This window comes from Sarcophilus harrisii, chromosome 2, assembly GCF_902635505.1.
Source record: "Sarcophilus harrisii chromosome 2, mSarHar1.11, whole genome shotgun sequence".
In the NCBI taxonomy this organism is placed as follows: domain Eukaryota; kingdom Metazoa; phylum Chordata; class Mammalia; order Dasyuromorphia; family Dasyuridae; genus Sarcophilus; species Sarcophilus harrisii.
In genome coordinates this window covers 417,010,641-417,251,690 of record NC_045427.1, presented here as the reverse complement: position 1 = coordinate 417,251,690, position 241,050 = coordinate 417,010,641, and the positions used below count along the sequence as shown (strand labels likewise).

Sequence of the window (241,050 nt, the reverse complement as noted above, 5' to 3'; positions counted from 1 at the left end):
AAAAATCCTAATTTGAGTCTATAAATGAAAAGAAAACAGAATGCTTTGAGGAAGAAACTGTACATCCTCCAAAAGATTATAAACTAGAACCATAGGCCATCTCCAGTCATCCTGATTTATATCTTGCCACTGGATCCAGATGGCTCTTAGAGAGAAAGTGAGATTGGGGGTTTTGCACACCTTGCCCTTACTTTAATCCAATTTACCTGCATTTCATGGCATCACATCATTGATGTTATAGTCTTCTTAGAGAACAAAAGACAACAACTAGAAGCATAGAAACTATTACCTAGTAAAGGAGAGAAGAAAAACAAAAGCATTAGTAAATATCTGCTCAGATATTCTGAGGCAGCTACTTCCCCCTGCCCCGCCCCAGCTATATTTTGGGGTTTTTTTTGGTTTTTTAATATCTTTTCATTTTCAAAATATATGCAAAGATACTTTTGAACACTCACCCTTGCAAAACCTTATGTTTCAAATTTTTCTCCCTCCATTGTCTCCCCGAGATAGCAAGTAATCCAATGTATGTTAAACATGTGCAATTCTTCTATACCTATTTCCACATTTATCATGCTGCACAAGAAAAATCAGATCAAAAAAGAAATTTAAAAAAAAAGAAAAAGCAAGAAGACAACAAAAAAGTAAAAATATTATTTTGTGATCTACATTCAGTCCCCATAGTCCTCGTTCTGGATGCAGATGGCTCTCTCCATCACAAGTGTATTGAAATTGGCCTGAATTACCTCATTGTTGAAATGAGCCATGTCCATAAGTGTTGATCATCACATAATCTTATTATTGTTGTGTACAATGTTCTCTTGGTTCTACTCACTTTATTTAGCATCAGTTTATGTAAGTCTCTCCAGGTCTTTCTGAAACCATCCTGCTGATTTTTTCTTATAGAACAATAATATTCCATAACATTCATATACCATAACTTATTCAACCATTCCTCAACTGATGAACATCCACTCAGTTTCCAGTTCCTTGCCAGTATGGAAAGGGCTGCTACAAACATTTTTGCACATATGGGTCTTTTTCCTTTTTTATGATCTCTTTGGGATACAGACCCAGTAGAGACACAATGCAGCTAGTTTTTGACAGGATAATATCAATACAAGAATCTGTTATCTACTTTGGAAAGTACATATTCAGGATATAACAGAGAAGCTCCCACGACTTATCAAAATGAAGGACAATTATCCACTCCTGGCAGTTCAAATAGGCCTAGATTATATTGCCAAGTGGAAACAAACAGAATTATGAAGAATAAATGACTTGAGAAATTGAAGACAACAGAGATTATACTTCCTGTTGTCTGGGAAGGGATTATTTCAGGTATCTGAAAATGGGATTTGCCAGATTCCTGGCCAGAAATGAAATATGCTTGACAAAAACTGCTAAGAACTTGGCCAGGTATCATAGAAATTAACCAAAAGGACATTAAATTTAAAAAAGATGTGGGAGGAGCAGCTAGGTGGCGCAGTAGATAAAGTATTAGCCTTGAAGTCAGGAGGACCTGAGTTCAAATTTGACCTCAGATACTTAACACTTCCTGGCTATGTGACCCTGGCAAGTCCTTTAACCCCAAATGCCTCAGAAAAAAAAAATTGAATAAAATCAATATGGGAGAGAAAAAATTGCCTATGTATATCTCCCAAGTTATATGCTATAGGGAAATCGCTACAAAGAAGAGAGCAGAATAACAGTAACAAATATTCACAGGAAATCTACTTAGAGGAAAGAATAATGGTAAAATATAAGGCCTCAAATGTCTACTCAAAACACTCAAAGTTTAGAATTAAAAAGAATTAAGAGATCCTAATGCAAAGAGGCATTCAATACTATCTGAACTCATAAATATCCCTAAGACTTAGTAGAATGAAACTCATGAGTAGGCTTTGGATAAAATATGCCAAGGGATAGAACTATGTTAAGGAAATATAATTGTTGAAGTGAATAGAATCAGAAGATCATTGTACACAGCAATAGCGAGATCACATGGATGGACATGATTCTCTTCAACAATGAGATGTTTCCAACCAGTTCCAATGGTCTTGTGATGAAGAGAGCCATCTGCACCCAGAGAAAGTACTGTGGGAACTGAGAGTGGATCACAACATAGTATTTTCACTCTTTTTGTTGTAGTTTGCTTGCATTTTGTTTTCTTTTTCATTTTTTCTCTTTTTGATCTGATTTTTCTTGTGCAGCATAATAATTGTGGGAATATGTATAGAAAAATTGCACATGTTTAACCTATATTGGATTACTTACCATCAAGGGGAAGGGGTAAGAAGAAGGGAAGGGAAAAAATTTGGAACACAAGGTTCAACGTTGAACACAGGGTGAATATTGAAAGTTATCTGTGCATATGTTTTGAAAATAAAAAGATTTAATAATAAAAAAGAAGAAAGTATATTTGTGAAGAAGTCTAGGAATTAGTTATGTGGGAGCATGTTGGATCATTATTTGGGTGAAGTTCAATATAAGGAGAAACAAGTGACTTTGTCACTGGAGTATGGTAAAGACCACCTCCAGAAAAAAGGAGTTTCATAGCTCTTTATATATAGATCCAAATTTCTCTCCAGAATGGTTGGATCAATTCATAGCTCCATCAACAATGTATTAATGTTTCAGTTTTCCCATGTCCCCTCCGACGTTTATCATTATTTTTTCCTGTCATTTTAGCAATCTGAGAGGTATGAGGTGGTACCTCAGAATTATCTAGAAAAATGCAAATTCTTTAATGCTCTCCCCACAGTCAGAACATACTGGTATGCTCCTTGGGAAGTGTCCCAGTCTAGATCATGTATCCCACTAAAATATATATACTTATATATGTGCATATTGTCAACCCTATTAAAATTAAATACCTACAGGGCAAAAACTTTCACTTTTGTTTTATCCCCAGTAGCTATCTTAGAAACTTGCATCTATCTAGTAAATGCTTGATTCAGTGATAAGAATTGTTTCCAGGGACCAGAGTCAGGGTTAGGAAAGTGACAGAGGGAGAAGTGAAATGCTGGATTGTAGGATTTTAAGGACTTTGAGGATAAAGAGGATCAAGGCTTTATTTTGGGAAGAGAAAAGGTCAGGTTTGAGGCTGAATCTGTCTGCAATCCTAATTTTGCATTAGAGAAACTAGGAATACTCCCTTCTCCATTCACAACATGGCCATTCATCCCTACACTGTATGTCTCTAAGTCGTCTCCACCTCATAATCATTTCAGCTCCAGTAGCATAGCAACAGATTTTTTTTTTTTTTTGGGGGGGGGTGCTAATCTTTGGTATCAAACTTTGTCAAAGGCTTTTTGAAAATCTAAACAAATTATGTGTTTAGCCAAATTGTAAAGCACTCCATAAACTCACTCCAACCTTTTTTTCCCCATCTATTTTTTTTCAGGCTTATTTCACTTCTCATCCCACACAAGCAACTGGGATTCCTAACTTTCCTATTATTGTTGAGGGTACCACTATCCTCCCAGTCACCCAGGCTCAAAACCTAGATTTATTCTTAACTCCTCACTCTTTCTCGCCACCTCTTCTCCTCCCCAGTCATATTCCATCAATAATAAATATCATTTCTGCCTTTATAGCATTACTCTCGCATGTTTCCTTCTCTTCCTGACACTGCCACTATCCTGAGGAAGCCTTCAACATCTCAAACTTAGATTATTGCAATGCCTGTTAGTTGGTCTCCCTGCCTAGTCTTTCCACATTCCAATTCATCTTCCACTTAGCTGTCAAAGTGATCTTCCTTAAGTGCAGGTCTGTCCATATGAATGTCTTTCCCTATTCAATAGGCTTCAATGACTCCCTACTGTTTCTAGGATCAAATGTCAAATGCTTTGGCTTTTAAAGCTTTTCATAATTTGGCTCATTCCTCCATTTCCAGTCCTCTTATACCCTTTCTGAACAAAGATACTAGAGGGGTCACTATTTTCTTCTCCATTGGATTAAGGCAGAGTTAAGTGATTTGTTCAGAATCACATTGCTAGTAAATGTTTGAAGCCATGTTTGACCCAGGTCTTCTTGACTCTAGGCCCAGGGCTCTCTCCACTGATTCATCTAGCTGCCTTCCCTCATATATCTCCTTGATGTTCCCCACATAAGGCACTTCCATCTCTCAACTCCAAATATGTTTAGTGGCTTTCCCCATGTCTGGAATATTCTCCATCATCTCAACCTTTTGTCTTTCTTTAAGTCTCAGGTAAAGTCCCATTTTTGGAAGAAGACTTTTCCATTCCTCCTTAATTTTAGTGTCTTTCTTCTAAGATTATATCCAAATGATCTTATACATATCTTGCTTGTACATATTTTTTCATGTTATTTCCACCATTAGACTATCAGTTTCTTCAGGGGAGAGATTGTCTTTTACCTCTCTTTATATTCCCAGTGCTTAGCACAGAAGCTGGCAGATAGTAAGAGCTTAATAAATTCTAGTTGACAGTTGTTTTTTGCTTCCATACATTCCCATGGATTATCTTTTATTCCTGGAACTGATCCCTCCATATTTTATCTTACTGAAATGCTTTGCCTTCCAAGCCCCATTTAGGTGCACCTAAATGTGTTTTTAATGCCTTCTCTGACACCTCCCATACCTCTGTTTCCCAATAGAGTCATTTCCCTTCCTCAGATTTTCAGATAGCATCTTTTTACCTAGATCTTTTCACCTGGGTCTCTTCCTGGCATCTTATTTATTAATGGATATGTCTTATTCTCTTATTGGATTGTAAGTTCATTAAGTATGTAAATTGTGCTTTTTTTTTTTATCTTCATATCACCAGCATTGAACTCAAGACCCTGAATATGGTTAGTAATCAATGTTTAATGGAATTGAATATATCCTTTGGTTCTTCCTTAACCACTTATTTATTTACATTACCCTCTACACCTGAAAAAAGAAAAGATACATTTCCATAGGATAGAAAGAGTTCTGGCTTAGAAATTCTGGCATGGGTTCTAGTTCTATCTCTGTCATTTCTGGGCTTCAGTGTCCCATGTATAAATTGGAAAAGTTGGAATATGTGATCTTTAAGATTACTTTCAGTTCTAACATTTTAGGATTCATCATCTTATCCCTAACTATGGATGACATAATTGATCCCAAGTGTTCACTCTATCCCAATGTTGGTTCCTACCTTTACTTTAAAACCACTTTCTCTATAACCAATTTCACTGATCACTTCCAGCCAAATGACTTCCAATCAATCACCAACAAGCATTTAAGTAACCATTATGTGTTTGGTATTGGTGATACATATTAAAAAAAATTGAAATGATCCCTACTCTCAAGGGACTTACATAGTAGCAAGCGATAAACACATTATAACTATACTATACACAATAAATATTAAAAAAATAAATACAAGGTTTGGAGGGAGGACAAATCTCTCACCTTCAGCTCTGATATCTATCAAATTATTAATTAGTCAACCAATCAATATGCACTTAAAAGTATTTAGTAGGATTTAAGAACCCAGTGTTAGCAATGGGTCTATTGCCAGGACTAGAAATCATCACATCATATCAAATTCAACATGTAAACCACCAGTAGAATACAAATATAGCTCACATTCTGAGCCTACCATTTGTACTGACAAGATGCATCCTGGATCACAGCTTCTACTTTTCTCCCCTCAGTATTTTAAGGGAATATTTTAGTATGTTCTACCTAATGTCAATCACCAGTTAAGGTTTCCCCAATATCATTTAGTCAATTAGCAAACATTATATTTTGCAAAAGGATATTTATTGGGAAGGTATAGCAAGAACCAAAGTTCGATTTCTCAATCTCCTTTATACACCTCTCTCTCTTTAATGGGACTGGTTTCAAATTAAAGTGATTCCTACACATTGCCTCCTGTGAGTCCTTTCTTCCTTTCATGAGTCCCCATCAAATTCATTTCTAGTTGTGGCATTGCTAATAGAAGAATCAGTTGAGTTGACTATACTGAGCCTTAGCTGCTGTGGGTATCAGTATACTCTGCTACTGGCTCCAGTTTCTGAACATTTGATCATTATTTCTTTAAAAATGATGTATTTACAAATGAAGGTGGCTTAGCTGTACCAGATCTAAAATTATATTATAGAGCAGCAGTTACCAAAACCATTTGGTATTGGCTAAGGAATAGATTAGTTGATCAGTGGAATAGGTTAGGTTCAAGGGATAAAACAGTCAACAACTATAGCAACCTAGTCTTTGACAAACCCAGAGACCCCAGCTTTGGGGATAAGAACTTACTATTTGATAAAAATTGCTGGGAAAATTGGAAACTAATATGGCAGAAACTAGGCATTGATCCACACTTAATACCGTACACCAAGATAAGGTCAAAATGGGTTCATGACCTAGGCATAAAGAATGAAATTATTAATAAATTAGAGGAACACAGGATAGTTTCCCTCTCAGACCTGTGGAAGGGGAAGGACTTTATGACCAAAGAAGAACTAGAGATCATTACTGATCACAAAATAGAAAATTTCGATTATACCAAACTGAAAAGTTTTTGTGCAAACAAAACTAATGCAGAAAAGATTAGAAGGGAAGCAATAAACTGGGAAAATATTTTTACAGTCTAAGATTCTGATAAAGGCCTCATTTCCAAAATATATAGAGAATTAACTCTAATTTATAAAAAATCAAGCCATTCTCAAATTGAAAAATGGTCAAAGGATATGAACGGACAATTCTCAGATGAAGAAATTGAAACTATTTCTAGTCATATGAAAAGATGCTCCAAGAACTTTCCACCAATGAAGAGGAAATTAGAGAAATAATAAGGAGTTATTTTGCTCAACTTTATGCCAATAAATTTGATAACCTAAGTGAAATGGATGACTACCTCCAAAAATACAGACTTCCCAGACTAACAGAGGAGGAAGTAAATTGCTTGAATAGTCCCATTTCAGAAAAAGAAATAGAACAGGCAATTAAACAACTCCCTAAGAAAAAATCCCCAGGACCAGATGGATTTACATGTGAATTTTACCAAACATTTAAAGAACAATTGGCCCCAATGCTATATAAATTATTTGATAAAATAGGGAATGAAGGAGTCCTACCAAATTCCTTCTATGAAACAGACATGGTACTGATACCTAAATCAGGTAGGCTGAAAACAGAGAAAGAAAATTATAGACCAATCTCCCTAATGAATATTGATGCTAAAATCTTAAATAAGATATTAGCAAAAAGACTACAGAAAATCATCTCCAAGATAATACACTATGATCAAGTAGGATTTATACCAGGAATGCAGGGCTGGTTCAATATTAGGAAAACTATCAATATAATTGGCCATGTTAATAACCAAATTAACAAAAACCATATGATCATCTCAATAGATGCAGAAAAAGCATTTGATAAAATCCAACATCCATTCCTATTAAAAACACTTGAGAGTACAGGAATAAATGGAGTTTTCCTTAAAATAATCAGCAGCATCTATTTAAAACCATCAGTAAGCATCATATGTAATGGAGACAAACTGCAACCATTCCCAATAAGATCTGGAGTGAAACAAGGTTGCCCACTATCACCGTTACTATTTAATATTGTATTAGAAACGCTAGCTATAGCAATAAGAGCTGAGAAAGAGATTAAAGGAAAAGATGCTCCAAGTCATTATTAATCAGAGAAATGCAAATTAAGACAACTCTAAGATACCACTACACACCTGTCAGATTGGCTAAGATGACAGGAAAAAATAGTGATGATTGTTGGAGGGGATGTGGGAAAACTGGGACATTGATGCATTGTTGGTGGAGTTGTGAATGAATCCAACCATTTTGGAGAGTAGTTTGGAACTATGCTCAAAAAGTTATCAAACTGTGCATACCCTTTGATCCAGCAGTGTTACTACTGGGATTATATCCCAAAGAGATCATAAAGAAGGGAAAGGGACCTGCATGAATGTTTGTGGCAGCCCTTTTTGTAGTGGCTAGAAACTGGAAAGTGAATGGATGCCCATCAGTTGGAGAATGACTGAATAAATTGTGGTATATGAATATTATGGAATATTATTGTTCTGTAAGAAATGACCAACAGGATGATTTCAGAAAGGCCTGGAGAGACTTACACGAACTGATGCTGAGTGAAATGAGCAGGACCAGGTGATCATTATATACTTCAACAACAATACTATATGATGACCAGTTCTGATGGACCTGGCCATCCTCAGCAATAAGATCAACCAAATCATTTCCAATGGAGCAGGAATGAACTGAACCAGCTATGCCCAGAGAAAGAACTCTGGGAGATGACTAAAAACCATTACATGGAATTCCCAATCCCTATATTTATGCCCACCTGCATTTTTGATTTACTTCACAAGCTAATTGTACAATATTTCAGAGTCTGATTCTTTTTGTACAGCAAAATAACGGTTTGGTCATGTATACTTATTGTATATCTAATTTATATTTTAATATATTTAACATCTACTGGTCATCCTGCCATCTGGGGGAAGTGGTGGGGGGTAAGAGGTGAAAAATTGGAACAAGAGGTTTGGCAATTGTTAATGCTGTAAAGTTACCCATGCATGTTACCTGTAAATAAAAGGCTATTAAATTTTTTAAAAAATGATGTATTTAGAGGTGATTCAAGACAATTCCAATAGATTTATGATGGAGAGGGACATCTGTATCCAGAGAGAGAGGAGTATGGGACCTGAATGTGGATTATAACATAATATTTTTGCCTTTTTGTTGTTGTTTGGTTGCTTGTTTTTTTTTCTCTCATTTTTTCCCTTTTTGATCTGATTTTTCTTATGCAGCATGATAAATGTAGAAATATATTTAGAAGAATTACACATCTTTAACCTATATTAGATTATTTGCTGTCTGGGGGAAAGGGGAGGTGGGGAGAGAGGAAGAAAAATATGAAACACAAGGTTTTGCAAAGGTGATTGTTGAAAACCATCTTTGCATGTATTTTGAAATAAAAAGTTATTATTTAAAATTAATGTTTTTATTTTTTATGCATTCAGTCAACAGTCAATAAACATTTATTAATCACCTACTGTGTGCCAGGTACTAAGCTAAGCACGGGGGATACAAAATGAGGCAAAAGATTTATAATAAGATTTATAATCTGTTCCTTCCTAACTTCCCTCATTGCACCAGAAAAGCAAAAACAAAACCCTCATCATAAACATAAATAGACCAATAAAACAAATTCTCACTCTAGCTAAACCATGAAATATGTGTATGTGTGTGTGTGTGTGTGTGTGTGTGTGGGCGGGGGTGGTGTGGTTGCATTTTAAATTCATCATCTTTCTGGCAAGAAATGAGTCACATGTCTCATTTTTAGTTTTCTGGACTCATGATTTTTCATTGCATAGATTAAAGTTTTAAAGTCAATTTTTTTACAATGTTGTTATCATAGAAAACATTCTCCTGGTTCTGCTCATTTTACTCTGTTCATAGAGATTTTCCCAGTTTTCTTTGAAATTGTCCATTTTCATTATTTCTGGTAGTACAATAATATCTCAATATGATAAGGCAACTAGTTAGAACAATGGATAGTGGAAAGGAAAAGGAGGTAGTTAGCATTTATGTAAATATTTTCTTTTTGATTCTTACATCAATCTTATTCTATCCATTGTGCTACTTCTCTACATGAATAGGTCCAAGGTCCTGAGATCTAGAAGACCTGAATTCAAATGTGACCTAACATACTTTCTAGCTGTATAAACCTGGGCAAGTCACTTAACATCTGTCTGTCTCTTTCCTTAACAGTAAAATGGGGTAATAACAGCACCTATCTTCCAAGTAGTTAAAAGGCTCAGATGAGATAATATTTATAAAAGCATTTAGCACAATGACTGGCATATACTAAGTGTTATATAAATGTTTAATTCCTGTTCTTTCCCTCTCCTTCAGTATATTTATAAATGATCATTTGTTTACCCATTTTCTCATGAGATTTTTTCATCTTCTACCATCTTCACTTAAAGTCAGAAAAGAATAAAACAAAAAAGATTTTTTTAAAATGGAGGGGGGCGTGGAAAGGAAGCTATGACACTCACAGATACACAGTGCCCTGAAAGGGAGAACACAAGTACGCAGTTTTGCTTACTACTGCTTTTATATCTTCTCCCCAGTGGGAAGCAATTCTTGCCTCACTGGGGTCCAACCTGGAAAATAAAAATTTGGCTCTTTACCCCTAATAATGTACATGCAGTTCCTGCCTTATAGACAGTTAAAATACTTTTTGACACCATTCAGCAAACCTGATAATAAATACACCAAGGAAATATATTTAATGGGATTATACATGTATAACCCATATCAGATTGCTTGCCATCTTAGGGAGGGTGGAGAGGAAGGAGGAAAGGAGAAAAAAAAAAATGGAAATCAAAATCTTATAAAAGCAAATGTTAGGGACAGCTAGGTGGTGCAGTGGATAGAGCACCAGCCCTGAACTCAGGAGGACCTGAGTTCAAATCTGATCTCAAACACTTAACACTTCCTAGTGGTGTGACCCTGGGCAAGTCATTTAACCTCAACTGCCTCAGTAAAAGATAAATAAATAAATATGTTAAAAATTGTATTCACATGTAATTGGAAAAAAAATATATTATTAAGTGGGGGAAAAAACACACCAGAAACAAACTCTGTGTTATAACAGGAAACGGTCCCTCTATCTTACATTTCCCAGAAGCAGGATCCCCAATATAAACATATCGAACAAACCACAGATAAAGAATAACATACATGCTCTAAAGACTAAATCTTTCATTGATAGACCCTACACCCATCTTTCATTACTTCTTGAAAGCAAGAATGGTTTCAGTTTTTGATTTGTACACCTGGCTAACACAGTGTTTTGCTTATGCTAATATTAATTAAATGTTAGTGAATTTGATTAACATCCTAAAAGTAGCCCAGTGAATGGAATCCTGTCTTTAAGATTAGAGGACTTAGGTTCAAATCACAGTTCCACTTACTACCAATATGACCCGAGGTAAGTGATATGATATCTCTTCTTTGCAACTCAGTTTCCTTGGCAGAAAGGTTTTGTTAAACTAAATGACTCTTAAGATCCCTTCCAGCTATAAATAAATCTATGATTCTATGCTCAGCCCTTTCCTCCCCAGACTAGCTCCATCCTTCTTGGGGATCTCTTTGTGTTTATATAATTTAGACAAAGCTCAAAAACATTCTCTTCTCTCTATCCCATTTCTTAAGATTTGCTGTGTTCTGTAGAGATTTTCTTTGTTCTTAAATTCTGCTTCTCTGGTCCATTCCTAGCACACTCACCCTAGCCACACTCACCTTCATTCTCCACGCCCAGATTATTTCAGTTGTCTCCTAACTGATGTTCTTTCTTCTGTTCTCTTTTTCACCTTTTCCATTCACAGTGTATTAGTGGTCAGATTACTCCTAATATACACCTCTGAGACCCTATCACTGTTCTGTTCAGAAATTTCCAGTGGTACTTGCTGTCACCTTCTTCCAGAGACATTACTTGTCCCAACAGTCAAGATCCTCCATCATCTGCCCCATTTTATCTTTCCAGTCTTATAACCCTTCTATTTGCCATAGTACATCATTACAGTGAAAATGGAAGTCTACCCTAGTCTCAGGGTAATATCCTGGTGCCACATGGACTCAACTAGGTCAGGGCCCCTGGATGCCTTTGTGCCCTTTGTAGTTAGTTTCTTCCTGATCTTGGACAAGTGGGAGAGTGTATCCAGGATTGGAAAGGATATTCTGAGTTTAAATTGTCCTTTAGCCCTAAGTGAAACTGCATGGTTGCAGGGGAAACTTCTGTATTATAAAGGATGAGCACCAGTAAGAATATTGGTCTAACACCAATGGATACACAAACCAGTAACTATGTACTATGATTTGTGCCTAGACAAGATGAAACATAAAATGCCCAATAAGTAATTCTGAAGTCATCCTTGTGTTCTGTGAGTTTTAAATATTAATCTATCAGCAGATTATAACAGTAATTTTAAGTTAAGATACTGGATCTGTCCTAATTGTTCTATTAATGAATGCTGCAATGTTTTTATGCTCAGCATTTTTTTTTAATGTGCAAGAATCAATTACCTGTGCCTGATTTAAGTTATGGATTGAGTATTTCTTTAAAGTATAAATTAAATACAAAATAAGTATACATGTCCAAACCATTATTTTGCTGTACAAAAAGGGTCGGACTCTGAAATAGTGTACAATTAGTCTGTGAAGGAAATCAAAAATGCAGGCGGACAAAACTATAGGGATTGGGAATTCAATGTAATGGTTCTTAGTCATCTCCCAGAGTTCTTTTGATGAGTGTAGCTGGTTCAGTTCATTACTGCTCTATTGGAACTGATTTGGTTCATCTCCTTGCTGAAGATGGCCAGGTCCATCAGAATTGATCATCATATAGTATTGTTGTTGAAGTATATAATGATCTCCTGGTCCTGCTCATTTCACTCAGCATGAGTTCGTGTAAGTCTCTCTAGGCCTTTCTGAAATCATGCTGTTGGTCATGTCTTACCGAACAATAATATTCCATAATATTCATATACCAGAATTTATTCAGCTATTCTCCAATTGATGGGCATCCACTCAGTTTCCAGTTTCTGGCCACTACAATGGCTTGATTTCTTATAAATTAGAATCAATTCTCTATATATTTTGGAAATGAGGTCTTTATCAGAACCTTTGACTGTAAAAATGTTTTCCCAGTTTATTGCTTCTCTTCTAATCTTGTCTGCATTAGTTTTGTTTGTATAAAAACTTTTCAATTTGATATAATCAAAATTTTCTATTTTGTGATCAGTAATGATCTCTAGTTCTTCTTTGGTCATAAATTCCAGGAAGGCATATACTCTTTTTACCTCTAAGAAAGATTCATACTAGTTGGCAGAAATAAGCAAATTACCAAAACCAGGAATATCCTCTTCTATAAGAAATTATTCTGTTGTCATTTCTGGTTCTTTTCCCTGCCATTCTTCATACCTTTATACTCTGGGAAGTAGAAACAGGGTTGAAAAGAAGTACCCAAACTTGAACATAACAGGAATGCCATGAATTATATTGAATGGACTCTTTAAAAATACAGAGTAGACTTAAGTCAGTCATGCCAAATTACTACATGCAAATAAAGGGATGGGGATGGGGAGAGAAAAAGACAGATGTGGGGGAGGGAGGGAGGAAGAGGAAGGGAATGAGAAAAGGAGGGAAGGAGATGAGAGAGACAGAGAAAGCGAATCAGTTCAGATGGACAGACACACAGAGAGAAACAGATACACACACACACACACACACACACACACACAGAATGAGTCCAGATGGACAGAGTGATACTGTCAAGTGATCAGGGGTCACCTTTGCTTGGCAAATGACTCCTTATCTCTTTCTTGAATATCTAAGGGCCAGAGACTGGATATTGGAGACATGAAAAAGACCTGTTGTAACCAAGCCAGAGGAGAAACTGAGATGACTTAGCCAGTTGCTGGGCAGAGATTCCAGGGAAAAGATTGAGATGGCTTGTGACCCTGGCTCCTCTGATGAACTACTTAGATGCTACATGGGTTCAGTCAGACAGTGTATTCAACAACTAACTCTATGATTATGATATTTGGACTCTATCCTCTGCCAACCAACTGGGTTTTGTTCCTTTGGGAAAAGTGAATGTGTGAATTCAGCTATTAACAAAGATTGCTGTTGAACATAGAAAAATCTGACCCTTTATTTTAAGGCATGACACATCATTACTTCTGGCTTTATTATTATTTCCTTTTAATTATATCTCTCATAAAAAAGGTTTCTTAAAAGAAAGTTTCCTTATGGATCTTGTGGAATAGGGAAGGAATTAAAAACCTTAATGGGAATTGAAACATAAGCTCTACCTAAGCTATATTTGCAGATTCTTCAAGAGTAAACTCTGGGTAGGAGTATGTAAATGAGCCAAACTTATAATTAGTTTATGGAATGTTTTATGTGAATGATCCTTTTACATTGTAAAATGTAAGACCAAGCCTAGGGGAACCTAGGCCAAGATAGAGAGATTTAAAAAACCTTCCTAAACTATTTATGGCCTAAAATGTCAGCCTTTACCCCACAGAACAGGTCACCCTTTAGGGAATCCCAGTATGTTACAAAGAGGATATGCTTTTTATTCTGGGCTGTCCAGTGGTTTGAGCTCCCAAATGGAATGAAATAAGACATTTATAGATCATATAACACATACCAAAAGAATTTTTATTGATATATCTCCAACAATAGAATGGAAAGGATATTTATGTGGTTCAGTTGGGCACAGTTCCCCTTGTCCTTTAATTTGACATGAAGGTCAGAAGAGAGTGTTGATTTATACTTCACAGAGAAGTCTATCAAATTTGAGAAATGTCAACCACTTGTGTACTAAGAGTAGGCAACTAGGAAGCAACAGCACTAGTCCAAGCCTTAATCCCCTAGACCAGTGTTGTCAAACTTAAATGGATGCCCTTAATCATATATAAGGATCCCTGCAGGCTGCAAATTACCTAATTTTAAAATTTAATATTATCTGTTTTATTATATATTTATTATATAATTATAATATATAATATATTATTATATTTGTTCTATTTTAATTTATTATATTAATGTATTATATATTAATAGATTATATACATTATAATAATTTCTTATATAAGAAGATATAATTTATTATATTTATAATATATGATATATATTATATACATTTATATATATAATATGTGTTTTATCAAATATATATCAATTATATTTTAATTTCGTTCTGCTAGGACTTGAGAGTGTTTGTAGCTTAACATGTTCTCTAAGTCATGCATTTGATACCTCTACCCTAGACCAATTATGTGTCTGGGCTGATTTTATTGCCATTTCAGGGGGAAAATAGCATATGGGTCAGTCTTCTTATCAATTGTTACTCCTACCTTACCAGCCTACTTTTTTATATAGTAAAATGTGATTCATTTTTTCAAAGAAGAAAGAAAAAGAGGGGGAGAAGGAAGAGAAGGAGAAAGAAAAGGGAACAGGGGGAGAAAGAAGTATTCCATGCACTTTCAAAGAATTGGTATGACATCAAGACACCAACTATGTTTAAAATACAAAATATTGACCAGACATACACATTGTCAAGCCAAGAGTACTAGAAAGAAAATTTATGACATTTTCCAAGACAGTGGAGATCATTAAGGGGTGAGGGCTATTAGCTATGTACTGACAATATATTTCAACCCTCTATCTATATCCGAGTTGTCAGACTCAAAGCCTAAACCAGATTAAAGTGTAATTGAGAAATGCTTAAGAAAATAAAGTCAATATACCATTGATAGGGATGTTTCTATTTGAGTTTGACACCAATGGCCTAGATTAAATTGAAACTCATCCAACAAAGGCTTAATCCAAGTATGGGGTTGATAGTAGAGGAGCAGTTTTGAGCACCTCCTGATGGCCAGTGAGGATACTTCCATCTCTTAGGTATTTTTCCTGGCTGTCTTCCATGCCATAAGTGTTCTCCCTTCTCTTTTCTATTTCCTATCTTCCCTGGCTTTCTTCAGGTCCCAATTAAAATCCCAGCTATGTCTGAGTCTTTGTGATTCCATTTGGGGTTTACTTGATTACATTTGGGGTTTTCTTGGCAAAGATATTGAAGTGTCTTGCCATTTCCTTCTCCTGCTCATTTTATATAGGAGGAAAGTTGTCCAATGTCAGCTAGTAAATGTTTGAGGCTAGATTTGAACTCAGGATCTCTTGACTCCAGGGCCAGGACTCTATCTACTGTGCCACATTGATGCCCAAGCCTTTCCCAATCCCCTTTCTTAATCTCCCTTTCACTGTTGATTATTTCCAATTTATTTTGTACATAGCTTGTTTGAACATTGTTTTGACTTTAAACTTCTAGCAGGTAGACAATTCTCAGATGAAGAAATTGAAACTATTTCTAGTCATATGAAAAGATGCTCCAAGTCATTATTAATCAGAGAAATGCAAATTAAGACAACTCTAAGATACCACTACACACCTGTCAGATTGGATAAGATGACAGGAAAAAATAATGATGATTGTTGGAGGGGATGCGGGAAAACTGGGACATTGATGCATTGTTGGTGGAGTTGTGAACGAATCCAACCATTTTGGAGAGTAGTTTGGAACTATGCTCAAAAAGTTATCAAACTGTGCATACCCTTTGATCCAGCAGTGTTACTACTGGGATTATATCCCAAAGAGATTATAAAGAAGGGAAAGGGACCTGTATGTGCACGAATGTTTGTGGCAGCCCTTTTTGTAGTGGCTAGAAACTGGAAACTGAATGGATGTCCATCAGTTGGAGAATGGCTGAATAAATTGTGGTATATGAAAATTATGGAATATTACTGTTCTGTAAGAAATGACCAACAGGATGATTTCAGAAAGGCCTGGAGAGACTTACACGAACTGATGCTGAGTGAAATGAGCAGGACCAGGAGATCATTATATACTTCAACAACAATACTAGATGATGACCAGTTCTGATGGATCAGGCCATCCTCAGCAACGAGATCAACCAAATCATTTCTAATGGAGCAGTAATGAACTGAACTAGCTATGCCCAGAAAAAGAACTCTGGGAGATGACTAAAAACCATTACATTGAATTCCCAATCCCTATATTTATGCCCACCTGCATTTTTGATTTCCTTCACAAGCTAATTGTACAATATTTCAGAGTCTGATTCTTTTTGTACAGCAAAATAACGTTTTGGTCATGTATACTTATTGTGTATCTAATTTATATTTTAATATATTTAACATCTACTGGTCATCCTGCCATCTAGGGGAGGGGGTGGGGGGGTAAGAGGTGAAAAATTGGAACAAGAGGTTTGGCAATTGTTAATGCTGTAAAGTTACCCATGTATATATCCTGTAAATAAAAGGCTATTAAATAAAAAATTAAAAAAAAAATAAATAAACTTCTAGCAGGTATTTTATGTTTTATGTTTACTTACTCACTGATAACATGTGATTACTATGTGATTACATAGTTATGTGCAAAGAAATAAGTGAAAAGGAACCTAGATTAATTGTTGCTCCTATATAGAAATACCTTGTCCTCTTCCTCCTCCTTTACCTCTTCTTCCATTTTCTTATTTTCACTGGCAACTAGAGTTAAGCAACTTGTCCAGGATCACACAACTAGTAAATACCTGAGATTGTATTTGAATTCAAGTCCTCCTGACTCCAAGCACTGTGCTACCTAGCAGCTAACCATTTTTTAGATCTCCTTCCCTTTCCTCTTCAGATCTATAGGTACAGATAAGATAAAATTCTAATTAGAGATATCAGTGACTTGTGGGAGTGAATAGATAAAAAAATCTTTGAACTAAAGGAGAAAACATAGCTCCTGCCTGCAGGCATATGGGAGTCATGCTGTTTACTGAACTCTATTGTTGAATTGTTTCTGGGGGAGCACTGATGATGGTTTCCATCTTTGCTTCTCCATTTGGCCTGACCTCCCTGCTTCTCACCACTTATGGGGCCATAGCGTAGGTGTTAGCCTCTGATTCCTTCTTCTCAGAAAAGGTGCACAAAAGAAGCATCAGAGAAAAGAAGACCAAAAGGGACACAGTGTACCCTCATATCACTCCTATTAACTTGTTGCCCAGCTACTTGCTCCAGAGTACTTCAAGGACAAGATAGCTTTCACTGTCCTGGAGAAAAGTAAAAGCATAAACAAAAGTAAAAGCATTTTCCATTTGGCAAGCACTATATGAAGCACTGAGAACATACCAAAAGGTTAAAAAACAAACCTTGATCTTAAGACCCTAGCAAGCTAATGAAGGAGACAATAAATAAATAACTACATAGGAAAAGGCTATATAAAAAACAAATTGAAGATGATCATTCAAGGGGAAAATAAGCATTAAGGAATATCAGGAAAGGCTTCTTAGAGTACATGGAATTTTAGGTGGGATTTAAGGGAGGCCAAGAGGTAGAGAGGAAGGAGAGCTTTAAGAGCATGGGAGAAAGCCAATGAAAATGTCTGGTGTCTAGAGATATTAAAAAAACTGCTAGGAGGGCAGTATTATGGATTGAAGAATATAAGGGTTGGGGGAGGGAGAGTAAAGTCTAAGAAGACCTGAAAGGGAGGAAGAGACCAGATTAGCCTTTGAATGCCAAACAGAGGATTTTATATTGGATCCTAGAAGTGAAAGGGAGCCATCGGAGGATATTGAAAGAAAGAAGGGGAGTTGATATGGTTAGATTTGTGTTTTAGAAAACTAACTTAATAGCTGATTGGAGGATGAGTTAGAGTAGAGGGAGAGTGGGTGCCAATGAGGGAGAGGGAGGAATAGGTGTTCTCACAAGAAAGAGATTCCTAGTAGTTTGGAACTATGCTCAAAAAATTATCAAACTGTGCATATCCTTTGATCCAGCAGTGTTACTACTGGGCTTATATCCCAAAGAGATCATAAAGAAGGGAAAGGGACCTGTATGTGCATGAATGTTTGTGGCAGCACTCTTTGTAGTGGCTAGAAACTGGAAACTGAGTGGATGCCCATCAGTTGGAGAATGGCTGAATAAATTGTGGTATATGAATATTATGGAATATTATTGTTCTGTAAGAAATGACCAACAGGATGATTTCAGAAAGGCCTGGAGAGACTTACACGAACTGATGCTGAGTGAAATGAGCAGGACCAGGAGATCATTATATACTTCAACAACAATACTATATGATGACCAGTTCTGATGGACCTGGCCATCCTCAGCAACGAGATCAACCAAATCATTTCCAATGGAGCAGGAATGAACTGAAGCTATGCCCAGAGAAAGAACTTTGGGAGATGACTAAAAACCATTACATGGAATTCCCAATCCCTATATTTATGCCCACCTGCATTTTTGATTTCCTTCACAAGCTAATTGTACAATATTTCAGAGTCTGATTCTTTTTGTACAGCAAAATAACGGTTTGGTCATGTATACTTATTGGGTATCTAATTTATATTTTAATATATTTAACATCTACTGGTCATCCTGCCATCTGGGGGAGGTGGTGGGGAGTAAGAGGTGAAAAATTGGAACAAGAGGTTTGGCAATTGTTAATGCTGTAAAGTTACCCATACATATAACCTATAAATAAAAGGCTATTAAATTTTTAAAAAAAAGAATATTTTAGTACAAGTTGGTCCTTACCCCTTTTTTATGATCCCTTTGGGATATAGATGTACTAGCTGCATCAAAGGATATGTACGGTTTTAATAGTTCCTTGGGCTCTCTAAAATGTTTGGATCAGATCAACAATGCATCAGTGTTTCAGTTTTCCTACAGCTCCAACATTTATCATTTTCCTTTTCTGACATCTTAGCCAATCTGATAGGTCTGAGTGGTACCTCAAAGTTGTTTTAATTTGCATTTCTTAAGCAAAAGTGATTTGGAGCATTTTTTTATATGACTATAAATAGCTTTAATTTCTTCAATTGAAAACTGTTCATATCTCTTGACCATTTATAACTTGGGGAATGATTTCTATTTTTAGAAATTTAACTCAGTTTTTTAACTTCTATCAGAAACAATGGATGTAAACATTGTTTCTCAGTGTTCTGCTTCCTTTCTAATCTTGGTTGCATTGTTTTTGTTTGTGCAAAACCTTTTTAATTTAATATAATCAAAATTGTCCATTTTGCATTTCATAGTTTTCTCCATCTCTTGTTTGGTCATAAAATCTTCCCTTTTCCATAGATCTGACAGGCAAACTATTCTTAATTTGCTTATGTTGTCACTTTTTATGTCTAAATCATATACCTATTTTGAACTTTTCTTGGTATATATTGTGAAATGTTGGTGGGTATTTAGTTTCTGTCATACTATTTTTCAGTTTTCCCAGAATTTTTGCAGTGAGTTTTCATCCCCAAAGTTGAATCTTTGGGTTTATGAAATAATAGATTACTATAGACATTTGTTACTATATCTTATATATCTAACCCATTTCATTGATTCATTATTCTTTTTCTTAGCCATTTCCAGGTTGTGATAATTGCTGCTTTATAATATAGTTTTAGATCTGGTATGAGTAAATCACTTTCCTTTGCATTTTTTCCCATTTTGTTCTTTCAGATGAATTTTGTTATAATTTTGCTAACTTTATTAGGTAGAATTGTTGATTTTATTATATTAGCTTGGTTTATCTATGAGCAATTGATATTTTTCCAGTTGTTTAGATATGACTTTGTGTGAAAAAATATTTTGTAATTGTGTTCATCTAGTTCCTGGATTTGTCTTATAAAGTAGATTCCCAAATATTTCATATTATCTACAGTTATTTTAAAGGGAATTATTTTTCTATTTCTTCCTGCTGGATTTTGTTGGTAATATATAGACATGTTGATGATTCATGTGGGTTTATTTTATATCCTGCAATTTTGTTAAAGCTGTTAATTATTTCAAGTAGTTTTTTAATTGATTCTCTAAGAATACCATCATATTATTTGCAAAGAATGACAGTTTTGTTTGCCTACTCTAATTCCTTAATTCTTTTTTCTTCTCTTATTGCTAAAGTTAACATTTCTAGTACAATATTGAGTAATAGGGACGATAACAGGCATTCCAGTTTTAGCTCTAGTCTTACTGGGAAAGCTTCTAGTTTATCCCATAAAATACAATGTTTGTTTATGATTTTAAATAGATAATACTTATCATTTTAAGGAAAACTATTCTTATGCCTCTAGTATTTTTAAGAATAGAAATGGGTGCTATATTTTGAAAAAGCTTTTTCTGCCTACTGAGATAATCATGATTTCTGATAGTCTTGTTGTTGATATGATCATTATACTTATAATTTTCCTAATACTGAATCAGATGTGCATTTCTGGTATAAATCCTATTTGGTCATAGTGTATTATCCTTGCGATAAATTATTGTAATCTCTGTCAATTTTTTATTTTAAATTTTTTCATCAATATTCATTAGGAAAATTGGTCTACAATTTTCTTTTTCTGTTTTGGCTCTTCCTGGTTTAGGTATCACATCATCTCAGTGTCATAGAAAAATTTTTAGTAGGACTTCTTCCCCTATTTTTCCAAATAGTTTATATAGTATTGGAATTAATTATTCTTTAAAGTTTGATAGAATTCACTTGTAAATTCATCTGGTCCTGGAGACTTTTTTTTTGGTGCATTCATTAATGACTTTTAAAATGTCTTTTTCTAAAATAGGGTTATTTAAGTATTTTCTTTCTCCTTATGATAATCTGGGAAATTTATATTTTTAAAAATATTCATCCATTTTATTTAGATTGTCAGATTTATTGGCATACGGTTGGACAAAAATAGCCCCTAATTATTGCTTTAATTTCCTTTTCATTGGTAGCAAATTCACCCTTTTTAATTTTGATACTGGTAACTTGTCTTCTTTTCTTTCTCCTTCTTCTTCCTAAGGAAATGGGGGTTAAATGGCTTGCCCAGGAAGTGTTAAATGTCTGAGGTCAAATTTGAACTCAGATCCTCCTGATGTTAGGGCTGCACCACCTAGCTGCCCCCTTTTTTTTTTTGAAATTAACCAAAGGTTTATCTACCTTATTATTCATACACACACACACACACACACACACACACACAAACCAGCTCTTACTTTTATTTACTAGTTCAATAGTTTTCTTATTTCAATTTTATCAATCTCTCCTTTGAGTTTCAGGATTTCTAATTTTGTATTTAATTGAGAATTTTTAGTTTGTTCTTTTTTCTAGATTTTTTAGTTGCAAGCCCAATTCATTGATCTGCTCTTTCTCTATTTTATTCATGTAAGCATTTAGAGAGATAAAATTACCCTAAGAACTGCTTTGGCTGTATCTCATAAATTTTGGTGCATTGTCTAATTATTATCATTCTTTGTGATGAAATTATTATTTCTATCATTTGTTGTTTAACCCATTCATTCTCTATGATTAGATTATTTAGTTTCTAATTAATATTTAATCTATCTTTCCATTGTCCTTTATTACAAGTAATTTTTATTGTATCATGATCCAAAAAGGGTGAATTTAATATTTCTGCATTTGATTATGAGGTTTTTGTGCCCTAATACATGGTCAGTTTTTGTGTTGGTGCTATGTACCACTGAAAAAAAGGTATATTCCTTTCTATTCCCATTTTCTCCAGAGAAGCATCCTATTTTTTTCTAAAATACTATTATCTCCTTAACTTCTTTCTTGTTTATTTTGTGGTTAAATTTATCTAGTTCTGAAAGGAGGAAACGCAGGTCTCCTATTACTATAGTTGTGTTATCACTCTCTGTAACTCACAACTTCTCCTCTAAGAATTTGGATGCTATAATATTTGGTCCATGTATGTTTAATGTGTGTGTATATATATATATTACTTTATTGTCCATGTACCTTTTAGAAAGCTGTAGTTTCCTTCCTTACCGTTTTTTCCTTATCTCTTTTAATTAGTCCTATTTTTGCTTTTGCTTTGTCTGAGAACAGCATTGCTACCTTTACCTTCTTCTTTTTACATTAGCTGAAGCATAATATATTCTGCTTTTTATCTTTTGTTTTAGTCTTTTAACCTTTAGTCTGAATATATTTCTTTGATTCAAATGTATTTCTGTAAATAATACATTATAGAATTCTGCTTTTTAATCCACTATGCACTCTATTATCCACTTCCATTTTATGGGAGAATTTATCCCTCTGACATTCACAATTATGATTATTAACCATGTATTTCCCTTCATCCTATTACCCCAACCATTTATACTTTTCCCTCTCTTTCACCCTATGTCTCCTCACCAATGTTTTGCTTCTGACATACCCTTCTCTCAATATGACCTCCCTCCCTATTTTTTCCTCTTTCCCTTCCTACTTCTGTCCTCCCTTCTCCCTTAACTTCTATCAGCTTTCCCCCTTCCTTTTTTTCCCCTTTCTCCTCCTATGTCCCAATAAAATTGTTGTTCTTTGTCCTTTATTCTCTAAGAGGACCATGACAACAGGGAGGTGATGCTATGACATGCAAGTAAATTGGATTAATGAGGGAAGGCTGTGTAAAATCACCTGCCTCACTTTTCCCTCCTGAGCCATCTGGGTATACCCAACTGACCGTTTATGTTATTCTCTAAGTCAAATCCAATGAGAATAAGGTTCAAACAATAATGATCCCGCTCATTTTCACGACTACATATGATAAAATTTTCTCTATTCTGCCTTCCCCCTTTCTCCTTTTATCAGTATAATCCTTTTTTCATTCTTTGATTTTTTTATATTATCACAAAGTCAACTGACACACCTTTTGTCTATGTATACTTCTAACTATTCTAATAGAGATACAATTCTAAAGAGTTAAAGTATCATCTTCGTGTGTATGGTGTGTTTTTTTTCTCCTGTTTACCTTTTTATTCTTCTTTCGAGTCTTGTATTTGAAAATCAAATGTTCTGTTCAGCTCTGTTTATTTCAACTGGAAAGTGTGAAAGTTTCCTATTTTGTGGAATGTCTATCTTTTCCCCTGAAAGATTATGCTGTTTTGTTGAGTAGTTGATTCCTGGTTCCAATCCAAGCTCCTTTGCCTTCTGAATATCATATTATTATATTCTAGAATATCCTTTAATGTAGAAACTGCTAAATTCTGTGTAATCCTGATTGTGGTTCCTTGATATTTGAATTGTTTCTTTCTGGTTGCTTGCATAATTTCTCTTTTACCTGATAGTTCTGGATTTGGCTACAATATTCTTTGGAGTTTTCATTTGACAGTCTTGTACCTTTTGGTTCTAGGGTACTAAGGCACTTTTCCTTGATAATTTCTTGAAAGATACTGTCAAGACTCTTTTTTCATGCAGCTTTCAAGTAGTTCAATAATTCTTAAATTATCTCTTTTGTTCATATTTTCCAGATCAGTTGTTTTTCCAATGAGCTATTTAACATTTTCTTCTGGTTTTTTTCATTCTTTTGATTTTGTTTGGTTGTCTCTTGATGTCTCTTAGAGTTATTAGCTTCCACTTGTCCAATTTCATCTTTTAAGGAATTATTTTCTTTTTTAAAAGTTTTTTATTTTCAAAACATATGCACAGATAATTTTTCAACATTGACACTTGCATAGCCTTGTGTTTCAGATTTTCCCCTTCTTCCCCTCACCCCATTGGTAAGCAATCCAATATATGTTATACATGTTAAAATATATATTATGTGTAAACACATTTATATAATTCTCTTGCTGCACAAGAAAAATCAGATCAAAAAAGAAAGTAAATGAGTAAGAAAACAAAATGCAAGAGAACAACAACAAAAAGAGTGAGAATGGTATGCTGTGATCCACATTCAGTTCCCACAGTCCTCTCTCTAGGTGCAAATGGCTCGCTTCATCACAAGATCATTGGAACTAGCCTCAATCATCTCATTGTTGGAAAGAGTTGTGTCCATCAGAATTGATCATTGTATAATATTGTGTATAATGATTTCCTGATTCTTCTTACTTCACTTAGCATCAGTTCATGTAAGTCTCTCCAGGACTCTCTAAAATCACCCTGCTGATCATTTCTTATAGAACAATAATATTTCACAACATTCATATACTAATAACTTATTCAGCTGTTCTCCATCTCATGGGCATCCACTCAGTTTCCAGTTTCTTGCCATTACAAAGAGGGCTGCCACAAACATTTTTGCACATGTGGGTCCCTTTCCCTCCTTTAAGATCCCTTTAGGATATAATCCCAGTAGAAATACTGCTGGATCAAAGGGTATGAACAATTGATAACTTTTTAATAAACAATTATTTTCTTCAGGGAGCTTTTGCATCTTTTTTTTTTTTTCTATTTGACCAATTCTACTCTTTAAGAAGTTGTTTTCTTCAGTGGATTCCTCCCCTTATTTGGCCAATTGTATTTTTTTTTTAAGGAATTGTTTTCTGAGAAATGTGAAATCTACTTAACCATAGATTAGATATAGCAGTGAGAAATAGTGAGATGTTGGGGATGATATTTAAATTTCAAGCCTGAGGGACAAAGAGAATGGTGGTACCTTTGATAATAATAGGGATGTTTGGAATAGGGGAGGGTTTGGAAAAAAAAGATAATGCATTTAATTTTTGATATGTTGAAAGTAGAATGTCTATGGGACACATCTAGTTCAAGATATAGACAGTGGGAAAAAAATGGAGGTCAGCATAGATTAGGACTGGCTAAGTAGATTTCAGAATTATTTTTTCTTTCTTTCTTTTTTAGTTTTCAACATTTACTTTTATAAGATTTAGAAATAGATGTATTGTTGCCCCAATTTGACAGTTAAGGAAACTGAGGAAAGTGGAGATTAAGTGACTTTCCCAGGCTCACACAGATTTGAATTCAAGTCTTCCTAACTCTGCTCTATCCATTGTACCAATACCCAGCTGAAATTATGTAATATAAATCTGGAGTAGACCCATTCAGAATGGTGGTGAACATTTGTCATTTATGTTAATTATATGTGTTATTTATTATTTTACTATGTGCCATCTCTCCTAAGATTGGGAAACACAAAAAAAAACATGATACTTGATCCCAAGGCTTACAATTTAATGGGGTTGACGACATGGAAAATAGGTATGGACAAATAAAATATCTATAACTATCTATGTGATTAATTGGAGATAAATCAATATGGGAAAAGCACCAGCATTAAGGGGTATTAGGAAAGATTTCTTAAGTGGAGGCTTAGAGGAAGCCAGGGAGACAGATGGATCTGAGGAGGAGAAAGTTCCAGGCATGAAGGACAGCCAATGCATCTTAGAGAGACAACTCCAACTTTCTTAGTATAATTGTCAGTTGGTATGGATATTCTGGAAAGCAATTTGGAATTCTGAAAATAAAGTGACTGCAATGTCCATATCCTTTGACCCAGATGGTCCAGTGCTAGGTACATACCTCCAAAAGGTTACTGACAAAAAAGACCCACATACAAGATATATATTATGATCAAAATAACATATATTATCAAGGATATAATAACCAAAATAGAAGATGTTCAAAAAACAGCAAGGAGACCTGTGTTCTTTGATCACAGAGTAAAAGAGGGGAAAAGCTAGAAAGGGACCAGGGCTTTGAAAGCCAAACAGAGGATTTGTATTTGCTATCACAAAAAATGTTGCTATAAATAATATGCTGTATAATTATTTATATCATATATACTATATTTAGGGTCTTTTTTGTTAGTAATCTCTTAGAGGTATAGATATATATATATCATCTATCTATGTTGAAATCGACATTGGATGTTCCTGATGTTTATCATCTCAGTTTTTTTGAGTGATGAAAGCTCAGAGTTGTTTTTGATTTGCATTTCACTTGTTAATTAGCAATCTGGAGCATTCATCCATGTTGTTAATAGTTAGCAGTCCTTTCAAAAGCAATAGGTATTTATTAAGTTACTACAGTTTACATGGCACTGGGGAAAATAGAAAGCTGAGATAAGAAGGAACATGGTATAATGGAAAGGAGCTGGCCTCAAAGACATGAGGTCACCTCTGATACAATCCTTGGAAAATCATTTAACCTCCTAGTCCCTCTAGGCACATGTCTAACACCATAAATTGTTTTGTTTTGCTTTTTAAAGCTTTTTATCTTGAAAGCATATGCATAGATCATTTTCAACATTCACCCTGGCAAAACCTTGTGTTCCAATTTTTTTTCTCCTTTCCTTCCCTCCCACCCATGGGAAGTAATCCAATATATGTTAAATATGTGCAGTTCTTCTATACATATTTCCACAGTTATCATGCTACATAAGAAAAATCAGATCAAAAAGGAAAAAGAATGAAAAAGAAAACAAAATTCAAGCAAAGAAGAAAAAAAAAGAGTGAAAATACTATGTTGTGGTCCACACTCAATTCCCACAGACCTCTCTCTGGGTGTACATGGCTCTCTTCATCACAAAATCATTGGGACTGGCATCAATCACCTCAGTGTTGAAAAGAGCCAAATCCATCACAGTTAATCATTACATTACATAATCTTGTTGTATAATGTCCTCCTGGTTCTACGAACTTCAATCTGCTTCAGTTCATGTAAGTCTCTTCAGGCCTTTCTGTATTCATCCTGCTGGTCATTTCTTTTTTTTTTTTATTTAATAGCCTTTTATTTACAGGATTTATACATGGGTAACTTTACAGCATTAACAATTGCCAAACCTCTTGTTCCAATTTTTGGTCATTTCTTACTGAACAATAATATTCCATAACATTCACATATCGTAACTTATTCAGCCATTCTCCAACTGATGGGTATCCACTCAGTTTCCATTTCTTGCCACTACAAAAATGGTTGCTATAAATATTTTTGCACATGTGGGGTTCTTTTACTTTTTTATGATCTCTTTGGGATACAGGCCTAGTAGAGATACTGCTGGATCAAAGGATATGCACAGTTGGATAATCCTTTGGGCATAATTCCATATTGCTCTCCAGAATGGTTGGATCAGTTCACAACTTCACCAACAATATATTAGACCATAAATTAAGAAGGTGACAATGTACATTGATAGAAAAAAATAGAAACTTTTCCAGTTTCCCTGTATTGAACAATAAGCCTGCTTTACTTTTTTATTTTAATTTTTTATTAAAAATTATTTTCTGTTTCTTACATCATCACAGTCTCCCTCCCTCTTCCCATCCTGAAAGCCATCCCATATAATAGATTTTTTTTTTGGTAGAGAGGGAAAACAACATTATAACTGATCTGTACACTGAGAAAAACATGAGCAATATGTGACACCCGTGGGCCTTCTACTTCCATGAAAAGGTAGGTTGGGGGCATCTTCTCTTTTGTCTTCATTTTAGTCTCAGTTGATCTTTATGTTTTCTTTTGTTTTTTGATGTGTGGTTGTCCTATTCATTTACACTACAACAGTGTAAAAATACACAGTTATTGTATATATTATTTTCTTGGTTCTGCTCCTATCGCTGAATTAGTTCCTGTAGATCTTTCCATGCTTTTCTGTATTCATCATACATATCATTTCTTATAGCATTGTAGTATTCATTAATATTTTTAGTAGCCATTAAGTGCTGGGGATACAAAGACAAGTGAAATGGCAATCCCTAATCCCAAGGAATTTACATCCTATGGAAAGACAAAATTGGAGCCTGGAAAAATGTGTGACAGGTTGTTTGGAGTGGAACACAGCGATCACAGCTAAGGCAGTCAGAAAAAGTCTCTGATAGGAGGTGGTGCCTGAGTTGGGTCTTGAAAGAAAGTTTTTACAGATAAAGTAACAGAACCAGAGAGGTTAAATGGCTTACCCATAATCACATAGTTAGTAAATAGTAGATGGTCTTGTGACTTCAGGACCAGTGCTCATTCCAGAATCCATTGTGCTTCCAAAAAGATAAAATATGGATCCAACTATAATAAAGGGCAGGGACTGATAAGGTGTAGTGCTTACATTTTAGGAAGGAGACATAACTCACCTTTTGAAGAATCAGAGAAGTCTTAAAAAAGGAGGAGGTAGCATATGAGCTGAGCCACTTTTCAGGTGCAGAGAAAGTCTGGAAACACTCGGATGCATTTCCCTAGAGAACCAGAGATCTATGTGGGAGAAACTAAGTTTTACACCTTTGTAGTGGCTCCTTAAATTAAATGCTTCCCCCTCCCCCAAATGTTAACTTAAAAGTTAAGGTCCAAAAGACCTTTTTGTCCCCATTCTCTTTGATCTTAGTGCCTTTCAGACTACTCTTGATTTAATAATATATACATATATTTACATTTATAAAAATATAATGCATTCATAATAATTAATTTAATAATAATAACTAGCATTTATTTAGCATTTTAAGGCTTGTGATACTCATAATTCCCTAAGAAGTAGGGGCTATTGTCCTCTTTTTACAGATAAAGAAACTGAGGTATTGAAAAGTTAAGTCATTTGTCCAGGACCACATAGCTGGAGAACGTCTAAGGTTGAATTTGAATTTAGATCTTCCTGACTTCCAAGTCCTGGCATTTATCTACAATACCACCTAGCAGTCTTTTATTTATTCTGTGTCAATCTTGTTTGTAAAATGTTATTTGTATGTTGTTTTCCCCATTAGACTGTGAGTTACTTTAAGGAGGGAGTTATTTTTTGTATTTATTTATATTCCCAGAGTTTAACACAGATTTATAGTAGGCCTTTTAAAAGATTAGCTGTTAGAGAATAATCCAGAGCAAAATAACAATTGTTGTTAGTCATAGCTGACTTTTTACGACCTCATTTGGGGTTTTCTTGGCAGAGATACTGAAGTGGGTGTGCCATTTCGTTCTCCAGTTCATTTTATAGATGAGTACACTGAGGCAAACAGGGTTAAGTGACTTGCCCAGGGATACACAGCTCGTAAATGTCTGAGGCCATATTTGAACAACTGATTTCAGGACCAACTCTCTGTGCATTATAGAGCCACCTAGCAGCCCTAACAGCAACTACCATTACTTTAATGCTCAGGACTTTTACAAAGTATTTTCCTTACTTCATCGGGGATCTAAGTAGTCAAGCATTATTATACCCATTTTACAGATGAGATCACCGAGCCCCAAGAAGCGTAGGGAGGCAGAGTTGAGCCCAAGCTGAGTCTGAGGTTCTAGTTCTGTCTCTTGTCATTAAAGAACTTCCTCTCCTCGGTTCCTCTCTAAGTAAACCGAGATGAGTAATATCATTATCTCGGTATTCAATTCGGCTCTAACTTTCTAGGATTCCGGAACCTGTCTAGCCCCTAGCTGGATGCGGCTGGGCATTTAGACTCCGGAGTGAACTGGGGTCCATCCCTCCTCTCATCCCTCCTCCCCCCATATTTTCAGGGCCAGCCCACGGCGGGCCAGGCGGGGCGGGGTGTGCGGCGCGACGGGGGTGGGGCAAGACTTGCTTCTGCTTAACCAAGGTGAGGAGGCCTAGGTGAGCTTGAGCAGCTGTCCCTTTTCTCGATCCTGCCATGCTGCCTGCCGCTCTGAGGAAGTGGTTGAATCGGCCTAAGGTAAATCCCCTAATCCTTATCATCTTCTTCCCGCAGTCTGGTGCCCTAGGTTCCCCTAGACCCCAACTGCAGCTTCTCCTCCCCTGCCCTTCCTAATGGGAGGTTTCCGAATCCCCGCCAGCAAACAAATTAAGTCCCTTCCTGTTTTTCCTACTTCCAGACCCTCTCCCCTACGCGGATTGTAAAGACACTTTCTAAAAAGGGAAGAAACTTCCTCCGCTACACCCTTCCCGCCTCACTCCTTGCGGGCGCCTAGGAGGCGGCTTTCCTCCTCGCGGGAGCTATTGGTGGGTGTGAGGAAGGGGTAAGCAGAGTAAGCCGTGCCAGGCCTTCCTTGGCATTTCTGGGGTGTAGGTGTCATACTGGAGCTCCGAGGGGAGATGGGGGTGCGTCTGGATTGTATCCCAAGGAACCCTGACAGGCTCCTCAGGATTTATCCAGAAGGTACCGCAGGTCAGGGGTGGTGGTGAGGAATTAAAGAAACGAGTTGAGGACCACCAAAGGGGTTGAGTGAGCCCTCTCCTTGGATGGGGCAACCAGCCCCTTTGCTGAGTAGAAAGCTGGATGGTAGTTGGAGGGAACTCTGGCCGGTACACATGCAAGGGTTCCGGGCCAGCCTTTTGCTTCTTTTCCTAAGTTAGGCCTCTTCCAGTCAATCCTGTTCCTTCTGAACTCAGTTTTTCCAAAGAGTATGAGGAGGTGGAGTAAGTGGAGGGGAGGAGGTGTTTGGGGGGGGGGGGGTGAGTCAGAACTTGTACCCCTCCCCCCCAGGACTTGAAGAAACCTTTCAGAGCTTTGGAGATTAGTCACGAACTGGTCAATATAAGAAATTCGCCTTTCCCTATTTCCCCTCATTCATTCATTCATTTACAATAGAGCAGTGCTAAGACTACCAGAATCAGGATGACTCTACCCATGAAATTATCCACTTCTCCCTCTGTGGCTCCAAGCTTTACAATTTAATTGGCCTTGGAGCCTGGCTGCTGCGGTACCACTTTTAAAAAATAATGGTCTCAGTCATCATAATGGCTAGGTTCAAATCCTAAGCTCTGAGATTTACTAGCTGTGTGGCTATGAGCAAATTAATTTTTCTGAGCCTCAGTTTCCATAGTTCAGATTCTTATCACTTCTCTCCTCTGCTACTGAAATAGTCTCCTAATTGGTCTTCCCCTCGCCCTTCTCTTTATTTCCTCTATTTTGTCCTCCACTGTGCTGCCAAACCAATGTCTCTTAATACACAGGCCTCTCCTGCCCAAGCAGCTTCTGTGGCTCTCTGTTGCCTATAGAATAAAATAACAAAACAATCCTGGCATTTAAAAACCCTTCACTTTTCTTTATTGTTATTCAGTCATGTCTGACTCTTGTTGACTCCATTTGGGTTTTCCTGGCAGAGATACTCAAATGATTTGCCATTTCCTTTTCCAGCTCATTTTCCAGATGAGGAAACTGAGGCAAATAGGGTTAAGATTATATAGCTAGTAAGTGCCTAAGGCTGGATTCGAATCCAGGCCCAGCATTGTTAGTCTTCACAATCTGTCCCCATTGCACTATGGTACCATCTAGCAGTCCAGCTTCTCTGTCTAGTTCAAACTAATCTTCATTCCTATCAAACTATCCTTATTTTTAGTTCCGCTTTCACAACATTCCATTCCCGCCTCAGTGTCTACGACCAACTGACACCAATTCAGGGAATGCTCTCCCTCATCGATTGCACTTCTTAGAATCTTTGGCTCCCTTCTAGGTACACCTTAAGTGCCAACCCCTACTAGAAGCCTTGGAGATCTCCAGGCCCACGATTCTCTACTTTTCAAATTGAGTATCCTCACTTTTCTCATCTCTAAAATGAACCAGAGAAGGAAATGGCAAACTACTTAAGTATCTTTGCCAAGAAAACCCAAATGGGGTCATGGGGAGAGGATATAACTGAGACCAGTGAACAACTTTCCAGATTTCTTTGTACTTCTCTCTATAGGCCATTGTTTTCTGGAGAATACTAACTCCCTAAGCTCAAGAGCTGGTTTTAATTTTTTCCTTTGTATCCCATTGTATCATCTGATCCATTATTAACACATTTCTCTTTCTCTTTGACCAATCTCCCCTCTGGTTCCCAGTGCTTTGTGTTGATTTTACATTTATTTAAATACATAAGTAACCTGGGACTTACAAGTTGTACCCATAGTATCAATCAAGCATTTATTTAGCACCTACAAAAGAAAGAGAAAAGTGAAACTGGCCTTGTGCTTAGAAGTTTACAAAATGTTCATATGTTGAAATATATACAAAATAAATACAAGTCTTTGGGGGACAAGGATACTAGCAGCACAAGGGACAACAAGGACTTTGGACAGATAGTAGCATTCCCATTAGCTCTTTGAAGGAAAACAAAGATTCACTGGGGGGGGGGGGGAGGGGGGAAGAGTGGGGAATGTGGTGGGGTAATGAGGCATTCCAGACATTGGGAACAGCTGTTGCAAAGGCATTAAGACTAGAGGTGGAATTTCAGCTATGAGGAACAACATGGAGGCTAGTTTGACTGGACATAAGTAAGGTGTAATAAGACTGGAAAAGTGCAATGGGGACAGATTGTGAAGATTAATAATAATAGCTAATATTTATATAGTATTTGCTATGCATCACATGCATTACAATTATTATCTCGTTTGATTCTCACAGTAACCCTAGGAGGCAGATGCTATTATTATCCCCATTTTACAGATGGGAAAACTTGCCTAGTTAAGTGACTTGCCTAGGGTCACACATTCATTATGATCAAGTGGGATTTATACTAGGAGTGCAAGGATAATTCAATATTAGAAAAACAGTCACTTAGTATTAAAAATCAAAACATTTAAAAACTACATGATTATCTCAATAGATACAAAAAAAGTCTTTGACAAAGCACAACACCATTATGCTTAAAAGACCTACAAAATATAAGCATAGAGGGACCTTTTTGAGTAACATAAAAAGTATCTATTTAAAAACAAGAGCAAGTATCATATGCCATGTGTATATACTAGAATCATTTCCAATAAATATGGGAGTGAAGCAAGGATGCCCACCTCCCCAATATTATTTGATATAGTCCTGGGAACCCTAGTAGTAGCAATAAGACAAGAGAAACAAATTAAAGGAATAAAGCTATATAAAGAAGATATAGAATTATGCCTGTTTGCTGATGATATGATGGTTTACTTGGAAAACCCTAGGGAATTAGCAAAGACATTCATTGAGACAATTAATAGTTTCAGCAAAATTATAAGCTATAAAATAAATTTTCAAAATCAATAGTATTTCTATATAATAATAACAAAACAGAAGAAGCAATAATGAAAAGGAAAATCCCATTCCAATAACTAAAAAATGCATAAAATATCTGGGTATCAACTTCCCAAAATGTACAAAAGACATATAGATTCAATTACAAAGTGTTATATAGAAATTAAAAAACAAACAAACAAACCTAAATAGCTGGAGCAATACTCAATGCTCTTGGCAAGGTCATGCCAAAATAATAAAAATTAGGATATTGCCAAAATTAATTCATACTTTTAATATTATACCAACCAAATTGCAAAGAGGAAACTATCGAATTTGACAAAATAATAACAAAATTCATTTAGAAAAACAGAAGATCTAGAATATCAAGGGAAATGATGAAAAGAAGCAAGAATGAAAGGGGATTAGTACTTCTATCTCAAACAATATTTAGCAGCAGTCATCAAAACCATCCATCTCTAGTTAAAGAATAGATTGATAAATGGACTAGAAAAGAGAGATTAAAAAACAATGGACCTCAATAATTTGATAAAGGGAAAAACTTAAATTACCTAGAAAAACTCCCTTGGTCAAAACTGCAAAGTACTCTAATAAAAGTTAGATTTACATTTATGTCACACTCCACAATAAGTGGATATATATGATCTAAATATTAAATATTGTAACCATAACAAAAAAATTAGAAGTGAAACAGATCATGTACCCCTTACAGGTCTAAGTAGGAGGTATATTTTTTTAACCAAACAAGAGATAGAGGCTATTAACGAAAAATAAAATAGATAACTTTGCTTACTTAAACTGAAAAGTTTCTGCATAGACAATATTAATGCATCTAAGATAAAAAGAGAAATGATTGAATGGGGGAAAATTTTCATATCAAATTTCTCTTATAAGAGTTTGTATTTGTCAATCTTTTTCAGAGTTTAATCTAAGAAAGACAGAATTAGGTTATATTTATGGGTTTATTCCTCTCAAGAAGGTAGACATCTATCTATACGTGTGTTCATGGGAGCACCAGATAGAACTGAGCTCAGGGTAGGTAGCTGGAGACAGGGGGAGTTATAAAGACAAAAATCACTAGGAGGCGGTATAATTGAATATTGGTCTGATCAGGAGTTTTAAAGACAAAAATGACAAGGAGTTGGTATAATTGAATATTGGTCTGATCAGGTTATCAAGTCAAAAATCACAGGTCAAGGGGTGAGAGTAATCGAATAGTGGTCTTATCAGGTTATCCCTGCACTGACCTGCTTTTCAGAAGGCATATAGTGGTTGTATCAGGTTTGGTCTCGAGGCAAGAGGTTGACATGAGCCAGTTTGAGTTGGTTCTCATAGCAGGGAGAATTCAGCAATCAAATATTGCAAAGAATTGCTGATGTGCCCACCTTAAAGAATGCTGTTTGTCTTCTACTTGCCTGTTCTGATCTTATGTCAGTCTGGCCTCTTCTAGGTAGCAGGAGAGCTTGAGCAAATCAAGGTGGTTAAAAAAATCATTAACTGCTTCATTTCCACAGTATCCAACATTATATACACACAGGTATGGCTATTAGCCATTCCCCAATAGAACAATAGTCAGAATGTATGAACAAATACTTCTCAGAATTAGAAGTGAGAGTTCACAGCTACACAAGAATATGTTCTAAATCACTAATAATAAGAGAAATGCACATCAAAATAGCCTTGATGACTCACCTTGAAACCTACAAATTGGCAAAAAGGACAAAAATTAGCAAGAGTGGTTAATATTGGAGTGGTTATGGAAAGACAGGCACACTAATATATTTTTGGTGGAACTGTGAAGTACAACCATTTTGGAAAGCAATTTGGAATTATGCAAATAAAGTGACTAAAATTTCCATATACTTTGAATTAGAGACTTCATGATTATGTTTATGACCCAAAGAAGCCATCAATGAGAAAAAAGACCTCATACACTTAAAATTATTTATAGCAGCACATTTTGTGATTGCTAAAAATTAGAAACAAAGTAGATGCTCACTGACTAAATAAATTATAGTATATTAATATAATGGAATATTAAAAGTATTGTAAGAAATGATGATTATAAAGAATTACAGAAAATATCTATATAAACTGACTGAAATAAGGAGAACCAAGAAAACAGTAGACAATAATTACAACAATATAAATGGACAGAAGAAATGGACACCTGAAACATCAAAGGTAAATATAACAAAATTATAAAGATTAAGTGGAACTTGGTGACCCCTAGGTGGGGCAGTGGATAGAGTACTTGAGTTGAAATCTAGCCTCAGACATTTAATAGCTGGGCAAGTCATTTAATTTCAATTGCTTCTCTCCCTTCACTCTCCCTCCCTTAAAGAAAGAAAGAAAGAAAAATAGAGCAATCAAGTATGAATGAAGAGATACAAGAAAACATCCTTTTCATTGAAGGAGGAGAAGCACAGTTTTACATTGCATATGTTCTCAGATAGTTTCAGTGTATTGATCAATTGTACTGACATTTTTTCCTTTTTAAAACATACTATTTATTTTATGGAATGGCTCTCAGAGGTGGTAAGAGAATTGGACACATGTAGGATGTTTGATGGTATAAAAATAGAAAATATCAATAAAAACTTGTTTAAATAAAAAAGTTAAACGAAGGAACAAAATTAGACGCAAGATCTCTCAGAAAAGTCCTTTGTTACTCAGAGAGTAGAGTGTGACTGTACTAGCCTGATGCATTTTCAGTCTCTCTCTCTTCACTAGCTCTTTCACACCTAATACAAACAAGTTCCAATCTGCCCGCTCTTAAGCCTTTCTATTCTCTCTCCTCCCTTCTATGGCAAACTTACCTAAAAAGCTATCTACACCCTAAATCTCTATTTCTTTACTCTCCTCAACTTCTTGTAATCTGGTTTCTGTCTTTACTTCTCTGTCAAAATTGTTCCTTCCAAAGGAATGGATGGAATGGATCAAAGGAGGGATATTTGGGATATCTATGATGAAAAAAGAAATAGGAGATACCAATAAAAACTTATTTTCAAAAATCAATACTGGTTGACTGATTGAGCTGTTTGCATGTAGTATGTTTTTAGCTTTTCTTTGCATATCTAATGCTTAGCACAATGTAGGGAATACAATGTAGGCACTTAATAAATGTTTGTTGATCAACTGAATAATAATGCTTGACTTTTATTTTGGGCTTTAAAGTGTTTTATAGACATTAGTTCCTTTGAAGTCCTGTGAAATAGAAATTATAGATATTAGTATTCCCATTTTTAGCTAAGTAAACTGAGACTTTTAACAGCTCAATGATTTGCCCATGGTCATCATGCATCTGGTTATCATCAAGGATCAGATTTTAAAGCAAGGAGTCAAACCTAAGGTTCTGACTACCATTCCAGTATTCTGTCCTCAGCACTACACTTACTGTATCAACAGTTAGAAGGCAGTTATATAGCAAGATTTTGTGAGAGATGATTTGTGAGAGATGATTTGAGATGAGTTTTAAAGGATGGGTATAAATTTGATAGATGAAAAGGGAAAGAGATATACATCCTGATTCTCTGCACCAACCTTAGTGGTCAGTCCCTTCACATATTATATTGAAATGTCTATATTTTCTTCAAATGAGTTTTATATATGTAATGAGTATATAGTTTTCCTTCAGTAGAATGTAAAGGCTTTGAAAGGAGGGTCTATTCCATTGTGCTTTTATATTTTCATTAAGCACATAGGAGGGACTGTATAAATGCTTCATGAATGAATTTCAAATGAATATATAGTTAGCATAGTGAGCAAAACCAAGAAAGCAAATAACATTTTTTTAAAGGTGAGAACTATCCAATTTGTTAAGACCATAGTGGATTTCAAGACGAGTACTATGAAATAAAGCTCGGCAGGTGGAAGGGTGTCAGTTTGTGAAAGACTATGAATGACAGGCCAAATGAGTTCAAAGTTTTCTTAGAAAATAGGAAACTATTATATATATTATAATAGCATAAGCTATTTGAGAGGGAAGGGATTGTCTCATTTTTTTCTTTGCAGTTTTTTCTTAAGCAATGTCTAAGATAGTGCATCCTATAGTTACCAACTAAAAGCATGTTGAGTTGAATTGAAAGGTTGAGTGGTGTAATTATGTGGGTATGTGGGAAAATATTTAACAATCAGCTCTCTAGAAAACATACACATGATATACATTTAAGTTGAATCTACATTTTTAATGTTTTCTCCATTACTTGGTAAGCCTAGACAATCAACAAAACAATAAATGAAACACTTTTCGCATTTCCTAGTCACAAATGCTCACATTGGAAATTTAATGTTTGGCTCTTTGCTTCAAATTGGCTCCTGTACATCCCTACAAAGATTATTCTTGCAATGATATGAAGAATGGATTTAAGTGAGGAGAAAAATGGAGCCAGAGGCTTAGGAGACTGTTGTAATAGACCAGGAATATAGTAGTGAGGGTGGTGATAGCAGAAATAGAGAGAAGAAAGATTTCAGAGAGGTTTTTGTGGTTCACTGACAGCACTTGGTCATTGAACAAATGTGAAAAGTGAGGTAGAATGCAAAGGTTTAAGATAAACACCAGAGTTTTTTAACATGGGAGATAGATTTTTCCTAAGTGTTTAATAAGCACCTACTATTGTGCTAAGCCTAGGCATTTGAATCTAAAAGTGAGAATCTCTGATCTCAAGGAGCTTAGATTCTAATGAGAAAGACTACACCCAAAGGAATTGTGGCCAGATAAGGGAGCTGAGTTGCAGTGGAAGGACAAATAGTGAACTTACTATGTAGTGGATGGGTGGATGAAATGTGCGAGGTTTTTGTTTGTTGTTTAGGTGTGTCTAACTCTTTACAACCCCACTTGGTATTGAGTGGTTTGCTATTTCCTTCTCTAGCTCATTTGACAGATGTGGAAACTGAGGCAAACAGGGTTAAGTTACCCAGGGAAACATAGCTAGTAAACTGTGTGTGAGGTCAAATCTGACCTGGGGCTACCTAGATATCTGGGAAGATGAGTCAATCAAATTAATCAAGAATCAGATGTTTAAAGCTATAAAGGCCCTGAGTAGTCTTCTAGTCAGTGGTTCTCAAACTTAAGTTCTCAGTATCTTTATATTATTAAAAATTATTGAGTATCTGTCCAAGGAGTTTTTGTTTATGTGGATTATATTGACATTTACTGTATTAGAAATAAAAACTATTTATGAATTTGGAGACCCTCTGAAAGGGTTTCAGAAATTCCCCAGGATTCTCTGGACCATACTTCTGAGAATCACTGATCTAGCCCAATGTTCTGATTCTATAGGGGAGGAAACTGAGATTTATAGGGATTAAGTGATTTGCCCAAAGTCACACTGGTTGGAAGTGACAGAACTGGTATTAGATACGTATCTTTTGACTTCAAACCTAGTCCCTAGAAACCTAGGGTGGGGCTCTCAGAGGAGCACTGACTCAGCCCTAACTCCCACCTTCCTTACCCAGAGGTCAGATCCGCGGCTGCTGGCTCAATTTTTCTTTGCTGATGAACGGGTGACACAAGTGGTAACCGAAATCATCTGCCTTGATGTACAGGAAGACCCTCAGCACTATCTGGTGCTGCTGAATCAACTTCATGCCAGCCAGGTATGTTTCCCTTCCAACATTAGATAGGCCCTTTGTATACCATTGGTGGTTCCCTCTCTCCTACTCTTGCCACCAGTAAGGTAAGCCTTTCCCCTTGGGGGCTGTGCCTAATGGACTGGGGAGGGGAAAGAATAGAGGAAGGAAAACCAGTTAGGAGGCTGTCAACAGGTAAGAGATGAGGAGGCCAAAGGATATAGTTAGCGTTAGTCACTTTTTGAAAAGCGTAATTACTAATTGGTCTAACCAATCTAAAAAGCAATTAGAAATTATGCTTAAAGAAAAGAAAAAGTGACACAGAAATCCCATTGCTAGGTATATGCCCCAGTGAGGTCAGAGACAGAGAGAGTCTCACATATGCCAAAATTTTCATAGGAAAAACATTCATGTTTTTTGGTGTTAGTAAAGCACAGATAAGTCCATTGATTAAGGACTGGCTAAATAGAGTGATAAATAAATGTAATGGATTATTAGTAGGGCACAAAAAATGATTATTTTTGAAGAATTCAGTCATAGACTCATTTATATGAATGAATATAGAATGGATCAAGGAGAACCAAGAAAAAAAAAAAGCAGACAGAATGAGTATGATTATATAAATTAAAAGGACCAAAACGCATCACTGAATGATGTGTAATTATAATAATCAAGTCTGGTCCTATAAAAGAGGTGAAGCAGGAAATGTACTTTCTTCCCTTATTTGTAGAGGTAGAAGTTCAGCAGATATATTGTCCAATGTGTGAAACTTCTACTGGCAACTCTATTCTTTGTTACAAAGCATGGCTTGTTGAGTAGAAGAAGAGGGTGAGGAACATATTTGTAAATGAAGTTGACATAAAAACAAAAACTATCAGTAAGTTTATTTTTAAATTGATGATGAGGATCTGGACTAAGGATTCTGGAGGCAGAAACAGGACTTGGTAGCTGGATGCAAAAGTGGAAGAAGAGAAAAGTGTCAAAGATGACAATAGGGTGACTGGCAGCACCATGGACAGAAACATGGACCTAAAGGGAAAAGCGGGTTGGGTTCATAGCAATTCATAGAATGTTAGTTCTGGAAGGGAACTTAAAGATCATGTAATCCATTTTATAGATAAGGAAACTGAGGTCCAGCAAGTAGAAAGGTCTGCCCAAGGACATAAATAGTAAACAGCAGAGGTAGGGCCCCCAGCCAGGATTTCTGGCTCCCAGTCTAGGAATCTATTATACCTACATTCTTCAGCCCACAGGTTTAGGTGCTGGTGAGGTACTGGCTTGGCTCGTGGGTGATATGTATCCAAGTTTCCCTTTCAAGCACAGAGCTAGGTACTTGAAGAAAAAGGAGTAGGGAAGGGCTGCCCTGAGGGTTTGGGAGCACAAAAGTGATTCTCTAGGGGCAGAAAAAGGGCAGAAGCTGGGGGGAATCCCAGAGTCTGAGAACTTGAAATGGGAAGGCCGGGTTGGAACGAGAGATTTTGATTGGATTTTATGCTTTGCCTGGTGCCCCAGGAGCAGCTACTGGCAGTGATGGAGCAGATAATAGAGGAGACTCTGTCTGGTGATCGAAGGCCCCGGGACTATGTGGCCAAGTTCCCAGAGGAGCTGCTGGGAGTGAACCTAGGGTCCCATGTGCTCTTTGCTGCTGAGGTTAGTGTTGGCCTGTGAACACTTTGTGTACAGAGCTGGGGTCCCTCGGTGTTGAGGGAAGATGCCCAAACTGCCAATCAGCCCCTTCCCTTTCAAGCCCAGCAGTGGTCCACAGAGGTCTAATATGGCCCATCATCCTTCTAAGAACTGGTATGGGGCTGATCTCAGTGGGTTAGCTGTCGCTCCTTTCCTCCTCCTGCGCCCGTTATTCCTTGATATTGCCCCAGCCCCTCCCCAGGGCCCTCTGATCCATCCTGTTCCAGCCAGCCCCCTGTGTTCCCTCAGTGCCTGGTGGCTGGCTCCTTTGTGGAAACGGATGAGCATGCCCAGCAGCTGCTCCAGCCTTTAGCCCGAGACCTGCTGCTGAGCCTGGAGCAGGCTCGGGCTCTCCTGCGGGAGCAGAGTCTCAGTCGCCCTGGGCCCTGTTCTCAGTCTCTGCGTTCTGCTCTGCGGCGTTTTGACGACCTCTTTGCCGACTTTGAGTTCAAGTAAGGCTAAGGCTATGGAAGAAATCTGGGGCTGGGAGACGTGGACAGGCAGTGACTACTTCTGGGTACTGTGCTCTCAGCCCCTTATGTGAGCTCTGAAGTTCCGCCATCTGCTTTTCACCTTGATGGGAGAGAGCCTGTGGGACCCGGGGGTGAGGGAGGATGGGCTCAGCCGCAGCCAGGTCTCTGCCATAGTCACTATTCTAGTAGCTAGAAGAGTTGAAGGGGATGGATCTGACTGTCATGCTTCTTTCTCAGCTATGTGGCAATGGTAGCACCTGTGAAATCCCCGGAGGAGCTTGAACAGCAGCAGGAAGTGGCTGTTCTTTTCTGTGAGACAGTAGCCAGGTAAATAGCTTTGTGGGAGGGGCACAAGGAGATGGCCCAGCATGACTGAGCTACAAAGCTGGAGATGGAAGAATTCCCTGGAGCTGGACCACCACAGGGCTATGCTGGGCACTCACACCAAATTCTACTTTTTTTCTGGATCAGGGCCCTGGAACTTGGCTACCTAACCCAGGAGATGATTGACAGCTATGACCCTAGTCTCATGTTGACCATACCTCGCCTGGCTATTATCAGGTGAGGGAATCAGATCTCTGGGTTTCTAGGGCCTCATCTTAAGTTCAAGGCTACTGCGAGTCTCTGGAGTAGGGGAAAGGGAAGAGGAACCCATGTTCTTAGAATCTCAAGCTGAAAGCTACCTCAGAAACCAATCAGTCCTATCCCTTCTCCAAGCAGGAATCCTGTCAATGATTTTGGACATTTCTTTCTTTCTCTAGTCCTTCGTTTTTTCAGTTGTAAAATGAGGGGTTTGGACTAAATGACCTTTAACTCCCTGCAAAGCAGTCACCCTTCAGCCTCAGGGAGGCTTTTAATATTAAGGAACTCTAAAATCACTTCTTGAGATAACCTTTTTTTACTTCTAGAGAGTAATAATTCTTAGAAAGCTTTTCCCTTTTTGAGGTTGGAATCTGTCTCTTTGCAGAGTCTGCCCTGAGTTCCTAGTTCTGCCAACTACAACAAAATATACAGTCAGGCTCAATGGGGCTAATAAAAATAAGCATGACCTTAAAGGAAGGAAATGGATTAGGTGATCTCTGAAGTTCCTTCCAGTTCTGACCATCTCTAATTTTTATCATTAGTTGAGTGCAGCATTAAATATACTTTGGGAACTCATTGAGTTCGTGGTCCACAAAGACCTCAGCATCTTTTAAAAATAAACTACTTGCAGCACCAGCCCTGAAGTCAGGAGGACCTGAGTTCAAATCTGGCCTCAGATACTTAATACTTCCTGCTGTGTGACCCTAGGCAAGTCACTTAACCCCAGGTGCCTCAGCAGCAAAAACAAAACAAAACAAAAAACCCTGGTTGCCCTTTTTGTAGTGGCAAGGAACTAGAAATTGAGTGGATGCCCATCAGTTGGGAAATGGCTGAATAAATCATAGTATATGAATATAATGGAATACTATTGTTCTATAAGAAATGATGAGAAGGCTGATTTCAGAAAAGCCTGGAAATACTTATATGAACTGATACTAAGTGAAGTAAACAGACCCAAGACAATATTGTATACAAGACCAACAAGATTATGTGAGGATCACCTGTGAAGGACTTGGCTCTTCTAATCAATGCAATGAGTCAAGGCAGTTCCAATAGGCTTGAGATGGACAATGCTATTGAGAACCAGAGAGAGAACTATAGACACTGACTATGGATTGAAAGATAGTATTTTCACCTTTTTTTGTTTTTTTCTCCTCAGGTTTTTTCCCCTTTTGGTCTGATTTCCATATTTGTCATATTATGCATCACCACATTGTTGTTACTGTATATAATGTTGTCTTAGTTCTACTCACTTCACTTAGCATCAGTTCATTTAAGTCTTTCCAAGTTTTTCTGAAATGCGCCTGCTCATTTCTCACAGAACAATAATATTCCATTACATTCACATACCATAACTTATTCATCCATTTGCCAACTGAAGGGTATTCACTCACTTTCCAATTCCTTGCCATTACAAAAAGAACTGCTACAAACAAAAGATAAACTGCTTTCTAGCCATAACATTCCTTTCTCCCTCCCCATCTCCCCATCCTTGCATAGTAAACATTTTTAACTTTAGTTTGAGACTTTATTCATATTAAATGTTTCTCAGAGCCTGGATATGAGATGAGCTCTGGTGACAGGGATTGGGAAAGGTCCTAACATATATCTTTTGCTCTACAGTGGCCTTCTCATTCACCCTGAGGGCCCTCTGAGCCTGAACCCACCTGATGCTACAGCTTATGTCTTCAGTCCCTTTCAAAGTCTTTTGCAGAAGATCCAGTAAGCAGGGAGGGAAATGAGATAGTTCCCATTGGTCTGGTTTGGGGAGGTCCTGTGGTCTTGTGTTGGATGGAATAGGGCCAGGTGGTCAACTAAGGATTCTAGAACACATTTTGGCCCTTCTCCTCCCACAGGGCCTTATTGGTAGTATTATCAGCTGATGAGCTCTTCACACTTGAACGGAGCCTGTGTATGGCAGATACCCCCTGGGAGGCAATGGACAATCCCAGACAAGAGAGCTCAGTAGCTAACACTTCTTGTCAGCCTCGGGTCAGGACCCTACAACCTGCCTCACATGTGCCCTTCAAGCAGAATCCAACCCCTGCTTGTCCAGATCAGGGGTTAAAAGCATCAAGTGAGAGTTTGGGAACCAAGCCAGGTACCTCCTTCCTGTGGACTGACTCTGGAGATGCTGCCTGCCCCTTGCTGTTACAAGTACCCACTAAAGCCGAATCCCCAGGCACCGTCCAACATTCAAGAGAGCCAGGGAGACGAGAGCCCAGAAGATATGGTGTCTGCCAAGATGTTGGGCAAGACCAGCTGGCGACTGCCAGGTAAGTCTTCGGTTAGGAGATGTGAGTCTGGCGGGAGAAACTAGAGGTCAAGAGCCCTTCCCCAACCCTATTTTAGAGTTTCAGGGTCTTGATTGCCCAGAAGCCAGTAAGGTCAGTCCCACCCAAGCTGATCCCAGCTCAGGCTTCTGGCTCAGAATGGTTCTTATCTCAGTCGTCTTAAGAATCTTAAGAGACTAAAAGGTAGAATACCTGGGTTCTGACCCTTCCCGCTTGTCTGGAAAGTGAAGAGTTGGATTTTTAGAGTCCTTTTTAATTTTGAAATCTCAGAATTCTTGGTCCCTCTGGAGTGTATGTACTGATCTTTTCCCTTCTTGCCCTATCCCATGCCATCCCAACCCATTCCAAAGTTCCATTTTGTCCCGGATTCAGGGGGAGACTTGGGGTAGCTCTCTTCTCCCAGCAGTCTTTCCGCTGCCTTTGGGACAGGTGACCCTTCTGAGCCTCTCTCTTCCTGGGACAGGTCCTTGCAGGCAGAGATGGGCTGGGCACTCCGGACCAGCTACTCGAGCCCTCAGAACATGCTCCACTCTCTCTTTGTCTGTATCTCAGGTGAGGGCCTGTTGGTGGAAGGGGAAAGGGGAGGAATAAGCTCAGGATTGGGGTCTTTTACATGAACATGGGCAAAGAAGTCTGTAGGGCCTTGGTGTCTGTATTGCGTTAAGTTGAGGGACATTCTTACTCCTTGCATCATCAACACATTTTAATGTGTTTTTTAATCCTTTAATGAAAAGGATCAAGGCTGGGAGGGAAAGGGGTAATTCTGGAGGAAGGCTGAAGAACTCCCTCCCAGGCCTTCCAGAGCCTGTCAAGATAAAAGGGTGGAGGGGTGGAGGGAAGAGCCATTGTTGCACCCTCTGCCCACTAGGTGTAGCTGACCAGTTGCAGACCAACTTTGCCAGCGAACTCCGAGCCATCCTGCATATGGTGTTCCAGGTGGTGGTATCTAAGCCTGGGCCAGGTGAGAGTCCCAGTGGCTCCCAAGGGCTGGCTCCCATTACAGGGGGCAGGGAGAAAGCGCTGAGCTTGGGGTCAGATTATTATCCAGGTCTTGCCATTTACCGTCTGTGGGATTTTAGGCATGTCCCTTAACTTTCTGGGTCTCAATTCCCTCATGTTTTAAATAAGGGATCTTAAGATCAGAGTTTGGAGAAGGAAGGAACTTTAGAGGCTCCTCTTACAGATGATAAGGATATTGAGGCCATGAGTGACTTGCCCAGGTTCACATAGCTAATAAATATAAATGATTGTATTCGAACTGATTATACATCTAATGTTTTACCGGAAACAGTATCCCAAGTGACCACCATTTACCGAAGATGAACTCTGAGGTCCTTACCTCCTCTAAATTTATGACCCTGTTGTGTTGCTATTGTCCTTACCCCAGAGAGCAGTATTTCCTGGGCCATGGAGGGAGTTCCTTAAGAGGACTGGGTTAAATCAGGGATATTGTCTGTAGTCAGAACTGAATCTGGGCTCCATCCTCCCAATCTTGTACTTATCTCTGCATCCCTTCTCTCCTTGTGACCCTAACAAAGAGGAAGAAACAGAGGAAGGAGGATGTGGGTTGGCTACCACTCTGGCAGATTGCACCCTGTGTGGTGAATATGGCCAAGAAGGTAAGTTGGGTCCGAGCATGCCCTTGCAGACTGGCTCAGCCCCAGTGGTTCCCAGGGAGTTTTAGTGGGCTCCCCTTGTGTATCTAACACACACTCACACAAAGAGAGACTTGGCTACTCTCACTCTGGAGGTGTAGTTGTACCCATTGGTGCCCCCCCACCCCCAGGTATGGTGTCCAAAGGAGACAGCTCACAGACCATCTCCTCATTTGCCTCTCAGAGCCTCCTGCCTGGGTCCCAGACCATGCCTGTTTTCATTGCACTGCATGCCAGACTCCCTTTAGCCTCACTCGCCGAAGGCACCACTGCCGGAACTGTGGGAAGGTAGGATGGTGGAGGAAGAAAGGACGAAAAAGGGTGCATGCTGGGGAGGAAAAGGGACAGATGAATTCTGGGCCCCTTTCTCAGGCCTTCAGCTGTCCCTTAACGTTGTCCTGGTCTAAGCCCTGCATTTTTCCCAGGGTGCCCAGAGAGAAGTCAGTTGTAGCCCAGTATCTCTCCTGGGATCCCAGGAAGCTGGGAACATGAGCCTGGGATGCTAGGGTGGTCCTTTTTAGCATTGGAGCTGGGGGCAGCGGGTAAAGGCCCTCCTGCAGCTCCTGGTGCCAGCCTTTCTGGAGACGTGGGCCAGGGAAAAGCTGGGGAGACAGTGAGCTCTTCCTCTGGTGCCCTCCAGATCTTCTGCTCACGATGTTCCTCCAAATCCGTGCCTCTGCCTTGGTTTGGCTACATGAAGCCCGTGCGGGTGTGTCTCCACTGCTACGCTGCCCACGTCATCCCAGGCTGCTCCTGACATCTCTGCTCCAGTCGCCGGCCTTTGGGGCCAGCGGACAGAACTGCTTCTGCCTGTTTCCAGGCTCTGTGCTGGGGATCAGGGAGGCCTAGAGGTTCCTGGGATGGTCATCTAGGGGGCTGGATCTGCCCCGGGAAGGAGAACCTTTGGGAGAGAACTCCCCTGCCCTCCCTAGGGTGAGGGGGGGGCTCTTGGGGCCTTGGATTATGGGTCTGGGGCACTCTTTTCTCCCCAGTTTTGAAAATTCTCAGGCATACTGCTCTCACTGCTCCTGTACAAGCTTTGTGTGCACACTATGAGTGATCAAGATCACTTCTCTCTCCTTTCGTTCCTTTCTATTGGGTCTTAGAATAGATTTGAACCTACCTTTTAGCCCTTCTCATCTCTGTCCCTGCCTTTTAGAGGCCTGGAGTCTGGGCCAGAGGGGGCACCCTGGTGAGTATGTTTAGGTGTTTATGTACCTATGTCTGTGTGAGTGGTAAGGAGGGGAGCAGAGAAGTTAGGGGCCTCTTCTCACTTTATGAAAACTTTCTTATTGTAGCCAGTCTGGGCTTGTAAATACCTGATTTATCCCATCTGTGCCTGCCTTCCTAGTGGGAGTAAGGGCCAAGGGAGTTATGGTTCCTATTGCTCACAGGTGTATTTTTGTTTAATTAAAGACAGAGATTCTTCAAAGTGGTCTTCGCATCTCTCTTGTGGCCAGGTAGGCAGTGGGGGATAGACAGATGAAAGGAAGCAAAAATGAAATTTGTTCACAGCCTTTTACTAAAAGGGAGTGTGTGTGTGTGTGTTGGGGGGGGATAGAATATTGAGGACCTGAGGAATAAAAACAGACAGGCATAATCCCTGATTTTTATTCTGTACCTGATAATGAGGGGACCAGGGGACCCAGGTGGGGAAGCAGATAGACAATTCTTGGAGTCAGAAAGACTCATCTTCCTGATTTCAAATCTGGCCTCAGATACTTACAAGCTGTGTAACCCTGGGCAAGCCAGTTTATCTGTTCTGGAGCTCAGTTTCTTTAGCTGTAAAATGAGAGGGTTGGATCTAATAGCCTCCAAGGTCGTCTAGCTTGAAATTTTTGATCCTTGATTCTTCTTTTAATTTAACATGACCTTAAAAAAAAACAACCCAAAACAACAAGCTTTCTTGGTGCCATATGTTCTTACAGCATAGTTATTTCCAGATACTCTGTTCCCTGCTCCTCCCCACCCCTACCCAGAGCTTCCTTTGTAACAAAGAAAAACACTTAAAAGCAACAGATCTTGCAACCCAGTCTTACATCTTGGGCAACACTCCAGAGCCCCAACTTCTTCACCTTTCCAATAAAAGGAAGGAGGAACATTTCCTCATCTTTTCTCTAGGGGTAAAATTAGTCATAATAATTACACAACATTGGACTCTCCTTGATTCTTTTATTATAGTCTCAATGTCTATTATTTTTCTAGTTCTGCTTGCTTCTCTGCTTTAGTTCATGCAAATTTCCCCCCAGGTTTCTCTGGTTTAGTCACATTTGTCATCTGTGGTGATGCAATAAGATTCCATTCACTTCACAAGCCACAATTTGCTCAGCTATTCCTCTGATTGGTGGACAACCATTTTCTGATCCTTGATTTTTTTTTTAAGTGTTTTAAGGTTCCTTTTGTTGTTTGAGTTAGTCATTTCTAGATCTCTCATTCCTCCACCCTCGAGGCCTTCTTTCACAACAAATAAAAACAGCTAAGCAAATCATGCCACAGGAACCAGGCCTATGCACTAGCGTCTCCTTCCTTCCTGTCATCCCGGTTTACAGCTTGAGTGTCATGCGTGACTTCTCACTCTCACACATCTATTCAGTTAACTTCCAAATGTCACGTTTTTTCCCCCCATACAGCATCTCTGAATCCCTTTCTCCTCCACTTAACACAGGTCCATCCTAGTTCATCACCTCCTTCCTGAACTTTGGATCCCTAACGTTTCCATGTCTCAAAGCCCATCTTCCATCCAATTTCTTCTCAGAATTGTGATTTCCCTAAAACATAAAAGTCTGTGTTATTCCCGAGTACAAGAAACTTCAGTGATCAAATACAAACTCTTAGGCTTGAGAGCCTTTCCCAGCCTTTATAAGAATAAAACACATTACTCCCCTTCATTGGCTCTGGGAAGGAGTCAAATGATTTTTCGACTGTTGCTTGCACAGCGTATTTCATTTTCCATCTTTGACTCAGAATCCCTTCTTTCTTTCTTTTTTTTTCTGAGACAATTAGGGTTAAGTGACTTGCCCAGGGTCACACAGCCAGGCAGCAGTCGGTGTCTGCGGTCGCGCTTGAACTCGGCTCCTCCCGACTTCGGGGCTGTCCCCGGTTAAGTTTTTAGAGCCCAGGGTCAGCTTTGGCCTTGGCACCCCGTACAGACGGTGGACACGAGCTTTCCTGGAGCATCGCGGGCGTAAGCTTGGCGGGATGCTCAGCTCCGCACGCAGATGCTGCCTGTGCAGGCGCAAGCTTGGGGAAGAGCGGGTGGAGGGGAGCATCCGACACCTGCGCAGTGCGGCCTCGGGGCGGAGCGTCCGGACTCCTGGCCCCGCCCCCTTTTCAAATTTGAAACCTGCTCTTTCCCGCCCGAATTTGTTTGTTAAGGAGGAGGGACGGAGAAGTTCCGAGTTAGCTAATGGGAGAAGGGCAGCTCAAGAGCCCCGCCCATAGGGTGACGACGGCATGACGCAAGTCCTTCTGCGCCAATGAGACGGCTGGAAAGTGCGGGCCAAGCTCCAGCGGTGCCCACGTGTAGAGTCCTGCTCGCCTGTATCCTGACAGCTGGAAGAGTAGGCTGTCAGCGGCCGGGCCGCCAGGGGCAGGTCCAGGCGGGATTCCCAGGCCGCATCTCTGTCCGCTGAGTTTCTCGGATGATACGTACTGCCTGAAAGGTTCCCGCCCGGAGCGTCCCACTTCCACGGGGTGGGCAAGTCCCTGGCAGGTGTAAAGCCCGAGGTATGAAGAGAAACTGTGGACCGTGGGGGCCGTGCCTCAGGGCCGGTCCACTCTCGGCAAGAAAGCGTGTAGTTCCCTTCGCGTGCCTGTTTTCTTAGCTGTAAGATTAGGATAGAGAACCTCTGGTCTATCCGGGATGGCTTGTGAGTCTCTGTGCAGTCTGTGTCTGAAGAAGACAGCGTACCCCTTCCCAGAAATCAAAATCAGAACTGAAGGGATTCCAACGTCTTAAACTGAAGTTTAAAGGGATTGTGAGTTACCCAAAGTTGCAGGGTTCGGACGGTAACTCAAATCCCGGCTCCCCATCCCACCATTCAGAGGTCCCCTCTACACCACTATTAGATTGGGTCTTCTTTTTCTTCTTCTTGGGATCTTCTATCTTTGCTCGAAGATATGCATCTCCTCCTTAGGAGCTCTTGGGATCGACTCGGGGTAATGAGAACAGGGGGCTGAGGTCATTTTCAGAGGAGCTCGGTATCAGGCTGGTGCCACCGCACTGGTTAAAACTTAGCCTCGTCTTACACTTAACTGCCTTCTGGTCTGGATACCATGAGTTCTCTTCCTTTTCCTGTGGGATCTTGGACTAATCACTTCCCTTTCCTTCTTCCTCCCTCCCTTCTCCCCGCTCCAGCCCTTCCCTGTCTTTCTCACACACACTGCTCTCCTTCGTATGTCCACTCCCTGCCTCAAACCTGAGATTTCTCATCTGTAAATTGCGAATAGGTAGTTTGTCTCTAAGGTCCCCCTTTCAGTGTTAAATCTTATAACTTCTCGAAGCAGTCATGAGCTAGGAACCACAACCAAGGCGGGGGTGACTAGACGCTTCACCTGGCGGGATCATGGGACCTTCACCCGAAAGCTTGGGCACGTCTGGACTTTGCCTGCGGGTCTCACAGCTGCGGTAGTGGAGGAGGTGGCGCACGGACCAGCCCCGGCTCCCGGGCGAGTTCCAAAGGAGGCGGGGCGAGGAGCGCTGGACGTTCGAAGGGGGCGGAGTCCTGCTGTCTGTGTTTGTTGCGCCGTGTCAGTTACTTTGTAACAAAAGTGCTGCCGCCACCCCAGCCGTAGATCCGCACCCCAGGCCCTAGGTTCGACTCCCCGCCTGCAGGCAGCTGTGGTAGCGATGGAGCAGGGTGCCAGTAGCATCCAGGTTTTACTGCAAGCCGCTGAGTACCTGGATCGGAGGGAACGCGGTAAGAAACTTGGTCCCTTGGTTACCCCCACTGCTGGGCCTCCCTGTGTATTCTGCTCCCCTCGAATCCGTCCCCGGGGGGGCTACGGACTGAAGAACCCCGGGGTGGGAGGCAGCTCCCCAGTAGGAAGCCTCCTTTGCAAGTTAAACTTATTCTCTTTTCATCTTTTAACTTCATCAAATGACCAGCCCGCCAGGATCCAGCGGGGTCAGAACTGGGGCAGGGACAGCATCTTTTTGCTCATTCCCCTTTCAATCCATCCCAGTGTGCTCCGCTAGTTTCTTCTCCGGCTCCTTGGCAGGGATCGATTTCCCTCGCGATCCCGCAGCTTGACCCCCCGCTCAGCTTGGGAAGGAGGGAAAGAGGACCTGGCGCCAAAAGCCTTCCCCTCCTTTTCTCCACAGTCCGCGGCGCGCCCCCCACTCAAGAGGCTGGGACTCACGGGCAATTCAGAGATATCCAATAATCTGTGATTTAGGGCAAATCCTTTAAACTCTTTGGTTTCTCCATTTGTAAAATAAGGTTATCTTGAGATGTCTTCTAGCTCTAACTGTCTCTGAATACAATTTCTCCCTCAGAGGCAGAGCACGGCTATGCTTCCTTGTGTCCTTCTCACAACTTGGGCCCAGTAAATCGCGGAAGGAGGAGACCCAAGGCCCCTAGGGACAGTTTAAGGTGAAGGTCGGGTTTTGGAGGGGAGGCAGGAGGTGGAATTGGCTCATACCGGCCTCAGTCTATTCAGCTGTGAAGTGGGTGACCTGTTCTGACTCTAGAGGGCGCCCACAGGTGACCTAGTTTCAGACTAGTCCCAACTGGGGGTGGGCTGTGCCTGGAGTACTGAAGCCTTTAGGGGCTGGGGAAAGAAAAAAATTCTGTGAATAACTAAAGACAAGTCATTTAACCTCCAAAGGCCTCGGTTTCCTCGTTTGTAAAATGAGGATTTGGAAAATCTCTAAAGATAATCTCTTTTTGATCTCTTGGATAATCCCTTTTCATGGGGGGGAGAGGGAGGGAAGAAGCAGGGTCCTAAGTAGCTGCTCACTTGCCTCACCTTCACCCCCCTCACTTGCCTTTCAGATCCGTGCACAGCGAACTGGAGAAGCACAGGTGATTCTGGAGGGCATGACTTTGTTTTGCCTCATTTGCTTCCCCCTCCCTCCCCAAGTGCTTTTTCCCCTTCTTTCCCAAAATTTCTCTGGGGTCTTAGAGGTCAGGAGATTTGGGCTGGGATCTGGGAGTGGGGAGGACCACCTGTGGGGTAAGAAGACATTTTAGGATTATAGATTTAGGGCTGGAAGTGAAACCTGAAAGGGGATCTGGGCCAGTCTCTTCTTTTTCCAAATGAAAGCTGGTACTCCCCCTTCCCATGATTAAGAGGCAGGGACCTTATATTAGCACCATTGAAATCTAGGATCTGATACTCCTACCTGCATGAACTTGGGCAACTGGCTCTCAATCTTGGATTCTTCATATTTTAACTAGGGACAACTGTTTACCTGAATCATCTAATTCACAAGATGATTTCGAAGAAAGTGCTTTGGAAAGGGCTGTATAAAAGGGATGTTATTCTCTATAAAATGATGGGGTTGGACTTACCTAACCTTTCTACTTGGGGTTGTAGCACAACAGGGAGTTAGGTGAGGCAACTTGGTCCTATTATATCCCTTTACCTTATCATAACCATCCTCATCCTCATCCTCATCCTCCTCCTCATCTAGGATGGTGGAAATCTTGAATCAGAGGAAGCAGTCCTCAGACTGGGAGGCTGCTAGATAGAAAGTGGTTCTGGCCTTCCTGCCGGACCCAGCCGGAGCCTGGCAATTTGCTGTTGTTTCCCATATCCTTCTATCATAGGGGAAGCTCCCACCCCACGAATCCCTTCCTTGAAGAGCCTGCTCACTTTCTTCCCTCCCACAGGAGGGCCCAATTGAGGCGATGTTTGGAGCAGTTGAAACAACAGATGCCCCTGAGCACAGACTGTGCCCGATATACCACCCTGAGCCTACTTCGCCGGGCTCGGCTGCATATTCAGGTGAGGTGGGAAGGCAGGGCCTGACAGAACTCTGTCCTGTTTTCAATGGGAGGACAATCAGGGACAGGGGGAACCCTCTTGCTACTGGGCTGGCCTGAATGGAATGTCTTGCAGAGACTGAGGGTCCTAACTATTGGAGAGTTGGAGTTCTTTTGCTTTTATATTTGCCATCATAATACAGTAGCATGTTTTAACAGGAAGAGGAACTATGATGCAGAGGAGGAGATGGAGGCCCAAATATAGGAGAACCTTGGTCAAGAAATGTCATTGCTGGGGTGAATTATTGTTACTCCTCTCCTGATTTCAGAACCTTTACTTCCTTTATCATATTCTTCCTTTCTGGTGTTCAAAGAATGAACTGAAGACTTCCTAGGGGTCCAACCCCTTGTCATATAGAAAGAACAGGAAGAAACCAGGGTAGTGCCCCAGAGCAGCTTCTATACAGAGAACCAATGTCTACATAGTGTCAATGAACTTGGGACAAATGAAGGCCATGGTATCAACCAGGGAGAATGAAGCAGAAAAGTTTCTAATATGATTTTTAGATTGGTTTTACTAATAGGATTTTAGTATGGATGAATGTAAAGTCCTTCACGGGCTCCAAAATTATTCTGAATGAGTAGATGGTAAGTAATATTTATCTAGACAGAAATAAAAAACAAACAAATTTGAGGTGTTAGTGGACTCAACATAATTAGGAATATCATGGGACAGTCAAAAACCACTGTCTTAAAGCTGTTTAGTCATTCAACATACCTCTTAATGAGGTAGAGGTTCCACTAGAACAATCCGACTACACTTGAAGTATTGTTCCCAATTGGGGGCATCACATTTAGGAGGAGTACTCAGAAGCAAAAATTTAATTAGAGGAAGATGGATGGGAAATTGAAGGGCAGTTAGGTGGTGAAGTGATGGTTAGCACCTTGAATTCTAGCCCCATTGGGCAGAAGTTGCAGAGAAGTAGTTTACAGGAGAAAAATGCCCTACAATTAGAGCTGTCCAACAGCTCCAACAAGGTTCTTTGACACTGGAAGTTTTCAAGGGGATTGTGTATAAATACTTGCATGGAGTAGTATAGAAGTGACTTAGAGGATACATTTAGGGGATGTAATAAGTAAACTGTGAGATTCTATGATAGGAAAGGCTTAAACTAGTAGAGAAGAAGGAAGGCTTTCTGGTTGGGGCAAGACAAAAAAGCTGAGTATTCCATAAAGCGGATAAAAGGAAGTATGTCACCAAGGTATGAGGTAGGGCAGGAAGGGGAGGATAGGGAGCATTCTGTTTCAGGAACTGGGGTAGGAATCTAGAGAATAGCAAATAAATTATTCTCATCCTACAAAGGAGATAAAAATTATCTGCCAGTGCTCAGTACAGTGCCTGGGGCAATGGATCTCAGAGTTAGAGGTGGAAGGAAACTCAGACTCCATTTTGCCTAGACTCTTATACAGAAAAAGGAAATGAGACTCAGAGAGATCAATACTCTTGATTATGGTCATAGAACTAATAAGTGTCACAAGCATGCTCCAAATGCAGCATGTTAGCTATACTTCCACTTCATGTAGTGCTTCATAAATACTTATTTAGTTAATTCCAGGGGAGCTGTATTAATTTCCCTTTATTTCTATCATCTTTTGCCTTTTCCAGGACCTTGATCGAGGAGTTTTGTGAAATAGGAGATAATTGTCTCTTCTCTCCTAGGTCCTTCCTATCATTCTAAAACATTCTTGAGTCTTCCCAATCCTAAAATTGCCTTCCCTCTCTCTTCTACCACCATCCTATCTCTCCATTCTCTTTACTGCCAAACCTTTTCAAAAACTTCATTTATGCCTGATTCACTGTTCCACCTGTTCAAATGTGGCTTTCATTCTTGCCAATCCCCATTGATCCTCTTCTCTTCAATCACCAATGTTCTTCTAACCAACCAGGTTAGTAGCATTTTGTCAGTCCTTATCCATTTTGCCCCTTCTGTAGAATTTGAGGTGATGACTACCCTGTTTTTATGGCTAATTTTTCCTACCTTGCCTTTAGGGATTGAATATTTTCCTTGTTCTCCCTGCCTCTATTTGTTTTTTGCTGTGAAAGAAATTGGATCTAGTGTAAGGAAAACCTCAGTCTTGCCACTATAATAATGATGGCTAATGACACTTGGCTTGCAACCATTTTTAAAAATTATTATTAAATCTTTTTCTTTTCTTTTTTTTTTTTTTTTTTTTTTTAGTTAAAGCTTTTTATTTTCAAAACATATGCATGGATAATTTTTCAACATTGATCCTTGCATAGCCTTGTATTCCATATTTTCCCCTCCTTCCCCCCACTCCCTCCCCAGATGGCAAACAATCCAATATATGTTATGCATGTTAAAATACATGTTAAATCCAATATGTGTAAACATATTTATACAATTATTTTGCTGCCCAATAAAGATCAGGTCAAAAAGGAAAGAAAATGAATAAGAAAACAAAATGAAAACGAACAACAACAAAAAAAAGTGAAAATGCTATGTTGTGATCCACATTCAGTTCCCACAGTCCTCTCTCTGGGTGTAGATGGCTCTCTTTATCACGAGATCATTGAAACTGGTCTCAGTCATCTCATTGTTGGAAAGAGTCATGTCCATCAGAAATGATTGTTATTTAATATTGATTTTTAAAAATTTTTTGTTAAAGCTTTTTATTTACAAAGCATATGCATGGGTAATTTTTTCAGTATTGACTCTTGCATAACCTTCTGTTCCAAATTATCCCCTCCTTCTCCCCACTCCTCCTCTAGCTGGCAGGTAGTTCAATACATGTTAAATATGTTGAAATACATGTTAGATCCAATACAATGTTGTTGCTGTGTACAATGATCTGGTTCTGCTCATTTCACTCAGCATCAGTTCATGTCTCTCCAGGCCTATAAAATCATCCTGCTGATCATTTCTTATAGAATAATAATATTCCACAACATTCATATACCACAACTTATTCAGCCATTCTCCAACTGATGGGCATCCACTCAGTTTCCAGTTTCTTGCCACTACGAAAAGGGTTGCCACAAATATTTTTGTGGTCCCTTTCTCTCCTTTAAGATCTCTTTGGGATATAAGCCCAGTAGAAACACTGCTGGGTCAAGGGGTATGCATAATTTGAAAACTTTTTGAGCATAGTTCTAAATTGCTTTCCAGAATGGTTGAATTTGTTCACAACTCCACCAACGATGTATCAGTATTCCAATTTTCCCACATCCTCTCCAGTATTTGTCACTATCTTTTCCTGTCATTTTAGCCAATCTGAGAGGTGTGTAGTGGTATCTCAGAGTTGTCTTAATTTTGTAAAGCATTTTTAATGGACATTATCTAATTGGAACTTTTTAACATTTTGAGACTATATTTTAAGGCATTGTTATCCCAATTTTAGAAATGAAAAAGAAGACTCATAAAGATGAATTGATAACTATTACCACACCCCTTCTAAGCATGGGGATAGGGATTCCAATCCTAGTTCCAATTTTTGGGATAAGGGGGGGAAAGGGTAAAGAGATTTCAATCTTAACTCCAATTTCCACTGTGCTGTTGCTCCTTCTCACCTATGTGACCTTGGTTACTTAAGAGATTACTTAAGCAACTTTTCTGGTACTGTTTCCTCATTTGTAACGAGAAAGGGTTGGTGATTATGAAAGTTTTATCCCATTTTAAATTTTATGACTCTCTTCCTGTCCCCTGAGGATGGGTATTCTCCAAAGTACTAGGCTTGATTTTTCTATACTCCCTTGGAAATCTTATCTTTCTGCAGATAGCTCCCAAATTTCTTATTTGTAAGTCCAATCTTTTTTTTTTTTTTCCCCTCAAGCTTCAGATTTTCTGGATATTTCATGTGTGTCTCAGGCTCAACATTACCTGAAACTGAACTGCTGACCTTCCTGAAAATAAACCCATCAACAAAAAACCTGTTTCTCCTTCTGACTTCACTGTTTCTGTTAGTGTACTATTTACCCTGGGTCCCATGTTAGAAATCTTGATGTCTTCCTTAATTCTTCCTCCTCTCCCACCTCAAAAATCTAATTAGTTTCTAAGTTCTGCTGAGTTCACCTCTGAAATGCTACTCACCCCTTCCTCAGTGTGTTCATTGCTACTCTTTAGTCTAGGTTCTCCTTACTCCCTGCTTGGATTACTGCAAAAACCTTCTAAATCCATTTAGATCTTTTTGGATTTATTCTGTCTTTCAAATCATTTCTCACATTACCGCTGAATTTATCAAATCCTGCAACAGGAATTTTGGATTCTTTTGTCTGCTGGCATTTAAAGACCTTGCTAACCAACTCTACTTCCATAATCTTCACTCTCTATCCTGACTGGATATTTTGAAATTCCCTACACAGAAGCCACACTTACAGACCTTCATGCCTTACTTATGTTGCTCCATATGCCAAGGAAATACTATTTTCTCAGCCTTTCTATTGAATTCCCACCTTTCTCTTTCAGGAAGTCTGAGGGCAGCATTGTGCAGTGGAAAGAATTCAATATTTAGGGTTGAAGAACCTGAATTTGCATCTGGCATCTGCCATTTCTCTTACCCATGTGGTTTTGCAGAATCTCTTAGCTTTTCTGGGCCTAGGTTTCCTTTTCTGAAAAAGAGTTTGGACTACATGACCTTTAAGCTCCCTTCTGCCCCTAAATCAATGATGCTACAATCCTGTGTGAGACACAATACTAGATTAGCTTGCCTTGAAGGGCTCATACCTTGAGAAGTAAAGAAGAAACAACTTGGTGAGATTGGGATGGGGATGGTAGGTTATTATGAGTACTAGACAGAGAAAGTGACCAACTTTCTATTTGTCCTTTCTTTCTCTTTCACCATTCCCAGTCTTAAATAGGAACCATTCCATCTTAACATCTGTCTTACTTCAGTCCTATGTTTTTTCTTACAATAACTTTCTCTTCATATATTTAAAAAATATTATTTATTTATTTTAAAGCATTTTTCCTTTTTTAATTTTGCCGTTTTTGCTAGGCACTTGGGGTTAAGTGACTTGTCCAGGGTCACACAGTTAGCACGTGTTAAGTGTGTGAGGTCACATTTGAACTTAGTTCTTCCTGACTTCAAGGTTGGTGCTGCAAGTGGATATCCACTGTGCCATCTAGGTTGCCCCTGTTTTTAAGACTTGAGCTCCACATTCTCTTCCCTCTCCCATGCATTCCCAAGCCACTAAGAAGACAAACAAATGATATCAATTATACATGTGAAATTGTGCAAAACATACTTTCATATTAACCATATTGCAAAACAAAGCAAAAACTAAATAAGAGAGAAAATTATATTTCAGTTTGAACTCAGAGTTCGTCTGTTTTCTCTCTGGAGATAGCTAGCATTTTTTTTTTTTTTTTCTATATATATTGATCATAGTAGCCAAGTCTTTCTTAGATAATTGCATTGCAGCATTGCTATTACTGTACACAATGCTCTTTCTATTTTTTTCATTTCACTTTACATCAGTTCACACAGGTCTTCCCATGTTTTTCTGAAACTACTTCATCATTTCTTCCAGCACAATAGTGCTTTAAGAATAATAACTATAACATGCATGCAATGCTATACAGTAACAATACTATAAGAACAACACAATCATATATAACAATTTTTCAATTTCCAATTCTTTGCCACCACAAAAAAGAGCTACTGTAAACATTTTTGTATCTATAGGGCCTTTTCCTTTTTCTTTGATCTCTTTGGGGTATATAGATCTAGTACTGGTATTAAAGGATAAAAGGATTTGCATATTTTTATAGCCCTTTGGGCACTTCCAATTTGTTCTCCAGAATGGTCTGACTAGTTCACTTCACCAACAGTTAATTAATGTACCGATTTTCCTCCATCTTCTTTAGCATTTGTCATTTCTAATAGATGTAAGGGGGTACTTCAGAGTTGTTTTAATCTACATTTCTATAATCAATAGCAATTTAAAGAATTTTTTTTTGGTATGACTGTAGATAGCTTTGATTTCTTTTTCTGAAAACTGGTCATATCCTCTGGTTATTTAATTAATTGGGAAAAAGCTTATTTTTATAAATTTGATTTTATTCCCCTACATATTTGAGAAATGAGGCCTTTATCAGAGAAATTTGTTGTAAAATTTTTTTGATATTATTTCATTGTTTATGGTACTTTTTTCTTTTTTTTTCTTTTTTTTGCTGAGATAATTAGTGTAACTTGCCCAGGGTCACACAATTAGCACATGTTAAGTGTGTGAGGTCACATGTGAACTCAGGTCCTTCTGACTTCAGGGCTGATGCTCCATCCAGCGTCACCTCGCTGTCCCTGTTTATGGCACTTTTTAGCAAAATGTAGTTTCCCTGATTCTCTCTTTTAATTAGGTCTATTTTTGCTTTGTCTTAGATCATGGTTGCTATTCCTGACTTTTTGATTTCAGCTGAAGCATAATGCATTCTATTCAAGACTTTTATTTTAACTGTGTATGTCTTTCTGTTTCAAGTGTGTCTCTTGTATGTAACATATTGTTGGATTTTAGTTTCTAAACCCTTCTGCTATCTACTTTTGTTTTTATGGATTAGCTCATCTCATTCACATATCCAGTGATGATTACTAATTATATTTCCTTCTATTCTATTTTCTTCTGTTTATAAGGATAAAGTGTCTTTTGTTTCTGACCAATGTTTCCAGTAATCTGTCCTCCCTTTTATTAGCCCCTGTCCACTTATCTCTTTATTTCCCTCTTGGGTAAGATAAGTTTCTATATCCAACTGAATGTTTGTATATTATATATACACACATATATCTATACCTTCTTCCCTTTTTGAACCAATTCTGATGAGAATTAGGTTCAAGAATTGCCTGTCCCCTTACCCTGTGCATTTTCACTTCCACTATAAAAGCTCTTCCTTGCACATCTTTTTAAGTAAGATAATTTTCTCCATTTTTAACTTTCCCTTACCAGTCTATCCATCTTTCTTTTTTTTTTTTTTGAGATCATCCTAACATAATCAATCAACTTTTTGTCTCTGTATTCTCCTGCCTTAATAATGATAAAGTTCTTAAGAGTTACATGTATCATCTTTCCATATAAAAATACAAACAGTTTAACTTTATTGAGTCCTTTATGATTACTCTTTCATGTTTACTCTTTTATTATTCTCTTGAGTCGTCTGTTGAAATGTTAAATTTTGTACTCAGGAATGCTTTTCTTCAGTAATGCTTGAAAGCCCTCTGTTTTGTTAAATTTACTTTTTTTTTTTTCCTGAAGAATTCAGTTTTTTGGGTAAGTTATTCTTCATGGTAATCTTAGCTTTTTTGCTTTCTGGAATATTATATTTTAATCCCTCTGCTCCTTTATCTTGGAAGCTGCTAAATTTTGTGTTATACGTGTTATGACTCTACAATATTTGAATTATTTCTTTCTGCTTGCTTACAATATTTTCACCTTGACGTAGGAGCTCTAAAATTTGGCTATCATGTTCCTGGGAGTTTTCATTTGGGGATTTTTCTCAGCAGGTGATCAGTGTGTGCTTTCAATTTCTATTTTACCATGTGGATCCAAGATGTTAGGACAGTTTTCCTTTGTAATTTTTTGAAATATTGTGTCTAGGATCTTTTTCTTATCATGGCTTTCAAGTAATCCAATAATTCTTAAATTACCTATCTTTGATGTATTTTCTAGGTCAGTTAAGTTTTTTTTCCCCTCAATAGTATTTTATTTTTCCAAATATACATAATTTTCAACATTCATTTTTGTGTTCCAAATTTTTCTCTTTCTCTTCCCCTCACTCCCCCAAACAGCAAGCAATCTGATATATAGTAAATATGTACATTCCTTTTAAACATATTTCCACATTTGTCATATTGTGCAAGAAACATCAGACTAAAAGGGAAAATCCCATATGAGAAATAAAAAAAAAAAAAAAAAAGGTGAAAATACTATGGTTCTATCCACATTCAGTCTCCATAGTTCTCTCTATATCTGTCTATATCCAGATGGCATTTTCCATCCCAAGCCTATGGGAACTGTCTTGAATCACCACATTGTTGAGAAGAGCCAAGTCCATCACAATTGATCATCACATAATCTTGTTGTTGGTGTGTACAATGTTTTCTTGGTTCGGCTCATTTCATTCAGCATCAGTTCATGTAAGTTTTTCCAGGCTTTTCTGATATCAGCCCACTCATCATTTCTTATAGAACAATAATATTCCATTACATTCATATACTTAACTTATTTAGTCATTCCCTAACTGATGGGCACCCACTCAATTTCCAGTTCCTTGCCACTATTTAAAAAGATACTTACAAACATTTTTGTGCATGTGGGTCCTTTTCCCTTTTTTGATTTCTTTGGGATACAGATCCAGCAGTCAGACTGCTTGATTAAAGGATATGCCCAGTTTTATAGCCCTTTGGGCATAGTTCCAAATTGCTCTCCAGAATGACTGGATCATTTCACAACTCCACCAATAAGGCATTAATATCTCAGTTTTCCCACATTCCCTCCAACATTTGTCATTATTTTTTCTGGTCATATTAGTCAATCTGAGAGCCAATCAAAGTTGTCTTAATTTGCAATTCTCTAATCAATAGTGATTTAGTGTATTTTTTCATATAATTAGAAATAGCTTTAATTTCTTCATTTGGAAATTGTTCGTATCATTTGCAATTCAGTTATTTTTCTGATAAAGTATTTCACATTTTCTTCTATTTTTTATTTCTTTTTTTGACTTTGTTTTACTTTTTCTTGAAATCTCATGGAGTCATTAGGTTCCATTTGCCCAATTCTAATTCTTCTTCTTCTTTTGTTTTTTTTTGGCTGAAGCAATTGGGGATAAGTAACTTGCCCAGGATCACACAGCCAGGAAGTGTTCCATGTCTGAGGCCAAATTTGAACTCAGGTCCTCCTGACTTTAGGGATGGTGCTCTAACCACTACACTAACTAGCTGTCTTTCCAATTCTAATTCCTAAAGAATTATTTACTTTAGTGAATTGTTGTGCCTCATACCATTAGGCTAAATCTGTTTGTAAGGTGCTATTCAGCATAATAAGCTATTATTTCTCTTTTAATAATTGTCTTGCATCTAATTTCTTTCCCCAATTTTTCCTCCATTATTATCTCTTTAAGTTTCCCAGAGGTTTTTTGCCGGCCTTGGGCCCAAATGGCATTTTTCTTTGAGCCTTTACTTGTAGCTTTTGTCACATTGTTGTCTTCTTCTGAGTTTATGTCTTGGTTTTCCTTGCCATTAAACAAGTTAGTTTTTAAGGTCAATGTTGTTGCTTTTTACTCATTTTTTTCCAGCCTATTTCTTTACTTTGGATTTATATTAGTGTTGGGTTCTGTTCACCAAGGACTGGGGAAGCAATTTCAGGCTTTTTCATGGTGCTGTTTTCAGAGCTATTTCTGGGGTCTGCTAGTTTTCAGTGTTTCCCTAGTTCATGTTAACCTGGAAGAGGTGTGGTCACTGCTCTCCTGATCTGCTCTCTGATCTTTACCCAGGAAGGGCCCCTACTTCCCTGCAGCTACAAGTACTAGAATTCCTCTTGGCCCTGGAACTGTAACCAGGTTTCTTGCTCCCTTGTGACTGATCACAAGTACTCCTCTCCACACTGGAACTTTGACCCAGGATTATGAATGAGTTCCCAATCTGTGCTAGTTGCACCCAGTGCCAGCAAAGAATCCCTTGTAATCTGTTTCTTACCAGTTTTTGTTTCTGGATTGAGAACTGCTGCTGCTCCAAGGCCTAGGGCCTGCACCCACCCTAGTATTACAAACCTTTTTTACCAACCTCCTGAGTTGGCTTAGACTGCACACATGTCTCCCTTTGACCTTTTGTTGGTTCTGCTGCTCCAAAATTTGATTTGAGGCATTATTTTAAAGTTATTTGGGGGGTAATATTGAGTGAACTCAGCTAGATCCTAGCTCTTACTCTGCCACCTTTGCTCCACTCATATCTAATTCTTTAAACATCTGCTCCACTTCAGTCCTCTGTTCTTTCTAGTACCCCACACTTTCTTATAATAACATCTGAAAAATACATAAACACCAAAGCAGAGTTACACTTACAAAGCCAGCAGTTTCTAATAGTACATTTGATAATGATGAGCCAGGAGACATGGTGTTTTCTTTGTGTGATCTTGAGTAAGGGACTTCCCTTATTTGCACCTCATTTTTCTTCAGAAATGATGTTTGGGCTAGATTATTCTTTCTAGGCAAGATTCCTTCATTGAAATCCAAGTCCTACCTTATTAGCTCATTTATTTAATTATTAGTTAACCATTTAAGAGGGATGGATATATATGAAGAGGGAAGGATACCTACTTAGCTGTCCAAAGAAAGCTCATGCCATGGGCAAACCAAGATCTGGAAGGGGTTAGGGCTAGAAGAACTAGCACTACTGGCCAGGCACTGGGAGCTGATTCATGGCTTCTTGTGATTGCAGAAGTTGGAAGAACAGGAGCAGCGGGCACGAAGGCTCAAGGATAGGCTCCGAAGTGAACAGCGGAGCTTGCGCCAGCGGCTAGAACAGCTCCGGGGATCGGCTGGGGAACGGGAGCGTCTTAGAGTAGATAGCTTGGACTCCTCTGGTCTCTCTTCAGAGCGCTCTGATACTGACCAAGGTTAGTGACATTCCCCATCATCTTGGTTGGAATTAGGGTGTCAGAATGTACCCTGATTTTCTTTCAGCTTTCTAAGTGGGGAACAGTGGACCCAGAAAGCCTGGGCCATAACTCCTGCTGGGGCAAATGGGTCTATCTGGTGCCCTTCCATCTCAGCCCATGACTAAATCATCCCACCCTCTATACCCTTAAAGACTTTCCTTTCTTGGTGACCTTGGACCTGATTTTTCTTTGTTCTCTCCACAGAGGAGCTGGAGGTGGATGTGGAAAGCTTGGTGTTTGGGGGTGGTGCTGAGCTGCTAAGAGGCTTCAGCACAGGCCAGGAGCACAGCTACTCTCATAGTGGTACTGCTTGGCTATGACCCCTGCTGCCCAGCCTGCCAGAGAAGCTGCCACAGACCTGGCCATGGTTGACTAAAGTGGGCTCCAGCTTGCATCCTCATACTGGGCATTCCTACAAAGCGGAAAATCGTTGGACTGCAGAGGCTGCTGCTGGCTCCCGGAGCCAATTTTTAACTAGTCTCAGTTCTACCCCTTCTCTTATGTGGGCACAGACTGAAGCTTACTCTGTTTTGTGGGGGGAAACAGGAGTGAGCCATAGCCCTCATATGGAATTAAGCAGGCAATGCCACTGTTCCCTGTCAGGGGTTATGGGAGGCAACTAGAGGCCTCTAACAAGGAGCTGACATGGAGGCAGTCCGTTGAACCCTGCCTAGACCCGTTTTCTTTTTGTACATATATATATTTTTACAGCATTAATTTTTGTTCCTTTCAGGGCTGGGATGCAAATACTGCGCTAAGCTGGTTTGGTGCCTGGCACCCAAGGAACCAGTAGCATTAAAGTGGGAAAGAGCTGTACTCACTCTGGCTCTGGCTCCACAGACACCATACAGTATTTTCAGTAAAAAACTTTTTTCTTAATTCTGCCTACAGACCATCTTATTTCCTCATGACTACAAAGAGGTAAACCCGTCACTAGCATAGTTCAAGGCTGATGGCTGGGAAACTTCATTATAAACCTGGCAGAATCAATACCCCTAAGACTCAGAAATCTTCAGAGGCCAAGGACAGGATTGAAAATTGATTTTTAATGATAAATTACAACTCGGACACAGGGCGGATAGTGGAACAAGAGCAGGATTGTCTATGGGCTTGTATTATACTGATGGTCTGCTCAGGGGCTGGAGCTCTGGGTCCAATGACCAATGCCAGGTCTTGCCAAGAGGCTCTCAGCTTTAGGGACTGGCGATCTGGGAAGGCAGCAGGGCCTTTTTGTTGCAGGGAAAGCGGTAGGGCGATTCCTTTAAACATAGTGTTGCTGCTGCTGCTGCTGCTTCTTGGTGGCTGCCTTGCTGGCCAGGTCCTTGGCCTTCTCAGTAGCTGCCAGAGCAGTTTCCTTTGCCTTTTCAGTTGCTTCCTTAGCTGTTTCAACAAGTGTCTTAGAAGGAGCTTCACCTACAAAAAGAGAATCTCAGAATATCAGATAGAAAGTACATTGAAGATCTGATCCAGAGGATTCACGACAGATAGAGGTTCAGAGAAAATCAGAGAAAATTTTGTTCAAGGTCACAGAGCCTAGTAAGAGCAAGATCAAGAATTTGAACCTATGACTTTGGACTCCAAGCCCAGTGCTCCTTCTATCACACTACAACTAAACTATATTTGGATCTTTCATCTGATTCAAGTTGTTCTGCAACTTACACACTAGAGGCTGGCTGGTGTCAGAAGGGGAGGGCATAATACAGATTGAGTGCTAAAATGAATCTCAAACGATCCTTTCCCAACTCTGTTATTTTACTGATGAGAAAAGTGAGGCTGAGGAACATTAAATCACTTAAATCAAGGTTATACAGATAGTAAACAGTAGAGTCAAGATTCAAATCATGGAACTCCAAATTCAGCTCTCTGGGAGGTGGGTGGGGCAGGTGAGAGGGGAGGAAGAAGAGGAATAGGGCGTGTTTCAAATGGAGTCCCAATACTCAGCGCCAGCACTTATAGGCTTTGTTCTTACCCAAACTCATATCATCCCTTGGTTCTTACCTTGCAGTTTGGCCAGGATGTACTCAAAGCCTTTGATGGTCTTGGTCACATTACTTTTGAATCTAGCTAAGCCAAATTCCTGAAAAGACAAGATGGGATAGAATATGAAGAGTTGGCTCTAAATCCTTCTAAGTCACTACCCATGCCCCAGACTACTTCAGGGTGCTCAGAACTGTGGAAGAATCAAAGATTCCCCCCACCACTATCCCCTTCAGCACTTCACCAAATTACCATGTTACCTGTACAGCTCTGGAGACCCCAAACAAACTGGAGGAGACCCAGGCCTCCCGTCGGATTTCAGTCCAGCCACTGTTTTCAGGGTTCACACAGTAAACACATCTTTCCTCCACCACCTAAAATAAAATAGGTCTAGACTTGTGACCTCAAGAAAGACAAGCAAGCTTCTACCAGACCTAGTTCCAGATATCTCCCCCCTCCCAAAAAATGAACCTTTATCATCACTCTATAACAGTTAATATTTATATGGCTCTAATAATGTGCCAGGCACTGTACTAAGTGCTTTACAATTACCATCTCCTCAGATCCTCCCAACTACTTTACAGATAAAGAAAGTGAGGCAACGAGAGGTTAAGTGATTTGCCTGTACTTAAGTCTATGGAGGCAGAAGGACTTTTAGAAGGTATCTAACACTCTCAGTTTACAGATGAGAAAACTATGGCCTAGAGAGAGAAAAGTGATTTACCAAATGTCACACAGCAAAGTAATGGCAGGTCAAGAATTACAAACTACTCTTCACTCTCCTTTCTGAACCATGCTGCTTCCCCTCTTTTCTGTGCCTCCTCTAAATTAGCAAGTGCCAAAGAAGCACGAACCATCAGCCGAGCATGGTTGATGTTCCAGGTGAAAGTGGTCATGGTCTGGTTCTGTGGGTCCACGATAGAGTCCTCGAGGATGTACACCGAGTGAGCTACATTGGCAGGAAAGAAGCGCTCCGCCCAGCGGGGCATCCTGTTGGTCTTTGTTAGAAGCCGCCTGGACAGCAGCTTCTGGTCAGGAGTCACCTCCCGGTGCACAATGTCCTCCGTCAGCACATGCTTGCTGTAAGGGAGACGGCACAGAAGTCAGCGGGGAAGCTACAGAGCAGCTCTCCGTAAGGGGTTCAGTTCCACGTCCAATTCCTTCCCTTGGGTGTACAACAGGAGCGAAATGAAAATATGGATCTTATTTGATATTCAGTTCTGAATATTAAAATAAAAAGGGAAGTTAATTATAAGTTCCTCAAGTTATCTCTTTGGGCATCCATCCAATCCCCTCCTTTGTTTCTGCAACACGGGTGAAGATACTGATCTCATTTGTTATTTTAGTTCAGGATATATTAAGAAAAAAAAAAAAAAAGGAAGTCAACCGTTTCTCAAGTGAATCCAGTCTGGGAGGAGAAAGGAGCAGAAAAAGGGGAAACTCTACAGCCCGAGGCCCTCCCCCTCACCTCCAAGGGGTTCCCAGACAGGGCTCCAGCCCCACTTCAGTCCCCAGACGAGTCAGGGTGGGGCTCAGCCCCGGGGCAAACTCCAAGCCCGCTGACCCTTGGGCCAGACCGTGTGGCAGCCCCGGGGGAGGAAGCGCCCCAGAGGAAGGTGCCCATCACCGGAGGGGTAAGCGGCCCCTCCCCCACCGGCTCTGGCTCCCGGGACTTGGTTCCAACGTGCCCGGGGGCTGAGAGGCTCTCTTCCCCGGAGTGCCAGTCCCCCCCCAGGGGTCGGGGCTATGGGGCATAAAGACCTAGGCCATCCTCTGCTCCGCTTCAGGCACTGGCTGCTCTGGCTGTCCTCGGAGGGGGCTTGGGAGAGGGGCCCTCAGCGCCTGCCCCCTCTCTTCTAAAAGGGCTGAGGGTGGGGAATGCCCGGGAAGTCTGCCGCCCTCCCGGGAGGAGGCCGAGAGGCCTCGGGGGCGGGTTCTTCGGCCCTCACCTGTAGGGGTTGGGATAACGCTGCCAGAAGGCAGCAAACACTTGGTCCCAGGAGCTCCGGAGCACGCTCTGCCCCAGGAAATACTTCACCATCGTCCCGGCGGGGGTCGGGGTCGGGGCAGCGTCAGGGGGGGCACAGCATCTGGGGGTAGGGGTAGGGAGAGAAGGGTCGCCGGGCTTGCGCTCTCCGTCACCGTCCCAAAGCCACTGTAGCCGCCGCCTCCACTGCCGCCGTCGCCGCCGCCGCCATGAGGGGGTGTCCGGCCGCTCGGCACTTCCGGCCGCGGCCCGACCCTCTCAGGCCCCGCCCCTTCCGCCCAGTGCATTTCCTGTGCCCCCGTCACGTGACGTTGTGATTTTACTTTACTCTCTCCCCCTATTTTTTCCCCCCTATCCCCCATCCCCCACCAGCACCCCCGGCTCCGTCCGGGGTCCTCTTCTCTCGTGCCGGGGCCTCCGGGCACCGGGACCGGAGGAGCCCCGGCAGGAGGAGCGAGAGCATGCGGCTCCGGTAAGAGGACGCAGACGATCCTCTCCCACTGTGGCGGGGGGAGCGGAAGGTGGAGCAGCCCGGACCGGCGTTCCGACTCGGAATCTCCCAGCGTGGGCGGGCGTGTGTGTGTTGGGGGTGGGGCGGGGAAGGGGTCGCGGTCGGGGTTCTTGATCCGGAATCCCCGGGCCCAGGATCTCTGAGTGCAGGGAGACCAGCCGAGCGGAGGTCCCCGGCGGGTGTCTCGCGGGACTGACGGGGCCGGGGCCGACGCGCTCAGGAGGGCCGTGTCCGGCGCAGGTGAAGCGTCCTGCACCCCCCCGGCCGGCCCCGCTCCGCCGCGGACTTGCCCCTCCTGGGCCCCGGAAGCATGAGCGGGCAGCGCGTGGATGTGAAGGTCGTGATGCTGGGCAAGGAGTACGTGGGCAAGACGAGCCTGGTGGAGAGATACGTGCACGACCGCTTTTTGGTGGGGCCCTATCAGAATGTGAGTAGGGGTGCGACGGGGGTTGGGGGGCCCAGACTCGAGGCCAGCCCCGGGTGCGGAGGAGGGGCAAGGGGCAGAGGCCACCGCCGAGGGCCATCCTGGGGACCCCAGTCTGTAAGGGCGCGGAGATGGCAAAGGATGGGTAGTGAACTTGGGGGAAGCACCCTTGTCAAGCAGGCAATACGAGTTTTGAGCCTTGCTTTGCCCCTGATCCCCTGTGGCAATTTGCTGTTCACTTCTTCTCTGCGGGCCTGAGTTTTTCTTATAAAGCAGGTAAAATGACGTTTGACCGGTATCTTTCCTTAGTGTTGTTTGGAGTCGAGGAAAGGGAAGTGGAAAAAGTCTTGTGTAGACTGTAATGGGTGCTGTCGACTTGAGTGGTTGTTGTGGAAGGGAGCAGTTGGGAAATGGGGCATGACCGTCTCCTTCCCCCCACATACAGACCATTGGGGCAGCATTTGTGGCCAAGGTGATGTCTGTGGGAGACAGGACAGTGACACTGGGGATTTGGGTGAGTGACAGGGACACATCGTCTACTTGTCCCATTGGATGAAGGGTCTTGCAGGGGATATTTCCTGAGATACTTTCAGAGGAGACTCCACCCAAAAGGCTCTTGAGTTGTAGAGGACCACCTGGGTGTGAGCCTGTTGGACTGTTTTGCAGAGTAAACATGCTGTACTGAAATTTAATATTCTGTTCTATCCTTGTTTAAACTGGGTAAACCTTAGTATCCCCATCATCACCTCCTATGCTAACATTTCTCCATTTGAGAAATATCAGGATTAGAGCACCTTTATAATAATGTTTTTGGGATTGGGCCCTCTAATCCCTGGGAATTATGGGTGGAAGGGTTATTGTCCAGGTTATTTCTAAACCTGGGACTAGGGTGGAGCATTTTCACCTCATTCTCTACAGGACACAGCTGGCTCGGAGCGATATGAGGCCATGAGTAGAATCTATTATCGTGGTGCCAAGGCAGCCATTGTCTGCTATGGTAAGGTTATCTTCACCCCCAGGTTAGGCCCAAGGGCTTCAGGCTTTCACAAGCATCAGTTTTTGGACAGCCATCTTTCTTCATCCCCTCTGCAATCATTTATTCCCAGATCTTACCGACAGCAGCAGTTTTGAACGAGCCAAATTCTGGGTAAAGGAGCTTCAGAGTTTAGAGGAGGTAAGTGTGCCTCTGATCCCTGAGGACTCTATGAAGTCACTAACAGGGAGAAGTCAGAACCTTGTCTGCCTTGAGAGGCAGTATGTAGTATTGGAGGGAAAAATAGTAGCTGGCAATATTAGAATGATTTAAGGGTTTACAAGGTGTTTTATCTTATTTATGTTTCACAACAGACCTGTAAGAGTTATTATTCCCATTCTATATAAGAGGAAACTGGTTGGTTTGCATGGGGTTATACAACTATAAAACATCCATGACAGGATTTGCCCAGCAGTCTAACCACTATATCATTGGAACATGAAAAACACAACTGGAGTTAGAAGACCTGACTTCCAAATGCTGATTCCCATATGAATTATTACCTGTGAGACTAAGGGCAAATCATTTTGTCTCTTGTGAGGCTGTGGATGAAAGTAGTAATACCTGCAAGCACAGGTGTTTGTGAGGAAAGCATTTTGTAGCCTGAAACTGCTGCAGTGATATTATGTCTGATAATTATTATTGTCATTCTCCTGAGCTGGGCAGTGATTGACTCCTGACTTCTCTGCCTACTGTAGAGCTGTCAGATCTACTTGTGTGGCACCAAGAGTGACCTTCTAGAGGAAGATAGAAGACTACGCCGGGTTGACTTCCATGATGTCCAAGATTATGCAGATGGTACCTATTGTTCTTTAAGTACTAGGAGAGAGGGAACCATAAAAGACGGGTCCCTAAAAGTGGCATTTTTGTTTCCTACTTTCTTTAGTGTCTGTGGGGATAGTTGTATCCCAGGGAAGACTCCCATGAGGTTGAAAGGGTGGGAAGCAAAACTTATGCCTAGGAGGAAGGGCTTGGGGATGGTGAACCACATGAAATTCCCTTTCCTTGGCTTTTCTGCAATCTTTCAGCCCTACTCCTGTTATCCTCTTTCTGGGTGATCATCCCAGAAAGGACAGGACATGGGCAAGCCAGCCTTTCTTGCTCACTCTGAGCTGTGTGTTTACAGACATAAAAGCTCAGCTCTTTGAAACATCCAGCAAGACAGGCCAGAGTGTGGGTAAGTATTGTCTAGGGGCCAGGTAATCTTTAAACCTGGTTTCAGTCAGTCTGGGAAAATCAAACTTATTTAAGAGAGGTAGAGGGGGAAATAGGAATGCAGACTCTGGCCCAGGAGTGGCATGAAAGGAAATGTAATGTTAGGAAATGCAAAGGTTGTTCTACTCCTCAGAGACCCACAGTATCTGAACGGTGGGTCAGATGGGGAAGACTAAATCTGGCTGTAAGAGGCAGTATTAGCTTGTGGAGTGGGAGTAACTAATTAGTCAGTGGCTAATTTTTCTTGTCTTCTACCTTCATCCCATCTCTGCTACCTAGATGAGCTGTTTCAGAAGGTGGCAGAAGATTATGTCAGTGTGGCTGCCTTCCAGTTGATGACAGGTGAGGTGTCCTAAACTCTGGCCCTCCCTTTGTGCTTAGTTCTTTGATTATGGTGATTGTGTTGAAACAGTTAGTGCTCAAAACAGTCTGGTTCAGTTCTCTCATTTTAGAGGCACCTGAGGTCCAGGGAGCTGAAATTATATGTTGCATGTAGTTAAGTGGCCAACCAGGATTTGACCTCAAGTACTGGGATCTGAATGGCGATCCTCTATCTCTCGATGAAAGGTTAATATATGCTTTCCTCTTTTTGCAGAGGACAAAGGCGTTGACTTGGGTCAGAAGAGCAACACCTTTTTCTACAGTTGCTGCCATCACTGAAAACCACCTTGTCACCTGGAAGAGGCCCTGGCTGGACCCTTACTGGCTCTCTGCTGTTGAAGGGTTGTCAGTTACCCACGGTGGCCATGCCCTCCTGCCTGTGTTGGCCCAGGATCACAGGCAGCAGCAGACTGAAAGGCTAGAGGAGGCCAGTTTTGACTCTGGGCTCTCTGCCATTTGCTGGGCAGTGCTTGTACCTCTGCACATAATTTAAGTGGCTTCTGCCTTGTAAATAAAATCCCACTCCCCCACTAATACTTGGCCTGCTTCTTTACTATTTCATGGAGAAGGGAGTAGTTTATGTGGGAAGGAAAAACTACTCAAGGTTGTTCCTTTCCTCACCTGAGGAGGGCCCAAGAGGATTGACTGGGCAGGGGAGTATCTAGTTTTCTGATGTAAGTGGCCTAATGAACCATTGTGAAAAGTTTCTCTTTAGTTTTCTCCTTAATGAAGCAACAGTTTCTTCTCATGGGAATCCTATCTATCTATGGTATGATAGCTGCTGATTTTAAAAGATGATGGCCTGGTTTGGCTTGAGGTGGTGGATATAGTTGTTCACCACGGAGTGACCCAGAACAGAATAGGGGGCCAGTATTTCGGGTTCAATCCAGTGGAATGCTAAAATCACCTAATACTTGGCCCTGTGATACATTCTATTTTTAAAGTTTAATTGTCTGGTGATTGTATATATTTGGGGAGGGGGGAGACTATATTCAACATCTTACAGTGAAAAGTTACTCTTTAGATTCTCAAAGATTACCAATTGTAATGTAAGCTCTTTCTACAGGATAGGTTTTTAATCTGGGTTTAATGATAGATTCTATGGTTTAGGATTGTCTAGAGGGAAAACTGAAATATTTTTGGTTTTTCTTTGAAGTTGTTGAAGAGAGCTGTCTAACATCTAATTCATTCAAGTCTTTTCTTCCTTAGGGAAGATAGTAGGTGCTTATTATTAGCAGCTTCATAAACCTCTCTTCCGGCCTCATGCCACCAAGATTAAACTTGGTTCAAGCTTAGTGATAAGGATCATGGGTACATTAATTACAGAATAAATGCCAGTCTTAAAGAGAGTTAGATCTTCCAGTTTTGGAGGACGTTCAGATGAAAGTGGGATGAAGCTCAGCCCCTTATGCTGAAAAGCCTCTTTATTTAAGGAGAAATGGATTGGGCCAGCAAAATATGTTATAAGCCCTTTCAATGTTGAGAAGCTACCACTGAGACCTGTATTTGAAATGCAAGCTTTGGTTACAAACTTTCAGGAAGTGAGTCCATAAATGAACTAACCACTTGGAAAGTACTATGGTCATAGCTTCCGTTTTGTAAACCAATTCCTCAAAGTTTTACTTCCTCTTCATTCTTCAAAGTCCAACTCTTGATGTCATCTTAGCTAAATCTAATATAATTGCTGCTTTCTCAATACCAAACCATGTTGTTTGCATTTCTTGCATGCACTTTTAAATCTAACCCCAACTTGGATTTACCAGTCTGTGTGCTACAAGAGGATAGGATCAGGTAGTACAAACTTTGTTCCCTAATGCCAAACATGGTGCTGGACACAAACCTTTAATAAATGCTTAGTGAATGACTTTTTGATTGCATAGGCACATAGTGTGACAAAGCTGAAAACATGGCCTCTAGTAGTAGTCTGCCAGTGCTGGCAGCACTGGTCTTGTTGAGCCCTGGGTACTCCCATCCCCTCTTTTTCTCAACCTTAGCTATATTATCACCCCATATGCAGTAAGACAAAACACAGGGCCAGGGCAGTAAGAGTAAAGTTAAACTTTACTTTACAGTAATTTTTTTCTTCTATATACAAAGAATTACAGTACATATCATGGGGGCTCTTAGAGCAGGGCTCCCCTTTTTTCATTTCACTTACAGACAGCCGACAGTCTAAGGGGAGCAAAAAGAAACTAAGCAATGGTCCAAGACTTTCTCTCCCCCCCTCTCCCTCTCCTAAAAATATATATATATAGATATAGATAGATAGATCTCTATTGTCAGCTTCTTTTAATGCATTCTTTGCCAAGACCCTAGTGAGAACTAGAGAACTGTGATGAGTAAGCTGGTCTTTGACAAACATCTGTGTGCCTCTTCACCCGCTGCAAATCACCTCCCCCCACCCCCCAACTCATACACACGTTTTCGCACACATACAGTAAGCACCAGAATACCAAGTGCAGACCAGTCTCATCCCATCCCCATCCCAACTCCACCCCCCAATCTGCATGAGAGAGCTGCCTTTGGCCTTATCATTTCCTCAAGCAAGCTGCAAAGTCTCACTTGGCTTTGGGTAGTTGGGGTAGGAGGTCGCTAACAGACTTTAAGGCCCAGAGGAATCAGTGCCCATCTCTAAGCCCCTACTTAAGTAGCAAAGTAGGGGACAGGAAAGCACTGTGAGAAGGTACCACATGAGAATAGGAAACAGTGTTTTTTTCTTATATTTTTAGCAAATATTTCTCCTCAGAATACTATTTTAAAGTAGCTTCATGTGCTCATGCTGTGTTCAATACCAGTCTATTTAATATTTTCCATCCTTGCCCTTCACCAAACAATCCCTCATTGCTACTTGGTGGGTCACATCTGATCTAGAAGATAAAAGACAAAATGACTTTGGGGTGCTCATTCAGGAGGGAGAAGAGAAATGGGCCCCACTTTCTAGCAAAGAAAGATGGCAGATGCATTTTCTGATCACATATCAATCTGTTCTCTAGAAGCACAGGTTTAGTCTCCACATCTTGAAAAATACATTGGCTGAAACAAGGGAGGTCCCATTCCAACTTTAACCTCTGTTCTAAGTTTTTTAATATGTTGATAACAGCCCTAGTAGTGTAGAGAGCAGACTTTTAGAGGCAATCTTGTTTTTCTTCTCACCTAGCCTACATGAACTCAATCTAAAAAAAAAAAAATGTTTTTTTGTATAAAGTTTCTTGCCCCTAACAGGAAGCACTGGGATTTTCTTTTTTTTAAACCACCAGTTCCTGCCCATCTTTTGCTCATCCCTTGGCAGTGCTTATATGAGGAAAATAGCACCATAGATGAATTTTTGTGTACAATGCGATTTAACTATTAACTATTCTTATGCAGACTTATCACACTAATACAACCTCTGGACTGGCTGACCCTAGGAAGCTTAGTCAAGAATAATTAGGCACATCCAATTAAAGCCACATATATATTCATCACTTAGTTCTACAACTCTGGAATGTCAGAAAACACTGAATGGCTGGCAGGGGCCTGGCACTGTATTACAAGTGATATGACAACCCTCCAACCCCATCACTCCACCACCCAATAGATATGCAGGAACCGCAGGCCCTTTCCCATTATTAGCCTCATAAGTCACTTTAGAGAGCACCCAAGCCAACAGGAATTAGAAATGCAGAGATCACAAAGTCAACTTCAGCCATTTGGCTGGTGGGTCTCGAGTCAGGATCATAATGTTCCAACGAAAGCCTCTGAGAGGGAAGCCATGGATTGGAACCTGTACAAAAAGTGCAGTAGATCAGAGCATACAGTTAACTCACCCAAGTCCTCTCCTTATCTCTGCCAAAAGTGATGCTAAGGTGAAGGGTTATCAAAATGGAAGGGTACTCTCTCCAGCTGCCCTCCAAAATGATTCTACTACTCACTGGGTCACAGCATTTGGGAAGTTCACCTACAATTATTTTTGTAAAGAATCCCTGATACATTTCGATGTACGAATTTCTAGTTGAAAATACAAAGATTTATTTTTCACATTCCCCCCCTCCCCCAATAGGGGCTTCCTCATTCTTTAGCTTTTCAGCAGTGAAGCAGCAAACAATGATTTAAGTTAATATATTTAAAGGAACTTTTGGATCACAAACCTCTGGGTGCTTTAGTGACCATAATTAGTATTAAAAGACAATCACAATGGGAAAGGGTTTAAGTGTCTGGAGAGAAAGATGGGGTTTTAAAGGAAAGGATAAACAGGCTCTGTAGTAACGGGAGCCTTCACCCTTTCCCAGGAGTCTGGTAGAAGGAAAGCTGGGGTTGGTAGGGAATATTTATAAGATTTTAAAGAATCTTCAAGGAATCAAAATCCACTCTCTTCTCCCCACCCCTCCTGAAATCAAAACCAGCTTAGAATCTTTACTACATTTAGAGTCCATTCATCTGCTGATTAAGGCCCCTAGTCCCTCCTCTTCAATAGTTGGCATTTATGAGCAAGTTGGCCAAATTAAAAATTCCAATTTACTTTTCCCCCAGTGTTGATCCTAAACTTAGTTTGAATTTTATAGACCATTTCTTGCTAATCATGAACCATCCCTAATGGTGATTTCTTATTAACTATGCCATGTTGTATCTGTATCAACAAGGAGTATGTTACCTGTCCTTTGCAAGAGAAGGTTAAGGTTCCCAGCCATAGGGACCACCCACTCAAAGAAGGAACTGCACAGATACTGGGCACAGCCCACAAAGGCTGTCTTACAAGTTTGAATCAGGGATGATTTCCTCAACAGGACATTTGAGAGGAAGATGGCGAGACCCTTGTCAAAAGGAGGTTTACCAACAAAACATTCAAGGATCTACCTAGGGCTCCACACTTTTAGGCCTGCATGCCTGCTCCCCTGAGCCTAGCCAAAGTTTCTGACATGTGACTGACTTACTCAGCAATACTACTTAATAGGACAAGCGTCTTTAAATTAAGACTCCTCCACTAAAAATTTTTAAATAGCCTGCACCAAAAATATTCACAGTTTATTTCATAAAACAAAGAACTAGGGTAGTTTTTGTTTTTTTTTCTTTTTCTTTTTTTAAACACACGACAAAGTGAAACATAGATTCTGACAGTGCAGTATGGATTCCTTTCTGGTAACAGCTACAAGTGCAAGGGAAACAGAGAGAGGATAGGAAGGGAATGGGGTGAGCACAGAATCAACACTACAGACAATCTAGGAGAATTCCGGGGGTCGAGCATAGAGAAGACCCTACAAATGTAAATTATATATATTTATTCTCACACATGATAAATACTTATACTGAGCCTCAGTGTTTCCGGGTAAATTTTTTTTAAAATATATTTTCATGGTTTAAAATTATTTTTAAAAAGGAAATAAAAAGGCTTTGATTTTTTTCCTCTTTCATGAGGACTTCTGTAGGGAGAAAAAGACAACATTCCTCCCCCATTTGCTGCTGGAAGGAAGCTTAGCAGCACATTCAAAGGGCCAACCAAGGGATTAAAGCCCAGTGGGTTTTCCAGAAACATGTGCAGTCTAGCCAGAGAGGCTTGTAGAGATAGGATTCCATAAGGAGCGAATTCAGCTTTGGGTGCCAAATGCTTCAGATTAGAGGAGAGACAATAATAACCTCAACCCTGTCTGGGGTTTAGAAATGAGGTTCAACCCTGTCTCTTCAAAGACCAGTTTTGAAAATATAAAGGCTTATTCTTTTAATTTTTATTCTTACTAGAAGGAGCAACTCCCTGCAAATGTGCACTTGTTTTTCCCTTCCCAGAATGAAGGAGGTAAACTCACACAGCAAAGGATTCCTAATTCCCAAGGGGATAAATATTTAGAGTGGGAATTAGGACAAAGTATAGAATGCTAATAGGGGTGTAAAAGCCATTACTGAGACAGAATGGCCAGGATAGTGCCTACTGGCTGAAGGCTTCTCCAGTTGGCAAAGCACAGAGGTAATATTTGTTATGGGGGTGGAGGTGTAGGGATGTAAAGGGGAGAGAGTACTGGCCAAACAGCACTTCTTGCTGGCAGTCAGTGAACTGGGCTAACCACAGGGAAGGGTAGCACCAACAGTTTTCCCAGTCCCTCTGTTCCCAGTTTAGGGCAGCAGTAAGATTATCAGCAGTTTCAAGAAATTGTTGCCTAGCTCGGACATTACTTTACTCCATGTATCCTCAATCAGTCTTGGTTCTTCTGTGAGCTTGTATGGCTCCAGATCATGAAACCAGGTACAATTTTGACTTCAGTCAGCAAAGCAAACAAAATTATTCTCAGGTGAGAGTTGGGTGGAGCCTACCATATAGTGTAGAAAGGAAGAAGGAACTGATGCCTCCTATTAAGTGAGCAGGCTCCTTTTCTCATGGTTAAAGGAAGGAATATTGTATTCAACACGCATAGGGGAACATGCAAAAGCAGTTAATTTTTCTGCATTGGTGTGGGATGCAGAGCTCAGTCATAGCCTAGCAAACCTCCTTCCAATGAGACTTAGCACAAGACACCCTTAGTTCTAAAGCACCTGAGTGTTTGCTGGAGGTGAGGGTGAAGGAAGGCCTGTTTCAGGGACAGTGCTCTAATGAGAGATGCCACTGTTGTCAAGTCCAGTTCCTCTGCCCAACCACTTGTGTAGAGGCACATCAGCCTGTTCTAATAAGTTCCCATAATTCCTTATTAGTAGGGCTTGGCCTAAACTGAATACAAACAGCAGCTGTCCAAGGGGCAACCCATTGTAACCTATCATTATACCCCTCTTAAAAATGGGCACTGAAGTGAGCTCTCTTATGTGGAAAGCAATGTAGACCTGGGCAAGTGAGGACCTACCCACCAGGAGTTATTAAGACAACACAACCACTTCTGGGGATAGGAGCATCAAAATGCAGGAAACAAATGGAGTTGGGAGTCCACCTTGATGTCACCACTTCCTCCCTGGTCAAAGGTTCTCGAAAGGTTAGGAGTTGAATGAAAGACCATCACTTTCTCTTAAAGGATGTTCCCAAACCCGACAAAAACAAGTCCCCTCCCCTCCAAGGACAAGGGAAGCCCCACTATCTTCAACCTGACCACTGAACTGAATTCCATGCTTGAATCCAGAGTGGAATTTTTATTTCAAGTTTACCATGTGTAAAAAGAAGGAAAAAGGACCATAATCTGTCTCCTTGATTGGGAGGCCCCACTTAGATTTTTGTACATGGATAACTTAAGCCACCCCAACTGGCTAATGTCACAAAGAGTTTGAGAGGTGGGGAATAGAGGAAGGATGACAATGGAAAAGGGTTGTTTTTTTTGTTTTTGTTTTTGTTTTTTTTTTTAAAAAAAAGAAAGAGAGAGAAAGAAAAGACTTCCCTCCCCAAACAATATCCCAGTGGGCAAACTTGTCTGGCCACATGACATTTACTATCATCACTTCTCTTTCGATTCTGCAGGCTCATGGCTGGAAGGGGTCTGGTTAAGAGCTGGTACTGCACTTTGCTCAGGCTTAGGGTCTGGCCCTTTGATTAGCCCTTTGTCAAGGGGCCGACAAGTCTGTGCCAATGTCTGTGGACTCCCAGGTGACCGACAAGTCTGTGCCAGTGGCTGGTCTGCCCCAGTAGGACCAGGACTCAGCTTGGCTGCAGTCAGCACTTTGCCTGCAGGCCAGGGAGTGGGGCCTGCTGGGGATTTCCCCAGGGCCCAGGGGGGGTGCTCTGTCACTGCTGACCGTTTCTCTGCTGGGGGAACAAGGTCTGGTGATTTGACAGGGGGCCTAGGGGACTGCACCATCAATGGTGTTGCTTTTGTGGCAAGCCCTGGGGGTTGAGGGGATCCAGCCATGGGTTCTCCTGAGGCTAAGGCTTTGCCGAAGGACCCAGAGCTCTGCTCCATTGACACAGGTGCACGTCCTGTGGCCCGAGGAGCCTGTTCAAACAAGTAACCCTTGGCAGGGGGCCGCGGGACGAGTCTGGCTTGTATGAGTGTTTTGCCAGCCTGCCAGGTGTGTTCCACAGGGGCTGAAGCTCTTCCAGATGCTTGGAGGACTGGTTCAGAAGGGTGAACTTTCTCAGCTGCCCGAGGCATTTGTCCCAGTGCTTTGTTAACAGGCCAGGGACTCTGCTCCAGCACTGGTAATTTTTCAGTGGGCTGGGGTGTAATTTCATGAGGTGAAGTTGCTCGTTCCTTTTGACGAGGACTCAGTTCAATAACCATAGTAGCTCGATCTTTTGGCCGAGTATTTTGGTCCACAGGCCTTAGTGCTTTTTCATTAGATACAAGGTTCTGGACCACAGCTGACAGCACTTTTTCTGAAGATGGGAGTCTCTGGCCCAAAGGGGCAAGGGGCCTGTCTGAGGTCTGGGGTTTAGGTCCAGTTGTCACTGGGGGCTTGTCTGAGATCTGGGGCTTTGGGCCATTTGTAACTGGGGACTTGTCTGATGCCTGGAGTCTTGGTCCAGCAGTAACTACAGGCCTATCTAATTGCTGAGACTTTGAGCTGAGAGAACCCAAGGACTTATCCAGAGATTGAGGCCTTGGGCTGGTTACTAGAGGTCTGTCCAAGAGTTGGGATCTGAGGCCAGCTGCTACTGAGGACCTAACTGATGGTGGAGATTTGGAACCTGACAATGGAGGTTTATCAGACAGTTGAGGTTTGGGGCTTGTCACTACAAGAGATGTGTCTGCTGGCCTCTGGCCTAATTCTAAGGGCTGAGGTCTTGACCCTGATACTCCAGGGATCTTATCTGGTGACTGGGGCGTGGAGTCAGGCATCACAAGTGGTTTATCAGACAACTGTGGCCTCTGACATGTTCCTACTAATGTTTTCTCTGACAGCTGGAGCCTTTGGCCCATTGCCCCAGGGGCTTTGTCCACCATCAGGGGTCTTTGAGCAGGAATCTCAGAAGGCTGCTCTGCTAGCTGAGTGTTTGCACCTGAAGTCAGCGGCACAGGGGGAGGCACGTACTCACGGATCTCCCCAGGCTCCAGAGGGTTGGGGCCACATGGATCATGCTCTGTACAAGACAGGCGACCATCCAGTTTAGAGATGAACAGCATTCCCTCTCGATGTTGCTTACAAAAGGAACTAGGACACATCTCACAAAAAGATGCAGCTTCTTTTCCACAAACATCACATTGGTGCCATGGACATTCCCATTTCCCTGAAAAAGAGAAAGTACAGCAGAGCAGTAAGTACTAGGTACACAGAAGATATCACATGGCTCAGCTGCTTCCCCAGATTGAAGGTATTTAATCGAAATCAACCCAGAAGAGGTGACACACTATAAATAACTTGCTCCTTTTCTTCTTTATCTAAACACAAGAAAAACCATTTCACACAGAGTTGGAAGGTCAAAATTTTGCCTTTGTACATCTTAATTGTTAAGAAGACCTAATCTTTCCATGCAGACCCAAAGTACTCTTAAACAATTTCTAACCCTCTTTTCTAGTTCTGCAATTTCAGGCTGAATCCATCTTGTCCTTTCTAAAGCTCTTCTAGCTAGACACTTCCGTTTTCTCTAACTGAATCTCATCTGGCAAAGTGTTCATTATCCTCCATCTTAGTGTCCCACAGACACATTCTAATAATCTTCATAAAATAGGACTAACTGAACCTAAAATTAACCAAGTATAGTTTGAATAAAGCAGAAATGATTTTGATTATAATCTCACACGTTCTCAAAACTATGCTTCTCTTAATGTGATTGAAGATTAGCTTTTTGGTTGCCACAGTGCATCAGTGATTTGCGCTGATGTACTAAACTAAACATAATTTGATATTTTCTCAAACTAACAACTTAGATAACTCTGAATTTTTTCAGTTAACTGTTTGACCCCAAATATAAGCCTACATTTATGCCAATTAAATTTAATATTGTTTTTAAATCCTGATTGTTACCCACTGTATTACTTATCATTTCCTTGCAGGAAAGCAACTGCCATGTATAGTAAATTTTGAGAGAGCGAAGCCAAAATTCTTACATTCTAATTCTACCATTAACTTTCTACCAACTAACTTTGGAGAAGTTGAAAATCTTAGAAAAATCTCATTTAATCTGTACAACAGTGCTAGTTTTCACAGGTATGGGTATTATTTTCCTCTACTTACAAGTGAAGAAACAGAAGCTGAAATTCAGTGACTTGTCCAGGGCTATATAGTAATTACACATTTGGAGTAAGATTTGAACTTGAGTCTTTCTGACACCAAGTCCAGTACTCTTATCTACAGTACTATCTAAATGATAATCAAAGTTCTTTCTGACTGATATTTTATCATTTATTGTCACTACTTCATCTCCATGTGGCTAGAATATGTTGTTTAAACTCAATATGTTATCTACTGGTCATCCTGCCATTTAGGGGAGGGGGTGGGGGGGGTAAGAGGTGAAAAATTGGAACAAGAGGTTTGGCAATTGTTAATGCTGTAAAGTTACCCATGTATATATCCTGTAAATAAAAGGCTATTAAATAAAAAAAAAAAAACAAAAAAAACACTCAATATGTTAAATTCTACATAATCACCTTGCTCTTGGATTCTCAATAATCTGTTACTCATCCACTGGCTTCCAAAGGACTAAACATTAAAGTCATCTAAAAGCCAAAAGGATTTTACTTTCAAAATAAGGATTATAATCTCATCCTTATTATCCATTATGCAACCAAGGTGTCTAGTAACACCATTAGTTGGCTTTTGATCTCCCTGAATGCTCCTTGAGAATTTTATCTCACAGAAGGAATTGGTTTCAAACCTAGATGTTCTTTATCATTTTCTTTTTATTTTTTTTAAAATAAGACAATTGGGGTTAAGTGACTTGCTCCGGGTCACAGAGTTTCTAAGTGTCTGAGGTTGGATTTGAACTCAAGTCTTCCTGAGTTCTCCAGGTGCTCATCCACTGTACTAACTCACTCTCAGTTTCCTTTTATTTTAACAAAGATTCCATATAATAGTGATGCATTTTCATGAATTAAGAGAGAATTTAAATTTCAACTAATTTAGTAACATTCTCGTGGACAGTTTCACAAGGGAAGTCTATTTTTTATATATTCTCTGAGATAAATATGAGGTCTTAGAAGTAGATTTTTGTTCTGGATAGCCATCAGGAGACTGATATACATTAAGTACTAGATCTCATGATATGGGCTTAGTACCAACCTGCAGGCCTTTTTGTCAAGTTGAGGCAGTCAGCATGATAGACTTTAGGACAACCTGGTTTCTTACAGGATACAAGCTGCCCTGCATCTCCACAGCTGAAACATTCATCTTCTCTTTCTTTTGTGATCTCACCCTGGGATCGACGCTTTACCTGTTGTTTTCTTTTTAGTTTTTTGGATTTCTCTTCTGTGGGATTGGGATGATTCTATGGGAAGGAAATTTATCAGTCAATAAACTATTTTTCGTTTGTTTTTTGTCTTGTTACTTCCTAACTTCTCAAGCTTACCTGAACAGCAAAAGAAAAAAAAAGAAAAAAAAAAGAAAAAAAAAAAAAAAAAGAATGCACATTTACCAGTTGATTAGACCGATAGTGATCAATCTGAACAAAACACTACTCTGACATTTTCAAATGGTTGATTTTTTAAAAAAACTATTTTCATTCATAATATCCTTCCTATGAACCTGACATTCCAAGGAAAATTCTTAACATATATGAAAAATATGATAAATATATGTAAAAATAGGGCTTAACATTAAACTTTTTCTATCTAAAAATATTTATGTACAACTGGCATAAGTAAAGGAAAAACTTGAAAGATTATGTGGTGGAGAGGAAAAAACCCAACTATTTAGAATCAAAAGATCATGATGTAAATACTTATTCTGCTTCTTTACTACTCATATGATGTTAGGCAAGTTATTTTTACTTGTTTGGCCTTCAATTTCCCTGTACTATTCCCTGTATTTTGCTTAATCATGTATATTTGGGCAAAAAGGTAAGGCAAATTACAAATGGAGATGCTTCTCCTGATCATTAAAATAAACAAAAACAAAAAATAAACAAAAAGGTAGCATAATTTGACTACAAGCCATTGAAACTCAAAATAAAGATATCTCACTTTCGTTCTAACTTCCATCACTCAATGTCTGCCTCAAGTTCAATCATCTCCATGAAGCCATCAAGGACTAATACAGATAATTTTTATTTTTTGAATGCCTCACTAATACTTCATTGAATACTATCTTACATTTAAAAAAAAAAAAACTTATATCATCTGAATTCTCTGCCAGCAGACTACACTTTAGGCTATTTAAAGGTAGGATCTTTTTCTGTACTTTAATCCCATTATATAAAAAATGAAAATAATATGACCTAACTAATACTTTCTCCAATGAGTTGTCTTGAGCAAAGTGCTCACAAGTCATATTAGTACTATTATTAAGCTTTTAGATATTTATTTTATGTGGGGGCTTTTAAATAGCAAATCTAATTTTCATTCTAAAAGAACCTTTATAAATTCAGTAATCAAGAAAACTTTTCCATTTCAAACCACTGAGGAGGTTTCCACCTTCCCTACTTTTTTTGACAAATATAATGAAGATAGTTGATACAAACTTTCAGACAAAAGTGGCAGGGTCTAAAGAGAGATCACTTCAACTTTTTTTAAGCTTGAAATGCCATCCCATTCTATCATCCATTACCCTCAGCTGTAAAATGAGGGAGCTGGACTATCTATAAAATGTAAAATTTAACAGGAAGAACTATCCAAATGCTAACTAGTACAGCAGTTTTTTGTTCGGTCAAGATGCTAAGAATCTGAATTAGCTTAACTGCAGTAGATGATACTTCTGAGAAGCAGTAACAAAAGGAGGTAATGACATTTTTTGTTTTCCAAGATACCAAGCTAAAAAGTCAGGAAAAAAAAAAATACCCAACTGCCAAATACAGCCTGTATCTCAGAGTTAATGAGAGAAAATTTAATCAATATCAAAATGTCATAAACATTTTATAACATTTGTAAAAAATTAATGTTGACAGCTCAAAGCAAATTTTTTTCCCTTATGAAATCCAATAGCACCAGCACTAACAAGATACTACAAGACAGTACCTTTGGCCGAACACCCAAGAAACCGCTACAATTTGGTGCTCCACATTTGCAAACAGTTTTTCCATTCCCAAGACACTCTAGATTGTAGTTAAAGGTGAGTTCAGTGCCTGAAATGGAAAAAAATATGAATAAAATGACATTTTAGTAGTATTTCCTATGAATATTTTCATTAAAAAAGGGAAAGTGGTTATAAAGTGGATAACTTTAATAAGGAATATGTAAACTGGGAACCTAACTTGGAAATGCAGATATTAATGACAAGAATCCTTTGTTCTCAACAACATAAAATATTACATGTGCTAGGAAATTGTGGGAACAATTTTAAGACTTATCAACTGAATGGATGTCAGGTAAGGGAGAAAAAAAAAAAAGAAAAAAAGATGATTTCAAGTACTCATATCTGGGTAACTGGGAAAAAGGTAATACCCTCAAAAGAAATAAGGAAATTAAAGGAAATAGGCAGATACTTTTTGGGGATGGACAGTTGAGGGAAATAATAAATTCAAATCACTGGAATGTCTAAAGTCAAAAAAGCAAAGTGGTCAGAGCAAGTCATGAATTGTATAAATAACCCTTTGCTTTCATTTCAATGTTTTCCATGAATACTATTATTTATGCTTGCTTACTTCACGGTAATTAAAAAAACAGAGGGCTCTGCACAAATGTTGACTCATTTACTGACTAAACTATTTCCTACAGGGAAGACACTGTGGGCCCAAGATAAAAGAAATGATGGCATATCCCGGGACCTTTGGAAATGTGAGAAGCATGCATGAATTTATGAGAAAATTAATATTCCATGTTATGGAGAAAACCAAGAGTCAAGTTCTTAATAAAAAGTCAGTAGACTAACAGTGATTAATGGGACTTTGTCTTTATTGCTTTGTTTTTTTTATTCTGATTACTATTTTTTGCAGTCAGTAATGACCAAAAAAAGGAGAAACCTAGCCTTTTTTCTCAGAATTCTCAATTCAATGACTGTACATATGCTGAGAAAAATATTTCTAAAGAGATCAATCTGAATTAGATATATGGATAGCCCATAATTTAAGATTTATCTCCCTCTCTACCCCCAGTATTAATATAAGTCATAACTGTACTAGAAAGATGTTGACTTATGGGCTTCTAGTCATCTTTGCTATCTATATATTAGATCAACTGCAAGAATTACTAATAATAAAAGAAGCTTAAATTACTTAAGGGTGAACACTCTTTATTAAAAAATATTTTTAAGTTTCTCTCTTAAATGCAAATTAAAACAACTCTGAGGTACCTGTTCATATCTCTCACATAAACACTGGTGAGGATAAGGGAAAACTAGGACATAATTACATTAATACATTGTTGGTAAAGTTTTGAAATGATCCGACCATTCTGGAGAGCAATTTGGAACTATGCTCAAAAGGCTATAAAACTGTGCATTCCCTTTGATCCAGCAGTGCCACTATAAGCTGTCTTAGATGTCTAAGAGATCATAAAAGAGGGAAAAGAATCCCTTTTTGTAGTGGCAAGAAACTAGAAACTGTGTAAATGCCCATGAATTTGAGAATGGCTGAATGAATAATGGTATATGAATGTTATTGAATATTTTTCAATAAGGAACAACTAGCAGGATGATTTCAGAAAGTCTTTGAGAGACTTACAGGCACTAATGTTGAATGAAGCAAGCAGAACCAGGAGAACATTGTACACAGCAACCACAAAATTATGTAATGATCAACTATTATGGACTTGACTCTTCTTAACAATGCAGTGATTTAAGGCAATTTCAATAGACTTATGATGAAAAAATGCTAATCACATCCAGAGAACTATAGACACTAAATATGAACTGATGCATAGTATTTTCATCTTTTGTTTTTTATTTCTTGTTTCTTTGTATTTTTATTTCTTGTTGTTTTTTCCCTTTTTATCTGAATTCTTTTGTACAACCTGATAAATATGGAAATATGTTTAAAAGAACTGAACATATTTAACCTATATTAGATTGCTTGCTATCTTGGGGAGGGGGTAGATATGGGAAGAAAGAAGAAATATTTGGAACACAAAGCATTACAAAAAAGAATGTTAAAAACTTTCTTTACATATATTTGAAAAAATGAAATACTACTGAAAATTAAAAAAAAAAGTTCCACTTCAACAACAATACTGTATGAGGATGTATTCTGATGGAAGTGGGTATCTTTGACAAAGAGAAGATCTAATTCAGTTCCAATTGATCAATGATGGACAGAATCAGCTACACCCAGAGAAGGAACACTGGGAAATGAATGTGGACTACTTGCATTTTTGTTTTTTCTTACTTTCTGAATCCAAGTCTTCTTGTGCAACAAGAGAACTGTACAGTTCTGAATACATATATTGTTATCTAGGATATACTATAACATATTTAACATGTATAAGACTGCTTGCCATCTGGGGGAGGGGGTGGAGGGAGGGAAGGGAAAAGTCGGAACAGAAGTAAGTGCAAGGGATAATGTTGTAAAAAATTACCCAGGCATATGTTCTGTCAATAAAAAGTTATATAAAAAAAAAGTTCCCCCTTTACCTGCTTTGATGTCACTTAGGGCAAAAAGCCCAACTCGGGTATCTCCATTCACAGACCACTTCTGAGTTTCACAGTTGGGTTGGCAACAGTGATTCATAAACCGGGCATAATTTCCTTTGGGACCAGCATCAATAATCCGGTCCTATAATTAGAGTTTTAAAAAACTATTTTGTTAATAGTTAAATTTTTAAGTATTTTAAGTATTTCAAGAAGAAAAACAGCACTGCCTCCTTATTAAACTAATGATAATAATAGGTCATATTCACACTGTATTTTTAAGTTTTCTGTGTTTTTCATACACATACATATGTATAGATACATATAAACATAAAAACATTACCCACCCTCCTCCTCTTGGCACTCAAAAAAATCTTCCCCAAAGGAAGTACCATTACTCTGATAAGCAGGAGAAAACGGATACTGAGGAACTGAAATGACTTGTTCTAGATTACACAAGCTAGGAAGTGTCTGAGAAAGGGTTTGAATCCGAACCAGTCTAGATTTTTAATCCTAGTGTTCTACTCAGTAAGACAGTCTGCTTAAGTAGATTTGCTTTCTCATCATAATGCTGCAAGAAAAATAATACCATAAGTCATCACATATTTTATATATGGGGAACGAAGGCTCAGAAAGAAATAACTGGCCTAGGGTTACAAAGCTATTAAGTGTTGAATCTGAATTCAAAATAAACTGGCTTGAATTTTTGGCTAGCATTGATTTCAATACATCAAATTTATTTAGAGATGGAAAATTCCTGATAGGACTTTTCCTAAAGGAAGCAGTGATTCATTAAATGAGCATAATTTCCTTTTGAAATAATCGCATTGATCCAGTCCAACAGTCACAAGGCAAAAAGCAAAAAATTAATAAATCTACATCAGTAACATTGCCAGGAAAAAATAGATTTTGTGAGTTTGGGTATACTTTCTGTATACCAATGATGTTAGCTCCTGGACAATAAAGAATGTGAAGCACTTTTATTTATATAGTAACTCATTAGGTTGATAGGAAAAGTAACCATTCCTTTCTGAAGACAGAATCTGATAGAACAAAAAGTTTATCTTCTACTAACACTGTATCACACTTATTTACCAAGGACCAAAGTTAAGCATATTCTTTATCAACGCTACAAATTTAGGCATATTTCTGGACATGGCCAATATGGGAATTGTTTTTTATAAGAAAAAATATATACCCCACTGGGTGAAAGGGTAAAAACAAAGTGTTTCACAATTGAAAAATAGATATAACTTAATAATTACTTATTTGTTATACTCTCTGCATATACAGCTTTATATTAGACATGGCGTGTATATCCTTAGTACAAGCATATAAACCGAAGTTAGTATAAACTTATTTCCAAATGGTTAGTCACAAAAAAATGAAGTTTTTTCATTATAACAGCTCATGACAACCAATTATTAAAATATTTAAGAGCTGTGATTTGCATCACTAAAGAGATCATAATATTACTAATTTTTTTTGAAGTTTAATCTAATCTTATAGATCTGAACATGATATCTGACTAAAGTAAATATATAAAATATTAGCTTAAAACATTTTTTCTTTAAAGATACTCATGGGAAATAAATTATATGGACTCTGCCTTTACAAGTGAATTTGTAACTACTACTGTCTATATGTGTGGGACTATAATATAAGCAAATGCATATATGGACACAGAATATGGACAGTGAGAGAGGTCTTCAAGAAATGTTTGATAATTCAATATGAATCATTATTTAAAATATGCATTACTATTACACAATCATATTTGAACTACATTTATTATTAAGGCAGGGAATCTGTTGGAGATTAGACATTAGGAGACCTACTGATTAACCAGTAATATTCAAACCCCTTAGTGTATCATTTAAGATAATTTACAAACAGATGTCCCCCTACCTTTCTCACTTCATGTTAATACCCCTCACAGCCAGGTACTTTCCTACCTCTTATTTGATTTACTAGAATATCTTCAAAATATAGATTATCTAATATAATCTGAATAATATTAATTATATTAATAATATTATCGAATATAATCTTAGTCCTTCTGAATTAAGCAGATTTCTAAATTAGTCATGTTGTGAAAGAAGAATGAGAACAAAAGGGGAAAAGCCACAAAAAAACTAACAAAAAGCAAAAATAGCATGCTTCAATCTTCATTCATACTCCATAGTTCTTTTTCAGGCTTAGGATGACATTCCCATGATAAATCTTTTGTAATTGTTTTAGATCACTGTATTGCTGAAAAGAACTAAGTCAATCATAGTTGATCATCACACAGTGTTGCTATTACTTCGTAAAATGTTCTCTTGGTTCTGCTCACTTCACTTAGCATCACTTCATAAGTTTTTCTCCAGGTTTTTATGAAATCTGCTTGCTCATTATTTCTTACAACAAAATAGTATTCCATTGCATTTATATACCACAACTTGTTCAGCCATTCCTTCGAACTGAGGGGCATCTCCTCAGTTTCTAATTTTCTTCCGCTACAAAAAGAGTTGCTGTAAATATTTTTGCCTTTTTTTATGATCTCTTTAGGATACAAACCAAGTAGCAGTATTGCTAGATCAAAGAGTATGTACCCTTCGATAGCCCTATGAGCAAAGTTCCTAATTGCTTTCCAGAATGGTTGGATTAATTCACAACTTCACCAATAATGATTCAGTGTTCCAATTTTCCCAAAATCCCTCCAACATTTCTCATTTTCCTTTTCTGTCACATTAGCCAATCTGATGGGTATAAGGTGGTACTTTTGAATAGTTTTAATTTTCATTTTTTTAATCAATAGTGATTTAGAGCCTCCCCCTCCCCTTTTAACCTGACTATAGATGGTATTAATTTCTTCATCTGACAACTGACTGTTCATACTCTAGGAAGATGAGAAAACTAAGGCAGATAAAAGTTAAATAATAAGCTCAAGGTCACACTGCTACTAAGTGCCCGAGGCTATATTTGGACTCTTAATATTCTACTATTCCTGACTAGGTCTGGCACTCTGTTCACTGTGCTACCTCTAACTGCCTCTCTTTTTATTTACTTTTCTGTGCTGATAATATTTATTTCTCTCTCTCTCTCACACACACACACACACACACTCACCCCCCCACACACACACACCCCACACCCATTTAGTCGAATGTAAGCCCCTTGAAGGTAGCAAATGTTTTATTTTTATACTTATATCAATGGAAGTTCAGCACAGTGCTTTGCACATAATAGGAGCTTAAGAAATGTGTGCTATACTGAATCACAGGAATAAGCTCCCTGTTCTTCGAACAAATCATTGAGTAATTCTCCATCACTGTACTTTATCCCCTCAAGTTTTTAGTTTCCCTATGTCATATAAAATGGTTAGACTGTATTACTTTCTTTTTAAAATAAATTTTTTCAATAAGCAAAAATTTGCCTTCTCCCCCTTAACTGCTTCCTACCACTAAAAAAGAAAGAAAAGAAAAGCCCTTGCAACAAATATGAATAGTCAAATAATCAAATAAAACTAATCCTGCATTGTCTATGATCTTTTAAAGAATACAATGATCTAAAACAATTCCAAAAGACTCATCATGATGGAAAATGATATACCCATCCAGAAAAAGAGCTGATAACGTCTGAATGTGGATGAAAGCATACTATTCTAATTAAAAAAAAAAAAAAAAAAAAAAAAAAAAAAAAAGGGGGGGGGGGGGGGGGGGGGGGGGGGGGGGAGACACAGCTAGGTTGTGCAATGGATAGAGTACTAGTCAGGAGGAGTCAGAAAGTCAGAAGAACCTGAGTTCAAATCTAATCTCAGACACTGTGTGACCCTGGGCAAGTTACTTAACCCTCATTGCCTCAGCAAAAAATAAAAATAATAATAAATTAAAATTTTGGGGTAGTTTTTTCCTTCTGTTCTGTTTCTTCCCATACAATATGGAAATGTTTTATATGATTATTACATATATAACCTATATCAAATTGCTTACCATCTTAGGGGAGAGGGAAAGGAAGGAGAAAATTTCAAATTCAAAATTTTATTTAAACAATGAAATGTTTAAAAATTGCCTTTACTTGTAATTGGGAAAAGTAAAATATTGTTATGTGAAGATAAAAACAGAGTGAGCCTCAAAAAGACATTTTTTAGTACTTACCTTATCCAAAGTGAGCATGTAGAAATTGGTGATGTCGTGTTCTTGGGCATAACGGATTCGAGCTCTACATTCCTCTTCATCTATCAGCTCTCCCACATACTCATTTACAAATTCACCCTATAACAAAATAATGGCAAAAAACTCCACAAATAATTCACCTGTGATTTCTTTTTCAAGATTTATCTTGCAGTAGGACACAGATAATTAGGTAATATATATGTATCAAAGGAGTTTATGCGAAATGGTTGATGAAAAAAGTCTAATGCCCCGAGTCATATTTTCTATCACTTTATTTACTGTGGATTTTGAGGGTTTAAATTTTATGGTGAAGGTTTTTTTTTTTTTTTAAATTGTGGTTTTTTTGGTTGTTATTGCAATTTGAGCCATTAGTTATATAATCAAGGATGTTGAGGCTTTAGATTTTAATGACAGGTAAAGGGCACAGTAAAACTTCACCTCCACATATTTCATTTCAACAATTTGTTCCATCCTCAACTTCTTGCATTCACTTACTATATATTCTAAAATGTCATATTTTAACCTTCCAACTTATTTCCCTTTACAATGATCCTAATTGTTGCTCATCAGTGTATACCCTAAGAAATAGGGTAAAAATAGTTTATGCACAGAATCTTAAAGAGCTTAACCTAAGGGGGGAAAAAACCCCCCAACAAGCCTTCTATTGAGAATACTAAGATTTAAAGTTGTCTTTTGTTGGTATTTTCTTCATTCTTTCATTGAAGTGTGGTTCTTCCCTTGGCTTCTTTCTAGGCTCTCAATACAGATAGAAAGCTGACAATTCATATTCAAATCATCCTTCCTCCTATTCTGATTTTTGTTGACAAAACCACCTAAGAATTTAGCATCACAGTACTAACTAGGTAACTGCCCCCTTTCTCCTTTTAGTGCATAGCTAGGATATTTTCCTTGAGCATACTTGTCTTTTCTGATCTCTTCCTCTTCAGTGAACCAGTCCAACTTGGACCCTATTCTTTACACCTGAACTCCCCGTTTTTGTCCTATCACCACTCATGCCTCACCACAACTTCAATCCTATAATTCATTCCATTCTACACATGTAAATTAACTAATATCAATAGAGTCCTTAACCACTGCAATACAATCCTTTTATTTCAAATTAATTTTCTCTCCTGCCTTCCACAAATGTCCGAAATGTTGTCTTTTCTCCTCAATTTTCCTACAGAATCTTTTCCTTCCAACTCTCTCAGCTGAGGACTATGCCTGTACTTGACACAGAAAAACTGAGGTAATTTACTATGAACCTTTTCTCTTCTTCACCCTCCTGCTCCTCCCATAACGCCTTGATACTACTGAGCCCATTTCCTTCAGTGACACAGCCCTTTTCAACAAACCTTTAACATTTACCCCTTGTTCCCATCCATTCTAAACTTCTCTACCAAATAGTTCCTCACTATCATACCCCTTCTCCTAATTGTCTCTCTCTCCTTATTTACTGATTCCTTACATAAGAGCTATGAACAGGCCCAAATTACCTTCCTGCTTCAATAGATCCCACCATGCATGTAGTCTTGAGCATTTATCTCTTTTTTCAGCTAAAGGCCTTGAAAAATCTGTCTAGAAACAATGATTCCAAATCTTTGCCTGTTATTCTTCTAAATACTTGGCTCCTAACCTTATTAACCAGAAGTTGATCTCTTCAAAGTGATTTAAATTGTGTCCCCTTTAATCTTTGGTGGGGGGGACCCTGAAATTGTGTCCCCTTTAATCTGTGGGGGAAGGGCGATTTGGGGTGTGTCAAGCTTTCCTCTGGGAAAAGCACACCCTTCCCAGACTACACCTTTCCAAATTTAGTGGTCTCCTTCAATTGAAGATCTTGGCCAGGGACATAATCACCACCCTCTGAATTGGAGATTAGTTCCTGGTAACAGTTACTCCCAGCCCGGGGCCTGGGAAAACCCCCCCAAAAGCCTCAGAAAGCTAAATACAAGGTGACTCTGAACCCCGAATCTTTGTAGATGTCCTAACAGTATCTTGCCCAATATTGAAGATATTTTCTTCTCAGTGTAACCCACATTTGCTATATTCCTTGTCCACTAAGAAATCTGTCTTCCTAGCAAGCTGGCTTCTTAGTATAATTAAATCCCATTCCCTGCCACAAATTCCCTGGCACATTCCCTTGTGCCAATTCTTTCACAAAGCCTGCCACTGGTCAAGGAGATCCCATTCCAGTTAGGGGATCTCTTTCTCTCTATTCTTGTACCTCATCAAAAGTTCACTACTACTACCCTTCTTTCCTGTATTTTCTCTTATCTGGGTTTTGATAGCAATACTTTGTCTTGGTTCTCCCTAATTTTATCTAATTACTCCTCAGTCTTTTTTGCTGAAGATATAAAGTCTTTTCTTCATAGCAAAGGGGTCCCCCTTCTCCCCCACAGTACCCTTTCTTTTCTCTAAATATTCTTTGACTTAATGACTTCTTTGGCATCCATACATTTAATTTTCATCTTTCTGTAGATGACTCAATTTATTTATCTAGCCCAAGGTGATCTTTTATGCTCAATTCTCAAAGAAATAACAGCTTACTTGATGGAATGAGTGTCTTATACACATCTTAAACTCAATGTGTCAAAAACAGAGTTAATTATCCTTCCCTACAAATCCATTTTTTGTTTCTTCTGTATGGTCCCATCATCCTTCCAAGTTACCTCTAATGACAACTTTGATGTAAATGAGATAAGTAAGAGCCTGAGATGGGAGTCAGAAAGATTCACGAATTTCAGTGATGCCTGATCACTTCATCCTGGGAAAGTTACTTAATCTCTCTTAGCCTAAATTTCTTCATATATAAAGTAAGTTATAATAAACGCATTTATGCCAAATGGTTGTTGTCAGGATCAAAAGAGATTTTATATATATATGTATATATATATATTTTTGCAAACTTAAGTGTTAATTATGCCAGTTGTTTTTCAGTCATTTTAAAGTCATGTTTGATTATGAATATTCTGATTATACTTATTATGTACATGTTATCCTTCCTATCAGAATGTGCATTCCCTGAGGGTAAAGCCTGATTCTTTACTCTTCTCTCAGGTGTTAACATATAAGAAGTGCTTACTAAATATTTGCTGATTGGTTTTATTTTTTAAATTATATAGATAAGCATCCAAATCTTTTCACTGTTTCTAAATTATAAAAACCTAGAGAGCAAAGAAAATATAATTTTTTATTCTTTTATTGCAGAACCAGAACCAACACTGTTCACTTAATATTGCTGTCAGCCAATAAATTTGTTGAACTGAATCACAATAAAAACTTTAGTCCTCTGTATCAAAGGCATAAATTGGGCCATGAGTTTCATGTAGTCCACAAAAAATTAAATTGAGAAATATTTGAAAAAATAAATAAAAGGAAAATATAGTTAATATTAATATGTGGTTTTCTAAATCAAAAGTCATAGCCTACAGGAATCCTTTGCTACATATGGTTTAATGACTACAGATCCTATTTGAGTTGGATACCACGCTCTACAGAATATAGAAAACAACAGGCTAGCAAGTATTATCTGCATGTCTGTGTATAGCAGTTACTGAATGGTGTTTCCAAGTGGAGAAAAGATGGAAACAGGTTAAGTCTAACAAGATATTTAAAAAGAGAGAGAGAGAGAGGAAAGTTATGTTTTTCCCCCTTTCTAGGAACATCCATGTAATGTTAAAGATATCCTTTACCTTTTTAATATCTGTTTTTGTCCGTAAGCCCCAGCCTCGCTGTAAGGTACGAAAGATTTCAACTTCAGGATACTGGCGTTTTGAGAAGCATTGGTTCTGGCAGCGTCCGCCCGCAGGACAGACAGTGGGATGGCACTCATACAGGAGCATTCGGTTAATGCATTCTGAATCGATGCCACAGGGGTTGTCATCTGAAGCTTTACAGTTACATCGGGGAATCTCTGACAGGTCTGCAGTAAAGATCTGAACCCTGCCTATTGGACGGTTCACCTAGAGAAATAGAAAAAAAACCAACTTACAAAACTGCTTTTCCTTCGTTCAACTGAAAACTAGACACAGTGAGTGAACTTGCATGCTTACTAAAGAGTTCATGATTTCCACTCATCTAACAATGCAGATTGAAAACCATTACTAATATGTCTATATAAATTGCTGAAAGACTTCAAAAAAATAATGTAACCCAAGCCCCAATTTAACAGATGAGAAGTTGCCCAGGTAGTTTCTGATTTGTTCATTTTAAAAAATGTATAACTAAGAATGGGCTACTTTGTACTCCAATCAATATCATGCTAACTCTCATTATAGCACTTTCCATTGTGTTCCACAAAATCAACTATTCTTCATTAATTGGACAGTTTATTTTCAGATTTTTGCTGCCCTCTCAGGAACAATATATTGGTGCTGTAGATGAAAAATTAATAATATTATGCTCAGGTAATTTCCTGAAAATAATGAGACTAATGGACAACAGGATCTCCTTATTTTTCTACCTTTTATAGCATACTATCTATCATTCAGTCTTCAAATCTGAAGTTCTATTAGAAATCTATGGGTGCCCCTTTGCTTTTCTATAATTTCTAGACATACTGGGTACTTTTTACTAATAGTAATTGGATTATATCCACGATAATATTTGAAGCAAAACTAGAATCTAACCTATAAATTTAATCGAAAAGAAACCAGAAACAGCAAATAAAAGCAGATGTTAATTTTAAATAATCTTCACAATTGTTTCACACCATCATTTTGTGGATTCTACTGCTCTAGAGTTTTTTTTAATTGAAGCTTTTTATTTTCAAAACATGTGCACAGATAATTTTCAACATTCACCCTTAAAGTACTATGTGTTCCAGATTTTTTCCCTCCTTTCCCCCATGCTCTTTCCTGGATGACAGGTAATCCAACATATGTTAAAACATGTGCAATTCTTCTACATATATTTCTCAATTGTGTTTCTTCACAGGAAAAATCATATCAAAAATAAAAAAATTGAGAAAGAAAACTTTTCTAAAGTTTTCTAAAGTCATTGTTTCAAAGGTATTTTGGAGGAGTTTGAAGGAGAGCTTGTGCAGTCTCTGACATTACTCCGTCATCTTGGCTCTACCCCCTAAATGTACTTTTAAAAAACATAGACTTTTTGTTAATTCTCCTTTACGCAGAACTATCTTTTTTGTTCTTTGTGTACTGGAACGTTCAAGTTTGTTGATGATTGTTATTTGTAATAAAAACAGTAATTAAAAAAAAATTTTAAATACTTTTCACTTTTTAAAATATAGGTAGATTCTAATGTTTGTTATGTTGTATAAGAAAAATCAGACCAAAAGGGGAAAAATTCACAAAAGAAAAAGCAAACAAACAAACAATCCCCTCTGACCCCTCCTCCCCAAAAGGTGAACATACTATGTTTCGATCCATAGTTCACTTTCTGCAGCGAATCGCATATGATTTTAAGAATGTGACTATTATCTTTTCCATCAAATTCAAGTTCTTGTTTCTCTCTATAAATCTAATTTAAATCACTCAGTTCAAGAAGGGAAAGGCACTAAGTCTATCATTTCAAAAGTACACAGAATGTCCAGAGTTTGTAGAAACTCTTTGTTGACATTGGTCAATATCCTCTCTGCAACCTATTGGCTTAGAGATCCCTATCCTGTATCCTGTAACATAGTGCCTTTCTTTTTTGGGTCACAAATTTGGATGTGCAATCATTTAAAAGGAAAAGGAGAGGACATTTACTTATCATTGTGTTTGACTGGCCATTATGCAACTTTTTAAATCAGAGAAATTAAGAACTGATGATTTTAGGTCTACAAAGCACTTTTTAAACAACTCAGTAAGTGAGATTAACATAGGGACTATTATCTACATTTTAGACATGAGGAAAATGTCTCTTAAGATAAGAAGTTCCACAAGATTATAAATAAATTAGAGGAACATATAGGATAGTTTATCTCTCAGACTTGTGGAGAAGGAAGAAATTTGTGACCAAAGATGAACTAGAGACCATTACTGATAACAAAATAGAAAATTTTGATTATATCAAATTAAAAAGCCTTTGTACAAACAAAACTAATGCAAACAAGATTAGAAGGAAAGCAACAAACTGGGAAAACATCTTCACAGTTAAAGATTCTGATAAAGGCCTCATTTCCAAAATAGAGAATTGACTCTAATTTATAAGAAATCAAGCCATTCTCCAATTGATAAATGGTCAAAGGATATGAACAGACAATTTGCAGATGATGAAATTGAAACTATTACCACTCATATGAAAGAGGGTTCCAAATCACTATTGATAGAGAAATGCAAATTAAGACAACTCTGAGATACCACTACACACCTGTCAGATTGGCTAAGATGACAGGAAAAAAATAATGATGAATGTTGGAGGGGATGCGGGAAAACTGGGACATTGATGCATTGTTGGTGGAGTTGTGAACAAATCCAACATTCTGGAGAGCAATCTGGAATTATGCCCAAAAAGTTATCAAACTGTGCATACCCTTTGACCCAGCAGTGCTACTACTGAGCTTATACCCCAAGGAGATACTAAAGGGAAAGGGACCTGTATGTGCCAAAATGTTTGTGGCAGCCCTGTTTGTAGTGGCTAGAAACTGGAAAATGAATGGATGCCCATCAACTGGAGAATGGTTGGGTAAATTGTGGTATATGAATGTTACGGAATATTATTGTTCTGTAAGAAATGACCAGCAGGATGAATACAGAGAGGCTTTGGGGACACTTATATGAACTGATGCTTAATGAAATGAACAAAACCAGGAGATCATTCTATACTTCAACAACGATACTGTATGAAGATGTATTCTGATGGAATTGGAGCTGATGGAATGGATTTCTTTGACAAAGAGACCTAACTCCATTTTAATTGATCAATGATGGACAGAAGCAGCTACACCCAAAGAAAGAATACTGGGAAATGAATGTAAACTGTTTGCATTTTTGTTTTTCTTCCTGGGTTATTTCTACCTTCTGAATCCAATTCTCCCTATGCAACAAGAGAACTGTTCGTCTGCAAAAATATATTGTATCTAGGATATACTGCGACATATTTAACATATATAGGACTGCTTGCCATCTAGGGGAGGGGGATGGAGGGAGAGAGGAGAAAAATTGGAACAGAAGTGAGTGCAAGGGATAATGTTGTAAAAAATTACCCTGGCATGGGTTCTGTCAATAAAAAGTTATTATAATTAAAAAATAAATAAATAAACTATTCAGATTAAACTTAAAAAAAAGATAAGAAGTTCCATTTATCAGCAATATTTAAATTCCTCTTCTCCTGATATAATCAATTATACAAACTGATGTCTGATTTATCAATATTGTCATTTTAATATCAAAGAAGATAAAAACCTTTATCCAAATAAGGTTCAGCTTTTTTAATGGTACTCTTTCTAAAACACTCAATGCAGTCTATAAGCTGAATCAAAACTAAACATTTTTTTGTGAACTTTTCCAAAAGCACAATATATTAAAGATTTTATCAATACTATCATCCTGCCTGGAACCATAAAGCTGTTGCACCTTACTTGTTCTTTTCTAAATACTATCTTGTATTATGTGATGATCAACTATAATAGACTTGGCTCTTCTCAGCAGTGCGGTGATCCAAGACAATTCTAATAGATTTGAGATGGAAAATGCCATCAATATCCAGAGAAAAAATATAAAGACTCAATGTGGATCAAAGCATAGTATTTTCACCTTTTTTTTCCTTGGTGTTTATTTGCTTTTTCTTTTTTGTGGATTTTTCCCTTTTGGTCTGATTTTTCTTATACAGCATGACAAATGTGGACATATAAGGGAAAAAAGGTCATCACGTGTCATGCAGATAAGAAAAATTATTGTGATTGCTAACAGAAAGCTTGGACAATCAACTGTCATACTGTATAGATATGTTCAGTGTTTATTTCAAAATATCAATTTTACATAAAGGTATTCTCACCTTGATATGTTTGTAAGGTGGTGGTTTCTTATCATTTTTTCTGTCTTCCTGAAGCTGTCTTAGTTCTTTCTGGGCTTTTAATTCCTCAAAACGGACAGCAGCTTCCTGAAGAGCTAAAAACAAAGAACCAACAAAACAACCAGTGCACAAGTCAATTTAAAACAAATTTATGATCTATTAGACACATACACAAACATCAAATTTCATTGAGCATACACTTATTATTAATCTTTCATTAGGCACTATGAGGAAACATGAGAGACTACATCCAGCATCCAGTAGAGTGGCTACCACATAGGAACTTATTAAATATTTGGTCCTTCTCTTTAATTAGCTTAAAATCTACTTGAGAAAAAATAGAGAATGATGCTAGATGTTTGATTGAAAGACTAAGGGAATAATGCATGTAATTATGGTATATACAAAAGAAGTTATCTCCAAAAATATTGATTTGCTACTATATAATCATTATCATATGACCATTTTCCTAATTTTGCAGTACAGCAGAGAAGTGGACAGATTTAATAAATAATGAATGAATGCAGAGAAAATTACAAGAAAAACAAAATGAAGAAACATTTAAAAAATTTAATTCCTGGAGAATTATTAAAAATATAAGCCACCACCAACACTTAACTCTAAAGCAAGAGGCTGTAATCACAATGAAAACTCCTTTTTACTAGGTGTATTTAATGATGGTGATCCCAATATGACAGACTCTGGTCTCAGACTTATCTGTACAAACACAAGTCTCAAAAACACAAATATTTTACCTTTTTTATATGTCCCATCAACACCTTTCCCCATTTTGTCCTTGCTACTGACATCTCCTTCCATATATGGAAAGACACGAGCCTGATGGGTCCATAAGTAATCATTAGAGCCAAAAAATAAAACTGGAAATTCACCAACATCATGTCTCATCTTATCAATATTGGAAGGAATAGCTCGAGGATGACAAATTTCAGCTGGCCACCACCTGTGAATGGTACAAAGGGAAAAAAAAGCACTCAGATACATAAACCTGGACTTTAGAAGAGAACTTAAAGAATAGGGGTAAGAACAAATTAAATTAATTACTTCAAATTAAAAGAAATACATTGATTAAAACATCATTACCAATTAATTTTTCTTACCTATATCGGCCAACTTTTACCCAGACAACTTCTCGATAGTGTGGCTTTTTGCCTGCCTTACAGTCATTGCAATACCAGTTGCCCTCTGGGATATCAATATTCAGACATTCTCGATGAAATGCAGCAGGGCAAGAGTCACAGCACAAAAGACTGCCCCCTGAGGGAATAGAGGGAGGAATTCATATATCAAAACTACAAAGCATCATGTCATGCAGTTTCCAGATCTTTTAATAAGTGCCTTCAGTTCTTAGAACATGTGTTTTAAGTTATGAGGTATTGATTAAAAAATACAAATAATTCCTGGCTTATACTATACCTCTCCATTTCTGGATACAGAATGATAGATTTATAATTAGAACAACCAATTGAATCAAATCCCCCTCATTTTAAAGATGAGGAAACTCAGGCACACAAAGCTTAAGTGATCTGCTCAGGGTCCCAAAGCTAATAAATGTCAGAGGCGGAGTTTGAACTCAGGTCTTCACAACTGTTTATAACAAACTCTGTCACTTACCAACTGTTAATAGCATCATCTACCAACTGTTAATACTCTACACAACTTCCAAACATAATTTTTTCCAGTTAAGTTTCAAGAAAAACAAATGCCCACCATCAAGCATATTTAAAAATGTACATCTCATTTTGCATCTATTAGAAAGTGGAAAGCATGACTCAACCATGGTATGCTGGGACAGTTAATAGACATTATACCACTTAGAGTTCTGAAGTCTTTCAAAGTTGTTTTTCCATATACTTTTCTTGTTACTGTATAAATCATTCTTTGAATTCTACTCATTTAATTCTGTATCACTTCAAAAAGGTTTTCATAGGATTCTCAAAAATTTTTTCTTTGGTTTCTGTTTTTCCTCCTCAAAGAGGACCAAAAGAATGTCATTATCTAAGAGTCAAGTTATGTACTGACTGTAGCAGATCAGACTAATACAAATTTAAAATGTTTTACCACAGGCCGGCACAGGTGAACAACTGGGATGTTGCCTATTTTTTTCTGACTGCAGGGTCAGACCCTAGAGGTCAAGAATGGGCAAGCAATTTTTTCTAGCTCCTTTCTCACTCTAGGAGGTAAATGGAGCAGTCCTTAACAGACACCCAAGGAGCTACCAAATCCCATTGCTGCTTCTAAGTGAGAAGATGACACTAAGGCCTGCACTACTTGTGTATAGGTTGTAACTACAGCTCTCGGTGTATTCATACATTCTGTTACCATTCATGCTAAGCAATTATATACCACTGCATTCATATGACTGATTATTCAGTCTTTATTCAAATTGACGGATACCTTTTTGGCTTCCATTTCCTCCCCACTCCAAAAAAACTGGCTATAATAATTTATATATATGGGTTTCTTTTCTACTGTTTGGAGTATACTATCCTAGTGGTATTATTCTTGGCACAAAACAGGAGTTTGCTTAAAGAAGATTTCTTCTGTCCTTCAAAGGTCAGATTATACTCAAAGTAGATTTTGGGGCATAGTTCCAAACTGCTTTCCAGCATGTCTAGACCAAATAATAGCTCTACCATCAATGAATTAATATGCTTTCCCCCCAACAGTCAATCAACAACATTTATCATTTTCCTTTTTTGCCAATTCTACCAACATGATAGCTATGAGATAGAAGTTGAGAGTTATGTTTAATTATTAGGGATAGGGAACATTTTTTCCATAAGAGTGTTGATAGTTATCAACAATCTTGGATCGTGTCCTTTTGAGAAATATCTATTCACCTATCAAGGGAAGAGTTTATAAGGTTCTTATAAACCTGTATCAGTTCCTACTATTGGAAATGAAACTACTTTATTTAGAAAAGCTTCTTAAACAAAGATTTAAATTCCATTTAAAATCTATCAAAGGACTGCTTGGCCCAGACTATTCTGGCCTTTTCCATCTTTAGATGACTGAGAAGTAATTTTTAAAAAAAAATTATTCATGTATACACAATTGTTTCCCCACCAATACAATCTTATCTTTTTGATGGAGCAGAACCTGTTTCATTTTTGTCTTTGTATTTCTTATACTTGCACAGTGTTTAAGACCAAGGTTCAGACTCCATGTTGGCCAATACCCATGTAACTTTGGGCAAATAACTTTTGTGAGAATTAGTTTCCTCATCTGTAGAAAGAAGGGAATAAGCTAGATGATCTCTCAAGTCTCTTGTTGCTATAACCTCTCATTGTTGGTATCACATAAATTGTTAAGTGAATTTATAGAAATGGTATTATTTCCTAAATATATGATTTTTTTTGCAAGAAAGACTTGTGGCCTTGCCATATCTTCCATTTAGGTGCTACCTTTTAAGTTCCTTGCTTTAGAATTTTAATCACAAGTGTTTAAGAAACTGTTGGATGGATGCATGCTAAACATAGTGAAACCCTTGAGGAATTTATTAAGACAGCAAGAAAGACCAGAGTAATTTTTAAGTCAGGCTCTGAGAATTTCTTAGGATGTTCATAGGTAGAAATGGGCCATCACTTTAAGAGGAGGAAGATATAGGACAAGATGGAATTTCAAGTCCAGTGTTCTTTCTACTAACCCATGCCGCCTCACATAAGTAGTAACACATAAGTGTTAGGCTTTTAAAATAATCCCCCAAACAATGCGTTTTCACAAAAAGTTTCAAAACAAAAGCACAGAATTATGACGTAACACTTGGAGAGAAGCAGAGAGAACTTCATCTAAAAAATAAGGCTGAAGAGATCAAGAAGGAAGAATTAATGGACACATGATTAAATGAATGTAGAGTGCTAGGGAAGAGACTAGAACAATCTATACTTTTGTTTTGGTTGTTGGAGAGGATGAGAAAGTAAGAAACTAAAGTGAAAAATTGTTGGGACAATTGGAAAATAGTATGGCAGAAACAAGGCATTAACTAACACCTAATACCTACTATGGTAAGGTTGAAATGGGTTCATGAAATGAATGGATGCCCATCAATTGGAGAATGGTTGAGTAAATTGTGGTATATGAATGTTATGGAATATTATTGTTCTGTAAGAAACAACCAGCAGGATGAATACAGAGAGGATTGGCGAGACTTACATGAACTGATGGTAAGTGAAATGAGCAGAACCAGGAGATCATTATATACCTCAACAATGATACTGTATGAGGATGTATTCTGATGGAAGTGGATTTCCTCAACAAAGAGAAGATCTAACTCAGTTTCAAGTGATCAAGGATGGACAGAAGCAGCTACACCCAAAGAAAGAACACTAGGAAATGAATGTAAACTGCTTGCATTTTTGTTCTTCTTCCCAGGTTATTTATACCTTCTGAATCCAATTCTCCCTGAGCAACAAGAGAACTGTTCGGTTCTGCACACATATATTGTATCTAAGATCTATTGTAACCTATTTAACATATATAGGACTGCTTGCCATCTGAGGGAGGGGAAAAATCGGAACAGAAGTGAGTGCAAGGGATAATGTAAAAAATTACCCTGGCATGGGTTCTGTCAATAAAAAGTTATTAAAAAAAAAAGAAAGAAAGAAAATTTGCAAATACTTTGCAAATATAAGGAAAACAATACTGAGCCTTCATTTAGCAAATTAAACTTTGCAAAAGGCAAAAAAAAGAAAAAGAAAAAGAAAAAAAAGAAATGGGTTCATGATTTAGACATAAAGAGTGACACTGTTAAGTAAATTTGAAGAACAAAGATCTTAGATCTGTGGAGAAGGAAGTCATTTGTGGAGTATATTATGAAATGCAAAATGGATGATTTTCATTATATTGTTAAAATGTTTTTGTACAAATAAAACCAATACTGAAAATAAAATGGTATAGCTCCACTGGGGGTAAGGTGAGGCAAGAGAGGGTCAGCAAAAGATAAGAGTCTTAAGAGCCCTGGGATATGATTTCTAAAGTCTGTTTCAGTTCTTGATGAAATAATTCTGTATATTCACCTCAGTATTTTATAATTTGTAGCCATATTATGTTATATTGTCATGTTCTTATCTCTTCCCTTTTGAGACTCAGAAGTGTTCAAAGAAGAAAACACAAAGATGAACAATGCTCCCTCCTCTGTTCATGAAGCCCTGAGTCAGGTCATAACTCATTATTATCATTATTTTCTATTTTATTGACATGTGTTACTTGATTACTTTTTTTAAAAAATGAGGAAACAAGCATGGAGAAAAACAGAATGGATGAGGAGAAAAACAGAATGAATGAGGAATGTATTTTAGATTCTTTATACTTGCCTAACATGCACAAGCAGAAACAATGTATCAAAATTGTAAAGGTAGTTTTAGACTCAATACAATAACATCTGTTGTTTAACAGGAGCTATCTAAAATGCACTCATCTTGAGGTGACAATTTTCTGGGCTGAAGTTTCAAGACGATGGGAGAGTTAGGACTGAATAACTTCTGAGGTATTTTTCAACCCTGAGATTCTATGAACCTTTGTAAGATACAAAGGCAAAAAAAACCATGTCCTTTCTCTTTTATATCACAGTAAGGCACAGAGTAAGGCTTGTAGTTACCTAATAGTATAAAATCATGCACTGGCAATGTTAGAGGAACATGGCATTCTATGAGGAAGAATTCTGAATAAATGATATTTACTCCATTTAAATTAATGATTTCCCAAAGTCACAATTATTTGCATAGTCTGACTAAAAATAAATTTTTTTCATTCCTAATCTAGTAAATTCTTATATATACTTATATATACTCTTAGGCACTCATATATAAGTCTATGGTGATTCAGTTTCAATTGTAAAGGCAGTTTTAGACTTAATACAATAAAATCTCATCTTGAGGTGACAATTTTCTGGGCTGAAGTTTCAAGAAGAAATTCAGTTTCAATGTTGTATTTGGGTAGAATTGTGTAAGGCTTTTAAAATAACCTCCAAGACAAAGTATTTCGACAAAAAGCTTCAATAACCACAGCACTTAGAAGCTTTGAAAATTGATCATTTTGATTTAAGCCAATAATCTGTCCATGTCAAGGAAAGTAAGTGGCTAACTTTTCACAAGATGGATATTGGAAAATGACAAGTAAGAAAAACCTTTTTATTATGGATGTACAAAAACAGAATAGGCTACCTGGGAAGGGAGTTCTTCCTCACAGGTGATGTTTCAATAAATAAAAAGTTTCTGGATTGCTAACAAAGACATTCTTGATGAAGTATAAACTGGATTATATCTTCTTTACAATTATGTAACAATCTTTAATAAAAAAAATCTTCAAAACCACTCCAAAGGCCATTTTAGAATAAAAAGGAAAAGAATATAGTAGCAACTTAGTTCATTCCTTTTATTTTATAGGTGAGGAAACAAAGATCCTGAGGTGCTATGACTGACCACACATAATTATGTTGTGCTGGAACTGGACTAGAATCAAAATGTTTTGAATTTCTTGTCCAGTGATTATTTCTAATCATTAAAGAGTCATCAAATTATAATAGTGGTAAAATTCTCTCATTAGAATTTTTAAATTAATTTCATTTTTATTATATATATATATATATAAAATATTTTATTAATCAGGAATCTCTCCACTGATGTATATACAACTACTATAAAGGTTGCTGGCCTTATTTGCTGTTCACCAATTCAATTCAGTTCAAAAAAAGTTAAGTTATTTACTATTAGGGACACTCTTAATATGAGAGAATATTTAAGAAGTAGAAAGTTGCCTGCTGAAAATATCCTGTCAATGCCACTTATTTTACAACAGAAAACATCCAATGGGAAATAGTTAACTAAGATTCAAACTCAGTTTTTTTTTTTTAATTCAAAATGTTTCACTGTTCCACCACATCATAGTCTGGGAACACAGAATTATAGGAATGGTTTTGGTCTTGACTTTAGTTATGTTCTAACTTTTAACTTGAAAACTATTATTCTCAAAAAAAAAAAAAAAAAAAAAAGATTTTAAAATAATGCTATACTTTTTGTTTGGTTTAGAATATTCAGGAGAAAAGTCAGGTCCATTGAAGAAATTATTGATTAAAACAGCATGGTATATTGTAAAGAGAATGAGATTTGGAGTTAGTGAACTTGGATTTGACTCTTGCTTCTGACTTAAAAATGTACAAATGGAACCAAAGTCATCATCTCTAGACTTCAATTTTGTGTTTTATAAAATGAAGAATAAAGGACAAAGGACTAGGTAAATTCCAAAATCCCTTTGAGATCTAATAATCTATATCATGACTTGTGGGAAAAGATAGTACCCTAGAATCAAATCATTGCTCTGACAATTCTTCTCCAGATGAGTTTGAATGAAAAGCCTAAAATTTATGCTGCATAAGAACAGGTTAGGTTAAAGAAATGGAGGATCTTCACTTAAGGGGGAAAAAAAAAAAAGACGACGACTTAGGAGGACATGGCAGCTGTCATGCTAGGGAAAGAACAATAGATTTGGAATCTTCAGGTGCTAAGTTTGAGAATTTTGATTCAGTCCCTTCTTTTTTTGGGCACTGATAATACATAAACTTTTACAAGGAGTTGTACCCCCGTCGGTTTAGCGGAGAGAAATGCTTGTTAATTATGTATGTATGTAATAATTAGATGATGATTTAATCTAATTTCTGCCAAATGTTTTCCAGTTTTTAAAGTAATTATAGAAAAAAAAGGATGATTACCTAGTAATTTGTTTTCCTGAGTTTAGAAAACAATGGGCTACAAAACTATTTACTACAGTATTTGGTTGAATTTGATGGAGCATCTGAATAAGCTGTAATACATTATAAAGTAATAAATGATTAATATGAGACATTTAGAGAAACAAGACACATGGTAATTTATATAAGAACAAATGTAAAATGAAAGAAACAGAATCAAAGGAATCTAGACAGACTACAAAAAAGCAAATTTAAAAATACTAAAAGAAAAGCAAAAAACTATAAAAGGTCCTACAAACATACCTTTCTCTCATTGGCAGAAAGGTAGGAAAAAACATCATAAATAATGTCACATATAGTCAAGACAATAAATATTTTAATAATTATAAAGTATCATTATAAAGTAACTTCCTCCCTTCTAACAAGTACCTTTTCTTATATCAAAGAAAAACATTGACCCAAAACCCCAGTCCAGTGACTGCATCTAGCCATAAATGTAATCCTGAGAAGAAAAGTAATAATTAATTAGATTATCTACAACCATTACCAAATTAATTGCCATCTGGGGGAATGGGACAGGAGGGAGAAAAAATGCAAACCAAAATGTTATGAAAGTAAATGTTGAAAAAAAATTTTAATTAGAAAAAATAAAAAAAGGAAAGTGATTTAAAATGAAAAAGGACTAAATGAAACTTTAAAAAAAATGCCACAAGAATTTATATTTCTTTTAGCCCTTGCACTTACTACAGTTTCAAATAAGAAGTCTATATGCTGTTACATTAATACAAAAATATAATCTTTCAGAAAGCCTCTAAAAGTTCCTTAAGTCCTTAAGGTCACCATTTGTGTTTTGAAAGGAATAGCTACACATGGGACTTCTACATATATACTTACTCTCCCCTCAAACACTTCCTCAGTTCCATGGTCTGGTCCTCTATCCCACCCTCAGCCTCAAACACAGTCAAACCTTTGATCTTGCCACCACCCACAAATATATTACATTTAAGTTCAAGAATTCTGCAATCCCCCTTTTCTGAACACAATCTATTGACTTTCCACTTCACCCTCTGCCTTCCATTATAAAATCCTACTCTTCATTCAAATTGTGATCTCCAACCTCTTAAACCCTCAAATTCTTTCTCAGGCCATTTTCCCTATCCCCATCCTCATTAGTTTATCAGTTCAATCCCACACTGTCCTCCTGAAACCCTAACCCCCTTACCATATTACCACCAATTGTATCCTGACAAGCCTCAGCCTTGAATCACTCACACTATCACCGCTGCCTCCAATCCTATACGTGCTATTAAACTAAAATGGAGAAAATGATACAACAGTTCCAACTGAGTCCATTGCAAAATAATACTATACAGCACAGACTCTACTGGGCTTTCTCACTGATATTACACAATCTTATTATTTCTCCCATAAAATCTTTTTATCCTGCTTTCCACAACTGCTCTTCCTAAAATTTCCTATCATTCCTGTCTTAGCTGAGAACCTTACTCACAAGATGACGGCCTTATTCCTTGCCCCGGCTCATACCTTTTAAAGTGATCCCATTCTCTCATGTTTCCCCCAAAAGATGTCATTATCATTCTCACTTATTTTCATTCCTTTTCTACTGACAAATTTCTTAGTGCCCTAAGTGTGTCCCTCATCCTCAAAAATCCTTCACTTGATTCTTTCATCCTTGCTATCTTCCCTTTTTTCTTTTACCTTTTGTAACTCAATTCCTTTTTTTTTTTTAATAGCCTTTTATTTACAGGTTATATGCATGGATAACTTTACAGCGTTAACAATTGCCAAACCTCTTGTTCCAATTTCACCTCTTACCCCCCACCCCCTCCCCTAGATGGCAGGATGACCAGTAGATGTTAAATACATTAAAATATAACTTAGATACACAATAAGTATACATGACCAAAACGTTATTTTGCTGTACAAAAAGAATCAGACTCTGAAATATTGTACAATTAGCTTGTGAAGGAAATCAAAAATGCAGGTGTGCATAAATATAGGGATTGGGAATTCAATGTAATGGTTTTTAGTCATCTCCCAGAGTTCTTTTTCTGGGTATAGCTAGTTCAGTTCATTACTGCTCCATTAGAAATGATTTGGTTGATCTCGTTGCTGAGGATGGCCTGGTCCATCAGAACTGGTCATCATATAGTATTGTTGTTGAAGTATATAATGATCTCCTGGTCCTGCTCATTTCACTCAGCATCAGTTCGTGTAAGTCTCTCCAGGCCTTTCTGAAATCATCCTGTTGGTCATTTCTTACAGAACAGTAATATTCCATAATTTTCATATACCACAATTTATTCAGCCATTCTCCAACTGATGGACATCCATTCAGTTTCCAGTTTCTAGCCACTACAAAAAGGGCTGCCACAAACATTCGTGCACATACAGGTCCCTTTCCCTTCTTTATAATCTCTTTGGGATATAAGCCCAGTAGTAACACTGCTGGATCAAAGGGTATGCACAGTTTGATAACTTTTTGAGCATAGTTTCCAAACTACTCTCCAAAATGGTTGGATTCGTTCACAACTCCACCAAACAATGCATCAATGTCCCAGTTTTCCCACATCCCCTCCAACAATCATCATTATTTTTTCCTGTCATCTTAGCCAATCTGACAGGTGTGTAGTGGTATCTTAGAGTGTAACTCAATTCCTTACCAAGATCTTGATAAGTGCCTTGACTTCATCTTTTCTTACTCTCTTCTATATCCTTTATAGTCTGGCTTCCATCTTATTATTCCATTAAAACTGCTCTCTCCAAAATTAGCAACAAGCTCTTAATTGCCAAATCCAATGGCCTTTTCTCCTTTCTGTAGCCTCTGATACTGTTAAACAGTCTTTCTTCCTTGATATTCTCTTCTCTTTAGGTTTTTGGAACGTGACTATCTTGACCTTAACTTATCACTAATAGGTGTCCCACAAGACTCTGTCCTTGACTCTATCCTATTCTTTCTCTACACTACTCACCTTGGTGATCTCATCAATTCCCTTGGCCCAACACACGTCCCCCCCCCCACAATGTGCCCCCATACACACGTCCCCTCCCCTCCTCCAAGACACAGCTGGCGTCCAGCCCCACTGGTCACCTGCACAGGGACTGCTCCATGGCCTCCTGCATGCTTGCCTCCCCCAGGCAGGAAGACACCTGCACCAGCACGTCCTTGAAGTTCCCCAGCAGCTCTGGGCACTCATGGCTGGGCACATCTATGCTGATGATTCCTAAAACATAGCTGTCCTTCCCTAAATATTTTGCTTACTTCCAATATTACATCTCCACACATCTCCAACTGCTTTTTAGAAATTTCAAACTGGATTACCAAGACACCTTCAACTCAACATTCAACATGTGCAAAGCCAAACTAATCTTTCCTCCATCTTCTTTATTTATTGGCGAGAGCAACACCATCTTCTCAGTCCCTCAGGCTTACAAACCAAATGTCACCCTCTACTCATTCTCTTTCCTTTTACCTCCTACTCTCTAGTTTGTTACTAAACACATCCCTTTCCTCTAATACTACTACCTCTCTAGTCAAATCCTCATCACATCAAGCCTGGATTAATGCAATAGCCTGGGGGCGAGTCTGCTTACCACAAGTCTTACTTTTGCTTTGAGGTTCATTCATCCTATAATAATCAGATTCTGGCAGCCATTCTCTACTATCCTCCAATAAAATCCCCTCACTTCCATATAGTCCACCACAGTAACACACTGAGATAGTCATACCTATGATTCTGTTACCCACAAATAGACTACTTCCATATTCATGAGACCTGACATTCCTTTATATGATCAAAATTTATTGTCATTCCACCTCTTCCTCTGAACTGCAACCTAAAAACCTGTCCTTGGTCTTCACCACAATGTACAACGTATCCACCCCTCAATTCCTTCCTAGGCTCTGGCTATACCACTCTCCTTCATTCTTCATCTTGACCCCTTGGTGAATAAGTTCAATTCTATATTGTCTTTTTTCGGGAGTCCTTTGTCCTCCCCTTGTCTCCCCCTTGAAGATCTTGCCCTGCAAAGCCCTCAATCTTAGATCACTCCCATCATCTGTTGCCTTTGCTCTTACTTATCGGTTGCAGAAAGAAGATAAAGATAAATAAACTGTGCTGACTAGATTTAAAGTATTTATTAAATTATCTTAATCAAGCCTTTGTTATGGCAAGATAATCAATTTACATCTCCCTAATTGACACTCACTAGATTAGCTTTCTGAAACCTTTTCATCACCTCCTCAAACTTTCCATGGCTTCCTTTCCTCCAATCCTCTCAGTCATGAAGCTTATTTCATATTTCACACATAAAAAAAATCTAAAGCCACTCTCTGAATGTTCCCTATTGTCATCTCTTATTATTTAGATGTCTTCCACTACTAACTCCTTCACACCTATTTCACATGAATAGGTGGCCCTTCTCTTAATAGCTCAAGATATCCCATTGCATCCCATCTCCACCAGTAGATTACCCCTTTTTATCATGCTTATTCTCTCACTTATCTTCAATTATCATTCTATTAGCTACTTCCCTAGTGCCTATAAGACACTAAAAAAAAAAAAAATCTTCCTTTGATTCTTTTATAGCCTTTATCATTCCATATCTTTCCTCCTATTATGACTAAACTTTGGGAAAGCCTTCAATTCTTTATCTTTCATTTCTGAACTTTGCAGAATGGTTTCTGATTTTATCATCAAAATGTAACAGATCACTCCCAAGTTACTTCTGTGCTCTGTACTGCCAAATTTAATGCCTTTTCTCAATCCTTATTCTTTTTGACCTCTCTGTAATATGATACTGTAAATTTATAACTCTACTTTGTCCTGGTTCTCCTTAGTTTTCTTTGCTGGATCTTCAAATATGTAAAGTATGATAACCAGAGGTGTCTTTAGGGGTTATCCCAGAACTTTTCTCTTTCTTCTCTCTGTTACTTCACTTGGTGATGCCACCACCTTTCATGGATTCAAACTGATGATTCTCAAATTTATCTACCCTCGATTTCTCTGCTGAACTCCAAGTCTCATATCTTCAACTATTTATTGGACATTTCATTTTAATCTCAATTCTTCTAAAATGGAACCTATTATCTTTCCCTCCAATCCCCCCATCACTTCCTAAATCTACTATCATGGTTAAGGATATAACCACCTTCCCAGTTAGCTATGTGTGCAATCTATGTTATCTTTTTCCTCACTCCCTATCTGCTGCCAACTTTTGTGGATTTTACCTTTATAATATGCTCCTTTTCTCTTCTGACACTGCCACTATTCAGGTGTGAGGATCAAATGAGGTTTATATAAAGTGCTTAGCACATATTAACTGAAATATAGGAGGCACTATATAATTGTTAAACATCTTCCTCTTCCTTATAACTCATGGCTCTGCCCATTACAGTTTATCTCATATTTAGCTATTGTTCTGACCTCTCTAAACACAAGTCTGAGCATATCACCTCATTTTTCTAAAGATGGCTCCTGTCACTTCTAGGATCAAATGCACAATAGTTTGACAACCCAAACTCTACATATTTAGGTCCCCTCCAACCTTTCCAGTCTTCTGATACTTTATATTTTCAAAACACTTTCCTCTCCCAAGTATGTTGAATATCCTTCCTCTTCCTTGAACATTTCTAAACTCTGGCTGACCCTGATGCCTGAAACTCTCCTTCTCTTCACTGTCTCCCGTCCTTCATAGATTCCTTCAAGGCCAAGATATGATCCCACCTTTCTTGAGAAGAGTGTTCCCTGATTTCCCCTTAATGCCAGTGTTTTTGCTTTCTCGATTAATTCTAATTTATCCTATTTATACAAAGTTGTTTGCATGTTGTTTCCCCTGATAGACTTTGACCTCCTTGAGACTGGCAAGGACTGTATCTTTTGCCTTCCTTTGTAATCTTAACACTTAGCATTATGGCTAGCACATATAAGTAGTGGTTATTAATAAGTTCTCATTGACTAATTTCTGCAACACTTTTCTTACACCCTTGGAATTTTAAGTGATATACAAAAACTAATGACTTCCAAAATTTAAAATTTAACCTATCAAACCAATAACACTTATCTATAATGAACAAAGAAATAATAAACACAAACTCCATTTATTATCTATTGACATATGCACAGCTGCATTTAAATGCTGCATCCCATAGACAAATAAGAGACACGTTCTGGGTCAAATCCCTGTAGATTACACCTTAAACTTTTCTAAACTCTAAATTTTTCTTAAAAAAACTTAAGGTTCTTAAAAATTAGGACATAAACTGATAATTTCATAAGGATGCTTTTTTTCTTAAAATAAACAGATCATATGTCCTCAATTCATTACCTCCTGTAATTATTTAACATTAAAACCTAGCTCAGCAATGAGAATTTGACTTCCTTTTGAGTATCTTGAATACAGAACTTTTATAATGATATTTTAAAAGATTGTGACATGTTCTGTTTTCACAACATTCCTCCTTTCCTTATCCATTAATATCACTCTTATTCAGAGATCAAAGAAGAAATCCAGAGAAGAGTTCTTCCATGACATTAGTAGTATTCAAAGGCAGCCTGGCTGTATGGTTATTAATCTGGGAAAGAGGATTTTACAAAAGGAAAACTCTGAAGAAAATAAAAAGCAAATAGGAAAAAGAGAAGGAAATGCTCCTGAAAATATTATTTCAAGTGAAGGCTGGACAAACTACAAAAGTACATTTTGTTCTACTGCCTTTGACTTGTCAAACTCACTGTGAAGCATTAAACCTTTTTATTCAGTGGCAGCAATTGCAGAAACTATCTTGAAGACTTCTTTGCACCCAGGGTATTAGCTTCGTTACAACTATTCAGGAGCTACTGAAGTGTCAGTTACAAGAAGAGATGAAGAAGGTGATTGTGAAGGGCTTTTCTAAACTTATATACAGTGTTGGAAAACAGCCTCATCAAAAGTACTCTTCTCCTAAAGGTTTCTAATGTCCCTAACTGACTAAACCAAAATTTCTGAACCAATGTTCTACAATTTAGCATGCTTCCCCTTCCCAATTGTTCTACATTTTTTTCCCCTTGAAAACTCAAAAATTCATTTAGATTTTGGGATTGGCACATATCAATCAGTTAGTCATACTTACATGTGGAACAAAAATATAATTTACAACATTATCAGGCCTTACCTTCTGAGCATACAAAACACCAGCTAACATTAACATGTTCATGATTTCTGCAACCCCTCCGAGGAGCAAAATGATTAGGGCAGATGATGCTATTTGATGCAAGGACCTTTGATCCTGCAGCCAGACAGAAGTCATTGGCATGGTAAGCCACAGGACACCGGACACAGCGCATTAGGCGACCTAGCAGTACAAGAACACAAGAATAAAACGTATACAGACACTTCTATCAAGTACACAAATCAATAGGTATCTTACCTAAAAGGTCAATCTGGTAACCTAAAAGAATTATAGCATCAAGAAACTATTATGAAAATGGTTCAGCAACATTTCTGAATACCAACTTTAGAAATCCTTCTTAATCTTTTTATTGTGGAAAATCATAGGATTATTTGATATTAAATGCTTTAAGTATGTCTTATCCTACCTTAGAAGAAAGAAAGTAATTTGGATCATTCATGTAACAGTCTAACCTAAGAGAGAGTTTTTTGTAACTAACTTTTTTGTTTTAGTAGTTGTTTAGTAGTTGAAATATATGGTTAGCTGAATCCTTCATCAGCCTCATTCAAGTTTGATGTGACTGGTAATAGGATATATCAAATACAGTTTATTATATTATGTCATCTGTTAAGAAAATGACTCAGGCAACAAGATGAGATAACTAAATAACAGCACAAAGATTAAAAATTATTCAAAAGGTATTTTCAACAATCTCATGGGGCTCTGGGAGAATAGCAGATTCACATGACATATTAAGACACAACTAACACAAAGTGTTAGAATCATTCTGTTTAGGCAACAATTTAGCATTCTTATTTTCCAACCTCTCACATTCCTGAAATCAGGTGGATAGTCATTTGAGTGACAGAAAAAAAATAAAAAATAAAATATCAAATATCAGTTTTCAGTCTGTTAAAAATAAAAATAAACCAACTACCACAGGTATGTTATTATTGGATATAATGATCTCATGTTAATAAATCAAAGAATTTTAATTCAAACATTCAATTTTTGTGTAAATTATAAACCTTTCTTCTCTCCCCCCCCCCAAAAAAAAATCTATACTGATTTTACTTATAAAACTATCTATGTGTAAACAATCCAAATACCTAAATGGGACTGTGAGTGACAATGAAAGAGATTCTAGATTAAGGAATATATTTGTGTCCGGTCAAAGAAAAAGAGAGCCTGAATTTCCCTTCACCTTTGTTCCAGTAAACAACAATGATATAGAGTCAGGTACCTTTAGATGCAGAAAGACTAGCTGGATTAGCAGCATGACAGGTTATACACATGTGAAGGGAGCACCGAAAACCCTTGTTCTGTAGGACAGTTGGCGGATATTTCTGTATACAGGCTTCATGGTAAAACTTTCCACAAAGAGGTAGCAAACACCTTTTGACATCTTCTCCACTGGTTTTACACACAAAGCAGGTATGAATTCCTAAGAAACAGATTAAAAGAAAAACAGGTGAATAGCAAAGCAGAGCAAGTAAGATCAGCAAAAGTCAGTAAGGAAATGTTAGAAGCTATCATAATTACTGGGGAATATCAAAATAAATTCTGGTACATCAGTAATATAATATCTTATAACATATGAAATGGCACATATCCATATAGGAACACATTCACATAGTGCATAAAGCTTTATTTAAAAAAATGTTTTTTCTTCACGAGGCTGCAAGATAGGTAAATATTTAAATGATTTTTGAAGCAAAATTTTTGAATACTATGAAAAATATGGAATACACACAAATCACAAAGATATGTATGATGTGGTATAGTTAAGAATACTGACCAATTTGCAATAGAACTAAATGAATCTAATGATAAAAAACAAAAAAAAAATCTACCTCCAATCTGATCCCCTCCCCCATACCATAAAGTAAGATTAAAAGAGAACAAAGAAATACAAATTTGTTATTGCTTTGCTACACTGATGTACAAACTTAGTACTTAATAAAACATCTATATCCACAAATACATAAATGTTTATATTATGTATATAAAGCAAACAAGAGCTGACAATGTTTTGGTACGTAAAATAACTCTGAATTAAGATATTATATTATTAGCCCCCACTTTACAGATGATGAAAGTGAGACTCAGAAATGATAGTCACACAGCTAATAGATCTTAGGGGAAGTTGAAAATCTGAATCTAGGGTTTTTTCTGGCCTTGGGGAAAAATTCTGTCTACTGTATCACACTGGCTTTCATCTAGAACCTATGGATTTATATTTGTTTATTTAAAATTTTGTATTTGTTAATGATATTAAGCTTAGAATGAAAATTAAATGAAAACAAATAAACCAAGTATTGGCTACTATAATATGAAGATCTTGGAACTAGTCTTTAATAATTAAGTTAGAATATGCCAGGCCCTTGGTTACTTATATTATTAAAGCACCTCACTTTTAATTTTATGAAATTATGAAAAAATTAAAATTTTCCAATTTTAACTACTCTTGTCATTTTTAAAAAAGCAAACAAAATAAAATACTATGTTGGCCTGTATAGGCTTGTCACACTATATGAGACAGTTTTAAGCAGCTTAAAACTACTTGTAAAATTTGAAGAAAAAAGGTCTGAAAAAGACGAATTTAGGATAGTCTTAGAAGGGACATCTTTCTGGTGAGAGCTTTGTACCACAAGCCTATCAAGACTGGAACATTGCAATATTCATCCTTAGAGAGCTTTGACTATGAAACAAATTGCTATCTGGCCAATAAGCTGAACCTCTATTACTTTGTAATTCCCATACTGTATTAATCTGGATAAAGGGTGACTTCCACTCTGACACTCCTAAATGAGCATTCTTTGAAACAATAAACCTTATATATTGGGGAAGAAAAAAACCAGAGCAGATAGCTCCACTTTCAGCATTTTCTAAGGCCAATTTTGGAAAAAAGTATATTTACAAATGACAATAATATAGAGAATTACATTTGTCTAATAAAAGACAGGCAGTGGGATAAATCTCTCAATGGTCCCTTACATTCCTGATAGTCTGATTTCCCTGTGGTTATCAACATCTCCTATGAAATCCCAAATCATATGACCCTACATTAAAATATTTGAAAAGAAATCACACAGAATAGGAATCCCAAAATTCACAACAGAGGCAAGCATTTTCTATGTACAATATACCTGTTCGACATTCCTTGCAGATAAATTTGCCTTTTGGCATCTCTGTCAGGCCAATACATTCCAGGTGGAAGGCACCACAACATTGAGCCTCACATAGCAACAACTCACCCACTTTCTCACAGTTCTGTTTAGAAAGGAAACACATTCATCTATAGAAAAACTTAAAATTGACAAACTAAACAGTATTTATAGTTATAGTATGACAAAAGACTAACAACGAGAGATTGTTAAAACAAAAATAATTTTACTGGTATGGGCTTTCCTATCAGTAATACTATTTCAGTTCCTCCCACAACTTAGTCAATTGTTTCATGGTTGTCCAAAAACTTATTACCAACTGGCTATCCTACTAGTGATAAGTTTCTCTATCCTCATACAAATCTTAGATAAAACATATAATCTGGGATTAGGCTTGCGGATAAATTCTGACAAGTATGAGGGGAACCTTTAAAGTCTGTATTCTACTAGATTTGGTTAAGAATCCAAGGTTACATCCATGCCACCATTAAGACATCAGAATAGATAGAGTCAAGATAAATGAGAAACAGGAACTCCTCTTAAGCTGATGAGATTGCAATCACTTCCAAGTCTTAATAGAGAATTCTGAGTTGATGTGATCAAAAAATTCACCACCTTGTAACTGTTAAGACAATAGTTGAACGGCAGATTAAAAACACTTAAAAGTATTTCAACTGGGAAGCCATATAAAAATCTGAACTTCCATGTAGACTTAAATAATCCTCCATAGCTTGCATATTATGATTGACCATTAGAGGCAAATTATTCCAGGGCTTCAAAAATCTAAGATTTTGTATATGAGATTATACTGTCTACTGATGCATATTACAAATCCTCTACACCTTAGAAAATAGTTACATGTTGTGTCCAAAAAATTTGTCTGGTGATCCATTTCCCACAGATGTCTTATCCCACTTGACTAGCCTAGATGTCATGCAAAAGATATAACGAAAAACAACCCCTAATAAAATCATTTGAATGTGGCCTAATTGCATCTTTTTGTAACTTAAATTTAGCAATGTTAAAGTGATCAATAAAACAAAAATAAGAGACAAAAGTACCCATTTAACTTCCAGGACAGAGACTGAACAGCTAAAGTAATTCTTATAAAGCAGTCGTGCCAGTGAATAGTTAGCAAATGTTAACTGACCACATTTTTTCCAGGGAAAGGGAATTTTTTCATTTTTAAGGATATATTTTCAATAAGAACACATTTAATGTACAAAAGACTTGTACCTGACAAACATTTTCCTTGAGAGCTGCTCCTCCACCACGTTCAGCCTGTATTTTTTTAGATACAGGCATCCCATGATCATGTTCCACACTCTCTTCTATGGCATCTTTGGGGCTTGAGGTAGTCCCAGAAGTAACTGGTTCTCCCTTGGAAGAGAAAAAAAAAGCCCAGGACACTTGGATCATTGGTATCTATTCCATGTGACCACCCCCGCCCCACTGGGCTGCTATTTGTCTAACCATAAGCACTTACAGATGTTCAGCCAATCACGCGGGCGGACTGCATGCAATGTTAGTTCTAACCCTGCTGTGATTGGGCAGGTAGTGAGCGCCTCATGCCCTGGCACTAACTGCTCTGAGGCTGTTCCACTGGAACTTTTTGAGCTGTTCCATTTTAAGGTTTCACTAAGGGAGAGAAAACATTCTTAAGTTCATTTGATTATTTATTTTTCCTTCCAAGTTGTGTTTTCTTTAAAAAAAAAAAAAAAAAATGCACCATTTGGGCATTTCATTCTTTTTATCCTGGAAAGAAATGGTCCTTCTATCAAAGTTGGTTAGTATGGACCTGAACAGTTCCAGGACTCTCTAAAATGATACCAAAAAGTCCTAAAAGCATCAAATTTACTTTGATGCAATTTAAATTAAAGGACTCTGGATTTTAAATTCAGGTTTAGTTTTTCTCCCAAACTAGTACTATTCTTTAAGCTTTTAAAAATATTGTTGGAAAATTAACATGAAGTGGTCTTTAAGTAGGCTGAATTGTTTTCAAAAAAAAAAAAGGAGAAAACAAATGAAATATGAATCCACTCAAAACTACATGTTAGCTTAATATGAAATGGTATGAAAAATTTTGCTGCCTAATGAGATTTTAAAAAATGATTAGGCCCACACATGCCATCTTGTGACATTATTTATGCAAATGTATTCTCTATTTATGAGGCTGCTTCTTTCTATTAATAATGTTAAAGGAAACTAGAGAAAAGAAAACTGGTAAGAATAGATTCCATTTGGACGGGACAGAGCCTAGAACCCAGCTGTACCTCAGAGTTTTGAGCCTCCCGTGAAGAGTCTTCATTTCTCACTTTCTTACAATGTGCTGGTACATGCCTCTGTCTCTTTCGCTTCCTTTGCTTTTCAAAAACTTTGTTTGCACCTATGACAAGAAAAGGAAAATGTTAACAGAAGAAAACTGTTAACCTATTATCTCCTTTCTCAAATAAGAAGTCAAATATACTATTCTTTGACATTTTCCCTAAATACAGTTAATAAGGATCACAAATGAAATAAACTAATATATTTATTTCTTGGTTTTTTTAGGTGACTGATGAGGAATATGAAATATTAACTAAATACTGAATCCTTGGTTATGTGCTACTATATATTAAGAAAGCTAATTTTCTACCCTTTAGTTAGTAAAACTCCTAGTGCCATCATCTTGCTGAGATCATAGAAGAAGACAATGTCCTCCAGAGAGGCTCATTCTTAATCTCTTATGTAATTGAAGAGGGAAAAGTTAAAAATATAATTCATAATTCAGTGTTGAGTAAAGAAAAGCTTTAAAATGGAGGATATATATATCATAGTTTGTCTTGAAGGCTGTAAAAGGAATTCCTATTCAGGCTGATTTTTAAAAATTGATGACTACAATTTTATATTTTTTGTGATTCTGTAGGTTCTTTTAAAGAACACCAGACAAAACAAATCTAATAGGACTAAAAAAAGAGTAATTAATTTCATTTAAAACAAAAAACCTGTATTGTGATCTTTTGAAAGATCACAAAAATGGTCTAAATCTAACAGACTAAGATTTAATGGCCACTTTTTCCTTTTTTTTTGGGGGGGGGGAGGAGAGGTGGTAGTTTCTTTTAGATTTTATAAGGGTTGAAATTTTAAAATGCTTAGAAATCATGGGAAAAAATATGTAAAAAGGTATAAATACAGGATCTTTCTTTCCTTTTTTTTGGGGGGGGGGAGAGGAGAGGTGGTAGTTTCTTTTAGATTTTATAAGGGTTGAAATTTTAAAATGCTTAGAAAAAAAGACTGTCTTGAAAAATTACAATTTCAACTTTACATATTGACAGGCGAACTATGAATACATTAATACTGGCACAATATCACAGATTTCAGAGAGTTATTTAAACAAAGTATCTCAAAATATGCTTTTAAATAACAGTACCACTGATTAAAAACAGATTTAAAGACTGATGATTAATCGATTGCTGTTAATGTGGAAGAAGTTCTCTAAGATAGAGAGACCAGCAGGACTCATCCTACATTCTACATTTTGGACGTATTATATAGTCAATATTTTTTCAATAAGTTGAGTCAACATATACATTGGTATAGCAATGAATACTGAAAATGGTAAGCATATTGGCTGATGTAATCAAGCTATAAAAATTTTTTTGAAATATCACAAAAATGGTCTAAATCTAACAGACTAAGATTTAATGGCCACTTTGATTTAAAAAAAAAAATTACACAAAAAGTACAGAACGAATGAATCCAAAGCTTGATAAGAGCAAACAGATCGCAATTCTGAGTATCATGTTTTACAGAGGAATTTGACAATTCTTAATTTCTTCTTTGCAAACAAGAGTGACCAGAGTGACCTTGCTACATGAAGAGGAGATAAAGTAGTTGATACTAAAAAAAAAAAGAGAGAAATTAAGAATTATTCTGCTTCACCCCATGGGTAGAAATAGCAGAAAGAGTAGATTTTTGCTCCACGTGGGGGGAAAACTTCCTACAAACAGCTCTTTAAAAGGCAAAATGGGCAACCTACACAGACAGTCAGTAACAGAACTCATCATTTCAACAGAGGCTGGACAAAGGATAGAGACAATAAATTGGACCACATGGTATACAAGCTTACCTCTAAAGTCCTTTCCAACTCTAACCATGAATGGCCCTATGTTACAATAGTATAACAATAAAAGCTATACCAGAAAAAGTTAATATTAGCTAAGTCAGTTAAAGAAACAATTAGGACCATATCTGACCACACATTAATGTAGTCAACTTTTTCCTCCTGTTGGTGATGTTTAAACTTATGATTTCACATGTGTGGGGTAAATTGCAAATTGTCTCTGCCAATTCAGATCAGCAATTGCACTGTAATTTAAGAATCCCAGACACTGGGCAGAACCCTGAAAAGTTAAGTGACTTGCTGTGGTTTTACAAACTTGGATCAGATATGCCTAGCATGTAGTATGTATTTTTAAATAATGCTTTCTAATCTATGTGGCAGAAGTTCACCTCCGTCCTTCCTGATTCCAAGACTCCTTTCTCAGTATTCTTAATCAATCAAAAAAAATTGGAATCACCAACATTCTTCTTTATGCAACTTGGTTTCTGGAACTTTTGCCAGCAACCAAAGCATAAGTAAAATGAACTAGTCTCTTCTTTTGAACAGAGTAGATAGATAACTATATGACTAAAGAAGGGAGTAAAGGGAGATGATGAGAAAGAAAGGTATGATCAGAGATGACGGGGCAGGAAAGCTGAGTCTATGTTCACTTGATCTCTCTTCAGGAAAGGCTTTATAGCTATTTATAGATGAGACTGAATAGAAGGAGCTGGTATATGGACTAGCTTTCACATGCAACACTACTATATGTATCTCCAATTATGCCAAATATATTTTGAGCATTTTAACTGAAATTTAAAATCCCTTTTCACTAAAAAGAAAAATCATGGGAAAAAATATGTAAAAAGGTATAAATACAGAAAGTTAATTTCTGGTTAGTTGTTTCTTTCTATATAAACTGGAGTAATTCTAGATACAACATATCCCCCAAAGGAAAACTATCATAAAGAAAAAAAGGTATCACAGGAAACATCAATATTGCAGCTACTTCTACCCTTCTGTATTTGCAAGCACTTACCTTCACCAAAATCCATAGATGTGAGCGTTGTACATGATCCAGAAATATCATTCTCCAAGGGACCAGTATTATAACACTGTTTAGGAGTAAGATAAATATCATTCTGAGTTTTGTAATATGCGAGAATTTGTTATAAGCAAAGGAATTTACTTTCGTAATGAAAGGTTGAACTAGCAGTTAATGAGCAAGTAGAGACAATGGCAGCATTACTGGGTTTAAAAGAATTGACTTCTGAGATAATAATCACTTAAGTTATCATGGGCAAGGCAATTAGTTTTTTTAGGTCTCAGTTTTCTCATCAGTAAAATGAAGGAACTCATTTAATCTGTAAAAGCTTAACAATAAATTTTGTGCTCTAAATAGAGAAGAGAAATAACTGAGTGGAAACAAGTTAAAAATCCAAATTCGGTAAATCTAATTATGTAATTAAAAACTCAAAGCAGGACCTTGTCTTACAAATCTATCAAGAAAGAAATAGCAATTAATAAGAGGCATGTAAAATTATGTCTCTTAGCACTCACATAAATGTCTGTGCATAGTACAGGCCAGTACTTCTATATATTTAAAGTAGAACATTCTTTTGGGCTTATAATTCATTGGGAGAAATAACCTATCATAATTCCAAATAAAATAAAACAAGTATTTAATGTTTCTTATATATTCTAAAGTGAGATATAATAGTTGTTATGTTTGCTAAAAGACTAATTTCAAATGATTGCCTGTGTCACAAATACCAAAGACTTTGACATTCAACAGGCTTTTCCCTCCACAATCATATACTACTAGCTTGTTACTTGAAGTATAAAAAAGCCAGCACAGACAGTAACAGATAAGCAGTAGTAGTAATAGACTACAATGAAACAAAAGGTCCTTGGGTTTCCAATTTCAGATATTAACCTATCCCCCCCATAAAATCCCCCAAACTAACAACTCATGAGAAAACATTTTTTATAATAAAGAAATCTAGATGAATATGGACTATTTCTGCTAGCACAGATTCCTAAATGATCTTAGACCAGCAGACTGCCAATAATAGTTGACATTCCTCATATAGACATTCTAATATTTTATATAGTTATAAATAAAGCAATTAGGTTGTCCACCTACTATCTCTAACTCTTGCTGGATAGTATGCCAATTTACTTTTCTGATGATCCAGGTCAAGAATGTTTTTCACAATTTCATCTCATTGATCGTATGATCCAACTTACATACATTACATATATTACATCAACTACCCTTCAGGTAAACTCACAATTTTTAGTCTTCTGAGGCAGTGGTGAAATAAGATTATGAATTAAAGATTAGAAAAGCAGCAATATTTGAAAGGTGGGCTTTGCTAGACAGTCACTTAAAAGCACTGCATAATTTCCCAAATGCAGGACAATTTTCTCATCCTTCCTATTCAATTCTGTACCCAACATTCCAAATTCTAGTCCACTATAATAAAAAATTTTACATTCTTTTAGGCAAAGGCATATGTAGGTAAGGGTGTATTCTATGTGGACAAAGAGAAGGGAAGAGGAAAAAAGAAAAAAAGGAAAGAAAAGAAAAGAAAAGAAGCTGTGTTGCCCAACTGCCCAATTTCTATTGGGCACTGGATGCAGTGTCCTTTTTAAACTAAGGTTTTTAACAAATCTCAGTGTAACTAATACAATACCCAGTCAATAATTAAGGATAGGAAAGAAATGAGATAGAGAATGGCTTCTTTTATCTAGTCAAATATAAATACAAATACACAAACACATCTGGGAGGGGTTTCTGGTCAAAACAGAGAAAACTGATATTTACATTGACTGTGAGCCAATTAAGGCCCCCAAAAATGATCAAGTGAGGTTTGACCTGGACCGACTGTTGGTACATCGATGAAACTCAGGGTGAATTTAGGTTTAAGGCATGATCCTTAAGAAAGAAATCGAATCTATAGAACCCCAACGGCAAGATATTTTGCAAGTTTTCAGGAACAAAATTTACATTCTGCTGGATATTGGACCCAAAAGACCTCAGAGGAGAAAGTGAGGCCTGAGGCTATGCATAGCCGGCTCTCACTTGAGTCCAGTTCACTTGCATGTCATGGCATCACGTTCCCTGATATCAAGGTCCTCTTCAAGAATGAAGGACAAACGACCATCATCAACACTACCATTATATACACACAAACTATGGGACTAATGGGAAGTCCATCCAATTGCATAGCATAATCTAGACACACTACTTGAGTTTGCTTATGTAACTGTTGTTTCACCGTTTTGAGAATTAATTAAGCTATTTGCTAAGGTTGAGGCACTTTTGCAACTTCATAATGAATCCAAACTCAGTCAAAGTGGATTATATTCTGAGCAAATTGCCATTGCATTGCAATGATTTTTCATCAATATTCCTCTATCTAATTCAGCTTTAGAATCTTGTTCTCTTGTTAGTATGGGTATCAAATCATATACTTTTGGTGAAAAGTGTTTCTACTGAATAAATTCTTTCACTAGTTAAGAATTAAATTTAAAAAATATTAGATCCTAAACTATATTATGAAGTTATCACCTTAAGTCATTGAGTACTAATTTTTTTTTAAAGAGAAAAGTGAATCAATGATAGGTTACACAAGAAACAAAAAATTAAAAATAATGCCCAAGAACATAAATTATTGAGGGAATATCTTCCTATTTAACAAGAGTAGCTAGAAAACTATGAAGGATTTTAGCAATTAGACCAATATTTTATGTAATATCTCAACAAATTCCAAATGAATATTCCTTAAGGATATAAAAGCTCATTCCACAAAATAAAAAAGAAATGGGGGAAGGGGTTGCTTTTACAATTATGGGAGGGTGGTTGGCAGGAGAGATTTATATCCAAATAGGAGGCAGAAGTAATCACAAATTCCAAGTTAGACAACTTACAATCATAGATTTAACAATGGGAATAGCCCTACCTAGGGTCAACTACATGACTCAGTAAAACAGGGTTATGTTCCAAATCACTGATAAGAAAACTGCAAATTGGAAAAATGAATGACAAAAGAGAAGTCAATATTAGAAGAGCTATAGAATCACACAAACATCCATGTAAAATTGTACTTTTTACAATATATTTTATAATAATTTTACAAGACAAAATTAAGGTTTTGCAAAAAGAAAAAAAAACAAGTAATTTATGAGCAGCCAAACAACACACACACACACACACACACACACACACACACACACACACACACTCTCTCTCTCTCTCTCTTAACTATCAGTGATATCTAAAATATAAGAGGAATACTCAAAAAGTCCAAAGTTATCAACAGATTTAAAATACTATAAAATTTAGATGACCATGCAAAAATAGAGACAGTGTAGTCTAGTGTTAATACAACATTTGGAGTCAGGAGATCATGGTTCAAAGTTTGCTCCTTTTATTGATTATTGTATGACCTTGGGTCAATCATTTAATATTGTACAACATCTGTACAACAGGACACTCTCTTAAACCCTTTGTAACTATATATAATAATACTATGAATATGTTCCATATCACCGATGAATTAGAAAATAGGATATTGGAAAAGTTGAACAACAAAATGGAGGTCAATGTTATAAGAGTCATGGGAAGACAGTAACATTCATATACTTTTATGAGACAAATGTTGAATTATTAAACCAGAATAACAGAATAATAATAGATTAATGAATAGTGTTTCGATTTTTTAATCTTGTCAAACTAATTACAATTATTTAATAGTGTTTCAATTTAAAAAAATTGTCAAAATAACTACAATTATTTATCCAAGAAATTATTCATTATGATCAAACTGGATTTATACATGTGATGCTAAGATGGTTCAACCACGGGAGAACAATCAGTGTAATAATATTAAAAACAAAACAACCAAATTCATGGTTGGGGGGAGGGGAGAGATACATATATGCTAAAAAGCTATAAAAAATGAGAATTGAGGGACTTTATTAATATCATAAAAATTATCTATTTAAAAATAAAAGCAGCATTATATACAATACAGATGCACTGGATGCTTTCATGATAAATACTGCAGTACATCATGGATACCAATTCCTTCCCTCTCCACCCTTTATTTTTTGATAGCATTCTAGAAGTACGAACAATAAAGACAAGTTAAAAAAATTAAAAGCATAAAGAGAAGAGTAGATAGAACCATTCTTTTTTGCTAATAACATGGCAATTTGCTTTAAAAAATCATAGTGAATCTTTAAAGATATTAATTGAGAAAACATAAGCCAAGTTATAGGGGACAAAATAAATCCTCAAAAATCAACATCTAAAAAATCCCAAGTTGCAATAATAGAAATTAAAATGTTATTCCCCAAAACTACAAAATACACTAAAGCACAGCAATTACATGTATAGATTCTATTAAAAGGTGCTCCAAGAAAACCACCCCTAAACACAATTTAAATAGCTGAGGTAATGATAATGGATGGGCTATGTAAAAATAATAAAAATGACAATGCTACCACAGTTGATTTACAGTTTTAATGTGATAGGAACCTATCAGATGGATGCTTTTATATAATTAATAAATTAATAAAATTTATTTAGAAAAATAAAAGATGTAGAATATGAAGAAAAATTATGAAATGATGAAGAAAAATACATCTAGATCTCAACTATATTATAAAACAGCAGTCATCAAGACCATCTGGTATTGGTTTAAAAAATAGAAGCAAATCAATTGAACAGAGTAGGCAAGGGAGAAACAGAAACAGCAAACTTAAATGACCTAGAAAATATAAAGTACTTGGGCAAGAATTCCCCATTTAATAATAACTCCTGGGAAAACTAGAAAGGAGTAGGAAAAAACTAGAAAGTCAGAAAAGAAATTACCTCATACCATATTCCACTATATATTCAAATGATAAAAATAGATTATATAACACTTAGAGTTATGGGTGGGAGACTTAAAAAAATGAGGGATACAGGCAACTACGTATATAAGATAAAATAAATAACTGCAAGCAATTAAAAAGATTCTACACAAAGTTAATGTACCTAGGCTAAGAAAGAAAGGTATAGGAGAGGAGGAAAACTCCTTTGTTTCAAATTTCTCTCCCACAAGTTTGGTAAGATACATAAACAATTAATTCATTGAACCCTCAAGTGGTTTAACGATACATACAATCAAAAGGCACCCAAAAGCCCGGCAAAGTATTCAAAACTGCATTAAAGAATGCTTCAAATATAGCAGAGAAGAATGTTGCATATAGTCACATGGGATCATTACATAGGTTTCTTTTGTTTAACTGTTTTTCTTTGTGAAAGGTGGGGTCCAATTCTTTGAGTTGGGCCTGTGACAATCCCAGAAAGTGATTAACAAGTGATAGTGAAATCAAAACAAATAACATCAATAAAAGGTTTTTCTTTTTGTTTCTTGATTATAACTGCTAGGAAAACATGATATCAGTACCAATTATAAACAATACTTACATTTTAAAATAGTCAGATAGAAGTAAATTAATTATGGCTTCTAACTATTTGAACCAATACTGAATCCAGACAAGCTTATACTAAGTTTAGAAAACTAGAAAATAAATGTTCAACTTTCTCTTTTCATCACATAATGAAAATGATAAATTATGTCAAAATAACTAAGAACACTAAGAATTTTGGAGTTTAAATTAGAAGAGCACTTCTCCAGTAGGTGCTTGCTACAAGAAAATATTCTCTAATGACTACCCAATTGCTGATAGTGGTCATATTAGTATTATTGTTAACAATTACTCACATTTTTTATATCAATTAAAGGTTTACAAAACACCTGCCTCATAAAGATCCTAGTATCTTGATAATATAAATATTGTAACTTCCTGTTTTCATATGTTAAACAAATGGAGACTTAAAATTTATGAAATGACTTGTATACCTTTACACTGACAGCTTCAGATCCTCCCTGTTTTTTAATACTTTGCCAGATGACCTATTTCCATGACCTAGTCATTTCTGTACTGTTTTGACAGATTTGGAAAATTCCATAAAAGGCCCCAATACTTTGAGAAAGTTGGTTATTTCATAAGTATCTAATCTGTCTCACAATTGATTATCAGTATAACCATTAACAAGGAGAGTTAGGAAGCAATACTAGCCAGACTACAGGATTAGATATGAAAACATATAAAAGGATTTTTTCCTCATGCTTTACACCAAGCATCTTTTAGCTCAGATTCTGCCCTCAAAATTAAACCTCTATTCTATTTCTTGTTCCTCTATAAAATCTCATATTCAGTCCTCTACCTTTAGACTAAAATAGTATATTTATGGAACCTAAAACTTATTCCTTATAATTTTAGTCATTCTTCAATACCAAAGACAACCAAAAAAAAGGAGCTGGGAAACAGTGTTGGTAAGATATTTCCAGGATGAAGACATGCTTTGAACAACAACATAAAGACTCATTAAGTCAGGACAAGAAAAAGCTAAAGAATAGTTAAGTTTTCTGGAGTATAAAAATTGTAAAAGGTCATTTTTAAAAGGAACCAAAGGTAGTTCTGAAAACTGAAATTATAAGTCCCCTTTTCTATTCAGCCCAATCTATGCTACTTAAAAACAATTCAATCAACCTGACCACTTTAAGCTCCAAACAACTTATCTATTACTTTACATAAGTTATATTTAATTTTTCTGCATTTTTCCTATTTCCTCCCCTCCCTTTTTACTCCTAATACTAATAGCTAGATCTTATTTTAAAAATCTATTTAAGAAAATGGGAACAATAAAAGATAATGAGAGGAAGAAGCAAAACAGTAACCTGGGTGAGAATGATTAATGATTAAGAAATACAGTGACAAACCAAGCGATATTCACTCCAGAATCTGCCAAAAAGACAGCCAGAAATTCACAAGCAATAGGAACTGTCTAGCAAAGCAAGCCCAGAACAAGAGACAGCACATAATTTGCAAGTTTAAATTTAAAGGAAGCAAGAGTCAACCCCTGATGACAAACAAAAAAACAAATGTGAGGCTATGTAACTCTAAATGATCAAGTATATGGCCCCAGAGTAAGAGCTGAGAACTCCATATCACCCCACCTCATTCCCTCTTCTTTGGAGGGGAGGGACGAAGAGAAGGGGAGAAGGAAGCAAAAGGAGGAAGGGGAAAAGAAAATTCCTAGATGTAGAACATTTCACATAAAGACCTGAAATTGTGTCTGTCTGTTTTGTTGATTTACTTTTTAACTTAAGGGGCTAGTTTTGGGTTTTTTTTTTCTTAAATGAAAATAACAGTAAGCTCTCAAAAAATTAAAAGCTTTCAATTTAATGTTTTTCAATTCCTGTAACTACTTACCATAGCAAAATAAACTATTTACAATCAAAAATTAGGATCTTGAAGGTACCTAAAAGGCCATTTATTTTATTTTTCCAAATACATGTAAAGATAATTTTCTTGTATTATAAATTTTCCTGTCTGTTTTCCTCCCTTATCTCTCGATTCTCTCTCCCCAAGATAGCAAGCAATCTTATATAGGTTAAATATGTGCAATCCTTTTAAACATATTTAGGGGGAAAAAACCTTAAGAAAACAAACAAAATGGTGAAAATATTATGCTTCAATTCGCATTTAGTCTCCATACTTCTTTCTCTGCATGTGACTTGCATTTTCCATCCCAAGTGTATTGGAACTGAAAGGCCCTTTATTTTAACTTTCTCATTTTACAGATAAAAAACCTCAAACCCAAGGTGATGAAGTACTTGGCCAAGATCATACAAGTAGCAAAATCATCAGAGGTGCATGTAGATGTCTGACCTCAGAGAAAGTACTCTTCCAACATTATTTCATCCTTGCCCCTTTTCACTACAGAAAGTCATAATGATCAAATAAGATCATGATCACACAAAAAAATATAACAATAACAAGTACATGCAAATCTTTCATGTCTCACAGAGAAATTCTGCATATTCCACAAGTATATTTTTGGGCGTGCACTCACAATTTAATAGGTAATAAGTTTCATCAAGAGTCACTCAGTTACCAGACGCTTTCCATAAAAAATACTGGAAACAACTTTCTATTGTTCTCAGTAGTTTTTCCAGTGTTTGACACTAGATGAGAAAACTAAAGAATGAAGCAGTATGGTAATATTATTCTGACAATAAAAAAGTTATACAATAAGAATAAACAATTTTTTAAAAATCCCTTATGATCCATTGATCTTGTACTCTAGTTACATTTCTAGGAGTGTTATAAATGGAGAGAAAGTATCCTGTATTTATTCCTAATAGCAAAAACCAGGAAACAAGTATTATAAAATGGGAAATGTTTGAACAATTAGTAGAATAAAAATATAATTCACAATTATAACTAGTAATCTAGTAAATAGACAGCTGGACTTGGATGCAGAAAAATCTGAGTTCTAACGCTACCTCATCCCTTAAAAGCTGTGTGACGCTGGCCATGTCACTCATTTTGCTCATCTTTAAAACTGGGCAACAATAGCAACCACTATACAAGATAATTGTGAAGATCAAATGAAAATGTGTAAAGTACTTTGCAACCCTTAAAGCACTACATGCCAGCTCCTATTATTGAGATTAATATGAGAGATAAAAAAGAAACATGAGAATCATAATTAAATGAAAAGGGATAAGAATAAAGAGACACTATATACATTCTAAAGAATTACTTTGTCACAACACATTTCCCAACAAATATCCCTTTCTCGTTACAAAGCATACACCCTAAAAAAGATTACAATATATCATCAAGAGATTTGTAAGTTTTAATTAATAGCAATTAATTAATAAACTACTATTTGGTTTACTCTGGATTTTCCCTGTTAAATTTATTTTGCTTTTATATTGTAACACACACACACATACACATCTTTTTTTTTTTTTAAATAATTTAAATAAAATGGAATCTCTGGATAGCAGCAGATGAACTTAACATGCCTAATGCCAAATTGGTTTTCTCCAGAACATCTGAATCAATTCAAAGTTTTTTTTTTTTTTAAATCAGTGCATCAGTCAAGCTTCTTTATCTGTATCCCCTCTATAAACAAGTCCTCTTACTTTTTCTTTTTTTCAAAGCACGTCTGCTACCTTGATGGACAATGGAAACAATTCTTTGGTATTGTTTCTTCTCTATGGGTTTTTTTTTTGATGCTGAATATTTATTGTATAATTTTGGATAGCTCTTCATTCTTGAAAACTGTTCACATTCTTTATCTCCTGGGGGAGGGTGCTTAACCTTATGGATTTTCAATGTTCTGGAGATTTTGGATGTCAAAATTTATATTACAGATATTTAATACAAAGATCCTCTGCATCCATTTTTGAAAATCCTTTGTGATTCATCTGCACTGATTTCACTCATTTGTTCACTTATTCTTTCTTTGAAGTTAAGCTGCCTGTTTTTTATTCTGTGATCTCTGGTATCATGCCATAGCAGAAAATTAATTCTTCATATTAACTGAGATTCACTCACACATTATGTGCTTATTCATTTACTGATAGTAGCAGTAGTAGTATTTAAAATGGCATCTAAAATTGCAACTTTAGAAACTGACATACAAAAAGATTTTGGAGGCATTTAGAGAGTGATTTGCAACTTTTAACTATTAATTCCTTTGACTTTTAGATGATCTTTACAATGAAAAATTTAAAAGAAAAAAATCAATTCAGCTAAATTAACTGATAGATTTAGTGAGTCTCAGTATATGTTATATTTCATATTTCTGCAAAGAAGTACATTTTCTCATTTCTTCTTGGAGACTAATTTTTAAATTCATTTGAATACCTTCCAATGCCAAGGATTAAAAAACAACAATAAAAAAGCACACAAAAAACATACCTTTCTAAGGAGTGTCAAATCCCCTTTCTTGGGCATAAATCCAGGATCTAAATCATTGGATTCAAGGAGCTTTTTTGTTGGCTTCCTCTGACGCTTACTTTCATAATTTCCTGAAACACAATTTTTCTTTTTTAGCTAATGTAAACAACAACAAAACTAGGTATAAGTAAGCTATTAGTTTTTCATGTAGTTTAATTTTAATCCAACTTATACCTAGCATCATATTCATGAATACACTTTGATGATTTATCTATTCTGAGTTCATTTTCTTTTATCTGATCGACCTATGTATAACATGAACATAATGGAAATAAATAAATATATCTTTAACACAGACTGTAAAAAGCAACATTGTCTTCTAAAACTATAGTACATTTGGGTTTAAATTACTGTTTCACAATTTTTGAGTAGTGGTGGCAATATGTATTTTCTCCCAAATCCTGAAATGATTCTAAAGAGAGCACATATATGTAAGAATGTTTGTGGTAGCCTTCTTTGTAGTGGCCAGAAACTGGAAACTGAGTGGATGTTCATCAATTGGAGAATGGCTGAATAAATTATGGTATATTAATATTATGGAATATTATTATTCTGTAAGAAATGACCAGCAGGATGATTTCAGAAAGGCCTGGAGAGACTTTCATGATCTGATGCTGAGTGAAATGAGCAGGACCAGGAGATCATTATATACTTCAACAACAATACTATATGATGATCAATTCTGATGGATGTGGCCCTCTTCAAAAATGAGATAAACCAAATCAGTTACAATACAGCAGTAATGAATTGAACCAGCTACACCCAGTGAAAGAACTCTGGGAGATGACTTATGAACCATTACATAGAATTCTCAATCCCTCTATTTATGTCTACCTGCATTTTTGATTTTCTTCACAGGCTAATTGTACTTTATTTCAAAGTCCGATTCTTTTTGTACAGCAAAATAACTGTTTGGACATGTATACATATATTGTATTTAATTTATACTTTAACATATATTGGTCAACCTGCCATCTGAGGAAGAGAGTAGGGGGAAGGAAGGGAAAAGTTTGACAACTGCAAAACCTTTTGTTCCATGCTGTAAAATTACCCAAGCATATATCTCATAAATAAAAAGCTATTAAAAAAAATAAAGAGAGCACATATAACTGTCAGATATTTCAACAGTGCTAAGTCTCTATTATCCCTCTTTTTGCTATATGTTTCTCAATTGAACACAATTCACATTAGAGAAATAAATATTTTAAAATACACTAAATCATCTATAACAATGAGATTAATTGGGGGAAAAAAAATAAAACAACCCAACAACTCTATGTTCATTACTCCCTTCTACTCTTGTTCAAAAAATGATATTCCTATATTTTATTAAGTTGGCTTGATGAAAGCTATTGGTACAATTCAAGCCCATCACTCAAAAATTCTTATATTTTACATATGACAAAATTGAGTTTCACAGAGAACAAGTGACAGATTCAAAGTCATTACCTAAGTTATTGGTAGAGTTGAGACTAAATCAAATTCAAAGTTCCTGCCACTGTACCCAAAATATTCTTTCCACTTCACAAAGTTTATACATTCCTTACTTGGTTTCAATAATGACTCCTCTGGTTCCAGTGAAGACCAAGAAGAAACTTCAGGTGTGATTGGCACAGACAAGGTCAGTTCTGGCAACTCTGCATTTCCACCTCCAAGTTCAGACTGACCTATTGGTCTTTCCAAAAATGGTGCCTCTCTCTCAAGGACTGGAGGATCTTCTTTGGTTGAAGAGCTCTCTTCCACTGGTTTATTCTGGAGATCAGTGCTAGATTGACACCGTGTAGTCTGGGCTTCATTTTCTCTTGGGGAACTTACCTAACAATAACAACAATAAAAACAATCAGAACCACCAAGCACACAGGATGAAAAGAAGAATTATGAAAGCACATAAAAAGAACAGTTTTAAAAAAGATGTAAAGAATGCCTACTCACCTTAGACTGTTCCTGTACCTTCTTTTGTTTTTTCTTGGGAGCAAATATCTGGTCATATTTTTCTGTATATTCCAGAAGCCATCTGCTTGGCCTCCTAAGACGTTTCTTCTCTGAGCGTGCATCTAATGTAAAGAAAAGAAAAAAAATCAATACTGAATAGCTGAGGGGCCACAAGCTTTAGAAAAGTCTAGTATCCTGTATTCCCTAAAAAATGCAAATAGTCAGTCTCCTTAATTTTCAAATTGCTTTGTAAGCATTAACATATTACTGATGTTTTCCTTTACAAAAACCTTTATTTTTAAAGGTAAAACACGAAACATGGCAGTACCTAAAAGCTAGAAAAGCTTTAACTAACATCATATATCATAAGTACATCACATGAAGTTGGAAGGCAAGAAATTTTTTGGCAATAGCAATTCAATAAAACTAACTACTAAAGAATACATGTAACTAATTCTATAATCCAGGATAATTTGCCTTGCTTGAAAATTATTCAGCAGGGCCAGGTAAAATTTTTAGGTCCTTAAAACCAACCACTCCTCCAATTAAATACAATTTCTACCTTTTAACTTTACTAAACATAAATGAAAATGTTTAAAAATAAATATATGCCGCAATCCTGTAAGATATTGTTATCCCATTTCACATATAAGGAAGATTTGCCCAGGATCATAAACTGAAGTTTTTAAATCTTTAAACAAAAAGCTAAGCCTAAGAAAATGTGTTACAATCTATAAAACAATAGGTGATAGAGGGACTAAAATTGAAGTCAAGAGGTCCTGGGATTAAGTCACAGTTTAAATGCGCATCTGTATGATTGTTGGAGGGGATGCTGGAAAACTGGGACGTTGATGCATTGTTGGTGGAGTTGTGAACGTATCCAACCATTCTGGAGAGTAGTTTGGAACTATGCTCAAAAAGTTATCAAGCTGTGCATACCCTTTGATCCAGCAGTGTTACTACTGAGCTTATATCCCAAAGAGATTATAAAGAAGGGAAAGGGACCTGTATGTGCACGAATGTTTGTGGCAGCCCCTTTTGTAGTGGCCAGAAACTGGAAACTGAAGGATGCCCATCAGTTGGAGAATGGCTGAATAAATTGTGGTATATGAATATTATGGAATATTACTGTTCTGTAAGAAATGACCAACAGGATGATTTCAGAAAGGCCTGGAGAGACTTACACGAACTGATGCTGAGTGAAATGAGCAGGACCAGGAGATCATTATATACTTCAACAACAATACTATATGATGACCAGTTCTGATGGACCTGGCCATCCTCAGCAACGAGATCAACCAAATCATTTCCAATGGAGCAGTAATGAACTGAACCAGCTATCCCCAGAGAAAGAACTCTGGGAGATGACTAAAAACCATTACATTGAATTCCCAATCCCTATATTTATGCCCACCTGCATTTTTGATTTCCTTCACAAGCTAATTGTACAATATTTCAGAGTCTGATTCTTTTTGTACAGCAAAATAACGTTTTGGTCATGTATACTTATTGTGTATCTAATTTATATTTTAATGTATTTAACATCTACTGGTCATCCTGCCATCTGGGGAAGGGGGTGGGGGGTAAGAGGTGAAAAATTGGAACAAGAGGTTTGGCAATTGTTAATGCTGTAAAGTTACCCATACATATAACCTGTAAATAAAAGGCTATTAAAATAAATAAATAAATAAATGTGCATCTGTGCAACATGAACAACAATCTTGACCTTTCTGGGCTTCAGTTGTCTGTTCTACAAAATGAAGGAGTTACAGTAGATGACCTTTGAAGCCTATTCTAGATAAAAATCTATGGTTCTACTCAATAAATATAAAGGCTTTTCCTCAACTCCCAGAAATGATATTAATACAAAAGGTATCCCAAAGTGTATTTTTATGATACTATTTACATATCTAAAAAGGACTATATATAGCTACATAATTCTACTCCCTTAATTACAAAACAGAAATTGAGGCAGAACAAATTGAAGCAATTGCCTTATCTTTGGATAACAACATGATCTCAAAATCAACAAATAAGTAGCAGATCCAAGACTTAAAATTAAATGTATGACTTCTCACTTCGAATCCAGCATTCTTTCCAACCCAATTTCTTCCCTTTGTAAAAAAGGTACACATGGTACAGTTTCCTTTCCTCCTTAAAGAACACAATTTTTAATTAAATTAATCCTTGAATGAAAAAAAAAATTTAGAAGGTATATGCTTCTCATGACTTATCACTGTCAACTTCAACCACATCAAACTTCAAATTATATTTGTGCATCTAACATAACTCTCTCACTAGATTAAAAGCTTCAAAAGAATAGACCAATCTTATCCTCCACACTCTATGCTCCACAGAAGCTACAGCACAAAAATACTTAATACTACTGGAATAAATGACAAGAACTATTATCATAGGCTGCAGCAGGAAATGAAGAAATTGAAATCCAGGTCAAGTTATTTGTCCAAAACTACATAGCTAGTAACTGGCTGACTTGGAATTCAAATTTAGATCTTTTTTGACACAAGCAAAATATTTCTTCAACAATGGCAGCACTTTTGATAATGATTTACATAACAGATTAAAGTTTATAAGGTGCTTTCCTCTAAACAACACAGTGAGTTCAATAGAGTAGAAATATTATAATTTTCTATATAATAAAACTGTGGCTCAAATGTAAAATCCAATCTTTTTTTTTTTTTTTTTTTTTTTTGCTGAGGCGATTGGGGTTAAGTGACTTGCCCAGAATCACACAAGTAGGAAGTGTTAAGTGTCTGAGGTCACATTTGAACTCAGGTGCTCCTGACTTCAGGGCTGGTGCTCTATCTACTGTACCACCTAGGTGCTCCCAACCATTTTTTAAATATGACTTTTTTTGCATGCATATGGAGCTTGCTTAGAAGCAGCTCACATCAGATCACATATTGAAATTTGTCTAGAATTTGACAAAGGCCATAGAAATATATGCTTTGGAGGTAGAAAAGAATGTAAAAATTAAACAATTCACACCCATAATTTCAGAATTACAGAAATTAAAGTCTAAAAAATAAAACTAGTTGGCTTATAGTCATAGAACCAGAATTGAAATCCAGATAATCTGACTCTAAAGCAAGTTGTTCTTCCACTATATATATGTATGTATAGTAGATAGTAAGTTTTACAAATAAAGAAGAAGAAAGACAAAGTATAAATTCTCAATTTTCTATTCAAGACTATCAAATAACAAGATCTGCCTCTGTTCTCCAGGTCAGAATTAACAATAAGGCTATGCTAGAAACTCATTCCCTTTATCTTAATTTAGTTCTTACTATGAGAAAGAACATTCATATCCTGAGCACAAAGACTATTCACTTCTTAAATATTCTTCAATTTAAACACTGAAGTAAACATTTCTGTCAATCATACTGATTTACTTTTACTATAATAGTCGATTTTCAATGAGGATATATTACTTCATCTAATTCTCACAACCACCTTGTGAAAGATAAGTGCTATTGTTATCCCTAATTTTATAAAGAAAACTGAGCCTTGAGAAATTTCCAGTGTTTTGTCCAGGCTCACAAAGCTAGTAAATAGCTGAGGTAGGATTTGAACTCAAGTCCTTCTGACTCCAAACTACACATGCTACTGTGCCATCTAACCTATTACTATTGTCAATAACACATACTCTATAGCAACATAATTATTAAAGGGTGTCACATTCACATTTCCTAATATTTTAAAAGGGAAACATTGGATTCAATGACAACTTAGAGAGGCAAAAGAATAAAGTAGGGATCGATAAAACCTAGCTACTTCTCCTATGGATCACTAACATTTTCAGAAATGACAAGATTAAGGTTCTTGAGAGATCTGGGTTGCAAGTACCAAAAGTCATTTTACTAGCTAAGAGACCTTGAAAGTCACTTCATCTGTTGGGATTCAGTTTCTTCATTTGAAAAATAAGTAAGTTGTTGGCTATTAGACCAGATCATTGTATATTATTATGGTAGACAAAGTTTCTGAATTAGATATTCTTGCTTAAAATTGGTAGGCAATGATGAAAGACAAGAGACATCAGCAAAAAAATTTTTTTAAAGAAAAATAATAAAGTTAGCTAGGATCTAGGGTTGTTAATCTGAGGTCTATGACTTTAAAAAAAAATTTTTTTTCCTCAAAACTATTCCAATAGACTTAGCATTTTATACCTCTAAAACCACTATTCTGAGACTCAGCATGGCAGTCCAGAATCTGACCAGAGTCCATGACACAAAAAAGTTCAAAAACCTGCAAACTAGGGCAATGGTATCAAATGCAAAAAGAAATGGAGACAATGATCTCTTTAGGTACAAACAGTAAAACACTTATTAACATTATCTATGCTTTATTATATTCTATTTTGTTACTGGAGGGAAAAATGGCAAACCATTCTAGTATCTTTGCCAAGAAAGCTTGATGGACAATACTGGCAACACTATGTTCACCAAGTCACAAAGAGTTGGACCTAACTGAACTACTGAACAACAACAATTTATTTTGTTAAATATTTCCCAATTAAGATCTTTTTTTTTTCAAATTATTAAAGCTTTTTATTTTTCAGAATATATATATGACGATTCTTCAACATTAGTCCTTGCAAAACCTTCTGTTCCAATTTTCCTCTCCTACTTGGCAAGTAGTCCAAATACATATTAAATATGATAGAAATATGTTAAATCCAATATATGTACACATATTTACACAATTATCGTGCTGCACAAGAAAAATCAAATCAAGCCAGTAAAAAAAAAAAAGGGGGGGGGGGAGAGAAGCAAAATAAAATGTAAACAACAAGAAGAGTGAGAATGCTGTTGTGAACCACCCTCAGTTCCCACGGTTCTCTCTTCATCACTCAACATTGTTGAAGAGAGCCACGTCCATCAGAATTGATCGTCGTTTAGTCTTGTTGTTGCCGTGTACAATGATTTCCTGGTCCTGCTCATTTCACTCATGATCAATTCATGTAAATCTCTCCAGGCCTTTCTGAAATCATCCTGCTGGTCATTTCTTACAGAACCATTTATTTATTCAGCCATTCCCCAATTGATGGGCATCCACTCAGTTTCCAGTTTCTTGCCATTACAAAAAGGGTTGCCACAAACATTTTTGTACATGTGAGTCCCTTTCCCTCCTTTTAAATCTCTTTGAGATATATAGGCTCAATAGAAACACTTCTATTGGTATGCAATTTGATAACTTTTTGAGCAAAGTTCCAGATTGCTCTCCAGAATAGTTGGATCTGTTCACAGTTGCACCAACAACGTATCATCAGTGTCCCAATTTTCCCACATCCCCTTCAACATTCATAATTATCTTTTCCTGTCATCTTAGGCAATCTGAGAGGTGTGTAGTGGTATCTCAGAGTTGTCTTAATTTGCATTTATTTGATCAATAGTTATTTAGAGCATCTTTTCATATGACTAGAAATAGTTTCAATTTCTTCATCTGAAAATTGTCTGTTCATATCCTTTAACCATTTATTAGTTGGAGAATGGCTTGAATTCTTATAAATTTGAGTTAATTCTCTATATTAGAAACGAGGCATTTATCAGAACCTTTGAATGTAAAAATGTTTTCCCAGTTTCCAATTTCCAAAGAAAGGCTATCAATATACAAACTGACCAAGCAGATAAAATAGAAACAGAATAATCTAGAACTGAATATAAATAAGGATTTAAAGAAAACAGGATGGTTATAAAGTAAGTTTTATGGTGTTTTTTGAGGGAGGACAGGGGTAAGGATTGGGTTAGTACAGGCAGTAAAATTAGGTACTACATATATGTTGTTTTTTATCCTTCATTCTCGAAAACCATGAAATCAGGAAGGTGATGCCATGACTTACTTTATTTAAGTGAGAGAGGGCTAAGAAATGTCACCTGCTTTACTTTCCCTTCCAGAGCCCTTCATGCCCAATGGCCAGATTCATTCATTTATTTTTTGACTAGGTGAAAGGAACCATTCTTTGCTTCAACTATAGCAGTTCTATTACCATGGAGATATTTTATACAACTATTAATGATATAAAAAGTACGCAAAATTTAAAAGAACAAAAATATTTTGCCACATCAGGTCTAAAATGTCAAAAAAGAACAATTCTGAAATCTATTTGATAATAGATGTAAAAAAGCAAAGTTTAAAAATAAAATAGCTAAGCACAATGTAGAAGGCTATATGAATAGCCTTCCAATAGCGTCAAAACAAGTAAACAAACGGGCAAAAGATGGATTTAGAATAACATCTTATACTATATAAAAAGGCTTCTCAAACTTTTTCCACGTGGGAATCCTTTTCACCTGAGAAATTTTTACTTAATCCCAGGCATATGGTTCTATGAAACAGGTACATAATTCAAATATTTATTCGTAATGAATCCTAATTTTATCACCCCCACTTTCAGTTATGAAACCCAAGATATGGAATTGCAAACTATGGTTTAAGAAGTTGGGCTATATACTACAATAATTTTCAAGTGTATAAATAACATAAAAGTAGAGAGTAGATGGGTTCTCTCACAACTGTGATGAGGGAATACACTTAAAATTAGAGGGGGGACAGGAAAATAAAAGATGTTTATGAAACTACAGCAGATTAAATTTGAATAGCAAACTTATAGAATCTTTGGAAAGCAGTATATTACAATATAAATAGTACGAAAACAATTATATCAGTTGAACTAATTCCATTGCCACAAATATACTTATGGAATATTATAATGCAAATAAAACCAAAGAATATGAGATATTGGAAAAAATCTGAAAAGACTGTATTATCAAACAATGCATTGCAAAACAAGAGGTCAATAAAAGGGAAAAAAGTTAGAATGCATACTGATCAACCACAATGTTATGCAGAAAAAGTATAATGAGAATAAACAAAAAATCTAGATGAGGACAAAGCAGGTAACTGAAAAACTATTATAATTCAAATATGCAAAATAATTGATATACAAATATATTTATTACTTATAAGTTACCAGTAACATAGTTACTTTCTTTATAAAAAGAAACTTTAAAAAAGAATACAAATCACTAGAAGCAAAGTTGGCCATTTAAGTACAAAAAATTTGCAAACTATACCAGACAAAAACATTTTCCATGTTAGTAATAGAAAAATGCAAATTATAGTTTTTCTAAAGGTTTTACCTTAAATTCTATTTAATAGGCAGTAATAGTCAATGTTAGAAAAGTAATGGGAAACAGAAAATGACTGATGGGAATTCCAAGTTGATCCAATGATTCTGGATGTTGATTTGAAAACATGACTCACTCTCCCCCCAAAAATGACTTAATCTTTCATATCCACTGATCCAGCAATCTCAATACTGAACAGCTCCCAAGAAGGTCAAAAACAGAAACGTGACTATAATATAAATTTGAGTATTCATATCAATGAAATGACAAGTCAAAACTGGAGATAAGTCAACTAAGTGGAGAATAACTAAACAAACTGTAACATAATTATGCTGTAAAAATGAATTCAGAAAAACATACTGTCATTTCCCTTCTTAACAGAAACATGGGAAAAGCTGGTTGGCCAGAAAAGCTGCTACCATAGAATACTACTGTATTCCTTATTCATCCAGGATATTTTGACTGCTTCAAGGGCTTAGAGATGAATGAACTGGAATTCTTACTATCTGTTCTGCCATCCTCCTAAAATCTCCAGAACTTATCTTTTCATGTCCTGTAGTCACCTAGCATAGTTATCATAACTGCCTATATAACTCAAAGACCTTTTTTTGGGATGTTCCATTAGCCCTTTAATACTCTATTAAGTATTATTTTCATCAATGAAGAGTGTGAGATCTTTGTAAGTAAGGGATGTTTCAATTTTTCTATATTTAACACATATGAGAAGCACTTACTAAATGCTTTTTCATTTATACATTTAAAATTAATACAGTAGCTAATCAGGTCTAATTTACTGTAAATGTTTCTGATACCATGTCAATTATTTAAAAGGTGTTTTTGCACAGATAAAAGTAAAATTAGTCAAAAGAAAATAGAAATTGGGATAAAATCTTCATACTAAATATGTCTAGTAAAAGTGACATCCAAAAATCTACCTGGAACTCAGAGATCTATAAAATTAAGAACTTTATCTTATTAAATACTCAAAAGATAAGTCTCAAAAAGTAGTATAAAACACTGTTTAAAATATTCAAATTGATTATAAGTTAACACTATTCCATTACATCAATTAAACTAGGGGAAAGGGTAAAACATGAAAGCATTTATAATTAAAAGGAATGTAGGGAAAAAAAGAATATCTACTGAAGAAGCTGTCAATGGATCTAAATGTTTTGGGAAATAATTCAGAATTTTGAAAGTTACAAAATTGTTCATACAAATCAACTATTAATTTTCTATATCATGATTAATGACAGAAAAAAAAGATCTATGTATATAAAAATATTCATAGCACTATTTGTAATGGGAAAAATTGGAAATAAACAATGATCAACAATGAAGAATAGCTTAACAACCCTAGAATATGCAGTATTACTGTGCAATAAGGAAGGAATATGAAGACATATAGAAAGATCTGCAGGATCTTCAATACAAAATGAACAAAGCAGAAAGAACATAAAATTACCACAATTTTGTAAATTAGAAGATTAAGCAAATCTTAGATAAACAAGATTAAGAAAAATTAGATAAGTATTAAATTACATATATATAGTCACAATTTTTTATATTGCTTCACAGAAGTTTTCTAGATTTATACATTGTACAAAATTAAATTGGTAATAATGAAAAAAATTGTTGAGATGAAATAAAGTATGATTAAAACATGAAAATTTATGGCAATTTAAAACTGATTTAATTATTACTCTTAAGTAGTTATCATTAATTAATTACTATCAAGTAACTCAATAATGTGAGTTAGCTCAAATTAAATTTGATACAACAGTAATTTGAGTCACTTCAAATTAAATTTGATACAACCATTCAAAGCAGAATTAAGTAACTTTTGGATCCACAGTAAGCAAGGCACATACACACCAAAAAATTCATTTTTGATAACCCAGAAACAAAGTATTTTTTTGCTTATAAAATGAGCCACTACCAATTTTTATAGAGGTTAAACAGAGAAAAGTAAAAATGGAGAAAGCTAAAAGGAGGTCAAGATCACAAATACTACTGCTAAGCATCATGATGTAATTTTTGACTAACTTTAGAACTTCTCACCTTTTCAAGGTTATTATTTACAAAAAAGTCTTCCTTAAACAGGGAAAGAAAAGTCTCTTTGAAATCTAAGAAAAAAGTATCTGAAGGGATGAAAGTAGAATTCTGTGTGTCACAAGTTTGAGGTCAAAGAATTAGACAAAGAAGAAAAAAAAAGAGAAACACTAAATACTTGAGGGTAAGAAGAAAAAAAAGGTAGATAGGCAATGGATAAACATACTGTTTTCTATGTAGTGGAATGTTATGTTGTAAGAAATGATGAATATGAAATTCTGAGAAAAATGTAAGATTCAGATGAACTGATACAGATAGAAGTAAAATAAGGAAAACAATATGACTACAACAATATAAATAGAATAAGATAAAACTGAAGGTTGGGCAATTATGACGATCAGACTTTCAAAGGAACAAATTTGAAAAAATATACTCCCTCTTAATCTTACTTCTCCTGTGGGACAATGAATGTGAAATGACCCAATCATTCTGAGAGCAATTTGGAATGATGTCCAAAATTTATTAATCTGTGCATACCCTTTCAACTAACAGTTTCATCACAGTATTTGTATTCCAAACAGACATAGAAGACAAAAAAGAACCTACATGTGCATAAAATGTTCATAAGTGGACTATTTGTAGTAGCAAAGAACTAAAAATTGAGTGGATGCTTAAAAGTTGGAGAATGGCTGAATAACTTATAGTATATGAATGTTATGAAATATTATTGTTCTAAAAGAAATGATCAGCAGACTGATTTCAGAAAGGCCTTGAGAGACTTACATGAACTGATGCTGAGTGAAGTGAGTAGAACCAAGAGAACATTGTACACAGCAGCAACAAAATTATTGGGATGATCAACTGTGATGGGTTTGGCTCTTTTCAACAATGAGATGATTCAGGCTAATTCTAATAATCTTGTAATGGAGAAAGCCATCTGTATCCAGAGAGAGGACTATGAAGATTAAATGTGGATCAAAGCATAGTATTTTTACCTTTTTGTTGTTTGTTTGCTTGAGTGTTTTTTTCTCACTTTTTTTCCTTTTTGGTCTGATTTTTCTTGTGTAGCATAACGAAAAATGGAAATATGTTTAGAAGAATTGTACATATTTAATCTGTATCATTTTTTTTGGATGTGGGGGGAGGGAGAGAAAAATTTGGAACACAATGCTTTACAAAGGTGAATGTTGAAAACTATCTTTGCATGTATTTGGAAAAATAAAACAGTATTTACAAAAAAAGAAAATAGAAAAACGAGAATAAAAAGAAATTAATGAATTGCCTTAGGAAATAAATGGGTTCTCTCTCACAGTTGGAACTTTTCAAGCAAAGGCCCAATTTATATTTGTCTGAGATAAAGAAAAGATTGTTTTACACAGTTAACAAAAAAGGTCCCTTTCTGATTCCATAACTTTTTTTGCACATATGGGATGGAATGGATAGCTACAGAAGTCCCTTTTAACTCTGAAACTCATATTCCATAATTTTAACAAAATAAAACTCCAAATGCTTTACTGACCGTTCCAATCAAGGCCCTCTACTATCTGGCGCTAAACTTTCCACATACTTTTCTGGCACCTATCTATCCCATGTTAGACAACATTAAGCTATACCAACATACTTATTATTGTTTAGCCATTTCTCCCCAACTCCCAATAAATATTCATTTTTCTATTTCCCAATGAACTCATTATGATGATCCTGCTATAAGTGATCTTTCTGCTCTGAACTGAATGAAAAATTTAATCCATGGAAGAGGGTTCCCACTCCAGATGACATCCCACTTCTCCAGATAACTGCCCAACATCATAAATCCTTCTATATTAAGCTAATGGAAATTATGCCAAAGGAAAAAGAAGGGACCTTCTGGGGCAAGGAAAGGAAACTGCACAGCATATGCCTTTAAATAGATTTCCAATAGATATTCCAATGGAATACTAACGGTCAAGTCTTACAAACAAGAAAGTATTCTAAATATTAATTCTGCACTATCACATACTAGTTTCAAACAATAATACAAATAAAACATAGTGCAAAGCTAAGCAAATTTTACTAAAGTCTTTGTTTTATACTCTGCTAAATTTAACTACAACACATTTATAGTAACATTGTGACTCGACTTTTAAGAGTATGCTTTTACAACAAAAATAAATAAATAGCATTAACAACTCCCAATTTTCCAGCACAATATGATTTAAGGGGCCTTGAAACATATTATCTCAACAGGGAAAGTGGGGGAAACTCAAGAGTAGGTTCGCTTTTCCTATTGCTTGTGAATTTCAATGTCAATTGAATTGAATGTCCCTCCTTTATTCAATATTATAATTCCTTTACGTCATAACTTTAGAAAAATGAAAAGGTGGTACACCTCCTTACAAAAAAGCCAATGTTCTCAAAACCATGGTGTATTTTTAAACTACTAAAGTTTATCATTCTTCTTATTAAATAAATAAATAAATAAATGGTTAAGCTGAATTTCCACAGTCAAATTACCCCTGTAGTATTGTTCTGAGGGCCAGATTCTAGGAAGTCTACTGACAATTTGGAAAGCATTTAGAGTACAACCAGAGGAAGAATGACTGAAGGAACTGAAGAAGGTTGGGGGAAGATAGGACATGACAGCATTTGAAAGAAGGATTAGAGATGACAAGAAAAAATAATGGTAAATGCTGGAGGGGATATGGGAAAATTGGGACACTAATATATTGCTAGTGGTGTTGTGAACTGATCCAACTATTCTAGTGAGCAATTTGGAACTATGCCCAAAGGGCAATCAAACTGTGCAGTGTCTTTTTTTTTTTTTTTTTTTTTTATTATTTAATAGCCTTTAATTTACAGGATATATACATGGGTAACTTTACAGCATTAACAATTGCCAAACCTCTTGTTCCAATTTTTCACCTCTTACCCCACCCCCCACCCCCTCCCCTAGATGGCAGGATGACCAGTAGATGTTAAATATATTAAAATATAACTTAGATACACAATAAGTATACATGACCAAAACATTATTTTGCTGTACAAAAAGAATCAGACTGAATTATTGTACAATTAGCTTGTGAAGGAAATCAAAAATGCAGGTGTGCATAAATATAGGGATTGGGAATTCAATGTAATGGTTTTTAGTCATCTCCCAGAGTTCTTTTTCTGGGCATAGCTAGTTCAGTTCATTACTGCTCCATTAGAAATGTTTTGGTTGATCTCGTTGCTGAGGATGGCCTGATCCATCAGAACTGGTCATCATCTAGTATTGTTGTTGAAGTATATAATGATCTCCTGGTCCTGCTCATTTCACTCAGCATCAGTTCGTGTAAGTCTCTCCAGGCCTTTCTGAAATCATCCTGTTGGTCATTTCTTACAGAACAGTAATATTCCATAATTTTCATATACCACAATTTATTCAGCCATTCTCCAACTGATGGACATCCATTCAGTTTCCAGTTTCTAGCCACTACAAAAAGGGCTGCCACAAACATTCGTGCACATACAGGTCCCTTTCCCTTCTTTATAATCTCTTTGGGATATAATCCCAGTAGTAACACTGCTGGATCAAAGGGTATGCACAGTTTGATAACTTTTTGAGCATAGTTCCAAACTACTCTCCAAAATGGTTGGATTCGTTCACAACTCCACCAACAATGAATCAATGTCCCAAACTGTGCAGTGTCTTTACGGGGTCTGTATCCCAAAGAGATCATAAAAAAAAAGAAAAGGACCCATATGTGCAAGAATGTTTGTAGCAGGTTTTTTTATTTGTTTGTACAAAAGCTTTTTAACTTAATATAATCAAAATTATCTCTTTTGTGATCAATAATTGTACAAACAAAACTAATGCAGACAAGATTAGAAGGGAAGCAATAAACTAGGAAAACATAACCAAAGGTTCTGATAAAGGCCTTGTTTCTAAAATATATAGAGAATTAACTCAAATTTATAAGAATTGAAGCCATTCCCCAGTTGATAAATGGTCAAAGGATATGAACAGACAATTTTCAGATGAAAAAATTGAAACTATTTCTACCTATATGAAAAGGTGTTCCAAATCATTATTGATCAGAGAAATGCAAATTAAAACAACTCTGAGATATCATTACATACCTCTCAGATTGGCTAAGATGAGAGGAAAAGATAATTACGAGTGTTAGAGGGGATGTGGGAAAACTGGGACTGATGGTAGAAATGTGGTAGAGCTGTGAATGGATCTAACCATTCTGAAAAGTAATTTGGATCTCTGCTCAAAAAGTTATCAAACTGTGCATCCCCTTTGATCTAACAGTGTTTCTATTGTGCCTATATATCTCAAAGAAATCTAAGAGAAGGGACAGGGATCCACGTGCAAAAATATTTATGGCATCCCTTTTTGTAATGGCACGAAATTGAAAATTCAGTGGGTAAAATGGAAATTGGCTGAATAAATCGTGGTATATGAATGTTATGGAATATTATTGTTTTGTAAGAAATGACGAGCAGGATGATTTCAGAGAAGCCTGGAGAGACTTACATGAACCGATGCTAAGTGAAATGAGAAGAACCAGGAGATCATTACATGACAACAAGACTATACAATGATCAATTCTGATGGATGTGGCTTTCTTCAACAATGAGATGATTCAAACCAGTTCTAACTGTTCAGTGATGAAGAGAGCCATCTACACAGAGAGAACTGTGGGAATTGAGTATGGACCCAACATAGTAATCTCATTTTTTTCTGTTGTAGTTTGCTTGCATTTGTTTTCTTACCAAGCTTCTTTTTCCATTCCTTCTTGATCCAATTTTTCTTGTACAGCAAGATAACTGTATAAATATGTATACATGTACTGCATTTAACACATATTTTAACATATTTAACATGTATTAGACTACCTGTCATCTAGGGGAGGAGGTGGGGGGAAGGGGGGGATAATTTGGAACAGAAAGCTTTGCAAGGGTCAATGTTGAAAAATTATCCACGCATATGTGTTGTAAATAAAAAGCTTTAATTAAAAAAAAATTTTTTTAATTGAATAAATGAATTGTAAAAAGCAAAATAAAAACAAGTAGTAGTAGTAGTAGTAGTAGTAGTAGTCTACTTTTTTTGGGGAAAAAAAACTGTTTCTTTCTTTGCAAAACTAGTTTTTGTTTTCTTCTCTCCCTAAAAGAATCATATGGAGTAAAAATTTGTCTTTATATATAGGGAGAAAGTGCCATTTGCTACAAGAGAACTCAAATAAGGTAAAATAAAAAGAAAACAATTTCACAGATATTGAAATTTTTAATTCAAACAAATATGAAAATTAGCATACTTTTTCACTATCCATTTCCCAAAAAAGGTTCATCTGGGATAATGAGCACAAATACTGTAATGCAAAATAACACTGGGTAGTAGAAAAGTCAGGCTCTAGGACATTCCTCCCATAGTCTACCACTTGCCTTTCCCACAAATGAACTACTAGAAACTGATTAATTTACTTTAAAAATGAAGCTTATATCACCTCATAAAAGTGACATAAGGAGATATTTGATTCAATATATACTATTTAAGTTATTCTCTTCTCTTGCTGATTTTGTATACTCCCCTATATCCTCATCCCTCCTTCAATTAAAATCTGGGATATCAAAAACAAACAAACAAAACTACAACAACAACAAAACACACTTTCTCTTATAATCATTACTTAATAGTGATGGGTATTATAGTACTAAAATTCTGTAGCTGAACTACAATTAAGTTCAGCAAGCTTCTTATGAAACCATCTAGTACTGGGAAACAGTAGATAGAATAGGTTAGGTACATAAGACCCAATAGTCAATGATTATGGTAATCAAATGTTTGATAAACTCAAAGACTCCAGTTTCTGGAATAAGAACTCACTAACTGACAAAATTGCTGAGAAAACTGGAAAACAATATGGCAGAAACTAGACAGTGACCAAAATCTAATACCCTATATCAAGATTAGGTCTAAATGAATTCAACATTTAGACATAAAGGTGATACTATAAGCAAATTAGTAGAGCAAGTTATAATGTACTCTTCCAATTTATGGCCAAAGAAGAACTAGAGGACATTATTAAAAAGGAGTAATTCTGATTATAACGAATTAAAAACTTTTTGCATAAACAAAATCAATGAAGCCAAGATTAGAAGGGAAGAAGAAAGTTGGAAAACAATTTTTACAGCTAGTATAAAATTCTGACAAAGGCCTCATTTCTAAATTATAAAGAGAACTGACTCAAATGTATAAGAATACAAGTCATTTCCCAATTGACAAATGGTCTTAAGGATATGAACCATTTTCAGGTGAAATTAAAGCTGTTTCTATTAATATAAAAATATGCTTTACAGAGTCTGATTCTTTTTGTACAGCAAAATAACGTTTTGGTCATGTATACTTATTGTGTATCTAATTTATATTTTAATATATTTAACATCTACTGGTCATCCTACCATCTAGGGGAGGGGGTGGGGGGGTAAGAGGTGAAAAATTGGAACAAGAGGTTTGGCAATTGTTAATGCTGTAAAGTTACCCATGTATATATCCTGTAAATAAAAGGCTATTAAATAAAAAAAAATAAAAAGAGAGAGAGAGAGATTTCTGTGACCAAAAAAAAAAAAAGCTTTAAATCACTATTGATTAGAGAAATGCACCTCACACTTCCCAGACTGGCTAAGATGACAGGAAAAGATAATGATCAATGTTGGAAGGGATGTAGGAAAACTGAGATACTAATGCATTGTTGGTGGAATTCATAAGACACTATTGCATTGTGAAATGTCCAACCATTCTGGAGAACAATTTGGAAATATGATCAAAGAGCTATCAAACATGCATACCCTTTAATCCAGCATTATTACTACTGGGTCCATATCCAAAAGAGTTCACAAAAGAGGGAGAAGAACACCTATATGTTATGGGCCAGAACTTGAAACAAGGTGTTAAGTCACTAGACTTGATAGAAACAGTGCTTATATAATTGGTTCACACATTGGAGTTCACACCTTTGGAGAGCATATATAAGCTAGGAGCCTTAACTAGGATTGACTTCTGGAGATTCACAAGTCCAGGAGATTCACAAGCTCAGTGGAGGAGATTAAAAAGTCATAGCTCTCACAATCCCACTCTCAGAGGAGGAGTCAACCTTTGAGTTCACACCTATAAGAGATCATATATAAGAAGCTCTTGGAGCTTCAGCCAGGAGTCAATTGGGGAGATTGAGAAGCCAGAGACTGCAGTCGGGTAGAAGGAAGGATTCAGAAGAAGAGAGGCTGAAGCTGGAAGAGGCAAAGGACTAGCAACGGGAGCTCTTGGAACCAAGGAGAGAGACAGGCCTCTAAGAAACCTAACTGGGCTATTTTGGAAGAGACAATAAAGAACTGAACTTTTAACTGTTGGCTACATTTGAGGTGATTATTACTCTGAACTGAAACTAAGGTTGCTCCCCAAGAAACCTGCTCCCAGAGAACATTATATTTGAGAGAACATTGCACCTATGTACAAAAATGTTTACAGCAGCCCTTTTTCTAGTAGCAAGGAACTGAAAATTGAGTGGATGCCCATCAGTTCAGTAAGTTATGGTATATGAATGTAATGGAATATTATTGTTCTGTAAGAAATGAGCATCATTTCTTACAGAACAATAATATTCCATTACAGAAAAATCTGCAAACACTTACATGAACTGATACTAAGTGAAGTGAGTAGAACCAAGAGAACATTACACTAACAACAATATTACATGATTATCAACTGTAAAGAACTTGGCTCTTTTACATAATAATGTGATTTAAGGCAATTCCAATAGACTTGTGAGGGAAAATGCTATCCACATCCAGAGAGAGGACTAGAGACTAGATGTGGATCAAAGCACAGTATTTTCCTTCTTGTGTTTTTTCCCCTTTAGGTCTGATTTTTCTTGCACAACATGACAAATATAAAAATTTTTAAAAGACTGAGCATGTATCAGATTTCATGTTGTCTTGGAGAGTAGGGAGATAAGAGAAAGAAAAATTTGGAAAATAAAATCTTATTTAAAAAAAAAAACTACCTTTACATATATTTGGAAAAATAAAATACAATTGAAGAAAAAAAACAAACTTCGGATAAATGAGCTAGAATATTAACCACTATTTCTAAGAAACTGACTAATTAAAGCATAACTCATTCTCAGCTTTGCAGAAGCATAATACTTTGAAAACTCCCTCAAAATAGTAGTAATTTTTATATCTAAGTTGAGAATTTTAAAAAACCAAACCTTATTTCTCCCTTCAAGAGTTTTCATTCCTTACAAGTGTAATGTATAGGAAATCAGAAGCACAAATCCACAGAAATATTTGGCAAACTCAGATGGCAAGAAAGCTGTTACAATAGCAACAAACTTTTATCTAATCCTCCTTTCCACTTGTTTAGATTATTGAAATTAGTTTCTTAGTCTTTAGTTTCTCCACTCAAAGAACTGTCATATATAGTCAATATCACCTTTCTTACATGCTACTCTGTATGTCACTCTACTCAAAATTCCTTGGATCTTGGCATTCAAAATCTTTCACAATCTGAATCCAATAAATTCTATTCCATACAATTCATATACTACTTCTCCTTCATATATTCTGTTCCAATCAAAGTGGACATCTCCTCATTCCCTACTCTTATTCTGTCTCTATGTATCTCCTTGTTCCAAAACCCAGAATGAAATCCAATTGTATCTGTTAATGTAATTCTCCATTTCCTTTATGGCCCAACTCAAAATACTACTTTCATGATGACCTGGTCAGGGACTTAAGTACTTTATACAGATTTTTTGCTGAAATTACAATTATTTTACTATCTCTCTTTCCCCCCCAATAGTTTCATAGTAAGACCTACATATTCTTTCTCTGCACTAAGAAGCTGTTTAATAAATAAATATTGAACTGCATTTTCTGTAGTGGGCAGAGATGGAAATATGGGACCTGAAATTATCCCAACAAAAACCAGGACCTTAGGAGTTACAAAGTTAAAGATTATTTGCCTAAGTGTAAAAATGTTCTGGATAATCATTATATGATGATAGCTAAAAAATAAATAGTAATTTTAAAAAGGAAATTCATCATGTTATAAGAAAGTTTTCTCAGGGTTGTGAATAATGAAGTCCTTAAAATTTAGACCTTTCTGGAAAAGTGCTAATTTATTCTTAAAGAAAAATTTTCCATCTTAACCCTTTCCATACACCTTTTGTATATAAATTCTCTGAGAATGAAAAAATAATAAGACAAGAAAATAGACCCAAATCCACTTGTCATGCAGTTGTAAAGCTCTTACCTTGTGTGGAGAGCTCAGGCTGTGGAGGAAAATTGGAAAGCCCTGATTCTCTGTGCAGCCCATCACTGTTTGGCTTATCACACACATTCAACTGTGGCACAACTACATCTAAGCGACCCTCACAATTCTGTTTAATTTCTTCCTCTAGCACCTTGGAAGGGCTGGAAGGCCTATTCTCTGGGCCCTCATTCCCCTCCAGCAGAAAGTCACAAGGGTGTAGGCCCCCAAAGGCACTCTTTGAGTTCTTTTCCCTCCTAGATCTACTGATGCGCTTACTGGTTTTAGCTCTGCTTTGGTTAAAACGCTGCCACCGCTTTTTGGGTGCCACATGGTTTATATCATTAGATTCATCACTCAGGGAGCTTTCACTGTTCATTTCAGAGTCCAGCTCTAGGACTTCCCCGTTTTCAAAAGAGGGGCACTTTTCAGGATTTTTATCAGGGTCAGATTTTTTAACCATGGAATCAAAATGGACATCAGAAAAATGTGCACAGTCTTCACCTGTTAAATGTTCCATTAATTGAAGAGACTGCTTTCTTTTCGAATCTGCAGGCCTGCTGCTTAGAGACTTATTTACTGAATCTGGGACATCTTTGCATTCACTCAGTGCAGTCTCAATGGTCATACTGGGTAGTTGGTTTAGTTTCTTTTTCTTTTCTGATTTCAAGTCTTTGCTTTCTATAATGTCCTTTTCTCTTTGTGCCAAAAAGTCATCCTGCAGTTTGGATGACTTGGATCTCGCGCAATTTCTCCGAGTAATACAGTTTGCTCGACGTTTGCCAGAAGCAGTGAGCCTTCTTTTCTTAGTGAGTAATCCAGTTAAAGATCCAGATGGCTCTCGGATGAGAGAAGACTCACTCCCACCAGGGTTTTGACAGATTGAGTCCTGAATACAATCTCCATTTTTTTCAGCCTTATGAGTCAGGCTTCCTGAAACTAGGGACTTTGAGCCACCTGCAGCACTGCTGCTGGAACAGTCTCCAAGGCCAGGATTACGATAGGAGACCACATTTTGAGTGGTCATTAGCTGCTGTTCCTTAGTCTTACTATCATGCATATCTTTCAACATCATCAATAAGGTGCTGAATTTGTAATTTGGCTCAATTGGCAAACGACTTTGACCAGATGAAGAAGGAAAAAGTAAAGGTTTGTTTATTTTAGGTGAACCAGAGTCACTTATTTCATCATTTAGGGATCTATAAGACAGTTCTTTCAACTCTGACAAAACATGTTTTACAACAGCGGTTTCAATTTCCGCAGAATCTCTGGGTTTCTCATGCATGTTGCTCAGTAGTTTTAGACTATCAAGCTTTCCACTTTTGACAACACAGTCTACAGAAGACCCTTTCGAATCATTAGAACAGCACTTTAAGCTGAAATCCTCCTCTAAAACTGAGGAATCTACTGCAGTTGGGCTCTCTTTGTGTTTGCATTTTATACTTCTGGCTTTAGGCTGTTTGTTATGTTTTGATTGTAACAGAGGTTGATTACTAAGCCCACTCTTTACGAAAGCATTCTCATGGGATATGTTTTGTGGCAGGGTGTATTTGTTGGAAAGATTGTCGTTTCGAGCGATGATGGGCATTTTGGAATCAGAATCAGCACCTTGAGATTCTTCACTCCCAGGGTCAGGAGTTTTAGTACAATCTAACAAGTGGTCTAGGTGTGAACTAGTTTTTATAGACTTCTTTCTTGCTTTTACCCTAGTATTCTTTGTGTGATACCTGGAATATTGAAGCTTCTCATTTTTCTCCAAAGGTAACTCACTTTCATCTTTATCAAAAGATCCACTTATTTCTAGAGTACTTTCATCAGACTCAGAACTTTGGTCAACTGGGTCCAGATCACTGTCACTGCTCTCATCATCAGAGGTGGTCCATAAACTGGCTGAATCACTTCTCTTTTCCTCATCACCAGCACTGATATAGCACAGATGGGGTGACTTTGCACTATGAACCATACTGCGGAGAGGTTTCTTTCTCTCCACAGAACTGCTAGAAATCAAAACACTCTCAGGCAAACCAAGCAGAGAATCACAATTTGAAGTCTCAAACTCTTTTTTCATAGTGGTTTTCCCACGTGAAGAAAACAAGTAATTTGTGGTGGTGGTGTTGGATGCTGCTGTAAGACTGCTTGCTATTCTGCATAGTTCAGTAGAAGCCTGCTTATCGGACACATCTCCAGAAACATAATTCAGGCCAAGAGTCTCTGTCATCTTTTCCCTTCTTTCTTCATTATGAGCTTCAAATGGCATGCTGCTTTTTTTAATACTAGTCCTTTTGAGGCTTGTGGATCTCTTTCTGACTCGAGATTTAGTGCACGGCTTCACCTTTTCATCTGATGAGGTTTCAGAGTCAAAGGCTAGTGATTTCAGGCAGCCATTCAGTACTCGTTCATGCTCCGATTCAGGATCGTTTGTACAGTCCTCAAAAGGCATATCTTCTTCGCTGTCTAGTTTCGTTGAACTTCTGATACGCTTTCTGACCTTAAAATCCTTAGGAATATCTCGCTGCTCAGCAAGTCCAACGCTGGCTTCCCACTTACTCAAGATTTTCTTAGGAACCTTAAAATTTGAAAGAGGGAAGATAAAGAAAAAAGGTGTCATCACAAATCAAACAAAGTGAAAAAAAAAAAGCAATATCCAAATCTCTGAAATCAAAGTTTGTTATCCAGGGCGACACAATGAAGGAAGTAAATGAACAATTTTTAATATTATGATCTACTATGTAAAAATTGCTCTTATGTTAGCTTAACTTTTGAAAGGATAAGAAGATAAAAGAAGAAAAAAGTTCTCTTTAAAAGTTCTTCATTATATTTATAATTAAAGGTTTAGCTCTAAGATTATATTAAAATATAAAGAGACTAGGATAGTATGAACATTCATGGGTAGCACAGGTTCCCTCTTCCTCTCTCCCCCTTCACTTGAACCCTCATTCCCTCTCTCTAGATTCACAAGCTTTTCCCATGACTACAGAGCTAATCAACTTTAGATAGGGAAGTGCCATCAAGGAGAAAATATTGTTCTATCTATACAAAATAAAGTGAGGAGAGATCCTTTTTATTACTGATTCAGTGAAGTCAAAGCTATCGTTTTCTTTCCATGGTTCTCATCTATTTCTTGCTCTGTTCATCTCCTGCATGCATTTTCCCCCACAATGAGGCTTGAAGTAATAGATAAGCTAAATACTTTGAGAAATATCAAGAAAATCTCTTGCATCTCACTCAACACAATCCAAACGATTTCTTAATCTTCTGTGAATATAAAATGTTTTACCATATATAATCCATGTGATACTGAAATGCCCACAAAAAGATAAAGCATACCAGAAAGACTATCCATAGTATTCAGTGATCAAGATGGGGCCAATGCAAGATGAATCCTTGTTAAACCTATTATTATTACCCTGAACACTTCTTTCATAATAACTTGACACTAGTGATTACTTCTGAGATTCCTTAGAAGAAATAATGGCTATAAAGAGACAAGAGAGTGTACTTACAGAGAAAGGTGAAGGTTATCATTTAGAGTAAAAATCCTATTTTTCATCATTATAGTGACCACAACTTGTTATAAATCATAGAAAAATCTACACACAAAGGACTAAAGATAGAAGGGGGAAAAAAAATCTACATTGGATAAGAGGTGAAAGAGACTTTATTGATCACTTAATCTAGCTCCCTCTTCTTGAAGATGATATGACTAAAGCCTAAAAAAGTTAAGTCTTGCCAAAGATCATATAGGTAACAAGAGGTAATGAGAATGGAGGGAAAAAAATGGATTTATTCCCATGTTAAGGTATATATGAAAAATCCAAATTAGTTTACTGTGGTCACTTTCTCAGTTGGAACATATCAGCCAAATTCAGCATACTCTTCTGTTCTATTTATGGGAGAAAGAAGTAGGTAGGGGTAGTCCCAAAGCAGATATCCCAAGGGAAAAATTAAGCTATTCATTTGGTTAACACAAGCAGAAATAATCACAGAAAATGTAAGCAGTATATTTTAATTTTTAACTACTTAGGTAGTTTTGCACAATCTCTATTTAAGAATAAACTTTATATTTTGCTACAACTTAGTTTCATATGATACAACATGAGTATCAGATAATGGAAGTATGATATGATATAAAATAAAATGAATTTGCAGTCAAAAGAAATGAACTTAAGATCCTGATTCTACTCCTTATTTAATTTCATTTTCCTTATTATAATAAGTACACAGGACTACATGACTTCCAAAGTTCCTTTTAGCTAAATTCCATGATCCTATGGAAGAGAATATGCCCAGAATTTCTGGAAAATCAGGAAATGTCACCCTCAAACTAAAAATAACAAGAATAAGTAAAAATAATGGATGAAATAGCAACCTGTAAGAGTCAACTTTTAAGAATTAACTTTTAAATGTGTTGTTGATTTAAGGAATCTAATGTATGAGATTTTTCCAATTAGAAATCCAAGGGTAATCGTGGTCTGAATTAAGTCTGAAAAAACCAAAGGTCAGAGCTACAAAGACAAGAGTAATGTATCATCATAAATGAAATTGTTTAGGGAAAACAAGACTGGTAGACACAAGTATGTCATTTGCCAAAAAATATACTATAAAATACAAGGGCAGTTAGGTGGCACAGTAGACAGCATACAGACCCTAGAGTCAAAAAGACCTGAATTTCAAATCTGGTGACAGACAGTTGGCATTAGCTATGTGACCCTGGGCATGTCACTTAATCTCAACCATTTAGTTAAAAAAGAGAAAACAATATTCTGTAACACTTAATCAAGATAATTCTCCTGTCAGTAAATAATTCCAAATATTAGCTAATTCCTTCTGATGCTTTAATTTTAGGCTTTCCAAGCAACTTTCTATGAATGTTATTTTTCCAGGACAGCCTACTGAATTGGAATGACAAGCATCAAATATTTAACATTTCAACACCTCTAGGTATAATCAGAATCCTAGTGAAATGAAAATAACCAAGCAGACTTTAACTATGACATTACTGCTAAGATTAAAACAAAGTCCAAAGGTCCACAGCTCCCTGAAGGTGCATTCTACACACTGTCTTGTGAGCAGTAAGACTATTTTAGACAATTTAAATATGATGATAGAGAAGGTATTCCCTATCATCTATTTTGGGGAATTCAAATAGTTTTCACTGTATGAAGAGGAAATAAGCACAGGGATTTTGAAAAACACCTTTCAATTTAAGAACTAAGTTTGTTAAGTTTTGTGAAGTAGTTAAGAATGTAGGTAAATTAGACAAATAGTTATATGCATGTATGCATATACATAGCTATCTATTATATATGTACTTATACTGAAATCTACCCTTCCAAAATAACTGTCAAAGCTAAAGGACTTTTCAAAATTTAAGAATACAAAAGAAGGGGGGCAGCTAGGTGGCACAGTGGAGAGAGTACCAACCCTGAAGTCAGGAGGATCTGAGTTCAAATCTGGCCTCAGACACTTAACACTTCCTAGCTGTGTGACCCTGGGCAAGTCACTTAACCCAATGCCTCAGCAAAATAAATGAATGAATGAATAATTAAATAGAATGAGAAACAAAAATGTACCAATCCAAGAAAAACTACTTTCCCTATTGCACTACCTTCTTTAAAAATCTTTAAAAACATATTTTTAAATGAGCTATTTAGCAATGTAAACTGGGATGTATAATGAAAAAACAAACAAAAGAGCTTCTTCCTAATATATTGAAAGCTGTGGAGCACTCCTTTATTAAATTAGTAATTTCCATAATTCTACTTATAAAGAATTTTTAAAAAACTATAAAATTCATTTGTAAAATGAAAAGCTACAAATCTTATTTTGATGATGTATCTTACATGGGAAAATGTCTCCATCTTGTGGACTTTTAGGAAAATGCTACTATGACACCAAACTATTTCTTCACCTGTACAGACATGAGTCTTCTTTAAAATTACTACCAACAGAAAAGATATGACCTTGGGTTCTCCACAGACATATAATGTATGACAGGTCCTCCCCAAGCCAAAAAGAAAGGTTCAGGGATTAACTACCTACCTGTTGTGTAAGAACCAGCACTAATATGCCAGAATTAGCCACAAATTTTTATATCATAATTTATGAAAAAGTCTATAAAAGCATAAAGATGCCATGATCTATGTTAGTGCAAGTACTCTAAAGCAATCATAAATCATCTAAAATATAAAAAATAATTTGAAGATGGATAAATTTGCTTCCACACAGATATTTACAAGGGTATTAAAAAGTCCTAGAAAATTTCCTATCAGTTCCATTTAATTTAAATATCCACTCTTCTAAACTTCCAAAGGCTAGGAACTACCAGAACTATTAGAAAAAAGCAAACCTTTTACCTTATGTCTATAGCCTTTTTCTTTCTGTTTGCCTCTTCTCCTCAATACAGGAAGCTCTTCAAACTGATGTCTTCCTTCAAATAGGACAATCGATTTTCCTGCCACCCACGCTTTTTCAGAAGGATCTCCTAAAGCTTCCACGTAGTATTGGCGATAAGGCCTTTGGCTGGAAACTAGTGAAAGACATGTAACTGTTTTATCTCAAAAAGGTGAATGCTAAGCACAAGAAAATGATGAAAATTGCAAAAGCCTCATAACTAGTTAAAAATTCCATTTATAAAAAAAATTTCAAATAATTTTCTGAGAAAAGTCAGAAATATTCAAGTTAATTATTAAATACCCATTTATAAGTTATTTTTTCTAGAACTATGGGAGTGAAGTCTCTAGTCTTCAGGAGAAAACAGTTAAGTGAAGTTTACATTTACACATAAATAAGATACAAATGTAGAACACAGATTAAAGCTACCTAAAAAGTGCTAAAAGGAAAGGTACTACTCTTGGCCATAAGAAATGGATGGGAATTAGAAGAAAACACTCCAGAAAGAGACAATATTATGAGCAAAAGCTAATATACTGAGAACACAGAACAGTTTACTTTGGTTGTACTTATGAACAGTACTTATGAAAAAAAATAAATGCAGACAAGATTGACACTAGAGACAAGAGTTCTTTGAATGCTGTGTAGGCAATGGGGAACCACATATTCAAAGCAGGAAATCAAAAAAGAATACTTTTCAGTGAATAGGGAAGGATGAGAGAGAACAAAATAAACATCAAGAAAAGCATTGAATAAGAAACTGCTGTATATCACAGTATGCAAATGCTACATGACAACAAAAAGTTTAGATACAGATCAAAATAATCAAACTACAAATTAATAAACAGGCCTATACATTGATTCCTTTTACATAGTGTTACATAGTTTGTACTAGTGAAAAATTTCAGTAAGGCAATCATAAACATAAGAAATAACCAGCAATCAATGTATATAAAGTCTAAATAATAGCCTTTTTATAGCAAAATAGAAGGAATACCATCATCTTATTTTGTCATAGGATTCAACAGGCAAAAATGGATTTAGTTAGAAATTAAGAATAGAAGAAAAGGTTAAAAGTCACTCCAAAATAGCTTAAACTCCTCTTTAGGAAAGCTTAAAACAAATCTAGATATATGTAGCCAATCAATTTTGCTAAAACTAAAAATATATGTAGAGAAAGAGTAAAATGAAATTGGAAAAAATATGCTGGAGACAGACTGAATGACCTTGAACACAGCTAAAAACAGATGAACTAATAGAATTATTCTAGGATGAATAGATATAGATGAACAACAAAGATAAAGTGAACATAAATAATATTTATGCTAACCTTTTCACCTAATCACAAAGTTATATCACTTCCTTCTCAAATAATATTTTTTATAAATATTTTCTGAATATCTACTAAGTAGAAAACACCATGACAGAAGCTGAAGAGTAAGGATAATTAAGACAGGGGCTCTACCCTCAAGAAGCTTAAAATGCAGTAGATAAAACAAAAAGTACAGAAAAATCTCTACAAATGTTATAAATGCTCTGCTATGATAAAGGAGAAAGAAATTAGACTAGATGGGAGAAATATAAGAAGGCTTTAAGAAAAGATCTTCAAGGCTTAGCCTTAAAGACTGAAAAAAAAAAGTTAAAAAAAAAGATAGGAAGCACTGATTAGGAGAAAAAAAATCACAACAATATAGGCAAAAGAACAAGGTGTTATGTTATGGCAGCAATAGTATGTGCAAGGAAGAGATAAAGTGAAGTTCAAAAACAGCAAGGCAACAGAGAGTAAGGCCAAGTTTAAAGAATTTACTTTCCTTTGTAGGCAATGAGAATCTACTGACCATTCCAGAGCAAGTGGATTAATGATGTAAAAAAAATTAAAGTGAGGGAGGGAGAAGAAAGTGGAGGTAGAAGCTATTGCAATACGTTACTGGTAAAGCAGAAGCCAGAATGAGAAAGGTTGACTAGGTCATGAAGTGTCATGGGCACATAAATTAAGGTCTAGAGAAAGTTTATTTATTTAATATAGGGAGACCAAAACATTGCAGAAAGAGGTAGTAAGCCAGGAAAGTTAAAATGCAAGAGAAAGAGGATATATTGAAAGAAGCAAAGCTCTGGGTGACATAGAAAGTGAAACAATCAAAAGCAATTGGTGATAGGATTAGACTTGTGGGAGGAGATAAGTAGAATAGAAAAATGCTAAAGTATTTTTGTAGTTGAAAGCTCAGTATGAATAGCCTTAATCTCAGTAAAATTGAAGGCCAGATCATGTGGTCAATAGGAACATTAGGTCTAGACTTACTCTTTAACATATACTAAGCTGACAGATAAATATCAAGAATTATTAAGCAATAGTAAGAGCATTTGAGAACAAATATTTGCAGTGGACCAAATCATCACAGTATGTCATAAGGCAGCAAAAATAATAAACAAAAGAGGTTAGAGTAAGGAGATCTGAATTCTAGTCCTTGATTTGCCATTAAATAACTTTTCTGATCATGTGCAAGTTATATGCTCTTGGGGCCTTATATATCATCTTTAAGGTTCTATTCAGCTTTAAAATTCTATGATTATGTATAATCTACTATGATAAAATCAACAAATGTTTATAAGTAGCTTTTGAATCCCTCAACCTCTTAAGATTTCTCATCCATAAATTATAAGAATGGACTAGATGGCCTCTAATATTCCTTCCAATTCTAAATCTACAACTTTATGATTCATGGAGAATAGGGACAAACTATGAAATGACATTTTCTTTATTAACATGAACAGTTATTCTACTTTCACAGAATGATACAAAGTGGGAATATCTAAACATAAGACAGGAGATACAATATATAATGATAGTTGAATCAATTATTCTATTTTTTCTATTGTTATATTTTAAGCAAAAGGAATCCAAACATGACAACTCTGAAAAAAATTAAAAATACTATTTCTTTTAAAAAATAATTAAAAATTTAAAGATAATCTCCACTGCAGATACAAATAACTATAACTGTTTCCAAAATCTCCATAGCAATTGAAATAGTAGCCACACTGACAGGATTCATGTTAAAAAAAAAAAAAAATCAAAGATAGTTTTTAAGAATAGTTGCTTATTTCTTCATAATGTAAATTAATTAGTTTTGTGATCCTGGACATGTCACTTTGCTGGGTCTCAGTCTTCTTGCCCAGAAAATGACAAAATCATTTTAGATGATTTCTAATGCTCTTTTCAACTTTTACATTCTATTTTCTATATCCCTACTAACTCTGCTATTCTATTCTAACAGTCTGTTAAAAGGTCCCAGGCAGTTCTAATCATTTAAGGTTCTAGGGTCCTTTTCTTCTCTAATTTTCTATAAATAGTCTCCTAAAGATCTGATTATGTTTAGTTGAAATGAATGAAAAAACCATATAGTTTGTAGAAAAAGAAAGCAAACATTTTTTAAACCGGATTATTATTTTTTTTTTTTTTAAAGAACAAATCAGAGTGGAGGAAACAGGTTGAGCAGTTAGCAGTCTTCTGAAGAACTAAAACCTTTTTAGTGAAACAATTAGGGAGATTCTTTTAATCCATTTAAGAGTATGCTTATACAAATATGAGAATGTCTTCAAATTTTAAATTTTGTGGACATTACTTTTCCATATAATTACAAATTCAGAGTCACTAAAACCACACTCAAACTGAAAACAGGAAATGTTTCATCCAGAAAAGGGATTTCTTGTGTCTATTATTTCTACTTTCAAATTTCCCACCATACTTTCTGATTAAAAACTATTTTTTCTAAGCTAAAACATTCCTAAGAGGTCTTGAACACTTAAATTGAAAATAGTAACTACAATAAAATATGTCTTCAACAACCAAGAGAGTAATTTAAATGGTCATTAAGACAAAATCAAAGGAATATAAAATGCAAAAAGTTTTAGAATAATATTAATTTTTTCAGGTAAGTGGGAAACACTTTGAAAGGATCCCTTTTAGGCTAAGCAGATTTTTATATAGTAGTTTTCTTTAGCTGACATTCTGCACAATTAAATGTCTCTGGTACAAACTGGGAAAGCAGACACAATTTACTGTACCTGCATATATACTACACGCATGGTTGGGGAAAGGAAATAGGGTGGAAGTACTGCAGTGTTATCAAGTAAATCTACAACATGAAGTTAATAGAATTATAGGACATCACTGGGAAGATACAGTTACATTCATTTAGTCCAACCACTTCATTTTACAAAGCAGAAAACTGAGGCCTAAAGAGAGGAAGTGTTCTGTTTACAGTTACATAAAGTACAGGAGCTAGTTATCTGAACCCAGATCCTAACTCTAAACTTAGTTCTCCTTCAAATATTATACTCTATTTGATTCACAGTTCTTAGGAACTTAAGTATAAACATTAGTAACATTCTGAACAGATAAATTAAAAATTGCTCACAAAACAATTACACTAAATATCAACCTGAATACAATAATTTCAAGGGTATAACCCTTGAGATTCAACATACTAAGACACAAAAAACATAAAATGTTCATTTGATCAAAATGGGTTCTATTATGTATATAGGAAAAGTGAGGTGTCAGTTGACAATGACTACTTAGTTGTGTAACCTCACAGAAGTCATCTTATATTTACAGACAGGAGCATTTATTGGACAATACTCAGGAGACTGAAGGGGTAAGAGACTGTGTTACAGCTCCAATACTTACCAGTGATATGTCACTTCTTTTTATCTATAAAACGGGCATTATAATATTTGCAATACTTATATCACAGGGTAGGTAAGGACTTTATAAGCCTTAAAACACTATATAAATGTAAGGCTGTCATCATTACCATCATCTTTGAAAACTGCTTTATGTAAGTGAAATAATGCTTTGGACTCTACTGAGAAACTCAAATATTCTTTTAATTATCTTTTTAGTGGGAAAACAATAGATCACCATGACAAAATTTCATTCATGAAATACTAAAAAAACATTTCCTAGCAAACTATTACTTGTAGTTTAAAAGTGCAAATTCATCAGTCTCTAGAAAACTGCCTTGTAAAATCAACTATGGGCATTACCTTTCATTTTTGAGTGAGTGTTCATTAATGGATCGCAACAAATTCTGCTGGGCCACCATGGACGTCTGTTGAATTTTGCCCAGACAAGTTGTCCAACTCCGTATTTCAAGGGAGCAGGCTTTTTCTTGGGTTGACACTTTGGACAAACAGAACAGGGGCAAGTCAATAAGATGGAAATCCTTTTACAAAAACACTACTGAAAATAAAATCTGAATTAATGTAACCCTGCCCGGCTTAAATCTCAGAATATAATTGTGTGACACAAACAATACATAAACTATTTGGTTCATAACAATAATTATGTTTCAATATTTAAAAGAGCTATAATTTCATTTCATATGGGGACTACTACCTGCATCCCACTTCTTAGTTAAATGGTAACCTATTTACATCTTAGATTTAAGGGCCTTTAAAAAAATTCATCACCTTGCAACCAACCTGGTGACCAGATTCTCCAAACTTAACCTGGGACTTACAATTTATCATTAATACCATGTGTAATAGGTAGCTAGATGGGACAGTGAATTATGTACCAGTCCTGGAATCAGAACAACCAGAAGGAATGTAATTCTGCCCTCAGACAATTACTAGCTATGTGACCCTGGACAAGTCACTTAATCCTGATCCCCTGCCTCCCCTGCCCCAGCCATATGTGTAAATAGCTTGATCAGACTTGTCATAGCCTTCCAAGAATCCAGGCTTACTTCCATATCATGATTAAATCTAAATATATAGTATTTTAATTAATCAAGCAGTACTTTAGTTAAATGTAGGATATTTCATGGAAGCAGAAATAAGTTTGAATACTAGTCTAGCACTGTAATAAATTATGTACAAGTAACTTTTAAAAGTAAAGAAGCAAAACTTATCTCTGCACAAACCTTGATGCTTATTCACTGGAAAAATTACATTCCAAAAAACGTCAAAATATAATGTCTAATTGATTCTGTTCTCTTCCTCAAGAGTTTTACTGAGCAGAACCAGGAGAACATTGTACACAGTAACATTGTATGATGATCAACTATGACAGACTTTGCTCTTTTCAGTAGTAACACAATGATCCAAGACAATTCCAAAAGTCTCATGATGGAAAATTCTATCCACTTTTACAGAAACAACAATGGAGTCTGAATGCAAATCAAAGTACACGGTTTTCACTTTTTTTTTTCCCCTCTCATGGCTTATTCCTTTTGTTTTGATTCTTCTTTTTACCAAAATGACTAAAATGGAAATATGTTTTATAACATGATTGTACATTTTTTTATAAGCTATTATCAGATTGTTTGCTGTCTAGGGCAGTTGGGAGGAGATAGAGAAAAAAAATAGAAATCAGAACCTTATAAAAGTAAATGTTGAAAATTATCTTTTCAAGTAATAGGAAAAAATAAAATACCGGTAAGTAGAAAAAGTTTTTGAAACATGCATTCAAAGATCCAGCCCTAAAGTCTAAACAAAAACCAAAGAAGAAATATCCAGCCTCTCACAAAATGATCCTAAACATGAGAAATCTAATATTCTAGTACTAGAAAACATGGGGATCTATTCTTCATTCCAACAAGGAAATTCTGGTCCTTCCAATGTCAAGTGATAAGTAAAACATCTCCAGGAAAATATGATGAAATAGATCTACAAGTTTTTAAGTAAACCCACATGATGTTACTAAATTCCAATTACTTTCCAGCTTTAAACTACAAAAATATACTTCATTTTTTCTAATTTTAGAAAAGTTTCATAACTCCTCCAAAACTCTAAAGTTTTAGTCTATGCAACTTACTACAGTCAACAGTGGGGACCTGTGAGAGACTCCACTCTGTGACTATATTAAAGGAAAGGAAATGATGGTTAAAAAAGAAGAGGGACAAAAAGTTTTGCATTCATCAAAGCTCTATTATACCCCAACTATGGCCCAAGAAGTCTTCTAATATGTGCTCAAGCTATCTAATCACTCCTGAAAATACTCTGAAGAAATTCCTTTTTAAAATTAATCTGGAAATCAGTGACTCAATGAAAAACTGCAGTAATTTTTTTCTCTTGTTATTGGAATCAGATTCTAAAATGAAAGTGACTTATACAGGAATCCTCTCTAGAAGATAATGGCCAGTTGATCATCATTTCCCTCTCCTCTTGAACATATGAAGTAATAGGAAACACTACAAAATGCTATTTTGAAACATTTCTCAGTAAGTAAATATTAATTTGCTAGTAAATAATTATATATTAATGTATATTACATATAAGAAAATAAATTATGTAAAATAAAAATTATTAATTTATTAAGTACTTACTATATGCTAGACAATGTGATAAGTACTGAGAATACAAAGAAAGGCAAACAATTAACTCCTTAAGAAATTCAATCACATTGTTAGTGGAACTGTGAATACACCCAGCCATTCTGAAGAGTGATTTGGAGCTATGCTCAAAAAGTTATCAAACTGGGCTTACCCTTTGATCTAGCAGTGTTACTACTAGGCTTATATCCCAAAGAGATTTTAAAGAAGGGAAAGGGTCCTGTCTGTGCAAGAATGTTTGTGGCAGTCCTCTTTGTAGTGGCTGGGTGGATGCCCATCAATTGGAGAATGGCTGAATAAATTATGGTATATGAATATTATGGAATATTATTTTTCTGTAAGAAATGACCAGCAGGATGATTTCAGAAAGGCTTGGAGATTTACATGAACTGATGCTGAGTGAAATGAGCAGGACCAGGAGTTCATTATATACTTCAACAACAATACTATATGATGATCAATTCTGATGGGCGTGGCCCTCTTCAACAATGAGATGAACCAAATCAATTCCAACAGAGCAGTAATGAACTGAACCAGTTACACCCAGAGAAAGAACTCTGTGAGACGACTATGAACCACTACATAGAATTCCCAATCCCTCTATTTTTGTCCGCCTGCATTTTCAGAGTCCAACACTTTTTGTACAGCAAAATAGCTGTTTGGACATGTATACATATGTTGTATTTAATTTATATTTTAACATATTTAACATGTATTGGTCAACCTGTCATCTGGAGGAGAAGGTGGGGGGAAGGAAGGAAAAATTGGAACAAAGGATTTTGCAATTGTCAATGCTGAAAAATTACCCATGCATATATCTTGTAAATAAAAAGTTATAATAAAAAAATAAATATAAATGAAAATAAAAAGAAATTCAGTCAAATCATTGAAGTACCATTCCACACCTCTCAGACTGGCTAAGGTGACAGGAAAAGATAATAAATGTTGGAGGGAATTTGGGAAAACTGGGACGTTGTTGGTGAAGTTGTAACATGATCCAACCATTAAGAGAGCGATTTGGAACTATATCCAAAGGGCTAGGAAACTATGCATACCCTTTAATCAGCATTACCATTACTGGGTCTGTATTCCAAAGAGATCATAAAAAAGGGAAAAGGACTCACATGTGCAAAAACGTTTGTGACAGTCCTTTTTGTAGTGGTAAGGAACTGGAAACTGAGTGGAGTTCCTCTCTCAGGTAGAGAATGGCTGAATAAGTTATGACATATGAATGTAATGGAATATTTGGTATGATGATCAAGTAAAACTGATGGAACTTAAATGTAGAAGAGCGGCCCTGAAAAGTTAAGAGACTGAATTACTGGTTACAGAGAAGCTAAAATTTTAATCCAGGTCCTAAGGCTCCAAATTCCGGAAACTTTCCTCACTGTATCTCATTGTCCATTCAAATGTGGGCTCTACTCTTATTATCTGTATGACTGAAAGAAATCACTCAATTTCTTGGTCCTCATATTACTGTTCTGTAAGAAATGACCAACAGGATGATTTCAGAAAGGCCTGGAGAGACTTACACGAACTGATGCTAAGTGAAATGAGCAGGACCAGGAGATCATTATATACTTCAACAACAATACTAGATGATGACCAGTTCTGATGGATCAGGCCATCCTCAGCAACGAGATCAACCAAATCATTTCTAATGGAGCAGTAATGAACTGAACTAGCTATACCCAGAAAAAGAACTCTGGGAGATGACTAAAAACCATTACATTGAATTCCCAGTCCCTATATTTATGCACACCTGCATCTTTGATTTCCTTCACAAGCTAATTGTACAATAATTCAGAGTCTGATTCTTTTTGTACAGCAAAATAATGTTTTGGTCATGTATACTTATTGTGTATCTAAGTTATATTTTAATATATTTAACATCTACTGGTCATCCTGCCATTTAGGGGAGGGGGTGGGGGGGGGTAAGAGGTGAAAAATTGGAACAAGAGGTTTGGCAATTGTTAATGCTGTAAAGTTACCCATGTATATATCCTGTAAATTAAAGGCTATTAAATAAAAAAAAAAAAAAAAAAAAAAAAAAAGGAAAAAAAAAAATTTCTTGGTCCTCATTTTCCTCATGTGTAAAATAATGAGGCTATGTGGAAAAGAGTTAAAGGTTAAATCATCTCAAATCTCTTCCACAATCATTATAGAAGTCTATTTCCTGTGTCACTCATTCCCACAGGATTTTTAAAACTTTATTATTAAAAAATTTAGAAAGGTTACTTACTTGACACACATGTATTTGTAAGTATTTCACTTATACGAAGTCTTGGAAATAGAGCAAAGAAAGAACTATGGGAATCTCCAAGTAACAATTCAAGGAGACAAGCCAGAATTCCTGGTATATGGCCAAAACCTGGGGCTTTCAGTTCTAAGTTCCATTTTGCAAGTACAAAAACTCTGGGATTGGGGTCATGAGCCTAGACTTGAGGGAAATGGAAGGACAGACTGCAGCACTAGGAAAAATGACCCCTTTTCCCTATCTTCCACAAACATAAACAATGGTTACAGAAACCAAACAAGCTAACATTTTCCCCCACTAGCAAAACTTGGCTAAACATAAATCCATAAGAAAAGTTCTGACCCCAAAAAATTTCTGGCGAAAAAAGCCTATTTTTGAACACAAAATATTACAGAAAGGAATGTTGACAACTATCTTTACATGTATTATAGAAAAATAAAAGTATTTAAGAAAAAATAATCTGAAAATAAAAATAATACAATTTTAAAAAGGAATTTAACAAACCAACAGAACATCTTGTACTTTATAAGGATAAAGTTTATTGAATCCACAATTTAAAAAAAAAATTTACTTGCAAGTAAAAGAAAAGGAATCTTGTAGTTCTGCAATCCACAGCAGTATTTTTTTTTGTATATGATTTTCTAATTTCTCAAAAATGTATAATATCTTTACTCTGAGGGCATTGCATTATTAAATAAAAAGAAAAAAGAAAAGAGTCCATTTGTTAAAGTAAGATAACTATGAAAAATATACCCTGTTCCCAAATTATCAAAGATGACAAAAGATGGTCAATCAGGTCAAGAAATGAAAGGTAGATAAAGAAGTGAAATAGAGTTCATCTTCAAAGGAAGACACTTTAGTTTAAAAAAAAAAAAAGCTCCTATAACAAAGAGTAATATAAAATGGCTCCCTGCCTACAGAGAATTTATAGAAGAACTCAAAAAAAATTTCAAAAGTCAAATGAGAGGCATTCAGGGAAAACCAAAAATAAATAAATAAATAAAATAATAATAGCCATCCAAAAAAAAGAAGATTATGAAAAAAGAATTAACCAACTAGAAGAGAAGGTATAGAGTCTCAAAGATGAAAATAATTCTTTGACAATTAGAATTGGACAAGGGGAAGCCAGTGAAACTATGAGAGACCAAAAAATGACAAAACAGATTATAAAGAATGAGAAAATAGAACAGAATATGAAACTTCTTATAGGGAAAATAACAGATCAGAAGAACAGAACAAGAAAAGAAAATATAAAAATAATTAGACTGCCAGAAAATTGTGACCAAAAAGAGATTCCTGATGCAAAAATGCAGGAAATAATCCAAGAAAATTGTCCTAGAGTGATAAGACATGAGGGGAAAAGTAGAAGTTAAAAAAAAAAAAAAATCCACTGATCACCACCTCAAAGAGATCCTTTGTGAAAAACACATAGTAATATTATTGTTAAATTTTGAAACCCCCAAATCAAAGAGAAAATTTTGTAAGAAACAAGAAAAAAACAATTCAGAAACAATCAGAATTGTACAAAACTTAGCAGCTACAATAAAAGACTGCAGTTCCTAAAATCACATCTATAAACAATCAAAAGAACTAGGCCTACAGCCAAAAATATTATATCCAGCAAAACTATAATTCTGAAAGAGAAAAAATGGACATTCACTGAATTTGCAGATTTTCATGACTATCAACCAACCATGAACTTAAGAAAATTTACCATATAAGAGCCAACATCAAAGATCAATTTTAAGAAACTTAACATGTACAAATTGTTTGATTTTTTACATGGGAAAAATATACAATTTGTTTAACATTCACATCAACAATAGGGCAGCTCAAAAGATTGGCCATATTTATGGGTTAAAATATTTTAAAATGTTATACAAATGAGGTGTAGAGGAAGAATAGACACAAAGACATTAGAAAGGGGAGGAGGCAAACTTATAGTTCTGAAAACCAATTCACATCGGGAATGGGTTCAATAGCAATGTTCTCTTTTATTTTTCTTTATTGTTTTGTAAACCTTTTCTGTCTTTTTTTTTTTTTTTTTACTGTTTTTTCAAATGAAATACATTTTAAAATTTAAAAAAAAAAAAAAAAAAAGTGAAATGGAGTAGAGCCAGATAAGTAGATGTGAGAATCATGAGTAAGAAATAATAATTAATATATGGGACCTGAAAAGATCACCAAGCTAAATAGTGTAAAGAAAAAATAGCGTAGGATATAAGCCTGGGGGACACTTACGGTTAGTATGCATAACCTGTATGGGAAGCCTCTTTGAAGATTTTTCCTTACTTTCTTTCCTAATCCCAAAGGGAGAGCTTTTCCTTGAATCATTTTGACACTAAGCAACACATATACTACATAACACAGTATTAAATGATCTGGCTCCTACTGCTTTAAATTACTGTTTCATTTATCTTTAACTAGAAAAGAATCTCCTTTGAAGTAGAAGGTATGTGTCAGAATTGTCCTATATTCTCAGTGTCTTAAGTACCTAAAGGTCATAATATGTGATGGTAAATTAAGACTCCAAAGAGAAGGAAAGAGGCATTATCATTATCATCCAAGTAAAAAAGGTGTGTTCAGATGAATCAAGATCTATTTTTCCCCCATATGCAATGATTGCAGAGTCTAGGGCAAAAATCTAAAGAAATACAAAACAATACAATAAAAAAGAAAAGAAAAGAAAAAAGTTGGTGATGATAAAGAAAGGTTACTATATACTATCCTGTCCTAAAAAGTGTTAAAATCTGCACTGACATGAACTGTGAAATCATGGAGTCACAACCTCCCTGAGGCTATTTTTTCATCGTAAAAGTGGAAAAGACCTTTGCAATTTTTTTTTTTTGTGAAATCCAATAAAAATAATGGATATAGATTAAGTTCTAAACTTTAGAGAACTATGAAAATCAGATATTATTATTATTAAGCTTATTAATAATATATTTGTTTAGCATTCATTTTAAAGTTTACCTGGAGCAGGGATACAACACTGGTCCTGGAATCAGGAAAACCTGAGTTCAAATCTAGCCTTAGATATCTATCAGCTGAGCAAGTCCCTTAATTTCTCTGACCTCTAAGGGTTTGTATTGTGGATCAAATGAGAATATTCGTAAAGCATTTAGCACAGTGTCTAGCACATAGTATAGTAAATGTTTATTCTTCCTTTTTTACTACGTAATGCAGACTAGAGAGAAAAAAAGATCTGTTAAGGGATATGAAATGGTCAGAACTTTTCTCCTCTCTAAGATTCAATATCACATTTCTAAAAATGCTCTCTAGAGAGGGACTGAATCAGAACCAAAGGATATGGCATTATCTGAGTCAAAGAGCCAATCTTAAAAAACATTAGGAGTTTAGGATTCTCTTTCTCCACAAGGAGTGAGAAAGGGTTGGGAAGATGGATTTAAAAAAAAAAAAAACTATACTAAAGAACAGCTACCAAAATTTATTTTTAAAAAGGACCTCAGATTAAGAATCCCTGCTCGAAGTTTTGTACCTTCATGAAGTACAGACCTGTGTTAGTAGTTACTTGGCTCACAAGGAGTTATTTAACCCAATAAAATCACAGGTTTGAATCCCTTCCCTACTCTGCCATTCTACCCTAACAGTAGAAAACCAAAGATAATAAATATCTTCTAGGCTCCTCATCACAAACCTAGAAATCCCTATAAAATTTTAATTTGGGGGGGGGGGAGGAGAAGGGGAGGCCATATTAAAAAACAAAACTAAAATCACATCTTTTATTAATGTCTCTCATTTACTAATACTGGTTTAAAAATAAACCTTTAACCTCTCTCTTTTTTGGGGAGAAAGGTATAGGGGAGTTGATAAAAGGAAATTCTGCTAGACTTTGTTTTAGGAAGATATTTCATTCCAATTGGAGTATAACCATTTAGAAATTCTCTCTCTTTCATTTTTAAATAAATTTGGTTATGTAGTCAAAGTGAAGGACAACCCAAGAGCTATATGCTACACCAGTATGTACAATTTCAATACAGAAATAAAAAAAAAACAGAAGAGGACCTTCAGCACACTGCCCAGGTCCTCTTTGAAGGAGATTAAACTTAGGGGCAAGTATCCCACAAAATGAGATGACATAGAAGGGCTTTGATCTACTGAAGCAGAGAATGCCTACAAATAGCAATGCTATCACAGAACGAAATAAAATAATTAGGCATGATTTTATAACTATAAATGAGTTATATAAACAAGGTAAAGAGTAGTAAATGGTGATTCACAAATAGGAAGAAATCTCAAAAACCATCTAATTCAAACTAAAGAATTCTCTCTACAGCATTCTGACAAGTAGTCTAGCCTTTGCTTGAAGACCTAGTGTGTTAAGAAAATCCACTCTCTTCCAAAGACCATGATACTTTGGGGCAGCCATAATTCTGTAAAGATTTTCTTGACACTGAGGTCAAAACCTCTCTATCTTTTATCCACTGCTCCTAATTCTTCCCAAAAGGCCAAGCATATTAAGTTGTATTAATTACTAACATGACAACCTCTCAAATAGTTTCAAATAGTTGAAAACATTTATATCTCACTTAAATTATCTCTTTTCTAAGCCAAAAATCTCCAATTTCTTTAGTTGATCCCTCACATGGTATATGATCTTTAGTCTCAGCTTTTCTAGAAAGATTCACTAATTATTCCCAGGAATTCAACTAGAACAAGGTCTTAAGACATAAATCCTTCCACCAAAGTCTTATTCCCATTTTTCCTTAGGGGAGTTCTTTCTCAACCTGAGGTCTCAAAACATTGACAAGTTCTTCCAAGTATGAAAGCTTTAAATATGGGCTTTGCAAGGGACTAATATGCCCATTTTCCAAAAACCTGATTACCTAAGTGCAGAAAAGGTTATTAACAGAAGGTTTAACTAAAAAAATTGATGACATTTTTGGCTTAAAAAAAAAACAAAAAAAAAACCCATGTAACAGTTTAAAACATATAAAAGTCTTATAAGAACAAAAAAGTTGAGTTCTATCAGATTAGAGCTAATGAGATTAGTGCTAAAATTTTTGTTCCACCACAAAACACTTTTACTTTAATGAAATCTTAAAAAATTAGGATTTGGGGTTCCTAGGCATCAGTTTTGTGAAGAGATATGAAAATTCAATTCACCATATTCAACACATTTTTTAAAACCAACTTTTGAAGTGGCATAGTACAGAAAGTCCCCAACATAAGATCAGTAGAGATTTACAATCATCAGAATACTGTCACAATACTGGGGATCTACTTCTTAGTTTATTTATCATTGAGAAGAACTCTTTTAGATTAATTCCTCATAAAATGACACAATGCAAAGGACATAGATTGCAACCTTCCTGACAGGTTGATGTGAGAGGTATCCTAGTTTTAACATATGTAAAAAAGTCACAAGTAGTAAGATCATAAAATCATGGACTGAGAACTAGAATAAACCTCATTTTTTACTGATAAGACAAGAGAGACTCGGAAAAATTAATTACAATTAGAATTTACAATTAGAATACTAATTCTACACTACATATACAACTTTCCACTATGTGAAGATAACTCATCTTACTTCTTTGTTCCAAACATTCAACTTCAAGCAAACCTCTAAAAATGTAGTGTTTGCACTTAGTGGTCCTTTGCATAACCTGTTCCTTCAAACCCTCAAGTTTTGATTTTATGAATATGCCTAAAAGTGTTATGCCTAAATGGTTGAATTTTCATGGTTTCACAATTCATTTCTTTTTCTTTTTTGTAATATGTAAATGATTTTTATATTTCTATGAAGAACTTATACACTGTTCAAAATCAATTAACATATCCATGCATTGTTTATCAAGTTCACCATCAAGATCATCCCTCTCTAATATATTTCAGTCTTTTCTCTGAAGAATCATCATTTTAATAGCATTTTCTATTTAGCAATAGCAATTTAGCAAAATAGCAATATTTTGATATGGACTGTTGAACTATTTTGGTTACTAATGTAATCATACAGGGTAGACATAGTGGCAATAAGATAATACTACTGATTGCAATAGATTCATACCATAAAAATTGCTTCCACCAAGTATCTTAGAAACAGTTATCACAGAACAGACACAATTCATTTCTAAGGACAAGAGAGTCTTTATTATAGAGCTAGGTCCTCTGATACCCTCTAGTTCAATTCTTCACTTTATTACTATACCCTCATTATGTTACATACTCTCTTCTTATATCAACTCCTGAAAAATATTAACTAATTTCCACTAAGTGCCTTTAGCTATTTAAATTGAAAAGCTCGAAATGAAACATTTTGGGATTGAGTTAGAGAATGTATAGGCTGAAGTTAATTCTAGAATTTCAATTTTAACCTCCTCTACTCTAACTTGTAAGTCAAAAATAGATTAGGCCAGATAACTGCCAATCCTAATTCCAATTGATATTTTGCCACTTATAAGAAAATGCTTAATTCATTACCAAAAATGTTGGTATTCTTATTTAGCAAAAAAAAAAAAAAAAAAAAAAAAAAAAAAAAAAAAAAAAAAAAAAAAACAAAAAAAAAAAAAAAAAAAAAAAGCTAATACCAAAATGTCCAAAAAAACCCTTGGTTTCTATTTACCAAGATCATTTAACAAAAAGTTAGACAAATATATGTTTCCTTCTTCTAAAAAGATTTAGGAATAATGGTCCTATATATTGGGGACTAATGCAGAAGGGCACTTCAGAAACTGAATAGGAGTTTCAAAGGGCACTAATTTTCATCCATCATGTGCTGCATATTGATTAAGAATCTGAACACCTAAAGTTATCATCATTCTGATGTTTAAGGTTTTAAGAAAATATCAATTTCTCTAGCCCAACAGCTTATATGAACATTCTTATCAATGCTATCATTTCTTATCACTACAACTCAAAATCTACTAAGTGCTCGATTGTTCATACACCAGTAAGGAATAAAATTTAAATGATTGCAAGATAAGTTACAATTATAAAATGATACCAAGTTAAATTTAATAGAAGCCAAAATTCATAATGCAAAACTTTAGTAAAGGGTCAATATGCTGTCAATCTGTACTTGCTTACTACCATTTGTGGGTGTGATAATGGTACAGTATACCGATATCAACAGATGTATTAACTTTTTTAGGAGTGCTGATTAAAATGGACAAAAGGAAGAAAAATTCAGATGGAAATATTGCCACCACAAAAAAGTCTTGTTATTACAATAGAATAAATATCTGACATAACTGTACAATATGAACATACTTACATTAACTCTAAAATAGGACAAGATATCAGAATGCCTGTTATCAAAAATATTACAAAACATGCAGATGAAATAAAAGAAAAAGACCAAGTTACATCAGCTATTTGTGGTTTGCAAACAAAGACAAGTGAAAAAAAATGTTATACTAGAAATGGAGCAGTTGCATTCCTTTTGGTATGCCTATCATTCATGCGTTTAAGACAGCAAAAGAAATAGAGGAGAATAAAAAAACCTTTTTACTACAAGTCTTGGTTGACTGGACTGCTTTAAAAACTAAGTCCAATTGCATAATGGCAGCCAGATAGTATACAGGACAGAGCACTAGACTTGAATTTAAATTTGGCCTCAAAAATTTACAAGCTGCAGCATGACCCTGGGCAAGTCCCTTCACCTGTTTGCCTCAGTTTCTTCATCTGTAAAATAATAATAATTACACTTAACTGTCAGAATTGTTGTGAGATCAAATGAGATGATAATCATCAAGCATTTAGCAGTGCCTAATATGAAGCAAGTGCTACATATTATTATTATTGTTAAAAATTACTTTCAAGGCAGTCAATACAGATACGGACGAGGTAGCTAAGTATACTAATGTTTGGAAAAAAAATAATCAAAGGTGAATAACAATGATTTTTAAAATGGATGAAACAGGCTTATTCTGGGAAAGGACACTTTCTAAAACATTTTGAAGAAAGCAAAAAAAAATTCAATATAGATTTAAATTGTTTAAGGATGATCTAACCCTTTTATTGGGAAATACAGGAGGCAATTTAAAATTAATACCAATTTTTTTATGTATCTCAAAATCCTCTCATTCTGAGAAGATATAACTGATCATTTCCAATTTTTTGATGATCAAATAAGAAAGAATGGGGGACCAGAGGTGTTTCTGAAAACTGATTTTCAACTGTTAAAAAAAATTATGATAAGGATAATATGTTTACTAATCCTAGAGCATAAGATTCTAGGATCATGACCCAGATCCACCAACTACATGATCTATTATGTGAGAATGTGAATGCAATGATGGATGATGAGGATGTGGATAAAGCTCTCAATCCACCAGGGATGTGTTAATATTTAAAGAAAGAGAAGATATTTCAGTCTAAAATTGCTAAAATATTTTAAATGTCAATAATGACATTTTTTGATCATATGGGTATTCAGTAATTTGTTTTTTAATTTTGTTTTCTCAGATAGGTAGGGAAAATTTTTTCATAGCAAGTTTCTCTGATAAAGGTTTCATTTCTCAAATATTTGGAGAACTGAGTATTTTAGAAGGACAACTTCCCAATTGATTAATGATTAAAGAATACAAAAAGTTCTAGAAGACGAAACTAAAGCTACCAATAGTGCCATAAAAAAAAATAAAAGCTCTAAAATTACTATTGAGTAGAAAAATGCAAATTAAAACAACTCGGAGGTATCATATGACACTTATCAGGATGGCTAATATGACATAAAAGGAAAATGACAAAAGACCAGAAGGGATGAGGAAAAATTAAGGACACTAATTACATTGTTGGCAGAGTTGTGAACTGGTTCAACTATTCTAGAAAATAATTTAGAACTATGCCCAAATATAAAACTGTGCATGCCCTTTGACCTAAGAATATCATTTTACTACGTCCATATTCCAAAGATATCAAAGAAAAAGGAAAAGGAATCATGTACAAAAACATTTATATTAGCCCTTTTTTGTGATTGTCAAAGAAGTAGTAGAAGTACCCATCAATTGAGGAATAATTGAACAACTTGTGATATATGATCATGAAGGAATACTGTTACGCTTTAAGAAAGGATGAGCATGATGGTTTCGTAAAAAACTGGTAAATCTTTTATGAAGTGATGCAAAGTGAAGTGAGCAAAACCAGAATGCCGTACACAATAATAGCAATACTAATAATGATCAACTTATGAAAGACATAGCCACTTTGACCAAGACAATTCCAAAACATCCATGACGAAAAATGCTATCTACCTCCAGTTAGACAACTAATGAAGTCTGAGTGCATACTAAAGCATTTTTCACTTTATTTTTCTTGAGGTTTTGGGATATTTGCAACATGGCTAATATGTAAATATATTTTGCATAACTTCACATGAATAATGGATATAATGCTTGCATTCCTTACTTGGGATGACTGAGCAAGTGACTTGTCCAGTGTCATATAGATAGTAAGTGTTAAGTGTCTGAAACCAGATTTTGAACTTAGGCCCTCCTAACTCCAGGGCTGGGGCTCTATCTACTGCACCATGTAGCTACCCTTTTGCTTGCATTCTAAAGGGAATAAGAAGGGGCAGGAAGGAAGGAGAGAATTTGGAAAAATTAAAGCTTACAATATTTTTGAAAAGGTAATTGGGAAATATTTAACAAAATAAAAATATATTTTTAAAAAATGTTTGCTTTCAATAATTATTACTTGTAATAAATTTGAATTAGAAATAAATTTGCTATAATTTTCTGTTGTAGTAATAAACAGATAAACTTATTTAAAAATTTTTCATTGCATATTTGTATTCGCTACTTAACCACATGTTTTACATATAATTATTAACTTTGAATGATGTGAGCATAACAGAAATTACCATCAATTAGCTTTAATCTGCAGAGTTAACTAGTGGTGTTAATGTTGAGATAATCAAATAAACTTAACCCAGGGTCCTGGGTTGCTTTAAGTCCAGAATTCTGAGCAAAACAGAAGTTTGCTGCCTCCCTAAGCCTCCTCCTTTTCTAGGAAACATTCAGAGAGATAGATACTCTTTTCTTGGATAACTAAGACCCCTCTTAAAGCAATGGCACCAAATAAAATGGTAATATTAGCAGGAAAAAATATAGTCATTAGGTGGAGAATTAAAAAGTCAAAAGACCACAGCACCATATACTTCTATTTGGAAGTGACTCTAGAGGTCATCTAGTTCAACCCTCTCATTTTAGAGATGAAGAAATTGAATCCAGAAGTTTAAAGACTTCATCCAAGTCACAAAGGTGATTAATGACAAGAAAGAATTTAAACCCAGGAATGAAGATGACAAATCTATTCCCTATTCCACACCATTTTATTATCCTACAGGTAAAAGAACATGAAGCACATGAACTGAGCAGTACATGGTAAGTATATTTGGCAAAGTCTGGGGACACATTCTAGTTCTGCCTTTGTAAATGATTCAATATAAAGTCACTACCTGTTTCTTTACATGTAAGATGGAAACAATGCCTGCACTCTTCACTTCACAGGGATAACTTCCTGGAAAGCACTGTCTAATGCTTTCCATAACAATATTTTTATTATTATGCATTATGGTATGCTTATTACCATAAAATGGTAATATTACCTATAAGATGATCAGCTAGTAAAATGGAAAATAGCATGTATATTTGGCCCAAATACAATAAAGTTCCTTCTAATCTCACCGTTCTATACAATCTATGAATTTTTTTTTACTAGTTCCTTATATTTGTGTAACCCTCATATAAGCCATTCAATCTCTGAATGTATCATTTCTAAGTGTCAACCACATACAACATAATTTACTCCTTTGATCACAAAATTGAGAGAAACTTCTACCTCCTTAATCCAAGCTTTTCATTATACTGAAGAGGAAACTGATTTGTCCACTATGGTTATATAGCTAGGAGGAAGGAGAGAGATGACTAGAATCTGAAACTTTCAAATCCAAATCCAGGACTTTCCCCATGATCTCACAATGACCTTAACTCACCATCTTTCCCAGATGGTATTATTTTTGGAGATTCTCACTCTAGAAGAGCCTAGCTGCTCAAAAAGGGGACAACAATGTCTACAGAAGAGATATAGGCTCCCATGCCAAACTATGCTTAGGGGTTTTTAAAGTTCAATTAGTGGATAGTTCAATAAAGTTCAATTAGTGGATAAGTGGATAAAGTTCAATTAGTGGGTAGTGGATATCTTGATTTGGTGAGACCGTCCTATAGATATCTTGTATGTACATAGCTGTTTGCATACTGTCTCTTCCATAAGATTTTCACTTTTTGAGGGCAGAAATTGATTTGTCTTTCTTTGTATCCATAATGCTTAGCACACATTGCTAAACAATGACTTGCCATTAGCCATTAAACTAGCTATGAGGGGAAAAAAAAATTCATTTCTCTGAATCTCAGGTTTTTCATCTGTAAAATAGACCAGACTGTCCAAGTCCTATTTATCTATATAGCTATATTCTGTGCCATGCCAGTCAAACTGCCAAAAATCTATTTCATAGAGCTAAAAAAATAATAACAAAATTCTTCTGGAAAAACAAAAGATCAACAATATCAAGGCAATTAATGAAAAAAAAAATGCAAAGAAAGGTAGTCTAGCCATACCAGAACTCAATCATCAAAACTTTCTGGTAATAACAAATAGTGGTAGATCTACGGAACAGATTAGGTACACATGACACAGTAATAAATGACCATAATAATTTAGTATCTGATAAACCTAAAGACTCTAGCTTCTGGAAGAACTTCCTATTTTACAAAAAGCACTAGGAAAACTGGAAAACAGAATGGCAGAAACTAAATATAGATCAACATCTTATACTATACCAAGATAAGATCAAAATGGGTACATGATTTAGACATAAAGATTGATACTATAAGCAAATTAGGAAACCAACACAGATTACATGTTAGATCTATGAAAAAGAAATTTTGACAAAACAAGGAAGAGCATAATGAGATATTTTAAAATATATTAAATTTTAAGGTTTTTGCACAAAAACCAATGCAACCAAGATCAGAAGGGAAACAGAAAGATGGGGAACAATTTTTATACCAAGTGTCTCCAATAAAAGCCTCATTTCTGAAATATATAGAGGACTGAGTCCAATTTATAATACAAGTCATTCCCCAATTGATTAAGTGGTCAAAACACATAAATGGGCAGTTTTCAGATGAAAAAAAGAAAATCAAAAGCTATCTACAGTCATATGAAAAAATGCTCCAGATCACTATTGATTAGAGAAATGCAAATTAAAACAATGCTGAGGTCAACCTCAAACTTATCCGATTGGTTAACATGACAGAAAAGGAAAATATAGATGATATGAGAAAATTAGGGCATTAATACACTGGTGGTGGAACTATAGATTGATCCAACCATTCTAAAGAGCAATTTGGAAAGATGTTCAAAGGGCAATCAAACTATGTATATAACCTTGGATCCAGAAATACCACTACTAGATCTATTATCCTAAAGAGATCATAAAAAAGAGGAAAGGACTTACCAATGTGTACAAAAGTATTTATAGCAGATTTTTCTGTGGTGGCAAAGTAGAAATTGCCTATCAACTAGGGAATGGGGGAAGAAGTTTTGTTATATGAATATAATGGAACACCACTGTGCTATAAGAAATGACAAGCAAGCAGATTTCAGAAAAACCTGGACTTACATGAACTGATGCAAAGAGAAGAGAGCAGAAGTAGAATTTTGTACACAACAATGTGAGATGATCAACTATGAATATCTTATGTCATTTCAGCAATACAATGATCCAAGACAATTCCAAAGGATCATGATAGATAACACTATCTACATCCAGAGAAAGAACTGGTAGAGCCTGAATGCAGATAAAAGCATATTATTTTCACTTTCTTGATCTTTTTCTTGTTTTTTCCCCCATTTAGTGTGTTCCTTCTTTTGCAACATGACAAATATGGAAATAAATTTCATGACTGCACATATATAACCTATATCACATTGCTTATCTTTTTAGAGATGGAGATGGTTAAGGGAGAAAATTTGAAACAACATTTTTAATAAATATTAAAAATTGTCTTTACACGTAACTGGAAAAAATACTATTTAAAAATAAATTGAAATAAATAAATATATGTGGCTATGAATCACTAAAATGTAACCTTCAGAAAACCATGTTCAATAATCATTCCTCCGTTCCCTTCTTTCTCCTCAGTCACACCAAAAACAAACTACAAACAACCTGTAAATTTCCATATATATGTCCCTATAGTTCCATATTATAATCAGGCCTCAAATTCATGAGGCCTGTCAACCACAGAACCAAGACTAGTCAGGCCTGGAAGTAGCGTTCATTAATTATCTAATTATTTTATATTTATTTTACAAAGCCATCATATAAAGTAAACAAAGCAAGGCTTATTCCCACTGCACAAAATGAGAAAAGGGAGATTAAGGGGAAGTGACAACCAAAATTACATGACTAATGAGAAATAAGACCCGAGTCTTCTTTTTTTTAATGATTTATCATCCATCTCTATTTTGCCTAAAACAACTAAAAGGAAAGTAAATAATTATCCTCATATGTCTCAGCTATAGTCCTATTTTTCTCATACTAGTAAAAAATGCTTTAGAAAAGACACAATTGGACAAAAAGGAAATAGAGATCAAGTCTGGATTATATCTTTGATCCAATTAAAAGCTACCTTCTGGGAGAATTCAAAGTTAAAGAACATAGATAATTATTATCGAATAAACAAGAAATGGGCTAGACAGACAGCTCAGACATTAAAAAGGAACCTAAGTCAATAGATACAAAAGGCAACCAAAAAGGAATAGAATGGTGAAGCTAGAAACCAAGAGATTAGCATCTGTTTGGATAACAGGGACATTCATCCTAGACCCCAGTTTGGTACTCAAACAGGAGAAAAGAGGACAGTTAGATGGCACAGTGGAGAGAGCACTGACCTTTAAGTCAGTAGCACATGAGTTCAAATCTGACAGACATGTTAACACTTACTAGTTGTGTGACCCTAGGCAAATCACTTAATCCCAATTGGGTGGGAGAGAGGGAGGGAGGGAAAAAGGAAGGAAGGAAACAAATAAGAGAAAAAAGGGGGCATATTGCCTAAATTATGAATAAAAACAAAGCTGAGCCTTTACAAAGTTTCAGAAGCCACAGAGTAAAATGGATCTTGAATAGATTAGGCTTAGAGAAAAGAATCTAGTTGAAAGTTAAAGAATATTTATCTACTAAACATTTTTAGAAATAGTCAACAAGGGGATTTGTTTTGCTGTATGATATGTATTTACTACGAGGTTTTTTTTTTTTTTTTTTCATTTTTAGAGAAACAAAACCAGAGGTAATAAATGATGAAAAAAATGATTTTTTAAAAAGTTTATCTCCTAAACTAGATATAGTTAAACTGAGTCCTTATATATGCCTATGGTCTCTGTGTTCTCTTAAATGTTCATTCATGTAAAGCTGTCTTGGTTGCAGTCAAGACAGTCAGCTTCAGCATATGAATAAGCCAGTATTTTCAAAGATTTTACACCACATTAAATTAGCTGACAGATTCACAAATTCGATGTATAAATCACAGTGCTAGTAAATGCAATTTTCCTGTATCACTTTAAGATTATCACTGATACCCAAATATAGAAGGAAAACCAGAATTCTCCCATATTACTTATAGGTGTTCCAAAATAGTCTTATAATCTTTCACAATTATGACAACAAAAGTCCTTGAGAAGAGGCATTAACATTTTGTTTTATATACCTGAACCTGAAACAAGTCATAATTTTTTGAGTACCCATAGGATTTTATTATAGTTCAAGATGTTAACAAATCAATTAAGTTGAGTTTTTAACATTGAATACATTAGACCACTTTCAGGCTTGAGCCCATCTTGCTCCCATGGAGTCCTCAAACTAGAACTGGCTATGTGACTTACTTTTCCCAAGACTCCAAGCTTTCATGGTAGTCTCAATAAACTAATTACTATTGTCTCTGTAGTAAACCAAACAGCACCAAAGCAGGCAAAATGAAACACAAGTTGAATGAGAATACCAAAAAGATAGGGGAAGAAGGGAAAGAAAAGGGATAAACTCAGAAAAAGTAAAGACGTTACACATCTTATAAGACTATAATTTTTCAAGGAAATCTATTTTAAAGAAACAAGATCAACTTTTTTTTTAAGGCAATTGGGGTTAAGTGACTTGCCCAAGGTCATACAGCTAGGAAGTGTTAAGTGTCTGAGACCAAATTTGAACTCGGGTCCTCCTGTCTTCAGGGACTCCACTGCATTACTTAGCTGCCCCAACCAGATTACTTTCTAATCAACAAACATGTAATCTCATTCAGATCAAAAAAAATTTTAATGTGCTCTTACTAGAAAATAATTACATTTAAGATAAGCTTGTCAATGTTGGTGACAATTTTTTTAAAAAATAATATAAGTTTCTCTGATGTCAGAAGCTCCATTACAGTGAATCATGACATGGCAAAGTCGTATGCAATTGCAGACAAATACTGATAAGAAATTTCCAAATTTTCCCAATGCCAGAAAGTATTAACAGTACTTATGACAGACACTGACAGGTGAGCTCTATTTTTTTGCTGATAGAGCAATAAGAAGACAGCTCTAGGCTGAGAAGCAGAAAACCAAGATAAAAAAAAAAAAGAAGAAAGAAAGAAACAGGGAAATACAGGACTAGGCACTAGGGCAGTTGCAAAATGCAACTGTTAGTCTAGTGTTCTGATGACAAATTATATGTAGGATAGTATTTTTTTAAAACTTACCTTTTAATTTAAATTATATTATTTATTATAAATTATATATTAATTTAAAAATAAATTTGTACCAGTTTAGTAACTGGTCATGTACACTAATCAACTCATTAATTAATACTGTCTGTCTAGTATACAGATATACTCAGGAGTTCAACTTGAGCTCTCCTTTTTGTGGTCCTCAGGCTGAATTATTCATTAATTCATTCTACTTTCATACAAAAAGGATTAGAATTACTGGGAGGTATTACAACATTCCTCTAAAGTTTTCTTCCAATAGCAGATCCTACAAGATGATAACTTTGAGCATTAGCATAAGCATGAGCATCTGTCTACAAAGGACTAGCTAAAGAAATATATAAACACTCATTATCAGAAGACTGAACATCAAGGTCTCAATTTCTTTTTTAAGCATCAGGTTCTCAATTTTTTTTTGTTTCCCCATAACTCAAAAACTATCTACTGAGGTACACAGAAAAAAATGTTCTGCATTGGCAAAGAGAGCACTCACACTCATAAAAATGTTAAAGATCATCAATAATTGGAATTTTGAACTCAAAAAATGAAAATCATTTCAAAATCAACTGGAGAAAAAGTCACAGACAAAGGGGAAATTCATATATATCAAAATGTTCATATAGCAGTAGTTTTTGTTGTAGCAAAGAACTAGAAACAAAGTAAATATTTAATGATGAAAGCAATGGAACACTATTGTGCTTAAGGAAACAAATATGAAGAATTCTGGGAAGCCATTAATAGAGGAAAAGTAGAACAAGCAGAACTATTAAAAACAATATATACATACAATGCCTGCAACAACATAAATCTAAGAACTACCAATACCCCCAAACTCTGAAACTAAATCGCTACAATGACCCAAAGAAATGGGGAAATGAAAACATCCCCCCCTTTACCACCAATCAAGGAGATGCAGGATCTTGGACCTATGCTGTCAGCATTGGCTAATGTGCTGATTAGTTCTGATAAACTTGTTTTCCCTCTATGTTAGAAGAACTAACCTGCTGACTGAGAGACTGAGAGATGAAGGAGGAAATGTAATAAAGGTGATCTAAATCTAAAATATCTCTCTTTTTTTTTTAAATAAAGCTTCAATTTAGAAAAGGGGGAAAAAGGTAAGGAGAAAAGCAAATAACACATACTATGTCTAGATACTGTGCTAACTTTTTATAAATAGTCTTTCATTTAATCCTTATAACCACCATTCAAGATAAGTGCTACTAATTATCACCATTTTACAGTTGATGAAACAGAAAGAAAATGAGATTAAGTGACTTGCCCAGGGGATACAGAGCTAGTATCTAAGTCTACATTTGAAGTCAGGTCTTCCTCATTCCAGTCCCAGTACTCTATCTAGTATCCAAAGGTCCTCAAACTACGGCCCGCAGGCCAGATGTGGCAGCTGAGGACATTTATTCTCCTCGGCTATGAAGTTTCTTTATTTAAAGGCCCACAAAACAAAGTTTTTTCTTTTACTATAGTCTGGCCCTCCAACAGTCTGAGAGACAGTGAACTGGCCCCCTATTTTAAAAATTTGAGGACCCCTGCACTATACCAACAGTTGCCCTTCATACAGCTATTAAATGTATCTTTCTTACTCAAGTATGAGGTCACATAACTAAGACTTGCTCATATCAGAAAAACTTAGTTTAATGAGGAAAAGGTTAAAAGATTTAAAAAAGTAAAAAGACCTTGTGATTCTAGTCCTGGCTCTGAAATTGGCCGGCAAATAACTTCATCTCTTCAAACCTCAGTGCACCTGTAAAACAGGGTTAACAATACTTGCAACTTTCTACTTCAGAGGATCATTGGGTGGAAAGCACTTTGCAAAACATTCATACTACATAAATGAATTATTATTTTGTCAGAGGCAGTGTGATACAGTGGAAAGAATTTGTGTCAGAGTACCTGGATCCTGATTCTGACCCTAAATTCCTGGGCAAATATCCTTTCCCTCCCCCAATCCCCCCATTCTTTCTTTTCAGATCTAGAATGAGGCAATTAAATCAGATAATCCCTAGAGTCCCTTAAAGCTCTATATCTTATGAACCTATGATATTCTCCTCAAAAAAAAAAATTCCTCAATGGTTCCTGCTGACTAACTGAATATATTTCAAACTTTCCTGTCTCATTCAAGGTCCAGCCAAATACTTTAGACTCTACTCTACTTTTCAGCTACTTCATTTGATACTGATCGCTTTCCATGCATTTGTATGCTCTAGTCAAAGTAAAAAAAAAAAAAAAAAATGCTGTATTCTCCTACTCCTGTATCTCTACTCCCATCTTTTCTCTGCCTGTCAAGTTGTTCTTCTTTCACTTTGTTGGGTAATTCCTAATGAACCTTTAAACCACAATTCAAATGCTTCTTTCTCCACAAAACCCTCCCTGACTACTTGTTTTATAATTTGCTAATAAATTTTATCCTGCAATATTATTTATCAATTCTATATTTAATCACTTTCTAGATTGCAAAGTCCAAAAACGGTTCCCTAACTATATTCTGTATCACCAAGTTGCAAAAAGCAAGGAGGTATTTGTTACTAGTCTACTTTGCAAAATGGAAACAACTAGGTTGTGTCTTCTAACCTAGGCACTCATTCTTGCAAGAATGTAAAATAAATCTTCCCTGCATTCATCAGTGAATCAAGAGAAGTTCTTGAGGTAATCAGTGACTATTTTACTCTCCAGTTTTAAGCTCAGAAGAATGAAAATTGTAAAGACCCAAAGAGTCTTTCCTGTGAAATCACAAGTCCAAAGAGGATTTTGGGAAGATGACAGAGCAAGACAAAAATTTTCAACTCTCCAAATCTCCTCTACAAAAAAAGAATATAAAATAGCAGAAATAAAAGTCTAGAAGACTCAAGAAGACAGACCTTCTGGGATAGAGGATCAGAATGAGTGAAGCACAAACAGCTCCAGGCCAATTCAGCAGAATGAACAAACAACCAGCCTTGGGGGCAGCTGGGATTGGGAGGTAGCCTCTGCTTAGAAACTTCATCTCTTGGGCAATACTGGGATCTGACAGCTGAGTGGGAAGATTGAAGGACTTCTTACTGCCAAAGGAAGCCGAGTACATGTTGCTCACCAGATGGTCCCAGTTGGGCTGATCCTGCTGGGGAGAAAGAATTACCACACACCAGGGGAGTACAGAAGAGTACTGTCGGTGGGCATTTGTAAGCAAGCAGAGTCCCTGGTTTTAGTTCCATGGAACACAGGACAACACTCATTGGCAGCCACTGGAGAGACCACAAAGAGTAAGATCATTTGAGGTACTTAGAAGTGGAAAGGAGAATCTAAGACTGAGCCCCTGAGACAGACCTCAGAAATAAAGGCTTGGGGCTTAATTCCTCATAGCCAATTACTAGAACTTGACCTCACTAAGACTGACTAAAAATGAAAATAATAATAATAAATGAACAAGCAAAGGAGAAAGAACTCAACTATAAATAGTTACTATGGGCAAAGATACAAAAGTTACTATGGGCAAAGCGCATAATCAGAAAGAAAATGGAGCTTAAAAAGCCCCTCCTTTTTCAATGAGAAATGTCAACTGGTCCCCCAAGCACAAAAAGAATTCTTAGAAGAACTTGAAAAGAATTTTAGAAATCAAATAAGAGAGATCGAGAAAAAATAGGGAGGAAAAGGGCAATCCAAGAAATTCAAGAAAATTATGAAAAGAACAGTCAACCATTTTGAAATAGAAAATAAAAAACATAAGGAAAATAATTCCCTGAAAACTAGAATAGGACAAAGAGACGTTGAAAACATTTTAAGACACAGAGAAATAATAAAACAAAATCAAAAGAATGAAAAACTTACAAAAGAAAGTTTAACATATTAGAAAACAATCTCATCAGAAAAACTGTAGAACAAATTGAAAAGAAATAATATAAGAATAGTGGAACTGCCTGAAAATGATTTTTTTAAAAATCTTGATACAATATCACAAGAACTTATGAAAAATTGCTCTGAAGTTCCAGAACAAGGGAAAACTAGAAAAAAAAAATTCCAAAATTCCACTGAACACCACCTGAAAGAGATTCCAGGAATATCATAGCCAAGTTTCAAAGGCTTTGCACATTTTAAAACTCAATTCACTCCTTTTTTTCAGAAGGTCTCTTAAATTTATCACTTCTTTCATGGCAAAAAAAAACAAAATAAAACAACGCAACACAATACCATTCAGAGATACATCTGCAGAAAACTCTCTTAAATTTTAAAAACCAGATATATTTACATGTACATTTACAGCCACAGATGAAACTAAACATTTTCTTTCATTTCTACTATCAAAAAACAAACAACACTTACATAAACTGAAATCATGAGGAGAGAGGAGAATTCAGCATTGGTTTGGTTTAGTTTGGTTGGGGGGGAGGGGTAATAGTGTTTCAAAATTAAGTATGTCCAAGAACATCACTACTGATAATACAGATTCAGGTTTTGTCCTCTATATTACTATAAGTTGCCTGATAACATGGTTTAAAAGCAAATTGAAATAAAAGTTCTCTTTCTCAGACAAGCAAAAATTCCAAATATCACCTCATATTCTAGGCAACTTGATTAAAAGGGATAAAATCCTTTTGTATTCATTATTTTACCTGATCTTCATAACTACTAAATGAGAGAAGCAAGTCAAAAGAAATTATCAATCCTGTTTGTAAATTGTGAAAGTCACAATTTATTATTTTATGAGTATAAATCTAAGCTTTAAATCCTAAAGAATTTCACTTTACTTTGCCTTCCCTATCACAATACAAATCGAGAACAGAAGAAAATAAAATTTTTATGTTAATATCTTTATCTTAAGACAGATCAGGTTTGGGGTTAAAATAGTCATTATAAGCCACAAAGTAAATTTCAAGAGGGCAAAAATGACTATAAAGCACCTAAACATGTGAATGGCTAGGGGGAAAAAAAATCTAGCTTCCCAAAGCACCCAAGTCCTGAAAAAAGTAAGTACTCCACTTTGTTTAATGAATGAGTCAAATCTTCATTAATACCAACAAGACATCTAAAAGATGTCTTGATAGACATGCTTAGTAATAACTACTGCAAAATATATAGCAGCACTAGGTAAATATTTTTTAATTTGGCCATAAACAGATTTTCATATACAGATGTATCATCTGAACCACAAACATTCTAATAGTTAAAAATAATAATAATGAAATGAGATATGATGTGACAATTCATGCCTAAGACAACTCATGCCTCAAGTCAAAAAGAGTCATTTCCACTACGATTAAGACTTTAACTTTGTAATGCCCCTGAAACTCTTCCTAAATTAGACTTTACAAAAGAATGGTTTGGTTCATTATGTATATTTGTTATAAGGGCAGTGTTTTTCTTTTACCCTTAGGGGTTAGGAAAAGACAAGATGGACAAGAAAGAAAATAAATGCTTCATTTAAAAAAAACCGAATTAAGTCACATGGGCTGGGGAAAAGTACACTATAATTCTATTTGAAAATTGTTCAATAACCCAAGGTAAAAGTCTTAACTAATGCATGTCATACCTGTTATTATCATCATACTTGCTATTAATTAAATACAAGTATGTTGGGCTCCAATTTAGACTAACAATAACTCAAAGTATTTCTTCACTAAGTAACAACTAAAGCATGCCACACTCCTTGTGGTCCTTCTGGATTTCACCAGTACAATGCCAACTGTTAGGTCTTAATCACAATGGACAGGATGGGTTTGCTAAAAGACATATTATTTGTCACCCAAGAACAAGCCTGTTTTACTTCAGACTTTTCTTAGCCTTTCTTTTTATACTCACAAATTAGCACATATATAATATAGCAAATATGTGGTAGTCCTTTAATAAAAGTTAGTTGACCAAGCTACACATTCCCCTCCTGACTCTGATATACTCCACTGTATATACTCCATTGAAATCAAAGTCCCACCGATTTATAGCAACACTTTTTAATCGCAGAAAAGAACGGAAATGGAAATTTAAGTGTCCAGCAACTGAAACTGAGCTAAAGAAAGCTTAAATGACTTGTCCAAGATAACACAAGTAGCAAGCATCAGAGACAGAATCTGAATCCAGGTCCTCTAATGACAGAGCTAGAACTCTTTCCATTGCATCATGACCTATGAATTTATTAAACTAGTCTGTGCAATTAGGTACTAATATATCTTCTTCGAATATTAAAAAGAATGAAGATAGTAAACTTCATAATATAGCTATAATTTTTAAGAGTTACAAAGACTTAGAAAATATAAAGAATATCATCCAAAGTTTCTAGTTAGCATCAGTCTGATTAATGGCTACTATAATACACTAAGTCAATTATAAGGAGGTATCTATTTCATTGACCCTGTGCATATATTCCTCATACCAGTAATACATACATTTTTTTTTAAGACACCCGTAGAAGACAGAAGACCAAATGACATAAAAAAACTAGTGTTATTTACACTAAAAAGAAAATCTTAAAAAAAAAAATCTCTATACTGTTCTTATTTTTCAACTTAAATTTTGACCAGCTGGAACTCTAGAAGTGAAATTTTAAAAACCAAATTAGAAAACTTGTCACTAAAGACGACATGAGACTATCCTTCCCCTCTCTGCAGGGTAAAGGGGTTATGTTTGTGAAATACTCCATACACTGACAGTGACTTTTGGTTTTGTTCAACTTTTTTCCTCTTACTATTATAAGGGATGACACTCTATCTGGGTGAGGGAAAAGCAAAGGGATATAGTAAGAAATAAAGATGATGTCAAAATGAAAAATGATAAACATTTTGAGAGAAAAAAAGTAAAATAATATCATCTGCTAGAAAAAGCAATGAAAAGAAAACCTAGATACTAATATCCAAGTAACTAGGGGACTCTTTGGGAAATATGCACCCTCAGAAGTTCCAATTTCATTTGTAAAATGTTGAAAATCAAAGCTGTCCTTTACTACTTTGAAAGGTACATACGTTACTCAAATGACAAAGAATACAAAAACTTTTTGTAATGCTTCAAACTAAGAGGTGAAAATTCTAAGCTGAGAATACTTTCAACTCATCACTGAATCCTATATAAATCTTTTGTTTCATCTACCAAGTTAAAATAAAAACTATGTATGGTGCTTTAAGATTTGCCAACTGTTTATATAGATAGATAGATAGATAGATAGATAGATATGTTTATTGTGGATAACCTAATTTGACAAAATGAAATAGTTCACTGAGCCAAGTAGTACAAGTGATACTATCTCCATTCAATAGAAACCCCTATTCTGACACTTCTCCCATCATGAACATGCTGCTTCCCTATTCATAGGGGTATCAAGAGATCATATTTCTGAAGGCCATCTGACAAGAGATTTGGAGAAAATACTAGGACAATTAAGTGCCTTATATTTTTAATAAGAGCTATACATTTGGAAAACTTCACTTGAAAAGCAAGTTTCCTACAAAGGAATTTTATCTATAAAATCTAAAAAACAAAACAAAAAAACCTTGCAAGATTATTCACAAAGTTTAAACAAAATATTGCCAAATTTGCACTATGTGGTCTTTATAATTTAATCAAGATGCACAAATAAGGATGGAACTGACTTTTATAGCTAGAATAAACCAGATATTAACTACCAAAAGATTCAATAAATTTTAGCCACCAGGTGAATTTTTATTATGAAGGTTCTACTTTAGAGCTGGTTTAAGATGATGGAGAAGGCAGGAGTTAGAAACTGTTTCCTTTTTCCAAAGAGAAGGTATATGGGAGACAACAAGATATTTGGTGAAGGGTAAGTTATCCTGAAGAGATTTTTTTTTTTTTTTTTTGCATGGGGGAGGAGGGAGAGAACAATGGAAGAAACTGAAAACTGAGGTTATGTGACACCTCTGAACCAAGGAAAAACTGAGTACATAGATTTTTCTCTTAATGGAGGTCAGAAGCAATGTGTAAAAGGGAATCTGAGAGACAAAATATCCTTAAACTCATTTAAGATGTAACATTTTTTTCTGTTGGATATGGTCACGTTTGTAATCTGTACTCAAATGGGGAGGGGCTGAGGCTAATGAATTTCTTGAGCTTAAGATTTAAGATTTCTGAGCATCAGGAGAACAATGTGGATCAGTATTGATACTACTGCCTGGCACCACTATGGGGGGGGGGGGGGGGAAGAGAAGGCCTTGAGAGACAAAAAGAGTGGGAGTACTAGGAAAATGCTATACTAGACTACCTAAAGAGCAGAAAACCAGCTATGGTTAGAAATGGAGGTCAAAGCTTCTTGGTCAATAAGTGGGGGGGGATAAAGGTGGGGGTCGAAGAGGGAGGAGGAAAGAATAGACCTGATAATGGCTGCTACACTTCCTGCCAAGGACAGGGACAGGGACAGAGAAACTCAATCTTCCAAGATTTTTTCCCCCATATACTATAATCTAATTTTACCATTTACTTTTGACAAAAATATTTGGATATTGTTAAACATTAAACCAGGAAACCTAAAAAATCTGCTTACCACTAAATTTGAAAGTTGGTTCCTAGATGAAGAACAAGTTTGTCAGCTTCTGATATGTTCTCCCCCCCAAAATTTTACAAAAACTCAGTCAAGTGAAGAGCTTAAAGACACATATCTACTTAAAAGATAAACCCCATCTTTCCAAGTACCCTCTTTCACAACATCAATTAAGATATAGAGAACACATAACATCAAAAATGCAAATATTTTATTTTTGCAAAAAGATCCAGCTGTGTTGTGTTATCACCTAGGAAACCTTTCACAGCATTTAACATAGATATTTAATATTAACTATATGAAACAAACTATTTGATGTGTGCATTCAGCTGTCTACCCAGCTAACCAAAGTGAAATATGGATGACATTAAAAAAAAAAAGAAAAACCCATATACACAACACAAAACCCTAATCTTTCTGTTGACACAATTTACAAAACCATCCTAACTAAATGTAAAAAGTTTATGGGAAGAGAAGGGCAGCTAGGTGGTACAGTGGATAGAGCACCAACCCTGAAGTCAGGAGGAACCGAGTTCAAATTTGATCTCAGACACTTAACACATCCTGGCTGTGTGACCCTGGGCAAGTCACTTAAGCCCAATTGCCTCAGCCAAAAAAAAAAAAAAAAAAAAAAAAAGTCTATGGGAAGATAGTATTAAACAAATATAAAGTAAAATTAATGATAGAAGGGGGAGAATTATCAATAGTCTATTAAATTGTTTGTCCAATGATTTCTACTACTAATGCACCATACAGCCATGAGATTAAGTTACCACTTGAATTTTTTCCATTATTAATAGGATCTCACAATAATCACAGTTGCAGGTAATCCAAAGGGTACTTACTGAAAAGGAGACTATAATATATAATTACCTGTGGATCTACACCAAAAAATGGCTAAAGGACACCATCTAGAATTTGAGGGGAAAGATTATGAACGATAACCATGATAATATAAATGAAGATAACACTAAGAGGCAACAAAACACATCTAATTCAAGAAACAATAATGGAACTTGACTACTCAAGTTAAAGCTTTCTGTTTACCAAAAACTAAAAAAGTGCAAAATGTCATGTACTAGCACTACCATTTTCTAGGAAAATACTTTAAGGTTTGTTGGGAAATGTCTGTTTTGTCAAAACAAAATATAGAAATAATAAAAACCTGTTCTAAAAAGGACATCATCAAAAATATATATTACTAGAACATGAAGTGAGTCAGTCATATAACAAGAACAAGGGAAAAGAGATGTGTGTGGCTAGAATGTAATGCTGTATCTACAGGATGAAAGGAAGGCCTCTAGATCATTGGTTAGATTCCCTGGACCATTTACAGAAAGAGAAAAATCAAAAGATAGAGATAGCTTAGTTTTCAATCTGCATTAGCAAAGGCAATCACAAAACCAATGAGACAAATCCTTTACAGTGATTTCTTTGGAAGGCCACATTCTAATTCTAATGTTGCTCTCACATCGGTATTCCAATGATGCTTCAACTGGTCAAATAGGTGTGGACTTCTTTTGAAAACTGTTCAAGAATCTGACAAAAGAATCATTCCTTAGGGAAAAACGCTACCCCTGGATTTGATGATTTTCCATATCAGATATCAAAACAAACTTTTGGCCATTTCTAAAAACCGAATACTACTTCCAAGAAAAGATTTGTCACCAGCCAGGCTATTCAAAAGAATCTATTGAACATTGTAATGAATATTCTAAAACTACTGTGTTTAGAATGCCAGGATCTGTCTTGCTTAGAATGTTTGAACATCTCTACTTGTTCCACTATTTCTCTTTCAAGATCCTAATGCAGGAATACCTATTCCGTGAAGATATCCCTTTTCCTTGCAGCAAGAAATGAATTACTTAGTAATTCATTCTCTCCTAATTTCTTGCCACTTTTCTATGCACCTATCATATCTTATCTTCTATTATACTTAGATAAATGTCAAAATCTCCTTATTTAAGTTTTTAAGAGGACAAGAAATGTCATTTTTACAATTTATATCTCCCTCAGAATCTAGTATAAATTCCCTTCCCCGCACAAAAAGCAGGCATTAAATAAATCTTTGAGGAATGTGAAAATATATGTTACAGTAACAATTAAAAAAATTGCATCTTTTGCATGTAAAATTAAACCATCTTTCTAAGAAATACTTTAATAAAACATCACAAATAGAAATATCACTAAGAAGTCTATACCCACAAAGAGATCAAAGAAAAAGGGAAAAGATTCTTATGTACAAAAATATTCATAGCAATTCTTTTTTTGTAATAGCAAATAACTGGAAATTAAGAATCAACTGGAGAAGGGCTGAATAATACTATAGAAAGGAAATGTTATTTTTGTTCCCCATAAGAAATGACAGTTTCAGAGAAAGTTAGCATGATGCAGAATGAAGTGAGCAGAATTAGAACAATTTATACAATAATATTTCAAAGATAAACTCTGAAAGACTTACAAACCAATCATAATTTCAGCAGACCAATTTGATGAAGCATGCTGCCCACAATCTGAAGAATTCAAACCTCTCTGGTCATAGTTCATGCTGGAATTTGTTTTGCTTGGCTATTCGTATTTATTACACATGGGATTTTTCTCCTCCTTTATTTTCCCTTTTAAAGGGGGAGTAAGAGGGTGAAAAAGTAAAGTTAAAAAAAATTCACCAAGTGTGATAAAACTAATTTTTAAAAGATGTTTAGTTTTATGAGCCAAAGAAATAAGGAAACATTAATTTTACTCCTTGAAATGACTACAACTAGTTTTGAGATAGTAAAATAAACTAACTTACCTAGAATGGTTAGGAAATAGAATATTGTGATAATACAATAGTTTAATCACACCTAGATTACCAATTTCAAAAACTCAAAACAGTATAACAAATATAACAGTATAACAAATATAATACTAAAAACTACACTGAAGTTAATTCTGAAGCTAATTCAGGAAACTTGGAATGAACCAAGAGATAATTTAGTAAATCAACTGATACTGGTCAGAATTAGATTTCAAAGATAACTGGGTGGGATTCTGATTGGTAATGGCTTTCACAAAGCCTGAAAACTGATTTTTGCCTTGATAGGAAAAAGTTCTGCTATGTTTTTTTCCTTTTTTAATTACATATGAATGGAGTTTATGCAGTTTTAAAAAATCTGTTAATTAAGGTCATCTTCTAAATATCAAACTTTAGTCATTAAATTTAAGAGTAATAAGGGGCTCTACATAAGTCAGGAGACCATTCTCTGATAACTAGTCATTTTACAAAATCAGTAACAGAATTTTTGCACTAGCATTATAAGCTGTCTATTGAAATTCACCATATAAATGAAACAACAGTAGCAACAAAAATCTTCCTTCAGGCCATTACAAGTTTTAGTCAAATAAATAACAGTATTTATCACTGTTAAAATTGGCATAAAATATGTCATAAGATCTCAAGATAAGAGTCAGTCAAGCATCAGAGATGGCAATTAGTTTAACCTTTCTCATTCTGCAGATGAGGAAAACAAGTTTGAGAGAGGTGAATTAACTTTCCCAAGGTCACAACACAGGATGTAACAGAATCAGTGTTAATTGCTAATAGGTAATCAAAATCAAAAGCTAAAACTGTGTAAAGATCACTATCAGTTTCCTATAAATCCTTGTAATAAACTTTAAAACTGCTATGATACTGTATACATTAACAATTAATCCTAATTAAAAACAAACTCTAGCAGTACAATTATTATACTAAAAAATTTTCTATTCTAAGGCCAAACTTGGAAATAGTTTAAAAAATTGAGCATCATCTTTCCATTGTTCTCTGATTCTTCAAGGACTGACATGACGTAATTGTAGCACTTACATTTTTATTTCAAGAAAATCTGAAAATATTTTACTTGCACTATGACTATGTCAAAAGAGGTCTTCTGAAATGAAAATCCCAATGAATATTTGGCTAATGGTTTTGTCTTAATAATCCCAATGTTATTTTCATTGGATATATGTATAACCTGTATAATTTGCTTTCACCAGGGAGAACGGAACAGCTCCAATTACAACAGTTGGTGAAATTAGAGCTGACATAAGGAATATGTGTGCTCATAAAATATGGCCAAAAAAACAAAAACAAAAAACCTTACCACACCTCTCTACCCTTCGACTTTTATCAGGATATGAAGGAATATCACATAACCAGTAATTATTCTTAATTTAATCCCCTAAAATAGATTCCTTTTTTCATTCTAATAATGTTTTGAGCAATAGAATTTTTACTAAATATATGTAAAATCAGAAATCTTACAAAATAACAATTTACCTGAGAGATATTCTTTTCCTTCAAAAACAAATTGAGATTGAATAAGAAAAAGTTACAAATATGTATAATTTTCTCAGTTTTATATAAGATTTACAAAAAGTGCTTCATTTAAACCTGTGCCTTACCATTTGTTCCATAGTGAAACTCTGGAAAAGTATCAATCTCTGAGCTACAGTTACCTCATCTGTAAAATGAGGGGGTTGGATTAAGACTACTGCTGAGATTCTTCTATATCTACGAAAAAAGCATTTTTGAAGCAATTAATAAGAAATAAAACTTGATGGGCCTTAACAGATTTGAATTCTTGACCAATTATGCATAATTTCAAAAATGGTCCTGTTAATTGTAAAACTAAATATATTTCCACCTCCAACAACAAAAAAAGTCTATACTTTCCAGGATCTCACTCCAGTTAAGGGGCTACTCGTGCAATATTCACACTTCAGACTTTTGGCAAGGCTGAGATACTAAAAGGCTGGAAGTACCAACAGTAATGGCAAAAGTGAACTTTATTTAGGTTGAATAAAATAAGAATGTTCAATGAAAGAAGCTAGCTTACTCACTTCCCAGGATAATTTCATTTCCTTTAAATGCTTTTTAATGATGGAATTATAATCAATCATCAATAATGACAAAACAAGGTTTGCAAATAACTAGGGACTTGCAATTCCAATAGGTAGATCTCTATCCCTTTTATGATCTTCTAAACGACCCACAAATATCTCATTCACTTGACAAATAACACATGCTCTCATTTATCATAAGATGATAAATTATGCATATGGAAGCTCCTTAACGGTAAGGAGGTCTTATCAAAATCTTTCTAGATCCTTAGACTTTATAACACAGTGTCTTATACACAATAAGCAATCACAAAATGTTTACTGATTATTCCAAGGCAGGTAACAATTAACCAGATAGAAACAACTCTATTCAGCACACCTGGAAATTATGAAATTTTTTTTATTAGGAATTCATTAGACAAAAGTACTAGTATAAATTCAGGTCAGAAACTCTATCAATGTATCTAAGATCATCTTCCTCTACTAACGAAAAAAGCACTGCCCCTTCATCATTCTGTTTCTATTGTCTTAGCCAAAGCTGGACATTTACAGATATCATCTTCTTTGTGCCCACCTTATTACCAATATCAAAACTTAAAAAAAAAAGGGGGGGGGAATCCAACATCAGTAAAGAATGCTCCTAATTTCTGTGTTAAAAATACCAGCTCAGCTAGTCAAATATCACCATAATCCTATCCAATCAACCTATCAGCTAGATAGGTCTCCACCTACCCTCTTCTCCATTTCTGCTCTAAAAGTCCAGATTAATTCTTCCGGGCTTTTGTATTCTAATTCATCCTCCACACATCCACTGCCAGGATAATCTTTATATAATCCACTTATTTTTAAAAATTTATCCATTTTTAATATTTACTTTTGTAGTATTTTGATTTCTACTTTTTTCTCTCTCTCCCCAAGAGGGCAATCAATCTAATACAGGTTACATTCACACAAAATTTAAATCACCCAATTCATGATGTCAATCCCATATTCGAAAACCTAAAATGACCCTCTGCATGGTTTCTGAAGTCTTTCCTAATCTAACTCCATTAGTCATCCAAAAGTACCAGTCTATAATCAGGTTGTTTTCACTATCCAATGAATGTCCTGCTATTATTGATCTCTTCTACCTAATCAAATCCTGCCTAAGCACCTTCCATACCCAGTTCCAAATCCCACCTCTTCTACAAAGTCTTCCCTGACTACTGCAGATTGAGGATATTTTTCTTGAAATCTATTAGCCATTATAGTCTTGCTCACACAACTTGAGAGTCAGTATACCATAAAGGGGAAGCCTTGAATTTAGGAACTAGTGTTATATTCAGACCCTACTTTACACATGCAAGCAGTGTGACTGATTAAGTCACTTAATCTTAACCCCAAGCAACTCACCTAAGACTATAAGTTAAATACCAGTTGTTGATATGTATCAGGAATTCTCTGTACCAATGTAATAAAAGGAAAATTAATATATTATACAACACTTTAACCATATATTGGCTGACACTGCATATAAATGTCCAATAAATATTTAGTAATCATCTATTTTGAAGTTGGTATAACAACCTTAGCATCAATTAATCATTAAGCATTTACTAAAAACCTGCCATGTATGAAATACTAATCTAGATCTCAAGGGAAAAATTCTGCTCCAACAGGTAAGAAAAAATGTAAACACAAACACAAAGAAATTGAGAAAGCTTCACTTATTTTAAGAGGTGGAGGTGAAGAGACAGTGCACTCCAGACATGGGAGAAAGAACATTGTATTACACCAACAAGAAGGTCATTTTGGCTGTACCACAAAGTAATATGTAACAGAGCATAAAGGCAATTGGAACCATGTGGTAAAAGGTTTTAAATACCAGGAAATAGACAGACATAGAAAGAGAGAAAGAAAAAGAAAGAGAAAAGTCTATGTAGGTACACACCTTCCACTAAAGTCATGTTTTACTGCATCATAACATAAAGGTGACTCTAAATTCTCAAAGCTCATGTCAGCAAAGCACAAGTCAAAGGCATTCCCTATAGCTGTTGTCTGAAAGTCAACCTAAGATAAGAGTTATCTCCATAAAGATGACCATCAATTGATGAACTTTTTGGACACAGTAATTCAATAAAACTGTCTAGTAAACTTTGACATGAAAAAATTGTAATCTGCATCTGTGAAAGGAATAAAAACACAATAAAGGATTCCTTAAATAGGATGCACATACCCTTTAATGGATCTATGCTCTCATATACATATGTATTCACTACAACTATGCACATTGCAACATGGCCAAGTCTTTTCAAACTGCATTTCTTTTCCAAATCCTGAGTTTTAAAATATATGGAAAACATAAGAAAAACTAAGTTTAATAGTTCAGAATTATAACACATAGAGAGCCTTATACTTCAGTATTTTAAAGGAAATATTAAAAGTGTGAGTTACTATTTTAAAATAAATCTTCATTTAGCAGCAACAGATACAACTATAGGCTCTGAGTGAGGGTATGCTCTCACCAAAGTTGTAACCCTGAAATCCCGAGTGTCAGATTCCCTTTTCTCATGAGTGATTAAGTCAAAAACATAGAGAGCCTAATACTACAGTATCTTAAAGGAAATGTTAATAGTGTGAATTACTATTTTAAAATAAGTTTTTATTTAACAACAACAGATACAGATATAGGCTCTGAGGACTGAGGATATGTTCTCACCAAAGTTGTCACCCTGGAGTCCCCAACAGTGTCAGATTCCCTTTTCTTAAGAGTGATAAGCATAAAATAGAAAAGGAAAACTACCTGCTTTGGCCACATATTTTAATATTCAAAAACAAAATGAGATGGGGAATAGTAATTGCTCTCAACTAAAATTCTAGTATCTACATATGTTTTTAATTATTATTCTTACTATCTTCCTGTTTTAATGAGGTTATTAAACTACACACACACACACACACACACACACACACACACACACACACACACCCCCTCCCATTTCTGAATAGTCAATTGAGAAGGCTGGGCTGATTTCTAAGCTGTCTTCCACCCCTAACAAATTTATGAATCTATAAAATATATTATTATTCACTCCAGAAGTAGTAAGGTACAGTGAAAAGCGAAATGGATGTAGGGTCAAATACTACTCCTGCCACTTAGCATCTGTGTGATTATAATTTCTCTGGTTCTCACTTTTATCGCTGTAAAATGATGAGGTCCCTTCCAGTTTCAATACTGTGATCCTAATATTTCACAGTATTTTTTTTTTTTTTAATAATTTATTGTTTTTACTTCTAGCTGCTAGGGAATGAGGCTGAAAAATCTCATTCCAGGGATTCCAAGTAGGCCATTCAAGTGATAAGAACCGAGTTCCACGTATTTTAAACAATCAAACAGGAAATTAATTCATCATTTTTACAATCAAAATTAACAAAAGACATTTTTGGTTTGAGGGTTTTCCCCCAAAAAAACTTCTTTTCTTTACACTAACAGTGCACTCTGATTTTCACAACGTAGCAAAGCAACAATTCAGAGACTTGTCTCACAAACCACAATGTTTCCCTAAGGATTCATTCCAAATGGTACGGTATTGATTGACTTCATATTTTTAAGACTGTTTTTAAGGAAGATCAAAGCTAAAAATATCTAAAAATAGAACTACCTGATTCACCCACATTTGAGCCAAAGATCTGTAAGATGAAAACCCTCATTAAACCCAAAACAGTCTTCAAGTCAATTAAATTCTTCACTTAAAAATTTCCATGTCTTCCAAATTTACATAAGTTTAGGCTACTCCTAACACATCTAGAAATAGCTCCAAAATGTTTTAAACCAAACACACACACATACACACACATACTCTCTCTCTATCTCTCCCTCCTTCTCCTCCTTCTCCTTCTTCCTCTCCTCCCCCTCCTCCCCTCTCCTCTCCTTGAAGGAATATTTATCTCTACTTCCTTCCAAGGAGTACATGCATGTTTCTGGCAGGCTTTATAAGAAAACACATATGCAAGCTTTACAAGAAAATCAAGGTAAAACTATACACAAAAAATTAATATAAATGAACCATGAGAAATATTTCATTTGCCTCAATTTCCAAAAAGCTTACACAACAACTTATCCATTCCAATAAATCCCAACTTCTTATACCAGGACACCCTCAAATATTACTAAAATAAGAAATGCAATAATTAGAAATAAATGCATATACACAAAGCCACACTAAATAATCAAAAGATCATTTCAAGGAGAGTTGAGACATATCTAAAATATGAATCAATAGAAACAAAGTGACACGACACACCCCCATTCTCCTCCTGCAACTTTAAAGGATACCTCAGCTATCTGGCAGTATTCTTCAAGTGCCCAGAAAAATCACCACATACCATAAAATTATCTTTTGACAAACCTTTCCCCTTAATAGTTATTTCTGCAGCACTTGTTGGCTAAGCAGCCCTTTTTCAGAAGCAATGCTGATGACTATGAGTGTGTAAAAGAGTAAAGAAATTGTCAATGTCAAAAACACAATCCTAACTTAAAATCACCTAGTTCAACCCCCTCTCTTGAGACTAGGAAAACTGAGGTACAAAGTGATTTGCCCAACCCTTCACAGCAGCAGACTATTAACTGGTTTTGTAATAATAACCTTTTAAGTAGTGTCTAGATGATTAATTTTTTACTTTTTTTTCCCCCAATTACTTCAGTATTAAAATTACCTTGAAGTTCTTCTTATAATTGTACCTTGTCTCCAAAGCTATACCCTTCAATAACAGAAAATTCAGAGCAGAACTGGGAACATTTAATGTAATCTGACTGGCTATGTATGATCAACACTGGAAGCTTCTGGCTTATGCCAAAGAGATGTAGTTTTATATGAGCAGCAACAGCAACCTAATTTTAACTAAAAGAAGCAGCCTTTTCTATGAAGTCTTGACTTAATGAAGAAATTGAAGGCCAAATAAAAAGCATGTCCACTGACAGGCAGTGAAACCTATTACTATTTGCTTCAAGAGTTAGAATAAATGTACACTATTAGCTCTAAAGTTTTGTTTCCAAGTAGATTCGAAACTAATCCTAACTTCTCTTGAAAATCACCTAAAATAACCAAGCACATAGAAAACACAGACCTAAATTAAAAAAATATTAGATTTTTCTTGTCAATTATAACCAAAAGGTTTCCATTACAAAATGACACACAACAGAAACTCAACTAGCAATCATCAGTTTCAAAAATTGTCTGTAATACATGTTAAGTTGTACCAAAAACTGCTTACAAATTGTAATTCTTGTGAAGTAGATGATGATGATGTTCCAGGTAATTCTATCATGTTTCCTAACGTACTGGTACTGGAGTCTGGATCATCCTGAAAAGATAAATTTATGGAGTTTAATTGTTCTTCTAATGTAATATTTGTATCTCCTAGTGAACAGGGGCCTGGGTGAAGCTCTGGCTTTTCAATTCTGCTGTCCATGGCAGTTCTTTGATTATTTTTCTGCATTTCGTTTGGAGCTAATGGTAAAACTGGTGACTTTATTTCACAACTTTCTGTTGTGCTGTCTTGTTCAATTCCCATGAGCACTTCTATACCATTCTCTGATTGGGGCTGGTAATTGCAGGTAGCATTTGTCTTAGTTAGGTCTTGCCTTGTTTTTTCAAAGGTTTCGTCTATACTGTCATCCTCTGTGCCTGGCTGCTCTGTGTCCATTTCAGACTCTATATCTGTATCTGCATCTTCCATACAAACAAAATTGTCAAAGTGTAGAATCCCATTCTTGACAGTCTTTGTTATTTTTACCTTGAACTCAGGGGAGTCATTACAAGTGGGTTCCTGTTTCATAGCAAGTGCTCTTGGATCACTAGGACTCAAGGAAGTGCAAACATTTGGTGACCCAGATCTTGAATCTCTCTTTTCAGGGTCTTGAAGGGATTCTGATCCATCAGTAGACCCATTTAAATATTCTACATTGATCATGGAGGCCAAATCCTGTAGTCGCCGCAGTGGAATGTAACAAGATGATGGATCTTGTCCATAAGTAATTTTGGATGTTCCACTATTAATGGCAGCCGATAATTGTATAGCACACCCATTAAGAGGCTCAGAAATATTGGATTGACCATTACCGAAAGGGGTGTCCTTTTCTTCAGGGGCATCTAAATCCACTCTGTTAGAAAAGGGCTGCAGACAATTTCTTCTGGGCAGTTCACAGGTCTGATCCATTCTGGGCCAACATCAACCTGTAAATCAAAAATAAGGCAATCAATGACAGTGAAGAGAACCATTTGTCTCCTTTGCTCTCCAAAATGGCAGCACTAATTCAGAGGCCTACATCTCCTCAAAACCTTCCCAACACATTTACACAGGGAAAAAAAATAGTTCATCAGTCAAACTGGGCTCAGAAAGCTACAATAGCATCTTCCCAGGGGAGAGAAGGGCACAGGTCCTTACACATGGTCTCAAACAGCAGCTTTTTCCTGTGCTGCTGAGAAGAGGGCTGGCCAGTTGGTGAACTAAAATTAAAATCTCCAGGAATTCAGTAAGAGATGGACTCTCAAAGGAAAGAGTCAGCGCCCCCCAATGACAAAACAGAGCCCTCAGCACCAGTTTTCCCCGAGTTGGGGAACCTGAGCAAGAGGTGGGCTTTGGTGTGGTGACACAAAAAGGTTCCCCCCCTGACTCCAGTCACAATAGCGCTGCACCCTGCAAACCGCAGCAAAGCCAGGCCCAGAGGCCACAGGCGATCATTTATCCCTCCGTAGTCGGTATCCTCCTGCGTAGCCGCCCCTCTAGCCCCGGTGCCCCAGTGGCCAGCACTCCGGGTGCTCGACCAGGAGTCAGAACAGCAGTTGCTGCTGCTGCAGCTGCAGATTGACAAACATGGCTGCTGCTGGTGCTGCCTGCCCCCAGCCCCCGCTCCTTGCCTGCTCCTTCCCAGAGCCCCGCACGCTCATCAATATTCAGCGGCCTTGCAAACTTTGCAGCCCGGAGGCTGCCCCCAACAACACCTCCCACCTGCTCCGGTACGGGCCTTCCGGCCTGTCCTACCGCCACTAGCCTAAGGGGCTGCCCCGGGTACCTGAGGCCCGGGGGAGAGAGGGGGACTGGGCTGCAACTCGGCCCAGGCCCACGGGAGGGAGGAAGTTCGCAGCAGGGGCCGGCTAGGCCCGAGCGCCGCTGGTAGTGATGGAGAGGGGAGGGAGCCATACTCCTGCTGCTGCTGCTGCTGCTGCTTCTGCTGCCTGGGCCACCGACTCGGTTCGGCCTGACCCGGCCTGAGTCGGCCGGCTTGGCCCGCGAGCTCTGTCAGACTCGCGCTAGAGCACAGCTGCAGCCCCAGCAAGGCTGTTCTCCCCGGCTCCGCGTCTCTTTCCTCCCCCCTATTCCTCCCCCTCTGCCCCCGGCCGCCCCGCCCCCCCATCGCCCCCTCACCTCACACGGCCGCCACCATCTTCCCCGCCAGGCCCGGGCTGGGCCGGCCCTCCCCAGTTCAGCGCTCGTGGCGCCCCCTCCCCGGCCTGGCTGCTGGGGAGGGGGGCTGACCTCATTACGCTGAGTAGGGGGTAGGGGATAAGCAGTGAATAGGGAAAAAGAAGCCGCTCGCTGCGCCCCCCCTCCCCCCTTTTCTCTTCCTAGGCTGAAGGCAGGAGCGAGCGCCCGACCTGCCCCGGCCTGTTTCTCCTCCTCCTCCTCCCTCCCCACTCACTCCCCCCCGCCGCCACCACCACCCTCCTCCACCCTCCTCAGCGCGCGCTCCGGCCCTAGGCGCGCGTGCGCGTGTGCGCGTGCTTCCCCTCTCCCGCCCCCGGGGCTTCGTCTCCCAGCGCGCGCTCCCTCCTCCTCACTCTTGGGGTTCAGCGCGGGTGAAGGCCAGTTCGCGACGGCGCCGCCCAATCAGCTCCGCCCCTCAGCTTCACCCCCCCTTTCACTACACATAACCCCCCCTTCCCGGTCTGCCACCCTCCTCGTGCCTGGCCCGAGAGCGCCGGGCCCACTGCGCCCCGCGGCCCTGTGCTGTCAAGGCAAGGGCCCGCTTCGAGGTGGGGGGAGCGATTGGAGTGGGAGCAGTATCCGTCGGTGTCTCCGTCGGAAGCTCGGTGAGGGCCGGCGACGTCAGGCTGAAAAGTCTCTGCGGCCCCTCACACACCTCTGAGCGCTACCGCCCTAGCTAGCGCTCCGGTCCCGGCTGCAGCCGCACATGGCTCTGCCTGCAGCCCCCCGCTCTCGGTGCCAGGTGGTGTCGGTTGCCTTGGCCTGCCTCAGTCCCGCACCTGGCAGCGGCGGCGAATGCCACTGCTGCGGCCTTGCCCACCCTTCTCCTCCTCCTCCTCCTCCACCTCCTCCTCCTCCTCCAGGCCCGCAGGCCTTCCCTCCCTCCCTCCCTCCATGCCTGCCTGACCCGGCTCGGCCCGCGTCAGTCCCGGCCTCCATCTTAGGTTACAGCCAGGGCTCCCCAACCACTGGGCACCTGCCCCCCCCCCGGGCCTGGACCATCCCCCCACCGTGCTCTAAGGACCACCTGAGTGCCTGGGCTGGGGGGCTCCTACGGCCTCAAGTCTGCCCCCCCCAATGACGGCTGCAGGTGGTCTTTCTGTTCCCACCCCCCAAAATACCTAAATAGATACCACCACCACCATCGACCCAGCTGAGCAGGAAACAAAATGGAGGCAGCTGCTGGTCTCCCTGAACGAACCTGGAGCAGCCCCAAAGGCTGGCTCCCCGGCTCAGACCGGGCCTTTGGGGCGGGGACAGGCTGGGCACCGCGGCAGCAGGGGCTGCAGCTTCAGCGGCTGCCCCCTGGAGCTGGGGGGGGGGTGTTAAGGGGGAGACACCGCCTGGCTCTTCCCATACCCCCCCCCCCCCCCCTTCCCCTCCCTCCCTCCCTCCCCCTCCCCGCTGATGGTGGTGCAGCAGCAGCGCCCAGCAGCTTGGGTCGGGTTACCCCACCCTGCGGCCCGGCCTGGGCCACAGTCCCCACCCTCGGGCAGACAGACCACCCGCCCCGCCCCACCTACACACACATCTTAGCCCAGAAGTAGACCTGGGGAAGTGGTAGAAGAGATACAGTGGACCACCCGCCCCACCCCCACTTCACCCCCCCTACCCCCCGCAGCGAAGGCGGCGGGTCCCACTCCACGCGAATAGCTCCCTTCAGCCCCGCCTGCCTGCAAGTGTGTCTGCAAGCTTGCATGTCAGTCTGTCTTTCGGTTCGTCCTTCTCCGGGTCCTGGCCCTTACCGTCCCGCCCCCACTCATCCGTCAAGGTCCAGATTCGAGGCCGGCTCCCTTCCTCCAGCCTGAGTCTCCCTCCTCCCATTTCCCCCACCTTCCTTCTCCTCCTCCTCCTCCTCCTCCTCCTCTTGCCCGCAGCCCGGGGTATTGGTCCCGGTATTTCCCAGCCCGGGGCTCCCAACTCTCAACACACTCATACACTCCTTTCCCTCCTGCCCTAAAGCCTCAGGGGGTCCCTCTGGGGTGGATTTCCCAGTTCTCCAGGATTAGGATCTGAGGGGATTCGGAGCGGTGAGATGGGGCACTGCTCACTTCCCTAATTCCCCCCTCGCCCTCCCTTTCCCCGATCTGCTGCTTGAGCTTCTTTGCCACCCAGGGAGAAGACGACCTGACGGTCCCCAGCGCTTCCCTGGCCTACTCGGCCCACGGTGACAGCAGGAGGCGCCTAATTATTCAGCATTTGAGCGAAATGCACCCAGACACCAGACGGGGCGAGAGGGCGGATAAACAAAGGGCATGTGCGGTCCCGGGAGGTGCCACCACGGCTCCGAGAGGAGGCTGTTCGGCTGAGGCTGCCGCCGCCGCCGCCGCTGCTGCAGTTCTCGGCGCTGATGCAGATGGCCCTCTAGTGCAGCCTGAGCAGTGCCTTCCTCCCTGCAGCGGGGTTGGGCAGCCCGGCTTCACTTGGGAACCGGCTTTCGCCGCGGCCGCCTTTTAGTATGAAACAAACAAACAAACAACCCCCTACATCACCCTCCACTCCGAGCCAGGGCTAGCACCCACTCAGACCTAAAAAGCTTGGGAAGGAGGAAGGTTCACTGGGGGACACCGGCCCGATTGCTGCTCTGGCTTAAAGCCTGTTGCAAGTTTAATAACACGATTGGCTAGGGAGGCTTAGAGATGAGACACCGGTTCCAGCCAAGGAACTCCCCGGGTTATGTAACAACTAGGCCCAAACGGGTTTCAGCGAGGCCTGGGAGCTCAAGACTAGGAAATTAAGGATCCTGCGTTCTCCAGCACCCCAAACTTAAGGTTCATGGTATTCACAGTGAATTAGTCCCGATTCAATCCTTTTAAAATGAAAATTAAAACTTTAAAGTTTTTCAAGCAAGATTCAGCAGAATTCCCTTTGGGTCTCCACCCAACTCCAACAATTTTTGAACAACTTCTTCCCCAAGTCGCAAGCCTTCAGGAAAATCATACAATGTGACTTTTTATTCCCATGTCCCCTCCTTGGCTATGTACTCATAACCTCTTCACTCTTCAAAAAATATCTCCTCCAGAAAGCCTTCACTGATTGCCTTGATTGATTAAACAAATGTCCCAAACAAATCAAAAACAACCGCCTGCCTTCAAGTAACCACTCTACTTCCCTACCACTTGAGATAGGGCTTGGCATAAATGTATATTTCATTGCCATGGCAACTGAGCTTTGCTACAGCCTGTGAAGTCAGCTCTAAACTCACCTAAACCAGGTTTCCCAGCAGAGGTTAGAGCTTTCCAATTAGGACTGCTCTATTTAGAGAGTTAGTTTGCCCTCAGTTTCTTATTCTATCACATTAAGTGTGATAGACTATAAAGTAAAAAAGTTCTCTTCCAGCTCAGCCCGTTTAGGATTCAAACAAGTCCACACCTTTATGGGGCAGATTTTAAATTTTGTGGCAGGTATGGTATTCTCAGTCTAATGGCAGCCATCACTTTCTTAATCCATCAGGAGAGATGAGAAGAGGTATAATAGAAAAACCTTGGGTTTAAAATCACTGACAAACTTCACTAGATTAGAACCCTTTACCAGCGTCACTGGAATAGAACTTCGGGCAAAGCACTTTGTCTGAAAAGAACTGATGAGGAAATTGAAAAAAAAAGTGCATAAAACTCTCAACATCTCAATATTCGCAACTGTAAAATAGTGAATAATATTTACACTGACTTCATAAAGTTGTTTTAAGGAGAACCATTTGTACACTTCAAACCTTTTTAGAAATGGGAGCCATTATGATTGTTGCACTCATCCCCATTTTCTAATTTAGCATTTTAATGACTGGAGTATTCCCCCTTCCTCTGATGATTCTGCTTTATACATGCAAGTTTCCCTTGATAGATAATCAGTATAAGCTCCCTGAGGGCAGTGGTTATTTTGTCTATTAGGGGAAACTTGCATGTAAGTGTAAATACAAAAGATAAACCAAGTAAAATATAATGTAATTTTACTTTGGGGAGTTCAAGACAACCTCCTATGGAGAAGCAAGCTACTCTGAACTGTGAAGAGAGTACAAGTCAGAAGAAAAGTGCAGTTAGACCAGGAATGCAGAGGATATAAGAATGACTTGTGTGTGCACAACAGGTAAGCAGATCAGTTGGCCTTTGAGCCAGTGTTGGAGTACAAATGAATCAGAAAGTAATTTAAGCCAGATTATAAGAGGTTGCAAATACTTAAACCCCTGAGGTTTTCTGACCAGACCTCCTATTTGCAAGAAAAAGTTTCGACCCTCAAGAGTTTATTATCTAAGAGACATCTCTCCAGATTAGTGAAAACTCAAATTCAAGTCAGCCCATGCTTCTTAGCCACTTACTAACTACAGGCTTGGAACAAGACAATCCACCTCTCATGTGACTACAGATCTGTAAAACAGGCCCTGTAGTTAATAATAGCTTTATAAAATGTTGGTGTTAATTGAGTCCTGACCCTCATCTTCAGCCTCATCCTTCCTTTTCTGTCCCCTTCCAAATTCAGTTTTGTACTTCCCCTGGAAAGTCTGTACAAATGACCCTCTGTTTAACATTGCAACCCCTTCATACCTTCCTTCCTTTTCTTCCAATTCTTTTACATCTAACTTCCCCAGTGACATTGACCTCCTGGTAGTTCTCAGCTTGAGGCACTTTCTGACTCCTATGCCCAGAATGCTTTCCCTCAGAATCTCCAACCTTTTGGCTTCCCTGGTTTTCTTCAAATCCCATCTACAATCTTCCTTCTACAGGAAGCCTTTCCCAACCTCTCCTAATTCTTCTAGTGCCTTTCCTGTTAACTATTTCATGCTTATCCTGTGTACATATAGTTTGTAGTTGTTAGATGGTGAGCTCCTTGAAGGAGCCTTTCTGTTTTTACCCAACACTTAGCATAATGCCAGGTACATAGAGAAGAGTTAATAAAATACTTATTGACTGACTGACCCATTTGACATTTTGACCTCTTCTGCTTTTTCTTCCCAGCTGGTCAGGAATCTTCTCATTAACAAATTCCCCAGGGAACCAAAGCTTCTTGGGGACCACCTAAGCAGGTGGGGAAAAATTGTACCTGATCTAGCAGCACTGCTTTCTTCTTTGCACATATACTTATGCAACTAATATTGCTAAGCTCCTAGTCACAGCAATAGAGATTTATAAGGTGCTTTCAATAATTCTGAGATAGATGATGCAAATACTATCCCAATAGCAGGTTCTTTATTAAATGTTCATTGAATAAATCAATTTTTTTTTATTATTGTTATTTAGTCATTTCAGTTGCTTATTCTTCAAGATCCCATTTGGAGTTTTCTTGGCAAAGATATTGAAGTGGTTTGCCATTTCCTTCTCCAACTTATTTTACAGATAACGCAAGGCAAATGAGGCAAATGAGATTAAGTGACTTATTTAGGGTTACACAGCTACTCATCTAGCCTAAATCACATGGCATGAATTTTCTGATCAATTCGACTAACACCAGAATACCTGGACAAATAAGAAGACAATTTACAAAATGATGTCAGTTATGTTTTCCCCAAAATTCACTTTCAATAGTGACTTGCAATGTCAAACAACTTGTAAACAGTTTAATTCAATGGAAAGAGCACTCAGACAGAAAAAGTTGATATGAATGCTAGCCTTATTTACTTACCTGAATAATTACTGACAAGTCACTTCATCTCCCGGGGCCTGGTTCCCCATTTTTAAAATGATGTAATTAAGACATTGATTTCTTCCAACTCTAAATCCTTTGACACTATGAAGGTGAAATAGTCTTTTGACTAACAGTCTACTGCTCTTTTCATTCCCTAATTTTCTTTGAAGGAGTATTCAGAAATAGGGCAGCTAGGTAAATGAATAGAGCTTGGGCCTGGAGTCAAGAAGATTCTTCCTGAAATCAAATCCTACTTCAGATACTTCCTAGCTGCATGACCCTAGGCAAGTCACTTAAACCTGCTTGCCTCAGTTTCCTCATAAGTAAAATGTACTAGAAAAGTAAACAACAAACCACTTCAGTGTTTCTGCCAAGAAAACTCCAAATGGGATCATAAGCCAGACACAACTGAAAACAAATGAACAATATTGAGATTTTCTTTTAATTGTCCCAAAGTAGCTCACAATCTAATAATACACTTAAAACTCTGACATCAGTAACATAATCATTTACAAGAGACTGAGGCAACTGCAAAAAAAGGAAGTAGGAGAGACTTAAGAGTTAGAAGAGATCTTCCCAGTCTTCAGTCCCCACATTTTATAATAGAGAAAAAAACAGAGATCCAAAGAGTGGTGACTTACTAGTATAGATTTGATTTTATGTGCAGGAATCCATGTTGTTTGTCACTCCTGATAAGGGCTGTGTCATTTTTGTTTTTGCATGCCCAACCTAGCATATAGTAGGGGCTTTTAAAAATGGCTGAATTCAGTCTTAGTCTCAGGGTTCTTACAGGTGTTGGGTGCAATCTCAACTCTTCAACTCAAATACTCCCTCACATCAGCCACCAAAGCTTATCAATGTCTCTGGCATCTGATCCCTTCATCTCTACTCAACAACAAGTAGTCTAGTCTAGGCCCTTGTCAACTCTTGCTTGGATTCCCCTCTCTAAATTTATTTATTATCATTTACAAGACAAACTGGTAACCACAAAAAGGTCTGATACTGGTTAACTCCACTACTCAAGAAGTTCAATGGCTCCCTAATGTCCTGAGGATAAAAAAAAAAAAAAAAAAAAATTTACTCTGCTTAAGCTTAAACCCCTTCATAATCTGGCTCCAATGTTATCTTTCTAGTTCGAGTGAAGAGATGAGATTGAATACTTGTTATCGGGGGGCCTACTTGTACTTCCCCATATACAGCACCACATCTGTCATCCCTGGACCTCTGCACAGCACCCCCATGCCTACAAGGCTCAGCTTTGCCTCTTAAAATCCTTTTATTGTTCAGCTGTAGATTTCTCATAACTCCATTTGAGGTTTTCTTGGCAAAGATACTGGGCTGGTTTGTCATTTCCTTTTCCAGTTCATTTGACAGATGAGGAAACTGAGGCAAATAGGATGAAGTAATTTGCTCAGGATCTCACAGCTATTAAGTGACTGAGGCTGGATTTGAACTCAGATCTTTTTGAATCTTGGCCTGACTGCTGTGCCACCTAGCAGAATCCCTAGCTCTCTTCAAAGAAAATCAGTTCAAATACTACCTCCTCTAGGACACATTGTCTGATTTTCCCCAGTTGTTAGTGTCTCCTTCTCTCACATTACTTTGTATGTATCCTGTATTTATATGGTAGTGAACACAGTGTGCACACACACACACACACCCCTCCCACTGCCTTACACTGTCTAGGGCACTTACTAAACTCTTACATTTCTGTTGCTCAAATAAGAGTTAATTCTCTATGTAAATATAAAGTGAGAGTTAAACTAGATGAATTTCTTCAAGCATGAACATTCTGCGAGTCCAGGGCTCACTCTAGTTTAATCAACCACCCCCTTTCCACAAAAGCATGTCAAGTAACAGCTCCCTTTTTTTCTGAGCCTTCTAACACTGCAGACTTGGGGTTATCACCTTGGTGGTAATAAAGAATATTTGTCCTTACCTGAGTCCCAGAGCACCTTCCCAGTTAGGGTATGTCATAGCTCTTGCTCAGGAGCTCCCAAAGATGAGTAATGGCAACTGCTGGCCCTCCTTTCTCAGAGAGGAGTCTCTGGGGAATGTTCCCCTGTGGCAAGAACACCTGAAACTTAATATATTAGAAGCTGAGCAGACATTCCCCCCCACCCCCAAATCACTGAATTACCTCCCATTTTCTAGTCTCCCACAATAACACTCCCTCCTCATCCAAAGACATGGGCTTGTTTTTTGTTAAATGTTTGCATTCTCATTTCCCATCAAAAAATATCAAAGCCAGAAAGGATGAGGAGGGCAAGCCTAGTAAAATGCAAAGAGCACTGAATCTTGAGTCAGAGGACCCAGGTCCAAATCCCACTTCTGACCTATGAGCTTTCTAAATATGGGCAAATCATTTCACCCTCCCTGAGTCTCATTTTCCTCATCTGTAAAATGGAAGAGATGGTCTTGCAAGTCCCTTCCAAGCACTCATTTTATGCCCTCAGACTTAGAAAAGATCTTGGCAAAAAGGCTATCAGAGCTAGAAGGGTCTTGAGAATATACAATGTCAGATGTGGCCAAACCTGTTTTTTGTTTTGTTTTGTTTTGGGGGGGGGGCATTTATTGGAGAAATTGGGGAAACTATTCCCCAGTTACTTTTAAAACAACTTTTTTTTTTTTTTACAAGTTTTTAAAACTTTTGAGTTCCATATGCCCAAAAAGTTATCAAACTGTGCATACCCTTTGATCCAGCAGTGTTTCTACTGGGCTTATATCCCAAAGAGATCCTTTTTTTTTTTTTTTTAATTTAATAGCCTTTTATTTACAGGATATATACATGGGTAACTTTACAGCATTAACAATTGCCAAACCTCTTGTTCCAATTTTTCACCTCTTACCCCCCCACCCCCTCCCCTAAATGGCAGGATGACCAGTAGATGTTAAATATATTAAAATATAACTTAGATACATAATAAGTATACATGACCAAAACATTACCAAAGAGATCCTAAAGGAGGGAAAGGGACCCACATGTGCAAAACTGTTTGTGGCATCCCTTTTTGTAGTGGCGAGGAACTGGAAACTGAATGAATGCCCATCAATAGCCAATTAATGGCTAAACAAGTTATGGTATAAGAATGTCCAGAAACCCTGGGTCTTTCTCTCCCAGATTCATTTGTTTATTTATTTAGATTTTTTTTAGACTAGGTAAATGAGATTCTTTGCTTCAATTGTTATCTGGACTCAATCACCAAATGAGTATGGCCTCAGTTGAACACAAAACTGTAGAATATCTAAGGTTAAAAAGGCCAAGGTCTCCCATTTCATCCATGACACTCTCCAGTTGTCCTGATCTCTATCTGTCCAATGGACCCAGAGGGGAAGGGAAAGTAGGGCAAATGACTTGCCCAGCCTTCCCTCCCTTCAATCCAATTCACTTGCATATCACAGCATCAGCTCCCTGATGTCATGGTCCTTTTTAAAAATGAAGGACAAACAATAATATGAATGTTATAGGATATTATTGTTCTGTAAGAAATGATCAGCAGGATGATTTCAAAGAAGCCTGGAGAGACTTACATGAACTGATGCTGAGAGAAGTGAGCAGGAGATCATTGTACATGGTAACAGCAAGATTATGTGATGTAATGGACTTGGCTCTTTTCAACAAGAAGGTGATTCGTGCCAATTCCAACAGATTTGTGATGGAAAGAGCCATCTGCACCCAGAAAGAGAACTATGGGGACTGAATGTGGATCACAGCATAGGATTTTCACCTTTTCTGTTATTGCTGTTGTTTGTTGCTTGTTTTCTTTCTCATTTTTCCCCTTTTAATCTGATTTTTCTTGTGCAACATGATAAATATGGAAATATGTTTAGAAGAGTCGCATGTTTAGCTTATATTGGATTACTTGCAGTCTAAGGGAGAGAGGAGATGGTAAGGGAGGGAGAAAAATTTAGAACATGGTTTTCAAAGGTGAGTGTTGAAAACTATCTTTCCATGTATTTTGAAAAATAAAAAGCCATTATTAGAGAGATTATGCTCTCTTTTTTTTAAAAAAAAAACTTTTAATTTCAGATTCTCTCCTTTATCCCACCCCAACCCCATTAAGGAACCACAAATAAAGTTATGTAAAACATTGTGGAAGAGACTTTAGAGACAATGGGGTAAGTAGAAATCCAGAGAGGGAAAAAGTCTTGCCCAAGACTGATTTAATGAGTTAGTAACTATCCATTCTTTTGGCTAAAATCAAGTGTAATGAATTAGTTGCCATCAGGCCAAAACTCAAGCCCAGGCCCTTCTTGGTCTTCTGACTTCCAGATCAGTGTTTTTTCCCCAACAGGGTATAAAGAAGATCCCTGCAGTAGAACACATCCAAAAAAAGCTGACTCTGGCCTAGCCTTCTCTCCCACTCCTCCCATGTACACTCTATTCCAGCCATATTCATCAGAGGATGGAGGTTTGGCTCTAATTTAGCACCTCCAAGGTGAGTTTCTGTTTCCTAACCCAATGGAAAAATGTTCCGTTCAGCTTTCGGCACAGTAGATAGAGCACTGGTGTCAGAAGAACAAGTTCAAACTTGAAATCAAGACACTTGACACTTGCTGTGTGATCCTGGGCAAGTCATAGACCCCTGAATGCCTCCATTAAAAAAGGGGGGAAAGGAAGAATGTTCTTCCAATTTAAATTACCAATTTCCTTTTGTGTCCTTCCAGGAGTGCTTTATTTTTCTGCCTATTGTGCTCCCCCATGCCAAGTCATCCTTTCTACCTCAATCCTACCCTGAAGCCTTATCCCTATCCCCAGCCAATCATAAATTATAGACTTTGGGCACTGGAAGGGTTATTAAAGATCATATGTCCCATCTCTCCAGGAATATTCTTCCTGAGGTACTACTCTGACCATATGATCTTAGGAAAGTCCTTTCCCTTCTCTGAGCCTCAATTTCCTAATCTGTAAAATGAGATAGTTATACTAAATTAGTGGTTCTCAAAGTATGGTCTAGAGAATCCTGGGGATCTCTGAAACCCTTTTAGAGGGTCTACAAATTCAAAAATAGTTTTTATTTCCAATATGGTAAATGTCTATAAATATAATCCAGATGAACAAAAACACTTTGGAGAGATCCTCAATAATTTTTAATAGGATAAAAATACTGAAAACAAAAGTTTGAGAACCACTGTACTAGATGATCTCCAAAAATTCTTTCTCTGCATCCTAAGATTCAACAGTCTCCAGTGGCTTTCCTTTGCCTATTACAAAACACAACAAAAATCTTCCTACTCCTTGCAGTCAAATATTTCCAAAAAAGCTGGCTCTGGCCCAGCCTTCTCTCACATCCCTCCCACATGTAGACTCTGCTCCAGTCAAATTAGACTACTCTCCATCCCCCACTTTCACTATACCCTCTCTCTCTCTCCATCATGCTACTCAGACAATCCTGTCTGAGTAACGAGCTTTTCCAAACTATTCTATTGAATGAAATCCCTTCCTTCTTTCAGGACCTATGCTGTCCTCAATGAAACTTTCTGACTCTATCCCATCCTTCAACTGAAAGTTGGAGGAAATTTCTCTTAGTACTTTCCAGTCTGCATATAATTTCATAATTATTTGTATACCTGACTTCCTCTCAATGCAATGTTAGTTCCTTAAGAACAGGACACATGTACTATATCTGCCTTGTGTATACAAACCAAGGACCCAATGTTTAATGAATTTAGTGTTTTTGCTCCAAAGCCATTATGAGGGATAAAAGGAATGAAAGCTCCTAAATTACAAGGAAAAAATCAGAACCAAGCTCTCATGATCCCAATAGGCCTTGCCACTATTAGGGCTTATACTCTTAGAAGGAAGACATTAAGACAATGGTTACCACCAAGGTTGACTGAGTTAAAAAGATCTATGTGGAAATTTAGGGCGAATGCTGGGTAAACTTTCTCCCTAGAAACTCTTGGCGCAGTACCAGATATATAAGGTTGAATAAAGGATAATACTGTAGGTTACTTGGCTCATGGCTGGACTAAGTGAATTCTTGGTGTCTGCATTCAGTTATAGCAATGAGCATGGAGTTATGGTAGGTTCCCTAAAACACTGAATGATAGAGCTGGAAAGACCACGTTTGCAAAGGGTCTTAGAAAACACAACTTCAGGGCATAAGAGAAGTAAAACTGAAATAATAATCCCTTACAAAGTGTGTAGCACTTTGCAGGTTACAAAGACCCTTCCATACTTGCCAGCAAGGCCATAAAGATGATTTAGGCTTCAGAGTGAACATGGGACGGACTTCCACCAGATTTAGAGCCAAAAAAAAAAAAGACCTTATAAGAGATCAAGCAGGCTAACCCACTCATCAGATTAGGAAACAAAGCCCGCCCTACATGTAACAACTTTAGATAAAATCCTGTATTTATGACATGTATGGCTAGTATGACGGAAAAGGAAAATAAATTTTGGAGGGGATGGGGGGAAAATTGAGACACTGATGCAACTGCTGATGGGGTTATGAAGTGGCCTGGTTATTATGGGTCAATTTGTAACTATGACCAAAGAATTATAAAATCCTTTGACCCAGTAATACCACTGTTAGGTCTAACGCCTAAAGGGTATTTTTTTTTTTTTTTAAAGAGTGGAGATGGCAGGGAGAAACCTACATGCACAAAAATATTTATAGTAGCTCTTTTTGTGATAGCAAAGAATTGGAAATTGAGACCATCAATTGCAGAATGGCTGGACAACTCATGAAATATGATTGTGATGAACTTGACTACCACTGTACTATGAGAAATGCTGAGTAGGATACTTTCAGAAAAACTTGGACAGACTTAAATTAACTGATGCAAAGTGAACAGAACCAGACAACATTGTATATAGCAATAGCAATATTATATGATGAACAACTATAAATGACTTAGTTATTTTCAGTAATACAAAGATACAATACAATTCTTATGTACCTATGAGGAAAAGTGCTATCCTATTTCTTGAGAAAGAACTGATGAAATTTGAATGTGGATCAAAGAAGTATACTGTTTTTTCTATTTTCCTTTTCTTTTTTTTGCTATATTTTTTTTCACCCATGACTAATATGAAAATGTGTTTTGCATGACTGCACCGGTATAACTATCAAATTGCCTGCCTTCTCAATAAGAGGGAAATAAAAGAAGGGTAGGAGAAAATCTAAAACTCAAAATTATAAAAAATTTTAGGTTAAAAATTATTTTTGTGTGTAATTGGGGAAAAATAAAATATGAAAATTATTAAAACAAAAACAAAACCAACTTCCTTGTCAACTCCATACTATGCTGCTTGCATTCTTGCCACCATCTTTATCTTCCCAACAAACTCTGGTGCTGGATATCTTTCATCTGTCTTGCCTAAATCCTCCACTCCATGTCCCAGCAATTAACATATCAAACTATGGCTGTCTTCCTCAATAACCTTCTCCTGCTTTTGAGCTCCCCAGAAGTATTACCTTTCCCATTAAAATGCAAGCTCCTGGCAGGAACTGTTCTGTTGGCTTCCATTTGTATACAAAGAACCTTGAAAAACTCTGACATTTAGTAAGTACTCAAAACTTTTCTACCTACCTACCTTTGAGAAGCTGTGGCAATGAGATTGTGAAATATCTGCCCAGACTGAAAAAGAAAGCTGATATGAGGAAGTAAAGAGAAAACAACTGGATGTTGTTGACAACTAGATGAAAAAGCAAACTGGATGAGACCAGATTATGAAGGACTCTCAGAATCTCAAAACTGGATGGTATCTCAAAAGAATGTCTAGTCTGAATCACGCTAGACCAAAAAAATCAATACTACATTAAAAAAAAAAATCAATACTTCAACATTATAAAAAAGTGATTATCCAGACCTTGTATGAAGCCCTCCAATGAAAAGAAACCATCTAATTCTGGAGGCAACCCATTTCCCTAGCTTCCTTTAAGTCTTAACTGAAACCTCACCTTCAACAGGAAGTCTTTCCCAACCCCTCTTTTTTTAAATTTAAAATTATTTTATTTTTAATTAACGGAATAAAGCAATAATTTCCATAACATATTATAATAAAAAAAGATGATCACACATGAAACAGCAAATTGATTGGGCATATCACATACATTTCTTTTTTCCTCCCCCTCCCCTTAATTCTAAATACCTTTCTTCCTTTAATTATCTTCAATAGACTATATATATATCTATCTTATCTGAATTTATTTGTATATTCTTTTGTAAGAACTCCAGAATATCAGGGACCCACATTTTGCTTTTTTTTTTTTTTTTTTTTTTTTTTTTTTTTGTATCTTTGGTGCTTAGTATAGTATCTATACAAAGGTAGTCCCTTAATAAATGTTTAGTGATTGTCAGCAAATTCGCATTTACACCCAACTTAAATCTTCCATCTTCCACCCACAGCTCCTAATTCTGCTCCCTGGGATGAAACAAAATTGCAGCCCCGCTTTCACCAGTCAGCCCAACAAATACTTGAAGATGGCAACTACATCTTCACCAAGCCTTCTCTTCTCCAGATTAACTACCCCCTGGTCCTTCAAGGGTATTCCTAAAGCAAGGTCACCAGTCTCCTCTTAAGGCCTAGTCACCCTCTTCTGGATACTCTCCAGTCTGTCAATGTCCTTTCTAAATGCATCACATCAAAAGGAACAGTCATCCTGAGCTAAGTAAGTCAGGACAATTACCTACTATGTTCTAGCAATTACACCCTTCTTAACACTGCTTAAAATCACATTAGCATTTTTTAAGCTGCTATGTCACACTGTTTTCTTCAGTTTGCAGGTCTGCTGCCTACACTATTCCCCAATACTATATGTGCTTAAACAGCTGACTCCTTGAAGTAAAACTATAGTATACCTACGTACTAAATTTCTTCTATGTAAAGCATTTGCAACAAGTTCAAAAGAGGGCAGAAGTTGCCTTTTAAAAAAATACAATTCTTGTCAAATAAGAGACATGGCAATCAAGAGGAATGATGGTTAAAAGTTCAAATTCATTTATAAAACACTACTGAAGAGGATAGCTGTTCTTGCTATTGTCAAGTCAATTCAGTCTTATCCAACTCTCCATGATTCCATTTGGGATGTTCTTGGAAGAGACATTGGAGTGGTTGGTCTTTTCTTTCTCCAGCCCATTTTATAGATGAGAAAACTGAGATAAAGAGGATCACATAGAAAGGCCCTTCTTGACTCCAGACCTGGACTCCATCCACTAGCCACCTAGCTACCCTGAAGGGAATGGTAGAAAACAATTACCACCCCTTAAAAGTGAAAAGGGAAGGCAAAAACAAGTCTCCAAAAAACCTGGCACAATTTCCAACTAAGCTGTATCATTCTTAGAATATTTCTATGTGAAACTGGCTAGAAGAAACCAAGTAGAAAATGGAATGGAATCATCAGTGTTTCTATAACTCTCTATTTGCCTATCAATGAGAGGCAAATAACCATACTTCATCTCTCAAGCACTTTAGGCCCTAAAATAAGCTAAAAGAAATGGTTCCTAAGAAGATAAAATCCAAGAATTGCTACACTGGAGCAAGTACACACAGAGCTAATCTCTATTTGAAGGTGCACAATCTTAAAAGCACTGAGTGATTTTATAAGATCGCATAAGATGAATTGGTCCAGTCATTCTGGAAAACAATTTGGAGCAATGCCCAGAAAGTTACTAAACTTTGTACCATCAGTACCACTACTAGGCCATACTCCAAGAGATCAAAGAGAGACAAAATACTCATGTGTGGGGCAGCTAGGTGGCACAGTGGATAGCACGAGCCCTGAAGTCAGGGGGACCCAAGTTCAAATCCAACCTCAGACATTAACACTTCCTAGCTGTGTGACCCTGGGTAAATCACTCAACCCAATTGCTTCAGTAAAAAAAATACTCATGTGTACAAAAGTATTTTAGTATTGATGTTTGTAGTGGCAAAATTAAGAGACTGCCCATGAAGTAGCTAAACAAAATATGTGATATGAATGTAATGGAATATTATTGTGTCACAGGAAATGAAATGTCTTCGAGAAACCCAGGAAAACTCAAATGAACAGATGAAGACTGAAGTCTGCAGAGTCAGGAGAACAATTTATATAATAACAACATTGTAAAAACAACTTTGAGAGGCTAAAAAATTTTGATCATTGGAATAACCAATCACAATTCCAGAGGTCTGATGATAAAGAATACCACTATCCCACCATCTGACAGAAATGAGTGATGGATGCAAGAAGCAGAATGAGACAAACATTTCTGGCAATGGCCAATGTAGAAATTTCAACTCAGTACATTTATTACAAAGAATTTACTTTTACTTTTTTCTTTCTCAAATGAGAAGGAGAGTAGAGGAAAATAATTACTCATTCATTTAAAAAAAAGTTTAACTTCTAAAAAACATCAGAGGACTATATGATGATCAATTCTGATGAACGTGGCCCTCTTCAACAATGAGATGAAACAAATCAGTTCCAATAGAACAGTAATGAATTGAAACAGCTAGACCCAGCGAAAGAACTCTGGGAAATGAGTGTGAACCACTACAGAATTCCCAATCCCTCTGCTTTTGTCTGCCTGCATTTTTGATTTCCTTCACAGGTTAATTGTACACTATTTCAAAGTCCAATTCTTCTTTTGCAGCAAAATAACTGTATGGACATGTATACATATATTGTATTTAACTTATACTTCAATATATTTAACCTGTATTGGTCTACCTGCCATCTGGGGGAGGGGATGGGGGAAGGAGGGGAAAAAATTGGAACAAAAGGTTTTGCAACTGTCAATGCTGAAAAATTACCCATGAAATATCTTATAAATAAAAAGCTATTAAAAAAAAACATCAAAGGAAAACAGATGACGGGGAATTCAAGGTCATCTAGTCTGATTCTACTTAGTTTAAGTTAAAGAACTAAGGCTTAGTTAGGTTAAATACTTTGCTAAAAGTTATATAGGCACATCAGTAAATGGCAGGTATGGAATCTGAATCTGAAATCTTTTATTCTAAACCCTTCATATTTTCCATCATACTTGAAGGAAAGATAGCAAAAGAATGAAAGAAATCAGGTGATTTAAAATGGCATTGGTCACATCCAAGCTATTTCTCATTTTTTGGTTTGTTTTTTACCTTATTAACTTTAGTTTTACTTTTTAAACAGTATTTTATTTTTCCAAATACATGCAAAGATAATTTTTAACACTCACATTTGCAAAACCTTGTGTTCTAAAATTTTCTCCCTTTCCCTCCCCTCCAAGACAGTAAGCAATATAACATAGGTTAAACATGTGCAATTCTAACCACATTTCCATATTCATCATGATGTACCAAAAAAAAAAAAAAAAAGATCAAAAAGGAAAAAACACTAGAAAGAAAAACAAGCAAAGAACAACAAGGTGTATTTCCCATCTTCATAACGAATCTTGTACAAAATGGTCAGTGATATTCTTGATGAAAAAATATGAGAAGGTAACAAAGGCTTTTGTACATAATTATCTCTGGCAAACCACATCTTTACAGTCAGAATAAAAGATCCTACTGTATTTATTGCTCATGCAGAGCAAAATACAGCAAATTCTCTTAGAACAAGTAGTATCTTCTTAAGTTAAAATCCTACAAGATTCCTAGTACCATGCTATCAGAGAGATAACCGTTCAGCAGTGCCGTTATTCATGGCAAACAAGGCATAAAACAAGGACACCAAAGGCAACACCACTATATTGCAGAAAATATCCAAACAAAGTCCAAATAAAAGTGGGATATCCTAGAGAGGGTAAGGTTTACCCGATGTTTCATATCTGCTAATGACTTCAACTGTATTAACTCCAATAACAGCCTATTCAATGAAAGCCATGATTATGCCAAAGAAATAAAACTAATAAGCCATACCAGAAAAAACTAATTGGATGAAGAATGGGTATTATCCAAATTACAGTATACAATAAAATGGACAATCTCCTAAATAAATAGATCTATATATTTTTGAAAGACAAAAAAATTTAACCAAAAAAAATTTATAAGGGACAATAGATGAGAGTTGGGTCTAGAATTAAGTGGAAAAAAGTTAGATTCGATAATCTTACCCTATTCTTTTCTTTCTTTCTTTTTTTTTTTTTTGCACTGAGGCAATTGGGGTTAAGTGACTTGCCCAGGGTCACATAGATAGGAAGTGTTAAGTGTCCGAGGCCAAATTTGAACTCAGGTCCTCCAGACTTCAGGGTTGGTGCTCTATTCACTGCTCCACCTAGTGCCTCTTTCATATCTTTTAGATTTTTTCTTTCAGTCTACTTGTGCTCATTCAACCCTGAGTTCAAATCTGGCTACCACTGTGCCACCTAGCTGCCCCTATCTTACCCTATTCTTAAGAGTTCCCTTATACAAACCCCTTTTTTAACATCTAAAGAGTCAAAGTTTTAGGTGACCAGCACAGTACAATTCAAGTCACTTAGCCCCAATTGCCTCAGCAAAAAAATAAATAAATAAAAATAAAAATAAAAAAATTGAAAGAGGAACCTCATAAGGACATCCAGGGAGAATACAGGATAACCACTGGATTTCAAGGATAGTCATTAAATAGCAAAAGACCTACAGGAAGGCCCCACATAGTTGGACAAGATTCACACAGAGGGGCAAGGTGAGGATGGATTTCAATTAATGTGAGAAGGCACACATGAATGAGGTCACAATTCACTAAAAGTGCAGAAGTATTATCTTCAGCATATCACTGAAGCAGCTGGATTCTTTTTAGATCCAAACTTATCCAAGGGATTAGCTATCTTCCCCAATTTCATGTCATCTTCAAGTATAATAAACATATCTTCTAAACTCAGCAAAGGACTAATCAATTCCTGAGGCAGTCATTATACCAAAGACTTCTTTCCAGTTTGACAACAACCTCTGAATGGCTACTCTCTGCCAACTGGTCATTCAAGTGGTTCCAAATCCATCTCACCATCCTATCATCTCCTTCCTTCCAACAAGAGAGGAACAACAAACAGGATTTGTTCAAAGCATTCAGGCTATCTCAAGCATCCCCAATCTACTAATAGTATGGAGAGAAAGAGAGAAGAAAGGAGGAAAGGAGAAGAAAGGAAAGAAGGGAGAAAAGAGGAAAGGAAAGAAGAAATGCTGAGGAAAACTATGATTAAAAAACAAAATAACTATTAAGACTTACTTTAAAATTGTAAAAACTTATAAAGCGTTATTTTTAAAAAAGGAAAAAAGTAGGGTTAATCTATAATTATCTTTTCTTGAAGAAATCACATTGGCTTTTAATGATAACTCCTTTCTTTTCTAAATTCTTACAAACTACACCTTTACTAAAGTTTTACATTGCAAACACTGTAAGTTGAATTGACTCATATTCTGGCAAATTTTGCTGAAGTACTTCCCTGCCCCTTATTTCCCTCCCATCTCACCCCCACAATTTTTTAAATTCCTTTTTTAAAAATAAGAGATGAGAAAGAATATATTTGAAAATGAAATTCATGTAAAAAAATCAATAAAAATGTAAAATAATGTTCAAGGACATTGTCAGGAAACAAACCCGCATCAAACTCATTTGTCTAAACTCACTTATCTAAAGCTTAAATTTTCTATTTCTTAAAAAAAGGTCAATCTTCACCTGTGTCTAGTCCCACAGCACATCTCCCATGGTCTATAACTTCTCACAGATCCCTGACAATGGCTGACCAATCACATCCATCAGTTTTTGTTTTGTTTTGGTTAAAAAATAAATTAAAAATCTTGGGATGCACTTCATCTGAGTGGATCCAGTGTCTTGAATTCATTTAGGACAAACAGATGCCTACTCATATTTTAGGTTTCAAAGAAACTCCCTATTAACCACTTTTATTCTACCCTTTCCAGCCAAATATCATCCTTCATAGAAACAAAAAGTTAAAACTAAGTATTGTATCCACCTTCTCTTCATGACCCAATATCATCCTTTCATCCAAGTTATACATAGTCCTAAAAAAGGGACTTCTCTCATCTTCCTGTTGCTTCCAATATCATTTTAAGTCTTTTTCAGTTGTGCTTTGCCCTCCCAATCAAACATAGAACCCAAGTGAAGTTTTAGCTTTCCAACACTATTCTTAAAGGGCCAGATGACTCTTTTGTACTTGGTTCTCCAAAATCTGCTTGTAATTCCATATACCATGCATATATTTTTTAAAATTCAAATTTATCAACTGACTGTTGGGTAATTATAATGACTTAGGTTGGTCCTGAAGAAGAGGTATGAAAATGTGGAATCTGACTGTCAGAAATGGGGGATCTAATTTGTTCCTACATTTTTCAGTAGTGTGCCCCATTTGGGATTTTCTTGGCAAAGACACTGGAGTAGCTTGCCATTTCCTTCTCTAGTTCATTTTACAGATGAAACCAAAAGGGTAAATGACTTGCTCAGGGTCACAGAATTAGCTTGAGGTTCATTTTAACATGACATCAGGCCCAACACTCCATCTGCTTTGTCACCTAGTTGGCTTCAGGCCTAATTAATTTTTAAGAACCATGCCCCTCTCCCCCCTTCCTAATTACAAGGGATGATTTTTTCTAGAGCAGGGAAAGAGATGCTGATATTCAGAAATAAAGGTGATACAAAGACAAAAACAATAAAAATTTATTTTAAAAATTTATTAGTTTGTGGATATATCTTTTATCTACTGTCTTTAGATGGCTTCCTCTTTTCTTTAAATGGAAATCCTTTGCTTTTGTGCCATCAGAATACCATACTGGAGTTCTCCATTTCTCTAGATAAAAATTTGCGTGCAGAATTTTTGGCCCTCAGCTATAATCTGTGAGTTCTTTGAAATCCATTCTCCCTAAACCTACAATAGATAGAGAGACTAAGTTGAACTTCCCTTTCCTCTATCCTTTCTAAAGGAAGGAACTTTGGAACATAAAATGTCACATCTAGAAGGGACATCAAGATGTTAGGGCTGGAACATAGCAAGTCACAATATGAAGCATTGCTTATCAGAACAGAAAAGGAATTAGAACATATAATAATAGAGCCAGAAAGAAATTTAGAACACATTATGAAAGAATAAGAGAGTCTTTAGAACAGAATAACAAAGCTAGAGGGGCCCTTAAAACAGAAACCTACAACTGGAAAGACCTCATAATACGGAATGTTAGCATAAAAATAGAACAGCAGAGCTGCAAAAGACCTAACAACAAAGAATGTCAGAGCTGATCCTCGGAACAAAGACCATTTGATGTCAGGGAAGCTTAGAACACAGAATGTTAGCATTGGAAGGAGCTTTGAATCTAGGTTGTTAGTACTAGAAGCACTCTTAGAATATAAAATGTCAGAACCCAGGCCAGGACCCTAGATCACAGAACATAAAAAGACATAGCTAGAAGGGAGCTCAGAACAGAGAATGTCAGACCTGGAAAGGACCATGGACTTTATCAAGAAGTTCAATGCTTTACTTGGGGGTAGAAGCTGTGACTTGCCTGAGGTGGAGAATTCACCTTTATTACTGAATACATCCTAAATACAAGTGGACTACCCCCCCCACACACACACACACACAATTTATTGTTCAGTTGTGTTTAACCCTTTATGACTCAATTTGGGGTTTTCTTGGCAAAGATACAGGAGTGATTAGCCATGTCCTTCTCCAGCTCATTTACAGATGAGAAAATTTAGGCAAATTACAGTTAAGTGACTTGCCCAGGATCATACAGCTAGAATGTACCTGAGGTCACATCTGAACTCATGAAATCTTCCTGACTCCAGGCCCAAGCTCTATTCACAAAGCCACTTTGCAGTCCACCCCACACAATGGGAATAGACTACAAGGAAATTAGCCTTGTCAGTAAGGAATTACTCTAATTCTCTAAGACTCCACTTATCCCCAGTTAGAAAATCACAAAATCTCTGAGTTAAATGGGACCTTGGGTTCATCTAGTCAGGCTTAAATCTCACTACAGTATTCAGGACAAGATCTCCATCCTCCCTTTGAATTCCTCCAGTGACAAGAATCTTGTTCCCTCAATCCATTCCATTTGCATAGCTCCTAAATGATAATATGGTTATCTAGTCTTTAGTGGAAGTTCTCGAGTGAGAGTGAACTCCAATCCATCTAGAACAGTGCCTGGTAAATAATAAATGCTTAATTAACATTTATTTATTGATCCAATGATTTCCCCCATCAGCTGTTAAGGTGATTTTTTTTTAATGTTAGTTCTATCACCCTGATACTCGTGAGCACTAATGGTTCCCTGATGCCATCCAAGATCAAATACAAATTCCTCTGTCATTTAAAGCTCTTCATAATGTGACCTCTTTCAGGTTTTTCACTCCCACTCCCTCCATGCACTCTGGGATCTTTGATTCACAGGCCCACCTGCTCTTTCTGTGCCCTATGAGATTCCCTGAAGACTCGCCTCAAGTCTCTCTTTAAAGAGGTCTTTGCCCATCCTGTGAGTGGTCTGTGCCATCCCCTCTCAGATTGCCAGGTACTCTGTATAGATTGTAGGATGAAAATTGCAGCTGAGCCCTCTGACTTCAATTCTCTCCTTTTGAAGATAAAGAAACAGAGGTTATCAAGCATGTAAATGTGGTACATCTAATAAGAGTCTGACGCAAGATTTGAACTCAAGTCTTCCAGACTTGGAGTCAAGGGCTCTATCCACTGAGGCACCTATCAACTACTAACTTGTATTTACCTATTTATAGTTACCTCCCCCATTAGAATATAAGCTATTTGAGGGAAGGAACTTTTTTTTCCTTACCTTTCTTTGTATCCCTAGCTTACAATAAGAGTTTAATAAATACTATCTGACTATCTCCTGAGGCAGCCAGCCATTCGGTTACTTTTTTTCCTTTTTGTTAGTAAATTAGGGTTAAATGACTTGCCCAGGGTCACAAAGTTAGGAAGTGTCAAGTGCTGGTAGTTGCATTTGAACTCAGATCCCCTGATTCCAGGGCCTTGATCTACCCACTGTACCTTCTTCTGTCCCACCATTCAAATTCTAGACAGACGCAATTACGATGAGTTCCCTAATCCAGACAAAATCTTCCACTGCCCTTAGTTATGCTCTAGTTTTCTGGACAAGCAGAATAAATCCAATACCTATTTGCTATGACAGTCTTTCAGATGGGTTAAGAGGGTTCATGCCTCTTAATTCTTTCTCTTCTCTAAAGACCACCCTTCTCAAAGGATCAGGAAATTCTTGTTCAATTTCACATGACAAACAATTATTAAGTACCTGCTATGCTCAGGGCTCTAGACAAATGTCTTCCCCTGATGTCTCAGCTTAGCATTAAGGTCACTCTGGGTTCTCAAAGGCCATCCCAGTGAAACACAAGCTGATTTAACTATGCTACAAAGCCAGCAATGGTCCCAATGATCCCTAAAAATATAGCAGCTCACAATCAGTAGTAACTCAAGCATTGGTGATCCCACACTTTGGCCATCCCACACTTTGGCCATAACACCCTGGGAAACTGAGGAAACTACAAAAGGTCCTTAGGAGTTTTCTGTAGCCCCCAAGGACCCTAGAAACTTTTAAATAAATAAAGCAGCTAGTGGCAACACCGGTTTGGACTCCAAATTCACTTGTAGTGAATTACTTTACAAAAGGGAATCCAGGGGACTAAGAGCAGTGGGCTGCCTAGAAGGTAAAAGCTCTCAGCTCTCTTTCCCCTCTTCACATCACTATCCACTATCTCCTACCCAGCTAGGTCAACTCTACACCTGTAGAGGGCTGGAACTCTGGAGTACAACAAGGTGTTAACTCAGAGGAATTGATGAGATAATAGTTCTCTAGTTCACATATATCTAGTATGATATAATCACTCTAGATTAGCTTATACTCAGTATACTGTAATGATGTAATTGTAATAAGGGACAAAGAAAGACTCAGACGGAGACTGGTTGAGACTGGCAGACTGGCAGACTGCTGGAGGAGATGGGTCAGACTGAGACTGGGTCAGATTATGACAGACACAGAATGTGAAGGAGACAATAAAGACTTTGGACTCTATTCTTGTCCATTCTCTTGGTGTCTATCCTGCTGAGACCAAGGCCCTTCCGGAGGATCTCCAGAAAGCTAGTCCAAATATTACACATATCCTTCCAGTTTCCCATCCCATACTACCATACCTTTCCCCGGTTTTGTTTTGGTCTTGTACACGTTTTGAATTTTATGCCAAACACAGCTCACTAGCATTTCTGGAACCTAATTCTACATCAACAACCTGCTCTTTGTATCTGACTTAAGCTCTCCCTCTCCAATTTCTTTATTTAAAGACCTGGAGGAGAGAAGTACCTAACCCAGATCATACAGGAATTTGAGTCTGGATTAAAACTCATGTTCTCTACAGTTGTCCCTTCCACATCTCCACTCTTCCCATCTCTATTTCAATGAATCACAAGTCAGCATAAGAATTATTAAATGTCAATTTTTGAGAAGTTCTGCAGAAGCTACAGAAGAGATGCACAGGCCAACATATTCCACAGGAAAAAAACTAGAAACTAGGAAATGCATAAAAATTTAAATTGTATTGCACCCAAATTTTACAATAAGATATTGTGAACATCCCTTAAAAGAAAAAAATTCAGGGAAGATCAAAAAATTTTACTTGGATTTTCCAGATGGGGGCACCACGCCCCCAACTCCCTTCCATGTGGAAGATGGGATAACTGGACTTTCAAACGGAGCTTTTTTCCGCCTCCCCCAATCTACCACTGGAGGAGGAGGAGTTAAGAAATGGAGAGAATGCTTATTAGGCAACTGAAAAAGTCCAAGCTAAAAAGGAATGAGGGGGTTGGAATAATTGGGTGACTGTTTGGCTATTGGAAGGAAAAGGAAGAGAGAACTGAGGAAGAACCAACAAGGTTTATTTACTATTAGAATCTTGTTTTTTGGCTTTTTCTTCCTTCGAGGCTCAGGTCAGCTGACATCTCTTTCCAGGTAGCTTTAACTTTGCCCAATCTTCCCCCACCCCCACCCCAGATCTTAGAATTATAGATTTAGAATAGAAAGGAACTACTTTAGAGGCCACTTAATCCAACCACCTCATTTTATAGATTAGAGGTTAATCAATTTGCCCAAGTGTCAAAAGCTAGGAAGTCTCAGAAACTGTTAGAAACTGGATTTGAATCCAGGTTATTAAAAAAAAAAATTACTACTGCTAAAGCAATGCTAATTAGCTATTAGTGTTTTCCCCCTTCCTCAATTTAACTGGTATTAATAATTTTTGAAAATGCAGTTATTCCATCCCCCAATCCAAAAGAAAGTAATTACCTTTATTTGGGGGGAGGGGAGGAGAAGGTTGTATGTTCAGCACCTAATCAAGTGTCTTAAAAATAACAGGTACTTAACAAAGGCTTTTTAAAAAAAGAATTGTAGGAAACAGAAAGCTGGGAAACAATTTTTACAGCCAACATTTCTGATAAAGGCTTCATTTCTAAAATATATGGAGAACTGACTAAAATTGATAAGAATACAAGTCATGGGGAAGCTAGGTGGTACAGTGGATAGAGTACTATCCCTGAAGTCAGGAGGACCTGAGTTCAAATATGGTCTCAGACACTTAACACTTCCTAGCTGTGTGACCCTGGGCAAGGTCACTTAACCCCAAATGCCTCAGCCAAAAAAAAAAAAAAAGCCATTCCCCAATTTGATAAATTGTCAAAGGAAACAAACAATTTCGGAAATTAAAGCCATCTAAAGTCATAGGAAAAAAATATTGTAAATCACTATTGATTAGAGAAATGCAAATTAAAACAACTCTGAGGTTCCATCTCTTGCCTATTAGATTGGCTAAGAAGACAGGAAAAGTTAATGATAAATGTTGGAGGAAATGTGAGAAAACTGTGACACTAATATATTGTTGGTGAGTTGAGACCTGACAACCATTCTGGAGTGCAATTTGGACATGTGTCCAAAGGGCTCTCAAACTGTGCATAGCCTTTGATCTACAAGTTCATTAGCGGATCTGTATCCCAAAGATCATAAAAGAGGGAAAAGGACCCACATGTGCAAAAATGTTTGTGGCAACCCTTTTTGTAGTGGCAAGGAACTGGAAACTGAGTGGATCTCCCAACTGGAGAATGACTAAATAAACTGTGGTATATGAATGTTATAGAATATTATTGTTCTGTAAGAAATGACCAGCAGGAGGATTTCAGAAAGGCCTGGAGAGATTTACATAAACTGATGCTGAGTGAAATGAGTAGAATCAAGAGAACAATGTATACAATAACAGCAAGATTATTTGAGGATCACCTGTAATGGATTTAGCTCTTCTCAGCAATACAAATCAATGACATAAGACAATTCCAAAAGACTTGGGATGGAAAATGCCAAATATATCCAGAGAGAGAAGATGAATGCAGATCGAAGTACACGATTTTCACCTTTTTTGTTTTTTCTTTCTCGAGTGGTTTTGTTTTTGTTTTTGTTTTGATCTTTCTTCCACAACATGACAAATATGGAAATATATTTTAAATGACTATACATGTAGAACTCATATCAGACTACTTGCTATCTTGAGGAGGATGAGATAAGGGGCAGGAGGGAGAAAAGAATTTGGAATTCAAAATCTTACAAAAATGAATGTTGAAAACTATCTTTACATGTAATTGGAAAAATAAAACACCATTAAGTTAAAAAAAAAAAAAAAAAAAAAAAAAAAGAACTGTCTTATGTAGGGCAAGTTCCTGACAATCTAGTGAATATAAGAATCAGTCTTTCACAGCTTCATCTTTTCTGAAGTGGGGAGCAGAGGGCAAAGTAGAAGCATAGAAGCCAGAACAGGCCCTGGGCAATGCAATATGGATGAAAGTGCTTTGGAAAGTCTTAGTGACTGGATACATAGAAAGGACGGTTCTTCTCTGGTTCCCCCCCTTCCTTAGCCTGAAAGTCATAGGAGAAAGGGGGTGGGGGAGAGAGGAGGAGCCTCTCTGGGGCTAACAAGTGAGTGAAAAGGACAAGATGGCTAATTCCAAAACCAGCTACTAAGAATTATTTATTGTTAGTATTGCCGTGATGTTTTTCTCATCTTTTTTGATGGAGTTCAGATAGAAATAATCTTGGAACAAGTTGCTGTCCTGCCATTTCTTTAATATTTATTTTGCCCTACTGTACAAATGAATAAGCTAACTGTTTTCTGTCCTTGAATAAAAGTATTAAGATACAAGCCCATCCCTCTGTAGGGGAGTCCTTGAGCAGCCCCCTCCAGCTCTAAATCCTACAGTCCCACATGGGCTGGCTGCTCTGTTCACTTGCCCGAGGCTCTAACCCCACCACTCTCCAGCTTCACAATCTTATATGGCTCCCCAATGCCCACAGAAATCGTCCAAATTCTTTGAGCAATTAGAGTAAATTCCTGCCAACTTTTACAGACCCCAAATTTTAGATCTAAAAGAAGCCCTAGAAAGCATCCAATCCAATGCTTCATTTTATGTGATCTGACATTGAGCCCCAAGGCTTGGGGACTGTCTGAGATCACACAGCCAGCCAGCAGCACAACTGGGAAACCAACCAGTGTGTTCCTTCCACAATGCCACCTTGCTTCAGCTAGATCTGGGCCCCAGCCTGTCCCCGAGAGGCCTAAACGTATGCACCAACCCTAACTGATCCACGGTCAACTCTCAAAAGTTTCATTCTCTTTCCCCTATTTTCTGTGTTCCCCAAATGTCTGTAGCACAGCAGATCCAGCTAGAGGGTCACCTCCTCCTTGCAATCTTCCTGACTGCTTGGACTAGAAGTGATTTGCCCTCTTCCAGCACTCGTTTTTTGCCTCCCTCCTTTGCCCTGATGGTTCCTTTTGTTTTACTGTTTTAGGGTATTTAATCAAACGGCACTTAATAAGTGCCTATTATGTGACAGGCACTGTGTCCCACTCTTAATTCCTTTACAAAATTTTGAGCTTTTGAATAGCAGGGAACAAGTTTCAATATCCTTCTGAACCTTGTATTTAATGGACAGGATATCTTAGCTTCTAGCCCTTTACATATCTCGTTTCCCACATCATCGCACCTGAAGATTTCTATTCATTTTTTTATTGAAAAAAGAGAACATTTGCTGGGAATTCCCTCTTCCTTCTCTTTGTATCTCAAAACTCCTATGACATCATCCTTCATTCTCTCCTCCTTTATTTCAGTCTCTAAGGAAGACAAGGTCCTCTTCTTCACAGGACCAACTCCTCCATGTGTATCCCCACTCCCATCTGCTCCAGTAAACTAAACTGTTCACAATCATCTCCTCTCTTTAATCTTCAATCTTTCTTTATCTAAGGATTCCTTCTTTGTTATTTTCAAACAAGTCCCAGTCTGCTCCATCTTGAAAAAAGCTTCACTTGAGAAAAGAAAAATAATAAAGGTCAGAGAAGATGTAGGAAAATAGGGACACTGATGCATTACTTATTGATGGAGTTGTGAACCTATCAAACCATTCTGGAGAGCAATTTGAAATTATTCCCAAAAAACAACTGTCTACATTTATTTTATTATTATTAATTATTTATTAATTATTCCCAAAAAACTGTCTACATCCCAAAGAAATCATAAAAAAGGGAAAAGGACCCACATGTATAAAGGTGTTCATAGCTGTTCTTTTTGTGGTAGTAAAGAAATTGAAGCGATACTCATCAATTGGGAAATAGCTGAAAAAGTTATGCTTTATGAATAGAATACTATTCTGCTATAAGGAATAATGAGCAGCATTTTTTTTTTTACCTTTTTGATCTGATCTTTCTTTGTGCAGTATGATAAATGTGGAAATATGTTTAGAAGAACTGCACATGTTTAACCTATATTGGATTGCTTGCTGTCTAGGGGTGGGGATTGGAGAGGAGAGAGGAAGAAAAATTTGGAACACGAGGTTTTGCAGAGGTGAATGATGAAAACTATCTTTGCATGAAAAAAATAAAGAAATAATAAGCAGGTTGACTTCAGAAAAATATAAAGAACTGAATCGATGCTGAATGAAGTAAGCAGAACCAGGAGAACATTGTACATAGTAACAGCAAGATTGTGTCTGAATCAAATATGATAGACTCAGCTCTTTTCAGAATACATAATCCAAGACAATTTCAAAGGATCATGATGAGGTAATACTATTCACATCTAGAGAGAGAACTGATGGAGTCTAAATACAGCTCGAAATATACTATTTTCATTTTTATGTTTTTGTATTTTCCCTCCCCCCATAGTTTTTCCCTTTTGTTCTGGTTCTTTTACAACATGACGAATATGAAAATATGTTTTACATGACAGCACATGTACAACATATCAGATTGCTTACTATCTTGGAGAGGATTGAGGGGAGAAAAGTGGAGAGAAAAATTTTGAACTCAAAATCTTTGAAAAACCAATCTTTATATGTTATTGGAAAAAACAAAAATTAAATGTTGTTACATTAAAAAAAAAAAAGTTATTTGATTTTATAATCTCCTCAAGTTAACTTTGTATATCTGTCTTCTTTTCTCAATTTTAAGGGAAGAGGTCATATTAGAAGGCTTCTGAGGTCCCTTCCAATCACATTTCTGTATCACTATGATCCTAGAGTAAAAATTTTCTATAGGGGGAAAAGTCCTTGTCTCCATTTGCCTTCCTCAACTTGCCTTCACTTTTCAACCTTTATAATGCAGTTTCCATTTGAAAATAGCTTTCTCCAAGGTTACCAAAGATTTATTGACCGTTAAACCTGAAGACCTTCCCCCAATACTCACCCTCCTTAATTTTCTGAAGCATTTGAAACTGAAGGACCACTCTTTTATCCCAAAATTTAGATGACACAGTTCTATTATGCCTAGTGTCTAACAGGAGTTTTTAATAAATATTGATTAACTCTCACTTCTACTCAGTTTCCTAACAGGGTCATGTTTGTCCTAATCCCTATCCACAGATCTACTCCAAGTATGTGTCCTGGGCCCACTTCCCTTGCTGATTCTATCAGTTGCTAATGATACAATCATTCCTTCCATGCAGATGAAGACTCCCAATCTACACATCTACACCTGACCTCTCTTCCTGAACTCCAGTTGTTCATCACCAGCTAGCTTATTAGACTAATTCTTTGGGCATGTCAAACTCACCAATAAAATTTACTGTACCTGAAACAGAATTCATTCATTTCATAAAAAAAAAAAAAAAAAAACCTCTCCCCTCTTCCTAACCACTATTTTTGTCAAGGGTTTCACTTTTAATCACTCAGCTTCCTAACTTTGATATCATCCTGAAAGGAAGAAGAAAAATAAGCATCTGTATGGTGCCTACTGTGTGCTAAGAAGCACTTCACAAATATTATCTCATTTCATCCTGGGATGTAGATGTAGATGTTATTACTATTCTTATTTTACAGAAGACAAACTTTTATAAACCTGGTTTACAGAACTGAGGGACTTGCCCAGGATCACATGGCTAGGAATTGTCTGAGGCCACATTTGAACACTGATCAAGATGAGCTACCTAGCTAGCCACACTATGTCCTGGCCTCTCACCATCAGCTGCCCCGTCTTCTCAATTCTACCTCCATAGTACATCTGTCACCAGGCCCCTTCTTCCTACTCCCAAAGTTCAAGCCATTATTCTCTCTGGCCTAATGTATAGAAAAAGCCTCCTAATTGGCCTCCCTGTCTCCAGTCTCTCCTTTCCCCATGTCTCATACAGTTGCCAATTTGACACCCTAAAGCATAGTTCTGACCATGACACAGTCCTGCCCAAGAAATTCTGGTGGATCCTTCTTACCCTAGTATAAAATACAAACGCTTCTGTTTGACTTCAAAAGTCTTTACAGTGGGATCCAGGTGACCTTTTTAAGCTTACTGCACATGACTCACGTTTACAACCCTTCAATTCCGGATAAACTGGCCTCACATACAACATTCCATCTTCATCCTCCTCAGCTGTCCTCCTGCCTGGAATGCCCTCCCTCTCATCAGAGTCCTATCTTCCTTTAGTCCCACCTCCGTGAGAAAGCCTATCAGGTTCCCCCCATTTCCTAGTCTCTTCCCTAGAAAATCACTTAGTACGTATTTTATATTTCATTTTCTATGGGCATGTACTCTGCCCCCTTTCCCAATGGAATATAAGCTTGCTAAGGACAGGAAGTGTTTCTCCTTTGTTATCCTTGAATCCTCAAAACCTTGCCTGGAACTCAAAAGGTACTCAATAAATGCTTGGTGAATTAAAAAACAACATATTTGGAGTCAGAAGACTTGTCTTCAACCCGCCAGCTCTGTCGTTATTTGTGAGATCTGAAGTAAATCAATTCAAATCAACAAGTATTTCTTAAGCATATCTGTATTATGCATGTGCCAAGAATGGTACATGAGCCTGGAAAAAATGACAGGCCTTGCCCTCAAAATGCTGACAATCTATATGACAACATATATGGAAGACATTGAATGACTTGGGTAAAAGATACCAAATTACAGGGGGCCTCTCAGAACTGAACAGTCTATTAAAGGTAAATAACACTGATACAGAAGAGCAAGCACAAAATAAAATTTCTCCTCTGGAAACATGAGGCACCTCCCAATTCTGCCTCTGATCCTACTTTTCTTTTGCATTATACTTGGTGGCATCAGAGTCTTAACTTCATTAAGAAACTTTGAGCTCCAGCAACGAGATCAACCAAATCATTTCTAATGGAGCAGTAATGAACTGAACTAGCTATACCCAGAAAAAGAACTCTGGGAGATGACTAAACCATTACATTGAATTCCCAGTCCCTATATTTATGCACACCTGCATTTTTGATTTCCTTCACAAGCTAATTGTACAATAATTCAGAGTCTGATTCTTTTTGTACAGCAAAATAATGTTTTGGTCATGTATACTTATTGTGTATCTAATTTATATTTTAATATATTTAACATCTACTGGTCATCCTGCCATTTAGGGGAGGGGGTGGGGGGGGTTAAGAGGTGAAAAATTGGAACAAGAGGTTTGGCAATTGTTAATGCTGTAAAGTTACCCATGTATATATCCTGTAAATTAAAGGCTATTAAATAAAAAAAAAAAAAAAAAAAAAGAAACTTTGAGCTCTTTAAGGGAAGAAGGGGGATTCTGTCTTCTTCTATCACCTAGAGCACAAAGCTCAAGGCCTCCAACAATTACTAAGCCTGGTTGAGGAGAAAGAGCTATGAAATGTTTACTCAAAAACCTACAATCTAGGAAAGCTTCATAGGAAGACAGGATCTAGATTTAGGAGGAGTCCAATTCTTCCATTTTACAAATGGGGAAACCAAAGTCCAAGAAGTCAAAAGACTTGCCACTGATAATACAGGGAAGTGACAGCCAGTGTTAGAACCTTAGTGGCAAGCCTGGAGGTAGAAAGCCTCATCTTCCTAAATTCAAATTTGGCCTCAGACACACATACTAGCTGTGTGACCCTCAGTTTTCTCATTTGTAAAATGAGCTGGAGAAGGAAATGACAAACGGCTTCAGTATCTCTGCCAAAAAATTCTCAAATGGGGTAATGAAGAAGAGGGTGCAACTCAAAAGAACTGAACAGCAACTATTATTACAACTTCTAATTCCAAATCTACTACTCTCTGCACTGTAACTTCTACAAGTTGTGTGATATTTAGCAAAATCCCTTGAGTAGGACTTTTCAAAAACTTTTTCCAACCATGACCCCTTCCTGTGACCCCAGGGATATAGATATATAAAGCGGATATGCAAACCAAACATTTACTTGTAATAAATCATAATTCTGCAACACCCACATTTAGTTGTGAGACCGCAAACGGTGTCATGACCCACAGTTTTTAATAAAGTTGAGCCTGCATTTAATCAGAAAATTGATTCATTCAACAAACATTTTTATTAAACATAAACACTATGTTTGCCATTGCATATTTCAAAAGGTTATTTATCGTGTTTCTAGACATTGACTACTACTATGAGGCAGGCCAGAAAGAGCTGTACTCAAATGCTGCTTCAGACAAAACAACCTTGCGCCCCAAGAGCAAGTCCCTGTCCCTTGCCCCCTGACTTGATCTCCTCACCTGTAAAAGTGGGCTTTGACAGCTTCTTAGATTCTTTCCAGCTTCAAACTTAAGATCTCTCTAAGACTGAGTTCAGGAAAAGTTTGTTGAATGAATGGAGTTCAGCTCAGCTCCAACTTTTCCCCATCTCCTCGGGGAGAGGGGGGCCCGCCCCTCGGCTCCTACCTCAGTTAAAAGAGGCTTTGTTTCCCCGGGGGATTTGTTAATGGAGAGACTCCCAGAGCAACTAGGAGGAATCCTACTTTTAAGAAGTACTTACTCAGCGAAAGGCCCTATTGGATCCTGGCAATGAGAAGTGGTCCCCAATCCAACAAGAGCTTTCTCAAAGTATTTTTTGTTTCTAGGGTGGGCCGGGCATTCACTCCTCGGCCCGCAAGCAGACCCCCGGGGATGCGACTGAGACTCTTACACAGACGTCCCACGCCAGGCTCAAGGTCGCACCGATAGCAAGTCGCAGGGGGGCCGAGGCCGGTCGAATTCCATTTTTGTAACTTGACTTTTTAAACTCCCGAAAGAAAAGGTTCCTGTCCTCCAAGAGAGTCTGATCTAGCGGAAGGGGGAGGGGAGAAAGAGGGAGAAGTGCCGTATGTATGTAGTAAGTGAGGAAGGGGGAGGGGCCGGGCTGGGAAGGTTGGATCGATTAGTAAAAGGGGCAGGGTCTGGTTAGCCCGGGGACGAGAGCAGCGGTGGAATTAGGAACTGAGAGTGGGAGATCACGGTAACGGCTCCGGTTTCTGGGGCATTTTAAGATGCAGAAAGCGTTGTGTTCTTGGCAACCCCGGGAAAGCTTTGCGCGTTATCGCCATTTTACGGATAAGAAAACTGAGGCCCAGCTCCGCCGGGCGCTTTGCCCAAGGTCACGCTCCTGCCCGCTACTTCGCGGGCCTTCTGCAAGCCGCGCTCCGTGGCACCCGGCAGCGGGCTCTTTCCTGCCGGGGCCAACGCGGGCTGGACGGGGGGCCCGCCTCTGGCGGGCTGCCTCCGCCGTGCGCCGCGGACGAGCCCCGGCCCCTCTCCGGGCCTCAGTTTCTCCCTCTGCCAAGCGAGGGGCCCGGGCTCCGCGAGAGCCGATCCCCACGGTCCCTCCCCTGGCAACGTTTCCTCTCCGGCTCCCGGGGAGGGGAGCAGCCCCTGCGCACGCCTCGCTCGGCCCTCCCCCCTCCCCGGACCCAGACCCGCTCCCCAGGAGCCCAGCCGGCCCCGGGCTCGGGCACCCCTCCACTTCCGGTAGTGCCCACATGCCGCGGGCTCGGTCCATCCCACCCGCCCGGGCCCCGAGCGCCCGACTCACCCCGGCGGGCGGGACGGCGGCGGGGCCCCGCGCCGGCCCGGGCTCCGGCTCCCAGCGGGCGGGGGCAGCAGCTGCAGCGGCAACAGAGACCGTAGCGCCCGCGAAGCCCCGCGCCAGGGGTCCTCCGCTCCAGGCACTGAAGCGGCTCCGGCTGCGGGGGCCGCAGAGCCGCGGAGGGGGCGGGGCCACGCGGAGACCCGCGAGGGGAGGGGGAGGGGAGCGGAGCAAAGGGGGAGGGGGCCGGCGGCGGTCGGCGCTGCTGAGTCATGTGCCTGGAAAGTCAGGAATGGATCCGCGGCCCTAGGATCCTGGTGTACACAGCAGCCGCCCTGGGCCGCGCCGCCACGTGCCGGGCTGCGGCCCCCCTTTCGGAGGCGGGGGCCCGGGCCTGGCCGGCCCAAGCGCCCCCGCCTTGCATTCGGCTCAACTCTATGGTCTCCACGAAGCGGCCTCAAAGATCCTTCGCCTTATATAGGTATGTGCCGCTGAGGTCATCCTGCACGCCGCCAACCCCCCCCCCATGCCCTCAAAATGATGCCAGGTGGTGCGCTCCCGGCCCTCGGGTAGCCCCGGAGCGCCCGCACGCGCCCGTACGCGCGCGGACCCGTGCCCGGCCATCGCGGGCGTCCTCGGGACGGACGTGCATCCTGTGCTTCTCCCCCATCGGTCCCAAAGGCCGCTTAGTCCCTTCGCAGGCTATTGCGATCCTCGCGCATTACGCACGTCTCCCTTTTATGCCATCGGTGTGAGTGCGTGCTGCATACCCTCCGATCAGGCCTTAAAAGGGTCACGCTCCCTTTATGCCTGCCTGCATGTCACTGCGATGGCCCTGTGCGGCGCCTTCTTTTGTTACTGACATAACATGTTCCGCCCTTTTCTTTCTTGTAGCGGGAGAGCGGTCTTGCATGTTCTTTCCCTTACATTTCATTGCCGCGGCCGTGCACATCACAGGCGAGATACCAGGGAAGACCGCGCCATACCCACTGTTTTCTTCCCTTCGCATCACCGGAGTGACCACTCCTGCTTTCCCCCTTGAACTTCATTATAGCGGCCGTGCGTGTTATACGCCTTTCCCTTACACAGCGTGAGTGACCACGCACGTTGGGACGCATTTCCCATCATATCAGTGACCGTTCACGGGCTTTCTCATTTATCACTGGAAAGGTTTATATGCTTTGTGCTCCTTTCCCTTCCAGAACATTAGGACACATCCCATTAGAATGTGAACTTGGGAGGGAATCTGCATTTTTTTTGCCTTCCTATCCCCTAGGACTTAGTAAAACGCCTTATACATAGTAGGTGCTTCATAAACAGCTAATTTCACAACTTGGTCCTAGCAACCTAAGATAGATGCATCGTCCAAAGAGTTTGCCGGTTCACCTAGTTTTATAAATAGAGTGTAGCCTGGACAGGGGAAATAACTTGTCCCATTAGAAACAGGGCAAGGATTCAAATCTTTTTTTCCATACTCAACTTCAATGCCACTGAGTCACTTCAGAAAAACAAAATCCTATGTATAGCTTACATTTTCTAAATTCAAGAAAAATAAAATATTTTATCAGGAGGATTTGAAAAAAAATACTCATTTTGTGTTGTCAAAAACATGGCTGCTATTAGAACCCTAATTTAGTATTTGCTCAAGGACAATTTGTGTTTCTTCAGCTAACAGAAATTACTTAGATTAGTACCTAGGAATAGAAGATAGTTAAATGGGAACCTGGAAGCAGTCCCCACCCTTCCATGTTTTCTCCTCTGGCATGGCCTAGTAGCATAGAACTAGGCCTCAGGGATTTCCTGGGTTTCACTCTCTTTCTATGGGAAAATGTCCGGAGGTGTTTCCTTTGCAGGGACTCGTGTTCCAAGGTCGAGGGCCTAGGATCTAGATCCCAACTATGTTTTCATTTGTTGTTCAAAATATTAACTAAATCAATAGTCTTTACACCTCTTCTTGGCAGCCTCTCTCTTTAAAAACCTAATTTTTTTTAAATTTATTTATTTTTTAATAGCCTTTTATTTACAGGATATATAAATGGGTAACTTTACAGCATTAACAATTGCCAAACCTCTTGTTCCGATTTTTCACCTCTTACCCCCCCCACCCCCTCCCCTAGATGGCAGGATGACCAGTAGATGTTAAATATATTAAAATATAAATTAGATACACAATAAGTATACATGACCAAAACGTAAAAACCTAATTCTAAAGATAATTTCCAGAGTTCAGAAATTTTTTAAAAAGGTGACTTTTAAACTAAGGATTCTTAGTCTGAGGTCTTTGCACTTGTAAAAAAATATATAAAAATTACTATATTTCAATATAATTGGCTTTTTTTTTTATTTTAAAAAACATTATTCCAAGAAGAGGTCCACAGATTTTACCAGACTACCAAAGGGTTCTACTGTGATATATATGAAAAAGATTAAGAATCCCTCCCTGGCTTTAAAAGACAGCTGCCCTTTGAGTCTGTCAAGGGAAAAAAAAATATTATTACAGTTATGCCCCTAGTCCATCTTTCTAAATTGCTAATAAATTGGGAATGAGTGGGATGAAACAATGAACAATAAAGCAATTGGACTGAAAATCTCTAAAATCCCTTCCAGGTCTAACACTTCGTGGTTCTAAAGTGGGAACACCATTCTAGCTTCTTGATCATACAAAGCTATAGAACTACAAAACACTGGATGATAGAATATAGAATTAAGAAGCTGGGAGAAACCTTAGAACATAGAACTCCAGCCCCATACCTCCAATACCTCCTAGAAAATGTTCCTTTTGATGTTTTGGTTCAGCTGGTGCCAGCTGTATGGAGCACACATGGGCATTCTGTAACCGATCTGAGTTGGCAGACTACCTGGCTGGGAAGAGCCTTTTCCAGTTGATTGTATAACTAGAACGATATCAGCATCTTCTGGAAAGCCGACCAACCTCAGCCGGTTCTTTCTGCCAAATTTGGTGACTTTTGCCCACAGCACCTGCCAAGAAGCTGTACTGTTAAGAGAAACGCCTTAGGGCATCCTGACCCCCAGAGGCTATGAGATCCTAAAGA

At 37.0% G+C, this 241,050-nt stretch overlaps 5 protein-coding genes across 17 annotated transcripts; 3 read left to right on the top strand and 2 right to left on the bottom strand.

Moving 5' to 3' along the window:
- Window positions 1-29,820: 29,820 nt before the first annotated feature.
- Window positions 29,821-47,943, top strand: LOC100920345 (lateral signaling target protein 2 homolog). The gene is made up of 13 exons (XM_003756896.4): window positions 29,821-29,918; window positions 38,655-38,795; window positions 40,281-40,418; window positions 40,704-40,906; window positions 41,165-41,254; window positions 41,399-41,488; window positions 43,133-43,231; window positions 43,366-43,785; window positions 44,267-44,355; window positions 44,672-44,764; window positions 45,342-45,422; window positions 45,643-45,746; window positions 46,099-47,943. The coding sequence occupies exons 1-13, from the start codon at window positions 29,877-29,879 to the stop codon at window positions 46,213-46,215; spliced, it is 1,707 nt and encodes a 568-aa protein (XP_003756944.2). The 5' UTR covers window positions 29,821-29,876; the 3' UTR covers window positions 46,216-47,943.
- An 804-nt stretch (window positions 47,944-48,747) lies between these two features.
- MXD3 (MAX dimerization protein 3) lies at window positions 48,748-63,926 on the top strand. Its single transcript, XM_003756874.4, has 6 exons — window positions 48,748-50,377; window positions 50,956-51,052; window positions 51,455-51,484; window positions 52,295-52,409; window positions 62,828-63,005; window positions 63,252-63,926. Exons 1-6 carry the CDS (start codon window positions 50,308-50,310, stop codon window positions 63,365-63,367), a joined length of 606 nt encoding a protein of 201 aa, XP_003756922.1. The 5' UTR covers window positions 48,748-50,307; the 3' UTR covers window positions 63,368-63,926.
- A 147-nt stretch (window positions 63,927-64,073) lies between these two features.
- Window positions 64,074-67,241, bottom strand: PRELID1 (PRELI domain containing 1). The gene is made up of 5 exons (XM_003756873.4): window positions 66,974-67,241; window positions 65,879-66,104; window positions 65,285-65,398; window positions 65,046-65,124; window positions 64,074-64,460 (listed from the first exon to the last, which is right to left on the bottom strand). The coding sequence occupies exons 1-5, from the start codon at window positions 67,063-67,065 to the stop codon at window positions 64,309-64,311; spliced, it is 663 nt and encodes a 220-aa protein (XP_003756921.1). The 5' UTR covers window positions 67,066-67,241; the 3' UTR covers window positions 64,074-64,308.
- Window positions 67,242-67,340: 99 nt separating this feature from the next.
- Window positions 67,341-71,109, top strand: RAB24 (RAB24, member RAS oncogene family). Of its 3 annotated transcripts, XM_031953752.1 has the most exons (9): window positions 67,394-67,483; window positions 67,763-67,949; window positions 68,392-68,460; window positions 68,865-68,943; window positions 69,053-69,120; window positions 69,678-69,777; window positions 70,106-70,156; window positions 70,474-70,536; window positions 70,790-71,109. In XM_031953752.1, exons 2-9 carry the CDS (start codon window positions 67,833-67,835, stop codon window positions 70,852-70,854), a joined length of 612 nt encoding a protein of 203 aa, XP_031809612.1. In that variant the 5' UTR covers window positions 67,394-67,483; window positions 67,763-67,832; the 3' UTR covers window positions 70,855-71,109. The 3 variants fall into 3 exon arrangements, with proteins under 3 accessions (XP_023362389.1, XP_023362387.1, XP_031809612.1); XM_023506621.2 differs by lacking the exon at window positions 68,392-68,460 and having other exon boundaries at window positions 67,341-67,949; XM_023506619.2 differs by lacking the exon at window positions 70,106-70,156 and having other exon boundaries at window positions 67,341-67,949.
- Window positions 71,110-72,618: 1,509 nt separating this feature from the next.
- On the bottom strand, window positions 72,619-238,242 carry NSD1 (nuclear receptor binding SET domain protein 1). 11 transcript variants are annotated; one of them, XM_031953749.1, is made up of 25 exons: window positions 236,972-237,416; window positions 211,731-211,853; window positions 202,810-202,923; window positions 201,962-202,051; window positions 163,073-163,208; window positions 157,987-158,159; window positions 151,634-154,196; window positions 133,157-133,278; window positions 132,772-133,039; window positions 131,186-131,295; window positions 121,383-121,458; window positions 118,536-118,648; window positions 117,499-117,642; window positions 116,245-116,368; window positions 114,339-114,539; window positions 113,099-113,278; window positions 99,341-99,497; window positions 98,978-99,183; window positions 98,205-98,317; window positions 93,959-94,228; window positions 90,249-90,365; window positions 86,113-86,254; window positions 83,565-83,671; window positions 81,676-81,880; window positions 74,217-79,684 (listed from the first exon to the last, which is right to left on the bottom strand). In XM_031953749.1, the coding sequence occupies exons 3-25, from the start codon at window positions 202,837-202,839 to the stop codon at window positions 77,955-77,957; spliced, it is 7,377 nt and encodes a 2,458-aa protein (XP_031809609.1). In that variant the 5' UTR covers window positions 202,840-202,923; window positions 211,731-211,853; window positions 236,972-237,416; the 3' UTR covers window positions 74,217-77,954. The 11 variants fall into 11 exon arrangements, with proteins under 11 accessions (XP_031809610.1, XP_031809609.1, XP_023362356.1 ...); XM_031953750.1 differs by lacking the exons at window positions 211,731-211,853; window positions 236,972-237,416 and adding an exon at window positions 204,116-204,376 and having other exon boundaries at window positions 72,619-74,338; window positions 79,489-79,684; window positions 201,962-202,923; XM_023506588.2 differs by having other exon boundaries at window positions 201,962-202,923.
- Window positions 238,243-241,050: the final 2,808 nt, after the last annotated feature.

Coding starts and splice junctions, on each gene's coding strand:
- MXD3 (XM_003756874.4), top strand. CDS start 50,308: ATGGAGCAGGGTGCCAGTAGCATCCAGGTTTTACTGCAAGCCGCTGAG. Junction 51,485..52,294: donor AGCGAACTGGAGAAGCACAG/GTGATTCTGGAG, acceptor TCCCTCCCACAG/GAGGGCCCAATTGAGGCGAT. Junction 52,410..62,827: donor GGGCTCGGCTGCATATTCAG/GTGAGGTGGGAA, acceptor TTGTGATTGCAG/AAGTTGGAAGAACAGGAGCA.
- PRELID1 (XM_003756873.4), bottom strand. CDS start 67,065: ATGGTGAAGTATTTCCTGGGGCAGAGCGTGCTCCGGAGCTCCTGGGAC. Junction 65,399..65,878: donor TCAACCATGCTCGGCTGATG/GTTCGTGCTTCT, acceptor ATTTTATTTTAG/GTGGTGGAGGAAAGATGTGT. Junction 64,461..65,045: donor CATCCTGGCCAAACTGCAAG/GTAAGAACCAAG, acceptor CTCTTTTTGTAG/GTGAAGCTCCTTCTAAGACA.
- RAB24 (XM_031953752.1), top strand. CDS start 67,833: ATGAGCGGGCAGCGCGTGGATGTGAAGGTCGTGATGCTGGGCAAGGAG. Junction 67,950..68,391: donor TGGTGGGGCCCTATCAGAAT/GTGAGTAGGGGT, acceptor CCCCACATACAG/ACCATTGGGGCAGCATTTGT. Junction 68,944..69,052: donor GGCAGCCATTGTCTGCTATG/GTAAGGTTATCT, acceptor ATTTATTCCCAG/ATCTTACCGACAGCAGCAGT.
- LOC100920345 (XM_003756896.4), top strand. CDS start 29,877: ATGCTGCCTGCCGCTCTGAGGAAGTGGTTGAATCGGCCTAAG. Junction 40,419..40,703: donor ATGTGCTCTTTGCTGCTGAG/GTTAGTGTTGGC, acceptor GTGTTCCCTCAG/TGCCTGGTGGCTGGCTCCTT. Junction 44,765..45,341: donor GGTATCTAAGCCTGGGCCAG/GTGAGAGTCCCA, acceptor ACCCTAACAAAG/AGGAAGAAACAGAGGAAGGA.
- NSD1 (XM_031953741.1), bottom strand. CDS start 202,906: ATGGATCAGACCTGTGAACTGCCCAGAAGAAATTGTCTGCAGCCCTTT. Junction 98,318..98,977: donor TGATGGGACATATAAAAAAG/GTAAAATATTTG, acceptor CTTTGTTTTTAG/CTCTTCAGGAAGCTGCTGTC. Junction 90,366..93,958: donor CAAAAACAGATATTAAAAAG/GTAAAGGATATC, acceptor ATTTTGTTATAG/GGTGAATTTGTAAATGAGTA.